The following is a 224881-nucleotide window of genomic DNA, read 5'->3' on the forward strand; positions in this document are numbered from 1 at the left end:
CAAGAAGTGTGTTTGGGTTTCTGATTAATGAACCAGTTTATTTTTAAACAGATTCATGTTACAAAAAATTAACTAAATGCTTCTATTTAAATTCTATATAATGAAAAATAATGACCTCCTCCTACCTCGTGGTGGTAAACCCTGAACTCGCTGGTGGACACCAGCAGTGAGGGTTGCTGTCAAGCTTAAGGAGTCCTATCAGGCTTTTTTGGCCTGTGCACAGCAGATGGGTATCAGCAGGCTAAGCGAGACACGTCTTTGGTAGTCACCAAAGCGGGAGCGGGAGCTGGACAGGCGGATCAGTGTGGCATATGCAGTGTCCTTTTTTTTAAGTTGTGGCTCCATTAAAACTCTGGCTCCCTAAAACTAAAGCCGAGCTATGGCTGGATGAAGCAGCTCGCACTGTTGGACATCAGTGCAGAAAAGCTGAACGGAATTGGAAGAATACAGATACACTTCCTTGGATGTGTTCAAATGACACTGGAATAGCTGGGGAAAATCCCAAACTGGACCATCAGACTGAGCTCTCCTACTGGAACAGTGTTGGTGCCAGACCAAAGTTATCAACCCCGGCCAGAACCTGGTCTGATGTTATTCGTCGCAGAGGTAAATTTCAGCAGGAAATTTAAAGCCCCAACACTCACTCCACCACCTGAAGTCTCACTGCATAATAAATATGATGTGTTGACTCATATTAAAATGAATCATAATGATGGTAATGCAAGAATCTATAAAAACTCAAGAAATATCCCTAAAACTCAGCCCTGGGCTAACCAGACCAGGAGGATCAATTTGGAGCACACCATGTTTACATTTCAGGACCCATTCCTACAGCGGGTAAAGGAATTAAACTTAGACTTCTTGGCCTGAACACATGGTTATCAAATGGATGCATCACACATTGGATAAAGTTCATTGATAACTTCAATGTCTTTTGGAACTGTAAGTAGCGACTCAGACCTGATGGTGTGCATCCAAATCTAACTGGATGCAGATAACTTTGTGCACACTTGCGTCATGCTGTTGGGACGGAAACCCAAACATGAGTGTACAGATAAGAGCGAAGGACACAGCAGAGGCGATCAACTCCAAGTTCTCCCCCCTCACCAGACCCTCTTCTCCACATCACCCAAGGTATTCAAAGGATGTCTCTATCCCGGTCTGAACCCCAGCGACCACCATCTACCAAGAAATACAGGGCTTCCCCTCCTCATCCTCCTCTTAGATCATCTGTCCTGGCAGAGGGTTACCAAAACCAGACCAAAACAAGACAGGCCTCTCGACAAAGTTCAGGGGGAACCACCTGGAGGCTGAACAGACGGCAGGATCAGGTCAGGAGGCCGGCTGTGGGGACGGAGCGTCTCGGCCTGAGACCCCCTCGGGAACAGGAACTCGAGCAGGGTGAGGAGCGTCTCGACCTGAGACCCCCTCGGGAACAGGAGCTCGAGCAGGGTGAGAAGTGTCTCGACCTGAGGCCCCCTCGGGAACAGGAGCTCAAGCAGGGTGAGGAGTGTCTCGACCTGAGACCCCCTCAAGAACAGGAGCTCGAGCAGGGTGAGGAGCGTCTCGACCTGAGGCCCCCTCGGAAACAGGAACTCGAGCAGGGTGAGGAGCGTCTCGACCTGAGGCCCTCTCGGAAACAGGGATTCGAGCTTTGGACAACAATGGTACCGACACAGGAGAAGAAGACCTGGACACCGTCATGGGATGCCGAAGAGCTGGGCAGGACCTTGTAACTGGAGTGGGATGCTGCGGCGCAGGGCAGGACCTCGGAGCAGGCGTGGGACGCTGCGGCGCAGGGCAGGACCTTGGAGCTAGTGTGGGACGCTGCGGCGCAGGGCAGGACCTCGGAGCTGGCGTGGGGTGCTGAGGCACTGGAGCTGGAGGCGACACTGGAGACGTCGGCCTGGGAGCTGGTGGCGACACCCATGACAGTGAAGCCGATGGCGTCACCCGAGACGTGGACAGTGGAGCTCGTGTCGACCTCCGAGACGCGGCCCGCCCCAGTGGTTTTGGGCTAATTGCCAATCTGGTTCCCCAGAACAGCGACCGCTCTGGATAATCCAGCAGCTCAGGCTCCGGGTCCAGTCCAAGGAGCATTCCCACCAGCTCACTTGAAGTCATGATCTCGAGGGGCCGCCGCCCCTGGAGCCTGGACGTCCTCCTCCTCCTGGACCTTGTGGGTGGAGGATCAGAAAACCACAGGTCTGGCTCCCCCACCGTAGGGAACCAGTCAGCAACCTCAGAACCGTAATAATGAAACCAAGCCATTAAACCTGCTGGGTCCAGTTGTGGTCAGATCCTACTGTCACGGTTTGCGGTGGAGGTGGAGGTGAGGACCCAAGTGCAGGCAGTCAGTGCAGGAGGCAGAATCGGTGCAGATGAAGGTTTATTTTTCAAGACTCGAGACAGGGAACCACACAAGACAGGGAAAATCCAAACAACATAAATCACATATGACAACATAAGAGGATCTGACAATGAGTGACTGAAAACCAGGAGTACTTATACACAGAGGGAGTAACAAGACACAGGTGAAGTGCATGACTAATCAGACCAGATGAACTAACAAGGCAGGAACAGAAAACCACAGCACACAAGGGAAAACTAATTAAACATGATCAGAAACCCAAAAACATGAACATAACACACACCAACACCCAGAAACCATGACAGGGGACAATGGTAGTGGTCTTAAAGGAGGATGGAACTGTTTTCTGGTTGAGGGAGAGGTTGAACATGGAGGTGAGAATGTCTGTCAGCTCGTTGGCACATGCTCTGAGGGCTTGTCCAGGGATGTTGTCTGGAGGTTGATCCTCCTCCGAGCTTTGTTTACCTGGGCTGATGAGATGACTGGCGAGGGTGAGGGGGGGTGTTGCTGTCCAGGTGTCTTAGAGCCTGCTCTCTGTGAGGGGGGTGGAAGTCTCAAACTGGGTGTAAAATGTGTTGAGATCATCAGGCAGACACTGATGGTACTGGAGCTGCTCCTGTAATCTGTGATGTGCTGCAGACCCTGCTACATGCACCAGGGCTCAGCAGTGGAGTAGAAGACATCCAGCTTCTCTCTGTACTGTCTCTTGGCTGCTCTGATGGCCTACCTCAGTCTTTCCTTAGCAGCTTCATACTCAGTCTCATTGCCAGATTTAAATGCAGTGGAGCGACCACGCAACATGTGATGTACCTGACTGTTTATCCAGGGCTTCTGGTTGGGGAACTTCCTGACTTGTATGTTATCCACACAAGTGCTGATGTACCCAGTCACATGGTCAGTATAATCCGGTACACTGACAGAAGAGTCCTTCAGGGTGGCTGCAGCTTTAAACACCGCCGAGTCTGTAGTAGCAAAACAGTCCTGCAGTGTGCCCTCTGTCTCAGGTGTCCAGAGCTAAACCTGTTTGGTGACTGGATTTGATTGTTTGAGTCTTCGTCTGTACTCCAGGTACAGGAACAAAGAGATGTGGTCCAAATGTCTGAAGTGAACTGAATGTGGATTGAAGGGTCGTTTCCTTCTGTCTGTGGTCTTTTTGTCTCCCAATTCTTTCCCTTTTGCATCTTTTTGCTATTTTCCTTCATTTTCTGTCCCCTCCTGTCAGGTCCAGCAAGATTACATAGATTCTGTGATTCAAAGTAAATAAACAAATAAATGAATCAGATTATCAAGAGGAGCCTTACCCATAGGCCTCCCCTTGGCAGAGCAAATTTGTTCAGCACAATACAGCAACCAGATTATCATTTTGCTTGCTATGATGCTGTACAGGACAAGTTAAAAAAAATAAAAATAAAAAAAAAAAATGTCTGAAGTGGGGGCAGGGTGCAGCCCTGTATGCACCCTTTATATTGGTGTATACATGATCCAAAGTGTTCTTATCACTTGTTGATGGTATTTGGGAAGTAGAGTCTGTAAGTTATACTAATTAAAGTCACCTGCAGCAATAAAAACAGTGTTAGGATGATCGGACTCTAGAGCGCTGATGATGTCATGGAGCTCACCTAGTGCTGCTGCAGAGTTGGCTCATGGAGAAATGTAAACCACAGCCAGAAACACACATGTAAACTCCTTTGGTAGATAAAAGGGTAAGCAGTAAAAACTTCACATCAGGCGAACGGTGCTGATGAACAGTCCATGCCTCTTCACACTACGCATTGTTAATAAACACGCACACACCTCCCCATTTTGCCTTTCCTGAGCTTGCTGTTCGGTCTCCTCAGTAGATGTCTGTAGTTGAACAGCGGAATCTGGGATGTTATCTGAGAGCCAGGTTTTGGTGAAAACTAGAGTGCAGCATTCTCTTGTTTCCTGCTGTGTTGTAATCCTGGAACGTAGCTCATCTGGTTTGTTTTACAGAGGCCGCACATTAGCCAGCAAGAATCTGGGAAATAGTGGTCGGCTAGCACGGGCTTTAAGCCTATTGCAGAGCCCTGCTCCAGTGTCTTCCTGGTGGTAGTGGTGGTCACAGGAGTGCATGATGAGTTGCAGATCTGTTGGTATAAATCCACTAAACTCAGTGCTGTGAGAGTTGCAAATGTCCAGCAATGTCTGTCTGTTGTATGTGAACACCGCAGGACAGCGTAGTTTACATAAAAAAAAACATACAAAAAGAAAAAAAAGTAAGCATTCGAGAGCGGCACGAGCAAACAAGTTGGCCATGGCAGGTTGCTTATGTGTCCTTTAGAAATAAACATTAACTTGCAGCTATTGTGCTGTTTAATGATTCCCTGCTTGATCATATCATCCAGTAAAGCAGAATTTCCTCAACTGAGTCAAAATACATTTCCTAAAAACTGCATATATACAGAACAGAGTACATGACAGCTTTTACATGAGAAATGAAAATTTTCGAAAAGTAAGGGGGATGGTAGGTCAGTCTTACAGTGGACATTTATGAATGTTCATGTTTCATGTTTTAATAGGGCGGAGAGGTCCGGTTGTAAATGTTTGAAAATTTTATTTGCATGCAGTAGTATATCTGAGTGTTGTGATCATTAAAAAGATTTACGAAGGACAAAACATAGCAAGACAATAGAAAAAAAACAAACAGGCAGGAAAAAAATACACCCGAGTAAAGGCATTTGCCTGAACTACATCTCAAAATGTTAAACCACCCTTTCCATCATATTAAGTTAATAAATATTGAATAAATGTATAATTGCAGGACATGTTGATGGAGCAACAGCTGAACTCCACTGATACATGCATTAGGTCAAGCTAGAGCATCCTCTGCTGGATAACAAGAAGAACTACTTCTAATAGTGTGAAGCTCATAGAAACTGTCCCCTTATCTCTAATTATTTGCTTTTCCTCAATTCCTCCTTTTGTGTCTTTAAGATGTCAGCAGAGTCAAAGACAGACACAAGGAAACGAGTCTGTTGATTTTACTGTATTTGTTAGAATATGTGTGTAATAGTTTAGACACAAGTAAACATGGAAATATAGATATTTTATGATTTGTTTGGCTGATAGTGATCATGGACATATCTGAATAATGTATGTGTGAAGTAGATTTGACCATGTGGGTTTATGTGTATGAGTATATATAGTGGGTGGTTTGTGTGAACCTGGCATGTGCCAACATCTGGTTGTATTTATATTTGTATTTAAGCTTGAAAACAAGACCTTAAAAATCAGGTGACTACTCATAAAAACAAGAGCAAAACTGATTCGTACCATAAGGACTGCAAATCCGACTTATGGTCAGAAAATGCAGAACTTCTTCTTAGACCCTATGGACACCAAACGTATGTGGCAGGGTATTCATGTCATCACTGACTACAAAGCTGTTCCTCCATCCTGTGAAAACAGAACAATCTTTCTTAATGAACAAATTCTTTGGAAAGTTTGTGATACTGAACAACACCTGTGTGAGGAAAAACCATTCTTTATCTTGGTGAGCCGACGCTTCGTCTGGACAGTCAGACTAGCCCTGAGGAACGTGAATGTGTGGAAGGTAGCTGCTCTGACAGCATGCCAAATGTCTTTCATAAGGCTGTGGTTCACTTTAACTTGCTCTTGTGGAAGAAATTAGTATTACAAAAACAGTGATAATTTGTTATACCACCAGCTTATGCAGATCATCAGATAACTAAATAAATTCTATGAATTGAAAAAAAAATTCTTCTGAGGACACCCCCTCCACTTCAAAATCTATGTATTTATCTGCCTCTCAGAGATCAACTCAATTGTGAATAAAATTAAATATACTTGATTAATCCAAAAGGGAAATTATAGATCACATTTACAATCATACAAATAATGTTTGTGTCCCAACTCCATGTTTTGGTTGTCACTCCTTTTGGATTTTGATAGCAGTAATTTACACAAAATACAGCAGAAATGACATGAGACCCAAAGCTGGCTGTTGTTTTGCTCTTTTTTGTGAGACTTTGCTCCTTCAGCATCAGCAGCTTCACGCTGCAGCTGTTTTATAAGTTTGTTGTAGAGGATATAGTCACAGTAATGTGTAGTTATGTCAAGCTGATTGAGTAATTGTACAAAACCAAGTACAGTCAACTGCATCATGGTTGATCAAATATTTAGTTTTGCATTCACATTAAGGCTTTATGAACTGTGAACTTTATTGAAAACAGTAATCAAGATTTTAGATGCATTGAAAGTAAAGTGAGAATAAGATAACTTCAGAATTTGGATTACAGTTTATTTGAGTTAATTAGTGTTTTTTTTAACTGTTACAGCTATCTCACACTGTAGTGCATAAATTGAAAATAATAAATTAAAGACAAAACCTTAAAATATGTTTAAAAAAAAATATTAACTTAACATTAGCTATATTGTTAGATTTTTTTTCTTTTTATACACATCATTGGCATAAAGCTGAGAGCGGACACACTTTTTTATCATGTGATTGCTTAATTATTTCCATAAACTATGATTAAACAATGAGGTTCAGGGAAATCATTAACAGGAAGCACATAGATTAACACGTGTTATGACCTGGCTTGGCTTGGGAAGGAGGAAGTAACTGAACAAAAATATAAACACAAGACTTTTTTTTTGCTCCCATTTTTCATGGGCTGAACTCAGAAGATCCAAGACTTATTGCACAGGTGTGCCCACAAAACGTGACAGCAATAAACACTTATCATAACACACTTGGTCCTGTATTCTTTCATCTGTATCTTATCTTATCAGTACATTTAATGGGTTAAATTGAAGAACGATGAGGAAATACTGTGGTAATGATTTATTAGTTTGCTTTAAAATATTATTTAAATAAGAAAAACTTTATTAAAAGACATAAAAACAATAAAACAAGATGAAACAGAGACACAAGCTAAGATGCTACCTGCTTCATCAAAGTTATGATCCAATCATTCAGTATATCCTTAACCAAAGATGAGGTCTTTTTGATGACATTTATTTCTTTCACACAGTGGGTTGTCTGGTTTTTAAGATGCCAGCTACTATTCTATTCTACGGTTATTTGACAGATGCTTTTCTCCAAAGTGACTTACATCTGAGAGTAAGAACAACACAAGCAAGAATTCAAACAGGATGGGACATCATCATAATTAAGTGGTAGTCTTTTGAATGGCTCTTTGAAAGGAACGGCTCCTCAAGATCCGGCTCCCTTCAAAGAGCCATAAATCCCATCTCTATCAGGTAGGGTCGGATCCTCCTGATGTTTAGAGGCAACATGGTCCTTAAAGGTCAGCTGGTTGTCTACCATGACACCAAGATTCCTGGTAGAAGATGCAGGCACGAGCGTGAAAGAGTCAAGCTGCACGCTTATCTGTGGCAGTAAGGAAAGATTGGCTGGACAGACAATAAGCTCGGTCTTGGACAGATTTAGCTGAAAGTGGCTGTTACGACCCCTCTTTAAAACTAGGGGGAAACGGGGTCGATAACAATAACAAGCCGGACCAAACTTAAATAACAAAAAGTGTCCTATGGTTGGTTATATCTGTCCGGTAAAAGTAAAAGAAAACAATTTAACAAAAGGTGTCCTTAATTTAAGGTTACGATTCACGTTAACGATTAAAAATTACCAATTAAACAAAACTATTCAAATTCAACCTAAAGCAGATATCTTTAACTTTTTAAACCAAAATGTCTCTTATCCAAGCAAACCAAAATTTCCCCTAATGAGATTAACCAAAACTCTACAACTCTATACAAAATTCTATACAAACTCAAACTCTATACAAATTCAAACTCAAAAGCACAACCATGTACACAATCTAACCAAACGGAAATCTAAAGCTCAGACCACAAGGTTTTCACACACAGACCAGCATCTCTAACAATCCCAGTTGGCGAACTGTGGGCCTAATGGATCACAATTGCCAAGAATGATGGCTCTTCCTCCTTTTTAAAGGCCCAGAATTCTTCTGGTTGGTCCCAGGGCAGGAAGTGCAGGAGTGGCAGCGTCCAATCATTGACTGAAGTCTGAAGAGCAGGCGACCAATCACAGTGGAGGTGGACGAGGGAGGGTGGGATCATCCAGATCGGCAGCCAATTGCCGATATGCAACCACACAGCAGTCTTTGCATAAACCACAACCTCAGGCCATAGGCTAGACCTGGGGATGTGATAGTGGCGATCCTTCATCCATGCAGAAATATCAGCAAGGCATGCTGATATTCACATTGAAATGGTTGTGTTGTCGGGTGGGAAGGAAAGTAAAAGCTGAGTGTCATCTGCATAGCAGTGGTAGAAGAAGCCATGAGAACTAATGATGGCACAGAGTGACGAGGTGTATAGTGAAAAGAGAAGAGGGCCAAGCACCGAGACCTGAGGCAACCCTGTTATAATAATAATAATAATACATTTTATTTGTTGGCGCCTTTCTAGACACTCAAGGTCACCTTCCAGGATAAAACACAAGAATAAAACAAATCAATAAATACATTAATAAATTAAAAAGGATTCATAAAACAATAATAAAAGCAGTGTGAAATATTACAGTGAGTATGCCAGTTTGAACAGATGTGTTTTGAGTTTGGATTTGAACAGTTGTATAAAATCAGAGTTACGGAGGTCTGGGGGGAGGGAGTTCCAGAGATGAGGAGCAGAGCAGCTGAAAGCTCTGCTCCCCATGGTAACAAGGTGGGCTGGGGGGACGATGAGGTGGATGGAGGAGGAGGATCTGAGGGAACGGACTGGTATGGAGACATGGAGGAGATCGGAAAGGTAGGGAGGAGCGAGGTGATGGATGGCCTTGTAAGTGAACAGCAGGATTTTGTAGTGGATGCGGTAGGTGACGGGGAGCCAGTGGAGCTGCTGCAGAACAGGAGTAATGTGATGGGTGGAGGCGGTTCTTGTGATGACCCGGGCTGCTGCATTCTGAACCAGTTGAAGTTTATGAAGAGTTTTTTGGGGAAGACCGAACAGAAGGGAGTTACAGTAGTCGAGACGGGAGGTGACAAGACTGTGAACGAGTATGGCGGCGGTGTGAGGGGTGAGGGAGGGGCGGAGGCGGTTGATATTGCGAAGGTGAAAATATGCTGACCGGGTTATGTTATTGATATGTGATGTGAAAGACAGAGTGCTGTCAAGGATGACACCCAGACTCTTTACCTGAGGGGAGGGGGAAATGGAAGAATCATCAATGGGAATGCAGAAACTATCAGATTTGGAGAGAGTGGATTTGGTGCCTACTAGTAAAATTTCTGTTGTCAGCCCATGTGATCTGGACACTCCTCCACACCAAGATACTCACAGAAGGATCTTCCTGTGAGGTAGGACATAAACCACGAGAGAACAGATCCTGAGATGCCAAGCTCCGAGAGTGAGGAGAACAGGATATGATGGTTGACAGTGTCAAAGTGGTCTGGTCTAGTCTGGTGGTCATAGGCTGTCACAACACCCTGGTTGTTCTTCATGAGGGCCAGAGACACACGATGTTCTCCTCCAGCATGATAAAAGAAAGTGAAGTAGTAGATGCCAGGGACAGGTGCAACAAAGATACCTGTAATAACAACATTTTATTTATTTATTATCTGATCCCCATTGTAAATCTTCCTGAACAGGTTAATTAGTTTGAAGTAATCAGTAAAATGTTGGTTCAGAACTAAAGCAGGCTTAGTTTTTATATTTAATTACATAAAATTTAGTCACGCAAATAAGCTTTTAAAAAACTTTTCACCCCCATGATGAAGTGATTTGATAATATTCTGAGGAGACTTCCCTGAGGAGACTTCCAAGATCATGTCCAATTTAACTTCAACTTTTAGTTGTGCAGCACTTTTTAAACCTGTGGTAAATGGTCTGTATATGTCTGGAATGATATCCAAAGCGCCTTACATTATACATCACATTCACCCATTCATGCACACATTCATACACTGATGGCGGAAGCTGCCATGCAAGGTGCTCAACCAAGACCCATCGAAAGCAATTTGGGGTTTGGTGTCTTGCTCAGGGACACCTCAACATGAACTCGACAGGCCAAGGATCCAACCGGCAACCGGGCTACAAGATGATCAGTCTACCCACTGAGCCACACCGCTCACTTATGTGGTCCCATTATATATTGCCAGCAGTTGTAATCAGCACAACACTACCACAGACAGAGAAAGGCACATTTTAATGCATCTGCAGTAAAAATAGAGCAAAAAAAAAAAAAAAAAAAAAAAAAAACTGCTGACGATAGCGATCAACTAAACCAGAGGTCAAAACAGCCTTAAAACGATCAGTGGTGACATTTAGCTTTTGTTTAAATTCTATATCAGACCTCCACCAAGTATGGCCACTAAGAAAAGAAAAGTTTTATTTGAGAGAAAAATAGTAAAATGAGTCATTTTTACTATTCATCATGACATGTTGCCATTTTCCAATCATGGGCCAATGCTTGAAACACCTGTCATGAAACTAGAAGCACTCAGAGAGCTCAGACCTCCACCAAGTAGGGCCACTAAGAAAAGAAAAGTTTTATTTGAGAGAAAAATAGTAAAATGAGTCAGTTTTACTATTCATCATGACACGTTGCCATTTTCATTGCTTAATTGTAAAACCACTACAAAAACACTCTAATAATAGTGAAATAAAGCAATAAAAACAATGCATTCTCATTACTTATTTGTAGGAAATCCTAAAAAACTTTGGGCACAAATTTTCGTAGTATTTGCTACGAATTTCCAGCAACACGAGGGATGAGTTCGTGTCACGGTTTCTGGGTTTTGGTGGGTGTTTTGATTGTTTAGGATTTTGGTTTTTGTTATGATTAGTTTGGTCATGTTCTTGGTTTGTAGTTCTTATGTTCATGCTTTAGTTTTCAGTTTTGTCATGCTTGGTTTTCCCTCTTGTGTTCCTGTGGTTTTCTGTTCCTGCCTCGTTTGTTCACCTGGTCTGATTAGTCATCCACTTCACCTGTGTCTTGTTACTCCCTCTGTGTATAAGTACTCCCGGTTTTCAGTCATTCATTGTCAGATCCTCATTTGGTCATGTGTAGTTTTTGTTCACTGGAGTTTATCCCTGTTGTGTGTGGTTCCTGGTCTCAAGTCTGGAAAATAAACCTATCACCTGCACCAATTCTGCCTCCTGCCTGACTGCCTGCATTTGGGTCCTCACCTCTGCCCGCTACACGTGACAGAAGGATCTGACCACAACCAGACCCAGCAGGTCTGATGGCTTGGCATCAGTATTACGATCCGGGGGTTGCCGACTGGTTCCCTACGGTGGAGGAGCCAGACCTGTGGTTTCCTGATCCTCCTCCCACAAGGTCCAGGAGGAGGAGGATGTCCATGCACCAGGGGCGGCGGCCCCTCGAGATCATGACATCAAGTGAACTGGTGGGAATGCTCCTGGGACTGGAGACGGAGTGGGAGCCGCAGGATTATCCAGAGCGGTCACCATTCTGGGGAACCAGACTGGCGATTAGCCCCAAACCACTGGGGCGGTCTGCATCTCGGAGGTCAACACCAGCTCCACGGTCCACATCTCGGGTGACGCCATCTGCTGTACTGTCACGGTTGCCGCCACCAGCTCCCAGGCCTACGTCTCCAGCTTCGCCTCCTGCTCCAGTGCCCCAGCTCTCCACGCCGGCTCCCAGATCTGCTCCAGTGCCTCAGCACCCCACGTCTGCGCCAAGGTTCTGCCCTGCTCCGCAGCGTCCGACGCCGGCTCCGAGGTCCTGCCCTGCGCCGCAGCGTCCGACGCCGGCTCCGAGGTCCTGCCCTGCGCCGCAGCGTCCGACGCCGGCTCCGAGGTCCTGCCCTGCTCTGCAGCGTCCCACGCCAGCTCCGAGGTCCTGCCCTGCTCTGCAGCGTCCCACGCCGGTGCCCAGGTCCTGCCCGTCTCTTCTGGTCCCAGTTCCTGAGGGGGTCTCCAGTGGTGACGCCTTTCTTCTGGTCCCTGTCCCTGAGGGGGTCTCCAGTGGTGACGCCTCTCTTCTGGTCCCTGTCCCTGAGGGGGTCTCCAGTGGTGACGTCTCTCTTCTGGTCCCTGTCCCTGAGGGGGTCTCCAGTGGTGACGCCTCTCTCCTGGTCCCTGTCCCTGAGGGGGTCTCCAGTGGTGACGCCTCTCTTCTGGTCCCTGTCCCTGAGGGGGTCTCCAGTGGTGACGCCTCTCTTCTGGTCCCTGTCCCTGAGGGGGTCTCCAGTGGTGACGCCTCTCTTCTGGTCCCTGTCCCTGAGGGGGTCTCCAGTGGTGACGCCTCTCTTCTGATTCCTGTTCCTGAGGGGGTCTTCAGTGGTGATGCTTCTCTTCTGATTCCTGTTTCCGAGGGGGTCTCGGGTCGAGACGCCCCTTACCCACTACTGGTGCCCAACCCAGAGCTCCAGTCTGCCCGTCCGCCGCCAGAGATCCAGTCCAAGCCTGCCCGTCCTCCAGAGATCCAGTCCAAGCCTGCCCGTCCTCCAGAGATCCAGTCCAAGCCTGCCCGTCCTCCAGAGATCCAGTCCAAGCCTGCCCGTCCTCCAGAGCGCCAGTCCAAGCCTGCCCGTCTGCCTGGAAACCTGTCTGCACAGCCTCCGGGTCGTCCTCCGGAGGTTCTGCCCCGGTCCGTCCGGCCCCCTGGCCGGCCGCCTGAACTGATCCTGCTGTCTGCACGGCCTCCGGGTCATCCTCCGGAGGTTCTGCCCCGGTCCGTCCGGCCCCCTGGCCGGCCGCCTGAACTGATCCGGCTGTCTGCACGGCCTCCGGGCCGTCCACCGGAGGTTCTGCCCCGGTCCGTCCGGCCCCCCGGCCGGCCTCCTGACCTAATCCTGCCGTCTGTTCTGCCTCCAGGTGGCTCCCCCTGAACTTTGTCCTGGGGCCTGTCTTGTTTTGGTCGGTCCCTCCTCCGGGCCCCCTCCGCCCACCCTGGGTGGCCGGCTTGGGGTTTTTCTCTTTTGTGGACTTTGTTGGGCCGTCTGGTATCCGGCCCTTGAGGGGGGGGTTCTGTCACGGTTTCTGGGTTTTGGTGGGTGTTTTGATTGTTTAGGATTTTGGTTTTTGTTATGATTAGTTTGGTCATGTTCTTGGTTTGTAGTTCTTATGTTCATGCTTTAGTTTTCAGTTTTGTCATGCTTGGTTTTCCCTCTTGTGTTCCTGTGGTTTTCTGTTCCTGCCTCGTTTGTTCACCTGGTCTGATTAGTCATCCACTTCACCTGTGTCTTGTTACTCCCTCTGTGTATAAGTACTCCCGGTTTTCAGTCATTCATTGTCAGATCCTCATTTGGTCATGTGTAGTTTTTGTTCACTGGAGTTTATCCCTGTTGTGTGTGGTTCCTGGTCTCAAGTCTGGAAAATAAACCTATCACCTGCACCAATTCTGCCTCCTGCCTGACTGCCTGCATTTGGGTCCTCACCTCTGCCCGCTACACGTGACAAGTTCGCCTGTGCTGCTATCACATTTATTTATCCTGTCTATTTAATCAGAACAGCAAACCATGGACAATATGCGTTCACTTGAATTTTATGAGAAAAAAGTTACAATTTTTAATATTTTTATGTAAGTGTTGCTCTCTAATAACAACATTTTGTGTGTACATGTGTCAGTTCACCACTAATAGGACATCTGAATCAGGATTCCATTCAGTGTGAGGGCCTCATTGGTTGTTCAGTGTCCAAGTTTACAACCAATGTTTTTGTAGAAAGTGAAGTGAACCACTTGTGAGAATATAATCTTAGGCCCTTGAAAAAATTTGTTATGGCCCTGCACCATACACTGTGCCTCCTGCTCTTCCAACCAAAACTGGTGAAGGAAGACAGTCATCCTTCCTAAATCTGGTTCTGTTGGAGGTTTTCTGTAAAAGGGGAGTTTTTCCTTTCCAGTGTTGCTGCCATCCCACGCATGAAGCTCAAGAAGGAGGATTAAATCAAAAGATAAGATTTGATGCATGTCTGTTGATTTTCTTGGCTAAACTATTATTCATTATTACCAGTTGGCTCAAATGAACAGAGTTATAATGAACTGTGCTACTGTGGAACATGCAGATTGGATGGATTTAATAGGATTATAATATGGACTACAATGAACTGGATTAGACTTAATCTTTAAAAGAGTCTTGAGATTTCGTTATGAAATTGCACAATTAAACTTTAGCCTATCTGAAACTAATAACTAACTAATTAATGTTTTTATGATTACCTGTTTATTTTTAACCCTCCATTTGATCTTATCTAATTGTATCTATATTTATAAATGCCTGTTATTTCACTGATTCATAAGTCCTGTGGAGGAATAAGGAAAATAAATCTAAGAACAACTATTAACATATGAACATGTTTTACCCTCATACAGCTCTTTCAGGAGATCATGCTTCAAAATTTGACATTGCTACTTTTGTGTCAGACTCAAACTGCAGGACAGTAAAATAAACCTTAAAAGCAGTTTGTCAAAGTCTTCAGAGTTCTGGTTAATATTAACCTGCCTGCTGCTATTATTGACCATCTGCCATATCATATCTGTTGTTGTATTTGCTACTTCCTGGTTTGCAACTGTTTTATAAGTTTAGTGGAAATCTATGAGGAAACTACCTTATCAGGTGATCCAGGAATCACCAGGAGTCACCAGAGAGTGCAAAATTCTACCACAGAGTATAAAATACGCATCAGGGGATTAGTAACCAGATTTAAAAAACTTTGAAATGCATGAGGGTTAAAGATGACACATCTAACAATGTCCTAAAAATGTAATTTTTGGAAAGCTGTAAAGGGAGACAAAAAAAATGACATTCATCATTTCAATTGCTCTTCAATGCTCACACTCCAAGAAAACACACGCACAGACATCTTGGTTCAACAGATTTATGAATAATCTTTCCAGCCCAAGATGGAGTCAGGGTTGCACGTTTTTAGCAGTTTGAGAACATTAATGATTTTCTGATGGCTGCTGGCAGGAATAACTTTTCTGCTACATTGAGTTCTTTACTGATGAGGTATCAGTCTGAAGCTCCCTTAGATAAAATATACACACAGAAACTATTTATTTTAGACAGAAATATTTAAGCACTTTTATCAGGTGTAGACTTATTTACTGACCTTCTTCCTCTTTTCACAGAAAGTTTATAGATTTTTTTTTCTCTCATGGCCTAACTTTTCTCTTTGATATTGGCTTTTTTAGGAAGAGGTAAAAATGTTCCACAGGAGTCTGGAGTAGAGGGTGACACGGGAGTGGATTTTCTCTCCTGTCCCATCCCACTCCCACAGAAAAAAATCTTGTCACGTCCTAATCCCGATAAAATTACTCCTGATCCCATCCCGCTCCCGTTTAGAATGGCTCGAGCTTAGAATGGCTCCCGCTCCCACTTTTTAAAATTTATTTAGTCTTTAGGCAATACATTGAATTTAATTACTGTTCTCACCATTCCTTTTTAGACCAGCTAGTAAGTGTTTCTAGCTTTTCTTTTTTTTATGGTTTACACCATGTCTACCCAAAGAGAACATATAAAGTTGTATTTCACTCATTTCTAAATGTCATTAACTAAACATGTTTTACAAGCGGCACACAGTGTGGTAAAAACCGTTGCACTCGACTCCTGTGAAATTTATTAATATGTCCGCCTTTTCTAACCAGTTCTACCGACTTAATAGACACGTCATTATGTCTAATTTTACCATATTGGTTTCTCCGCGGGTGTTTGCTAACTCCACTCCTTTTTCTTATTTCAATTCCGGTGGGGAAGCAGCAGTCGGTGTTGTGCCATAAATTGAATGTCTGCCAGAAGTTGATTAGACTGCCGCCGTGCAGCAGTTTTCTCTCTGGTCTGCGGCTGTTCCTTTCGGTATAAAACCGACATAACACGGATCAACTGCAGCTGCAGAGGTGCTGTAGTCAGAAACTATTACAGTTTCATTTCCACTGATCATGGCTTTTTTTTTTATTGATTGCAGTACATTTCTTGTCAATAAAATGCAGAATCTATGAAAGAGGTCTGCTTTCTTCAGGAGTTATACCGTACAGATTACTGACCAACTAGTATCGTAGTAGTACCTTATAATCAGTTTCTGGCACTTGATGGGACAATGCTGTGCCTTAATTAATCTGTTAAAGCACTTGCAAAAGCAAACTTTCTTTGTTAGTATGGACACACTGTCACTTGCATTTGCGTGTTATGTCGGTTTTAAAACTAGAGGAACTGCCGCAGACCAGAGAGAGAAACTGAGTGACATAGCGTTAACAAGCTGGGTGGCCGTCTGATCAGTTTCTAACAGACATTCAATTTATGGCACAACACCGGAAAGCAGCGTTGGCTTCTGGGTAGTGTAGTTCTTTTTTTACTTGGTTACAGTGCAGGTTTATTGAGCAAAAGCTACAAAATGGCGGTGCCTGTCATTTTTTTTCTTTTCTTTTCGTTTGGTTCCCTCTCCCGTCTGCTCCCGTTAATTTTTTATCCTGTATCGTCCCAATCACATAATTAACAGTAAAACTGACTCCCATCCCGCAGGAATCCCGTGACCCATGGGATTCCTGAAAAAATGTCAGCCTCTAGTCTGGAGGATGGACATAGATACAGGGGAAATGAGAGGTAAGGCATCTATAACCAAATAATAGTCTGTCATCTGCGTACAGGATCGATTTATATATTTTCTGTTTAGAGGGTAAAGCAGCATCACCTTTAGTGGGTATTTATTAATCAGATCATAGACCGTTTTCTTATGATGCTTTAGTTCTTTATCTCCTAATCCTTTTTTCTACTTTCCTTCATTACTCTCCATGTTTTTCTGTCTCCTCCCATCAGGTCCAGCAAGTTTACTTAAATCCGATAATTAAAAATAAATAAGATAAAATAATATATCTAAATAAATAAAGAAATAAAAAAATGAGATTATCAAGAGGAACCTTCTACCCATAAAGCTCCCTTAGGAAAAGCAAATTTGTTCAGTACAACACAGCAGCCAGACCATCATTCTGTTTGCTACGATGCTGAACAGGACAAGTTAAAAAGATAAATAAATCAAATAAATCAAAAAGGACCCACAGGCTCAGGATGCAGGTGTATCCTTTTGGGGGGGATTGAAGAGTTATTTTGTGTTTATCTTACTTTATAATATATCTTTAATAAAGTGTGCTAATTGTGAAAAAGACATGCATGACAAAGAATGCTAAGCTAGTGTTACGCCCCTGAGAGGGGAATAATGTAAAACAAACACGAGACACGGTGTTACTGCTGCCATGTCCATGCTGTAATGGACGAGCAGAAGCAACACGTTTCCGTTACGTTCACTCAGGCTTAATCAAACGAAACACGATAAACAGGTCAAACCCTACTAACACAAGATCTTGAGACAAATATTTAATTAAAAGTCACGTATAATCAAGATGAACTGAATAACATGCAATCAATGGCATTTTTTATTTTTATCAACCTGATGTATCTTTTCATAGCATTACGGCTTAAAGAAGTAGTCGATCATAGATCACTCGATCTGTCATTCACAGTAAACTTGTTCTGCATCTTCCATTTACCACAGAATAAACCGTCTTCTTTTCTCCCTTTTATTGGCACTATGATGGTTATAAGCAAATAACATTTTTACCACATAGCAAATTATATTCTTTCGCTTTACATCTTAACAATCATTTCATAACCATTACACTAGAGCATGTGTGGGTGCTAGATAAGTACGGGGTGGTCTGGTTCTCAGTCATGTGGACTGATCCAGCATACTGCTGGTGTTAGAGCTATGCACTTTAAACCCAGAAACTCTGTAACTGTTTTGCTTTCAATTTGTTAATCAGTTGTTAACTTGATCCTCGACATCATCCTCATTCCTGATTCAACGGATAGCACTGAATAGGTAAAGTTTTATTGTAATCATATATTATGTTAATGTTTAACCTATTCTAAATTCAATACACAGAACAATTTTGTAAAATGATGAAGAAACACCAGACTAGAAGAAGCTGCCTGATGCAATGCAGTATCAGTAATATATCTAATCATTTCCATCTATGTTGACATACAGCGGTTTGATTAAAATCTTCTGACAGGATTGGTTGTTTTATTGATAAGCGCAGCTTTAAAAAGGAACCAACATTTACAGCCTCAAACTTCACCTCCAGCTGATATTGACTTCCTTCAGACAAACAGCCACATCGACAGTCCAGAGCAGGTGAGAAAACCTCTTTATAGATACATTTAACTATTCACAGTTTCAACAAATTTATCATTTTACTGATCAAAAAAGGGGTTGTATGTTTTATTGCTTCTTAGTCAATATTAAATATTAAGTAAATGCTAAATATTTACAGGCCAAACATCAAGCCTTACTTTCAAACTTATTTTTGGTTCTCAAACTGCTTTTTAATAACTCATCCTCCAAAAAACATTCATGTCATTTTGATTTATTGATCCATTAGCAGTATTTAACATTTTGAAAGTTTCCTTCTCAGCATAAATAAAATGCATCCTTTTTTATTTATTTATTTTTTTAACCTGCCTTGTCCAGCAACATGACACCAGAATGATGGTCTGGCTGCCGTGTTGTGCCAAACACATTTGATTTTCCATGAGGAGCCTTTTGGATATGAGGCTCCGCTTCTATCTTAAATGTTATTCTTAATTATTAATTTACTTTATTATCTATTTAAGTTGTTTTGTTTTGTTTTTTTTTTTACCAAATTTACACATAACCCCTTGGTTCAGAACAGAGGAACAGAGAGAAGGAAAGAGTAAACAAATAGAAACTAGGAAAAAAAAAAAATAATAGTCATTTAAAATAATAGCATAATATTCATTTTTTCATTTTGATTAATTTACTTCAACAACTTGACTGCAAGGTGGTGTGGTGGTTAGCCTGCCTCCCAGTAAGAAGGTCTCTGGTTTGAACCTGAGCTGGGGAGAGGTTCTTCCCCGGTACACCTGGTTAACAGCCAAGAGAACAAAATATTTTGTTTGACTTGCTAACTATTGCTTTTAAAATACTGCTTATATTGTTTGTTACTTTATGAAGTACAGATCACATGTTTAGTATTTCATCTTTTCTCTCTCTAGACAAGATGAAGATCGCTGTCATGTTCACTCTCGCCCTGGTTCTGATCCTGGGTAGAGTAGAAGCTAACAACCGTCAACCGTGTCTGAGAAACCCTGACAACAATGCATACAACAAATTTGTTAGCAAACACATTCTTCAGGAGTCCTTTGACACTGGATCAGTAACAGCATGGCAACGGTAGGTTACACTGAGGCTTCTTTCAGTGAGAAATAAATTTAAAAGTAATTTTATTTTTTCAATTTTCTTAGGTTTTATTGTTTTGTTTTTTTTTTCACCTAATGTTTTTATCTAACATTTCTGGACATTGGTCTCATTCTTCAGGTACTTGACAAAATATCGACTCTGCAACAGACAACAGCAGTCCTTCTTCAGGAGATTTGATCAGTGGCGTGTTGAACAGACCTGTAACGGTTATGGGAAGCGTTTGTCTACTAACTTATGTACCAGTACCTCAAAGATATTGGTGTATAATCTCATTGTTGACACTAGGGATTGCAAAATTATAAATCTACATCAAGGAAGCAGATATGTGGTTTTGGCCTGTGACAAAGTTGCCAACAACTGTCGTCCTGTTCATTATGAAAAAAGTGTCATCCAACAACCAAGCGGCCTTCTTATATGTCGACCTCGGTGAAGCTTAGTGAAGTAATTACTTTCTGCTTGCAAAAGAAAACCCCATAAAACATGTATAATGAAATGCTGTTTTGTAGTTTGGCAACATGAAATTTTTTGTTTCACATCTTTCAAACTGGTCCAGTAACATTCAGTCAAGTGACCATAACGAATCATCATGTACCATTCATGACCGATAAAATCCTTCTAATTATGTTAAGGATGGATAAATGGTGGAGGGGTTATTCAGTGTGGTTTTGTTTAACAGTTTTGTTTGTTACAGCTTCTTTGCGACCATGTGTTTAAAAAAAAAAAAAAAACAAACTGCAATTTTTGTATTTGGAAACTATTCTTCTTCATTTTGCATTGCATCTAAATAATTCATTTCTCGATTAAAGGAATAAACCCCCACATTGATCATATGACTTGCTGGCATTTATTTATAAACATTGTTTTTTTTGTTTCTTTGTTTGTTTACATTTTTTTTAAAAGGGCCATCTTTGCAACCATGTAAAGAAATATATATATATTGTATTTATCTAGCTAGCCACCTGGGGATTTAGTATTTGGAAACTATTCCTCTTAATTTTGCATTGCATCTAATTAACTCGCTGCTCAATAAGTGGAATAAATCCACACTGATCATATGATTTGCTGGCAAATATATAATTATAAATATTCTGTCCAAATATAGACTTTAGATTAAAAGAAATAGACTTATCTCTCCATTTTTTTCTCAGGTTGAGCTTCAACAGTTTATTAAGATCAATAACCAAAATATGGTCAGGTTTTTTGGGAAAGAAATTGCATGTTTCATCTGTGATTAAAAAACAAAAAAGCTGTTGTGTTTGTACAAGCTAATGTGCTCTGTTAGTCCGCAACGTTAACATGACAGGCTACTAACAACATGTCCAACTTGTTCAGTTTAATTTTGTTTTGGGTTTGAGACATTCAGACACATTTAGATACTCTTGTCTCTACATTCTGTTGATGGTATTGCTATTAGTTTATAAACTCTGCATAAGCATTTGAGGTTATTCTATCTACAGATAGATAGATAGATAGATAGATAGATAGATAGATAGATAGATAGATAGATAGATAGATAGATAGATAGATAGATAGATAGATAGATAGATGCTTTATTAATCTCCAAGAAAGATTCACAGTTCCTCTAGCTTGAAAGGTGGCAATATAAAGGCCTACAAGTTACAGTAACAATGCAAAAGAAAAAAATAATAAAAAAGTAGGAAAAATACAATATAAAATAACAATATATATATTTAATTTTAAAATCATAAATGAATCTGGCAGCTCTGGTACAGGTACAGTTGTGCAAAATGACAGTGTGTGACATACAGTTATACACAGTCGGTTTGTACACACTTGAGTCCACATTTTAGTGTGTGTGCGTGCGTGTGATAAAGTGCGTGTGTCCAAGGTGCATGTTGTGAGTGTGTAGTGAGTCCAGAGCTCTGTTTTGTGAGGAACGATCTCCTCAGTCTGTCCGTGGAGCCGGACAGTGATGTGCAGTGGATGATCAGGATTGTCTATGATGGACAGGAGCCTGTTTAGCGTCCATCATTCTGCCACAGATGTCAGGCTGTCCAGCTCTGTGCCAACAACAGAGCCTGCCTTCCTCACCAGTTTGTCCAGGCACCCTGCATACCACCTCTACACAGGCCCCTTTGATGATGTCCGGCTCTGGGTGCGGCATGGGTCTCCTAAAGTCCACCACCATCTCCCTGGTCTTGGTGGTGTTGAGGAGCAGGTGGATGGAGTCCCACCATTTGACAATGTCCTGGATCAGTCCTCTATACTCATCCTCCTGTCTACTCCTGACACAACCCACAATAGCTGTGTCGTCCATGAACTTTTGTACATGGCAGAGCTCTGATTTGAACTGATAGTTGGACGTACAGGCTGAATAGGACCAGAGAGAGCACGGTTCCCTGTGGTGCTCCTGTGCTGCTGGCCACAGTGACCTGCATTCCCCAAGCCTAACATACTGAGGTCTGCCAGTCAGGTAGTCTGTGATCCATGCCCCCAGGTGTGATTCTACTCCCATCTCTGTCAGTTTGTCCCTGAGGAGCAGACGGTGGATGGGGTTAAAGGCGCTGGAGAATTCTAAAAATGTAATCCTCACAGCACCACTGTCTCTGTCCAGGTGAGAGAGAGATCAGTGGAGCAAGAAGATGATGGCATCCTCCACTCCCGTCTTCTCCCTGTAAGCAAATTGCAGAGGGTCAAGAGCGTGGTCGGTCTGTGGCCTCAAGTGATGGAGCAGGGGGGGAGTGAACAGAGGAGAGAAGGAAAGAGTAAAGAAAGAAACAAGGAAAGAGAGAAAACAAAAAATCAAATCCAAAGAGAAAAACCAGACAACCAGTTGTTACACCTGTAAAGAAACAGTAAACATCTTAAGACAGATGAATCTTTAATGTAACACAATTGGGAGGGAATCAATTCAAAGTTAATGAGTAATTCGAGTTTGAATATATGGAGCCGATTAGGAAGAGCTCATAGTCGGTGATGCAGATTGAATTGCAAAGAAAACATACAACATTTTTCATCTAGCACCAGTAAAAGTGATGCTTCTGTTAGAAATCACAGCACATCCACCCATAATAATAACCTGAAGCAACACATGTGGGAGATGACAACTCTGAGCCTTTTCCTAACCGAGGTCTGGGAAGCAGAAGTGGAACATTTAGGAGAGTTTCTGGACATGGTTGATGCAGTAGGGGTGCAAAACGTATCACTTAAAGATCTGTTGGAGCAGCATAGATCGAAATAGACCTTTAACATCCATGATGACAGCTGGGTGTATTAGAAAAATATGGAAGTGCATTGCAGATGGATCAGACATTTTGATGACTGGGTATTTTGGAAACCAACATTTAAAAAAATACTAAACCCACTGATTCCATGTTTACTTGTTTTATTTATTTATTATATATATATATATATATATATATATATATATATATATATATACAGTTCCCCAGACTGGGGTAGTGGTTCCCCTCTTCAAAAAGGGGGACCGGAGGGTGTGCTACTACAGGGGGATCACACTCCTCAGCCTCCCCGGTAAGGTCTATTCAGGGGTGCTTGACCCGCTCGTACGAGCTGTCCGGTCCCTGTACGACCGGTGTCAGAGCTTGGTCCACATTGCCGGCAGTAAATCAGAATCATTCCGGGCACGTCCCACAGAAAAGAGGCCCTGGGGAAGACCCAGGACACGCTACATCTCTCGGCTGGCCTGGGAACGCCTCGGGATCCCTCTGGATGAGCTGGTCAATGTAGCCGGGGAGAGGGAAGTCTGGGTTTCCCTGCGTAGGCAGCTGCCCCACAACCCGACTCCAGATAAGGAGGCAAAGGCAAATGAAAATGGATGGATGGATGTATGTATATATATATATATATATATATATATATATATATATATATATATTAGTGCTCGGCACGTTAACGCGTTAATCGCGCGTTAACGCAACACTTAATTAACGCCGTTAATTTTTTTAATCGCGCGTTAATTTTATTTTTTTTTTTTTTTTTTTGCTGGCCGCTGGCATCCATGTCTCTCTTCCCTGCTGCAGCGGTGCATCTGAAGTGATCGGGAGAGAGCGGGTTTATTAACATGAACAGACGTTTTCTGTCTGGAACAGGAAGAAGAAAAAAAGAACCAACGTTTCTCTTTGTCAAATACATGCAGATGGACAGAACGTCGTAATTTGTGGACGGGAAACTTTTTTATCATTATTTTTTTAATAAATGCGGTTTTAATTTATGCAAGACAGCAAAGGTAAGACATGCTTTCTGATTTTTACATACGTAAAGCATAAATCGGGCCTTCTTCTGCCTCTGGTTCGGTGAATCTTGGTCATAGCGAGATGAAACTTCCAGCTGTGGAATCTGTGAGATGTGAGCTTTCAGTAGAGGAGTGATTTGTTCGTGTTCATGCCGTGGGGTGGACACGGGGAGACATCATTTGTGTTTACATATTTTTCGGACTTTGTGTAGCTGCTCTTTAAATAATTTGTTGTCTTAACTGTGTTTGTTGGTGATAGAAATGGTTTTACTGAGCTGGTAGCTGAGATTCTGGACTTTCTGTGGATACCACACATGTTTATAGTTACATCTACAGACCTGACGTTACACCCGGAACGAGATGTTAACCCCTTAACTGCCGGTAGCGGATTCTGAAAATTAAAGTTTAGAGAAATTATAGGCCAGAAACCTGGATAATTAAGCAGTGAAGGTGCATGGATGGAAGTTATTGTGCATATTGTGAATATTTCTCTCTCCTCACCATCTAGAAGCTGTGAGATTCTCATCCTGCTTTCTGTCTGTTCACCTGATGCTGATATTCATCACATATTGTTCCTTCTGTGTTTAGAAGGAAGCAGCTTCACAGCTTTAAATTCATCCTGCTGACATTTTACCTTTTAGTTAGTAAATCCTGAACATTTCATCCTTCTTTGTCATAAATATTTGATTTTATAAATATATATGAAGAAATATTTTATCTGAAAATTGCTGCTAAACCTGTTTATGTGTTTAGTGCAGGGGTCTGCAGCATTTCCAATCCAAAGAGCCATTTTTCCCTCAGCCAGCTAAATAAAACTACTTTAGAGACGCAAATGTTACGAGACTTTTCAAAAAGGCAAGTTAATATATATTTTTAATGAAGAGCCACCATAGGATGTTTGTTATTTTTGAAGAACCACATTTTTATTTCTGTTTTTAATGTTTTAAAATAAAGAAAAACATAAAACCTTTATAAAAAAAAAAAGAGGATAAACAGACTTTCTGCTAAGGAATGTAGATATTTGTGGAAAATGCTGTAAAAGAAAAAAAAAAGTCCCTGGTTTCCAACCTAATGACAAGAAAGATAGATTTAAAAAATTATTTTAGCCACATATTTAGAGGCATTGTGGAAGGTCCAGAGAGCCACTGCAGGTTGCAGGTTGGAGACCCCTGATGTAATGTTTGTAAACCAAAGCTTACTGCATTTTCTTTTTATAGCTGTAGGCCTTTTTTTTTAAAGGAAAGAGACATTTTGCACATAACGATGCGATTAATCGCGATTAATCGCAGCATGTCATGCGATTAATCGTGATTGAAAATTTTAATCGTTGCCCAGCACTAATATATATATATATATATATATATATATATATATATATATATAAATTTTTTTAAACACTTTGTTCTTTACATAGTTGAATGTGCTGACAATAAAATCACACAAAAAATGATCAATTGAAATCAAATTTATTAACCCATGGAGGTCTGGATTTGGAGTCACACTCAAAAGTGGAAAAACACACTACAGGCTGATCCAACTTTTATGTAATGTCCTTAAAACAAGTCAAAATAAGGCTCAGTAGTGTGCGTGGCCTCCACATGCCTGTATGACCTCCCTACAACGCCTGGGCATGCTTCTGATGAGGTGGCGGATGGTCTCCTGAGGTATCTCCTCCCAGACCTGGACTAAAGCATCCGCCAACTCCTGGACAGTCTGTGGTGCAATGTGGCGTTGGTGGATGGAGCGAGACATGATGTCCCAGATGTGCTCAATTAGATTCAGGTCTGGGGAACAGGCGGGCCAGTCCATAGCATCAGTGCCTTCATCTTGCAGGAACTGCTGACCCACTCCAGCCACATGAGGTCTAGCATTGTCTTGTATTAGGAGGAACCCAGGGCCAACCGCACCAGCACATGGTCTCACAAGGGGTCTGAGGATCTCATCTCAGTACCTAATGGCAGTCAGGCAACCTCTGGTGAGCACATGGAGGGCTGTGCGGCCGCTCAAAGAAATGCCACCCCACACCATTACTGACGCACTGGTCACGCTAAACTGGTCATGCTGGAGGATGTTGTAGGCAACAGAACATTCTCCATGGCGTCTCCAGACTCTGTCATGTCTGTCACATGTGCTCAGTGTGAACCTGCTTTCATCTGTGAAGAGCGCAGGGCGCCAGTGGCAAAGTTACCAATCTTGATGTTCTCTGGCAAATGCCAAACGTCCTGCAAGGTGTTGGGCTGTAAGCACAACCCCCATCTGTGGACGTCGGGACCTCATACCACCCTCATGGAGTCTGTTTCTGACCGTTTGATGCATGCACATTTGTGGCCTGCTGGAGGTCATTTTGCAGGGCTCTGGCAGTGCTCCTCCTGTTCCTCCTTGCACAAAGGCAGAGGTAGCGGTCCTGCTGCTGGGTTGTTGCCCTCTTATGGCCTCCTCCAAGTCTCCTGATTTACTGGCCTGTCTCCTGGTAGTGCCTCCATTCTCTGGACACTAACGCCGACATTCACAGCAAACCTTGTTGCCGCAGCTCGTACTGATGTGCCATCCTGGATGAGCTGCACTACCTGAGCCACTTATGTGGGTTGTAGACTCTGTCTCATGCTACCACTAGAGAGAAAGCACCGCCAGCATTCAAACGTGACCAAAACATCAGCCGGAAAGCATTAAAAACTGAGAAGTGGTCTGTGGTCACCATCTACAGAACCACTCCTTTATTGGGGGTGTTTTGTTAATTACCTATAGTTTCTACCTGCTGTCTATTCCATTTGCACAACAGCAGTGAAATTGATTGTAAATCAGTGTTGCTTCCTAAGTGGACATTTTGATTTCACAGAAGTGTGACTGACTTGGAGTTACATTGTTCACTTTATCTTTTTGAGCAGTATATATATATATATATATATATATATATATATATATATATATATATATATATTATTTATAATTTTTTCTTTTACATTTTTTTTTTTCGTACTAGCTAGCCACCTTAAAAAGATAAGTTTTTTTAATAGAGTGGAGGCAAGACAAGTTTATTGTATGGCACATTTCATGTACAAAACAAAGTGCTTCACATAAAACAAAAGCATTACAGATGGTGCAAGTAAAGGATTAAAAAGTGCTGAATGGCAAAAATAGTAAAATCACAATAAAATCACAAGTTAAAATGATTAAAAGCAAGATCAGATTAATCCTAGTTTACATTAATGCACTGATATCTAATTAATTAAGACCTCAAAACTTTGTTTGACACCATTAGCTCTATCGTGTGCCCAACTATGCCCAAAATCCCTGTTTTCTCATTCAGACATCAACATGTTTGTGATTTTTTATTTTTTTTTATTTTTATTTTTTAATAAAGTCAGAAATTTCAGGAAAAGCATCCCACCATCAACTTTTCAAAACTTTTTCAGCGTTTTTCTCCTTTTCACACGTGGCGCTCCTTTGAACCTGTGATTTCTCTGTCCTCTGGATAAAATTAAACCTCCTTCGGGCTTACTGATATTCTCCCAGCTGTGTTATTTAAGAGTTTTGAGTCTGTTGGTCCATGTATTTTTAGTGTATGTATTACTTCTCTTTTAACTGGGGTAGTTTTTTTAACATGCTGTTGTTAAACCAATTCTTAAAACGCCCAGTTTGGACCCATCACAACCAAAGAACTATAGGCCCATTTCTAAACTCCCACTGATGTAAAAAATGTAAGAAAACGTGGTTGCAGAACAACCAGTGTTGACAGTGTTTGCTGTACTCTTGAGTGTTGTGTGGCTGATGTTTGCGATAAGACGTATTCAGTGTTTTTTGCTTGTTTTCTTTTCTTTTCTTGCTTTTTCATCTTCAAGACTGAATTTGAAATTGCACGGCTTTTAACCTGTCTCAAAAAAAGACCTGGTTTTAGCATCTGTCCTCTGGTTACCCTTCCATTTTAGAATTCATTTTAAAATTTTGGTCCTTACTTATAGAGCTCTTCCTGCTTATGCCCTCCCCCCCTACATCTCTGATCTCATTCTTCTACATGTACCATGCTGTGCTTTGAAATCTTCAGATCAGAAATTACTAGTAGTTCCATGTACACGCTTCCATTCTTAGATTCTGTTGATTCTTTTAAAAGGCAGTTGAAACATTTTATTTAAGAAACTTTTAAGTTAAACAAAGGTTTTTATGACTGTGGGTACGTGTTCTTAAGTGTTTTGTCTTTTTATGTATTTTTATTTATAATATTCCTGTTGTGAAGCATTTTGTGGTTTGTATCTGTGAAAGGTGCTATAAAAATAAAATTTCCTTCCTTCCTTCCAAACACTTGCCCTTATCCTGCAGAGACTCCGGTCCTTTTAAGTTGCAGCTGTTTAATAAGTTTGTCATTTAGAATAGTCACAGCAATGTGTAGTTATATAGAATAAAATGTTGAATTATGGAAAACCATGTATGTTCAGTCAATTGTATCACGGCTGATCAAATATTTACAGTTCATGTTCACATTATGTGAACATTGCTCAAAGCTGTAATAAAGTTTTTAGATGTACTGTAAAGTAGACAATAACAATCAGAATGGATTCCAGTTTAATGGTTTATTGATTTATAATAATTAGAGCTTCCCTCATACTGCAGCCTCACACTAATGCATGAAGTCAAGTTCTAAAAGGTAAACATAAATAAAAGAAAAAATGTTTATCGATATCGTTGACATGAAAGTTATGGAAGCTGAGTGACAACATGCCAGGATTTCTTTTTATTTCATGATGAGGATTATTTAAACATTTTTCAGATCTATGACAAAAGAATGAAGTCTTTCTTAGTTAGAGTTCAGGAAAACCATTTCCAGGAAGCAAGCTGAATAACATGCATTTCTTAACTTACTGTTATGTTAATACATGCACTATTTGTATTTACATGGAATCAGCATGAAGTGATTAATTTTGGATTTAACAAATATTATATTAACAATTATGGATTTCATATCTTACCAGAGGGAATAACATGGCATTTATATTGTATTTACATTCGAGAAACCAAAAAGCCACTGAAACTGGTTTGGGGCCCTGCCCAAACATGTGTATTTACACGTAAGCGCATGTAGACATGGTCTCCTGGCTGCAGCTGCAGAAGAACTGCATTTCCTCCATTATCAGCTGTGTCAAACTGTGACTGGTGGTCATTGGTAATAGTAATCATGTGGCCATTCTTGAATAGTGTTACTGCTGATTGTTTTTTTCCAAAATGAGAAAAGAAGATAAAGTAATAAACTCCTGCGACAGGTGCTGTGAAGATACCTGCAAAGCACAGAGATGTTAAACTAGAAACTGGAACTTTAAATACAGGATTACTTTATTTCATCACACCTAAACATCTAAATACAGCTGAGACTGATGGACACAATGCAACATATCTGTCTTATTGGCAGAGGTTTTCACAATTGTTCTTATCAGATAATAAAATGCTAATTTGTGAGGAGATTGTGAATCGTACCTGTTGATGGATTGTACGCATTTCCAATGTTTGTGATCACACTTCTGTAGGTTAGTGTGGTTTCTGTGTTAAAAGGTCCAACGTTGTTGTTTCCCTGTAATGCAGCACTGAACATTACCTTAATTCTTCCTGAAAAACAAAACATTTCCGGCATTAAGTAAAATTTTACAGTTTGTACAAATGCAGTCTTTACTTTAAAAGTCTTTACTGACTAAACTGCTAATGCAAATATGTGAGCTATTTCATTTTCAAATTTTTTAATTAAATCAAAATTTAATATTCTTTTACCTTCTTGTTGCAGTTCCAGAACGTGGTTCTGACTCTCCTTCAGCCTGGTTTCACTGTTGGTCAGTCTGATTTCCACAGATGAGAGTTTTTCTCTCAAAGCTTCCAGCTCCCTCAGGAAATAATTGAGTTCAGGGCTTGCCTGTACTTCAGTAGCATTAAAATCATCCTGGGCCAGACTCAAACCACAGAACAATAAAATTAACTTGAAAATAACTAAATCCATCTTTCTCTGAAAATATAGCATCACTCAGTCTTTGAAGCTCTGGTTAACGTGATCCTGCTTGATGTTTTTATATAGTTTAAAGATCACCTGTTAATTTTTAACTACTCATTTGATCCTCTAAGTACCCTTTAACCCTTTATCTTGCCGATTTGCAAGTCCAGTGGGAGAACAATAATATATATATATATATATATATATATATATATATATATATATATATATATTATTGTGTGTGTGTGTGTGGAAATATTTTACCCTGTTAGCCTGACTTTTACAGCCTATGAATCTCTCAGTAAAATTTCATTTTCAAGGTTAACTTTTCTACAGTTGTATTAAGATAATTTTGGGTGAAGTTCAAGCTATGAAATAGTGAAATGAAAATTAACTTGCAAGCAAATATTTTGCTGTTTAATGATCCCCTGCTTGATCATATCATACAGTAAACCAGAATTTCCTCAATTGAGTCAAAATACATTTCCCTAAAAACTGCATATATACAGAACAGAGTACACGGCAGCTCTTACATGAGAAATAAAAAATATAGCACAGTACGCTAGATGGTAGGACAATCTTACAGTGGACAGGGGTCATATTTATGAATGTTCATCAACTACACAGCAGTCCTTTTAATAGGGTGGAGAGGTCCGGTGTGACGTAGTCCAAAAAAGGGCGCCACACTCTGTCGAAGTTTTAACTTCATAAGATTAATCTTACAATATGAGATCCTGCCAGCTGTTTTTATGTTTTTAATGGTCTACTGTTAAATTTTAACACTTCATATTACTTGACCATGTTTTATATCTTTTTTTTTTTTTTTTTTGATAAGCTGATAGTAAAGACTAACAAAGAAATAATAAAACACTTGCAAGTAAAACAAGTTAATCAGTTGTTGGTGTTTAACTCAAAGGCTGTAAATATTTAAAAAAAATTCTTTGCACACAATAGTATGGGTGTCGTGATAATTAAAATGATTCAGGACGAAACATAGCAAGACAATAGAAAACAAACATGCAGGAAAAAAATACACCCGAGTAAAGGCATTTACCTGAACTACATCTCAAAATGTTAAACCACCCTTTGTATCATATTAAGTTTATAAATATTGAAGAAATATATAATTGCAAGACATGTTCATGGAGCAACTGCTGAACTCCACAAATATAGCTACTTTTTTTTATGTGAGCGTTCATCACTTTTCTTTGCTACATAAGACAGAAATACGGTGAAGTCATCAGCGCTGGAGAGGTGTTTAAAGTGGTTTGTTTAAATACAGCAGATCATTTCTGCTGCAGGTGTCCTTAGATCACCCTGATCAATATTAGCTTCTTTTGGAAGTGTGGAAGGCAGCTGCTCTGACAGCATATATATTATCATCAGATAACTAAATAAATTCTATGAATTAAAGAAAAAAATTCCCACTAAGTTCACCCCCTCCCCTTCAAAATGTATGTATTTATCTGCCTCTCAGAGATCAAATTAATTGTGAATAAAATTAAATATACTTGATTAATCCAAAAGGGGAATTATAGATCACATTTACAATCATACATATTACATTTGTGTCCCAGCTCCATGTTTTGGTTGTCAATCCTTTTGGATTTTGATAGCAGTAATTTACACAAAACACAGCAGAAATGACATGAGACCCAACGCTGGCTGTTGTTTTGCTCTTTTTTGTGAGACTTTGCTCCTTCAGCATCAGCAGCTTCATGCTGCAGCTGTTTTATAAGTTTGTTGTAGAGGATATAGTCACAGTAATGTGTAGTTATGTCAAGCTGATTGAGTAATTGTACAAAACCAAGTACAGTCAACTGCATCATGGTTGATCAAATGTTTAGTTTTGCATTCACATTAAGGCTTTATGAACTGTGAAGATTATTGAAAACAGTAATCAAGATTTTAGATGCATTGAAAGTAAAGTGAGAAAAAGATAACATCAGAATTTGGATTCCAGTTTGATGAGTTAGCAAGTGTTTTTTTTTTACTGTTATAGTTATCTCACACTGTAGCGCATTCATTGAAAATGTAAAAGACAATACCTTCACATATGTTAGAGATATTAAATTAAACTTTTTTTTTCTTTTAAACACATAATTGGCATAAAGCTGAGAGTGGACACACTTCATAATCATGTGATTGCTTAATTACTTCTATAAACTATGATAAAACAATGAGGTTCAGGGAAATCATTACCAGGAAGCAAATAGATTAACACGTGTTATGACCTGGCTTGGCTTGGGATGGAGGAAGTAACTGAACAAAAATATAAACACAAGACTTGTTTTGCTCCCATTTTTCATGGGCTGAACTCAGAAGATCCAAGACTTATTGCACAGGTGTGCCTTAGGCTGCCCACAAAACGTGACTGCAATAAACATTTATAACACACTTGATCCTGTATTCTTTCATCTGTATCTTATCTTATCAGTACATTTAATGGGTTAAATTGAAGAACAATGAGGAAATACTGTGGTAATAATTAATTAGTTTGCTTTAAAATATTATTTAAATAAGAAAAACTTTATAAAAAGACATAAAAACAATAAAACAAGATTGAACAGAGACACAAGGTAAGATGCTACCTGCTTCATCAAAGTTATGATCCAATCATTCAGTATATCCTTAACCAAAGATGAGGTCTTTTTGATGACATTTATTTCTTTCACACAGTGGGTTGTCTGGTTTTTAAGATGTCAGCTACTATTCTATTCTACGGTTATTTGGCAGACGCTTTTCTCCAAAGTGACTTACATCTGAGAGTAAGAACAACACAAGCAAGAATTCAAACAGGATGGGACATCATCATAATTAAGTGGTAGTCAGACTGCTGTGAGTCCAGTTGGACCCAGGTGCTGTCATGTAGTGCTAGAGGCAGTGTTTTTTTTCTCTGTATTAGTCCTTTGTTTAAATACAAGATCACGATTTCATCAACATCATCTTGGGTGTAAGTGCACACAGCTTATCCAGTGCTTTCTAAATCATTCCAACGAGTAGAAGAGTTAAGCTAAGTGCTGAAATGCTCTTTAAACAGGTGAGTCTTTAGTTTGCTTTTAAAAGTGGATAAGGACTCTACGGATCGGACGGAGTTTGGTAGGTCGTTCCACTACCGGGGGACAACAGAGGAAAAGAGTCTAGCTACTGAGTTTGCGCCACGTTGTGGTGGGAACAATAGGCGTTTTTCGCTGGCAGAGCGTAACTGTGGAGAGGGAGTGTAGCTCTGGATTAAGGAGTAAAGGTAGACAGGAGCCGTTTGGGTTATTGTTTTGTAAGTCAGAAGCAGAGCTTTGAATATGAAACACTGCAACTGGGAGCCAGTGAAGAGTGATTAGCAGCGGAGTGACATGAGCTCTTTGGGGCTGGTTGAAGACCAGACGTGCTGCTGCATTCTGGATCATCTGCAGAGGTTTAACTGAGCATGCAGACAGGCCAGCCAGTAAGGAGTGGCAGTAGTCAATGCGTGAAATGACCAGAGCCTGGACCAGGAGCTGGGTTGTGTGTTCAGTCAGGTAGGGTCTGATCCTCCTGATGTTTTATAGAGAGCAAATCGGAAAGACCAGGTAACCGAGGCAACATGGTCCTTAAAGGTCAGCTGGTTGTCTACCATGACACCAAGATTCCTGGTAGAAGATGTAGGCACGTGATAGAGTCGAGCTGCACGCTTATCTGTGGCAGTAAGGAAGGACTGGCTTCATCCATGCGGAGATATCACCAAGGCATGCTGATATTCACATGGTTGTGTTGTCAGGTGGGAAGGAAAGTAAAAGCTGAGTGTCATCTGCATAGCAGTGGTAGAAGAAGCCATGAGAACTAATGACGGCACTGAGTGAGGAGGTGTATAGTGAAAAGAGAAGAGGGCCAAGCAACGAGCCGAGGCACCCTTGTTGTCAGCCCATGTGATCTGGACACTCCTCCATACCAAGATACTCACAGAAGGATCTTCTTTTGAGGTAGGACAAAAACCTCGAGAGGACAGATCCTGAGATGCCAAGCTCCGAGAGTGAGGAGAACAGGATATGATGGCTGACCGTGTCAAAGTGGTCTGGTCTAGTCTGGTGGTCATAGGCTGTCACAACACCCTGGTTGTTGTTCATGAGGGCCAGAGACACACGATGTTCACCTCCAGCATGATAAAAGAAAGTGAAGTAGTAGATGCCAGGGACAGGTGCAACAAAGATACCTGTAATAACAACATTTTATTTATTTATTATCTGATTCCCATTGTAAATCTTCCTGAACAGGTTAATTAGTTTGAAGTAATCAGTAAAATGTTGGGTCAGAACTAAAGCAGGCTTAGTTAGAATCCAACCGGCAACTCTTGGGCTACAAGACGATCACTCTACCCACTGAGCCACACCGCCCACTTATGTGGTCCCATTATATATTGCCAGCAGTTGTAATCAGCACAACACTACCACAGGCAGAGAAAGGCACATTTTAATGTATCTGCAGTAAAAATAGAGCAAAAAAAAAAAAAAAAAAAAACCTGCTGACGATAGCGATCAACTAAACCAGAGGTCAAAACAGCCTTAAAACGAACAGTGGTGACATTTAGCTTTTGTTTAAATTCTATATCAGACCTCCACCAAGTAGGGCCATTAGAAAAGAAAAGTTTTATTGGAAAGAAAAATAGTAAAATGAGTCATTTTTACTATTCATCATGACATGTTGCCATTTTCCAATCATGGGCCAGTGCTTGAAACACCTGTCATTCCTTAATGGTAAAACCATTATAAAAACACGCTAATAATAGTAAAACAAAGCAATAAAAACAATGCATTCTCATCACCATACCAAACTTTGGGCACAACTTTTTGTAGTATTTGCTACAAATTTCCAGCAACACAAGAGATCAGTTCACCTGTGCTTTTTCCCTTTTATTCATCCTGTCTATTTAGTCAGAACAGCAAACCATGGAATATGCATTCACCTTAAGTTCATGAGAAAAAATTTACAATTTTTAATATTTTCTTTAGTGCTGGGCACATTAACGCATAAATCGCGCATTAACGCAGTGCTTCATTATCGCCGTTAATATTTTTAATCGCGTGTTAATGTTTTGTTTTTTTTTTTTCTGGCCAGCCGCTAGCTTTGATGACAGAAATATGGCGTTCATGTCTCCCTTTCCTGCTGCAGCGGTGTGTCTGATGTAATCAGGAGAGAGCGGGTTAATTAAAATGAAGAGGCGTTTTCTGTCTGGAACTTAAGAAAGAAAAAGAAGAACCGACTTTGTCTTTGTCTAAACCCATGCAGATGGATACAACATTGTGTAAATCAAGTAAATACGGCTTTAATTTATGCAAGACAGCAAAGGTAAGGCATGCTTTCTGACTTTTACAAACGTGCAGCATAAAGCGGGCCTTCTTCTGCCTCTGGTTCGGTGAATCTTGGTCATAGCGAGATGAAACTTCCAGCTGTGTAATCTGTGAGATGTGAGCTTTCAGTAGTGTGTTTACATGTGTGTTTGGACTTTATGTAGCTGGTCTTTGAATTATTTGTTGTCTTAACTGTGTTTGGTGGACACAGAAATGGTTTTGCTGAGCTGGTAGCTGAGATTCTGGACTTTCTGTGGATACCACACATGTTTATACATCTGACGCTACACCCGGAAATGAGACGTTAACTCCTTAAATCCCGGTAGCGGAGGCTGCAGGTGAATCAAATACAGTCAAGCTAAGAATGCAGATTTAGAGAATTTATAGGCTAGAAACCTGGATAATGAAACACTGAAGGTGTATGGATGGAAGTTATTGTGCATATTGTGAATATTTCTCTCTCCTCACCATCTAGAAGCTGCGAGATTCTAATCCTGCTTTCTGTCTGTTCACCTGATGCTGATATTCATCACATATTGTTCCTTCTGTGTTTAGAAGGAAGCAGCTTCACAGCTTTAAATCCATCCTGCTGACTTTTTACCTTTTAGTTAGTAAATCCTGAACATTTCATCCTTCTTTCTCATAAATATTTGATTTTATAAATATATATGAAGAAATATTTTAACTGTTGGTGTTTAAAGAGAAAACTGCTGCTAAATCTGTTTATGTGTTTAGTGAAGGGGTCTGCAGCCTTTCCAATCCAAAGAGCCATTTTTCCCTCAACAGACTACATAAAAATCCTTTAGAGACGCAAATGTTACGAGACTTTTAAAAAAGGCAACTTAACAGATATATATTTAATGAAGAGCCACCATAGGATATTTGTTATTTTTGAAGAACCATGTTTTTATTTCCACCTTTAGGTTTTAAAATAAAGAAAAACATAAAACCTTTATAAACAGAGGATAGACAGACTTTCTTCTAAGGGATGTAGATATAGTAAATATCCCTGGCTTAGAGTTCTGCTGCTTGTTGACCTCTCTGCCATGTCTTCCATCCAAACTGGTGAAGGAAGACAGTTGTCCTTCCTGAGTCTGGTTCTGTTGGAGGCTTTCTGTAGAAGGTTTTTTTTTTCTTTTCAGTGTTGCTGCCATCCCACACAGCAAATCAAAAGATAAGATTTGATGCAATCCGTTGATTTTCCTGGCTAAACTATTATTCATTATTATCAGTTGGCTCATATGAACACAGTTATAATGAACTGTGCTACTGTGGAACATGCAGATTGGATGGAATTAATAGGATTATAATATGGACTACAATGAACTGGATTAGACTTAATCTTTAACAGAGTCTTGAGATTACGTTATGAAATTGCACGATTAAACTTAAGCCTATCTGAAACTAATTAAAACGAACTTCAAACTGGCAACATTGATCTCTGGTTAATGGGATCCCGCTTTATGTTTTTATGATTACCTGTTTATTTCTAACCCTCCATTTGATCTTATCTAAATGTATCTATATCTAAATGCCTGTTATTTCACTTATTCATAAGTCCTGTGGAGGAATAAGGAAAATAAATCTAAGAACAACTATTAACATATGAACATGTTTTACCCTCATACAGCTCTTTCAGGAGATCATGCTTCAAAATTTGACATTGCTACTTTTGTGTCAGACTCAAACTGCAGGACAGAAAAATAAACCTTAAACGCAGCTTGTCAAAGTCTTCAGAGTTCTGGTTAATATTAACCTGCCTGCTGCTATTATTGACCATCTGCCACATCATATCTGTTTTTGTATTTGCTACTTCCTGGTTTGCAACTGTTTTATAAGTTTAGTGGAAATCTATGAGGAAACTACCTTATCAGGTGATCCAGGAATCACCAGGAGTCACCAGAGAGTGCAAAATTCTACCACAGAGTACACTCAAAAAAATTATTCTTGGCCTTCATAAACATGAAACAATATTTTCAAGTAAAATGTAACTGAAATGTGTTAAATTACAATTTTATTTGTCCCATATAAATAAACATTATGTAAATATACTTATTGCAAAGGTAATGTAAATACATCGAGTAAAGATTATTTTATTTGATCACCTAACAGTCTGGCTCTACTAACGCAGTGGGCGTGTGCAAGTCTGTCACATTCATGTGACGTTGTCATCAACCGTTACCTATGAGTTTGAGTCACTTTCTGCACCGACAGAGTTGGAGTTGAGGATTTTGCATTGCTTCTTGCTGACTAAGGGGGACAAATGTCACGTTAAAGTTTCAAGGTAAGCCTAATTATTAACATTATACTACGTCTTGGGTAGTAAAATGCTTTTTTGAAGATATATTGAAGTTTAAGTATATCAACGTTCACGAAGATAGTTTTGACATATATAATTTTGAGAGGCTGGTGACGTTTGCTTATAGCGCCAGCTAGCAGCACCGTTCCGAGCCTATCCCATATGGAAAAGAAATATAAAAAACTCATAAAAAATTTATGTCACATGTAGTTGGCTTCATGTATTGTGGATCATATAAGTCTTATATGATTTACTCCTGAAAGTGGCCACTTTTGCATTTCTTTCATACATGATAATAAAAAGGATCACATAAGGATCATGTGCAAACTATGTATGTGGTATATAAGGAACATATATGTCAAAGTATAAATTTCATAGTTGTTCCATATAATTTCTGCAATTTTTTAATATATGTCTGTCATAAAGACATATGCTTTACATATATCAACAAATGTTTTTAAATATAGTTTTTTTGTATAAATTGTAAATGTAGTTTGCAGGGCCATTATCCCTTTTTATATGCTTTCTATAAGTATATTATATGTCATCTAATAAAAATGTATAGGAATATATACCATTACATATGCTTTTTATCTGCAGGTGAAGGCAAAACAATATAATGGTAAACTATGTTTTTTATATTTGTCCTGTAAGAATTCCTAAATCTCAAATTATAAAAAACATGCATTTAATTAATAATTTTTATACAGACCCAAGTTAATATCTTAAACAAATTAATGAACATGACAAAACTTCCATTTGTCCCTGTACTACTAAAACTGGATCAAAGTGAGTTATAAACTAACAATGCACAGACTGTCTGGTCAGCTAACAGAACAATTACTGTCTAACATGACATTTACAGGGCTGCAGTTTATAAATGCTGTCTTTCCAAATCTGTAATACTGATAAAACGACATGAATACTGGGCAAATTTTAAATTCAATTAATTTTTATTTAGAATGAACTAATATTAACATGAAACACTGATATTAGATCAAAATATTTAACCTTACCCCAGCTCTTTTAGTAAAAGAGAAATCTAAACATGGATAGTTTTTTCTGCTTAGGTTTGAACTTAGGCAAAAACAGGGTGGGATAAAACCTACCCACTTACAACAGTTCCTCTAGAGTAGAATAAACCTGGCATGACATATCATAACAATAATACAATATGTGCCAAACAAGACATTAAAGCTCAGTTTAAGGGGACTCTGTAACAGAAACATTTTTACTTTTGGCTAGGAGCTCTGTGATCTTGGCATTGATTGTGGTACCAATGCTGGAGGGTTGGGTCCCAGGCCACCTCTCAAGAGTTGCACCTATATATGTACAAAAATAAGGTGGGGGATCAGAGTATAAGTATTCTAAATATAACAATAATAGTGCAACCGTTGATGAAGAAATGACTGTATCCAATGCAAAAATATACTTCATACTACAATATACATATTACCCTAAATTTGTTCATTTGCTGCTGAACAAACAAAATACATCCCAGAGGTACTGAAACAACAAAGAAATCTGTAGCCAATGATAGCATATTATGAGAAGACCAATAATATACCAGGGCATAATACAGTATATAATAAAAAGATTAGACAGTACTCCAATTTTATTGCTTTTCTTTAGCTTCTGATAATTGTTAAGCCCAACTTTGGTTGTTTTTTAAATGTACTATAAAATTAAATTTTATTTGATCTCTAAATTAGGTTCCTGCATTTGGCAGAGGCATTTTTTCACTAACAATATTACAATGTAGAAACATCAAGTAGATATGTTCGCCATACATTTTTCAGAGAATTCAACACAAGTTAACACTAAAGTCTGGCACCATGAGATACTGGTATAATATATGAGTAATTTTTTATTTGTCTTTTGTCTGTAATCAGTAAATACAAAAAAGTATGGACTATTGCCTAAACACATGCCATATTAGGTTAAAAACTTACTGTAGATGGCATCCAGTTTATTCTTATCCAGAGGTAAACGTGCATCTCCTCTGCCTCGTTTTCCCCCCCGAAGATTGCTCACAAGCAGTATCTTCGTAGGGAAGACTGCTGTGAGCAGATGCCTCACAAATACTGTAGCTGAACTTGCATTACAAGCATAGGCCCATGCCAATTTCTCTATCATGACTCCAGTCCCAGGATGGATCTCCACCTGTTCAAAGACATGGTAAACATTTAGGACACTGATATGTACAATTTGATCAGCATCAGAGACATAAAGCAACACTAAAAAACTTTCCAAACCTAAAACTCAGTTTCTGACTAATTTTTGACAGCACAGTGACATTTATGTATATTCCTGAAGCCAATGTTGCCCTGAAGCAACATCCTGGTGCATTGCTTGTGACCTGTGCTAAAATGTGACATCACTATGTCGCACTGCACAAGCTGATATCAACACAGTTTTGAACACACACCATGGATAATTCAGCTAAGACACCCAAGAGGACATTGTCAGAAAAAGAAGGGGAAAAAGATAATACAAGTCAACATCAAACTGACATATCCTGGCTGGATTGATCTCAGAAAAGAGACAGGATGAAGATGATGCTGGATAAGCAAACCTTTGGGGGGTTCTAATAACATCTGTCAAAGTTCAGTAGTTGGGCTTCAGCGCATAGAAACAAATTAGATCTGCCACATTAATAAATACAGAACCAGTCAAAAGTTTAGACACATTTTCTCATTAAATCAAATGGGAAAATGTGTCCAAACCTTTGACTGGTACTGTATTAGAATTTGTCCTGATAAACAGTAAATCCAATGTATGCAGTTTATTTATTTATTCTTTAAAAATTATTTACCTTGGATGACTGGGACTCCTTTGATGATGCAATGACAGACTCTGATGTGGAGAAGGATGGAGTAGCTTTGGGAAAGGGCAGCAGTGAATCATCAGATGATGAACCTGGCCTGGACTGCGGAGAACTTTGGAGGAGCTGCAAACTGGATCTCTTAGGTTCAGCCAAATGAATCACATTTTTCATCGTCTTCATGAGTTCTGGCACATCTATACAGGGTAAATCAGAAATGAAAAATTGTTACCCTAATTGTTTAAACACAGGCAAAGGTGACTTTTTAAAGTATATTGGCTGTTTAATTGTTAAGAGTGGTAGCAAGTGCTACCTTGGACAAGCAGATCCCTCAGTTTAGCATTCTCTTCTTTCAGGTCTTGGATCTCTCGCTTTAGATCAACCACTGTCTTTCTTGGACTTTTATCACACTGAGGGACTGAAGGTGGTGAATGACTGTACATGGCAAGAAATTCCTCTGCAGGGTCTTTCCCTGTGTGAGCCTTTGATTTCTGGACATATGGAAAGAGAGGGAGAAATAAGAAAAACTGATATGAAAAACAAAGACAAAGCTGTAAGTGGAGTTTAGAATCTAAAGTGTAAAGCTTTGCCCTCAAAGTGTAGTCTAGTTTGAAGAGCTGATTTGTCAGCCACATACAATAAAGAGGTGCAACTAAGCCTGTTCCTGATGTTAGACTTCCTTGAATGCAGTTAAAAAAAATAAAAAAAATAAATAAAAATCAGTTTATTTTTTTGCAAACTTTGTTGGCTGGATCCTTTGAGGGCTTCAGCCAATGCTTTGGGACACAGCTAGTATAAACAATCTTCATGTATTTTCTTCAATTCTAAAAAGTAAAAGCTATAATACAATAGTGTCAACCACTTAAACATGATAACAACAGAAAAACATGGTAAACCAATGTCACCTTGACTCGCAACGGTTGCGACAGAATCTGAGTCTCATTTGGATCCGAGTCATCCGACTCATCCTGATTGTTTTTAGAGTAGACTGATTCCCTCTTGGTCAGATCTGATAGTTCATTTTCCTTCAGCAGTGCATTAAGTTTACAAGCTGCCTCAAAACGAGTAGCTAGAGAAAAAAGAGGAATACAAACAAAGAGACATAATTACAATCTTACAATTACATAAAAATTACATCATAACAATAACAATGTTTTTAAAAAGAGGCTTAAGGTCTACCTTTTTAGCTTAGCTTTTAACTAAATTTTATTTGATCTTAATTTATTTTACATAATTTTATTTCACGTTACTTTATTCTTATTTTACTCAACTGTACTACTTATTATTTATTTATTCATTTACTTATTCACTCATTAATTCTTAGCTGTTATTGTTTCTTAAGGCTGTTTAATTTTAATTTTAACTCCAGTATTTTCCTCTTGAGGATCCTCCACGCTGGGGGTTTTGCCTGCTCAGTCTGGGGGCTGCTGTCGTGGTTATTGCACCTATCGGGGTGGCTTGGGCCTTGCACTGTGGCCTTTTGGCTGTGGTGTGGGCCCCGGTCTGTCCAGATGGGGGTGGTCGCCGCTGTTAGACACAGGTGGACTGGCCCCTGGTGTGGATGGATCCCCATGACACTGATATTGTTTCCTCAAAGCAACATCAGGCCAGATGCTCATCACTTTTAGTATTTTATAATAACATTCAGTTCGAGACAGCTGTGTGAAATATTTTGGTGAGTGTTTCTATTATTATGTATTTTCACTTTGTTTTGTTTTTAATATGCATACATGTTTTTAATCATGTAAAACACTTTGTGTTGCCTGTGGCAGGAAAGTTGCTTTATAAATAAAGTGTGATTTGATTTTTCTATAGCAGTCGCTTATTTGTGATAAAAAATGGTGGGAAAACTGTTTCAACATTTCAAATTAAGCAATAATCATGTAATAAAGTCTTCAACCACCTGGCAAGGCAAGTAAGCACATGAGTTTAAACAGGCTAAATTGAACTTATTCTTAAAGAACTATTTTCAAGTAAAGAGAGCACAATTGTCAATTAAAACCATAGTAACAACTTACCGCAGACAAAAACAACAGTGCCCCTGTAATGAGGCCACCCTCCTCTTTGTCTCTTCCCATGGCGCCATTCGATAACGGCTGAATAGGTGGAAATGGGATTCCCATGCTGGTCCATCTTGAAGTCATCATAACCCCTTATATTATCAGTTTTAACTTCACTTAACTTTCCAGAATCCTCGCCTTCACTCCACCGCACCACTGCAAATTTCCTCTCCTTGTGTTCTGAAGAGATTGAGAAATTTTTTTTGAAATAAAAAGAAAACTTTACTGATATATGACACCTGTCGTGCTATTTATGCTAATCATTGCTTTTCTCACACAAATCTATTCTATTTTACATGCAGGACATTAGAAAAAAATTCCAGCTAGTGCAACTTTATTTGCGTAATTCTGTCAAGTGAGAATTTTCTGATTTTATTTATTTATTTATTTTTTACTCCTTTAAGCATTCAGCTAACCAGTTTTAGCAAACCATCTATGCCGAACCTGTAACTAAATCCTCAAAATTAGTAAACTTAAATGTACTTACCTCGAACGTTAGGTCCTTTCGTCTGCATAGTTTCCATCCTTGGGAGTCGCAGATCCATGGTAAAGACGAGATTAACCGACCAACTTGCCGCTCTTAGTTAAATCTCGCAATTCATCCGTTACCCTCGCGTTGATAGCTGCTAGGTAGCCTGCCCACTTTATCTTTGATTGGCGTATCCCGATATTTGACCCAGCGCTTAACCAATCATCGCCCTTAGAGCTTAAATCAAACGTTTAGCTTCATAGGCTACGCCAGTACTGTTTCTGTTTTTAGCGCTAGCATAACTTTTCCAGAGATTATTGAGTAAACCGACGGTTGAACTGACGAATGTAACTTTAGAGACAGAAATGCCGAAAAGAAAACTCGTTACATCTGACACAACTGAAAGAGACTGGCTGCGGAAAAAACGTTCCCACACGTACTTTGACCAGATGGAAAAAAAGGTATGCCCGCTCATGCTGTGCAACTCATAAGTTATGTCATTGTTTTTAAAGTTACTAGCAGTTCCTCTCCATTGCTTTATTAGAAAAATCAACAGAGCTTTGACTGACATCGGGAAGCACACCACGCAACACGTAAGTGTAATTTATTTAATATTAAGTGTATGGAATTGCACAATGATGTTAAAAATGGAACATGAAATCACTAATTTGGTACACATAACCTTGACTTTGGCTTCAGTTATTGTGTAATATGTGTACCAAATGTGGGCTAAAATGTTAAGTGAATGAAATTCCATACACGTTTATCATTGTGTATTTTGAATTGTGAATTGGCGCATATTACCATATTAACATGGTATTGCATGCAACATATTGTATTATGTTTGCCACTTGAATGGTGCATTCTGTGTACGTTAGTTATGGAGGAAATCTCAACTATTTGAGATCCAAGACTGGACTTCATAATGTTTCTGCAGTGAAAGTGATCTGAAACATTACTTATGTAACTGTAAAATGACGAATAGAAGGAGAAAATGTAATTTTTTTTAAACGTATAAGCTAAGCTCTACCTTTTTGTTTAGTTGAGAAAAAAACAACTTTTAAAAGGAAAACTGCATTTTAATTGTTTTCGGGGGAGCTGTGTGAAATCTGTCTAATAACAAGTTCATTTTAATCTTTTTAAGGGAAGTGATGTAGATGATGGCAAGAGAGAAGAATTGAGAGCAGAAACTCTTAGAGTTCCACAGGTAAGCCAAAACTACATTATTTTAAAAGCCACACCCATTTCTGTCTCTCATTCTCTTTCTCTTTCTGTGTCCTACTACTGGCTTTAAAAAACACACAACCAGGCCATAATTTTGCGTCTTACTTTTATTCTCATGTTATTCTGTGCATACCAAGTCTCTTCTACACAACTCCATCACATGTAGAAATGAGAAGCACAGTTGACCATTCAGAAATGTGAATTATGTTAGCGTCTGACCCAATACCTATATAGGATCATATCAGTCCCATCTTTAATTCTTTTATCTATTCAGATATTGACTTGTTTCTCTCAGGAAAGTGAAGATACCACCCAGAGAGATGAGCAGAGAGCAGATTCTCGCACAGTGCCATGGGTAAGACAAAAGTACAGACAAAACTCTACTTCTGTTCGTCACTCTTACAGGGAAATTAGATTAACTATCTGTTGTTCTTTTATGTCATTCTTAGGAAAGCGTGGAAGATAATAGTCAGATAGAACAGAGAGCACAACCTTTCAGAGTTCCACAGGTAAGACCAAACTGCAGCGTCACATAATCTGCTCCCCCTCCGTTTTTCTACTTCTTTTTAATAAGTGGATCGTTTGTTTCCTCAGGATTACATTGAAGTTGCCACCCAAAGACAGGAGCAAAGAACTGAACCTTTCACAGTGGTACAGGTGAGACTTAAAGTTGATTACAATGTTAACATTGATTCATTCATCAATAGACAAACCTAACAAGCTTAGCTATGACTTCTGTTTATGCTCGATGTCAGGCGCAGTCTGAGAAAAAGGTTACAATTGAAAACAAGTGAAACCTGCTCAATTATAACCGAGTACTATTTCAACCATTTAGGAGAATTTCCCTCAAGAAGGAGGTGATGTCCACTCCTCCAATGGACTAACAGAGGAGGAAAGCATCATCTCAATTCTCTCATTTGCATTGAGACACAACACTACAGGTGTATTATTGGAGGACCTGCTGAAACTGCTCAAGTTACATTCTGGTGGGACTACTGCAGTTCCGACAAGCAAGTATTTTCTGGAAAAACCATTAGCTGATATTACAGAGCAGTTTGGACGACATCACTACTGTAGAGTTTGTACTAAGTACATTGGTTCCTCACAATCTTTAGAAGAAACACTTACATGTGTCTCATGTTCCTTATTCACAACTGTGAAAGCCAGTTTGGAGGAAGGTAGTTTTTTTATTAGTATACCATTAAAAGATCAGCTGAAAGATATTCTTGAAAACCACGGTATGCATGATCTATGTTTTTGTGCTGATGCCAGTTGGAGGCATGTAATAAATGACATGTGTGATGGCAGCTTGTACCAGACCATAAAGGCTAACAGTGAAGAGGATTTTCTATCACTCACATTCAACTGTGATGGTGTACCAGTTTTTCAGTCCTCCAGATTTAGTATTTGGCCAATATTGTGTTGTGTTAACGAGATACCACCTGAGAGTAGAGATAAACATATACTTTTATGTTCTTTATGGTTTGGATCCAAAAAGCCAGACATGTCCTGCTTCTTTAAACCATTTGTTGAGGAGTGTGCAAATCTTTCTCAAGCTGGTTTTGAGTGGCAAGATCCTAGTGATCTGTCATTGAGACATGTAAAAGTGCACGCATTGTGCTGTGTGTGTGATGCAGTAGCAAGGCCATTGCTGCAGAATTTTAAGCAGTTTAATGGTGAGTATGGCTGCGGAATTTGCCTTCACCCGGGAATGCAAACAAGAAAAGGAAAAGGAAACACAAGGGTTTACACGTGTCCTGATGAAAAGCCAAGTGACAGAAATCATAAAACCACAGTAGAAATAGGACAAATAGCTGCAAGAGAAGGGAAGGCTATATTAGGCATAAAGGGCACATCTCCTCTTGCAGATTTACCAGTGTTTGATCTTATCAATGGGATGGTCCCTGACTACATGCACTGTGTACTGCTTGGTGTGTGCAGATACATGGCAGCTTTATGGATAGACTCTAAAAACACTTCTGAGCCATGGTATATTGGTTCACAAATGGCAAGCATAGACAAACACCTCTTGTCTATTAAACCTCCAGGTATTATTGCTCGTGTTCCAAGATCTTTAACAGAACGTAAATTCTGGAAAGCTCACACGAGTGGCAGCATTGGCTTTTGTACTATAGCTTGCCAGTTCTGAAAGGCATACTTCCACAGAAGTATCACTCTCATTGGGCATTACTGGCAGAGGGCATATGCATTCTCTTGGGTTCTGAATTAACTACTGAACTGATAGACCATGCACATGAGGCATTAGTGTACTTTGTTGGAGGTGTACAGTCACTGTATGGGAAAGAGCACATGACATTCAATGTTCATTCACTGGTACATTTGAGTAAAAGTGTTGTGCAGTGGGGTCCTTTATGGGCTCACTCAGCCTTTATGTTTGAAAATTTCAATGGGTACCTTTTGAAACAAATAAAAAGTACTCAAGCTGTACCACAACAAATATGTAAACGAGTGGCGTTATCCCGTGCTTTCCCCAGTTTAGCAAAGCAGTTCTTAATGAATGCGCCTGCAGAAGTTAAAGATTTCTGCAGTGAAATGAGACATGGAAACGAGCATGTCAAGAAGTATAAAAAGTTTACTGAGGTGACTGCCCTTGGTCCACCAAAAGTAAGAATAATATCTCTGAGTGACCAAGCTGCTTTCCACACAGTCAGAGAGGTTCCCATAAACTCTGTAGTGAGTTACTACAAGAGAATAGCTGTGAATGGAGACGTTGTTCATGGTCATACCTACAGCAAAACAAAACAAAGAAACAACTCTGTTGTGCTTTTAAAGGATGGAAGTATTTTTGCTGTCTCACACTTTGTTGACATTGGTGATCAGTGTTTATATGCCATAGGAAAATATGGTAATTGCACAATGCAGAAGTTAGCCAGAGGTTCTCTTATCAGAACTCAACTGAGCTACATGTCAACTGTTCACTTTCCCACAGGCTTTCACAAAGCCATAAATGCTTCTCAGATAGTTAGACCATGTATGTATATACAATGTCCACAGTCCAGCTGGATTGTATGTCAGCTACTGAATACATATTATTGTAAATGATTAAATCTGAATATGAAGGTGGAGTAAATGATTTTGGGTTTCTGAGCTAATAAAAGAAAATATTTCAGTCTAAACTCTTACCAATGCAACAAATTAACCATTTTGCAATGCATGTTATTAGGAAGTATGTATTTTTATGCTAATTCAAAAGAACAAGAAATTGGTGGTAAAACAGTTTTAAAGCACTGGCATAATGAATTTTATTTATCTAAATTTTTTTTCGACATCTCTAGTTATGTGGAATTTGTGTAATTGCAGATTTTGTGCAGAAATAAAAATAGTTAACAAGAATGAAATCAATGGTCTTTTCTATCTTTTCAATCAATATTGAATACATTAGAAAGATATTTTGAATATTTGCTATATTTATTTAATTATTTGTCAAACTTATTGGATAAGTACCAGTCAAAATTTTGGACACGTCTCATCAAATCTAAGGGGAAAGTGTGTCCAAACTTTTGACTGGTACTGTATTTGTTCTTTAAATGTCAGCCAGTATTACCAATGCAATAACAGGAAAAGCCTTATTTAATAGTTAGGAATATGATGCCTGGCTTAACGAAAAAAATAAAAAAGCTAAATTTAGCCAAATTTTATTATTACATTTTAAAACCCTACTTTTACTGAATTCACACTTTTCCCTTCAATTTTATCGTCGTAATGTGTTTTAGTTGTATGTCTCATTTGTGGCAAAACAAGCAAATCCTGTGTTTTCAAGGATACTGATGATTCATATGAGTTTGATATTACATTTTTTTCTAAGGGTATTGTATGTGGAATTATTGTCATATATTGTTTTTAGAAGAACACAAATCATACAAGTTTCATTTTATACATTTTTTCTATGAATAGTATATATGGTTTCTTTCTCGTATGCATTACATACAAGTTTCACACAAGACAGATACAAACTTTACATTATTTTTATATATCTTTTCCATATGGGATTATTCAAGCATTTCACCGAAATGTAAGAGACTGACTGGACTACTCCCGCTCAGGCTGCGTTATTTGCTAAAATACTGCGGGTGTTGTCGCTACAGAGACCAGGCCGGGGATTGCCATTCACACTAAGTGAGACTCGATGCACTATATCTAATAGCTAGCGCTAGGCTAACGTTACTGCTACGTGGGGGGTCGGGATGGCGGTGGGTCTCTTGTCAGTGAGTGTTGAATTTTAACTACACAGGGTTAATCCTGTGGTGCCATTGTGCTGTCCAGCTAATTAAAAAAAAAAAAAAAAAAAAAAAAAAAGTAAAGTGATATTTTTTCAATTACTTAGGACGCATCATCATAGAGTCAAATCAACAGTCGACAGCACTCGCGTTTTGCATGGGCAGCCTCTCAAATTAGGTGAGTGCATATGGTATTGTTAAGGCCTTATTAGTTAAGCCACAGTTCTCTGCAGAAATGTTATATATGTTAATACTGTTTTTCTTTTTTTTTCTTTTCTAGGTCAAATATGTGAATGGGTGAATGGGAATGTAAGGCGTGTGGAAAGTCAGTAGTAAGTAGATATGAGTTGCTTAAACATTGCAAGCTAAAACATGGCCATCATGGAAATAGGTTCAGGCATCCCTTCCCATATTCTGATTGTCCATGTACATTTAGACTATGGAACAGTCTTTTGAGTCATATATACCGTGCCCACAAAACCCACACATCTTCAAAGCTGTCTGAGTTATCTGTATTTTCATGTCAGTTGTGTACATGTCATGAACTTGCAAATGAACGAGATTACTTCAGTCATGTAAATGAACATTTACGGAGACATGAAACCGTAACGTGCATGTTCAAAGGTTGTGCTTTTAAAAGTAACATCTACAGTACATTTCATAGCCATAAGAACAGGAAACATAATCCCCATACTTTAAACGATTTTAAAGCTGAGGTTGTCACTGTTGTTGCTAGGTCACAGGAATCAGACAATTCTGTAACTGATAATGTTTTTTGTGCTGCAGACACAGATGTAGAATCTGAAGCTGATATAGGTGCACATACTTCCAGTATTGAAGATCTTTCCAAAGCTATTGAACAGAATATTGCCTCAGTTATATTAAAGTTAGAACATATTTTGTTTGTACCAGCTACAGCATTTTAGAAAGTGTAATCCATACACACAAGACACAGGAAAATATATTGGGTGCAGTACAGTATAAATCAATAAGGGATGGAATTTACTTCAAAGAAAATTGTTTTTTGTCTGGGAAGGATTTGAAGTTATCAATATCACTATATGTGGATGACTTTGAGGTTTGCAACCCCTTAGGTACATCCAGAAAAACTCACAAACTTTGTGGTGTATACTGGATTTTGAATAATTTACCACCTGGATCTCATTCATCTCTTTCTTCCATCTACTTAGCAGTATTATGCAAGAGTGCTAATGTAAAGGTATATGGGTATGAAAAAGTTTTAGAGCCCCTTTTACAAGATTTGGTCATTTTAGAGAAACATGGTGTTTTTATTGCAGGCCTTGGAGAGTTCGTGAAAAGCACAGTCCACTCAGTCATTGCAGATAATTTAGGAGCCCACGGGATAGCAGGATTCACTGAAAGCTTCTCTGGTGCGTACTTCTGCAGGTTTTGTACAGGTGAGAGATCAGATATTCAAGATAAGTCTGTTCAGTCAGGACATTTTAACATTCGAACAAAAGACCTACATGAGGCACACATTAAGTTTGCAAGAGAGAACTCAACAATCTGTTGTGGAGTAAAGAGAGAGTGTTTTTTTACTACAAATCTTTCTCATTTTCATGTCACTCGGGGCTACCCTCCTGACATTGTTCATGACTTATTTGAGGGTGTTGTTCCAGTTGAGATTGCCCTCTGCATTCGTGAATGAATTTCCAAAAAATATCTATCTCTTGACACACTGAACAAGTTAATCCTGAACTTTCCATACAAGTGGGGAGATAGAACAAATAAACCTCATATGATACCACGCACATACACCTCTACAAAGTCCATAAGAGGTAATGCTCACGAAAATTGGAATTTGTTGAGGTTGCTCCCATTTATAATAGGTGACTTGGTACCAGAGGCAGAGCCTGCTTGGCTTATGTTGCTTGACTTAAAAGAAATAGTGGAACTCGCTGTTGCCCCTCTTCATAATAAAGAGACCATTGCCTACCTGGACTCTAAAATCATAGAACACAGAGATAGATTCTTGGATCTTTTTCCTGCACAGCTCTTACCAAAGCATCACTTTCTTGAACATTACCCTCAAATGATTGAATGTTTCGGACCTTTAGTAGGGCAGTGGACTATGAGGTTTGAGGCAAAACATAGCTTCTTTAAGCAGGTTGCTCGTCATACAAATTGTTTCAAGAATATACCACTCACCTTAGCAACCAAACATCAGCAAATGATTGCATATCATATTAGCGCATTACATCTTAAATCTGCTTTGGAAGTTGGAAATGTTTGCACACTTCCTGTGGATGTACTGAACAAGGAAGTAGTGGCAAGCTTCAGGCAGAAATACCCCAAGCTGAATGATGTACTTCTAACCAAAAGTGCAACCATCAAAGGAATGTCCTACAGAATTGGCATGCTAATTCCATATGGTTCAACTGGTGGCCTGCCCGGGTTTGCAGAAATCCTTCAAATCTGCATTGTTGAAAACAGTTTGAGCTTTGTTGTAAGAACACTGTGTGCATGGTATCATGAGCATTTCAGAGCGTATGAGCTCACCACATCTCCTAATAGAGAGGTTGCCCTTGTTGATCTTGAAAACCTGACCGATGCTTACCCACTCTGTGACTACACTGTAGGTGTGAGACGGATGGTTACGTTGAAAAGGCACATTATAGTTTAAGGTAGGTCCATAATGACACTTTCCTTTCTCATTAATCTTGTGAAGTAGGGGTGTAACAAATAATTGCATGATCATTTGTCAATCATCTGAAAAATTGTTGAATTAATCTGTTTTTTGTTTTGTTTTTTTTTTATTTTATGTCAAGATGTCAAGTCCCATCCATCTGAGAGTTGTCTTTGGCACAGATGACGCCAGGAAGCTTACCCTAATATCAGGGATACCAGCATCTGTGGATCAGCTTGTTCTTGAGATAAAGACTGTTTTTGGACTTGAAAAGCAGTTCAGGCTTCAGTATAAAGATGCAGACTTTGGCAATGAATATGTCAATCTCAATTCAACTCTGAAAGTGGTATTTTTTGCATGTGAAGAAACTAGCTCCAGCATTCCAGGGACTCCACCTTGCACCCCAGTGGCTTCTTCCACTACATCCCACAGCTCTGTGAACCCCCACAGCTCTCCATCCTCGGACAGGGACGGATTTTCTTCTGACCACTCGTTTGGCAGCGCAGACACCGTCATTTTGGATCCAGCTCCAGAATCAAGAACCTCTTCTTGGCCTCCACTCTTCATTGTTCCCTGTTTTTCCTATTTTGCTGAAATACAACTCCAAAGAGCAAATGCAGAATTCAGAGCAAATGGCACTCTTCTTACTCCTCCCCCAAAACTAAGAATGGATATCCTGGAAGGTATGGCGGAACAGATCTTTAAATACACAGCATACCTGAGTGTTTCCCAAACTGAAGAGGCTGCTGAGGTCTTAGTGCATACACATCCTTGTTTGAGGGAAAGAGGAACTCGTGCTGGCCATGAAGGTTGGAAACAGTATTTAAAGACAAAAGTTGCCAATTTTCGCACAAAACTGAGCAAAATTGGACACCCTGAAGTCAGTGTAAACTCCCTCAAGAACAAGCGCAAAGGTCAAGAAAAGGCGGCCGCAAATATCAAAAAACCAAGAAAGCAGAGGTTAATTTTCTCCCATCATTCCCTAGTGGTGAAACAGGAGAGAGTCTTGAGAATGAAAGAGTAGCTCTCTTGTCAGAGGTGAAAAAGAAAAACAATGAGGCTGTGGTCAAGGAGAAAATGCAGAAGACCTTCTCCTACAGACGTCAGGAGGTTGTCCAGAACTCATCTTTAATCTCTGACTTTGTGAACAGATGGCCTGCCTTGTTCACAGTGAGTGAGGTGAGTATTACTGTTGATATTTTGCACACTGCTCTGCAACACATAATTCCAAAATTATGTGCTGATAAAAATTTCCTGGGGGGGAAAGATTATTCTATTCTGTATCCACAATTTTCCTGCGGCTTCTTCCGGGTTGTGGGCGTGGCCAAAATTTGTGGGCGAAACTTCCGGTTTGAAGCCGCTGTCGCTTGGCAACCGGCGTATTTACTTTACAGTATTATATTTTTAATGGTTCATGATCTTCACTTAAGACATGATGGCGAGATGGGAGCACAGTAAAACAGTGATCAGAAGAGGCGATATATCGTTGCCCATTCCCTCCTCAATTACGGACTGGGAGGATGAGGTAAAGAAGTGGCCGAGAATAACTTATGCTAACATCTTTAGCTACGTAATCAACGCAACGGATTGCGATGGTGAAGCTATGCAAAACATGAAGAGTGCCGAAGCATACCAGTACCTCCACAGCAATAAAGTAGGGCCCGTGTTGATTAGTTGTGTTGGAGAAGACCTGGTGTACCTTAAAGCCAGCGTTGAGCCCAGTCAAGCCCTGACTGTGTCGCACCACCAGGCTTGGGTTTTGGCGGAGCTGTCAGGTGAAATTCAGACAGCGGGTTGTACCTGCATTGCAGGTGCTGGGCGCTCCTGCAGCCACGCTGCTGCCATCATGTGGAAGGTTAGTCCAGTGTACAGTACAGGTCATCACAGGGTTCCTACGCATGTTGTAAACTTTGCAAAAAATAAAAATAGAATATCCTCAACAGTGATCCCGTCCCATTGTGATTTGCTGATGAGAACCAATGCCAACTACGTCTCATGCGCACAATAGAAAAAAATCGATCACAGACTTCATCATCAAAGCTTTGTTGTTGTTTTTGATGATATTGATTTTCTACATTTTTAGGTGTGGAAAATGGAAACATTTGTATGGAAATATTTATCTTAATACTTATCTAGGTTTTTCCTCATCTGAAGTTACTTGGTTGATTATTTTGTATATAGTTACAATCTCCTAGAATTATTTCGGGACCCAACAGCAGTATATTCATATTATTGAAACCAAATGATTACATAAGTTATTTACCTGGTACACATCTATTAACCCATGACATAAAGTATTTTAATTGTTTTACCAACAAGTATGGAAATTATGATCTGGAAAAAGTATGGAATTTTTAAATTTCCATTGTGTTGGAACCTTATGTCTAATTTTCCTGTTTTGTGATAATTTTGCATGTTGTCACCCCTTACACTACCACAGATTTAGAATATTTTGAATATAAATATAATAAATATAAATAAATAAATAAGTATTATTATTGAAATGTGTTCCCTTAAATAACTAAATCAAAATTATGCTTGATGGCCTACATGTCTGTGTGGTCAATTTATGAGGTGGTACATGTTCAGCACAGTCATAGGTAGCTAAAGCTTGATGCATTTTTTTAAAGTACACTATTTGTACAGCCTCTCCCCCCTTTGTGCAGGTTGAAAATGCAGTGAGACAGGGACAGACAGGCTTGGCATGCACTGATTCACAGCGACGTTGGAATGCAGGGAGAAAAAAGAATGCTGGGCTGAAGAAAGCTAAAAACATCCATTTCAAACATTACAAACCACACCATACTGTCCCAGACCCAGTGCCATTGTCCTCTTCATCATCATCATCAGAGCCAACTCTATCTCCCCATATTTTTAAGAACCATGCAGACTTCAGATCTCATGTTGATGCAAGTGTAATGGCCCCACTTTTTCAGCTTCCTACGAGTGGTCTCCTACAGCTGTGTTACAGAGCCACGACAGGTCCAAACCAGGCTGTTGAGAGTGTCCAACCTTTTTCCCACATAGACCACACTACACATGGCACTGAGCTGAGCTGTAAAAAATGTCAGATGTTTTATGAAACTTACATAGACCTTAACCCCACACAAACTCAGTTACTAACCTGCGAGACCCAAACTCAGAGTCACTCACAAATGTGGCATGATGCCAGAATGCTGCGTCTTACAGCAAGTACTGCGAAAAAAGTCCCCAAGCGCCTCAAAACTGACCCAGAAAAGTTCATCAGAGAACATTTATATCCAACATTCATGGGTAACACAGCAACCAGGGCTGGTCAAGCCTATGAGGAAAAGGCCATCCAGATGCTGGAGGAGAGAGGTAACTTGGTGGAGAGGAAAGGCCTGATCCTACATCCAGAGCATCCCTGGTTTGGAGCCAGCCCTGACGGAGTCCTGAACCAGAAACAACTTGTAGAAGTGAAATCTCCACAGGGATCACTGACAGAATTTCTGCAACGGCCTCGTGGAGATGTCCGACCTCTGCATGATGGACCCATGGATGGTGGGCAGTTCCATCTGGCCTTAAATGGACAGGGTGGATACTACCAACAGGTAATCAAGAGTATACACACAGCCAAAACCTATTACTTCTACTTGTCATGTGACTAAAATTTAGGAGCCTTGTGATACTTAGCAATGTATTGTTACATTCCCTTTTCCAGATTCAGCTGACCATGCTGTGTACGGGACTAGAGAGCTGCAAGCTGTTAATTTGGACACCGAGCGAGAGCCTGGAATTGGATGTGCCTTTTGATAAGGACTATGCAGAGAAAGAAATGCATAGACTGCAGGGTTTTTACTTCATGCACATGCTACCCAGGCTGGTTGATGATTTCCTTGCCAGGAAGATAAAGCTTTGCCTGAGGTACCTCGAGCTGGTAAAAAGTTAGGAGAGGAAGAAGAGGAAAGGGTTAATGAATCTCCAGGTCTTTTGTGAGAGTACACAAATTAACATGGGAGGCTAAAATTCAAATACATGTTCGGTTAAATGTTAAAAGTTAAAGAGAGTAAAGAGTAAAAAAAAATGTTAATTAGAAAAGAGTAAGTGAAGTGTAAGTGTTTGAAGATAAAAGGACCACAGGAGGTGTTATTCCACTCTAAATTACATTGCACTATTCCATATTGCAGTTTGTTAATAGTTCTGATATTTGTTAAAAGATAGACTTCATAATGTGCACATGTTCAACCACAATACCATACAATGAATTAAAAGTTGACACACAAATGCCTGACAGCAAGTTTGTTTATTCTAAGACAAGATGTTTCATTACATTGACTGAGCCAGTAAGATTAGAATGGAGATCATGAAAAATAGAACAAGTAAGAATATTGCCTTTAAATGAGTACAGAACACCCTCTACCACCCCCCCCCCCCCCCCCACACACACACCACACACACACACACACACACACACACCTCATCAGTTCCTTTCCTTCTCTACAGCTCTGTGCTGCATTTATGTGTTAGACAGTCTGTCTTTGCTAGAAATAAGCTCTCCCCTAAGATTAACAAGAGCTGCACAAATTCTAAGTATTTTGTCAAATTTAGGCACCAGAAGAATAGGCACAGTTTGAGAGAGGATCTTAAACACCTTCAAACGTCTAATGCCCCGTTCAACATGAATGCGTACATTAGAGATGCGTCTCGTGCGTGTGACCTGTTCATTTGTCAGCTACGCTCGCTTGCGTGTGAAAGCTGGTAAGACAAGGTGCACCTTTCTTTCATCCAGTAGATCTTTAATTGTGAAGCCACGGTCTGCCATGACCTGATCTCCAGGACGCAAAAACTGAAGAAAACCTGAGTTCTGTGTAATAAACCTATCGCTACACTTCCCACCGTAAGCTTCAGAGATGAACATAATCAATCCTGATGGCGCAACCGCCACAAGATATTTTACAGTATTACTGGCATAATAATGACTATATGATTCGGTCCTTGCATCCTTATTTTTAGCTTTCTGCAAAATACTCTCTGACCAGTCAATAATGCAAGTAGTGTTAGGGAAATGCTTCTTAAAAGCCTGTGGCATAGTAGCTTTTATAATATCACGGGGCAGCCATGGAATGAGAATGTCAGTGTTTTCAGCAATGACATCAACCCAGAATTTCAAAGTTTTGCTGACCTGACTGACAGATACTTTAAAGCGTCTCGCTAAATCACAGTTAACTAAGTTCAGTTTAAGTTTCATTAGTGTCAACAGAATTTGGTCAGCCACAGGCATTTTTGATGATGTGGGGGCAAAACTTTGTAAACAAGACACAAGAGTAATAAATTCAAGTAGTCCAATTCCTGTGTACAGCAAACTATCTGCATCATTTTTTAGTGTAACATCTGTTACTGAGAGTGACCCCCCTGGGGTTGGAACAGCTGTCTCGCCACTGACAATGGGTCCTCTGGAGTAGAGATGGTCATCCATAGCAGGGTCTGCCCACTGCGTCTGGGCATCATGAACAGTCTTTGGAGGAGGACCTGACTCTTCAACATCCTCCACACCCATCTCATCTGATATTGAGTAGGAGAGATTGGAGAAGATTAATTACAGACCCTACTCAGATTCCCAATAACAAAAAATAAAAGAAATATGATTTAAACTCAACACACCTGATCTTGTGACAATTTTGTCAACCCCCACACTGAGGCGACGTCTCCGTCCGACTGGCGGCATCAGACCTGGCTCTTCAGCCTCGACCACATCAGATTCATCTGCAGGTGATGACCAGCATTATAGAACATGACTGCCACTGACACAGATTGATCACAAATTATTACCAAACTGTTTAACATACCTGTGGCAGTTTGTTGAACGTTCCTGATTAAGCGGCGTCTTCTCTTTGCCGGTGGTCTGTCATAGCCGAGAAAAAGCGTCGGATAAGGGTAGTCATCCGATGGCTTTTTGTTGACAAAATGAAAAGAACAGACATACAAGGTCTTTGGAGGCTTTTTTAGGTTGAGATTTTTGAGCCAATTAATTTTCGCTTCCTCGTCTTTTGGGAGTGGATAGAAACTGTAGATCTGCGGACACGGGCAGTCAGCTTTTCTCTTCCGCTCATGATCTGGTTCAAGGCACTCTGAATTAAGCCACTCGTTTAGTTTCCGCTGGTTGTATGTACAACCACGCACAGCACACGATGTTCCTGAACTCCGGGACATTTCGTTATTTCTCACTTTCTAACAATCGACCGCTAACTTTAGCCCGTAGCTCCCGCCGACCAACTCGAATCTCCCCAGCTAAACAACCGCTACTTCCGGTTGCGACGGAAGTTTCGCCCATAACTGTTGATAATGGCACCCCCTATGAACCGCTTCAGGAAAATTGTGGATTAACTAGCTGTTTCCCTTATAGATAAATGCAGAATTCATGCAGATAACAACGATGCCACTTCAAGCTAAGTTCTTGGCAGAACTTGAGAAATACACAGCTAATTTGATGAAGGTCGTCAGCAGTAGAGGAGGAGCTGCTGGAAGGAAGATCAAATTCCTCATTGCTCCAACAGCTAAAGCAAGTGCATTAACTGTGGATTATTTAGCCAAATGTTTTTTTCCTATGTAAAATCTCCTTTTCCCATCTACCTTCTACTGTTTCATTGTTTCCTCATTTGTCTTGTTTTCCTCCATCCACCCTCTGTCTGATTCCTTAAGTTTTTCTTCCTTTGCTTCCATTTTTTCTTTCTTTCATAGATGAGTGATGTAGGACCCCTTTCCCTTTTTGTTGTCTTCAACTTCTATACTTAATCTGTCTTCATCTGACCTTAACCATAACCTTCTTCTGTCTTTCATCTTTCTACTTCTTCTTTCTACTTCTTCTTTACACCTTTCCTCTTTAAAGGTGTAAAAGGCGTCTTGAAAAATATTTTTTTTTATTATACATTCTTTTGCAGAGTGAAGACATTGTAGTCAAGAGGGACTGTGTACTTCAAAGTCTGTTTGTCTATCTCAGTGAGGACAGAAATGCTCTCATCAAGGAGTACTTGGCCAGTAATTGGATTTTACTGTGACGTACAGTTTTTAACACTCAATGTTTTATCAGTTTAATTCAAAATTGTCAAATTGTTTTTCACTTTTAGGATGTCAACAGTGAGCAAGCTGAGAGAGAGATTGCACAGACCACCATGGGGGTTTATGTTATCCGAAAAGATGGTGCTGATGATGAGGAAAAGCCAGAGGATGTTGGAGTGGTGATTGAGGGTGTGGAACTGCTATGCAACCTGGGAAGTGTTGCCTTTGGATGTGTCATGCTTTTTGGACTGATCTACACACTCAACTTGAGCTATCCCCAGGAACACAAGTTCACATTTGAGTTCTTCCAGAAAGTGTTGATGAACTTGGATGGTCACAAACTGTCCCCAAAGGTCCAAACACTCAAAATAAAGATGCTTCAATGAGCTCATAAGTTAATGTAATGGACATTTGAGCCTGCCACAGTTTGGCTTGTTCGACATTACCATTTGTATCTTTGCCTCTTTGACTTTATTTGAACCTGCAGGTCGTTCTTATGATGTACTGTTTAAGGAACCTGCATCATTTCCAATGTAATCCATATGATTGCATCATACATCCTCATTATGTCATTACTGCTGTTATTTCACATGTTAAACACTAAACAGGACTAGCAGGACTTGCTTGGGGCTCTCTCCAGAAGAGGCTAATTTTTTTTCACCTTGAATAATTTCTAAGAAAATTTTTAAGTCTGTTTCTGTTTTCTTATTTGATTTTACCTTTTCAAATTAGTTGACGATAACTGCAGTGAACTTTCAAATGGTGGTGTTTGTGATTGGATGTATTTTTTTGCTTGAAAACTTTGTTATGCAAAATACACTCAGTGGCCATTTTATGATGTGAGTTATTGATGGTTTCTGATTTGCTCTTGACATTTACACTCATGAGTGAGGCAGAATATTAGATATGGTTCAAATCTTGTACTTTCATTCTCATCTGTTGTAATAACACCTTGTAGAGCATTTCATCTTTTATGTAATATTGTTTTGGGTACAATACATAACTAAGCGCTGTTCCTGCATTCCATATTGGTATAATCCACCTGACAACCTTTTCACTTTGCTACAAAATGTCAAATGCAATTAATGATCCTGAATGTTCAGGTGTTGTATTTTGTGCTATATTGTGCCTTTGCACTGCTTCTTACATAGTGGAAAGGTGTTGGCTTACAGGCCAAAAGTCATGGTTGTTTTCAAAGTTGAAAAATGTTTGCTAGCATGGACAGTGATATCACACTATCTGCATCTAGTGTGTGTGCCAGGTGTGATGCCTTTTTAGACTGTTTAAATTCCAACACATTGGACAGGGGGTACAGTGGCATCACTACAATGCAGACACATTTAAACGTTGCTGTAATTTTGTTGTTACTTGTTACTGGCAATAAAGTTTTCACAACTATGCTGTGTTTTGCTTTGTGATTTATGACAAAAGACAGAATAGCCAGTTTGAAATGCATTACTATTGTATATATGATACTTTAATAAATACATAGAGTTTATGTGAAAGTTCGCATAAACTGTATTTAGATAACTGAATAAACACATAAAGTTTATGCATAAGTTTGCATTAAGTTTAATCAGATCTGGATAAGTTATTTGATTTATTCACATTGGCATGGTATGATAGAAACACACTAAAGTAAATGGGACCTTCACATTGAATCTATGTAATAAAATTGCATGGAAAAACTACATGTAATTAAAATACTTAAAGTCTACGTTTTTGGCATGATTATTTTTTTGAGTGTATAAAATACACATCAGGGGAATAGTAACCAGATTCAAAAACTTTGTCTAAAAAGAATTATAGCAAAACTTCATCACACTGGCTGCCACACAGCCCAAATTATCACCAAGTAAAATAAGAGAGTAAATAAAATAAAACGAACTTCAAACTGACAACATTGATCTCTGGTTAATGGGATCCCGCTTTATGTTTTTATGATTACCTGTTTATTTCTAACCCTCCATTTGATCTTATCTAAATGTATCTATATCTAAATGCCTGTTATTTCACTGATTCATAAGTCCTGTGGAGGAATAAGGAAAATAAATCTAAGAACAACTATTAACATATGAACATGGTTTACCCTCATACAGCTCTTTCGGAAGATCATGCTTCAAAATTTGACATTGCTACTTTTGTGTCAGACTCAAACTGCAGGACAGTAAAATAAACCTTAAAAGCAGTTTGTCAAAGTCTTCAGAGTTCTGGTTAATATTAACCTGCCTGCTGCTATTATTGACCGTCTGCCATATCATATCTGTTTTTGTATTTGCTACTTCCTGGTTTGCAACTGTTTTATAAGTTTAGTGGAAATCTATGAGGAAACTACCTTATCAGGTGATCCAGGAATCACCAGGAGTCACCAGAGAGTGCAAAATTCTACCACAGAGTATAAAATACACATCAGGGTAATATTAACCAGATTTAAAAACTTTGTCTAAATAGAATTATTGAATAACTTCACAAAAAAATGAAACACATGCACAGACATCTTGGTTCAACAGATTTATGAATAATCTTTCCAGCCCAAGATGGGGTCAAGGTTACACGTTTGAACAACTGAATTTAGCAGTTTGAGATTATTAATGATTTTCTGATGGCTGCTGGCAGGAATAACTTTTCTGCTACATTCAGTTCTTTACTGACGAGGTATCAGTCTGAAACTTATTTTAGACAGAAATATTTAACCACTTTAATCTTCTTCTTTTTACAGAAAGTTTATAGATTTTTTTCTCTCATGGTCTAACTTTTCTCTGTGATATTGGCTTTTTTAGGAAGAGATAAAAATGTTCCACAGGAGTCTGGAGGATGGACATAGATACAGGGGAAATGAGAGGTAAGGCATCTATAACCAAATAATAGTCTATCATCTGCGTACAAGAGCGATTTATATATTTTCTGTGTAGAGGGTACAGCAGCATCACCTTCAGTGGTTATTTATTAATCAGATCATAGACCATTTTCTTATGATGCTTTAGTTCTTTATCTCCTAATCCTTTTTCCTACTTTCCTTCATTACTCTCCATGTTTTTCTGTCTCCTACTATCAGGTCCAGCAAGTTTACTTAAATCCGATAATTCAAAATAAATAAGATAAAATAATATATCTAAATAAAGAAAGAAATAAAAAAAATTGATTATCAAGAGGAACCTTCTACCCATAAAGCTCCGTTAGGAAAAGCAAATTTGTTCAGCACAACACAGCAGCCAGACCATCATTCTGTTTGCTACGATGCTGAACAGGACAAGTTAAAAAAATAAATCAATCAAATAAATCAAAAATGACCCACAGGCTCACCAGATTAGAAGAAGATGCCTGATATAATGCAGTATCAATAAAATATCTAATTATTTATTTATTTATTTACTTCCATCTATGATGACATACAGTGGTTTGATTAAAATCTTCTGACATGATTGGTTGTTTTATTGATAAGCGCAGGTTTAAAAAGGAACAGATAGTTACAGCCTCTGTCACAAACTTCACCTCCAGCTGATATTGACTTCCTTCAGACAGCCACATCGACAGTCCACAGCAGGTTAGAAAACCTCTTTATAGATACATTTAACTATTCACAGTTTCAACGAATTTATCATTTTACTGATCAAAAAGGAGGTTGTATGTTTTATTGCTTCTTAGTCAATATTAAATATAAAGTAAATACAAAATATTTATAGACCAAACATCGAGCCTCACTTTAAAACTTATTTTTGGTTCTCAAACTGCTTTTTAAGAACTCATCCTCCAGAAAAATTGTCATTTAAAAATCCATGTCATTTTGTTTTTTTGATACAACAGCAGTATTTGCACTTTGAAAGTTTCCTTCTCAGCATAAATAAAATGCATCTTTTAAAAAAATTTTTAACCTGTCTTGTCCTGCAACATGACACCAGAATGATGGTCTGGCTGCCGTGTTATGCCAAAAACATTTGCTTTTCCATGAGGAGCCTTTTGGACCTGAGGCTCCGCTTCTATCTTAAATGTTATTCTTCATTATTATTTTAATTTAATTTGTTTTACCAATTTTACATGTAACCCCCTGGCTCATAACAGAGGAACAGAGGAGAGGAAGAAAGAGTAAACAAAAAGAAAAAATGGAAAAGTAGTCATTTAACATACATGTCATTTTGATTTATTTATCCAATAGCAGTATTTGCACTTTAAAAGTTTCTTTCTCAACATAATATTTATATTTATCATTTTGTTTAATTTACTTCAACAACTTGACTGCAAGGTGGTGTGGTGGTTAGCCTGCCTCCCAGTAAGAAGGTCTCTGGTTTGAATCTGAGATGGAGAGAGGTTACTTTATAAAGTACAGATCACATGCTTTCACTTTTCTCTCTCTAGACAAGATGAAGATCGCTGACATGTTTACTCTCGCCCTGGTTCTGATCCTGGGTAGAATAGAAGCTTACAATCCTCAACCGTGTCAGAGAAACCCTGACAACAATGCTTATAACAAATTTTTCACATTCTTCAGGAGTCTTTTAACGCTGGATCAAAGACTACATGGGAAAGGTACGTCACACTCAGATTTTTCTCACTGAGAAATAAATTTTTAAGTAATTTTTTTTTTTTTTTAGATTTTTTCTGGACTTTGGTCTCATTCTTCAGGTACTTGAGAAATAATCGAATCTGCGACAGACGACGTCAGTCCTTCATCAGGGAAGAGGATCAGATGCCTGTTGTCCAGACCTGTAACGGTCATGGCAAGCGTTTGAAGGATAACTTATGCACCAGTACCTCAAACATGTTGGTGTATGATCTCAGAATTAACACCGCCACTTGCAAAGTTAGAAGTCTACAGCAAGGAAGCAGATATGGTTTTGGCCTGTGACAAAGTTGCTAACCGCTGTCGTCCTGTTCATTATCAAACAAGTGTCAACCGACCACTAAGCAGCGGTGATATGTGCCGACCACAGCTCAGTGAAGCTTAACTAAGTCATTACTTTCTGCTTGCAAAAGAAAAATCCATAAAACATAAATCATATGGTGTTTTGAAGTTTTGCCACATGAATATTTTTGTTTCACATCTTTCAAACTGGTAACATTCAGTCAGGTGAACATAACGAATAATCATGTGCCATTCATGACCGAAAAAATCCTAATTATGTTAAGGATGAATAAATGGTGGCGGGATTGTTCACTCAGTGTGGTTTTGTTTTACAGCTAAAGCTTCTTTGCAAACATGTGTTAAAAAAAAATTGTTGTAATTCTTGTATTTGGAAACTATTCAGTTTGTATTGCATCAAAATAATTAATTTCTCAATAAAAGGAATAAACCCCCACATTGATCATATGACTTGCTGGCATTTATTTATCAACATTTTTTATATATATATATTATTAAAAAGGGCCAAATAAAGACTTCAGATTAAAAGAAATAGACTTATCTCTCCATCTTTTTCTTGGGTTGGGCTCTAACAGTTTAATAAGATAATTTAACAACACAACATGGTTAGGTTTTTCAGAAGAAAATACATGTTTTATCTGTGATTAAAAAACAAAAAAACTTGTGTTTTTACAAGCTAATGTGCTCTGTTGGTCTTCAACATTAACACGACAGGCTACTAAACGAGATGCTCCAACATGTCCAACTTGTTCAGTTTAATTCAGTTTTACAGGTGCTCGACATAATATTAGAATATCATGAAAACTTTTATTTACTTCAGCTCCATTCAAAAAGTGAAACTTGTATAATGTAGACATTCATTCCTTACAGACTGAAATATTTCAAGTTTTGTTTCTGTTAGAAATCACAGCGCATCCATCTATAATAATAACCTGAAGCAACACATGTGGAAGATGACACCGCTGCCTTTTCCTAACCAAGGTCTGGGAGGCAGAACTCAAATATTTAGCAGTCCAAATAGAGCTTTATATATATATATATATATATATATATATATATATATATATATATATATCGTTTAAAATACCTTTTTGGCGATTGTCATGTTTCACTGTTCATAACTGCTCATTAAAGGATACGTCTTCTACCATGAGTGAATTTTTATTTTCTGTTGTTCATATAAATGATAAAGAGGGGTTATTAGGTAAGATTAGTTAAGGTAACAGAATTGTGGTGTAACTTGAGTATACCAATCTGTAATGACAGTAGTAGTCTGCTCACAGTGGGAAGGCATGACGGAAGGGGTGCTTGTGCAACGTGGATAGTGATTGTGTTAGTGATTTTATACAGTTGTAAATAAAATTGTAATTAACCAACTTTAAAATCATTAAAATTCTCTGCTGATGGTCAGAAACCAGCTCGGCTGTCTAAGGTCCTGCAGGTTGTGGTTTTCCTCTGCAGCTGCAGACCGAGACGTTTCCTCTGATGCTTCTGGATGAAGTTTATGATTAACTTTAAAGCGTTTTGCAAGGCTATTAAAAAACACCTATATAAAGAAAGAAAGGGACATAAAGCCTACCTGTGATGTTAAAGGCACCGTCCGCTCCATTCTTCTCTCATACTCAGAGCTCCTTCAGCACCCTGGCAACAGCACCTCATGCAGATGTTTCTTTCCCAAAATCTCTAAAAGCTAAATGTGATCCAATAAAAGTTAATGCTGATGTGATGCTCCCCTTAATTTTGTTGTCAAAATGTAATGTCGCACAATCGCTACAGAATCTCCTCTCAAAAACCCTCAATCTCCTCAGCGTTTGGAATCTCTCATTAGGAGATTGACAAGCCCGTTCCCTTCGAAGATCCGTGGTGCTCGATACACGCTGATGACATAACAAGGCCTCAGTTGGTCTATCACGTGACTTTTGGCATGCTGAATCAATGCTCAGAAACAATACTTGCAACACTTCCGTGTCACATGCTCGACATGTGATCGAGCAGATCGGCTGGAGCATTACATCCCTACCTCTGAGCCCTTCCCGACCCTGATAAGTAATCTGACCTCTGCCTCTTTATGAATGACCCTTGCCTGTCTGAGTACTTTGCCTTTGGATTGTGGATCCCCACTGTTTATGTGTCACGTATGGCGGTGGAGGTGAGGACCCAATTGCAGGCAGTCAAGGCAGGAGGCAGAATCGGTGCAGGTTTTTTTTTCCCAAAACTCAAGACAGGGAACCACACACAACTGGGATAAACCATACAACATAAGGATCTGACAAGGAGTAACTGAAAACCAAGGGCATATATACACGGAGGGAGTAATGAGGAACAGGTGAAGTGGATGAGTAATTAGACCAGGTGATCTAATGAGCCAGAAACAGAAACAGAGCACATAAGGGAAAAAACAACTTAACATGACAAAACCAAAAACCCATACCATGATCTTAAAGCAGAAACTAAACGTGACAAAAACCAGAACTATAACCAGAACTAAAAGACGACATACATGATCCATACACAGCCCATGATCATGACATTATGTCTGGAGTTGTTCCAGGAGTTCATGTTCCACTGCAGCTCAGGAACCTGCCACCAGTCTCTGCCGGACTTCATCTGCATTATTCCCTGCTTTCCCCCGGCTTCATTAAACCATCCCTTGTTTCAATCTCCATCACTGTGTGTGTGGCTGAATTTCTGGGTCCTCTGTGATAACTCATTAGAATTTCAGGTTCTTGGTTTTTGTCATGTTTAGTTCAGTATTCCTGTTTGTCCTCGTGTACTGTGTTTGCTGTCATAGTTTATTATCTTGGTTCTTGTGTTTTATTTTGTCAAATTTTTGGTTTTTGTCACATTTTGATCCTGGTCTTAGTTCATTTATGGTCTATATATGCCCCTTGTCAGGTCCTTATGTTTATCCATGCCGTGTCTTGTTTCTTGTTTGAGTCCCAGATTAAATCTTGGCCAACAGCATTGTTCTGCCTCCTGTCTTTACTGTCTACATTTGGGTCCTCAGGCGACGGTGAAAATGGTTCCTGTTCTGCTGCTTCATATGCATGGTCCTGAAGTTTTGTGAATAACAATTTAACAGATTTTCCAACTTGCCGGGGCACTATACCGCTCTCAATCACTGTGCGCTGACTTACAGGAAAAACTTGTAGTTGGTACTATTTGTCCCTTACCATCAGCTGTAGTTTCCAGATGACAGAAAAATGCATTTCCTTCCAAAAGGAAAATTTAAAAAAAAGCTGACAAACAGATCACATACAATGTTTTTCTTTCCTTTTGATTCTTAACTCATGCTTTTATATAGTATCAAACCCGGGTCCAGCAGACCAAGACCCATTGTAGCGAAGTTCGTCAGCTTCAAACAAAAGGAGCAGGTGAAGAACCAGGGCCGCGAACTGAAGGGAACTTTGGAGTGAAAGACAAATATTCGAGAGAGATTCTGGACCGATGAAGAGTCCTGTTTCCCATCAGGAGGAAATTTATCGCTGAAGGCGCTCGCGCTGTCATCGCGGTGGATAAATTATTTATTAATGGACAGCTGTACCACGACCCGGACATCACTCCGTGGCTCTACTGACTTGGTATGTGCTTTAATTTTCCTGTTTTCTCATTAGATCATTTTATATCCATAAAACTGCCATAAAAGATAATTTAGTTAACAGTAAATCCACTGCCTGTCTCCACTACACTGTACTCAGCACAGATGCGTTTTTTAAATTACTTTTTTCATTTGGCACTGTCGCTCTTTTCACTCTTTACACTTCTTCTCTCCGACCCTTTAACGGTTAACGGTAACACTTGTCATTATATTATATACACATCAGCACTTTTCCTGATTCACAGGAACGCACACAGAACAGCACAAGCGCACATACATCCCTGTCACAACCAGCTGGCAGATACACATGCACGCGGAGAAGCAGTGGGATGCACGCACACAGGCTTCAGTAATATGCATATAGCCCTCATCTCTGTGGTTCTTGGAATGTGCGTGGAGCTGGCACAAGGGAAAAGAGGTTAAAAAATTTTAATCGTTAGCAAGAAATGAAAGCAGATATAATATTACTCCAAGAGACTCATTTATCAAACTCAACAATAGATCTTCTCTCAACAACCCAGTTTCCACATGTGTATTCAGCTTGTTATAATTCTAGGCAGAGAGGAGTAGCAACTCTCATTAATAGAAGGTTAAGTTTTGACATAGATAATACAATCATAGATCCAGAAGGCAGATTTATAATAGTTACATTATCTATTAAAAATGTTAAGTTATGTATTGCAAATATATATGGTCCAAATGTAGATGATCCCTCCTTCTTTCACTCCCTCTTCGCCTCACTCTATGGTCACTCAAATAACACACTAATTATAGGAGGTGATTTTAACATTATACTAGACAAACAAAGTACCACAGGAGCTCATCGAGTCTGGAAATCCTCAGAAACTGTAAAACAGTACATGAAGGATTTTGGTCTCTGTGATGTTTGGCGCTCTCACCATCTCACATTAAGAGAATACACCTTCTTCTCTTCAGTTCACCATTCCTATTCTAGATTAGATTATTTCTTAACTAGCAGCTCGCTGATGAATGACATGTCAGAAATCAGAATTCATCCTATTAGCATTAGTAATCACGCACCAGTATCATTCACTCTGAGAAGTAAGAGCAATAAACAAGCAACTAGAAACTGGAGATTTAATACGTCATTACTTAAAGATCCTGAGTTTATCAGCTACTTCAAAAGAGAATGGTCCTTATATCTAGAAAATAACGACTTGCAAGAAACTTCAGCGTGTGTTCTTTGGGAAGCAGGAAAAGCAGTAATGGGAGGGAAAATAATTTCCTTTTTTTCTCATAAGAAAAAGAAGGAAACTTTGAGAATTTCAGAGTTAGAACTCAGAATTAAATCCTTAGAGGATGCTTACCATGTCTCCCCAGAAGAATACACACTAAATGCTATAAGGAAAGCTAAACTTGAACTTAATGAAATAATAGATAAAAAGACTCAATTCTTGGTGCAAAGACTTCGCTTGGAGAATTTTGAGCATGGCAACAAATCTGGAAGGTTCCTGGCTAATCAGTTAAAAACAAACAAGGAGAAATCAACCATCTCCTCTGTCAGAGATCCAGAAGGAAACATCAGCCACGACCCTGCAAGATAAATAACACTTTCAAAGAATTCTATAAAACATTATATACATCACAACTAGCTACAACAGATGACAATATTGATAAATTTCTTAGTAACATCAATCTTCCAAAATTAAAACATGAAAATAAAATGGTCTTGGATTCCCCCCTTTCAGTCGGCGAACTCCAAGAAGCTGTCCAGCATATGCCCAACAATAAAGCTCCAGGTCCAGATGGTTACCCAGCAGAATTCTACAAAGAAGTCTGGACAATGCTGGCACCCACTTTCTACAATATGATATTAGAATTAAGGGAAAAACAAAAAATACCTTCAAATCTGAACTTAGCCAATATTACTCTACTATTAAAACCAGGTAAAGACCCGACACTTCCATCCAGTTACCGTCCAATTTCATTAATAAATGTAGATCTCAAAATAATTAGCAAAGCTTTGGCCAGAAGAATAGAAAAAATAACCCCTCTAATGATACATCCTGACCAAACAGGCTTTATTAAAGGTAGACATTCCTCTACTAACATGCGTAGATTAATTAACATCATAGATTATTCTACTCTACATAACCTGGAATCCACAGTCATTTCTTTAGACGCAGAAAAAGCATTTGACCGAGTAAACTGGAAATTTTTATTTGCAACGTTAAACAAATTTGGGTTTGGGTCATCTTTCATAGATTGGATAAAAATATTATATAACAACCCAAATGCATGTGTGAAGACCAATGATCAAACCTCTCCAAGCTTCTGTTTGCAGGGAGGAACCAGACAGGGCTGCCCGCTTTCTCCATTACTCTTTGCTATTTTTATTGAACCACTAGCTGCTGCCATAAGACAAAATAAAGAGATTAAAGGAATCCATGCCAAAAATATAGAACACAAGATAAGTCTTTATGTTGATGACGTATTACTTTTCCTTCAGAACTCACCGACATCTCTCCCCCAGACAATCACACTTATTAACACATTCTCATCAATATCTGACTACTCTATTAACTGGTCTAAGACCATTATTATGCCCATTAACTGTGACCTACAAAACATAACCAATACTACAATACAGTCTGGAAACATTAGATATCTAGGCATAAACATTTCCCCCAGGTTATCAGAACTAACAAAGCTAAATAATGTCCAGCTACTTAAAGCAATAGAGGATGATCTCTCACGGTGGAGGCACTTACCCATATCACTCATGGGGAGGGTTGCCACAGTTAAAATGATGGTTCTATCTAAAGTAAACTACCTGTTTTCAATGATACCCACTAAACCATCCTCCAGTTGGTTTAAGTCACTGGACTCACATATATCAAATTTTTTATGGAAAAATAAGCCATCACGTATCAGTCTAAAAACTTTACAACAGAATAGCTAACAAGCTGCAGTATATCTCCAAATGGCTTAAACCTAGCAGTCTGGATGAATCATGGTTAGATGTAGAGCAAGCATTGTGTGAGGATCTGTTTATCTCTGACCTGCCATTCATCAGCTCAACCATCAAAACACAGAAGTGTTTTAAAAGCATCAGTATCAGTTCCTCTATAGTGGCTTGGTGGGATTTTCTAAAAATAACCAAATCCTCACTTTTTCCATGTAAGTTTAAACCCCTCTGGAACAACCCTGACATCCTGCAAAATAAAAAGCTGATTAATTTCACTCAATGGAAAAATAAAGGAATAAAACAGTTAGAACATAATAAAAAATGGAAACGTCTTGTCATTTATTATTCTCACTTCACAATATGGAATCAGTAGCAAAAAATTTTTAGAATATCACCAGCTTAAATCTATTATATGTAAAAAAAAATATACCATTAATCAATTAAACTTACAGCTACCTATTAGGGTGGCGGAATTCATAAATCTCAATGCCCCAAAGCTATTATCAAAAATATATAGACTATTATTATTCAAACTAGAAGACTCAATCTGTCTTCCAACTTCAAAATGGGAGGGGGACTTATCCAGTAACTTTAATAAAGATAAATGGTCACAAATATGTTTAAACACCTTTAAAATGACTAAGAATTCAAATATGCAACTAATACAATTCAAAATTCTGCATATAACTCATTATACAGGACAAAGGATGTTCAGGATGGGTCTGTCACAATCAAACATCTGCACACACTGCAGACTGTGAGACTAGGTCCACCTCTCCTCCACCCGCACGCTGAGCATCGGCTCCCCACAGGGCTGTGTGCTGAGCCCCCTCCTGTACTGCCTCTATACCCACGACTGCAGGCCGGCCCACAATGACAACCTCATCGTCAAGTTTGCAGACGACACTACAGTGGTCGGACTCATCTCCGGGGGTGATAAGGCTGCCTACAGGGAGGAGATCCTGAAGATGGCTGCTTGGTGTTCTGAGAACAACCTCGCTCTCAACACCAAGAAAACCAAGGAGATTATCATCGACTTCAGGAGGTTCAGCACAGACCCAGCCCCCCTCTACATAAACGGCGAGTGTCCAAACCATCAGGTTTCTTGGCGTCATCATCTCGGCCGACATCTCCTGGTCAGAGAATATCACGTCAATCACTAAGAAGGCTCAGCAGCGGCTACACTTCCTGAGAGTCCTCAGGAAGCACAAACTAAACTCCAATCTGCTGCTGACCTTCTACCGCTCATCCATCGAGAGCCTGCTGACATACTGCATCACAGTATGGTACGGCAGCTGCACTGTAGCAGACAGGGAGAGGCTACAGAGAGTTGTAAAGACAGCACAGAAGATCATTGGCTGCCCTCTCCCCTCCCTGATGGACATTTACACCTCCCGCTGCCTCAGCAGAGCCAGAAACATCATAAATGACAGCTCCCACCCTGGCTCTGATCTGTTTGCCCTGCTGCCCTCTGGGAGGCACTACAGGTGCATCAGGACTAAAACAAACAGACTCAAAAACAGTTTCTTTCCAAAAGCAATAACTGCAAATGTGAAATACTCTGGACACTAACGACATATGTGCAATACATTCTGTCATATGACATGTACAACATATCATGATCCGTGCAATAATACTTTGAATGTGCAATATATTTTCTGACCTGAATATGTTTCAGTGTAATTTATATATTTTCAGCTCAAACACCATACACATGTATAGTATACAGGTATATACATCATACTTATATCTGCAAATAACTCGAGTTTGCACATCTGTCTATTTATTTCTGTAAATATTTTATACCTTAGATCTTTTATTTATTTATTTATCTTCTATACTGCTCTCTTTGCACTGACATTGGGGATGGCTTAATCTCATTGTATATGTGTATATTGACAATAAAAGGCATTCATTCATTCATTCATAAAAGGCATTAATTCATTCATTCATTCATTCATTCAAAACACACCTGACAACTATCTCCATGCCTTGTGGTCCTGCACACCTGTCCGCAGGTTCTGGCTTCAGGTATGTGTGAACATGTCAACATGGTTTAAATGTAATATTCCTACAATCCCCGCACTATGTCTACTAGGTCACTTGGGTGACATTAATATGGCAATTAACTCTGCACACATGATACGCACAGCATTATGCATTGCAAAGAAAACTATCCTTGTGAACAGGAAAAACAAAAATAATCTGTGTATTCAGCAGTTTAGGAATCTCTTAGTTGACCACATCAGTAGTGAGACAATGTCTGCCTCCTTAAAGAACTATTTAGCTGAATCTCATTCCCTCTGGTCCCCTGTGCTTAGTTCCATCACTTAGTGTAGGTGGAGAACTGTGACCTCGTTGCTCTGGGGGTTTGGGAAATGGCCGGGAGTGACTGGTGGTTGCGGGTTCTTTGTGGTTGCCCGTGGTGCGGGACCGGGCTGCTCTGCGGTGGGGGTAGCTCTTGGTCTGGCCTCGTCGGGGGCTGTGGGGGCCAGCGGTTGGAGTCGCCTCGTGGCGGGGGGTGAGGCCACTGGTGGCGCCTGGGTTGGTGGGCGTCGGCCCTGAGCCAGGCGGCCGGGCTATTCTGGGGCGGGCTGGGCGGGGGTTCTGGGCTCTGGTGCCCGGGGGTGGTCCTCCTCCCTCCGGGGTGGTGGGCCGTGGGTCTGCCACTGTCCCCATCCTCTCATTCCCTGTTAGGGGTGTGGGAAGAAAGGTTGTGAGTTAAATGGGAAAAAACTACAAAAAATAAATAACCTGGATGAAATGAATAGAGAAAAAAATTTCTGAAATGAAAATTTAACAAAATATTTAAAATGATAAAATCAGAAAACAAAAAAATAAAATCAGGAATTAAATACTAGCAGAAATGACAAACAGATTGTTTGTGATGTGTTTGAATGTTTAAAATTTGGAGAAAATCTTACAACATAAAAGCAATGAACTCCTCTGTGTCTCAATTAAATGATTATAACCTGCTTGTTTTCTCTCAAGGAATGTACATACATTTTTTTCACCACTCCAGCTTCTAAACCTTAATGTTGTTCTCAGTTTATGGAAAGCAAACAAAAGCAGTTTTACAATGACCAACATTTTCTTATTGCAACATTAAAGGTAAACAGGTCAAAGTACTGTGTTTGGATGTTAAAGATTTACAGAAAATCTTGAAACAATATAAAAGCAGGGAAGAACATCAGAGGTTAGAAGACAGAGCAACACTGAGCGAAGATGAATTCCACTATTTTATTGACTGTGTTGTTTTTCTGTGGCTTAACTTTGGCCCAGAACAATGCTGCTGAGACAGAAGTCATCACTGAAACACAGTCATGTTTTCCTGACATGTGTAAGCTCCTACAAGAGTTCGGTGCCATGAAAGAAAATCAGAAAGCCATGGAAACCAGACTGAAGGAGAGCGAAAACCAGATTCTTGAACTGAAGAGCAAAGGTAGAAGTAAACTTTATTTTATGAAATATTTCTAGATTGTGGGGAAATTACATGTTAATGTGGTGAAATATTGGTTATATGTTTAGGAGCAACCAAGATAGTATTTAGTGTTGGAACAAGCGGGAACGGAGCCATTGGACCCTTCAACACAGATACAACAGTGATCTTCAAAAACGTGATAACAAATGTGGGTAATGCTTACAGTCAGTTCACAGGTAAGTAGATCGATATTCAGTTATAGTTTTAAGAAATTTAGTTTGACTTAAATATCAACTGAAAGAAGATAATCAAAGTCAGGTGAACTGAAATTGTCATAATCATATTATAAAACTAAATAAAAAATATGCAAACAGCTAATTTATAAAATGATATGGACTTAAATGGAGCTAAATAAAATATGATCTGTGTGTCAAATTTTACTATATTGCTTTCAAGTTTATTTCTTTACATTTGTTTGTCATGCGAGAGTAGGGCCATATAACTGGAAATGAGGAAATTTTTAAAAATTGATCTCCAAGTTTTATGAATTGATACTGCATTTATTTTTTTAATCGATTAAAATCGATAAATCAATTTTTTAACTCAGCCCAGCTGTTTATTTATTTATTCATTGTCTATTTATTTATGCATTTAGTTACTGATTTTCCAAATTATGTTTATATTTTATTTTCAGCATACCATAAGTTTATGCTGAATATATATATATATATATATATATATATATATATATATATATATATATATATATACAGACATGGAAAAAATTGTTGGTACCCTTTGGTTAATGAAAGACAAATCGTTTTTGTCCAGGCCTGTTTCATGAGTTTCTTTTTTTAAATAATTCTGTTGAAGTGTGGTTGAAAACCAATGTCTGACTTCCATTGATTGCATTTCATAGAATTTTTATTTATTATTACTTTTGTCAGATTTAAGTTATTTCTGTGACCATCGTGAGTTTTTCTTTCATTAAACAAAGGGTACAAACAATTTTGTCCACGTCTGTATATAATCAAATCAAATCAAATTTTATTTATATAACACCTTTCCGGTCAAAGAGGTTACTCTTTTCCCTTGAAAACTCAACATACGATTGGGATTGGGTTTTGTGGTATTGTCTGAATCTCTGTCGGTAGGCTTCTGGTACCAGTTCATATGCTTTCAGCACCGCCGCCTTTACCACGTCATAACGCTGGCTGTCCAAAAGAGGGAGCGCTGCTACCACCTCTTGAGCCTTCCCTTTAAGTCTGCACTGCACAAGAAGGGAACACCAGTCCTTCCAGTCTCAACCAGATCCCGAGCTGCAGGCTGTGCTGTTGTTCCATCTGCAGCCTGGCCAATTTCATCCTCAACCATGCATCTAGCCGGGAGGAACCTGAGCCATTACCGGAGAGACAGGGGTCGAATCGGGGGAGAGTAACAGGCGGACCCTCCTGTCATCCCCCACTGAAGCCCCTGACTCCTCCGCATCAGATCCTGACAGGCTCTCAAGCTCAGCCTTTGCTGGTCCCGCCTTCTCAGGCAGCCCAGCCAATCCAGGCAGTGCTACTGGAACAGTCTCAGCACTGTGCAACACCTGTCGTTCAACCAAACCAGCCACCACAATCGCCCTCAGATCCTTCTTCAATATACTTTTTGGAACGGGGATGTCACAACTGTCGGCAATTAACACCAGATCATCCTTACCGCATAGTTCCACTTGTTCCAGTGTAGGGTTCTCACGGCCACTTCACTTCCTCAATGCAGAGAAACTAAGAATAATAAGATTTGAAAAAAGATTCTCTCCGGTTCTCCTAATAAACAAAAATAATCCCGGACGAGCCCCCACTTTTGTTATGACCCCCTTTTTCATCCAGGGGACACGGGGTCAATAACAAAAACACACCGGACCCAAACAGAAAAAGATACAACAATATCTATTTAACTTATCACAATTGCCAGGTACAAACAAACAAAAAGCTAATATAAACAACAAAAAATGTACCAGTCCGGTTTCCAAAAGAAAACAATTACTTTAATAATTAACAAAAGGTGTCCTTAATTTAAGGTTAACGCTTGTCACTTAAATAACAAACAAAACAAGAGCTTTCCAAAACAAACAAAAGTTACTATTACTACAATAAACAAAAAGTCTTATCTCCAAACGAACAAAAAAATAGTCTCCTACTGAGATTCCAAGTTATAACAAATGTGAACTTAAATGGCTACTCAAAAAGTGAGAGCGTCTCTTCTCAAATCTTAACACAAAAGCACAACCATGCATTCAACTACTTACAAAGGGAAATCTAAAGGCTCCAACCCCAAAATTCGTACTCGCAGACCAGCGTCTCAACAAACAATCCCAGTGGCAAACTGTGGGCCTAATGGTTCACAGCTGCCTCGAACAACGCGTCTCCCATCCTTTTAAAGGTCCAGACTTCCTTCCATTGGTCCCCAGGCAGGAAGCAGCGGGTTGGCAGCATTCAATAATCCTCACGGAGGTAGGCCTGAGGTCAGGTGACGATGCAGACAATCCTGAGGATGGACAGGTGTGGGCGGGGTCGGCAGCCAATGTCCAATATTCAGACGCACAGTGGTCTGTGCTTAATCCACATTAATGCACATGGCAACACAAAGTGTTGTACACAATACAAACAAATCATGCATATTCAGTACAAGATTTAAAAGCCTACATATCAAAATTATAACAAAAAATTAAAAAGGTACACCTCATAATTGTACACACATACAGTCACACACAAAATCACACACATACAAACAAAGCTTCATGTACACTCGCCCTGCTCACCCATACCCTATTTTTTTTTACAAAGATGAACTCCCATCGCTAATAACTGTCTCTGAACTTAAAATAAGTATAAAAGTAGTAATAAAATGCAAATATCTGACTCAACACTGCAGTGAGGAAACAATATCTTGGGGCTCCAGTCACACCGGAAGCCGGCCCACCCATGACCACAGAGAGCGCCAACACAGGAACCACCCAGGTCAGGGCAGGCTGGGGTCCACATCACAGCCACAGAGCTGCAGTGCAGGACACCCAGCCACCCAGACAAGGGCAGTCACCATGGCAACAACCCTGCAGGCATAGCCACCAGTGTGAAGGATCCCCAGGAAGAAAACACTGCAGTTAAACAGTAAAAACAAGAATAAATACACTTAAAAACAATAAGAACCGATAAGAGTGACAAGATAAAAATGCAGATAAAGGAGTTCAGGAAAAATATAAAATAAAATAAGATGGGAAAAATATAAAATAAAATTAGATAAAATAAAGTAAAGCAAAAGCAATTATAAAAAAAGTACTTAGATAAATTAAAGGTAAAGGTTAATTAATTAATTAGGAAATAATTCATTAATTAATAAACCAATAACAGTAAAACAATACAACAGAAAGCCATGTAAACAGGTTGTAAAAATATAGGAATATATTATTAAATAAGCAATATTCTAAACAATCGCAAATAAAATTCAGGTATAAGCTAGACTAAAAGGAAAGGTCTTGAGCCTGTTTTTAAAAACAGTCTCTGCAGCCCTGAGGCTCTTTGGCAGGCTGTTCCACAGTCGAGGCCCATAGTGGTGGAACGAGGCCTTACGATAAATCTTGGTTATGACCAGAAAAGTACCAGAGGACCTCAGGGTCCGCAAGGGTTCATAATTTAAAAGCAGATCTGATAAATAAGAAGGCCCAAGACCATTAAGACATTTATAAATAACTGTCAAAAAAACTTTAAAATCAATCCTGAAATATACGGGGAGCCAATGCAGTTATTTTAAAACTGGTGCAATGTGTTCCCGCCTTATGGTCCTTGTCAGAACACGTGCTGCTGAGTTCTGAAGTAGCTGTAGGTTTGAGATGGATTTTTTGGGAAGACCAGAGAGCAGGGCATTATAGTAATCTAATCTACTAGAAATAAAAGCATGCATCAGCACCTCCGTGCTGGCAAGAGAGAGAAAAGGGCGGACTCTGGTGATGTTTTTAAGATGATAAAATTCTGTCTTTGTGACATTTCTAATGTGTGGAATAAAATCAAGCTCAGAGTCAAAAACGACGCCCAGACTTCTTACACACTGAGAATGTGTAAAGTTTTGTAATTTTGATAAAGTGATCTTTCTTTTGTCTTCAGGACTGATAATTAAGACTTCAGTTTTGTCCTTATTGACCTGTAAGAAATTCTCTGCCATCCATGACTTTATGTCTAAAATACAGTTTAAAAGGACATTAATTGGCTCCAGGTCATCAGGAGACACGGTGATGTAAAGCTTCATGTCATCAGCAAATGGGCATAGTATTGATCCTTGGGGAACCCCACACTGGATTTTATGGATCTGTGAGAAGCATGTATCCATAGTTACATAAAACTGCCGATCTGTGAAATAGGAATAAAACTATTTAAGAGCAGTACCTGAGAGGCCCACCAGACTTCTGAGTCTGTTTAATAAAATCTGATGATCTACTGTATCAAAGGCAGTGCTTAGATCCAGTAGAACCAACACAGAAAGTTTCTGTGCGTCAGAATTACACCTGAGGTCATTAACAATCTTTAAAAGGGAGTCTCGGTACTGTGGTTCCTCCTAAAATCAGACTGATATTTTTCCAAAATATTGTTTTCATCCATTAAGTTGTGACAGCCTGATTGTCTGCCATGTCATTTGTGTTTTCTTTCTCTCTTTAATTGAACTCACCTGCTTCATTGCTCTACCCTGCCTTAATCAGCCAGTAGAATTTTCCCTTAACCTAGAGAGGCTGGACCAAAGAAAAAGATATGACAGCCTTTTCCTGATGGCTGCGGTTGGTCGCACAGTCGGAGAAAGACAGCGAGAGAGAGAGAGAGAGAGAGAGAGCGAGAGAGCTGAAACAAGTGTCATCGAGGGAAGCAGATTTTGCCACTAGGAAGCAATTAGCAGGTTTACTTTTGTACCGTGCCACTGCCAACAGACCTACGGACTTGGTGAATGGATCTCCTCCTGGATACTGGAGTGAAAGATTGGTGTTGTGAGTCCCAGCCGGGTTGCTTGTTTTTCCTTCCTGCTTACTTTTGTGTTGATGAGGAACGATTCACTTTGGATCACTCGTACATTTTTCCCTTTGCTATTTGGGTGTTTGTATGAACTGTTGCTTATATCCTTTGTGGAGTGGTTTATCAGATTTCAGGGAAGATATGTTTGTCAGGAGAAAGACCTGGCTGGTACCCCGGAAAACCAAATAAAATAATTAGTTAATGAAACTTCACCTGCTATGAATTAATACACCAGAGATAAACCATATTTAACTGAATCAAAACTACTTTTTCAATAATTTTACTTAAAAATGGTAGGTTGGATACAGGTCGGTAATTGTTAAGAACAGTGGGGTCTAAATTACTCTTCCCCAGAAGGAGCCTCACCACCGCCCTTTTGAAGGCAGATGGTAAAACACCGGTCTCAAAATAGTAATTCACTATATTTAAAAGTTCATACTTAAAGAAAGATGAAGATAAAATGTTTTTAAAAGTGATGTGGGAATTGGATCTAAAAGGCAGGTGTTTGGGTTAAGTTGGGAGAAAACTCGACCAGGCGTCTTTGCATCTACCAGGACAAAACTCTCCAGTTTTTCCTTAGATAAAAGCAGAGGTTCAGATCTGTTAAAATCAACATTTTTTACTTTTCTCACATGCAGCATCTGATACAGGCATGGAGGACTTGTTAAAATCAGCATTTATTAAAAGATCAATGGTTTTAAAAAGGAATTTGGGATTGTTTTTGTTATCTGTGATGAGGTTTGATAAATGGAATGTTCTGGCCTGTTTAACTGCATTATTGTAGATTTTGAGTTCACGTAAACTTTCATAATGGATTGTTAATTTAGTTGTTCTCCATTTTCTCTCTGCGCTCCTGCAATTTCTTTTCAGCTTCACAATTTCCTCATTTCTCCATGGTGTTTTGGATGTTCTTTTTAACACTTAAAAAGATTTTAGTCTACTGTTAAAATTTTCTACAATAAAATCACATGATGCAGGTAAAATCTGAGCAGGAGTTTGATGTAAAATATCAATGAAATGTGCAGCCACTTCAGAAGTAATGTATAGTTTCCTCACAGTTCTCACTGGGGCCCCCTGTTGGAGGACACACCAGGGGACAGACCATAGGTTATGACCAGGTCCAGGGTGTGTCCTCTGTTGTGTGTAGGCTGTGTGACATGTTGCTTAAAATCTATATTGTTTAAAAGGTTTAAAAGGCCACAGGCATAGGGATCGTTCCAGGGATCGATATGTAAGTTAAAACCACCAGTTATTAAAATCTTACTGTATTTAATGTGTATGGATGATAAGAATTCAGAAAACTCTTTAATAAAACAAGAAGGCGGGTTGGTGGTCTATAAACTATGTTGCATAAAATAGGCGGGTTGTTAAAAACAAATGAACTTATGTGTGTGTATATATATATATGTATGTCTCCCTCTTCTTTTGTCTCCTTAGAATGCTACCAAATCACTTCATCATGGGGGTGAAAAGTTAGTCATTTGGAAGAAGACATTTCTTAAGGGCGTTACTTTTTTTCCTGACTAAATTTAATGTAATCAAATCAATCATTTTAAATTTAGACATTTCCCGTTTTAAATCTGTCAACAAACTCATTAGGAGAGTCTTTAAATAGATCTTTTCATAAAACTTCCATTAAACTTACAGTAGACTGAATTACACTCTTTCAATTTAAAAAGCAAGATTTCCTGTTTGACTATTTATATCTTTTATGTCAAATCAGAGAATTGTTTGGACTCAAATTGTGTTTTTTCATTTGTTTCTAATGTCGGGGACATTCCTGATCAAATTTAGTCAGCTTAATGCAAAGTTAAATGTCACACATATCACACATGAAATCCGGTCTTTGACAGAAATGTGTCAGTTTCTGGACTAAAATGTTGTTTCTACAGGTATCTTTGCTGCACCTGTCCCTGGCGTCTACTACTTCACCTTCTTTTATCATGCTGGAGGATCAAAGCCTGTGTCTCTGGTCCTCATGAAGAACAACCAGGATGTTGTGACAGCCTTTGACCACCAGACTAACCATGATGGGGCTGATAATGGAGGCAACGCAGCGTTCCTGCAGCTTCAGCAAGGGGACCAAGTGTATGTGCGCTTGGTTGCAAACACACATGTATGGGGGAACAATAAAATGACCACCTTCAGTGGTGTTCTTTTGTATACAATCTAAGAAAGACTGAATAACCTTTGACATACTTCAAAATATTATTTCTAACCTAATATATATAAAAAAAGGTTTCAGTGTTGGTGTTGTTTGTTCAGTGATATTCATACTGAAATGTTTTTAACACAAGGCTGACATATTAAAATCCAGGCGACACACTTTGTGAAAGAGAAATAATAACAATAATAATAATACATTTTATTTGTTGGCACCTTTCTAGACACTCAAGGTCACCTTACAGGATAAAACACAAGAGTAAAACAAATCAATAAATACATTCATAAATTAACGGATACATAAAAAATAATAAAAGCAGTGTGAAATATTACAGTGAGTATGCCAGTTTGAACAGATTTGTTTTGAGTTTGGATTTGAACAGTTGTATTGAATCAGAGTTACGGAGGTCTGGGGGGAGGGAGTTCCAGAGATGAGGAGCAGAGCAGCTGAAAGCTCTGCTCCCCATGGTAACAAGGCGGGCTGAGGGGACGATGAGGTGGATGGAGGAGGAGGATCTGAGGGAACGGACTGGTATGGAGACATGGAGGAGATCAGAAAGGTAGGGAGGAGCGAGGTTATGGATGGCCTTGTAAGTGAACAGCAGGATTTTGTAGTGGATGCGGTAGGTGACGGGGAGCCAGTGGAGCTGCTGCAGAACAGGGGTAATGTGATGGGTGGAGGCGGTTCTTGTGATGACCCGGGCTGCTGCATTCTGAACCAGTTGAAGTCTTTGAAGAGTTTTTTGGGTAAGACTGAACAGAAGGGAGTTACAGTAGTCGAGACGGGAGGTGACGAGACTGTGAACGAGTATGGCGGCGGTGTGAGGGGTGAGGGAGGGGCGGAGGCGGTTGATATTGCGAAGGTGAAAATATGCTGACCGGGTTATGTTATTGATATGTGATGTAAAAGACAGAGTGCTGTCAAGGATGACACCCAGACTCTTTACCTGAGGGGAGGGGGAAATGGAAGAATCATCAGTGGGAATGGAGAAACTGTCAAAAACCTTCATGACAATTCAGACACTCAGATCAGTGAGAAGGTACAGCTGATTTTACTTGCAAGGAGCTCAAACGCAGTCAGCAGACAATGTTCAACTGACATTTAGCTTAGAACAACTCCTTCTATACACCCCATTCCCTTGACTTCAGAGTAGAAAATCCCCAGCTGGGAAAGCTATTATTAGTATTTATGCCAATAAACTGTCAGAGCCATCAAAACGAAAGTCCTGTCACCACTGGATACGAACAAGCTACTCAAATGGCTTAGTCACATTTTATTATGAATGTCTAATCTGTGTTTTTGAATACAAAAAAGTCAGATCTCAGACACACTACCTGAAAATGCCCAAGACAGCACTACACACTAGATGTACAGCCATTTGAAAACAAGAATAAAGTTACACGTTATTGTTGCTAGCAGGGTAACTGAACACATGACATACAATCCATTTATTTTACATTTTCACCTCATAAGCTCTTTGCTATCGTACAATAATTTGTTCACAGCATTATAAAAAAAACTACGCTCCAGTCACTTATATACAACTAAATTAATGAAAGTATCAACTCTTGGGTAGAGTTGTGCACAACTGTAAACAATATACTACTGTAACAGTACCTACATATTACTGTACTGTATGCAGTGTTTGGGTAGTTACTCTAATAAAGTAATTAGTTACTAGTTGCACATTACTTCTGTAAATTGTATTGAAGTTACTTTACTCGTTACTGCATTTGAAAAGGAACGTCACTACTTATTACTTTACTTTACCATTTCTTAATTCACCGTGTAGACATGGACAAACATCATAGCCGAATCATCCCTGCCTGTCTGCATAGTGTTTACTGTATATTGTAAACAAAATGGTTTTAAAGCCACAAGAACAACATCCCTGTCTGTGGGAAGAAATGGCCACACTTGTCTCATAATCATTTTAACTAGTATTTTTCTAAACCTGGGCGATTCAGTAGTCGACAAGGGGAGCATGTCTCCTACAATGAACCCTGCAACTAGCTTGTTCATTTCTGTCTTACCGGCTCCAGGAAATGTTGAAAAAAGCTTAGCTTGTTTAGGTGGGTCGGCTGCTGAAGGAATCCTTCCACTGACCGGTGAGCAGCATCTTTCACCACAAGTTTGAACTGAAACTTGACTGAACTGAAAATGATGCAAATATCGCCACTAACCAAAAGCCCGTGTCGCAGACTTTCCAGTTTCATTTTTCTTTTTCCTTAGTTGGAGCACAACCAGCTACATCACACAAACCGATCTCTATGGCAACGTGCCCAGGCAAGCACACACACAGGCAGCAGCATGCACATACCACTTAAAACAGATTAGAACTTTACACAAAGGCAAACACGGCTCGAGTAACGCAGAAAAACGTGTTACTGTAGTCCAGTAAAGTAATTTCGTTACAAATATTTTAAGTATAACGCACTACTTTACTTCGTTACCCAGAAAAGTTGATGTAACACGTTACTGTAATGCGTTACTCCCAACACTGTCAGTCACTTACATACAACTAACTTAAATGAAGTATCAACCCTCAGGTAGAGCTGTGCACAATTGTAAACAATATACTACTGTAACAGTACCTACATGTTACTGTAATTGAACATACTAAATCACTTAAAATGTTCTTGTCTGTCTGGCCACATATTTTCATCGCCATCACATTGGATATCATCCCTTGCGACACGGCGAGGAAAGGATCTCCTCAAGCAGCGAATCCATCCTCTACAGGACTCGGCTGTGATCTCATTGCTTTCTGCATCCATGGCTACTAGCAGAGCCATGTGGACGCTGGTCGAACACCTTCCACTTTCAAACAGAGAAAAACTCCTCAGTTAAGAGCAGTTGCTCAGTTTAGGAAATATAACAAGAAAATGTTATAAAAAATGTTAAAATCTCCTTGACAGTTTAACTCTTGTACGTAATGACTCAGGCAATGCAATGAGGACTATTAGTTTTATATGGACTGACTATTTTGCAGTTGTAGGTATAATTGATTTTGACTGATTTGGCCAAAGTAAATGGTAATGTCATGAAATAGCAGAGAATTGTATGAAAGCAAATGCCATAGTCCAAAAACAATGCAATGAGAAAATCTCAATAGTGAAAATTAGATCTTGGAACTGTGAAACAAAGGGGAAATGAAAGTGGAATCTTTTTTTCTTTTTTTAAGCAGTTTGATTTGTGGTTTGAGCTCTCAGATTATCAACAGAGGTGATGAGAAAGGAGAAAACTGCTGCTTCAGGCTCTCTCTGTATAGGGAATGGGAACATGACATAATATGAAAGTCCAGCGATGGCTAATGGGACAAATCACTATTTTTGGAGGCCACTTGTGAGGGACCATAATATACACGCCATGATATACGTGCACACGATCGTCTCCCTGAACTACTACCTACATATGTTCTGCTCGGAGATAAATGTATGGCTCACACAGATGTTGAATACACGTAGCAGGCATGAGATTTATTGTTTTCTCTCTCACTCTTGCTTTATTTTCCTCTTCTAGTTGTCCTTTAGCTTATGCTCATGGTGGACAGGTTATTAGTAGTTTAGGACAGTTATACTCCCTGGTAAAGAGTTTCTGTTCTTAGTAACATGATGCTAACTCCTGATACTGACAATTTTGCTTAAGCTGAATGAGGTTTTTGTTCATAAACATAATTGCTATATTTATTATTTCCACATGCACTGTGCAATTGAACAAATGCTTGCTGCTGTTAAATGCATTGAAGACCAGTTTACACATAACAATCAAGTAGTTAGAACACTCCAACCCATGAACTTATTCAAAGACACACTGTGTGGCTTCTAGTGATGAAGATCTTCCATAAGTGGATTATCTTTAGTTAGGCCTGGGCTGATCATTACTCGTAAAGCTGGAAATGTGTTAAGCTTGGGTGGCCTTCGGAGTGCCTGTCTGCTGTAGGTCTGCACTGCTGCTCACACTGCTGCTCCTACCCTGGTCTAGGCCGAGGGGAAAGAGTGTTTCAATTTACTTTTATTATTTACTTTCTACTTTTAAGAATTTAAGAATTTTAAGTGGCTCACCTTCTAGAGGGAAGTGAACTTCCCTCTGGACTTACATCCCCGGACCCCTCTCCTTCCCCACTCTTTCTTACACACACATGTAGGGTGTTGAGTGGTGTGCACGTCATGCTGGGTGGAGTGGAGGGGGTCATCTAAGTGAAAGATAGGAGAGTAGTCAAGGGTGCCCTCTGTGGGCATGGTGTGGGCTCTCTGACTTGAGAAGTGCGCCTCTGGGCTCTTGGGGCCCTTCACTCTCTCTGGCCACCCTGGATAGTCGGTCTGGTGGGAGATATTTAAGATCCTCAAACAGCAACGATGCACAGTTTGATGTGTGTGTGAAGCCAACAAACTTCATTAAACATCAGAGAAGCCACTATAACACAGAAGCAGAGGTGATGAGGTTATGATGAGGCGAACTATAGAGAAGGGGAAGGAGGACAGGTGCTGCCTGGGAGGAGACAGATGTTACTCTGAGTCCGTTGGCGCTGCAGCAGGTAATATCAAGGTACTGTGGAGCTGGTGGATCCTGTATGTGTAGCAATGTCACTGCTTTTTAGGGAAGTGATATACGTCTGCCTGCTGATAGGTTTAAGTTTTGTGTTGATGTTTAAACAAGAGAAGTTCCCTGCAATCTTAAAACTAAGGCTTCCTGTTTAGTTCACATGTTTAGTGATAAATATCAGCCACTCTGGCATTGCTGACAGCTGAGTTTATTTAGGATCTTTCACAGAGTGTGAGGAAAGGGGCGTTGCTAGACATAGGGCTCTACAGGGGTCCAGGCCCCCCATTATACAGATTACATTTTTTTATTATAAGGACCTGCTATGTTTATGAAATGAACAGTGTTATGTTCCATCTGCTTCGCTTGTTAACCCGACTAATAATAATAATAATAATAATAATAATAATACAGTTGTAATGAAATAAATCCATGTTCTACATTTTATAGATACTGTCCAGTTACAGTTTCCTACAAGATACTATGGCAAGCACGTATTTCTTTTGAGTATTACTCCTGAAACACAATCAGTTAGATGATAGTCAAATATTTTACAAAGCCAGAGGTAGTTGATTACTTCATCCTTCTGTAGTTTACATAAATGCTCTTCATTTCTCGTCTTTTAAGACGGTCATACAGAAAAAACCTTACTATCACCCACTGCAGTGACAGATTCTGATGGGTCCATAGACAGTAAATAAAAGATGGACGGAGCCTCTGTGACGTCACCTATAGTTTTCTAAAGAGCTGTGTACTGTCCTCGCTATATGTGCTGAATACAACTTGACAGTCAGCTAAACTCCTTCTTAACACCAAGACTCTGAAGACAGTTGTCCCATTGTCCACAGGTTTATTGATGTAGTAAGAAAAGGTGAAACTGTAACATACAAAAGACAAAATCAATGCTATGTCTGCTTTTAACATGTATAAATACAATACAGTGTATACATCTGTCTACCAAGTCTCCACAATGAAGTGACCAAATTATAATAACATGTCACAGGTTTTAGCTATGTAATATATTTTAACATGAATTAAATTGTATTTTTAAATATTTATAACTGCTTTCACATAAACTTACATGCCCCAGAAAGGTGTACTTGTCAGCAATCGCAGTACCATAACACTGAAATATAGCGTAGTTTTTTAAGTCCACAAATCAACGATAATGATGTGCAAATAAAGATAACCAAAGTAACAACTCATACATACCCACGATGCTACCAAAGGCATAAGATGTATGCAGATGCCGCTTGATTAACTCGGGTGATAAACAACAGCTTTCAGAGACATGTTTCCTTATACTTCCTGATTCTTAGCCCACTGACCTACTGACACTTACATTCACAATGCTTAAAGGGCCACAACACAATATGCATGAACAGAGAACTCATGTGAGAAACAGCGCCCCCAACATAGATATAAACAGAACAGAACAAGCTGAATTAAAGCTCATTGGGTCAGTTACCACCGTTGCCATCTTGATGCGTGTCGTTATTCCCGGAAAATCCAAAAATGGGCAAAGAGGTGTAGCTGAGGGGGAGAATGTGAAGGTGGGGGTGGATGATTGACACCCATCAAACTCCAAGCTGCCTGTAGCTAAGAGCTAACCGAGCTAACCCGGAGCTAACATTAGCTAACCAGCTAACAGAGGTAGGCGGGTTAAAGCTAAGCCATGCTGTTAGCCGTCTAAAAACCGCAGTTGTGCTACACTCTGCCTTCTTGCCGCGGATATTGGATACCTGTCAATCAAAAGGACATGCCCCTAATTATGCCGAATTTCAAGATTAAATAACAGATTAGTTAGAAAAAAAAATCACTCCCCTCACAGTTGTCATGAAGGTAAACTTGACCTATTAATCTTAAAATTGATTTTTGTACCAGGCTTTAAACATGTTTATTTCTGCTGTGAAGTTGGTCTTTTTAACATGGGAGTCTATGGGGATTTGTTCTGTTTTGCAGCCAGCCCCTAGTGGAGGAGGTGTGAACTGCAATTTTTTACACTTCTGCATAGGCTTCACCTACGGAGGTTGCTGTTTGGATGGGTCACAGATTTTGGTGTAACACCGGCGCAAGAGTAATGCAGCCCCTGGGAATCCTCCCCAACCTCCCGATTAGCCAGCATTGCTCTTGATGTGTATTTTAGCGCAAGAAATCGGAGGTTTAGCGTGAGAGTGTATGAAGCCACTCAAATGTGTGAGTCTCACAGCCAATGCATAAAAGTTGGCAGCCCTGCTTGTGGTCTCACAATCATACAATCAGCTGGTTGCCTTTTAATCTGCTTTTCATCATTGATACCAGGTCTTTGCAATACTGTCAATTCTACAGAGTCTTTGTTTTGTTAAGTCTTTTTTTTGTTATTGTTATTATTCTATTAATTATGTTGGATTTATATTAGCATAAAACTGCATGCTATGCAGTAATTTTATAAGCTTATGGAAAAACAAGGAAACTACCAGAAAACTTAAATATGGTTAACGTCTCTAAATTTTATTTGCATAGCAATGATCATTCAATAAAAAAGGTTTTACTAAAGACATGAAAAATAGTGTAGAGATTACAGAATAAAGTCAAATAACATGAAAAATAAATTTTATTAAAACTTTAAACTATAGCAAGTAGATCTATTGAAGCAGTAAGTAATATCGTTTTAGGATCCAACATTAGTTATTCAGTGTTTCTTAGAGAGTATTCAGAAGAACACCACTAAAGGTGGTGATTTCATTGTTCCCCCATACATGTGTGTTTGCAACTAAGCGCACATACACTTGGTCCCCTTGCTGAAGCTGCAGGAATGCTGCATTGCCTCCATTATCAGCCCCATCATGGTTAGTCTGGTGGTCATAGGCTGTCACAACACCCTGGTTGTTCTTCATGAGGGCCAGATACACACGATTTGATCCTCCAGCATGATAAAAGAAGGTGAAGTAGTAGATGCCAGGGACAGGTGCAACAAAGATACCTGTAGAAACAACATTTTAGTCCAGAAACTGACACATTTCTGTCAAAGACCAGATTTCATGTGTGATATGTGTGACATTTAACTTTGCATTAAGCTGACTAAATTTGATCAGGAATGTCCCCGACATTAGAAACAAAAGGAAAAAACAATATTTGAGTCCAAACAATTCTCTGATTTGACATAAAAAATAGTCAAACAGGAAATCTTGCTTTTTAAATTGAAAGAGTGTAATTTAGTCTACTGTAAGTTTAATGGAACGTAGTCAATAGTAATGCTTTCACTGAAACAGTGGTGAATGCCATACAAGGGGTCTTGTCTTATAATTAATACTGTCACTATAATTTCATTATAGAGATGATTAAGATTTTACCAGGACAATACTTGTGGAATCCAAATATTTAGAGGTGGCTTCACTATAAGACTTTTTCCTTTATCATTTAAATGAAAAAAATGTCTCAATTTAAGATGATCAGTGAAATTTTGTGATGATTTTCTGCAGAAATAATTTGGCATTAACAAAAAAGAGGTTGAAATTTTAGGATGATTTCTTTGCTATAAAATTTCAAGCTAGTTTTGGTGCTCTTTACTGGAATATATAAGGATTACTTTTCATCCACTACAGAATGCAGGGAGTCATGGTGGACGATGAGAACAAGAAACGTCCAGTAGATTCAATATTAAAACTGTGGAATCGAGATTTTCTGATCCCCATTTTAAACATTCCTGAACAAGTTAGTTTGAAGAAATTAGTAAAATGTTGGGTCAGAAATAAAGCAGGCTTTGTTTTCATGTTTAATTACAACCGGAAGTTATGCCCTTCTATTTGATACACAAGCTCAAAATAATCCCACACTCAATTACTTATCAATTTATTAAAGCTTTGTCTACTTTTGAATAAAAATAATTACAATTTAAAAAATAAAAAAGATTCAAAGAGGAAAAAAATCGGCCTCTGTAAACGCCACTTTTATCATTTTATGCTGCTTTGGCACGGTGTCAAAATGACCTGTTCTGGTGGTTCTATGAGGTACTGTAATGTTGGCGGTTCTAGTGTTAAAAAAGTTCCTGGATCCAGGTGGTGGTCCGGATCACCCCCAAAATCTAATCAATTGTTGCTTCATCCACTTTGGAGATTTCTGTCCATCAATTGTTGAGTGATGTTGCTAACAGAGAGACAGACAGATGTACGCCATCGAAAACATAACCTTCAACTTGCTGGAGGTAACAACTATGTTTTAAGTAGACCTAATAAAAACCTCTTAGTCTTTTATAAATTAAAACAATTCTATTTCACTAGATAAATACATAAAAGCTGATACAGTTGAGCTGAAATGAAAAGAAGTTTTGACATGAAATTGGAGACTGGAATATAAAAAATGAATTCAAATAAAAAAAAGGTTTTGAGTTAAATGGGAAAAAAAATACAAAAAAATAAATAACCTGGTTGAAATGAATAGAGAAAAAATTTCTGAAATGAAAGCTTAACAAAATATTTAAAATGATAAAATCAGAAAACACAAATAAAATAAGGAATTAAATACTAAATAGATAAACTGGGGCAGTAACACAAATTTAATAAAATAATAATAAAAAATAATGATAAAAATTTAAAGCAATATCAATAAATACATAGTATACTGTATATTAGTTAAACATGTATTTTTTTATTTTAGTCCCATTTATTGTCAGATTATTTTATAAATGAGCTTTTTTCATGCTTTTGATTTATAAATTGATTATGGATATTTCAGTTCCTCATCTGATTTTGTTTTTCAGCTTTTAATTGATTACTGGATCCGTCTTTAAATATCCTCATCTTAGTCGAACCACATTTCTTAAAACAAATGATTAAATATTAATTCTACTTACCTGTGACCTGATTGTAAGCATTGCCCACATTTGTTATCACGTTTCTGTAGATCACTGTTGTCTCTCCGCTGAAGGGTCCAATGGCTCCGTTCCCACCTGTTGCAGCACTAAATGCTATCTTAGTTGCTCCTAAACATATAACCAATATTTCACCACATTAACATGTAATTTTCCCATTTAATCCCATGTAATCTGGAAACATTTAACTAAAATATTTAAACAGTCATAAAAGAAAGCTTACCTCTACCATTGCTCTTCAGTTCAAGAATCTGGTTTTCGCTCTCCTTCAGTCTGGTTTCCATGGCTTTCTGATTTTCTTTAATGGCACCCAACTCTTGTAGGAGCTTACACATGTCAGGAAAACATGACTGTGTTTCCCTGATGACTTCTGTCTCAGCAGCATTGTTCTGGGCCAAAGTTAAGCCACAGAAAAACAACACAGACAATAAAATAGTGGAATTCATCTTCACTCAGTGTTGCTCTGTCTTCTAAACTCTGATGCTCTTCACTGCTTTTATATTGTTTAAAAATTTTCTATTAATCTTTAACATCCAAACACAGTACAAATGCTGTTTTACCTTTAATGTTGCAGTAAGAAAATGTTGGTCATTGTGTAATTTCTGACAGTCAACTTTTGTTGCTTTCCATAAACTAAGAACAACATTAAGATTTAGAAGCTGGTGAAAAAAATGTATATACATTCCTTGAGAGAAAACAAGCAGGTTATAACACTATGAAAATCATTTAATTGAGCCACAGAGGAGTTCATTACTTTAATGTTGTAAGATTTTCTCCAAATTTTTTACATTCAGACACATCGCAAACGATGTGTTTGTCATTTCTGCTGCAATAAGAAAATGTTGATTATTGTGCAACTTCTGGTAATAAGCAAATTTCTGTTTGCTTTCCTTTAACTAAGCTGTTATAATTTACAATTTAGAAATTGGACTTGGAAAAATGTAAAAACAAGCAGGTCATCAGCTTTAATGCCATGAAAATAAATTAAATTAACTACAATTTCACTGCCACCTTCACCTGCTTGAACTAAACTACTTTTTTATGAAAGTTTTTGTAGTTGTTTCTTTTATAATAATCATAAAATGACTTATACAGCACTTTTCTAAACACGTTAGAAAATGTTTCACACAGTAGTAATTAAATTAAGTAGAACAACTTAAAAACAATGCATTCTCATTTCCTATTTAAAGGAAATCCTAGGAAAGGTTAAGCCCAATTTTTCATAGGATTTACTATAAGTTTCCAGCAACAGAGAGTTGGCTTCACCTGCGCTGCCAGCACATTTATCCATCCTGTCTTTTTATTTGGAAAAACTACAACAGCACACCATGAACAATATGCATTCCCTTGATGAAATTATTGGTAAATGTTGCTCTCTAATGACGTCATTTTGTGTGTGCATTAGCGTCAATTTACCACTAATAAAAATACCACAACGAAAAAAAATCTAAACAAAAGTAGCCCTGCACTAAACACATAAACAGTTATGTTAGTTAGCAGCAGTTTTCTCTTTAAACACAAACAGTTAAAATATTTCTTCATATATATTTATAAATTCAAATATTTATGAGAAAGAAGGATGAAATGTTCAGGATTTACTAACTAAAAGGTAAAAATGTATACACACTAGGGGTGTAACGGTTCACAAATAATTCGGTTCGGTATAAATTTCGGTTTTAAAGTCTTGGTTCGGTTCGGTTCAGAAAGGGCACACAAATGCAAAATGTAAACTTGCTTTTTGTTTACTTAGAACTTATTACAACAAAACACTTATACATTGTTCTAAAAAGGATGGGGAATTAAATAAACAGAATAATTAGGCTTTCTGACATCCAGAATCAATGTTAAACTATGTACTGTACAAACTATGTAAAAGCAAATGACAATTTTCTGGAATTTTTGTAAATCAATCATTCACACATTTAAATAAAATTTTTCTTACAATAGACAGAGGAAAAAATGAATAACACTGTCATAATGATAAATGTCATAAGACAAGTCTTGTTAAAAGAAATGCTTGTTTTTAGTGTTGCTTCTAGGCCCAAAGTCCAACAACAAAGACACAATTACTGTGGGAACCACTTCTCTTGAAAATAAAAATATATTAAAACAGTGTCCCCAACTGTAAACACTATAAGGAACTTATATTGCAAAGTATTGGAAATAGAAAAGGCAGTGTGGGCTGCATGGTTAAACTATGTACAGTAGCCTAGTCTGAAATAAATAAAACACAAATAAGGTTTTTGGCAAATGAGATATACTCAAATAAAGTTTTATATAACTGTTAATAGGCTAAAATAAAATCCTTTTGCATTTTGGCAAAGTAAACAACATGTCTCTACATGTAAAGTGCAGCACAATCAGTTCCAGCATTGAGAAATGTTTATTTTTTTTCAAGCTTCATATTTTTTGCCAGAAAGATTAACTTGTCCACATTGTCACTGGTAAGAGAAGATCTGCTGGCAGTGACGATGTCTCCTGCAGTTGAAAATACCCTCTCACTAGGGACGGAGGTAGCAGGTATGGCGAGGTAGTGCTTTGCCAGCTTGGCAGTCAGGGGGTACATGTACTCACTGGTCTTCCACCACAAAAGTGGATCAGAGTCCGCTGGTATACAAGGCAGTGCCTTGTATTTGGTAACCTCCTCATTCACCAGCTGCAAGGTATCCTTGTTTCCCACCTGTGTCTTGAAGAGATCACCAAACAGTTCAGCCATTGCGGATTTTTTGACTGGAGGTGAGGATTCATTTGCCGCTGCGGGTCCTGTCTCTGAGGATGAAGCAGCTGCCCCTGTGGATTCTTCGCTCTATAAATGAAAAAAATTTAAAAAGCAAATATTTGTAATTGAGTCTAAAAGACTAAAGCCTTTAGTTGTTCAAAAGTATGAGCAAAAAGTAGTTTAGACACATTATTCTTTTTATTGTGAATATTATCATTATTGTTGCTCTCAGTAATTATTATTAAAAGAAGAAATAAAGAAAAAATGCATTACCTCTTCTTGAATGGCCACAATCTCGTTGATGAGGCTGTTGTAGATCCTTTCCCGACAGGCATCATCCACATGAGCAAGTGTCTTAAACCTTGGGTCCAGCACTGTGCATCTGTGTAAAAAGTCCTGAGAAGTGGCGTACCTCTGCTGCAGGTTTTCTCTGATGGCAGCCTTGACCTGGGTCACTGTTGCACTATCTCCCTCATTTGGCTCCATGGATTGGAGTAGTGTGGCTTTAAGGGGCAGTATCATTGATGCTGAAGGTGAAGCTTCAGTGCATACAAGAGCAGTGATCGTTTTTAGTGGCTTTAGCACCTCAATTATCTCCTCTGCCGTCCTCACCTCCACGTCAGACAGTACGCTGATGTCTTTCTTCTTCAGAGCCTTCTCGGTCAGCGCTGAGTACACCGCTGCCTGCTGCTCAAGGTATCTGACAAGCATGTCATAACTCGAGTTCCATCTCGTGGTGACGTCCTGAATAAGTTTGTGTTTTGCGATGTTGAGCATCTCCTGTTTGTTCTCCAAAATGTGCGCAGCTGTGGGGCTTCGGTGAAAGAAAGTCACGATGCGTCTCACTTTGCCAAGCAGTCTCGAAATCTGGTTGAGTTCTGTAGCTTTTTGTGAAGCAAGATTAATTGTGTGCGCAAAACACCCGATCTGCGGACCCAGACCAGATTCGCTGACTGCACTGACAATATTCCGGGCATTATCTGTTGTAACTGTAATTTTCGTTCCTGGCCTCTCCAATTTCCACTCCTGCACAGTTTCTTTTAGCATCTCTGCCAGGTTTGCGCTTGTATGTTGCTCATAAATGGGACGAGTTTGCAGAACGTAGCTAACCATGCTCCACTCGGAGTTAATGTGATGCGCCGTCACAGTTAAGTAGCTCTCGTTTGCTCTCGATGTCCACCCATCAGTTGTTAGCGCTACCGCACATGCCTTTGATAATTCTTGGACGATGGCAGATTTAGTTTTTTCATAAAGACTGGGTATAATTTTCTGGCTGAAGTGTGGCCGGGTTGGAACTTCACAGCGGGGTTCAATGACCTTCAGCATGTGTCGGAATCCAGCATTTTCCACAACTGAATATGGCCTTAAATCCATTGCAATGAAAACGCCAATTGAATTTGTGATGGCTTTTGCACGGTCTGAGTGGCTGGGCAGAGGTGCTTTTAGTGCCGCGGGCAATTGTGTCTGAACAAAGGTAGTTTTTCTCTTTGCAGCAGTTAAGTCAACTGTCGGATGGTGCCGTTTTAAGTGAGCTAACATGTTCGATGTGTTGCATAAAACGTACCTAATCGTCGTGTGACAAAAGCGGCAAACTACCTTCGTCTTATCAACTTTTCTTTCTCCATTACAATATTCCACTGGGAAACCAAAATGTTCCCAAACAGGAGATCTTAAGGACGCAGGCGGATCTTCAAGCTCAGGTGGCTGAGAGGTGGCCATGCTGTGTGCTGCGCGTGTGACTGCTGTAAATTGAATAAACAAACACGACTTCCGGAAAATTATTCGTGCATAGCCCTGAACCGGACCGAGACCAACGTACCGAAACGGTTCGGTTCTAGTTACTATTTTTTTACACCCCTAATACACACACACATATGTGTATACAAATATATATTATCCCAATTTAGAAGAAGACTTCTGTCAAATAGGTGTCCACTGTAGCGGACACTCCATGAAGGGGTTAAAGTCATTCTTAGTTTTGAAAAGCAAACAAAAGTTGTCTTCCAGCAGTTGCACAATAATCAACATTTTCTTATTGCAGCAGAAATGACAAACAAATCATTTGTGATGTGTTTGAATGTAAAAAATTTGGAGAAAATCTTACAACATAAAAGCAATGAACTCCTCTGTGGCTCAATTAAATGATTTTCATAGAGTTATGACGTGCTTGTTTTCTCTCAAGGAATGCATATACATTTTTTTCACCACTCCAGTTTCTAAATCTTAATGTTGTTCTTAGTTTATGGAAAGCAACAAAAGTTAACTGACACCAGTTTCACAATGACCAACATTTTCTTATTGCAACATTAAAGTTAAACAGGTCAAAGTACTGTGTTTGGATGTTAAAGATTTACAGAAAATCTTGAAATAATATAAAAGCAGTGAAGAGCATCAGAGTTTAGAAGACAGAGCAACACTGAGTGAAGATGAATTCCATCATTTTATTGTCTGTGTTGTTTTTCTGTGGCTTAACTTTGGCCCAGAACAATGCTGCTGAGACAGAAGTTGTCAGTGAAACACAGTCATGTTTTCCTGACATGTGTAAGCTCCTACAAGAGTTGGGTGCCATTAAAGAAAATCTGAAAGCTGTGGAAACCAGACTGAAGGAGAGCGAAAACCAGATTCTTGAACTGAAGAGCAAAGGTAGAAGTAAACTTTATTTTATGAAATATTTCTAGATTGTGGGGATATTACATGTTAATGTGGTGAAATATTGGTTTTATGTTTAGGAGCAACCAAGATAGCATTTAGTGCTGGAACAGGTGGGAACGTAGCCATTGGACCCTTCAACACAGATACAACAGTGATCTTCAAAAACGTGATAACAAATGTAGGCAACGCTTACAATCAGGACACAGGTAAGTAGATTGATATTCAGTTATAGTTTTAAGAAATTTAGTTTATCTTCTTTCTGTTGATATTTAAGTCAAAGTCCAATGAACTTAAATTGTCATAATCACATTATAAAACAAAATAAAAAAATATGCAAATAGCTCATTTATAAAATATTATGGAATTAAATGGAATAAATAAAATATGATCTGTGTGTCGAATTTTGTTATATTGCTTTCAAGTTTATTTCTTCACATTTGTTTGTCATGCGAGAGGAGGGAGACATATATATATATATATATATATGTCTCCCTCTTCTTTTGTCTCCTCAGAATGCTACCAAATCACTTCGTGGGGGTGAAAAGTTAGTCATTTGGAAGAAGAAATTCGTTAATGGTGTTACTTCTTTTCCTGACTAAATTTAATGTAATCAAATCAATCATTTTAAATTTAGACATTTCCAGTTTTAAATCTGTCAACAACCTCATTAGGAGAGTCTTTAAATAGATCTTTTCATGCTTTCCATTAAACTTACAGTAGACTGAATTACACTCTTTCAGTTTAAAAAGCAAGATTTCCTGTTTGACTATTTATATTTTTTATGTCAAATGAAAGAATTGTTTGGACTCAAATTGTGTTTTTTCTTTTGTTTCTAATGTCGGGGACATTCCTGATCAAATTTAGTCAGCTTAATGCAAAGTTAAATGTCACACATATCACACATGAAATCCGGTCTTTGACAGAAATGTGTCAGTTTCTGGACTAAAATGTTGTTTCTACAGGTATCTTTGCTGCACCTGTCCCTGGCATCTACTACTTCACCTTCTTTTATCATGCTGGAGGATCAAATCGTGTGTCTCTGATCCTCATGAAGAACAACCAGCGTGTTGTAGCAGCCTATGACCACCAGACTAACCATGATGGGGCTGATAATGGAGGCAACGCAGTGTTCCTGCAGCTTCAGCAAGGGGACCAAGTGTATGTGCGCTTAGGTGCAAACACACATGTATGGGGGCACAATGAAGTCACCACCTTCAGTGGTGTTCTTATGAATACACTCTAAGAAAGACTGAATAACTAATGTTGGCTCCTAAAATGATATTACTTACTTCTTTAAAAGATCTACTTTAATAGAAAGACTGATTGACCTTTGACATACTTCAAAATATTTTCTCTAACTTAATATATATAAAAAAAGGTTTCAGTGTTGGTGTTGTTTGTTCAGTGATATTCATACTGAAATGTTTTTAACACAAGACTGACATAATAAAATCCAGGCGACACACTTTGTGAAAGAGAAACAAATGTCATCAAAAGACCTCACCTTTGGTTAAGGATATACTGTATGATTGGATCGTAGCTGATTACTTTTCATCTTACTTGTGTCTCTGTTCCATCTTGTTTCATTACTTTTGTCTTTAATGAAGTTTTTTAATTAATAAAGATGAATTCTATACTAATACAATGTTTAAATAGGTTTTGTTAAAGTCAGCTAAAAGTTATGCTAATAAATTATTACTGCATATCTTCTCATTGTTCTTCGATTTAAGCCATTAAATGTACTGATAAGAACGTAGATACAGATAAAAGAATATAAGATTAAGTGTGTTATGGGTGTTATGATAAGTGGTGACTACTGTCATGTTTACAGTCAGACATTTAAGGTCCTAAGCTTTGAGGGAGGATGAAGGAGAAATAAAACGTTGAGCATGCGCTGCATCTTCCAAGTTCTCTGTTGTAGAAAAATTACCAAGAGTCTGGAATGAGTAAAAGTATATAAGGTTTATTTACAGGAGAAGTATTGAATAAAGAATTACTTGCAAGTAAAGAGAGTTGTCGTCCTGACTCGCGTGAAGTCGGGAGAGACTCTGCAGATTCATCAGAGAGAAACTGTTTTATTCAGCTGGTCCCCAGCTGATGGTCAAACAGTAAAATAATAAATGAGGAACAGAAGACTGAGTGGCGCCACTTTCTTCCAGTTTTCAGACAAAGCCCACATACCACAACAAGCTGATATCCCAAACAACTATTGCTATCTAGCAGGTGCGAAAACCAGTCTCAACTCTGCCATATCAGAGCTCTGGGAAGAAGGTGGTCAGTCTGACCTCACACACACATTCACAATGAAAACTGTAACGTCAGTATTCTGTAGAATGAGAACACACAATATGAAAACATAATAGTGAATGGATTAACAATAATAAATGAATAAAGAAAACTGAATATACATGTGATTATTATATGAGTATATATGAGCGATTACCATATGCAGCAAAATTTCTTTCACATTCTCTAAAATGGACTTTATCATAAAATGAGTTAGTGTAAGAAACACTGAATAACCTTTGACTTCCAAATATTATTTCTAGCCTAATATATATATATATATATATATATATATATATATATATAAAAAAGGTTTCAGTGTTGGTGTTGTTTGTTCAGTGATATTTATACTGAAATGTTTTTAACACAAGGCTGACATTAAAATTCAGACAACACACTTTGTGAAAGAGAAATAAATGTCATCAAAAGAATTCACCTTTGGTTAAGGATATACTGTATGATTGGATCAAGTTTTGTAATTTATAAAGATGAATTATATACTAATACAATGTTTAAATAGGTTTTGTTAAAGTCAGCTAAAGTTATGCTAATAAAACATTGAGCATGTGCTGCATCTTCCAAGTTCTCTAAAATGGACTTTATCATAAAATGAGTTAAAAGAGAACAGGTGGTTTTGGTCTGGGATGATCTCAGTGTAATTGTAGCTGAATTTAACATGTTAGACATGTTCTCCAGGACTTCGTGAACAAACAAACTTGACTAAAAACTTTGCAAAAAAGGTTGCTTAGGTATTATTTTAAAATGTGCTTTTATTTCTCGGCTCTCAGCGCAGAGTGAGATCATGACAATAGTTGTTAGTTCTCTTATATTTCTTTTTATCTGTTTCTGTTGCTTTTTATTGGATAATCCTTGTTTTCCAGATTGTTGCTTGTGATTTTACAGCTGTCTGTTTTACAGTCTTGGTTTTAGCTTTAGGCTATAAATAAAGATGGCATGGCATCATATGGTACTTCAAATCCAACATTAATCGCTTCTTGTATAAGATTTATCAAAAAAGGAAGATTTTAAGCCTGATCTTAAAGGTTGAGACGGCGTCTGCCTCCTGAATCCAAACTGGGAGCTGGTTACATTAGACAGGGACCTGATAGCCAAAGGCTCTGCCTCCCAGTCTACAGAACCACTAGTAAACCTGCAGTGTGAAAGCAAAGTGCTCTTTCAAGAATTTATGCAACTGTTGGGACAAAAACTCTTAATGTAACAACAGACACTCAGATCAGTGAGAAGGTACAGCTGATTTTACTTGCAAGGAGCTCAAACGCAGTCAGCAGACAATGTTCAACTGACATTTAGCTTAGAACAACTCCTTCTATTCACCCCATTCCCTTGACTTCAGAATAGAAAATCCCCAGCTGGGAAAGCTATTATTAGTATTTATGTTAATTAAACTGTCAGAGCCATCAAAAAGAAAGTCCTGTCACCACTGAATACAAACAAGCTACTCAAATGGCTTAGTCACATTTTATTATGAATGTCTAATCTGTGTTTTTGAATACAAAAAAGTCAGATCTCAGACAAACTACCTGAAAATGCCCAAGACAGCACTACACACTAGATGTACAGCCATTTGAAAACTACAGTAAAGTTACACGTTATTGTTGCTAGCAGGGTAACTGAACACATGACACACAATCCATTTATTTTACATTTTCACCTCATAAGCTCTTTGCTATCGTACAATAATTTGTTCACAGCATTATAAAAAAAAAAAAAACTACACTCCAGTCACTTATATACAACTAAATTAATGAAAGTATCAACTCTTGGGTAGAGTTGTGCACAACTGTAAACAATATACTACTGTAATAGTACCTACATATTACTGTACTGTATGCAGTGTTTGGGTAGTTACTCTAATAAAGTAATTAGTTACTAGTTACTCATTACTTCTGTAAATTGTATTAAAATTACTTTACTCATTACTGCATTTGAAAAGGAACGTCACTACTTATTACTTTACTTTACCATTTCTTAATTCACCGTGTAGACATGGACAAACATCATACCTGAATCATCCCTGCCTGTCTGCATAGTGTTTACTGTATATTGTAAACAAAATGGTTTTAAAGCCACAAGAACAACATCCCTGTCTGTGGGAAGAAATGGCCACACTTGTCTCATAATCATGCTATCTAGTATTTTTCTAAACCTGGGCAATTCAATAGTAAATTCAGTAAAGTAATTTCGTTACAAATATTTTAAGTATAACTCACTACTTTACTTCGTTACCCAAAAAGTAAAGTTGTTGATGTAACACGTTGCTGTAATGCGTTACTCCCAACACTGTCACTTACATACAACTAACTTAAATGAAGTATCAACCCTCAGGTAGAGCTGTGCACAATTGTAAACAATATACTACTGTAACAGTACCTACATGTTACTGTAATTGAACATACTAAATCACTTAAAATGTTCTTGTCTGTCTGGCCACATATTTTCATCGCCATCACATTGGATATCATCCCTTGCGACACGGCGAGGAAAGGATCTCCTCAAGCAGCGAATCCATCCTCTACAGGACTCGGCTGTGATCTCATTGCTTTCTGCATCCATGGCTACTAGCAGAGCCATGTGGACGCTGGTCGAACACCTTCCACTTTCAAACAGAGAAAAACTCCTCAGTTAAGAGCAGTTGCTCAGTTTAGGAAATAAATCCCCTTGACAGATTTTGATAACTAGTTTAACTCTTGTACGTAATGACTCAGGCAACGCAATGAGGACTATTAGTTTTATATGGACTGACTATTTTGCAGTTGTAGGTATAATTGATTTTGACTGATATGACCAAAGCAGATGGTGATGTCATGAAATGGCAGAGAATTGTATGAAGGCAAATGCTAATGTCCAAAATCAATGCAATGAGAAAATCTCAATAGTGAAAACTAGATCTTGGAACTGTGAAACAAAGGGGAAATGAAAGTGGAATCTTTTTTTCTTTTTTTAAGCAGTTTGATTTGTGGTTTGAGCTCTCAGATTATCAAAAGAGGCACCATAATATACACGCCATGATATACGTGCACACGATCGTCTCCCTGAACTACTACCTACATATGTTCTGCTCTGAGATAAATGTATGGCTCACACAGATGTTGAATACACACAGGCATGAGATTTATTGTTTTCTCTCTCACTCTTGCTTTATTTACCTCTTCTAGTTGTCCTTTAGCTTATGCTCATGGTGGACAGGTTATTAGTAGTTTAGGACATTTATACTCCCTGGGAAAGAGTTTCTGTTCTTAGTAACATGATGCTAACTCCTGATACTGACAATTTTGCTTAAGCTGAATGAGGATTTTGTTCATAAACATGATTGCTATATTTATTATTTCCACATGCACTGTGCAATTGAACAAATGCTTGCAGCTGTTAAATGCATTGAAGACCAGTTTACACATAATAGCTCATAAATAGGATGTGTAGTGGGACAAGCTACACCTGTGTATAATCAAGTAGTTAGAACACTCCAACCCATGAACTTATTCAAAGACACACTGTGTGGCTTCTAGTGATGAAGATCTTCCATAAGTGGATTATCTTTAGTTAGGCCTGGGCTGATCATTACTCGTAAAGCTGGAAATGTGTTAAGCTTGGGTGGCCTTCGGAGTGCCTGTCTGCTGTAGGTCTGCACTGCTGCTCACACTGCTGCTCCTACCCTGGTCTAGGCCGAGGGGAAAGAGTGTTTCAATTTACTTTTATTATTTACTTTCTACTTTTAAGAATTTAAGAATTTTAAGTGGCTCACCTTCTAGAGGGAAGTGAATTTCCCTCTGGACTTACATCCCCGGACCCCTCTCCTTCCCCACTCTTTCTTACACACACATGTAGGGTGTTGAGAGGTGTGCACGTCATGCTGGGTGGAGTGGAGGGGGTCATCTAAGTGAAAGATAGGAGAGTAGTCGAGGGTGCCCTCTGTGGGCATGGTGTGGGTCCTCTGACTTGAGAAGTGCGCCTCTGGGCTCTTGGGGCCCTTCACTCTCTCTGGCCACCCTGGATAGTCGGTCTGGTGGGAGATATTTAAGATCCTCAAACAGCAACGATGCGCAGTTTGATGTGTGTGTGAAGCCAACAAACTTCATTAAACATCAGAGAAGCCACTATAACACAGAAGCAGAGGTGATGAGGTTATGATGAGGCGAACTATAGAGAAGGGGAAGGAGGACAGGTGCTGCCTGGGAGGAGACAGACGTTACTCTGAGTCTGTTGGCGCTGCAGCAGGTAATATCAAGGTACTGTGGAGCTGGTGGATCCTGTATGTGTAGCAATGTCACTGCTTTTTGGGGAAGTGATATACGTCTGCCTGCTGATAGGTTTAAGTTTTGTGTTGATGTTTAAACAAGAGAAGTTCCCTGCAATCTTAAAACTAAGGCTTCCTGTTTGGTTCAGATGTTCAGTGATAAATATCAGCCACTTGTATAAATACAATACAGTGTATACATATGACTACCAAGTCTCCACAATGAAGTGACCAAATTATAATAACATGTCACAGGTTTTAGCTATGTAATATATTTTAACATGAATTAAATTGTATTTTTAAATATTTATAACTGCTTTCACATAAACTTACATGCCCCAGAAAGGTGTACTTGTCAGCAATCGCAGTACCATAACACTGAAATATAGCGTAGTTTTTTAAGTCCACAAATCAACGATAATGATGTGCAAATAAAGATAACCAAAGTAACAACTCATACATACCCACAATGATACCAAAGGCATAAGATGTATGCAGATGCTGCTTGATTAACTCGGGTGATAAACAACAGCTTTCAGAGACATGTTTCCTTATACTTCCTGATTCTTAGCCCACTGACCTACTGACACTTACATTCACAATCCTTAAAGGGCCACAACACAATATGCATGAACAGAGAACTCATGTGAGAAACAGCGCCCCCAACATAGATATAAACAGAACAGAACAAGCTGAATTAAAGCTCATTGGGTCAGTTACCACCGTTGCCATCTTGATGCGTGTCGTTATTCCCGGAAAATCCAAAAATGGGCAAAGAGGTGTAGCTGAGGGGGAGAATGTGAAGGTGGGGGTGGATAATTGACACCCATCAAACTCCAAGCTGCCTGTAGCTAAGAGCTAACCGAGCTAACCCGGAGCTAACGTTAGTTAATCAGCTAACAGAGGTAGGCGGGTTAAAGCTAAGCCATGCTGTTAGCCGTCCAAAAACCGCAGTTGTGCTACACTCTGCCTTCTTGCCGCGGATATTGGATACCTGTCAATCAAAAGGACATGCCCCTAATTATGCCGAATTTCAAGATTAAATAACAGATTAGTTAGAAAAAAAAATCACTCCCCTCACAGTTGTCATGAAGGTAAACTTGACCTATTAATCTTAAAATTGATTTTTGTACCAGGCTTTAAACATGTTTATTTCTGCTGTGAAGTTGGTCTTTTTAACATGGGAGTCTATGGGGATTTGTTCTGTTTTGCAGCCAGCCCCTAGTGGAGGAGGTGTGAACTGCAATTTTCTACACTTCTGCATAGGCTTCACCTACGGAGGTTGCTGTTTGGATGGGTCACAGATTTCAGTGTAACACCGGCGCAAGAGTAATGCAGCCCCTGGGAATCCTCCCCTACCTCCCGATTAGCCAGCATTGCTCTTGATGTGTATTTTAGCGCAAGAAATCGGAGGTTTAGCGTGAGAGTGTATGAAGCCACTCAAATGTGTGAGTCTCACGGCCAGTGCATAAAAGTTGGCAGCCCTGCTTGTGGTCTCACAATCATACAATCAGCTGGTTGCCTTTTAATCTGCTTTTCATCATTGATACCAGGTCTTTGCAATACTGTCAATTCTACAGAGTCTTTGTTTTGTTAAGTCTTTTTTTTGTTATTGTTATTATTCTATTAATTATGTTCGATTTATATTAGCATAAAACTGCATGCTATGCAGTAATTTTATAAGCTTATGGAAAAACAAGGAAACTACCAGAAAACGTAAATATGGTTAACGTCTCTAAATTTTATTTGCATAGCAATCATCATTCAATAAAAAAGGTTTTACTAAAGACATCAAAACTAGTGAAGAGATTACAGAATAAAGTCAAATAACAACATGAAAATCATTTTTATTAAAACTTTTAACTACACACAAAAAGAATAGCAAGTAGATCTATTAAAGAAGTAAGTAATATCGTTTTAGGAGCCAACATTAGTTATTCAGTCTTTCTTAGAGAGTATTCAGAAGAACACCACTAAAGGTGGTGATTTCATTGTTCCCCCATACATGTGTGTTTGCACCTAAGCGCACATACACTTGGTCCCCTTGCTGAAGCTGCAGGAATGTTGCATTGCCTCCATTATCAGCCCCATCATGGTTAGTCTGGTGGTCATAGGCTGTCACAACATCCTGGTTGTTCTTCATGAGGGCCAGATACACACGATTTGATCCTCCAGCATGATAAAAGAAGGTGAAGTAGTAGATGCCAGGGACAGGTGCAACAAAGATACCTGTAGAAACAACATTTTAGTCCAGAAACTGACACATTTCTGTCAAAGACCAGATTTCATGTGTGATATGTGTGACATTTAACTTTGCATTAAGCTGACTAAATGTGATCAGGAATGTCCCCGACATTAGAAACAAAAGGAAAAAACAATATTTGAGTCCAAACAATTCTCTGATTTGACATAAAAAAATAGTCAAACAGGAAATCTTGCTTTTTAAATTGAAAGAGTGTAATTTCGTCTACTGTAAGTTTAATGGAACGTAGTCAATAGTAATGCTTTCACTGAAACAGTGGTGAATGCCATACAAGGGGTCTTGTCTTATAATTAATACTGTCACTATAATTTCATTATAGAGATGATGAAGATTTTACCAGGACAATACTTGTGGAATCCAAATATTTAGAGATGGCTTCACTATAAGACTTTTCCCTTTATCATGTAAATGAAAAAATGTCTCAATTTAAGATGATCAGTGAAATTTTGTGAGGATTTTCTGCAGAAATAATCTGGCATTTACAAAAAAGAAGTTGACATTTTTTTTTTTTTTTTTTTTCCCCAAGTATGTTTATTGGTTTTTAAGTTTCAACATAAAAAACAGAACAAACACCAAACAACACCCCAGCTCACAAATAAGATGAGTGGCAGACTCAGAGACTTAAATTACAAAAAAAAAAAAAAAACAAAAAAAAAAAAAAAAAAAAAAGGATCCACAGTACATGTATAATACCAAGGCGGAGCGGTTGCATCATACAAACCCTCGTGAGAAAATAGCAGAGATATCCAACCCGACATAGCACATAAAAGGGTCCCATATTCTATGGAACACATCATCTCTATTGTTTAGCTTATTTGTTAGGTAGTCCAACGACACATAGTCAAGTACACTCCGCTGCCATTGTGCCTTAGATGGGGCTTTGTCTGTGATCCAGTTCAATAGCACACATTTCCTCGCACAGAATGTAAGTAACCTGTATAGATGTCTTTCATATGTCCCCTTGATGTTATCATTTGTCATTCCAAGTAGCATACACAAAGGGTTAAATTCAGTTATAGTAGAAAAGATCTTATCTATGTCACCTTTTATATCAACCCAAAATTGTTGTATTTTTCTACAGAACCACAGACAGTGAGTAAGGTTACCCACCTCTATTTTACATTTGGGGCAGAGCGGAGAAAGGTCTGAGTTAAATCGATGGCGTTGAGAGGGAGATATATGAGCTCGATGTAAAATTTTAAGTTGCATAGCTTTAATTCTATTGCAAACGCTCAAAGATTTTGCATTCTCCCAAGCCTGATCCCAGGCCTCGTCACTGATCCTCATATCTAATTCTTTTTCCCACGTCCCTTTTAACGAGGCTGTGTTTGCAATCCCATAGTCTTTTAGTACACCATAGCAAATTCTCATAGAGGTTCTGAGTTTCGGCTTGAATAGCTGGTTCTCACAATCAGAGACGGTTTGATTATTTTGTATTGTTGTGTTCCTTTGGATATAGTCTCTCACTTGTAAGTACCGAAAAAAATCATGTCTATGAATGTCATATTTATTAAGTAACTGTTCAAAAGACATCAGATTAGGTCCGTCCATTAAGTCCGAAAGGGTGGAGATCCCTTTTGCTGCCCAAACTCGAAAACCGGAGTCAGTAGTCCCAGGCAGAAAAAGGGGGTTATCACACAGTGGAGTGAAAAGAGATGTTAATTGAGACCTGCCTTCAAGCTTTTGTACTATTTGCCAAGCTCTTACAGTAGATAATGTTAATGGGTTACTACAGGACATCCTTAAGGTTTTGAGTTTTTTCACAAAAAGCAGGTTTTTTAAGGGGAAATTGGACATGGCGCTCTCTATATCAAGCCAGAGAGAAACAGGTTCTTGCACCCAGTCGGCAGCTACACGCATGTGGGCACTAAGCTGATATTTCCTTATGTCTGGGAGGTCAAGGCCCCCCTTTGATGATGGAAGACATAACGTAGCTATTTTAAGACGAGGTTTCCTCCCTGCCCAAATAAACGAACTAAACCAGCCATTCAGAGTTTTAATAGTTTTGTGCGGGGAAAAGAGTCGGAACCATCTGTATTGGATATAGTAGCCTGGGTAGGACGTTCATTTTCAGAAGAGCAATACGGCCAATCCACGACAGGGGTAAGGTTTTCCATCTCTCTAAGTCCAATTTTACACGCTCAAATAAAGGAGTGAAGTTACTTTTATACATCTGATCAAAAGCGGGCGTAACCTTGATCCCCAAATACACAAATCCCTCTGGTGACCAATTAAAGGGAAATGGAGAAGGAGTCTGAGGTTTTTGCGTAAAGGCACCCAGTGGCATCACTTCTGATTTATTGAAATTGATTTTATAACCTGAAATGTCGCCGAATTTATTAATAATTTCAATTAGAGAAGGGATTGATGTTTCAGGCTGGGTCAACACAACCAGAACATCATCCGCATACAAGGTAATCTTATGTTGTCTTTGTCCTATGGTTAGACCGTGTATGTCCTCCCGAGATCGAACCGCCTCTGCCAGTGGCTCCACAGCCAAAGCAAAAAGCAGAGGGGAGAGTGGACAGCCCTGTCTGGTCCCCCTCAGAACCGGAAAGTTAGGTGATCGCAACCCATTTGTAAGAACTGAAGAGCAAGGATCAGTATACAAAATCTTAATCCAATTTATAAAATTTTCACTTAAACCAAATTGACATAATGTATAAAACAAGTAAGGCCATTCGACGCGGTCAAATGCCTTTTCGGCATCAAGAGAGACCACTACGCCAGGCACTGAGTTTTGTTTGAAGAACTGGATTGTATTCAACAACCTGCGCACATTGTTATATGAGTTGCGACCCCTAATGAAACCCGTCTGGTCTTCATTAATTAACAGGGGGAGTAAGCGCTCTAGGCGTTTAGCAAGTATTTTGGAAAGGAGTTTCAAATCCACGTTCAATAGAGAAATCGGCCTATAAGAGGCACAGTCTTCAGGTAATTTACCTTTTTTTAATATAAGAGAAATATTTGCCTCCCTTAAAGAATTGGGTAAAAGACCTTTTCTAAAGGAGTCATTATACATTTGTAGCAACGGGCCGACCAGTATTTCTCGAAATTCTTTATAAAACTCAGCACAAAGTCCGTCAGGCCCAGCTACTTTGCCTGACTGTAACTCTTTAATGGCATCTAACACCTCTTTCTTTGATATGGGGGAATCAAGATTCAATTTTTGGGCTTCGGTCAGCCTGGGAAGATTGAGAGAAGAGAAGAAAGAATCCATTAAGCCTGGAGCATTTTTATGTGTTTGTGATTTATACAGGTTTTCATAGAATTTTGTAAATATCTCATTAATAGTGGCAGTATCAAAAAATTGTTTTCCATTTGTGTCTTTAATTGAAGAAATATTTTGGGAGTCCGACTTCTTCTTCGTCAAATACGCCAAATATTTCCCAGGTTTGTCGCCATGTTCGTATAACCTTTGCCTTGCAAATCTAATTTTAGTCTCTGCCTCTTTTGTCAGAAGACAATCTAATGATGAACGGAGAGCAAAAATTTCCTCAAGTTTACCAGTAGACGATTTTCTCAGATAATCTTCTTCAGCACGCTTTAATTTGGATTCTAAAATCTTTCTCTGTTCAGCTTGTCTACGCCTTTTACTTTTTGTATAGGAAGTGATGAGGCCTCTTGAATAAGCTTTCGATGTCTCCCATAGTAATGAAGGGTTATCTGTAGAGGGTGTGTTAATTAACAGAAACTGTCTAAATTCCTCTGTAAAATAGTCTATAAATTTTTGATCATAAAGAATGGAGGAGTCAAAATACCAACGTCTAGTTTGTGGGGCCGGGTTTCCAACTCTGCAATGAAGGAAGACCGCAGCATGGTCAGACACTACTATGTTACCAATTGAGCTGGACATAATTGATGGTAGTATATGGTTTGGGACAAAAAAATAATCTATTCTCGTATAACATGTATGCACTTTGGAAAAGAACGTAAATTCTTTATCTGCCAAATGTTGTGCCCTCCACACGTCCACATAGTCCAACTCTTCACATAAGGTGGTAAGAGTTTTGGCCTGAGGTAGGAGAAACAAATTACCTTGAGGAGATTTATCCATAATTGGGTTTAAGTGACAATTGAAATCCCCCCCAACAAAGGAATTCCTGACATTTAGATCTACAAATTTTGTAAAGGCGGTGACTAGAAAATCTACTGGATGGCCAGGAGGGTAATACATATTCATAATTGCAATTTCCTCCCCATATAGAACACCTCTCACAATCACATAACGGCCACCCGTATCCTTTATACAGTCAAGAAATTTGAATGGTAGATTTTTACTGATTAGGATAGCTGTACCTCTACTCGTTGATGTAAACGAGGAGAAAAAGACATGTCCAAACCCCCCCTGCGCTAGTTTAGAATGTTCTATAGAGTCCAAATGAGTCTCCTGTAGTAGTGCTATGTGAACCTGTTCTCTCTTGAGATAATTCAAGACCTTTCTCCGCTTAACTGGTGTATGGATGCCATTTACATTCCAAGTGCATATATTCAATTTAGACATATTTTTATTATATTATGTAGGTAAAGCATGGTGTCTTCTGAGCCCCTTTCCACAGTTGGATAAAAATAGCAAGAATAGTAAACATAAAAAAGAGCTGGGGCAGCACAACAGGTGAACATACAAACAATAACAAAACAAACAATGCCTAACATCGGCAAAAGAGAAAACACTGTCCTTCTCCTAATATAAAGGAGCTCGAGTGTAAAGGTTTCTAGCCGCAGAAGATAACTTCTTACTCAAAAAAAAGAAGTAAAAAAAAAGGGTAGCAGCAACGCCCATAGTGTATCACAAACAATCAACATAACATTTCTTGACAAAAACAAAAAGATAGTGGCAGTAAATGCAATTTTAGCAGGACAGTACTCAATAAAATGAAATAAAATAAAAAAAAAAAAAAAAAAAGTAGACTGCAAGCAGCAAACACTTACTCACGGTACAGAAGAAATCTCAACTAAAACCAGAAGAGCGAACACAGTCCGCCGATCACTCGCTATCAACAGCAGGGGTTGAGACCAAAGACTCAATAAAGTCTTTCACCTCGGTGGAGTCCTTGAAAATCTTAGTAGATCCGCAGTGGGTCACTTTCAGCAAAGCGGGGTAGATCTGTCTGTAGTCAGCTCCAATGGACCTAAGGCGTTTCTTAACTTCGTCGAAACGTTTCCGTTTACGCACAACAGCAGCCGAGTAATCCTGAAAGATCATCACCGTGGCGTTCTCATACTTCAAGGGCTGGTTATTCCTGCTCATTTCCCAAGCTGCGTTCATAACCCGCTGTTTGTCTTGGTAGTTGTGTAGCCTCACCAATGCAGGACGTGATCTCTGGCCAGGGGACGGGGTCTGTGTCGCCGTGCGGTGCGCCCTTTCCACCTTAAGTCTGCCCGCTTTTGTCTTTATGTTTAAAAGTTCAGGCAGCCAACTCTCGAAAAAGTGTGTGGGATCGTTACCTTCAGCGCCCTCCGGGAGACCAATAATGCGAATATTTTTACGTCGTCCTCTGTTTTCTAAGTCGTCAGCGCGCTCCGCCAGCTCTTGCACCCGCTTCTCCAGTGATTTTAGTTTCTCTTCGGTCGGCGCCGTGGCATCCTCCACAGCCGAGAGCCGGGCTTCAACCTCTTGTATACGCCCCTCATGGTCCTCTAGTTGTGTCCCCTGAGCTTGTGGTAGCAGGGAGACTGGGCCGAGCTTCTCTTCAATGACTTTAGTGAGGTTCGCGGTCACTTCACGTATCACCTCGCGGACTGCTGGGTCCATTACATCCTCCGACTCGGCGCTGCTAGCTCCCATGCTAGCTCCTTCGTTAGCCTCGCTGCTTTGCAGACTGGGATCCTCCGCGGATACTGTGACTTTCCTGCGCGGCATGTTGTCAGACTGTCTCAAAAAGTAGCTGCTAATACTCATCGCAGACTTACAGAAAGAAAAGCGCCCGTTCTGTAGATTTATTTGTGGGTTATAAGTGTAAAATCAGTGAAATGGCGTGCTGGTACTCCCAGATGCGACCTCACTTCAAGCCGCCATCTTGAAACCCAGCAAGAAGTTGACATTTTAAGATGTTTTCTTTTCTATAAAATTTTTCAAACTTATTTTGGCGCTCTTTACAGGAATGTAGAAGGATTGCTCTTCATCCACTACAGAATGCAGGGAGTCATGGTGAACGATGAGCCCAAGAAACGTCCTGTAGATTCAATGTTAAAACTGTGGAATCGAGATGTTCTGATCCCCATTTTTAACCTTCCTGAACAAGTTAGTCTGAAGAAATCAGTAAAATGTTGGGTCATTTCCTGCAAATTTGATTTAAATTCAGTACATCAAACACAGCCAAAATCACAATAAAGTAAATTAACAGAAGCAGGAGGATGAATACAGAATGAGCTTTGGCTATGCTCCAACAAATGAATGAGGAAGACTCAGACTGGTCAGCAGCTCCTCTTACTACAATAGAACCATCCTTGATAGGATGCTGAGGTAGTATTGATCTCTAGCTCCAACTTGAAGATGGCCCATTGTGGTGTATTATAACATTTTGACATTGTTGCACTAAATGCATGGTTCATTTACCAGAGCTGCATCGATGCCAGAACGAGCCGCCCTGTGTTTATTATTGAGTTGTCAACATGCGACACAATAAATCAATATCAGCTGACATCCAGCACTCTGTTTCGTTACTTTAAGAGGATTTTGTTCTTTATTGTTCCCCCTTCAAGTAACTGATGAAAAATATTTAAAAATGTCCTTTAATTTAGTTATATATTAGCTGATAAGTGAATGTTGTAAGCTAGTAAATGTTTGGCATTTTCTATTTGATACACAAGCTCAAAGTAACCCCACACTCAATTACTTAATAATTTATTAAAGCTTTGTCTACTTTTGAATAAAAATAATTATGATTTAAAAAATAAAAAATATTCAAAGGGGGAAAAAATCAGCCTCTGTAAACGCCACTTTTATCATTTTATGCTGCTTTGGCACAGTGTCAAAATGACCCGTTCTGGTGGTTCTAGGGGTAATGTAATGTTGGCGGTTCTAGTGTTAAAAAAGTTCCTGGATCCAGGTGGTGGTCCGGATCACCCCCAAAATCTAATCAATTGTTGCTTCATCCACTTTGGAGATTTCTGTCCATCAATTGTTGAGTGATGTTGCTAACAGAGAGACAGACAGATGTACGCCATCGAAAACATAACCTTCAACTTGCTGGAGGTAACAACTATGTTTTAAGTAGACCTAATAAAAACCTCTTAGTCTTTTATAAATTAAAAACAATTCTATTTCACTACATAAATACATAAAAGCTGATACAGTTGAGCTGAAATGAAAAGAAGTTTTGACCTAAAAATGGAGACTGGAATATAAAAAATATATTCAAATAAAATAAAGTTTTGAGTTAAATGGGAAAAAAATACAAAAAATAAATAACCTGGTTGAAATGAATAGAGAAAAAAAATTCTGAAATGAAAGCTTAACAAAATATTTAAAATGATAAAATCAGAAAACACAAATAAAATAAGGAATTAAATACTAAATAAATAAACTGGGGCAGTAACACAAATTTAATAAAATAATAATAAAAATAATAATAAAAATTTAAGCAATATCAATAAATACAAATGGACACAGTTCACATTTTATAGTATATATTGATTTAAACATGTATTTTTCTATTTTAGTTCCATTTATTGTCAGATTATTTTATAAATTAGCTTTTTTCATGCTTTTGATTTATAAATTGATTATGGATATTTCAGTTCCTCATCTGATTTTGTTTTTCAGCTTTTAATTGATTACTGGATCTGTCTTTAAATATCCTCATCTTAGTCGAACCACATTTCTTAAAACAAATGATTAAATATTAATTCTACTTACCTGTGACCTGATTGTAAGCATTGCCCACATTTGTTATCACGTTTCTGTAGATCACTGTTGTCTCTCCGCTGAAGGGTCCAATGGCTCCGTTCCCACCTGTTGCAGCACTAAATGCTATCTTGGTTGCTCCTAAACATAAAACCAATATTTCACCACATTAACATGTAATTTTCCCATTTAATCCCATGTAATCTGGAAACATTTAACTAAAATATTTAAACAGTCATAAAAGAAAGCTTACCTCTACCATTGCTCTTCAGTTCAAGAATCTGGTTTTCGCTCTCCTTCAGTCTGGTTTCCATGGCTTTCTGATTTTCTTTAATGGCACCCAACTCTTGTAGGAGCTTACACATGTCAGGAAAACATGACTGTGTTTCCCTGATGACTTCTGTCTCAGCAGCATTGTTCTGGGCCAAAGTTAAGCCACAGAAAAACAACACAGACAATAAAATAGTGGAATTCATCTTCACTCAGTGTTGCTCTGTCTTCTAAACTCTGATGCTCTTCACTGCTTTTATATTGTTTAAAAATTTTCTATTAATCTTTAACATCCAAACACAGTACAAATGCCGTTTTACCTTTAATGTTGCAATAAGAAAATGTCGGTCATTGTGTAATTTCTGACAGTTAACTTTTGTTGCTTTCCATAAATTAAGAACAACATTAAGTTTTAGAAGCTGGAGTGGTGAAAAAAATGTATATACATTCCTTGAGAGAAAACAAGCACGCCATAACTCTATGAAAATCATTTAATTGAGCCACAGAGGAGTTCATTGCTTTTATGTTGTAAGACTTTCTCCAAATTTTTAACATTCAAACACATCACAAACGATCTGTTTGTCATTTCTGCTGCAATAAGAAAATTTTGATTATTGCGCAACTGCTGGCAATAAGCAAATTTCCATTTGCTTTCCTTTAACTAAGCTGTTATAATTTAAAAATTGGACTTAGAAAATTGTAAAAACAATCAGGTCATCAGCTTTAATGCCATGAAAATAAATTAAATTTACTACAATTTCACTGCCACCTTCACCTGCTTGAGCTAAACTACTTTTTTATGAAAGTTTTTGTAGTTGTTTCTTTTATCATAATCATAAAATGACTTATACAGCACTTTTTGAAACACGTTAGAAAATGTTTCACACAGTAGTAATTAAATTAAGTAGAACAACTTAAAAACAATACATTCTCATTTCCTATTTAAAGGAAATCCTAGGAAAGGTTAAGCCCAATTTTTCATAGGATTTGGTACAAGTTTCCAGCAACAGAGAGACGAGTTCGCCTGCGCTGCCAGCACATTTATCCATCCTGTCTTTTTATTTGGAAAAACTACAACAGCAAACCATTAAAACAATATGCATTCACTTGATGAAATTATTGGTAAATGTTGCTCTCTAATAACATAATTTTGTGTGTGCGTTAGTGTCAATTTACCACTAATAAAGTCTACATCGAAACCCTTTCAATGCGACAGCCTCAGTGGTTAAGTGTTCAACTTTACTTATTGTTAGCCCATTATCAAAATAAATCTTTTAAGGAATAACTATCAAAACATGAACATGTTTTACCCTCTGTCAGCCTGGATTTTATACCTCTCTATCAGGAGATCATGCTTCATAACTTGACATTGCTACAGTTACATAAGGATAATATTGTGTCAAACTCAAACTGCAGGACAGTAAATAAACAGCTAGTCTTTAAAGTTCTGGTTAATATTAACCTGCCTACTGCTGTTATTAACCATCTGCCATATCATATCTGTTATTGTAGTTGTTTCTAACTTGTATGCAGGTGTTTTATAAGCTCAGTGGAAAACCACAAGGAAACTACCTTATCAGGTGATTCAGGAATTTTATATGCATTGCATGTATCGGTCAGTTCAAAAAGATCTTACAAAAAACATCAAAAGTAGGAAAGACAATACAGAAAAAAGTCACAAAGATCTGAAAATGGCTTCTAAAGTGTTTATGAAACACTTGAAAAGATAAATGTAACCTCAGCAAAGATTGTCCTTTGTCCTCTTTCCTCCTCCTCCTCCTCCTCCTCCTCTGTAGCCACAGCCAATAGCAGGCTTTCTCTGCCTCCTCTGCCAGCTCCTCAGTGGCCTTGTGCAGGTTTGGCCCGATCAATCCAGCTGCCTGGAGAAGCTTGATTGCTGACCTGCTGACTTCACCCTACTTCTTTTTTCTTTTTTTAACCTGTCCTGTTCAGCATCGTAGCAAGCAGAATGATGGTATGGATGTGCCAGACAAATTTGCTTTGCCAAGGTGAGTTTTGTGGCTATAAGGCTCATCTTGATAATCTGACTGATTCATTATTTATTTACTCTTATTTATTTTATTTTGAATCATGGAATCTATGTAATCTTGCTGGACCTGACTGGGGGGACAGAAAAAGGACAGCGAAAAGAACCAAAAAGGAAAGAAGAAAAAAAAAGAGAGGACAAAAAACAACCCTTCAATTCAAACTATCACCAGAAAACAAACTGTTACACCTATAAAAACAGAAAGTTTCCTATGTCTCTTACAAAAAAATAAGCTGACAATCTGACAAAAATCTAAACAAAAGTAGCTCTTACTGTATAAACCCTCTGGACAACTGTGACTGTGTCAGCATACAGAGTATGATGAATGGGTGATCAGAGATGAGTGTGATCATGCAAAAGCGACCTCGTCTCTACAAAGCCTGAAGAGCCCCTGAAGTACTGAAAAGCTGGAGCTGTTAAAGTACTTAAAATGTACTTAAAATATATTTCAATTTTGGGGGCAAACATTGTTATGCAATTACAACACACACACACACACACATTATATATATATATATATACATGTATATATATGTTTTGGGGATTTTTCCACTCCAGTTTTTAAATCTTAATGTTGTTCTTAGTTTATGTAACACAAACAAAAGTTGACTGACAGGAGTTTCACAATGGCCAACATTTACTTATTGCAACATTAAAGGTAAACAGGCCAAAGTACTGTGTTTGGATGTTAAAGATTTACAGAAAATATTGAAACAATATAATAGCAGTGAAGAGCATCAGAGTTTAGAGAACAGAGCACTGAGCCAAGATGAATTTTACTATTTTATTGTCTGTGTTGTTTTTCTGTGGCTTAACCAACTGTTAATGGAATCATGTAGTACTGTGGTAGTTTACATTGTTTTTTTTTTTTTTTGTTTGTTTTTCGTGTGTGTGTGTGTGTGTGTGTGTGTGTGTGTGTGTGTGTGTGTGTGTGTGTGTGTGTTTTAGGCAGCCTAGACAACTGTTATTTATACATTTTAATCCTGTCTCTCCCCCCCTTTTTTTTCTTACTCTTCTTCTATCTCCCTGTCAGGTTTGGTACTGACATATAAAAACTAAAGAAAATAAGATTACAATAAAAATAATAAAAATATCAAGGACAGCCATGTATATATCATGTCTTCCTTGGTAGAGCAAATCTGTCAAGCAAAATATGGCACACAGACCACCATTACATGTTAGGATGCTGGACAGGACAGGGTAGAAGAAGAAGAAGAAGGAAGAAAAAGGAATTTAGGATTGTTTTTGTTATCTGTGATGAGGTTTGGGAAATGGAATATTCTGGCCTGTTTAAATGTATTATTGTAGATTTTGATTTGTCCATATAAACTTTCATAATGGATTGTTAATTTAGTTTTTCTCCATTTCCTCTACTTTCCTGCAATTTCCTTTCAGCTTCACAATTTCCTCATTTCTCCGTGGTGTTTTGGATGTTCTTTTTAAGGTTTTAGTTTTGAGTGGAGCTGCTAAGTCAATAGCTGATTTTAGTCTATTGTTAAAATTATCTACAATAAAATCACATGATGCAGGTAAAATCTGAGCAGGAGTTTGATGTAAAATATCAATAAAATTTTCAGCCACTTCAGAAGTAATATATAGTTTCCTCACAGTTCTCACCGGGGCCCCCTGTTGGCTAAAACTGGTGCCGTTAAAAAACACACAGTAGTCATCTGACACAGCCAGATCAACAACAGAGGACACACCAGTGGACAGACCATAGGTTATGACCAGGTCCAGGGTGTGTCCTCTGTTGTGTGTAGGCTGTGTGACATGTTGCTTAAAATCTATACTGTTTAAAAGGTTTAAAACGTCACAAGCATAGGGATCGTTACAGTTATCAATATGTAAGTTAAAATCACCAGTTATTAAAATCTTACTTTGTTTAATATGTATGGCTGATAAGAATTCAGAAAATTCTTTAATAAAACAAGAAGGCGGGTTGGTGGTCTATAAACTATGATGCATATAACAGGCGGGTTGTTAAAAACAAATGAATGATGCTCAAATGTTGAATAATTAGTAGATGAGATCATTTGGGCTAATATTGTTTGTTGAGCAATTGAAGCTGCTCCACCGCCGTTTCTTCTCCCTCGATGGAAAATAAAAAATTAAAATTTGGGAGTGAAGCTTCTTTGAGAATTAGTGGTGCATCAGTGCCGAGCCAGGTTTCAGTTAAAAAGAGACAGTCAATGTTATTATCTAAAATCATATCATTAATAGTAAAAGATTTGTTTAACAGTGATCTAATGTTTAAAGGAGCCATGTTGAATGATGCAGGAAAGTTCGGTTCTGAGATCGTTGATGTGGGTTTTGTACCTCAATTTGTATTAATGGGAAGGAGACATCTAACAGTAGAAATGTATTGATAGAGGGATGGTTATATTGGCTACTGGTGCTGTGCACTGGTATGTGATGTATAAGTGGGGAGGATCTGACTGGGGGAGCTGTGTTCTAGCTGGACCATCAATCAGAGAGAGCTTTGCATAAATGTTTTTAAAAATTATGGAGTTTTTTAAAAAAATAAAGCTAACAATCATCAAGAGCTTCTAAATAATAACCAAAAAAAAAAGTGTATCACAAAAACAACGTACCAGATACACACTCACAAAGAAAAAAAACCTAAACAAAAGTAGCTCTTACTGTATAAACCCTCTGGACAACTGTGACTGTGTCAGCATGCAGAGTATGATGAATGGATGATCAGAGATGAGTGTGATCATGCAAAAGCGACCACGTCTCTACAAAGCCTGAAGAGCCCCTGAAGTACTGAACAGCTGGAGCTGTAAAAGTACTTAAAATGTACTTAAAATATATTTCAATTTTGGGGGCAAACATTGTTATGCAATTACAACACACACACGCACACACACACACACACACACACATATATATATATATATATACATATATATATATGTTTTGGGTTTTTTTTCCACTCCAGTTTTTAAACCTTAATGTTGTTCTTAGTTTATGTAACGCAAACAAAAGTTGACTGACAGGAGTTTTACAATGACCAACATTTTCTTATTGCAACATTAAAGGTAAACAGGCCAAAGTACTGTGTTTGGATGTTAAAGATTTACAGAAAATCTTGAAACAATATAAAAGCAATGAAGAGCATCAGAGGTTAGAAGACAGAGCACTGAGCCAAGATGAATTCCACTATTTTATTGTCTGTGTTGTTTTTCTGTGGCTTAACTTTGGCCCAGAACAATGCTGCTGAGACAGAAGTCGTCACGCTTTAAGGTTTTGTTTTTTTTTTTGTTTTTTTGTTTGTTTTGTTTTGTTTCGTTTTTTGTTTTTTGGGGTTTTTTTGTTTTTTGCTGGCCACTAGCTTTGATGACAGAAACATGGCGTCCATGTCTCTCTTTCCTGCTGCAGTTGTGCATCTGATGTAATCAGGAGAGAGCGGGTTAATTAAAATGAAGAGACGTTTTCTGTCTGGTACTTAAGAATGAAGAAGAAGAACCGACTTTTTCTTTGTCTAAACCCATGCAGATGAATAGAACATCGTGATTTTTGGACGGGAAACTTTTCATTTATGATTTTTTTTTTTAATAAATGCGGTTTTAATTTATGCAAGACAGCAAAGGTAAGACATTTTATGAATATGATTTTACAAACGTAAAGCACAAGTCGGGTCTTCTTCTGCCTCTGGTTCGGTGAATCTTGGTCATAGCGAGATGAAACTTCCAGCTGTGGAATCTGTGAGATGTGAGCTTTCAGTAAAGGAGACGTTTGTTCGTGTTCATGGGAAGACATCATCTGTGTTTACATGTGTGTTCGGACTTTGTGTACCTGGTCTTTAAATTGTTTGTTGTCTTAACTGTGTGTGTTGGTCATAGAAAAGGTTTTGCTGAGCTGGTAGCTGAGATTCTGGACTTTCTATGGATACCACACATGTTTATAGTTACCTTTAGAGACCTGACGCTACACCCGGAAACGAGATGTTAACCCCTTAACTCCCGGTAGCCGAGGCTGCAGGTGCAGTCAAGCCTAAAATGAAAGTTTAGAGAAATTATAGGCCAGAAATCTGGATAATGAAGCAGTGAAGGTGCATGGATGGATGTTATTGTGCATATTGTGAATATTTCTCTCTCCTCACCATCTAGAAGCTGTGAGATTATAATCCTGCTTTCTGTCTGTTCACCTGATGCTGATATTCATCACATATTGTTCCTTCTGTGTTTAGAAGGAAGCTATGAAAAGCCGTTTTATTCAAAATTAAATAAATAGAAAAATAACTAAATTATTGAATATATATATATATATATATATATATATATATATATATATAAATAAGTAAATATATATATAAATAAATAAATATATATATAGATAAATATATATATATATATATATATATATATATATATATATATATATATATATAAATATATATATATATATATATATATATAAATAAATATATATATATATATATATATATATATAAATAAATAAATATATATATATATATATATATATATATATATATATATGCATTAATTTATTTAATTGGGATCATGAGGACACTTTTATTTTGGAGTAATTTTTGGGAGCAACATATAGTGCAGCACCACATTGTGCTGCGCCTATTTCGTGCTTCTGTTTTATTTCGGATCCTTATATTCAAATTAAGGGGCGGGGCTTCTAGACGTGGGCTGAATGTAGTAGGGGCAGAGCAGAGTGCCTCTAGAGAGAGAGTGGCGCCACCGGAAGCTCAAAACGCTTGCCGATCACGTGGTCCATGTAGCCTCCAAAAGTTCCAGGAAGTGCTTGGCTGCCAATACAAAATAATAAGAAAACTACGATAATCGGTAAATAATGATCAATGAAGGCTTTGCTTTGCAATATTTTTATAGTTGTGTTCATTGATATGAATCATGTTAACTAAACCTGTATGACATCAACAGCAATGTAAATCGTAATATTTTCTGTTTTTTTAACTTTATCTTTCAGACTGAGGCATACCAACAGGTGATGACAATGATTTACCAAGTGACTACACAATAAATCTAGGCTCACAGCATAATGATAACTGTTCTTACAGGAAATCTATATCCAATAAATAAAATTTAGATCCCAATTCATTTCAAATAAATGGGTTATCTATTCTTACTTATTACTATCTACTTGTGTGAATTGCTTTTAAGTCTTAAGACTTATTTTGACTGAGGCAGACTGATAACTACACAAGTCTGGACTCACAATATAATGTGTTATTACAGAAAATCCATGACAAATAAATAAAATTTTGATTTCAATTCATGGAAAATACATGGCTTTCTATCACTATTTGTTAACTATCCCAAGACTTACTCCCTACATATACACAATAAATCAGACAAACACCCTTTGTTTTCCAAATGCATTTAATACCTAAAAGAATTCCTTTACAATAAAACTCGACTAGATCAGCATATCTAGCCATTTCTTTTCTCTGCTATCCTTGAATACAGTCTTCACCATGGTATGCTGTGCTGCATGGGGATGCTCCAATCGCTCAGAGAAAGGCGTGCATATGTATGGCTTCCCCAAAGACAGGGACAGAAGGAAAATATGGATGGCCAAAGTCAGCAGGATACATTTGACCACCATCAGGGACTGTGAAAACAAAAAAATATGTGCGGTAATCATATTAAAACAATGCATTTACACATTTTCAAAGACCATATCATTGGGAAGTTAAATATTTTTAAATTAAACACAGAGAACACATCACAGGGAGATTTATATGGTTGAGGTTGCAGAATGTAGAAAAAAAAAAGACAGGAAACAACACTTAAAAGTGGCCAAACCAGGAAGGTGAAGAAGAACAGTATCCCAGTTAATGTCAGGCAACCCCAGAACTGCTGAAAGTTCTTCAGGACAATGCTGCACGAGGGAAGAGTGATATACTTCCCTTAAGCATCTCTCTGCTTCTCTTCTCTCATCCTGCACACTGGGAGAGTGCTGAGTGCTGTCTAGTGCAGCAAATGCATTCAAGTACAATCAGCCACTTATTTTGTATATGTATATTTTGTTAAGTTCTTAAGGTTAACATGTTTGTTACATTTAACAGGTTAGGTTTTATAGTTGCAAAGATTGTAAACATATATACTAAGAGTATTGTGCTATCTAATACTGTGTATTCATTTTCATATCTTTGTCCATTATTCCACAGCCTTATAAATACATTAAAATTAAATAAAAATGTAACTACAATCGCTCTCCCTACACATTAACCTCGCTATCAACGGCGTTGGATCAATTTATATTGACGAACAGAATTTACATTCATCAGCCTGTGGCATCTGTTGCTATCAGTGTGCTAGCATAAACTTTTATCGGTTTATAATCTCTAAATATATTAATCTAGACGGGGACAATCCGTCGACATATTTAATTACTCCTGTCAAGTTGATTTCGATGCACAACTGATATGGAAATATGACTATTAAAACATCTTACCTTGAAGAAGTGTAGCTCCGACAATCTGCTCCATTGAAATACATTGACCGTCGCTTAGCTTTTGCTAACTTCCGGGAACTTTTGAGGGGCTCCATACGCCGCCATTGCTGTGAAAAAACTGAACCATTGCAGTGAACGGAGATGGCGCCACTCTCTCTCTAGAGGCACTCTGCTCTGCCCCTACTACATTCAGTCCACGTCTAGAAGCCCCGCCCCTTAATTTGAATATAAGGATCCGAAATAAAACAGAAGCACGAAATAGGCGCAGCACAATGTGGTGCTGCACTATATGTTGCTCCCAAAAATTACTCCAAAATAAAAGTGTCCTCATGATCCCAATTAAATAAATTAATCCATATATATATATATATATATATATATATATATATATATATATATATATTTATATATGTATATATATATATATTTATTTATTTATATATTTATATATATTTATATATATATATATATATATATATATATATATTCAATAATTTAGTTATTTTTCTATTTATTTAATTTTGAATAAAACGGCTTTCCATAGGAAGCAGCTTCACAACTTTAAATTCATCCTACTGATTTTCTACCTTTTAGTTAGTAAATCCTGAACATTTTATCCTTCTTTCTCATAAATATGTGATTTTTTGAATATATATAAAGAAAAATTTTAACTGTTGGGTGTTTAAAGAGAAAACTTCAGCTAAATCTGTTTATGTGTTTAGTGCAGGGGTCTGCAGCCTTTCCACTCCAAAGAGCCATTTTCCCCTCAGCCAGCACTAATATATATATATATATATATATATATATATATATGCACACACACACATGTGTGTGTGTGTACAAATATATATTATCCCAATATAGAAGAAAACTTTTGTCAAATAGGTGTTCAATGTAGTGGACACACCATGAAAGGGTTAAAGTCATTCTTAGTTTTGAAAAACAAACAAAAGTTGCCTTCCAGCAGTTGCAGAAAATCTTACAACATAAAAACAATGAACTCCTCTGTGGCTCAATTAAATGATTTCCATAGTGTTATAACCTGCTTGTTTTCTCTCAAGGAATGTATATAAATTTTTTTCACCACTCCAGCTTCTAAATCTTAATGTTGTTCTTAGTTTATGGAAAGCAACAAAAGTTGGCTGTCAGAAATTACACAATGACCAACATTTTCTTATTGCAACATTAAAGGTAAACAGGCCAAAGTACTGTGTTTGGATGTTAAAGATTTACAGAAAATATTAAACAATATAAAAGCAGTGAAGAGCATCAGAGTTTAGAAGACAGAGCAACACTGAGTGAAGATGAATTCCACTATTTTATTGACTGTGTTGTTTTTCTGTGGCTTAACTTTGGCCCAGAACAATGCTGCTGAGACAGAAGTCATCAGGGAAACACAGTCATGTTTTCCTGACATGTGTAAGCTCCTACAAGAGTTGGGTGCCATTAAAGAAAATCAGAAAGCCATGGAAACCAGACTGAAGGAGAGCGAAAACCAGATTCTTGAACTGAAGAGCAAATGCAGAGGTAAACTTTATTTCATGAAATATTTCTAGATTGTGGGGAAATTACATGTCAATGTGGTGAAATATTGGTTTTATGTTTAGACGCAACCAAGATAGCATTTAGTGCTGGAACAGGTGGGAATGGAGTCATTGGACCCTTCAACACAGATACAACGTGAAAACAAATGTGGGTAATGCTTACAATCAGTTCACAGGTAAGTAGATTGATATTCCGTCATTTTTTAAAGAAATTTAGTTTGACTTAAATATCAACTGAAAGAAGATAAACAAAGTCAGATGAACTAAAATTGTCATAATCACATTATAAAACAAAATAAAAATATGCAAATAGCTAATTTATAAAATAATATGGAATTAAATGGAATGAATAAAATATGATCTGTGTGTCAAATTTTGTTATATTGCTTTCAAGTTTATTTCTTTACATTTGTTTGTCATGTGAGAGTAGGGTCACATAACTGGAAACGAGGAAATTTTTAAAAATTGATCTCCAAGTTTTATGAATTGATACTGCATTTATTTTTTTAATCAATTAAAATCGATAAATCAATTTTTTAACCCAGCCCAGCTGTTTATTTATTTATTCATTGTCTATTTATTTATGCATTTAGTTACTGATTTTCCACATTATGTTTATATTTTATTTTCAGCATACCATAAGTTTATGTGATATATATATATATATATATATATATATATATATATATATATATATATATATACATATACATATATATATATATACATATTCAGACATGGACAAAATTGTTGGTACCCTTTGGTTAATGAAAGAAAAATAATTTTTGTCCAGGCCTGTTTCATGAGTTTCTTTTTTTAAATAATTCTCTTTACTGTCAAACTGTTTCCTGACAGGAATGAATGTTTTGTTTTCTTCTTCTTCTTCTTCTGAAGGCCCAAACTGAACTGAGGAAAACTATCTCAGGAAAGATATGTTTGCCAGGAGAAAGACCTGGCTGGCACCCCGGAAAACCAAATAAAATAGTTAGTTAATAAAACTTAACCTGCTATGAAATAATACATCTGAGCTAAACCACATGTAACTTAATCAAAACTACCTTTTCAATAATTTTACTTAAAAATGGTATGTTGGATACAGGTCGGTAATTGTTAAGAACAGTGGGATCTAAATTACTCTTCCTCAGAAGGAGCCTCACCACCGCCCTTTTGAAGCCAGATGGGAAAACATCTGTCTGAAAATAGTAATTCACTATATTTAAAAGTTTATACTCAAAGAAACCATAAAATGTTTTTAAAATTGATGTGGGAATTGGATCTAAAAGGCAGGTGGTTGGGTTAGGTTGGGAGAAAACTGGACCAAGCGTCTTTGCATCAACCAGGACAAAACTCTCCAGTTTTTCCTTAGATAAAAGCAGAGTTCAGATCTGTTAAAATCAACATGTTGAGATTAAAGACTGGATCTGATAGTATCAATTTTACTTTTCTCACATGCAGCATCTGATACAGGCATGGAGGACTTGTTAAAATCAGCATTTATTAAAAGATCAATGGTTTTAAAAAGGAATTTGGGATTGTTTTTGTTATCTGTGATGAGGTTTGAGAAGTGGAATGTTCTGGCCTGTTTAACTGTATTATTGTAGATTTTAAGTTGTTCACGTAAACTTTCATAATGAATTGTTAATTTAGTTTTTGTCCATTTCCTCTCTGCGCTCCTTTCTTTCTTTTCAGCTTCACAAAGTCTCCCTCTTCTTTGTCTCCTCAGAATGCTACCAAATCACTTCATCATGGGGGTGAAAAGTTAGTCATTTGGAAGAAGACATTTCTTAATGACGTTACTTCTTTTCCTGACTAAATTTAATGTAATCAAATCAATCATTTTAAATTTAGACATTTCCAGTTTTAAATCTGTTAACAACCTCATTAGGAGAGTCTTTAAATAGATCTTTTCATGCTTTCCATTAAACTTACAGTAGACTGAATTACACTCTTTCAATTTAAAAAGCAAGATTTCCTGTTTGACTATTTATATCTTTTATGTCAAATCAGAGAATTGTTTGGACTCAAATTGTGTTTTTTATTTTGTTTCTAATGTCGGGAACATTCTTGATCACATTTAGTCAGCTTAATGCAAAGTTAAATGTCACACATATCACACATGAAATTCGGTCTTTGACAGAAATGTGTCAGTTTCTGGACTAAAATGTTGTTTCTACAGGTATCTTTGTTGCACCTGTCCCTGGCATCTACTACTTCACCTTCTTTTATCATGCTGGAGGATCAAAGCCTGTGTCTCTGATCCTCATGAAGAACAACCAGCGTGTTGTGACAGCCCATGACCACCAGACTAACCATGATGGGGCTGATAATGGAGGCAATGCAGCGTTCCTGCAGCTTCAGCAAGGGGACCAGGTGTATGTGCGCTTAGTTGCAAACACACATGTATTTGGAAACGGTGAAATCACCACTTTCAGTGGTGTTCTTCTGAATACAATCTAAGAAACACTGAATAACCTTTGACTTCCAAATATTATTTCTAGCCTAATATATATATAAAAAGGTTTCAGTGTTGGTGTTGTTTGTTCAGTGATATTTATACTGAAATGTTTTTAACACAAGGCTGACACATTAAAATTAAGACAACACACTTTGTGAAAAAGAAATAAACGTCATCAAAATACCTCACCTGAAGTTAAGGATATACTGTATGATTGGATCAAGTTTTGTAATTTATAAAGATGAATTATATACTAATACAATGTTTAAATAGGTTTTGTTAAAGTCAGCTAAAAGTTATGCTAATAAAACATTGAGCATGTGCTGCATCTTCCAAGTTCTCTAAAATGGACTTTATCATAAAATGAGTTAAAAGAGAACAGGTGGTTTTGGTCTGGGATGATCTCAGTGTAATTGTAGCTGAATTTAACACGTTAGACATGTTCTCCAGGACTTCGTGAACAAACAAAATCATCTAAAAACTTTGCAAAAAAGGTTGATTATGTAGCGGATTCCATCGTCGTCAAAATAAAGATTGGAACTTTTGTTTAATCGTGACTGAATTAAACATCTTTTGAGGATTTTCTCTCCTTACAGATTAACAGTCTCACTCCCAAAGTGGGGGTCTGACTCAAATTTATGACTTGGTTTCCAGCTCCACAGGTCAACAAAGGTCGACTCTCCCCAACATGGACTGGAAAGGACTTCATTAGGTTATTTACGAGACCTGGGAAATTTCTGAACTTTAATCCTCTGCAACATAAATTTGCTTTTTAGTTAACAACCAAAGGATCCCAGATGCAACTCTTCATCCCAATGTCCACTTTGAAACTGTTTCTTACTAAACTTGTGTTTTCCTTCAACTGATAAGCGGAAACCCCCTTTAACAGGACACCTGGACACACCAAGAAACGTTTATCTTAACATTCCAGAGGGTAATAAAGTGTCTTAATGTTTTTCTGTGCCCCAGCACAAGAGGAGCCAAAGACTTTGTGTGAAGAGTAAAAGATCATACTTTTACTAGTCAACAATGTTCATTTAAATAGATATATATATATATATATGTGTGTTTTATCTTGATACCATGCGCATGCATATAATCATTATCATTTTGTACAAGGTTTGATCAACAAGCTTGATTAATTGGTGACCTGAAACTTTATTACTGTGTTTGTGTGAGATATAACCTTTTTACTATTTTTCTTGTCTTTTCGATGATTCACTGATGGATTTTAATGATGTCTCATTTAAGGCTTTAATAACTTGGATATATAGATATATTCACAAAATGTTTAATTTGATAAGTCTTTACAAAATGACCAGACCAGCCCCTCTGTATCTGCTATCTGACCCAAAACCAGCCCACAAGACTGTTATTGGTCAAGATAATGGTCCCATCCTTTCCATGGGGTGGGTCTCCAAACTAACACTTTTAAACTCAGAACAAAGAGTTTAGTTCTCTCTTCTCTTCTTTTTGGCCCTTCCTTCTTGGCCTTCCTCCGTTGCTCTCTGCCTTAAGCAGACTTCAAGTCCTCTTCAACCCATCCTCTCCAGACATGGCCTTCTTCCAGAGTTAGGACACTTGGTCTGAACGCCAGAGAGAAAGAGAGAGATGCTGCCAGAGGATTAAGTTTGCAGTGATGTGAAGAACATCACTACAGACACTAAAGTTCGTGCCTGCATACCAGATGCATGATTGACAATTTTTGGGTCTTTTTGGACTCTGAAGTTCATTCCCTTTTTTCCAGCTAATACTTCGCTTTTCTTGAGTTATGTTTTTATCTCTTGGACTTTTAATATTGATCCTAAATTTTGATCTTTACCTTGTGTGGCAAGACAGGTTGTCACCTCTCTTACTCACTGGAGTGTTCACCTTCCCTCCCCATTTGGCATGCAACAGGTGTGGCCTGTTGTGGTGATTGCTGGGTTGAGCAGGCAGCCCTTTTTATATGAGAGCAGGTGCCTGCTCTTCAGCATGCCTTCACTCATTCGGCTGTGTGTCAGCGGTTGGTCTGGCTGGTTTTGCCTTGGACTCTACTCTGGATCGTAAGTGCTATCTCTTGCCTGAGTGATTGGGGTTTGTCGGTCTCTGGGTGTTACACCTGCTCAATCTCCCTGCAGTGTTGTGGTCTGCTGGCTGTGGCCGGGCTGGCCTGCGTCTCATGTTCAGCTTAAGTGAGCTGATTTTGTCTGCTCCCTGGATGGTATCATCTGGCTGTGTCTCCTTCCTCCCTGCATGAGGGGGAGCTTGTCACCTGGTAAGACTCCTAACTGTAACTTCCTGATCTACTTTGAACAACAAACTAACATACCTGTTCTTCTTTAGGCATAGAGGTTGACTGTGCGCTGCAGCGTGTCGTCCCTTCCCGCAGTGCTCCTGGCTACACTGCTGTCTTGTCTAGATTCGGGGTTTGGCTCACCCTGGGTTTTATTAATCTTAATTGCTGCTTTTAAGAACTGCCAGTCCTGTGTCTTCTCACCCTGGAATCCAGCAATACGCCTGGCTCACCAGTTGTGGTTCCAGGGGGCGAACGTTAGTCACCAGAGTAGGTGAGGTCCTAAGGGCAAGATTGAGCTCGTTGGTCCCACGGTACAGCCTGCTTCCTGGACTTTTGTGTGGCTTTATTTTTGTTTGTTTGCTGTGGTTTGGTTTGAATTGTGTTGTATTAATTTTTGTCCATTTTTCAGGTTGTTCGTTGTTTACCTCCCAGTTCTCCACCCCTTGGTACCAAGTGGTTGAATTCTTTTAATTGTTTTAGTAGCTACTGTTAATAAACTAATTTTTAAGGTCAATCACATTCTGTTGTCCTGGTGCATCGGACCTGCGTGTCTTATTATTGGGGTGGAATTCCCCAGTTGGCGTTGTCGGTTTAGAATAGTTTTGATTTCCTCTCACCCCCCTTTTCCCCGCTCGCCACATTTGGCGTTGTCGGCAGGACTGCACCTTTTGACAGATGTGATTTATTCATTTTATTTTTTTTTTTTTTTTTTTTTTTTTTCTTTGGATAACTATTGTATCTTGTAATTGTGGGTTGAGTTATTAAGACAAGACAGCAGTAGTGGCCTGTTATAATTTCCCCCCCCCCCTTTGGTTTTTGGGTCTTATTGAGGTTGGTGTAACTCATTCATCCCCCCCCCCCCTTTTTTGCAGTTATGGAGGAGATGCAACAGCTGAGAGATTTGGTAGCCCAGTTAAGGGCTGAAAATAAAAGACTGCTTGAGGGTGCTCCCCAGGCAGGTCCTAGTGAGACTGTCCAGGTTCCCCCGGCCGCAGCTGGTGGTGCCGCGGCTGCGGGAGCTGCTCTCACTGAGCGTTTGGTGATTGTGCCTAGAGATCGTCGCTGCCCCATGTTTGATGGCAAGACTGGTATTGGTATCAGCGACTGGGTGGAGGAAGTCCAGGCATGCATGCGTGCCCACCATCTGTCAACGGCTGATCAAGCTTTGTTTCTTTTTGATCACCTTGAAGGGGAGGCAAGGGAGGAAATAAAGTATCGCACCAGGGCGGAGAGGAGTGACCCAACCAGGGTTGTAGCCATCCTTAAAGAGCTGTACAGTTGCTCTAAGTCTTATGTAACCTTGCAGCAAGCCTTCTTCTCTAGGAAGCAGGAAGAAGGGGAAACGCTAATGGCATTTTCCCTGGTTTTAATGGCTCTTATGGAACGGGTTAAGCTGACTGCACCAGATGGCTTGCTTAACGCAGATATTCTTCTGCGTGATCAATTTGTGGAACATGTGTTAGATAACACCCTCCGCCGGCATCTTAAGCAGTTTGTTCGTTCTAATTCTACTGCTACCCTTCTAGAGGTGCGTGGGGAGGCCATCCGGTGGGAGAGGGAAGGATTTTCGGGTGGTGCTAGGGAACGTAGCTATTCCTTGCCCTCTGTGCATGGTTTGCAATTTGGGGTGCACGGTAGTCCTCGGTTAGCCCCATCTGCCTCCTCAGGCTCTGATCTTGATGAGCTGAAAGAGCTTTTGAAGCAGCAGCAAGAACAGCTTAATCAGCTCACTAGGACCGTCACCACTTTGCAGATTTCTTTTCCACGGGCACACTCATCTGGCTCTGTGATTTGTCATCCTTGCTGAAAACCTGGTCATATTTCCAAGGATTGTGAGGGGGAGCGTGTTCGCCCCCGTGGTCCCCGGGTTGCTGGTCAGTCTTCTACTGTGGCCAGGCCTGCTAACATTGTTCAGTCGGAAAACTAGCACCCACTGAGCTGCGGAGCCAAAGCTCAGATGGGGGAAAGGTGGGCTCTCATGTGGCAGATGCTGCTCGACTTATGGCATCGTGTCCGACCATAGATGTTACTGTGGGTGGTGTTCCTGTTACTTGCTTAGTGGACACCGGGTCTATGGTGTCCACTGTCACGGAAAGTTTCTTCCAGGAACACTTTGCTCCTTGGGGACACGATCCCCTGCAGTCATGTCATTGGTTACAGCTTCGGGCTGCCAATGGTCTTTTCATTCCATATATTGGATACATGGAGTTGGACATCAGTCTTTGTGATGAGGTAATTCCGCGTTGTGGGATTCTGGTGGTAAAGGATCCAATAGGCCCTGAATCTTCTGTTCCTGGAATCCTTGGGATGAACGTCATTCGTCGTTGCTACCAGCTGTTGTTTGGGGCTCATGGCTGCTCTCTTTTTAACTTACCTGCTGTGGCACAGTCTCCTGGTCCAGTCATTAGGGCCTTGCAGCAATGCCACCAGGTTGTTTCCAGGCAGCATGGCCCATCAGCTGGTACTGTTTGGGTTCGAGGCTCTCGAGGGGTGCAAATCCCTGGTGGCGTTATGAAACTTGTGGCTGCTACCTGCCCCGAACTATTTTCTGGTCAGGCTCCACTTTTTGAGCCCCCGGAGACTGGTCTCCCAGCTGGGCTGCTGGCTTCACCCTGTCTGGTCGTGGTTGAAGGAGGTACCACCTACATTCCTGTCATTAATGTAGGTACCACAGATGTTGTCCTCTACCCACGAACCTGTCTTGGTGCATTGAGTTTAGCGGACGTGGTCAGCCTTCCCCCTGAGGTCACAGAGGTCAGATCCTCTGTCACAGTTTTTTCTCAGACAGCCTCTGATTCAGAGCCCAATGTGACTGAGGCAGTTGACTTGTCTGCTCTGACAGAGCCTGAGCAGACACAGGTTGAGTCACTGTTGCAGAGGTTTAGCTCAGTTTTCTCAGTTCAAGAGGGTGATTTGGGGTGTACTAACCTGGTCTCCCATGACATTCCACTATTGGATGATGTTCCAGTCCGGCAGAGGTACAGACGTATTCCACCGTCAGAGTATGAGGCCGTTAAGGCGCACATTAACCAGCTTTTGGAGACTCAAATAATACGGGAAAGTAGCAGTCCTTATGCTTCCCCGATAGTGCTTGTTAGGAAGAAGGATGGCAGCCTTCGTATGTGTGTCGATTACCGTCTTCTCAATAGCAAGACGAGGAAGGATGCCTTCCCTCTGCCTCGCATTGAGGAAAGCCTTGATGCTTTGGCAGGAGCTCGGTGGTTTTCCACTTTGGACTTGGCTAGTGGTTACAACCAGGTGCCTGTCTCAGAACATGACAAGCCAAAAACGGCATTCTGTACACCATTTGGTCTTTTTGAGTGGAACTGCATGCCATTTGGCCTGTGTAATGCGCCAAGTACTTTCCAGCGTCTGATGCAGAGAATGTTTGGGGCTCAACAGGGCCAGTCTCTCCTTTTGTATCTGGATGACATCATTGTCTTTTCCTCTTCCGTCTCCCAGCATGTTCAGCGGCTGGAGGTGGTTCTAGACCGGCTCCAGAAAGAGGGTTTGAAAGTGAAGCTCGAGAAATGCTCTTTCTTTCAGCGGGAGGTCAGCTAGCTGGGCCACATTATCTCTGATAAAGGGGTGGCCACAGACCCTGCTAAGATCGATGCAGTGGCCAAATGGCCCCGTCCCTCCCATGTCTCGGAACTTCGTTCCTTTCTTGGCTTTGCCAGTTACTACAGGCGCTTCGTGGAGGCCTTTGCCAAGTTGGCTAGCCCTCTCCATAAGCTGGTGGCACAGTTGGTGGGTACAAAGTCTAAAAGGGGGTTTGGCCAGGCACTTCAAGAGGCATGGACACCGGCCTGTGAAGAGAGCTTTGAGGCTCTGAAGTCAAAGTTGACCTCAGGTCCAGTACTGGCTTATGCAGATTTTTCACGCCCCTTCATTCTCGAGACTGATGCTAGTCATTCGGGACTTGGTGCTGTGCTTTCGCAGGAAACGGAAGAGGGAGTTAGGCCTGTTGCTTATGCCAGCCGAGGCCTTAGACCAACTGAGCGTAATATGGCCAACTACAGCTCCATGAAGCTGGAGTTTTTGGCATTAAAGTGGGCCATGACTGAGAAATTTAGAGAATATCTTCTGGGGCAGCAGTGTGTCGTCTATACAGATAATAACCCATTAAGCTATCTTAACACAGCCAAGCTAGGAGCAACTGAGCATCGTTGGGCAGCTCAACTTGCTGCATTTAACTTTACCATCAAGTACCGATCTGGTCCTAGCAATACAAATGCTGATGCGCTGTCCCGTCAGCATTCATCAAGCGCCAGCTTGGCAGAGCAGGTGTTGCCTGGCACCCCTGTACCTGATGCCCTTCAGTCAGCCCCCTGTCCAGTATCTGCAAGCCAGTCAGTGGTGACTGTTCTGCCATCCCATTCTTCCTTGGATCTGTGCACCTTGCAAAAAGATGACCCCATCCTGCAGGATGTGTTGGGTTATTGGAGGAGGCAGGCTCGCCCCACTCCAGAGGAAAGGCGGCAGCTCTCAAAACCTTCTTTGGTTTTATTAAAGCAATTGAGTCATCTTGTGGACAAAAATGGGGTTGCGTATCGGCGAGTCCATCGTTCAGATGGGGGGGAAGAGATTCTGCAGCTCCTTTTGCCATCTGTCCTTAAGCAGGAAGTATTGACACAGCTGCATCAGGAACATGGACACCAAGGTGTTGAGCGCACCACGGAGTTGGTGCGCCAGCGCTGTTATTGGCCTGGGATGTCCACTGACATTAAGGACTGGATTCAAACATGCCAGCGCTGCCAGGTGGCTAAAGACACAGGGCCTGTGTCTACCAGCTTCATGGGTCACTTGTTGGCTTCGAGGCCAAATGAAATCATTGCCATGGATTTCACATTATTGGAGCCTTCAAAAAATGGCTGGGAGAATGTTCTGGTAATAACTGATGTATTTAGTAAATACACAGTTGCTGCCCCTACCCGGGACCAGAGGGCATCTACGGTTGCCCAACTCCTGCTGACAGAGTGGTTTTTTAGGTTCGGAGTTCCAAGCAGAATTCATTCAGACCAAGGCCGGAGTTTTGAAAGCACCCTGATTCAGCAGCTTTGTCAGTTATATGGTGTGATAAAATCGCGCACCACCCCATACCACCCAGCAGGGAATGGGCAATGCGAGAGATTCAATCGCACTCTCCATAACCTCCTGCGCACTTTGCCAGTGTCACGAAAGCATGACTGGGCTTCCTGTCTCCCACAACTGCTGTTTAGCTATAATACCACCCCTCACCAAGGTACGGGTGAATCACCATTCTTGCTCATGTTTGGCAGGGAACCTCAACTTCCTGTGGATTTTTTGTTGGGTCGTGTCTCTGACCCTCTACCAGGAAAGGTTGAGGACTGGTTGGCTGAACATCAGGCCAGACTTAATGTGGCTTTTCGGCATGCTAGAGAGCGCTTGCTGGTGGCGGCAGAGCGCCGAAAGGAGCACCACGATCGGGGTGTTCGAGAAGCTCCTCTGCACGTGGGTCAGTTGGTGTACCTTCGTGACCATAGTGCAAGGGGGCGCCATAAAATCCAGGACCTTTGGAGCCCAGTGGTCTACCAGGTTCTGAGGGCCCCTTTAGGTGGAGGTGCAGTTTATACCATTGCCCCAAAGGATAATTTGCAAAACACCAGGAATGTGCATCATGACATGCTGAAGGCTCAGGTGGGATCAGAGGTTGTGTCTTTACCTCTTCCACCTCCAATATTACCACCCTCAGAAGGTGATGAATCTCTGGAGGAGGATGTATGGTTGTTGGTTCCTGACACTCCTGCACCATCCACCTCTGGTGCCAGAAGGCCCCCGGCTTTGGCCACGGTGGACACTCAGCCAGTTTCCGAAACATCGGTGGTCATTCCTTCAGGGACGGATCCATCAACTGTTGGGGGATTGGTCTTGCGCCGTACCACCCGCTCAAGAGCAGGTCAACACTCAAATCTGCATCATCTCCCCCAACCAGTGGGCTAGTGTTTTTTTTTTTTTTTTTAAGATCCTTGCAACCAGTTTGCCCTCTTTTGACTCTGGCATTAGTATGGAATGTTCATTAGTCATCGTCGGGGCGCCGATGTAAAATCGGGGGGGTAGAATGTGGCAAGACAGGTTGTCACCTCTCTTACTCACTGGAGTGTTCACCTTCCCTCCCCATTTGGCATGCAACAGGTGTGGCCTGTTGTGGTGATTGCTGGGTTGAGCAGGCAGCCCTTTTTATATGAGAGCAGGTGCCTGCTCTTCAGCATGCCTTCACTCATTCGGCTGTGTGTCAGCGGTTGGTCTGGCTGGTTTTGCCTTGGACTCTACTCTGGATCGTAAGTGCCATCTCTTGCCTGAGTGATTGGGGTTTGTCGGTCTCTGGGTGTTACACCTGCTCAATCTCCCTGCAGTGTTGTGGTCTGCTGGCTGTGGCCGGGCTGGCCTGCGTCTCATGTTCAGCTTAAGTGAGCTGATTTTGTCTGCTCCCTGGATGGTATCATCTGGCTGTGTCTCCTTCCTCCCTGCATGAGGGGGAGCTTGTCACCTGGTAAGACTCCTAACTGTAACTTCCTGATCTACTTTGAACAACAAACTAACATACCTGTTCTTCTTTAGGCATAGAGGTTGACTGTGCGCTGCAGCGTGTCGTCCCTTCCCGCAGTGCTCCTGGCTACACTGCTGTCTTGTCTAGATTCGGGGTTTGGCTCACCCTGGGTTTTATTAATCTTAATTGCTGCTTTTAAGAACTGCCAGTCCTGTGTCTTCTCACCCTGGAATCCAGCAATACGCCTGGCTCACCAGTTGTGGTTCCAGGGGGCGAACGTTAGGACCTCACCTACTCTGGTGACTAAGGGCAAGATTGAGCTCGTTGGTCCCACGGTACAGCCTGCTTCCTGGACTTTTGTGTGGCTTTATTTTTGTTTGTTTGCTGTGGTTTGAATTGTGTTGTATTAATTTTTGTCCATTTTTCAGGTTGTTCGTTGTTTACCTCCCAGTTCTCCACCCCTTGGTACCAAGTGGTTGAATTCTTTTAATTGTTTTAGTAGCTACTGTTAATAAACTAATTTTTAAGGTCAATCACATTCTGTTGTCCTGGTGCATCGGACCTGCGTGTCTTATTATTGGGGTGGAATTCCCCAGTTGGCGTTGTCGGTTTAGAATAGTTTTGATTTCCTCTCATCCCCCTTTTCCCCGCTCGCCACACTTGGATAACTGGTTAACGCAGGCTGATCAAAGCTCCAGAACCAGTGCTACAGAATCTTTTTGGACTGACCTAAAGCTGGACAGTTTTCATCTTTTGCCATATCACCGCAAGTCATTCACTGTCCATCATCGATACCACCAGCCGAGCCGCGGGAAAGTCCTCATCTGCAGAGCTGCCTGATCCAAACCTTCGGACCACCACGTGACACATCTTCTGGCCTTCTGGAAGTCACTCGGGATCCAAACCACCTGCGCCAACTTCCTCACTTGCCATCAGAGTCACCACAACAGTCGTAAGTCGGCTCGATCCAAACAGAACCGGACAAGTCCTGCTCAGATCAATTCTCTGCTTATCTGCTCAAGAATGGTTGGTTGTCTGACAGTGACCTAGTAGTTCTACATCTTAGTTAAACCTCCAGTTTAACGGATGAGATTCAGTTTTCCCTTTTTCCTTTTAGGATTTAGAGATCTTTTTCAGTCCTGAACCTTAGTTTAACACTGCAGGTTAATTAACTTTTGTTCATTTCTTGCATACATTTCATTCATTCTGACACACTGAAATAAGATTTTGGTTTGAACTCCATATTCTGCATTTTACAATGTTTGATTCATTTCTCCATGCGAAGTCCTTTGTATATATTTCCTTTTCATTTATGCATGATTAGTTTAGTAATAAATATTTCATATTTATCCTAAACTGGTCTGGTTATTGTGAACTTCTCCTTTGAACCATGTTATGGGTCCCTTCGACGTAAGAATTCACGTTATTAGCGTCCTGAGACTGATAACTGATTGATTTCTAGCTTGAATTAATTTTATTAAATTAATTAATTTAGTTCTCTAATGGTGTCCACACAGCCATTAGATTAGGATAAAGCTATCTGTGTGGTGGTGCCTCGAGGTATAGTAAGAATATTTTGTCTGATAATTTCATGAAATTATTAGGATTAATAATTTTATTAAACATCTTCAATGTTTAATGATGCTTAACGCTACAATTATATTTAAAAATGTGCTTTTGTTTCTCGGCCCTCAGCGCAGAGTGAGATCATGACAATAGTTGTTAGTTCTCTTGTATTTCTTTTTATCTGTTTCTGTTGCTTTTTATTGGATAATCCTTGTTTTCCAGATTGTTGCTCGTAATTTTACAGCTGTCTGTTTTACAGTCTTGGTTTCAGCTTTAGGCTATAAATAAAGATGGTATGGCATCATATGGTACTTCAAATCCAACATTAATCACTTCTTGTGTAAGATTTATCAAAAAAGGAAGATTTTAAGCCTAATCTTAAAGGTTAAGACGGCGTCTGCCTCCTGAATCCAAACTGGGAGCTGGTTACATTAGACAGGGACCTGATAGCCAAAGGCTCTGCCTTCCAGTCTACAGAACCACTAGTAAACCTGCAGTGTGAAAGCAAAGTGCTCTTTTAAGAATATATGCAACTGTTAGGACAAAAACTCTCAATGAAACAACAGACACTCAGATCAGCGAGAAGGTACAGCTGATTTTACTTGCAAGGAGCTCAAACGCAGTCAGCAGACAATGTTCAACTGACATTTAGCTTAGAACAACTCCTTCTATACACCCCATTCCCTTGACTTCAGAATAGAAAATCCCCAGCTGGGAAAGATATTATTAGTATTTACAGTGCATCCGGAAAGTATTCACAGCGCTTCACTTTTTCCACATTTTATTATGTTACAGCTTCATTCCAAATTATATTAAATTAAGCTCTTACCTCAAAATTCTACACACAATACCTCATTATGACAAGGTGAAAAAAGTCTTTTTTGAGATTTTTTGAATTTATTAAAAATGGAAAACGAAGAAATCACATTTACATAAGTATTCACAACCTTTGCCATGGAGCTCAAAATTGAGCTCAGGTGCATCCTGTTCCCACTGACAAGCCCTGAGATGTTTCTACAGCTTAATTGGAGTCCACCTGTGGTAAATTCAGTTGATTGGACATGATTTGGAAAGGCACACACCTGTCTATATAAGGTCCCACAGTTGACCATGCATGTCAGAGCACAAACACCAACCATGAAGTTGAAGGAATTGTCTGCAGACCTCCGAGACAGGATTGTCTTGAGGCACAAATCTGGGGAAGGATACAGAAAAATTTCTGCTGCTTTGAAGGTCCCAATGAGCACAGTGGCCTCCATCATTCGTAAATGGAAGACGTTTGGAACCACCAGGACTCTTCCTAGAGCTGGCCGGCCGTCTACACTGAGCAATTGGGGGAGAAGGGCCTTAGTCAGGGAGGTGACCTAGAACCCGATGGTCACTCTGGCAGAGCTCCAGCGTTCCTCTGTGGAGAGAGGAGAACGTTCCAGAAGGACCACCATCTCTGCAGCAATCCACCAATCAGGACTGTATGGTAGAGTGGCAAGACGAAAGCCACTCCTTAGTAAAAGGCACATGGCAGCCCGTCTTGAGTTTGCCAAAAGGCACCTGAATGACTCTCAGACCATAAGAAACTAAATTCTCTGGTCTGATGAGACAAAGCTTGAACTCTTTGGTGTGAATGTCAGGCGTCATGTTTGGAGGAAACCAGGCACCACTCATCACCAGGCCAATACCATCCCTACAGTGAAGCATGGTGGTGGCAGCATCATGCTATGGGGATGTTTTTCAGCAGCAGGAACTGGCAGACTAGTCAGGATAGAAGTAAAGATGACTGCAGAAATATACAGAGACATCCTGGATGAAAACCTGTTCCAGAGTGCTCGAGATCTCAGACTGGGGCGACGGTTTATTTTTCAGCAGTACAATGACCCAAAGAACACAGCCAAGATCTCAAAGGAGTGGTTTCAGAACCACTCTGTGAATGTCCTGGAGTGGCCCAGCCAGAGTCCAGACTTGAATCCGATCGAACATCTCTGGAGAGATCTGAAAATGGCTGTGCATAGACGTCTCCCATCCAACCTGAAGGAGCTTGAGAAGTATTGCAAAGAAGAATGGGCGAAACTGCCTAAAGATAGGTGTGGTAAGCTTGTAGCATCATATCCAAAAAGACTTGAGGCTGTAATTACTGCCAAAGGTGGATCAACAAAGTATTAAGCAAAGGCTGTGAATACTTATGTAAATGTGATTTCTTCGTTTTCCATTTTTTATAAATTCAAAAACTTAAAAAAAAAACTTTTTTCACCTTGTCATAATGGGGTATTGTGTGTAGAATTTTGAGGTAAGATCTTAATTTAATATAATTTGGAATGAAGCTGTAACATAATAAAATGTGGAAAAAGGGAAGCACTGTGAATACTTTCCGGATGCACTGTTTGCCAATAAACTGTCAGAGCCATCAAAACAAAAGTCCTGTCACCACTGAATATGAACAAGCTACTCAAATGGCTTAGTCACATTTTATTATGACTGTCTAATCTGTATTTTTGAATACAAAAAAAGTCAGATTTCAGACACACTACCTGAAAATGCCCAAGACAGCACTACACACTAGATGTACAGCCATTTGAAAACAAGAATAAAGTTACACGTTATTGTTGCTGTAAACAATATACTACTGTAATAGTACCTACATATTACTGTACTGTATGCAGTGTTGGGGTAGTTACTCTAATAAAGTAATTAGTTACTAGTTGCACATTACTTCTGTAAATTGTATTGAAGTTACTTTACTCGTTACTGCATTTGAAAAGGAACGTCACTACTTATTACTTTATTTTACCATTTCTTAATTCACCGTGTAGACATGGACAAACATCATAGCCGAATCATCCCTGCCTGTCTGCATAGTGTTTACTGTATATTGTATACAAAATGGTTTTAAAGCCACAAGAACAACATCCCTGTCTGTGGGAAGAAATGGCCACACTTGTCTCATAATCATTTTAACTAGTATTTTTCTAAACCTGGGCGATTCAGTAGTCGACAAGGGGAGCATGTCTCCTACAATGAACCCTGCAACTAGCTTGTTCATTTCTGTCTTACCAGCTCCAGGAAATGTTGAAAAAAGCTTAGCTTGTTTAGGCGGGTCGGCTGCTGAAGGAATCCTTCCACTGACCGGTGAGCAGCATCTTTCACCACAAGTTTGAACTGAAACTTGACTGAACTGAAAATGACTGTGAACGAGTATGGCGGCGGTGTGAGGGGTGAGGGAGGGGCGGAGGCGGTTGATATTGCGAAGGTGAAAATATGCTGACCGGGTTATGTTATTGATATGTGATGTAAAAGACAGAGTGCTGTCAAGGATGACACCCAGACTCTTTACCTGAGGGGAGGTGGAAATGGAAGAATCATCAGTGGGAATGGAGAAACTGTCAAAAACCTTCATGACAATTCAGACACTCAGATCAGTGAGAAGGTACAGCTGATTTTACTTGCAAGGAGCTCAAACGCAGTCAGCAGACAATGTTCAACTGACATTTAGCTTAGAACAACTCCTTCTATACACCCCATTCCCTTGACTTCAGAGTAGAAAATCCCCAGCTGGGAAAGATATTATTAGTATTTATGCCAATAAACTGTCAGAGCCATCAAAACGAAAGTCCTGTCACCACTGAATACAAACAAGCTACTCAAATGGCTTAGTCACATTTTATTATGAATGTCTAATCTGTGTTTTTGAATACAAAAAAGTCAGATCTCAGACACACTACCTGAAAATGCCCAAGACAGCACTACACACTAGATGTACAGCCATTTGAAAACAAGAATAAAGTTACACGTTATTGTTGCTAGCAGGGTAACTGAACACATGACACACAATCCATTTATTTTACATTTTCACTTCATAAGCTCTTTGCTATCGTACAATAATTTGTTCACACCATTATAAAAAAAAACTACACTCCAGTCACTTATATACAACTGAATTAATGAGTATCAGCCCTTGGGTAGAGTTGTGCACAACTGTAAACAATATACTACTGTAACAGTACCTACATATTACTGTACTGTATGCAGTGTTGGGGTAGTTACTCTAATAAAGTATTAATTACTAGTTACTCATTACTTCTGTAAATTGTATTGAAATTATTTTACTCGTTACTGCATTTGAAAAGGAACGTCACTACTTTTTACTTTACTTTACCATTTCTTAATTCACTGTGTAGACATGGACAAACATCATAGCTGAATCATCCCTGCCTGTCTGCATAGTGTTTACTGTATATTGTATACAAAATGGTTTTAAAACCACAAGAACAACATCCCTGTCTGTGGGAAGAAATGGCCACACTTGTCTCATAATCATTTTATCTAGTATTTTTCTAAACCTGGGCGATTCAATAGTCGACAGGGGGAGCATGTCTCCTACAATGAACCCTGCAACTAGCTTGTTCATTTCTGTCTTACCGGCTCCAGGAAATGTTGAAAAAAGCTTAGCTTGTTTAGGTGGGTCGGCTGCTGAAGGAATCCTTCCACTGACCGGCGAGCAGCATCTTTCACCACAAGTTTGAACTGAAACTGAACTGAACTGAAAATATTGCAAACATCGCCACTAACCAAAAGCCTGTGTCTCAGACACTACAGCTTAATTTTTCTTTTTCCTTAGTTGCTACACACTACTTTGTAATGCATTACTCCCAACACTGACTGTATGTAACTGAACATACTAAATCAATCCATTGCATCAAGACATTCTTGTCTGTCTGGCCACATATTTTCATCGACATCACATCAGATATCATGTCTAGCGACGCAGCGAGGAAAGGATCTTCTCAAGCAGCGAATCCACCTTCTGCCAGACTCTGCTGTGATCTCCACAATAATAATAATTAAAGTCGGAAGCGACATACATCGGGTCCGAGCCTTTTGACCCCGCTACCCATCTCATACACCTTTTCCTAGCATGTTAGGTAACCTGCTAACATTGTATGTAACATGGTGAAACATCCAGCTGAGAATCTGAAATGTTGATATACCTAGTTAGCATTTTTTGCTAACATGCTAGCTAACATGCTATGTTGCCATGGCAACAGGTGTTGTAATTTGTTAAGGACGAGTATGAAGTATGAAAACTGTCAACTTTGGTGCTGATCCCATGTATTTCTATGGAGATATGAGCTAACCGTGTTTCATAGCGAGAAGGCTTTTTTCCATCGGTTGCCACGGTAACACGCTTTCTCCTATTAGAAAGATTTGAATATTGTTTGGTCCCCAACTTGTCAGGAAGCTTCCCACCAAGTTTGGAGTCACTTGCATGAATGCCCTCAGACTAGTTCGTTCAAATAGGATGTGTGTAAAGTGAAAAAAATGGGCAAAAAATGGCGTGTACGTCCATTTGCCATGGCAACAGGTGTTCAATTGACTTTTTTGCTCAACTCGGGGTGGTACAGGTGTGTGCCAAGTTTCGTCTTCCTACATCAAAGTAGACATTCGGGACCCCATTCATTTGGGCATTTTTTTTGTGTCTAGGTGGCACTGTTGAGCCAATTTTGCATTGAAGTGTATGCGGACCTTAGAATATCGAATTTTTCGTTTGATGTGTGTGCCAAATTTCACAACTTTTCATGGGTGTTTAGGGGGTGATATTTAGGCTCAAAATGCTTAGAAGGAGAATAAACATTTGAACAACAATAGGGTCCTTCCATACTTCGTATGGCTCGGACCCTAATAAATTTCATTTAAAAGTGTAGTTCAAAACACCCAAGGACACTGTACAAAAGAATACTAGAATGGTTAAAAACAATAAGTACAAAACAAAACAGAACAGAGGACAACATAAAGATGGTGAGTGTGTGATTAGATGATGTAGGACTGTCTGAACAAGTGTGTTTTGAGTTGTGATTTGAAGAGTTGAAAAGAGTCTATGGTATGGATATCAGGGGGAAGAGAGTTCCAGAGGTGGGGTGCAGAGCGGCTGAATGCTCTGCTCCCCATATTGCAGAGGTGGGCAGGGGGGACAAGAAGTTGGAGAGAGAAGGAGAAGCGAAGTGAACAAACAGGAGTAGCGATGTGCAGGAGATCAAATATTCATGATGGGAACAGATAGTGAAGTGCTTGTGAATTTTTTCTTTTATGGGGAGCCAGTGAAGTTGTTGCAAGATGGGGGTGATGTGATGAGTGGTAGAGGTTCGTGTAATGATACGAGCTGCAGAGTTTTGGAGGTGCTGCAGTTTGTGGAGGGATTTGGTGTTGTTGCAAATATTTTATAAGCATTCTCATTCATTTACTCATTTATTATTCATTTACTTATTTAAGCATTCTTATTCATTTATTCATTTACATTTTATCCTTAGATTTTAGTAACATGCATTAGGCTCTGCCTTTAACTAATAGAACTACAGCTTAATTGTTATCATTGCTTTGCAGGTTACAGATAGTGCATTCACATAAACAGGAGACAGGGTTACTGGGTTCAGTGCTGGGAGGGTGGCAAGGGACCTTGAAAATTGTTCTGGTGCCCAGCAAGAGAAAGCTACTGAGAAGATAACAAATAAGCAGAAATAGGGAGAATAAAACTTGTTTTGCAGATCTCACCCAACTGACTGTGGGAAAGAAGAAAACAGCCTGGGAAGAAAAGTGACGGAAGAAGGAGGGACCACCTTGCAAAATACACATTCACATGAATGCGCACCACATGCACGCACATAGCCACAATGCTTTGTATCACTATAAATGAGGAGGATAATTTAGGTAGGCGGGTCTTTTGGCTGAACCGAAGGTTCCCGACACTTCTGTGTATTAGTGGACCAGATGCTAAGGCTAACAGGCCTCCTTCTCGAGAAGATATGTATTGTTTTCTTATTACTGGCTTAACAAAGAATTGTCAATTCTACTCAAACTCTGGTGTTTTTGCCTTCTTTTAAAAATGTGGATTTTTGAACACTCTTCTGATGATTGATTTACAGGTGGTGAACAAATCTTTTAAATCCAACAAATAATATTTTAAAACTTCAGTGTGGAGACCAAAGAGAAGTGGGTTGCAGTAGTCAATACAGGAATTAACAAGGCTGTGGACAAGGATGGCAGTGGTGTGGGGGGTGAGAGAAGGGCGGAGGCAAGAAATGTTTCTTAAATGAAAGTATGCAGACAGGGCAATATTGTTCATGTGGGAGGACAACACCCAGACTCTTTACCTGAGGGGAGGGATCACCATTTGAGTCATTTATGGAAATGGAAAAACTGTTCGATTTTGAGGGAATGTGGAATGTAACCTGTAGGAATGAAGGTTGGTAGAAGTGAAGATGATGGTTTGGTAGGGAGGTAGAGCTGGGTGTCTTCTGGTAAGCAAAGAAAATTAATATTGTGTCTGTGAAAAATGTAACTGAGTGGAAGAATGTAGGCAATGAAGAGGAGGGGCCCCAGGACAGACCCCTGGGTACACCAGCAGAGACAGGGAAAGAGTTTGATACAAAGGTTTCCAGTCGAATGAATTGTGTGCAGCCAGAAAGGTAAGAAGTGAACCAAGCGAGGGGGCTGTGAGTGACTCCGATAGATGATAGTCTGTCAAGGACAGTGCTGTGAGAGATGGCGTCAAATGCTGCTGTGAGGTCAAGAAGGATGAGAATAGATAGTAAACCATAATCTGAAGCTATCAGAAGGTCATTGGAGATTTTGAAGAGTGTTGTTTCAGTACTGTGAAGGGAATGGAAACCGGATTGAAATTGCTCATAAATATTGTTAATGATGAGATGGTTATCAAGTTGAGAAGCAAAAGATTTTTCAAGGATTTTGAAAATGAAGGGTAAATTGGAAATTGAACTTTGGTTGTAGAAATTAGTGGGGTCCAAGACAGGTTTTTTCAAGATAGGTGTAACTGTAGTGGTCTTGAGTGCAAGAGGGACAGTTCCAGAGATTAGAGAGGAGTGAATGATGTTGGTGATGAGGGGAGCAAGCAGGGTTCAAATTACGGGGGAGCTAAGGGGAGCTCGGCTCCCCTGAAAAGGCAGAGGAGCTCCCTTAAAGACATTCAGCTGAGCCCTAAAAATAGTCGACTCTAAGGTTACATTAAATTTTTAATAAGGTTCCTGGTGTTTCTTGAAAAGAATAGCATTAATTTGTGTGCTTTATGTGTTTATTCATTCATTTAACTAATTAAATCTTCCAAATGATGCAGGTGATCCGTTCTGTTTCCTTCAGCACCATGAACAGCAGCTTTGTTTGCTTGTTGTGTGTCGTGATCCTCCATACAACAACCAGTTGATGTGCTTTCTTTTGTGATTGTTAAAAGACCCTCTGTCCCTGTTTCTGTTTAAACAAGCTGCATACAGTTATAGCAGAGCGTTTTTCTTTTTTGTTTTTTTTTTTGTTTTGCTAGTTGCTATATTTTTGACCTTGCTACATGCACTAATATATGCGCATGCATGTGACTTGTGAAGTCGTGACACATGCATGAAAATAGGGCTCCCCCAAAAGCCCCGGTGTATTTCGAGCCCTGGGAGCAAGTGAAGAGAGGCAGGTTTTAACCAGAGTTGTAGGGACTGGATCAAGCAGACAAGTAGAGGGTTTGGATTTGAGGATAAATTCAGAGATGGCTTGGACAGAGGGGAGGATAAAGCTGGAGAATGTGGTTATGAGGGATGAGTAGGGGGCAGTTAAGTCCCCTCCAGAGACTGCAGCTCCCCACGAGGCCAGGTGTTGGTGAATGTCAGAGATTTTTTAAACAAAGAAAGGAAGTGAGTTACAGAAGTGAATGGATTGCATGTGGTGGGGAAGAGAGTTTTGTAATATTGGTGAAGAGAGAGAAGAGAGTTTTGGAGTTGTGTTGACTAGACTGAATTAAACCAGAGTAGTAAGCGGATTTTACTAAAGAAAGACTGTCCTTGTATAGTATTACATGATTATTGTACATTTCTTTGTGTATAGTGAGTCCAGTTTTGTTGAGAGTGGTTCCAGATGATGTCTTTGGGATTTGAGGTGACGGAGGGCAGGAGTGAACCAGGGCGCAGAGCGGGTGAATGAGACCGATCTGGTTTTCAGTGGAGCATCACTATTCAAAGGAGTATGGAGATTGTTTTAGTGAGAAACCAGGTCATCAGGTGAGCAGTTGGCATTTGGACTGGGAAAATTGTTGATGTCAGACGAAAAAGTGTCAGTGTTGATGTCCTTAACATTGCAAAATGAGATGGTACGGGGGAGCATGATTTTGGACAGAAGCAGGTTGACATTGAAAGTAATGAGCCTATGGTCAGTGTAAGGGAGCACATGAGATTTACAATCAATGATACCAGAGCAGCAGGCTAAATCCAAGATACGACCTTTACATTAAGTCTTTAGTGAGAGCACTACTACTACTTCTCAGGAAGAATAGCGGCAATGTGCAGTGCTGCATTAGAAGAAGTGCCAGGTGGACCATTTAACACAGACACAATGCTAATCTATAAAACTGTGATCATAAACATTGGTAATGTGTACAATCTGTCCACAGGTAAGATTCACAAAAGGTAAGATTCACTCCCTTTTTATGTTGGGTTTAGAAAGAAAAGCAAAGGAAAACTTTGCTTTTGGTTTTCTGATTTAAAAAAAAAACAAAAAAAACAACAACAAACAGTAAACTTGATCAAATAGGTTGCAGTAACATACATGGTTTTCACACTCAATTAATGTCACATAACTTCATTTTTTTTTAAAACTACTGTTATTTATGTCATCTGATAGTCGACTTGTTAATGTTCCAGACTGGGAAGACTTTTGGATCCAGTCTACTCTCATCTGTGCAGAGCTCTGATAGAGCAGCTCAGATAAAACCAGTCACTTCTTTATTGTCCTGAATGCCTAATGAGTCAACCTGCAACATCTTTTCTGCTTCTAAAGCCTGAACTGATAAATATAACACTGGTTATATGAGATTATGGTGACAGGTAACAAATGAAAGGATAAGTGCAACTTTGGTATTTTGCAGTTAAAATATAAACTTTAGATAAACTCACAAAAGTGAAGTTTCATCCTTGTGGTCTCTTTCATACACACAGTATTAATGTCATGATTTCATTAATTCACGTTTATGGCTGATGATAAAGTATTTTAACGTTTCACAGTTTAAAGTATTTAAATAAACTCTAACCTATTTATTACTCGTAGGTCAACATCACATTACGTCATAGGAACAATTTATTTTCTGCATCCCTTTCTTTACCAAAGTATTTTGAACCACATTGCCAAAAAACAGTACCCTACTGGAATTAAAAAAAAAAAAAAATGAAGTTCGACAAAAGGCATCAAAGTTTGTAATTGAAGGTGAGATATTAATTTGCTTTAAGCCAAAAAACCTGAAGCATGCATTCATGTATAGGCTACTTTTTAAATTTATTGCACATCAGTGTAGCAATTGAAGAAAATCATACAACTGCTTAAACAAAAGTTTCATTGTCTTGCTTTTGACGAGACATTGATGGGTTTTTCATTAAGTTTGAACTCATTTGACCAACTAAATTAAAAAAAACAGAAGGTGATATCTCTATAGCATAGTGGAATGCAACATAGAGTACAAAACATGTTACCCCAATAAAGGAAACTAAGTTTATACTGAAAGTATGTTTATGAGCTCACAAATTGTTGGTTTTATACAAAATGTAATCAATACAATATGTCTCTATTTACTTTATCCTTGGACACATAAAGCTATTTGGTATGAAGCGTGTTAGTGTAATGGTGTCTCCCTGAGGACCCGGAAATTCAGCCACACACACAGTGATAGATTCCAAGAAAGTAATTTATTCAGTCCGGGTAATGGAGGAGATGAGCAGGGTTTGGTCCAGTAGGAAGCGGTGGCGCCTTCCTCAGGTAAAGCAGGGAATAATATCCTGAAAGGACTCCAGAAACAGTCAGGATGATCCACAATCCAAACGAGCAGAGATTTAAGAAGCCAAGAGTCATAAACAGGGGTAGGAGGCAGACTACTTAGCTGGGGCAGGCGAATATCGGTGGTCGTTCCAAAACAGGTCAAAATCCAGGAGAGCACAAGGCAGGAGCAGTCCGACAGGGGATGAGGCAAGAGAAGTCCAAGGGCCATAACTGGGTCAAACACAGGAATCAGGAAACAACAGTAAACGCTGGACATTAACAAGGGAAAACAATGCTGACCATCTGGCAGGGAAGCAAGGACTGGAGTGAGCTTAAGTAGGGAGGAGAGCAGGTGAACAGAGTGAGTAATCAGGGCTGCACCAGGTGGAGCAGATGAGCGTGATGAGGAGCTGTACGCCTAGCAGAGCAGCAACCATGACAGTTAGACTATGTGTGCTGGTCATCTGTCATTACCGGGTAAACACGTAAAAGCAGTGACAGATGCTTTGGCAGTGGTTATTTGACAGCCACGTATAAGGCCTCACAGTATGTTTTTGAAGTGTAGGAGAAAACTGGGAAACAACTTGAGCAAACACAGGGAGCACATATGAACTTATAAGGTTAATTAGTCAATATTCTAGTGACTTTCTTTTATTATAAACAAAGAAGTTTTCTTAGTTTGACAGGTTTGTCCCCCAAACCTCAATGCAGTATGTCATGTATATGAATTAATTATATAATATAAAATAATATAAACAAACAGTGCAGAGTAGGATAATTCCCAAGAAGATCTTTTGATATTTTTTGCTCAAGAAAATCTACTAAATTTAATTTCACTTGAACAGTTTCTTCAAATGAAGCTTGAAACAAAACGAACCACAGAGTCAAAAACTGTCAACTTTATTCTTGTAAAAGTAATCACTAAATACAATTCAGATGAGCTTGAACAAGAAGAAGAGCAAACACACTTTCTATACACTATCTTCAAAAGTAAAACATTTAGGCTGTAATTTTTTTGTTTTCTTTTTTTTGTAAAAAGTGCTTTTTTTTGTCGGTAGCCTATATTTAAATAAAAAAATAGGTTTCTGAGTTAGAAAAAACAAGATTGAGCCAGTGTGAATTTGAAAAACATCACATTTTCTAGTTTCTAGTGATTATCAGCATGTTGGGAAAACCATGATGATGATGTACGTCTTTCTTTTGAAACATGGAGATAAATCATTCCAGATTTATTGGGACAACTATGAGATGACATGGCAGGACTTTACAAAAATAATTAGCAATATGTTTTTATTTTCATTCTTGCTGTTTTTTTTTTAAATGATCTGTTTTTAAATGTATTTGTATATCTTTTCAAAGAAAGTGGTTTTAAAAAAATCTTACAAGTGTACAGATTTTTAAAAACCTTTTTTTTAATTATTACCTTATTGATCCTTTTGTCCATGATCCACTCACCAACTTTAATAAAACTTTCCAAAAGATGTTTGAGTTCCCACCACACAGCAGAATATCCCAAACCCCCCCACGTGAAAAGGAACTTCCTCGAGGGAAGTTTCTCCCATCGAATACAAACGGAGGCTGAACACATTATCAGCATTTTAAATTATTTTTGAAACTCCCTCACATCCAGGCATACATGCTGGCTTCTTATATCCAGGAGTGATGATCCTGGCTCTCATTCCACAGCTGATTGGTTAAGATGTTTCCTCCGCCATGTGATGTTTAGCAGAATATTCGTCTCTAACTGCCTTTGTTTTTATTTGCCTGATTAATTATTCTCATTTTCTCGGTAACATTTAATTATCAGAACATTCAACATAAAACTTCTTTCTGAATAAAATCTGAGAACAAGCTGAAATGAGACGGAGCCGCATTGATTTGCCTAGCTGAGTGTTAACTAAAAGCAAATCTACCCAAGGTGATGTGTTGGTCCTTGACCTTTAAGGTAAGGTACAGGTAAACCTAAACATCAGATCAGAACATAATTATTTCCAGATGGAGAAGATATAATGAAAGTCCAGGTTCTGAATATTCACGCTGTTATGTTTTGCTCGGGGACGGCGACGTGTCCAGCTGCTAACCTTTAGAAGAGGGCTACTTATGAAAATCAGAAATAATCTATCCTGTTTCTTCCTGCAACACATCTACCAAGCTCATCGGTCTGATACTTGATTGTAACAGGTTGCATCATTTCTTTATTCTAGTCTTCCTCTTTGGCCGTTAGAGGTTGCTTAGACTGAAGCGCTGTATCAGATCCAACAGATTCACCATCATTGCCATCATCATCATCATCCTCATCGTCGACGTCAGTCTCGTTGGTGACATACGAGCCTTTTTGTCTGGAAAGGCACCACAGCAGGACTGCAATAGTACAGATGAACAACAGCAGCACAGTGCAGACTATTCCTATGAAGATAGAAGAAAACATCAAAATGAGATACAGCAATTTCAAAACTCAGCACACATTTTAACTGAAATGTTACATTTTCACCTGGAGTCTGTAATGTGTTGATGTCAGGTTTTAATAACATTGATCCAAAAATAATAAAAAATGGAAATGTATGGCATGCCAAGGGTTGAGCTGGATGGCAGGGTGGTCATGACGTGTTGATTACCAGTGCCAACCAGAGATATCTTGGCAAAAATACATGCATCAGTGGTCTCTGGAAAAATATTCCCAGTGCAGGGTTGTACTAGGTGGATGTGAGGATACACAAAAGCCTCCTGTTAAACACAGATTCTGGCTTCTGAGTGGAGGGGTTGCATTATGTGCCTGCAAAGTGCAAGAAGGCAGTCTAACTTTTGCTGATGCACTGAGCAACCGTTTGCACTACCTGCTGGAGTATCTGGCATGTGTCCTAAAGAGGGCACCACCTGGGAACGCCGTTATTCTCCCGGGTGACTTCATTGTCTTGTTGACAATCCACATAGAGGGTTGTAACTATAAGAAACGACCTTCCTGATATGACCCTGAGCTGTATTTTGATACTGGACTTGTCTACGAGTTATAGATTGTCCATAACGAAAACCTTGTTCAAATATAAAATGAATCATAATTATATTTAGTAGCAAGTCATTTTGGGCCAAAGGCTGATGAGCATCAGACTTATCTTGGACACTTTGGTTGTATTTGCCAGTGGGAAGGCTGCCAGACAAACCCAGTAAACTGAAAAAAGGAGTGTAAGTGAATTGGAAACATGGTGAGAACCCCTGTCATGTAAAATCTGTTAACCTGTTTCATAAGACAGGAAGGGAAATTAGGGCTTTTCCCAGTGGACATGATTTCTCCTGAAGGCTGTGGTTGTTGTGGGGCTTTCTTTGCTGATATGCCTCTTCTATTTCACATGGAGGCCTGGGAAAAGAACAGCCTGCTGGTCCCTAGTTTTTCAAAACATGACCAGAAAGTGTGCTCCAACCATTGGGGATCACAAAGTAAAGTTTACTCCAGGGTGTCGGATGAAGACTCCGACTGAACATTAAATCAAATTCACAAATTCAATATGAATAGGAATTTTACTATCCAGTCCACATGTGTTTCATGGTCTTGGAAAAGGCTTACCCTGGTGTCCCTCATGGAAACCTTGGATAACCAAAGGAAGAGGTGTGTCCACATCTCAGCATAAAGTCATATCCATTCATGGGTTTGTCTCTATCAGGCCTCTCCTTGTCATGGTCATAATTCTTGTTTGTTTAGTTTGTGAAAGATGTGTAAGAACTTCAGGATAACTTTGCTATGGTTTGCAGATGACATAGTTCTTCAAGACATGACCTCCTGAACCAGAATAGTTCTTGTAAAAGTGTGATGTGGCCTGAATGTGAGTCAGCCCCTCCAAAGTCATATCCATACATCTCAAACAGAGGAGAGTGGAACACTCCCTCTGAGTCAAACAACGACTTCTTCAACAGAAAGTTGAATGAACCAGAGTTGATGGCAGTAAAAATAACCATCTAGTGTTGTGTTGTGGCATCACAGGCTGACAGCCATACTAGATTCCAGAACTTTCACTATAAACTACACAAGGAGCATCTGCAGCTCAGGAGGAAGAGCAGTTGTCTGCCAGTCGGAATCGGTGCATGCAGTGTAGAGTGCTTTGAGTGGGCGAGATGACTGGAAAAGGGCTGTATAAGTGCAGTCCATTTACCATATGAACTATATACCTATAAAATCACTGGGTTTAGTATTTATCAAATCTTAGTTTCTAAAGTACCCAGTAGCCTCACCCAAATGTCTGATCCACCTGTGATGCTCTTCCTCATCTGTCAAATCCATCCATCATCATCATCATCATCATGGATGTTTATAGCTCTACCTGGAACTCCCACAGATGTTTCAGAGCTACGTTTTCCAACTCTGCTGCCTCGGCTGCCATTTGTCCCAGCCATGGAAACTCTCCTAAATATTGGAATTCTGCCTTCCCGACCTCAGTTATTACTATGGACGGATGCAGGATGCACGTGATTTCTAACAGAAGAATCACTTTCACCTTCGTTAGACGACCATTATCCTCAGGTGGAAAATATTCCCTCCAGATTCAGAGAGTTCTTCAGCTACTGTGAAAACATATTTGCTGCTTTCTCTGTAATCCACTCTGCATCACCAAATATGGGCTTCCTCAACAGCTGCTGTCTTATTGGGGGGGTTAGGGTAACTTGGAGTTGGACTAGAGCAACATATCCACTTCATTATGGAATACTCAAAATACACCAATAAGTCATGACAAAAGGATGGGCTAATCACATTCATGATCCATGTTCTGCTGGTAAAAAATGTGACCCTAGTCATCAGTTGCCAGACATGTTCGGGCATCTCCGGTCAGGCCCTGTGCAGCAGCAGGCAGACCTTCACAGTGGTGCCCAGTTGCTTTCAAAGTTGTGGCTGTTAAACGTGTGTTGCTTTAATTTTAATGATGATACAATTTTAAAACAAGAATATGGCCACATTTCTAGATGTTATTTTATGGTTTTATAGTCGAATACAGGAAGAAAAAAGCTTAAGTCTCACCTCCAATTAAGGCTGCAAAATCTCCAGTGTCATTGTAATGAGCTGTAAAGACATAAAAACATGTTGAATTCACTAAATGTTTACTTCTTCATAAAGTACACTACCAGTGAAAGGTTTGGACACGTTTTCCCATTAAATCCAATGGGAAAGTGTATCCAGACTTTTGACTGTTAAACAAAACAATGCAGTGCTTCCTTTGAACAGGAATTGATTAAAACATGTTTTCTTTGGATCTATCTTCAAAGTTCATATTCCGCAGATTTCAGACTGGAACACTGCATGTATGTAATTAGCAGGACACTGCAGCTGATTTACCTCTCATACAGTCAAACACTTCTTTCTTTTTATGTATTCAGTTTATGTTAAAATATGTATGACAGAGTATTAGGGCCACACTGAGAATCCCCCCCCAACTCAGAGAATAAACTCAAAATGTCGAGAAAAAACATCAAAATATAGGTGACCCTAATACTCCTCGTAAAATGGGTGAAATTAAGTAGCTATAGAAAAGTCTGACTTAAAAAAGAAAATTTGAATATAATAATTAAATTAATGCATTTTTAATCATTTCTACAGCACGGTCCTCTTCATTTTTCAATCTGAACTTTATTTACTCCTCCTATTTTGTTATTTAGTCTGATTCTCTCTAAGATTTTTGTGGCGTTTATATGATGATGTATGAAACATATTAACATGGAAGTGCATGTCTGACTACAGACAAACATGTTAAAAGCATTTCCATCTCATTTTACTGGAGACTAAACGCAGTTTAATCTGGCAGATTGGCTGCATGTGCATAGTATGAATGACATCTTGGTGGGGGGTTGTTTATAGACTGCATTGGCCCCTTCGGCCCTGCGGTAGAAACGAGGACCAGTGTGTATGAGTGTGTCACTTCTTATCTCCGTGGCAACACCCCCAGAGGCATCACGCGCAGTTCCTCTTGTACTGGTCTCTGACATCAGGCTGATAAGACACACCCTGCCGCACAGACCAGGACAGCCTCCTTTATTAATAACTGAGCTAATCACACACTTTACTTATCAAGCTGAAACGTAAATATTAGATAAATATTCATAATTAACACATTAAATGTCCTCTACTGGCTGAATCAGTGGAAACACTGAAGTTAGGTTACAAGTGTGTTTGAAGCTTGAAGCTATACCAGGGGTGTAAACTCTGGTCCTCCGGGGCTGCCATCCCACAGGTTGCTGTTTTTTCCCTGTTCGAGTCGAATGATTGACCAACTTCTTCAGTCAGGTGTGTGGGAGCAGGGAAACAACAAAAACCTGCAGGACCGCGGCGCACGAGGACTGGACTTTGAGACCGGTGGTCTACTAATAAAAACATGAAAAACAAACTAATTTACAGAAGCCATCAAGTTGTTTTATAAAATTTAAAGTTGAATGAAAAACTATGGGGAGTTATTATACTTGATAATATAATGGCTTGATTCCCTCGGTAATCATATTTTGCATTTGGTTGTACTTTTCTCCCTGACCCGTGTGGTGAGGTTGACCTCATCTCTGATCACAACCAAAGGCTGGGATTGGAATGGTTCTGATATATATTCATGCCTTGGTCAGTTTTGTAAACGTATGCTGGTCCTTCTAAGGAACCTCGTGAGCTGGTGGATGTACCATTCTGCCCGATCTTTGTCACAAGCTCCGAATCAGGAGGAACCGTTCGGGCTGAAGTCTGGATCCATGGGCCAGGAGTCGAGTGAGTGTTCATGGTGAAATTAATCTGGAGAGTAAATTCAAGTTGGACACAAGGAGGACAGATCATAAAAAGTCAGACTCTTGGAACTATGAACATGTGCTGGATGCTTCATCCCAGTTTATCTGGTATGTGACAAATAGGATTTCATGCAAAAGGTAGCAACATTTAGGTGACAGTGTTTGCTCTACCTCCGCGTTTCACTTTTCTCATGATTCCACAATAAGTTACAACAAATGAAAAATGTTGATAAATTAAAGTGTTTTTAAAAATAGCATGATGAAGATGTGACCTAAATATCCACTAAAGTTGCCCAAAATAAATTAGACCCAAACTTAATTATTTTTAACAGGAATCTAATTTCTACCCAGTTTTACTTGAGAAAACTATGTTTCAGGGAATTTGGGGCCTCTAGCTTTTTCACACATGAACTGAAGGAAAAATCTGGGTTTAATCTGACTCCGGTTACCACATTATTATATTTCCATGTTCTTCCATATTCCCAATTGTAAAACAAGTCAAACAGGTCAAATAAGAACGGTGAGAAAACAAAGAAAAGTTACATTTCCTCAGCATGTATTTTTTATTATAAACACAATGGAGAAGCTTGTTACCAGAAATGTGAAAAGCAGATCATGTGATTTGAAATGATGCGATCTAAATGTTAAAAGATGAAACATTAAACTCACCAGTTGTCACCCAGCAGCTCTTTAATCTCCAGGACGAAGAAACAGAACAGAGTGTTTGCTGTCAGATGGGTGTGGTGTACATCCCCAGGGAGGAGGTCTCATCTCTCTCCAACCAACCATGGAGCTGGCCCCGCCCCCTTGATGCTAAACAGCCTGCAGATGTCTGGAAGTGTGCAGCTGCTAACACACCTAAAATATGGTTATGTGTGTGTTGGTTCATTAATCTTGCATCATTAATGTGAATGCTGTTTATTTGCAGTGACAGTTTGAGTTTATGGACGTCCACGTACATCCTGCCGTTTAATTCCAATTCCTACTGCCAGCTTGGACCTGAGAAGAACAAGTTTGGTGTTCAATGAAAAATCATGAGCGTTTATTTCTCACTTCCTGCAATATTATGAGATGCTTTGTCCCAGTTCAACATGTAGGTTTTTTAGTACTCTGCCTTACTCTCCTCAACAGTGTTGTAGACAATATGTAGATGAATTAAAACTGTTGAGTTAACTATGTAGTTAAGTCTATCCTGATGACTCACCATGCATCATCAGCTGACCAGGCAGGTGAGCCAAAGGAAATGGACTGGCTGATGTAGAATGTCCACACTTCTGTCCCCAAAACATCCACATTATTTATTCAGCATTTCTTTGAAGGGTCGCTGATGCAAAATCTCATTCCCATCAGGTTTTTCAAAATTGACATGAATTTCTGTGACCTCCGGAGAATTCAGTCCAATCTTGACATGCAAGTGATACTCCCCTCCGTCATGAGGATGAAGGAGTCCTGCATGTATATAGTTGTATGTCCAAATAAATAAATAATCTACATCTGAGCATCATGCTGTTGTTTTTAGCAACCCGCCTGTTTTATGCATTACAATTTATAGACCACCCAAGCCTCCCTCCTGTTTTTTTATCTATGTACATTTTAAATACAACAGGATTTTAATAAATGATTTTAACTTTTTTTTTTTAACTTGTCCTGTCCAGCATCATAGCAAGCAAAATGATAATCTGGTTGCTGTATCGTGCTGAACAAATTTGCTCTGCCAAGGGGAGGCCTATTGGTAAGGCTCCTCTTGATAATCTGATTCATTTATTTATTTATTTACTTTGTTATCTTGCTGGACCTGACCGGAGGGGACAGAAAAAGATGGAAAATAGCAAAAAGATGCAAAAGGGAAAGAAGAAAGGAGACAAAAAGATCATAGATAGAAGGAAACGACCCTTCAATCCACACCATCACCAGACAACAAACTGGTACACCTGTACATGAACACACCAGAAAATTTCCTACAACTTTTACAAAAACAAAAACAGAAACACGCACACACACACAAAAAACCAGAGCTGCTAGTCATTAAGAGTTTTTAAATAATAACCAAATCAAAAAGACATATCATGAAAGTAGCATAACAGCTAGCAGATACTAACTCACAGGAAAAATAAAAAAAGAATTATCTCTTAGTATATAAACCCACTGGACAACTCAGTGACTGTGTCAGCATGCAGAGCATGAGGAATAAGGAATGATTAGTGATGAAGAGTGGTGAGTGAGATCGTGCAAATGCGACCACGCCTCTACAGAGGTGAGAGGCAGACCAGGGCAGCCCAGAGACCCAGGCCCTCAGCAGCAGCCCCGGAGCACTAACCCAAGCTACTCCACCACGAAAATGACTCCAGCCCCACCCGAAGGGCGGCAGAGGAGTGCCCCAGCAAGAGCCCCCCACAGTCTTGGGACACAGGTCCCAGTGGGCCAAGATCGGCAGCCGCCGGCCCCACCAGGGACCGGCCACCCAGGGCAGCCCAGGCAAAGCGCCCAGGGCCCCAGGAGACTGCCCCACCCCCCAAAGGCAGAGGGCTCGCAACATGCCTAGGACGACCAGGCCCCCCCAGACAGCACACACCCCGATGTTCCAGCCGCACACCCCGGGAACCAGGGCGCCATCGACCCCCTCCCCCAACCCCCCACCTACTCCAATCTGCACCCCATATAACCCCACACTCACACCCTCCCCTGTGCCATACCCACAAGCACTCACCATCACACAGTCACGTCACACATAACCCGCCCACCATGCTCTTGTGGGGGACACCTCAGGCAGACCAGAGGACAGCGAGCCCCTAGCACCCCCCCCCCCTCCCCTCGACCCAGCACCCACAGAGCCAGCAGCCCACCAGCGCAGCCACCCCGGGACCCGGCCCCGGGGCAACCACCTCCCTCCGCTCGCCCCCAGCCACACCCTGGGGAAACAGGGGTGCGAGAGGTCCCCAATACCCTCTCCTTCCCCACTCCTGACTGTTTATGTAGTGTGTGTTGTGTGCAATTAAAATTGAGGGGCAGTGACCGCAATGAGCCGGGAGCCGGGCCACACCCGACATGCACCGCATGACATGCCCACCAGGTGTTGTTTGTGTGTTGTGTTTCTTGTGTTTTGGTGTCTCGCTGCGATTAAAATTGAGAGGCGAGTCGCCATGGGGTGCATCCAAAGAGACCACGGAATGGCCCCCTCCGCTCCACCCCGCATGGCTCCACGCCTCCCAACTCCCTACGTGTATGTGTGAGACAGAGAGAGCGGAAAATAAGAGGGGTCCGGGGATGTAAGTCCAGAGGGAACAAACTTCCCTCTAGATGTTGAGCCTCTAGTGGCATTAGGCACCCCTGCTCCCCAGGAGGTCCCTCAGGGCAAGACAGGCCAGGAGAGACTGCCCCCCACGACCGGGCCATTCAGGGACCACAGCCAGTGAGCCGTCACCGACCCGAGAAGGTACCCACCCCTCCACATGCCTAACGGGGAATGAGAGGATAGGGACAGCGGCAGACCCACGGCACACCACCCCCAGGCCTGCCCAGGGCCCCCCCACAAGTGCACTTAACCCCACCCCAAACACACACAGAAACACATGCACACACCTATTTCCTTGCACACTCTCGCTCATCCTAACACATGCATGCCTCCTCAGCCCCACCCACACAATATAAACACTCACACAGCATACAACCCTACCACTCTCACTCCCCAGACACACTCCCACTCATCCTAGCACATGCATACGCAAGCAGACAAACATACCCCCACACCCACACAAACATCATCCAAAGCATAGACACACACACAACTTACAAGCATCCCTGTCTCACACCCCAGCACCTCCCCCTATAATCCCCCGAATCCCACTCAGCCCTCCTTCAAACCCCTACAGCCCTCCTGCCCCCGGGCCATAGCCTGGGTCCCAGGGCGGCAACCAGGCACCAGGGCATGCAGCAACCCACACCATGGCAGCACATCCGGGCAGGCCCAGACCCCCGGCACATACGGAGCCCACCACCCCGGAGGGAGGAGGACCACCCCCAGGCACCAGAGCCCAGAACCCCCGCCCAGCCCGCCCCGGAATAGCCCGGCCGCCCGGCCCAGGACCGGCCCAGGACCTAGGCGTCACCAGTGGCCTCACCCCCCGCCACCAGGCGACTCCAACCGCTGGCACCCACAGTCCCCGACAGGGCCAGACCCAGAGCCACCCCCACCGCAGAGCAGCCCGGCCCCGCACCATGGGAAACCACAAAGAACCCGCAACCACCAGTCACTTCCGGCCATTTTCCAACCCCAAAAGCAACGAGGTCACAGTCCTCCACCTACACTAAGTGATCTAAGCACAGGGGACCAGAGGGAATGAGATTCAGCTAAATAGTTCTTTGAGGAGGCAGACATTGTCTCACTACTGATGTGGTCAACTAAGAAATTCCTAAACTGCTGAATACACAGATTATTTTTGGTTTTTCAGTTCACAAGGATAGTTTTCTTTGCGATGCATAATGCTGTGCGTATCATGTGTGCAGAGTTAATTGCCATATTAATGTCACCCAAGTCACCTAGTAGACACAGTGTGGGGTTTGCAAGAATACTACATTTAAACCATGTTGACATGTCCACACATACCTGAAGCCAGAACCTGCGGACAGGTGTGCAGGACCACAAGGCATGGAGATAGTTGTCAGATGTGTTTTCATTGCAGTGTGGGCAGATGTTTGATTGTGACAGACCCATCCTGAACATCTTTTGTCCTGTATAATGAGTTCTATGCAGAATTTTGAATTCTATTAGTTGCATATTTGAATTCTTAGTCATTTTAAAGGTGTTTAAACATATTTGTGACCATTTATCTTTATTAAAGTTACTGGATAAGTCACCCTCCCATTTTGAAGTTGGAAGACAGATTGAGTCTTCTAGTTTAGATAATAGTCTATATGTTTTTGATAATAGCTTTGGGGCATTGAGATTCATGAATTCTGCCACCCTAATAGGTAGCTGTAAGTTTAATTGATTAATGGTATATTTTTTTTTACATATAATAGATTTAAGCTGGTCATATTCTAAAAATTTTTTGCTACTGATTCCATATTGTGAAGTGAGAATATTAAATGACAAGAAGTTTCCATTTTCTATTATATGTTCTGTTTTATTTCTTTATTTTTCCATTGAGTGAAATTGATAAGCTTTTTGTTTTGCAGGATGTCAGGGTTGTTCCAGAGGGGTGTAAACTTACATGGAAAAAGTGAGGATTTGGTTATTTTTAGAAATTCCCACCAAGCCACTAAAGAGGAACTGATATTAATGCTTTTGAAACTCTTATGTGTTTTGATGGTTGAGCTGATGAATGGCAGGTCAGAGATAAACACATCCTCACATAATGCTTGCTCTACATCTAACCATGGTTCATCCAGACCGCTAGGTTTAAGCCATTTGGAGATATACTGCAGCATGTTAGCTAAGAAAAAGTGATTAAAGCTGGGTAGCTTCAATCCACCTCTATCTTTAGTCTGTTGTAAAGATTTTAGACTGACACGTGATGGCTTGTTTTTCCATAAAAATTTAGATATATGTCAGTCCAGTGACTTAAACCAGCTGGAGGATGGTTTAGTGGGTATCATTGAAAACAGGTAGTTTACTTTAGATAGAACCATCATTTTAACTGTGGCAACCCTCCCCATGAGTGATATGGGTAAGCGATATGGGTGTGTTTTGTAGGTCACGTAGAATTGACGTTGGACATGCAGGTGATTCGCCGGCAGTTAGTCTGGTCTGGAGCAGGCTAGCTGCAGCGGATAAATCACCACAGTAACTTGGCCGGGTTTAGTTTGAGCTGCTTTCATGCAACCGACTTAGGGCTAAATTCAGCCAGGATAACCAACATATCCCGGCTTAATCCCTTATCTTGGTTTCATGCAATACCCTTCAGCTCAGATTTTACCTGAATCTTGTGGTTTTATTGTAGATAATTTTAACAGGAAATTGAAGTGCTGCAGCTCCACTTGAAACCAAAACTATAATATCCAAACTCGCACCTGGAACCAGTCCTGGAGAGGGGCTGGACACTCTTCCGTTCTGGTGTTGTACATATGTTGTAAATTCAATATTTACAACTTTAAATTCGATGTAAAATGCTCCAATTATGTAAGAACTATAACTCCAAGGCAACTTTATTTGTACGGTTTCATGTGCAAAACAATTCAAAATACTTTACATAAAACATTAAAAGCATTAAAGACAGTGCAAAGAAAGCATTAAAAATTTTATTTGTGGTATAAGACTGCACACAAAAACTGCTGTTTACAGAGCAGTCGTCCTGAGTGCCCTCGTTTACGGTTGTGAAACCTGGACAACCTACCGCCATCACATCCAGCAGCTCGAGCAGTTCCATCAGAGGTGTCTGCAGACAATATGCAACATCAAGTAGCAGGACAAGATGTCAAACCTGAAGATCCTCCAGGGGTGTGGCTTACCCCATCACTGAAAGCTTGATCATCAAGGCCCAGGTCCACTGGGCAGGGCATGTTGTCTGGATGCCTGATAGCCACATTCCAGAAATGCTGCTCTATGGGCAACTAAAGGAGGGAAGGTGTACCCTGGCAAGACCCATAGTTTGCTTCAAAGACACATTGAAAATGAATCTCAGGAGCTGTAACATTGAAGAAAAACCTGGCTGCTGACCAGGAAAGATCAGCCACGACATTGAGTCCTTCAATAGGGAAAGAGCCCCATCCATCCAGGACAAGAGAGGCCGCAGAATACGTAGACCTCTTACCTCAGAAGGACAAATACCCTGGAGTGTTTGTGGAAGACTGGGTGACCCAGGAAAAGGGCTGCGCTCCCACATGAGGAATCACACCCAAAGAAAATAACTGCCTGTCAGTGTCTATATGACTGACCGACAAGACTTGTGATGAGGATGATGTATGTATGTGTGTATATATATATATATATATACACACAGTGGTGTGAAAACATGTTTGCCATGTAATGTTTATGCAGTTTTTAAATGAAGATTTTCATTATTAAGGGAGAAAAAATATCCAACCTTACATGGCCCTGTGTTTTGTTTTAAAACAAAACTGTTATTTATCACACCTGAGTTTCTCTAGCCATACCCAGGCCTGATCACTGTCACACCTGTTCTCAATCAAGAAATCACTTAAATAGGACCTGCCTGACAAAGTCAGGCCAAAGCTCAGGCCAAAACAAAACTGTCCCAGTGACAAGGCTCAGGAGGGAGACCTTGCCACCAGGTGACTCATCAGAGAGTGAACCGGAAGCCGGCCTGAAGGCAGCCCAGCCAGGTATTAGGTTTGGGGGCAATCACTTTTCCACACAGTGCCATGTAGGTTTGGATATTTTCTTCCTTAATTATAAAAACCAACATTTAAAATCTGCATTCTTTTTTTTTTTTTTTGGTTTACTTGTGTTGTTTTTCACAAAAATTTAAATTTGTCTGATGATCAGAAACATTTAAGTGTGACAGACATGCAAAAATATAACAAATCAGGAAGGGGGCAAAGACTTTCACACCATTACAAAACACCAAAACAAAACAAAGTCTCAGGAGGGAGACCTTGCCATTTATGTATGTATGTGTATATATATATATATATATATATATATATATATATATATATATATATATATATATATATATATATATATATATATATATACATACATACATACATACATACATACATACATACATACATACATACATACATACATACATAAATATCTATACTTTTTAGTGATATTTGACATGTTTGTTGAACTGTAGTTGTCTCCATTACCAGTTTTTTACTGCAGTATTTAGGTTTTGAATCTCCTACAGCTTTCATCTGATATTTCCTTCTGGATTTCCTTCATTTGTCGAGGCTTCGTGTGCACATGATGCTACCTGCTGGCCAAAGTAAATAAAACGGGCAGCTTTGATCTCAGTTACAATAAAGGTGAGTGTGACTATACTGTTCATATACGTGTGTAATGAGTTGTAACTGTTTTTTTAATGCATCCTATAAATACGAACCAATCATTTGTTGTGTTGTGTCATGTGTTATGTTATGTATGTTCTGTGTCACGTCTGGGAAATTGAGTTTAAACAGAGGACAGTGAGTGTGGTTGTGTGACATGTACAGTAGAGGGAAGATCTTGTGTCAGGTTTTAAATGAACTAAATAGTTAATAATGTTTAACTTTGTTAGACAATAAAGTTGCATTTAGACTTTAGTGGCTTTGTAAGAATTGACACCCTTAAAAGTCTTAGGAGTCACTGTTACACCCAAATAAAACTTCATATACTGTGATACATACTCAGCCTTCTATTTCCTCTGCTCATCTAATGATTCTTTTTGTTTGTGACACCCTTAATCTAACCAATCTGTACTAGTGTTTGATTGTTTCCTACATTATCCAAGAAATTAATTTTTTTTAAAAGAAATCTAATTTTCCTGAAGGTGAAAGACCTCTTCGCCAAATAAGTGTCCACCCAGGTTTCCAAGCCCAATTTTCAACATAATCAGTAACAATCGTTTTTCCATAAATCCTGCATTTAACTGTTTGTGCACACTTGCTGCTGACTGAATGATAAAGTCAAATAAAAACACATTTTCATGGCTGTTGGTCAGAAAGTTTATTCACTTATAAACAAGCGAGTGTGTCGCCGAGGTGGAGACCGTCTGAGATACAGAACAAAGACAACTTATAAGGTGCAGAAAGACACAAGCCTCCCAAACTTCCCACAATGCCCAGCAGGTTGGCATTTACCGACAGCCTGCTCCGCTCCAGCTAAACACTTCCAGATAGACATTGTTGTCCTCTGGCCTGCAGCTCACAGGCTTGTGGGGAGTCAGTCTGACAGCAGGAGGAAAACAGAAAATATTTACATGACTGCCGAGCAGAAAATACTGCATCTATCTAATAATCTACAAGGCGAAGGCAGTAAAGTCGTAGAAAAAGCACCATGAAGACCTCACATTAATCAGCCTTTTTTGTGTGTAGCAGTCTGAAAAATGATGTCACAGTCTTTAACTTAGCAGAACACAGCAAAGTTTACAGCAACATGCTTGTAGTTTAGTCAGTGTAGGACTGACTGGGGGGAATGTGCCCTGGACACGTTAACACACAAATGCACTAAAACGCACACACACAGATACAGCAGGCCAGTGGTTGGATGGCAGGAGATGGACCGAGGGCTGTAACACAGCGGACAAACGACCGCTAGCAACATTTGTTTTTATCGGAACTGGGTAGATTTTGTAGAGGGAACTTATTTCACCCTAATCCTTCTTACTGTTTGGAAGCTGATGGCCTCTGTGAGCTGCAGACTTTACTTTGATCTTTACTGTTAGGAAGCTGATGGCCTCTGTGAGCTGCAGACTTTACTTTGATCTTTACTGTTAGGAAGCTGATGGCCTCTGTGAGCGGCAGACTTTACTTTCCTCCTTATTGTTAGGAAGTTGATGGCCTCTGTGTGCTGCACATTTAAATGAACTTGATTAGTCTCTAACTTTCTCAAAGGTTTGCAGATCTGTCTCATCCGTGGACTGTGATCTTTAACCAATTTATCGTCTCATCAGTGGTGAGTAAAAGCTGTTTTCTACTGTGTAGGCTGGTTATCTGTTTCTATGCAGCTTCTGGAAGCTGAGTCCAGCTCTTTATCACACACACTGCAGCTGTCATCCTTAAGGATGGCTTTGTGGCCCTTTCTGCTCTCTGAAGGTGTTTTATTCTGCTGATCTGAGCAGGGAACAACTCTAGACCACTTGGGCCAGTGTCCCGCAGATTTTAAATGTTTCCTAGAATAAATGTATTCTACTTCTTTTAACATCCAGTAGGGGGCGCTGGTGTGTTAGGATTACCCTAAAGATGCAGCTCGGTGAATGATGGCCTACGGATCAGATTGAGTGGTGAGCCACAAAATCTAGAAAAGTACTTTAAATACATCAACATAAATAAAGAAGGGGAAGTCAGTATTTCCTTTAAACATTTACAAATAAATACTTGCTTTTGACTTTTTTTTTTTAAACTCAAACTGCTAGAAAAGATTTTGAGGAGGAATTTTTTTTAAAAAAAAAGGTGGCTGCTTGAGATGAACTGAGGGCGGACAACACAAGTGGCAAAACTTTGCACATTGAGCATGCTCGGTATCACAGAGGTTTACCGAGGCTGCTGTAGGGGTACCCGCTCGGGTCAATGCTGTGCTCGTGTCCTCATCAGCGCGCTCTGAACACTTTTCAATAAATATATACACAAAGTCTTCAGCAGAAAAGGAGGCGTGATGTGAGGGCTGGAGGGTTTATGTGCCCGTCTTCTGCTCCCATTCCTGCAAGACAGAGACAGAAGCAGTTTATGTGAGAAGCAGAATCAGGTTTTTCAACAGAAAAAATAAATATTTCAGAGGAACTGAAGTGATTCAATAAGAAGTGTTTTTTTTTTTGTGTGTGTGTGTGTGTGCCATATTTTGCCATGATCACGCCGCACCCCGAAGCATCAGCAGGGGACGGGGGGAGCCCAAGGCCCCAAAGGCCCAGCAGGTCCACAGAGCACCAAGCCCAAGACAGTCAAAGCAGACAGAGCAGTGGCTCACTAAGACCAGAGCAGAGGGGCCCCCAGACTGGAGCCCCCCAACGTGACGGGGCAGGGGCACGGCGCAGCACATGGCGATGGTGAACAGGCCCAGAGGGCGCCGGCTGCACAGAGAGCAGGCACCCCACAGGCCCAAGGGTCACCCATTACCCCCAGCAGAGCCCCGCCCAGGAACCCGACGGGGCGGGCCAACCCCTGTCCCTGGGGACAACCCCCCCCACCCAAAAAATAATCCCAACCCTTACCCATCCCCATGATTAGTCACCTTTATAATGAGGTATTATTTGTGAGGAATGAGCAACACAGCTAAATGTGTGCTAAATGTAAGGCCCCAGAAATATGTGGCAAATTCCCCAGTAATTTCTGCCGAGTTTAGCAAGCTTTATCCCTGCAGACGTTCCTAATATAACCAATAATGAGTCAGCGACTGTCCCTGAGCGAACAGTGGAGGCAAAAAAGTGAAAAGCAACATGGTAGAAATCAACGCAGAGTGTATATCAGCGAGATTGGAGGGTTAGTGGAGTGTTTATCAGAGGGATTGGAGGGTTAGTGGATTGTAAATCAGCAGGATTGGAGGGTTAGTGGAGTGTTTATCAGCAGGATTGGAGGGTTAGTGGAGTGTTTATCAGCAGGATTGGAGGGTTAGTGGATTGTATCTCAGCGAGATTGGAGGGTTAGTGGAGTTTATATCAGCGAGATTGAAGGGTTAGTGGAGTGTTTATCAGCAGGATTGGAGGGTTAGTGGAGTTTATATCAGCAGGATTGGAGGGTTAGTGGAGTGTTTATCAGCAGAATTGGAGGGTTAGTGGAGTGTTTATCAGCAGGATTGGAGAGTTAGTGGAGTGTATATCAGCGGGATTGGAGGATTAGTGGAGTGTTTATCAGCAGGATTGGAAGGTTAGTGGAGTGTATATCAGCGGGATTGGAGGATTAGTAGAGTGTATATCAGCGGGATTGGAGGGTTAGTAGAGTGTATATCAGCGGGATTGGAGGATTAGTAGAGTGTATATCAGCGGGATTGGAGGGTTAGTGGAGTGTTTATCAGCAGGATTGGAGGGTTAGTGGAGTGTTTATCAGCGTGATTACAGGCTTAGTGGTGTGTTTATCAGTCAGATTGGAGGGTTAGTGGTGTGTATAGTAGCATGTCGGTGCTAAAAATAAAAAATTATATTTAAATTTTTTTTACACTTTCAGTGCATTAACTCTTGATCTCGTCACTTCTTTTTTATTTCCATGTATTTTTTCAACCATTTTAACCCTTTAATGCCCCACAAATTTTACCTAATGAAAACACAAAATATATGTTTTATATAATGAGTGCAAACTGGATATTTTGAGGGGGATTATTATACCCTTGGAAATGTCAATTTTCTATTTTTAATGGGTTTATATGGGTATTATATTGTCTCACAGCTTCCTGTGAGTTAAATATGTGTGTGCAGCCACGACCTGACAAGCATGGATGTAGAGTTCTGAGACTGCTTTTGCTCCGTAACAGCTCCTCATAGATCCACAAATACATGCTGCGTTTAAGAAACCTGGGTCATCTGGATTTCATCAGAAACCTTCAGTGTAAGAGTGGCTGACCTTTGCCTTCTGGAGGACGTGTCCCCGAACAGGTGAGGGCTTCTGGCCGCTCTGCTGGCGGCGGAGCAGCGATGCGCTGTTGACCGGCCGCGAGCATGACTCTGTGTCACTGGTGTCGCAACTGGAGAATGGAGATGACTCCTGTGTTCGCCGCAACATGGAGGGCGACTACAAACATAGAAAAAAAAATAATAACAATAAATCAGCATGCTAAAGGGGGGCTACTAGCTAGCAAGATTAAAACCAAGCAGAATTTGTCACCTGGAGGCCGGAGGAGCCGGATTTCGGTTCAATGGTGAGGCCCAGTGTTACGCCTCCGCTCAGGGCTTTCTTCAGGCTCTCCTTCACCTCGGTCAGCTCCAGCTCCAGGTTGACCCGCTCCTCCTCTTTCTGCCTGCATGCATCCTCCACCTTCTTCAGGCGCTCCGACAAAGAGGCCTGGGACCGCTTCCCTGTTGGGTGAAGACATGTTAGAGGAGAAGACATTTCTTTCCGCTCCTTTGGACACTTTGTCTTATCTTACCGGCTGCCGCCTCCACGGCGGCACGCAGGTCTCTCCGCTCATTCTTCAGCTGGGTTAGATGGTTCCTGATCTCCTGCTTCTTTTTCATCAGCTCTTCCTCTTTGGCCTGCAGCCGCTTGGCATCCGCCTCCACACGGTTCTTACCGTACTTGCACTGTTCAGCATCTGTACGACAAAGTTTGGATGTGAAAGACAGTCCGAGTGGAGATGGACGCCCAGAAGTGGAAAATCAGGGAACAGAGACACAAACTGCCCAGAAACCCGCTGAACTCTCTGCCGCAGCCTGGAGCAGTCATTAATTACCAGGACAATCCCTTCCACCGCTGGAAATTGGCAGCCATCAGCTCTGTATTTAACTGTTTCCTTAATCAAACCTCCGGTATCATGTAAAAATTGGGTAGACATACTTGATCGTTAAAATAATCTGACAAGTCAAATCCAAGTTGGCACATGTGGTATTTCCATTCTGACACTTGGAGGATTAACAAGCTACATTGGCTCTTACAAGTTGGTCTGTTGACATATTAAGCAGAGAAAAACCATTCTGGACATGGAAAATGACCCAGACCACATGTCCCCGCCCTCCAGCAGCTTGGGCCCCGCCCATGCTTTCCTGACACCTCCTCCCATCTCAGCAGCAGACTCAGTTATGGGCCGAGCGCAATCAGGGATAAGATAGGTTTAAAATTTGACTGCTTTATCCCCCCCTACCCAACACACACACACACACATACTTTAACCAACTGTAATTTATACATCATGCATTTTCCAAATTGCTGTGGTGCAGCCTTTGCTAGAAAGCAATCAGCAGTGGTGAGGCTAAGACTGGGAAGCCAGACACGTCGTCTGCTGCTCACTTACAGCATAAGACCTGAGTGGAAATGCTGGACCCAAGTCAGGCAGTTCTGCATTTATACTCTAAAAAGTTTTCTTTTTACCGTGGAAGATCAGCTCCTTTACCACCAACACTTACTGGAGTTGTTGCGTTTCATAGACGTTGTCCCATTTGTCCCACTGACTCCATTCTTCTTGGGCTGATTCTTCGACACCACTTTCTGTTTTGATGCCACCCCATTGGCTGTTGTTCCCTTCTTTCCCTTTAGCTTGTTCAAGCAAAACAATAAAAAATACAAATAAAGACTTAGACTTTTTATATAATAGAAGATTTACTAGCATGTACGTATAAAATGACTACATTAAAGAGATTATGGTATAGGGGTTAGGGTTAAGTAGCACTATACTAAAAAAGTCACAATCCAGCCCTCATTTGGGGTGGGATTATGACGCTGGGCTAATCCAGCATCATCTTCATCCCGTCCCATCTCTCAGATCTTTACTAGTGACAGCTAATCCAGTATATATACATACATACACACACACATACACATTATATATATATGTATATATATATATGTATATACTGGATTAGCTGTCACTAGTAAAGATCTGAGAGATGGGATATATATATATATATATATATATATATATATATATATACACACATATCACATATCATATCTCTAAAATATCTTAATCTGCTTTATAAAGTTAGTATTGTATAAATCAAATGTTGCAGCATGATATTCTGAATATTGCATCAGTAAATATAGAAGGAACAGAACTTTTTCTGAACTAAAATGTGACCATAATGACTTTAAGTCATGCAGTCTGCTGTTCACCTTGAAGGATAAAAGCGTACTTCCTAGAGCTGCTCTTTGTGGTCTTAGAGGCAATGTTAACTCCCTTGGCCGTACCACACACAGCACACACATAAAAGCGGTGGTGGGGAGGAGGCGGAGCTCCATACAACACCATGTGGTGGCTAACATGGTCGTGGTGGCATTTAAGAGCATGGTGGTAAAAATATAAATTACACACAGCCTGCGTTTGTTGTAAAGAGGTAGGAGGAAGGAGAAACAATGTGTGGGGAAAACCACACAACCCCAGCAACACGCAGTCCAGTAACACACACAATGAATATATTCTACAACAGAACTGAAGTTTTTTAATTATCAGTATCAGCTGTAATGATCCGGACTGACAGGATTTCCAAATCTCGGACATGGGGGTGATTTCAGACCCAGGCATGGTAATAATTGAATTAACAAAGTGCTACAGCACCAGGGGATAACGTTTTACAGGCTGGTAAGGAGTGAGGTGGGCTGCAGGGTGGCCAACATCAACACCTTCTCCACTGAGTCAAAGCCTGTTTATTATTCCAGCAGGGTTTCCTGCCCTTCCTTGGAACATTCGGTCCACCACCAAAAAACCCAGGTTTCTGCAGGAAGCTGCAGCTGTGTTCACCTGAAACACCTTCACATGAGAATCACTGGGGCAGCCAAGGTGGATGTAAACCAGCAATCTGTTGACTCCGCATTTAGTTATTTTTAGTAAACCAGCTGGAAACTGTTAGATCATGTCAATATGGGGAAATGATGGAGAATAAATTGAGGGTTAAGGAGCAGAGGGTTAGTCACCTGAGCAGTGTCTTTAGTTTTGGAGTCAGCAGAGAGGAACTTAGAGGAAACTTTAGAAGGAGTTTTGTAGTGACCAGCAGAAGAGGAGGAAGAGGAAGCAGAAGCAGAGGAAGGCTTGGGAGGGTAGCAACTAGCCAGTTTGGGTGAGGGCATGTTTTCATACAGCTCAGTGTTTTCATAGTGCAACTCATCTTTCAACTGGCGCACCCTTGTGCTGGGACTGAAGTAATGTGCTTCCGGCTCCTTGGGTTAGACCAGGCAAGCATGCAGACAAGTCAAAGGAAAAGAAAAAGAAAGGAAAAGAAATAAGAGGAAATGATACAAGGAGGAGATAAGGCAGCATAGAGTTAGTAGCAGCAATAAATTACATTAAAACTCATCCTTGACTTGACAGAGGCATGTCTCCACAAGCTGATCTATCAAATATGGTGGCTTCCTTACCATGCCGTTTATGGGCACATCGTCATAATGCAGGGCCATACTGGACGGGCAGGCGTAGCCGTTGATGGGGTTGTCCAGGTATGGGTTGGGAGAGATGGCGCGCTTACTGGTGAAACTGAAGAGAAAACAGCAAAGGAAGGATAGGTGTTAGTTGCATCCAACGGTAGGATGGGATATTGGCCTATTTTAAGAAAGGATAAGATAGTGTCCCATCCTAGGGAAGAATAAGATAGTGTCCCATCCTAGAGAAGGATGGGTATTATTTTTATCATAGGGGAGGATGGCAAGAAAGTTTTGTAGTTTAAATGTTGAATATATATTAAAACAAATTTGAAATGAAAATCTAAGTGGTGACATAGTTGAAGTTCAAATAAAAATTTTATGAGAAAAAACTTCAAGGACCTTTTTTATTGTTAGGAAATTAGTGCGGTGAGGCCTTTTCTTGATTTACAAGGGCTGATATCTGCATATGTTATTGACAAACACTCACAGTTTTTCTACTTTAGAATAAGATCAGTTGGTAAAGCCTTAGGGGTTTCCTGGGCGGCAGGATTAAAACACCATCCCATTTTAAGCAGGATATAGAATACGGAGCAATATAATTGCAGCATTAAAAAACCCAAGTCATCAATAAATAGACCTAAACTTCTGTTACAGAGCTTATGACTTAACCCTAAAAACCCCAAAATCACTACCTAACCCATCTAACAAATGATGATCCTCAGCTTTCCCTTATGGGAAGAACAAATCAATGGGAAAAGCAGCAAATAAAATTGTAGCTCAACCCTGAAGACCTCCTTATCCTTCCCTGGATGTAACTAATACCCATCATAGGGAAGGATGGTTAAAGTGTTGAACATATTTTTTTTTAAAAAAAGTTTAAATGAAAATGTAATATGTGACATAGCTGAAGTTCAAACAAAAAGTTAAAACATTTTTTTTAACATACAGCACCTCCGGGTCTAATTTTTCTTAAACTCCCACATGGCAGCTGTTTCAGGAAAAATGTAAAAATGAAAGAGAAAATGTGATCCCTCACCAAAATGACTGCTTGGCCAGCTGGATGACATTGGCGGTGGTTTCCACATCGATGTAGTCATAGTGGAGGGTAGCGGGGTCAGTGGTGGAGCCTGTCTCAGCCAGTAAAACCCCCAACCAGCGACCCATCTCCTCTGAGGAAGAAGCCTGGAGAAAGGACATGCAGTATTAGGCTGAGAATATACTTGCTTTTAGCTTTGCATTTGCATATTCAACCGGCTTCGTCATGAGTGTAATTGCTCAGTCCTTACTTGTGTACTACGCTTGTTACAGGATTAATCCACTAGGGGGAACATTGGAGAACTAAGCGCAGTAAATTTGTAGGATGTAAACAAGACAAAAAAGAGGGAGTTAAGATTTGGGTCATTTTGAGATAACAGCAGAAAAAATGTTAGCAGTAGTATTTGTAGATGGTTTTCTCTTTGAACTTTTACCTAATTTATACCACTGTTGACCCTGTGACCTTACGTCTGGTCAAACTGATCCCTACACAGGCCCCTGCTGGTTAGCTGTCGACCCTGTGACCTTGCGTCCGGCCAAGATGGTCCCTACACTGGCCCTTTTGTTTAAACGCATGTTACAGCTTATAAATGCATACAAGTACATAAGACAGTCATGATAATCAAGCATATATGTATGTATGTATAATCAAGTGTAGTGAACAGCAAGTTTATTTGCCGCCTTAAGGGCCAATTAATGGTTGATGCAGAAGACGGACACGCAGACAGATGGTTTCGTCTGTTTTCTGTGTCGGTTACGCGCTTAATTTGGTCCGTTTTCATGGGGCTTATCTATCCGTTGCTTGACAAAGAAGACGGAGCAATACCACTGGAAACCACAGAGACAGTGCTGAGCAGAATAGCTGACATGTGACCAGGGCGAGAAACAAACCAGAGGAGAAAAGGATAAGGAAGGAAACCAAAAAAGCAGCAGGAGAATGAAGACGAGGACAACAACTGTAGAAATTGCACAAGCTTTTGTAAAAAGACTATACGCGAGTGTTTAGAGTGTGTTGGGAAGTTGGAAACAACTTCATAGCGACGCATTACCACTGTTAAACGGTGTCTGAAACTGACGTTGACTTGCAGGAGTGAACTCTGAACTCAGCACTGCCCCCTAGTGGAGGAACTGCCTTAACTACCACGACGCAAAACATGCATGGAAATATGAGGACGGCAAAGCATGACAGCGTTTGAAACGGACGTCGCTATTTAGGTACGCAAGGGAGCAGAAATGGGCCTTTACAGTGTTTCTGCAGCAACACACAATTGTTGATATTATGGAAACATTGATAGAAAATCGTGTGCTTGGTATCATCCAACTCACCTTTGTATTTTTTCTATTTGTTTGACTTTTTCTTTAGGGAATTAAATTGCACTCAAATCATGTGTGTATTATAAACACAGCGATATTTTATTCTGTAAGTAACATGATTTTATTTATACCTGTATATATTGTACAATAAATAAAAAGCATGTGTTTATTACATTAACCCTTTAAATCCAGCTATGCTGCAGGCAACAGAGTGCTGATTTCACTCCACTCATTTTCTCCCCAGGCAGGCAATCCTGCACTGTATATGAATATAAAGCCTTGTTTCTTCATCTTTCAGAATCTATTGGGATTACATCAGTAGTGTGAAAGGTTGAGGAATTATAATCATTTTAGTTATGTATGTCACTTTCTGTCACCATAATTCCTGAACCATTCATGCAAACGACATTATTCCAACAGATTTTAAAAGCAGAGAAGCGTAGCTTTCTATGGATATTCTGTATGGTTCATTACAGGATACTACTGGGTTGCCTGTGTGAGGGAGGAAGGGAATGAGCTGATCAGCATGGTCAGAATTAAAGGGTTAATAATAATGCAGAAGCATTATAAATGCTAACCACAAATCTGGCTCTGCTTTTTGTATGTTGAGGTTCTGCCTGCTCCAGTATGACCCTGCAAGCTGATACCAGCTGCTCACCTCCAGCACAGCCACTTCTTGGCCGTTGCGAAGCAGACGGAAGGCAAACGGGTGTTTGTGGTCAAGGCCGGGGTTGACCTCGCAGCCTCGGAGGGGCAGGGAGGCGATGTGGCTCTTAAGGTCATCCCGGTCCTTGTGGAGGAGCAGCTGGTTGTCTTTGAGACGGCACCAGCGCTCCCGCCAGCGGTTGTTGGACAGCACATTAAGATAGCCTGAAGAAATACAAACAGAAAACTATCTGAGAGATGAAGTTCAAAGATTAAATGACCGGAGGATGTCTTGTGGTCGTGGTCTTACCACAGGTGGGTACATCTTCCTCTGCAGATGAAGTCTGCTCATCCATAGATTTCTTCTTGCCCAACCCAATGATCTTTGTGATCTTCTTCCCAGCTCCTTTCCCAACAGTCCCAGTTTTCTGCTCTGACTTTGAGCTTTTCTTCGCTTTTCCTGAGAGAGACATATATCATGCGTGTAATTCGAGATTTACAGTGAAGGGAAAGTGGTAAAACACTGTAATGTCTCTGCTGATGGACTTCTGCCCTATTGACTTTATCTAAACATGCTTCATTTATGTGAAGTCAATTATGTTTGGGTTCTTTCACAATCCTCTAAGAAAGAGTAACTTTAGACGCTACTATAAACAAAGACCATGAGTTCACATCAAGACCATGAGTTCATCTGTTGTTTAATCAGAGCCTTGTCGGTTAATTGGGCTCATTCTAAAATCCCAGCATTTCCCCCAGTCTGATTAGTCCAAAATTGTTTTGGCCTAGTTTCTGTCGAAAAAAGAAAAAGAGGCAGAGGAATGACGGAGGTCTGACGTGGAGTAACCGCAGTCCTAACTCTGCCTGTCAGCTTGTGTCTTGTGTAGAAAGTCTCAGGCGGATTTAAGAGAGAATACAAGTAAAGAAAGATATACCTGAGTCTCTGAGGCTATGTCACGAAGAAGAAAACACATTTAGCTTTTAAGCTTTCCAAACTACCAGATATGGAGGCAAGACAGTTGAGAAGAAGCAGTGGGGGGATATAAAGCATTCCCCTTGGCTTATGTCATACCGAGCATCTGGACTGATTCTGGAAACACGTGTGCACAAACTTACAGTCTACGTAATCACCAGGCCCAGTTCAAACACATTTTGTCTGCAGACTTCAGCATCCAGCTGTGGAAAGCTAAACAATAGAAGACCAAACCGATACAGCAGCAACGGAAAGTCTTTGGATTTGATCCTTCGTGCTGCTACTGTTCTCACAGCTACCAGGCTGGAATGCCTTCGGCTGTTTGCACCAAATCTAAGTTGAAGTTAAAGAGCAGACACAGATGCAAGCCATTTTAATCTTCATAAAAAGGATCAGTTATTTTCCCCTTTAGTAGAGAAGCAGGAAAGCTTTGATCAGATAAATTTGAGTAAATCAGCTCCTTTTGTTAGCAAGCTGTGGAAAGAATGTGGCTGATGCAGCTAAAAACAGGGCGTTGGGAGAAAGTAGAAGGAAAACCGGTCAGGATCAACAACAGAGTGGACTTTAAATTCCTCGTCAAAAAATATAGCAGATATTTCTAAATGAACTTGTCTGAAACTTGTCATAAGTCTGACTGAATATCTTGTAGTATGTGAACCTCCACCAGAGATCAGCCATGTAGTATGTAGATGCTATGACTTTAAATCTCCCAAACAGAGAAACAATACAACTCTGCTACGTACTCTTTCTCCTGTTCAAGAAATTCCACAAACACATGAAGACTTGAGAAAATCCATGAGAGTTCATATTTTCTTTTGAGCCAAAGTCAGTTTGATTCTACCCTCACAATCACCATTAAGGACATCAGAGTGAACCAAACTGCCATCAGCGCCAAAGTCGATAGTCAAACTTTTCTACAAAATATGGATTTATTAGTGTGGTGATCATCTCAAAACAAAGCTCACAGAATCTATAAAAATCTGAATTTTATGGATGAATCTTGAGATTGTTTAAATTTTGCCACTTCACTAGACTTAAAGTTGACTCTACCACAGAGATTAGCAAGGTCAACATTTTGTTAGTCCCATAGCATAATTTTAAGTCATATTTTGGCCAAGTGTGATATGTGCCTAACTCTACTCTTAACATGGCTGATTCACTGTAAATCATTATCTATTAAAACATAAAATGTGAGTTAGGCAAGCATGCTATTAGGCTGACAATTTGTAAGGCGACAAACCAACTGGCTTTGGAGGTTTTAAAAGTTAGACATCTAAACTTAATTTCCAGTTAGAATATTTCTTACAACACAGAAAACCCATCCCCAAGTTTTTTAGAGTTAGCCATTCGCTGTCATGTAAGCATGTAAAATGTATAATGAAATTTTATAGACAATTAGCATCCCGTGTCCCTTTCATTTTAGATCCAGTTTGTGATCTTTTGATTACCTTAACTAAGTGGGTACATGTGGTATACTAAATATAGAGTACACAGGCTGTACACTTTATTGGTAAAGAAAGAGGATCATGGATTGCTGCCATGTACTGAAGTTGCATGCTAATGTTAGCTGGTGCTAATGTTAACAGTGTGTTTCAGTGATTGTCTTGTCCACTGAGAATACCTGGTGAGCAAATAACTGTCCTCAAGGGACCATATTTAAAACTTAACAATGTACACTAAAAAGAAGTTATTTTGAAATATTTCTATGCTAGCACCTTTATCACTAGCTATTCTTCTTTTATTTGTTGCTAGCTATGTCTTTATACCTTGCTAGCTACTTTTTATTTAGTTTAAGGACACCAGAGACAACAGAACATTGGTTAAAAGAGCTCTTTATCAACAGTTATTTGTTGTATGTCAGTGTTGAGGACAGGGGTGTTGATTACAACATGTTAATATAAAGCAACAAACCTTTGCTGCCTGTTACCTGAGATTTAGTTTGTAACTATGCTACCTAGCCAATATAAAAATCATAAGTATTAAAGTAACATTTGAAATGGTTCAGCTCTCTCCTTATATGTCCCAGTCAGCCCTCTATACAATGAACACTATATAATGGAGTGAAAATGCGTGGATAATCCAAACATAGCTTGGGTCATTTCAGAGGAAAAGTGTCAACAGGCTTGCTAATGTTAGCAACAGCTAGCTACTGCTAATGTAGCAGTAATTTGCATTGATAAATAATATGATTCAGATTTTATCTATTCTAATTATTAAGAATATGAATGACAATAATAGTTTAACTATTCTTTAAATATAGTTATTTAGAGTTTTTTAAAGAGTTAAGAAAAATGTGAGCCATTCTTTAAATCTGTTTCTAGATATTTTTTAATTTGTTGCCTTGTGTATGCTGTACATAAGTACCATCTCACATGAATTATATCTCCTCCACTCCTGCCTTCCCTGTAGCTTCACAGATGAACCGTAAACATTTTACACAATCCCGTCAGTGAATCACAGCTCTGAGTTGATTACATAACAATCCAACCAGACCAGAGTTTAAATACCAGTGGGAAATGTGATTCACACCAACCACTGTATGACTGAAACTATTAGAAATGAGAAAAAAAGTAGTGCCAAACAAGTGAAATAAAATGAGTCTCCCAGAGGAGTTTTTCCTGCTGTATAATCCCAAAATATTTTATAAGAATTACTTTGTTTTGACACAAATGTGAAATAAATCCGAATGCTCATTTTTCCAAGAATTATTTTTCAAGGCTGACCTCTCCAGAGTTTAAAAGATTCTACCAAGAATTACATGAGAAAAAGCTGTCAATGTTTTTAATATTGAGCTGTTTGCTTTTAGAAACACCCGTGCTGATAATATCTGACTGTAAGTGCAGCTGTGAAGGCAGAATACTGCAGCAATCTACAGACTCTCACCTTGGTCCTTGCTGTCCATGTGTCCATTCTCGTGGGTTGCTTCACCGTCTGAACTCGGCCTGTCACATGATCCTTTCTATCAGCAGAAAAACATAGGAGGGAAGCAGCAGGTACACAAAGGATAAAAAGCCAAATACATACAAGTCAAGAAAGGCATTAGTGTGCAAACACAGCTGTCTAGTTACATTATGAACAACTGCAACAGGCCTGAGCTGGGTTGGGCCAAATTTGTCAGATTATTATCAACCAGCAAACATTGTACTACCATTTCACCTGCTTTGTATGTGTTATCAATGTTTAATGTACATTACAGTAACCAATCACTACTAGCGTGGTTGGCCTCGCGGCTAATTTGCATGCAAAGCTGATGAAGTGAGAAGCTTGTGGAAGCTAATGTAGAACCCTTGGTGAGTTTAGCGCTTGTTGTGAAGATGGCAGGACTGCCATGTTCTGGGTATAGATGTGGATGTAAAGGCATGAATCAGATTCAGAAAGCCTTCATGTCTGACCCAAACATGTCCAACTAAGAGATAGTGGATTTGGTTTATTTGGTAACATTGTAGAGTCTCATCGGGATAGCAGAGAGGATACAGAACTGTAGACTGTTTTAGGCAGCTGATTTTAAGCTAATCAAAGTCGGGCTGTTCAAAACTTTTATCTAAGTGCACACCCTTTCTTCAGCTCTTTAGTTTGTTGTTTTTCCTTCTGCCTCATCAAGCATTCCTGTAATCAACCAGTGAATCTCAACAGGAAGAGTTGGAGAAAACTGTGCACAGTGTTATCAGTGGGTGAAAATGTGGGCGGAGTCAAATTAGCATACTTATGGCCCATCCCAGTTTCTTCTGAGCTTATTTTCTGAAGACGTTTTCTGGAAATGAGTGACCTACTTTTTCCATTCAGAAACATGTGTAGTTCATTGCTGTCTTTTTTATATTTCTTTCTAACATGTTTTGTTTCCAGTAAGTTTCTAGTGTACACAGCACTGAGCTGTTATAGATAATTAGCTGATAAGGCAGGGCTGTGGCCATGAAACTTTGCATCTATGTGTGGTTTATCATTCACTATTACCAAAACTGGCTGCTGTTCTCATGGTGCACATCTTCAACCGATTTGTGATCTATTGTAGTTTTCTACGCCATAATTGTAGATGCTCACAAACTGAATATTTTGTAGGCATCCATTTTTCCTTGGTGTTGGTACAACAGTTGTCCAGTAATGATGTCACCTACCCTTGGAATAAAGCACCTTTAGCTGAATGGGGAAACTGCTGTAAAATCTTAGCGGTCTCACGGCACAATCACAGCGGCATTTTTTATTTGAATCCTGGTCTGTTTGCTGGGGAAAGTTGCTTCGTTTCTCATCAAAGAAGCAGACTCGGTCCGACTACAAATGTAGGTCTGTTTCAAACAGACCGAATACAGGAAGCATATGTACGAAGCGATCATGGCATGGTTGTTGGTCCGAGTATTTACAGGGATTTTGACATACAACCATCTCTAGGGTTTAGATGAAATGGTCTGAATAGCATCTTTTAAGCTATCTTAGGCCATTGTTTCAGTTTTGGGTTAGGTTTAGAAAAAGAGATTTCTTAAAGAAAACAAGCGTAACTAACTTTCTGCAAGAAAAGTGACAAGAGGGAGTTACGGTTAAGAACCTTTATGTTTTACTAGTAGCAAGTCTTATGGTGATTACAATGACAAGTATATACGGTAGGCTAAGAAAATGACTTTCATGAAGGGAAATTTATATTTGAGCAGAATTTTTTATGGCTACATTTTGTTACGACAAAGAAAATCAGATTGCTTCCTTTGGATCTTACGTTGGCTTTTTCTGAAACCTGCTCCACAGCATCACTTAATGAGAAAATAAAGAAGAAAAATACATGCATGTTCTTTATTTTTTACCTTTTCCAGTTCAGGTTTGTGCACTGGAGATGCAGACCCAGCTCCATCCAAGTCAGTGTTCCCATTAGCACACACCTCTCTCATCACCTGGAAAACATCCAGAACCAACAGTTAGTGAGGCTGCTGGATGAAAGTGTCATGATCTCCTCAGAGGGTTTCCATGTTGGACTGGGCTGCTGGAATGTCGAGTCCTAACCCAGATCATAACATCTGGGCGGATCCCTTATTAAAAACCCCCAAAATATTTCCTCACTCATTTGCCACATAATTAAGCCACTCGTTTCTTGGGTCTGGAAAGCATGCCTGGGCTAATGTGGGCCACATGTTCAGCCGCCACCCACCCCTATCTCATATCTCATCGTGCTAATGAATGGCAGCCCAGGGATCATAAGGCAACACAGGCCATGCAGGAGATGGAGAGGATGCATGTATGTGGCGTGTAAGCTGAGGAGTGTGGATGGGTATGGTGTCAGATTTAAGCCATAAGTCTAGGGGGCGCAGAAACACACCCACGATAAAATGACACTCTCTCACACGCGTAGATATTAACTTTGCGCGCACAATCTAACTGTCTCACACACGTAGATATGAAGTCTGCGCACAATCTAACTGTTCAGACGCTACACTACAGGCTGCGAGCGAGGGTGTCAGCTCTGCGCAAGCAGGACTCCACCTGCGCGCGCTCTCTCTCTCGCCGTTTATGCTCGCGAGGTGAAGCTCTGCGCGCGCGGAGAAAACACTTTTGACACTTGGGGGGCGGATCAGGAGACGTGGGGGGGTTGAGCCTTGTCCTTCTTATGATTGGTCACTTTCAGCCCCGATCCCGCCCTCACGGACATAATTTTTTTTCTGTGTCCCAATTCAGGGTCTGCACACTTCGAAGTGTGCAGACTACGTAGGCTACAGAGTGTCCTCCGTAGTCTACACACTTCGAAGTCTGCTTAACGTTCGTGAAATGGGACAGCCTACCTAGTCTACAAGAATTTCTCATAGCAACAACACAGGACGTTTAATCACTTAAACCTCAGAAATTACTCGTAGGAAACGTCAGTAGACGCTGAACACGGAGCGGCAACACCGACAGTTTAAAAAAAAAAAAAAAAAACGGTTTGAGGCTCTGTTGTTTTCCAGCCGGTACACACTTCATTAACCCCTTAAAAGTAACTGAATGTCAAATATTACCGAATTTTAATGTCACCATTTAACAAACATGCTTTAAATGTACTTGGTTTTGTAACGTTTATACTAAAGTGTAGTTAAAAAAAACGAACTTTTTTTTTTAATAAAACTTTATTTAAACTTAATACGACTCTTCTGAGGCTGCTGATGCGCCACCGTCCTGTGCGCAACGAATTGTGGGAGAAAAGAGGCCGCGAAGGATGCATCACCAGCATCCTTCGTTTGAGGCCAAACGAAGTGCGGATTCGAAGGGTGGATTCGGAGGGTCCTTCTAATTCTGTGAATTGGCCGACGAATGACCGGAAATTGTCTTGCAGGAAAAAAAATGATGTCCGTGAGGGCGGGATCGGGGTTGAAAGTGACCAATCATAAGAAGGACAAGGCTCAACCCCCCCACGTCTCCTGATCCGCCCCCCAAGTGTCAAAAGTGTTTTCTCCGCGCGCGCAGAGCTTCACCTCGCGAGCATAAACGGCGAGAGAGAGAGCGCGCGCAGGTGGAGTCCTGCTTGCGCAGAGCTGACACCCTCGCTCGCAGCCTGTAGTGTAGCGTCTGAACAGTTAGATTGTGCGCAGACTTCATATCTACGTGTGTGAGACAGTTAGATTGTGCGCGCAAAGTTAATATCTACGCGTGTGAGAGAGTGTCATTTTATCGTGGGTGTGTTTCTGCGCCCCCTAGACTTATGGCTTAAATCTGACACCATAGGATGGGTGTGTCTACACCATTGTTAGGCCTAGCTGAGTTCTGCAGGCTCTGGATGAGGTTCCAGTGTGTTTTATGGTGGCCTAGACAGATGATGCACACCAGTGTTAGACCTGGCACTCCTAAGCATGTGGCGGTGATGGAGATGTGTGTGGATGGGCAGAGGGTACTGGGAAATGAGATTTCATACAACCAGCTGTGTGCACAAGTCAGTCATGCATTTTTTGACACACACAAACTCCCCCTCGTCCTCTCCAAAAGCATCCTGAGTCATCTCTGCCTGCTTTTGGCCTACAAGAAGCATAATTGGGTTTTGCAGGGGGAATATGCTGTGGCTCATTGGTAATCAACCAACGAGGCCTTAATTTTCCAGACAGCAGAACGCAAAATTCTGATAATTTTCAGAAAAGATACAGCTTATTTTCCTATATTATTTATTAATATATCAACAATAATCAATAATATATTAATTATTAATATCTTTATGGTTTTTTTCTGATTGTTTCTTTAGTTCATGCTGCAGAAGATTACAAAATACTGTATTTAGGAAAAAGGTGTAGAGCATAAATTTACAGCTTTAGGTTCACATGCTGCTGCATTCGTTGTGCCTCACATGGGAAGTCTAAATTTTTTTCCTGTTGCTTTGCTATTAACAGGTCATTTTCATCAGGATTTATATTGTTCACTTGAAATGAGCTACTAATGCTTCATTGTTACCTTAAGTAATAATTTATATCCTGACAAGAAAAACTGACCTCTTACTGGTGTACAAAGTTTTGCTTCTGTTTTTGAAAGCACTGAAATGCATGTCTGTTCCTACAGTGATAGTCTTTTATAAAATGTTTTTATTGTTTTTATTATTGTTAATATGGATATATCTGAAATAAAAGAATTAATATTTTTACTTTATTAATCCCACGGACCCACAGGGTCCCCTCAGACAAAGCTAGCCAGTTAGCAGCTAGCTAGCTAGTTTACATTCGTTAAATGTTAGAAGCTGAATGCAAGGTGTCCATTTAAAGCAGTAATTGGCCTCAGAAATGACGACAATGACGAGGAGACTGATCGTTCAGCTGTTCGTGTTATTGAATAAGATCAGCCGTTATTATATCAGGTTCTGTCTGGTTTACCGGTGGTTGATGCCACTATGTCTAACATTGCTCTCCTTCTGCAGGTGGGAGTGAAGCTCACCTGTGTGCAGGTGGCAGGTAGAGACCAATGCTACATAATTACATGACAACATGAGATAAGATAAAAATGATCAGGCTGTTTAGCTTTTATAATAAAAGAACAAAATATAAACCTGTTCTGGAGGAAGTTACTTCTGTTGTGATCTGGTGGAAAATAGAACAAAAAAAAAAAGATATATGAATATAAAATTAAATGAAAAAAAAAAAGATATTTATTGAGTAATTATAAAAAATAAACTTGATCTTCTAGGGGTGGCGGGAGTTGATGGTAGGGGTCGGGGCAACCTCTAATATAATGGTATGGGGAAACATTGCTTAAGTTTAGTGTGAGGTCCTTGGTTCAAAACAAAGGTTTTTTGGCTTTGGGCCGAGGCTGATCGGCACATCAGTTTGGTTTGTTAGTCTGAGCTTGATAACTCAGTGTTGTAAAATATCTTAAATAAAGGAAATCCTGCATTAAAGGACAGGGGAGGAGAATCAAGTTACTCACATTATGCCTTAAAGTAGTTGCTATGAAAATAGCTGTAAATTCATGGTTGAAAGGGGAGCTATCGTACTGAACATCTGTGGTATTTTGACCAATAAAGGCCACATGCTTGTGGTAAGACCACAGGAAATCATGTCAGCTTGTACAGAAAGCTCATAATATGTTTGTTCTAAGGGCTCACCTGGATATGAGCACAGCAACATGTGCCTGGATATACCAGCAGTGATAATAGAACAAATATGGTGACATGCACAGGACAGGCATCCACTGATGCAAATTGACTTTTCACAAACCTTGCGCAGAAAAAGAGCAGAAAGGTTTGGAGAGAAGACGTGAAAAAAAACCCCGATTACATTCCAGCAGAATGCAGATGAGGTAAAAAAAGAAATCCATAAACGTTGTTAAAGATGGACTGTCGAGGTTTAGGGGGATGAAATCAGGACACAAAATGGCCTTGTGTTACTTCAACACATGGTCAGCAGACTGTCTGGGAGAGTCATTACTCTAACTAGTGGCTTTTGGAAAGGTTCGAGTACTCTCCAGGCTTTCACTTCACCCCCTTCTGTCTTCTTCCTTTCAGTCCTTTCCTCTACTTTGTCCATCATCCTTCCTCTTTTCACTCCTTCCTCTCATTCTTTTCTTCTTTTCTTCCAGTCTTCTGAATGGTTTATTTCCATTAACTAAATCAGTCATATGGAATTCAATAATGTCTGTTAATGAAGATTTACGCCTCTGGGCAGGAGGTGAACTCCAGAAAGGTGGACTAAGCATTCTTAAAAAAAAGTCAAGAGATTAAAAACAAATGAGAAGAATAAAGGGATACATATCCAAACATAGATGGCAATCTTACACACCCTAAGAGCGAAAAAATCCTCCATCACTACGCTGCTAATGGCATGAATGTGACAAAGTTAAAATCAAGGCTATTTTATAAACAAAAGGGTGTGAGTTCAGAACCAAAGTTGGATGTGATGACTGCAGCAGTGTGATGAACTACATGTACAGTGATTAAGCAAATAAAAAACACAAGAGTGAGGAAGTGCCTGCCACAGCATTATCAGTTCAGCATGTTTCCTACATCCAGGCAGCTGAATAAATATACATCCACACCCGCTTTCCCCAAGCAACTATTACTGCCATCGTTTGGGTTGCTCAGAAATCTGTTTTTCATGGGTCGGCAGACATCTCAGCTCTGACCAGATTACCTGCTCCAACACATTAATAAACAATTCCTAATTACCGCAGGAAAAAATGGCTGAATCAGGAGAAAAACAAAAAGCTGCTTTCAGCTTTGTTTCCTGGCTGTAAACACGACAAAGTTAAAACAGAGAAAGAGACAGAAAGCAAACAAGCAGCTGAAAGAAGCCAGAGCAGAAAATAACTTCAGTGTGAAGGGAAATCTTAAAATAGAGCACAATAGGTGGTTAAGAACAAAGAAGAGATTCCAGGATTCTCAGGAGAGCTGAGGTGAAGAGGGGCTGACGGATTCCTTAAAAACCAAAGACCAACTGAGGTTCATAGTTTCCTCTTGTGACTGAAACAGACGAAGCATCCGAGGAGCTCACTAACAACAAATGGATGAAGGAAGAAGCAGAAAGGACTAAGCTGTGCAGACAGGAGGACAAAGATCACAGAGCAAAGAAGACAACAAAGGAGATAAAGGCATAGATAAAAGATCTATGGGAATCAAAGGAGGACTGAGCCAAACATGTCTACGTCAAGAAAGCAGCAGAAGCTCCTGTTCATAAAAAACAAATTGTACGCATATGAGGAAAAAGCCCACCCTGAAAAACAAAGGGCAGGTTGTTATTTGACAAGGAGCTCTGCTCTTTCTTCTCTAGTTGGAGGAGTGGTGACATTTCTCCTCCCTGAGAACAAGAAAAAGAACCTAAACCTAAACCTAACCTAGGGACAAGAAGAGGCTTAACAGACTAATAAAAAGAGCCAGCTCAGTCTGTGGCAGCCCCCTAGACCCCATGGAGGTGATGGGGGTTAGGAGGGCTCTGGCCAAACTGTCCACCATCATGGATAACACCTCCCACCCTCTGCATCAGACTGTGGGGTAAGCAGCTCCTTCAGTAACAGACTCAGACATTCAAGGTGTAGGACGGACGCTTCCGCAGGTCCTTCATACCAAACACCATCAGACTGTTTAATGCTGCGCTATAATTCTGTTACTGCAACAAACTTCTTCATATCTCAGTGGGACTGATGTTTACTGATGTCCTAGCTATGCACTTTAAGCTCTTTTTTTCCATTCCACTCATTTTCTTATACGGTTAATTAATATCTTCTATATATCTATATTCATCTGTGTAATAACACCTCACCACTGCACATTAGACTGGATGAGGCTGTTTATAGAAATACTTTTTCTTTATTTTTCTCTTATTATTATTTACTATTTATTGTACTTACTGTTTTTTGTGTTTTTATTTTTTTATTTTGTTTAATGTCTTTTACTTTGTATTTGAGCTGCTGTAACTGAAATTTTGCCACCGTGGGATCAATAAAGGATCTTATCTTATCTAAAAGGTTGATCCCAACAATGTTACCCAGATTTGTATGAGGTTATTACGATCTGTGGGGAGAACCAAGATATCCTGTCTTATCTCAAGAGATGATGACAATACGATTCAGCGTCATACATCTTTAAAAATAATAATGTGGTTTTCTTTGATCCAGTCTGATAAAGATTCCAACTTAAGATATACACTCAGTGTCCACTTTATTTAAATTACCACTAATATCCAACCAGCCAATCACACGGCATCATGTTGTCATGTAGACATGGTGAAAACAACTTGCCGAAGTTCAAACTGAGCATCAGAATGAGGAAGAAAAAGGATTAAAGAGACTTTGAACGTGGCATGGTTGTTGGTCTGAGCATTTACTGGGATTTCCATCCACAACCATCTCTAGGGTTTCCAGAGAATGGTCTGAAGAAGAGAAAATATCCAGCAAGCAGCAGTTGTCTGGACCAAGATACAGCAGAAGAACACACCGGGTGTCTCCTGTCAGCTAAGAACAGGAAACTGAGGCTACAATTCACACAGACTCACCAACACTGGACAATAGAAGATTTAGAAACGTGCTTGTCTGATGAAACTCCATTTCAGCTTCACATTCAGATGATAGGCTCAGAATCTGCTGGAAACACCATGAAAACATGGATCTATCTATCTTCTTGGTACACTTTGGGCCTCTTAGTACCAACCAATTGTCAACCTCCGTCTGTAAAATGTGAAGCCTATACGGAAGTGCAAAAACATTGCATTTCACCCCTCATCCGCTAGTGGCTGGCTTCAAAACAGAGTCAATCCCCATAGACTCCCGTGTTAAAAAGACCCAACTTCACAGCAGAATTAAACATGTTTAAAGCCTGGTACAAAAATCTATTTTAGGATTAAAAGGTCAAGTTTACCTTCATGACAACTGTGAGGGGGGTGAATTTTTTTCTAACTCACTCGTTTGGATGTTATTTAATCTTGAAATTCGGCATAATTAGGGGTGTGTCCTTTTGATTGACAGGTATCCAATATCCGCGGAAAGAAGGGAGAGTGCAGCACAACCACAGTTTTTAGCAGCGCGCCTTAGCTTTAGCCCACCTACCTCTGTTAGCTGGTTAGCTACCGCTGCTCAGGGTTAGCTCGGCTAGCTCCTAGCTACAGGCAGCTCAGAGTTTGATGGTTGTCAATCATCCACCCCCACCTTCACAGTCCACCTCTCAAGCTCCACCTCTTTGCCCATTTTTGGATTTTCCAGGGCTAATGATACGTGTGATGGAAATGTGCTGTACAAATAAACTTGCCTTGCCAATTACCCATTTAGGTGAAAGACCTGTTTTACTACCTCCCACCTTGCAAATTAACATAAATAAATGCAATTTCTTCTCTTAAAGAACTTATAATAATTATGATTGAGTTGAATAATTTTTAATGCTTCTTGTAGCTCTAAAACTGTCTCAGAAGGTAACTCTAAAAAGTAGAACAGATCAGCATACAGGTGTATATTTAATATGGCAGCCCAGAAAGTGTGTGTTTAAACGCCTCCCGCTGCACACACTTTGCATAAACCCCAATGACTGACTCCACCAACCACCACGACACTCAACTCCCTCACCGGCACAAGGGGTCGGGGGGGATATTTAATACACAAACTGGTATTTATCTACAAGCTAATTCTACAGAACAATCACGTGACTGACCGGAAACATGTGACGGAGGTTTTAGTGTGGACTGACTTACCTTGAGCCACTCCTCAGCTTGTTCTTTGCTCTGCACAGCCAACACCAGGGCATCCGCCCCCTGGTGGACGATCTTCAGCTCATGCTTCTTCTTCTTGCCATCTTTGGGAACATGAGTGATGCTGCATCCTGACAGGGTAAGCTCCATCTGGGGGGTGTGGTCTTTGGAGGATTTGTAACACTTAAGGGAGATAAGGCATTACACCATATGGTTTATTTCACCATTTGGAGATGTGCTGCAACAAGTACACAAATCTCATTGAGTTTCTCTCACCAGCAGTTTGTTGTCTTTAATGACACAAAGGAGTTTGGTCCACTGGCCAAAACGTTTCTTCCGGAGCAGAAAGGCACAAATTCGAGCGTCTTTCACCAGATCCATGGAAGCCTCTTCAGACGGCCACTGATGACGCGTCTTCTGTCCCTTCCCGTCCTCCTCTTCCTCATCATATGACTCGTAAGAGCTGCTCATGGCATCTGAATCATAGTCTAAGAAAGCATAAACAGACTATCTTCATCATTTACTTAAGATTAAACATAAAACTAGTTTGTTCAACATTTTAGTGATAAGTATCACCAATAAGACAGTTACTTACTGGAGGTGATGTATTCAGGAGCCTTTCCAGGGCTTAAAGGTACTGCTTCCTCATAGTAACCTTCAGGCAGAGAGGAGCTGGGCAATGGAGGAGGTCCGCTACTCGGAGCCTACAGAGAGAACACATTGTCACTGATAACACTGCTATTTTATTGCAACTTAAAATAACACTTTAATTGGACTCGGCAGTCAAATTTTCAACCAAACTTCCAGTTGTAGATAAGTAAAGTTGTTTTGTATAGCACCTTTCACAAGACAGTTGTTACAGAGCGCTTCACAAAGAAAGTAAGTCAACTTTGGTTATATGAACGCTTGTATTTGAGGGAGTCAGAAGTCTTGCTGCAGAGTTCTGAACTGAGTCCTTCCTAATAAGGCAGATGAAGTCTAATCGTGATTGGATGAAAGCTATCGCCCTGCAGCAGCTTTTTTCTTCATACAGCAGTTTATCTGTAAATGTCTCCATAAATCTGCTTCTGGAAACTCTGCACAGCAAGCAAAAACAGAAAAGGAATGTGAGGATGAATTATAAAAGTAATTGTCTGGGAAGTCCTGGAAGATGATGATGTTGATCAAAGAGGGATTTATCTCCTCATCCGTCTGTAATCAGTGTCAGGACTGGGAGACAGGAAGTAATTAGTTCCTGTCTCGTCTTTCAGTGGAGGAAAGGACTTACGATCGGATCAGTACAGTGTTTGGGATCAGGCTTCGGTGTGTCCAAGCAAAGTGGACGGTCGGTACAGAAGCACGGGGCATGAATGCTTTCAGCATTAAGGAACTCATAGTAGTAACTAGAGCTAAAGAAATGAATGTGATGTAACACAATCTCCAGAAAACTGTTGTTGTTATAGCTAGATTACTAATTAGGCCTTGAATGGCTTCAAGTTATTTCATGGTATTAAAACTACTCAGCTGTATATGGCTGCAAGCACGAGGGTGTGAGCTACTCTGTTTGAACATGTTCTCCTGGCACCACAAAGCCCTACAAAATCCATTTTCCAGAGTAAGGGATCAGCCCCACAATCTGGCCGTATCCAATTAAACTAAACTTTAAATTCACCATAACCTAGTTACCTAAACCAGTGTTACCTAGCAGCCCCCTTTTATCATTTATATGAACGACAGAAGCAGATATTTACACCTGGTAGAAAACATTTCTGTTATTGAACACGTAGTCAGAGATGAGACAGATGTGCAGAGAAGAAACCTCAACGCTTCCCTTTGATGCATCAGACACCCACAGCCAGCAGATGGCGCTCTCTGACCGAGTCAAATGTTCCGACACAATTTTAGGCAGTTGTGTCAAAGCTGACTCGATGTTTCATGAGTCCTCGGTTTCGCCATTCCTAGTTTAAAGTGATTACCAACAGGTATTTTCTGACATTTTCTGGAGTGTTGCCCTTAAAAATGAAGTTGATCGTGGCGGTGGGGGGGTGGCTGCCGGGGTGCCTGGGTCGGTGTCCGTCGGCCCCTGGCCGGGTGGCCGGTCGGGCCCGGGGTGGGCCGGGTGGGGGCCCCGGGCTCTGGGGTGTCGGGTCTCCCCCCTCTCCTGGGGGTGGGGGGTCTGCCGCTGCTGGGGGGGGCTGGGCCCGTCCGGATGTGCCGTGCCGGGGGTTGGTCCGTGCCCTGGTGCTTGGTCGCAGCCCCGGAACCTGGGTGGGGGTGTGTTTATATATAGGTGGGTGTGTGTGTGTGTGTGTCCGTAGGTATGCTGGTGTGTGGGTGGGTGTAGAGGGATGTGTGTGCTGTATGTGTGTGTGGGTGTGTATGAAGGTCTAGGTGTGTGCGTGTATGTGTGTGTGAGTGGTGTGCGGGTGTGTGTGTGGAGGTCTATGTGGGATGTGTGTGTGGGGGTGTGTGAAGGTGTGTATATATGAGTGTGTGCACGTGGAGGTCGAGGTGTGTGTGGAGGAGTGAAGGAGTGGGTGGAGGCGTGAGTATGTATGGAGGTGCTTGTGTGTATATGCGGGTATGTATGTGAGTGCGTGTGTAGTGGTGTATGTGTATGGAGGGGTATGAGAGTGTGTGTGTATGTGGGCACCGGTGTGTGTGTTTATAGGTATGTGCGTGAAGTGTGTGTGTGGAGGTATGTGCACGTATTGAGGTGTTGGTGTATAGAGGTGTGTGAGAGGGTGTGTGAGTGGCTGGGGGAAAAAAATAAATAAATAAAATAAAAAAAAAAGAAAAAAAAAAAGAAAAAGAGTGTGTGTGCGTTTGCAGGGGGTTAGGACGTGTCCTCTGGGGGGCGCCCTGGCCGGGTGTTGGGGGCGTGGGCCTGGAGTTCCCTTCCTTTGCCTCGCCCCCCTCCCACTCAGAAAGAGGAAAGTGGCCCCTTGGGCTGGTGGCTGGCCCCTGGGGGGGTTCGTGGCGTGCCTGGGTTGGGGTGCCTGCTCCGGGCCTGTGACGCCCTTCGGGGCCGGCGGGGGACGGGGGCGCCCTAAGCCACTGGCGGGTCGTCTTCCAGGGGGGGGGGGGCTTACTCCCCTCTGGACCTACATCTCCTGACCCCTCCCCTCCCCCACTCTTCACTACATACACAGGTAGGGCTGTGGGAGGTGTGCTTGTTGCGCTGGGCGGGGCAGGGGGGTCATCATAATGGCCCCGTTGCTTCGCTGAGCGGCAGCATGCCTCCCAGCTTTTAATTCCACTTAGTCACTGAGCACAAATAACATTTGCAACATACAAACACGTTTTGGGGGGTGGAACATGCGAGGTCAGGTGGGTGGGACTGCTCAGGTGGCCCCGCCCCCTCCTCAATGCAGTTACTGCCCCCCAATTTTAACCCTCTTTTTTTAATTGCAAACAGCACATAATATATTCCATCACTAGTGGGGGAGGGAGGGGGGATGGGGTCTTCAAGCGCCCCTGTCTCCATGGATGGCCCGGGGGCGGGGCGGGCCGGGTGGCATGTCGCGTTGGCCCGGGGCGTAGGCGGGCTGTCCCGGGGGGTTTTGGCTGCTGGCCCTGGGGGGAAGGTGCTGTTTTGGGGGTGGGGAGTGGGGGGCGGGGTGGGGGGGTGGGGTCCTGGCTCGTGTCTCCTCGCCTCCTGGCTGGGGCTGTCCCCCCGCGGCGTGGGGTGGCGGGAGGATGGTGGTGGGGGGATGGTGTTTGTGTGTGTGTGTGTTGGGGGGGGGTGGTGTGTGGGTGGGAGGGTGGTGTGGGTGTGGGGGGATGGGTGGTGGAGGGATGGTGTGTGGGAGGGTGGGGTGTGAGGAGGTGGATGCGTGGTGTGTGGGAGGGGGGGTGGTGTGGGTGTGGGAGGATGAATGGTGGAGGGATGATGTATGTGTGGGAGGATGGGGTATGTGTGGGAGAATGTATGGTGCAGGGATGGGGGAGTGTGTGGGAGGATGGATGGTGGAAGGATGGTGTGTGTGCGGGAGGATGGATGGTGTATGGGAGGGAGGATTGTGTGTGTGGAGGAGTGGTGTATGTTTGGGAGAGTGGGTGATGGAGGGGTGGTGTGTGTGTGTGGGAGGATGGGGTACGTGAAGGTGGATGTTTGGTGTAGGAGAGGGAGGACGGTGTATGTGTAGGAGAATGATGTATGTGTGGGAGGATGGGTAGTGAAAGGATGGTGTGTGTGTGTGTGTGTGGGAGGTGTGAAGGTGGATGAATGGTGTATGAGAGGGAGGATGGTGTATGTGTGGGAGGATGAGTGGTGGAGGGATGATGTGTGTGTAGGAGGATGGGGTAGGTGTGGGAGAGTGTATGGTGGAAGGATGGTGAGTGTGTGGGAGGAAGGATGGTGTGTGTGTGGAAGGATGGTGTGTGTGTGTGGGAGTACAGAGTATGTGAGGGTTGAATGGTGTATGCGTGGGAGGATGAATGGAGGAGTGGAAGGAGAGTGTGTGTGTTTGTGTGTGTGTGTGTTGGTCTGGTGGGGGGGCAGGACTGGTTCTCGGGGTGGGCGGCTGGGCGCTGGGGTGTGGGGCTGGCCTCTGGTGGTGGCCGTCTGGGCGGGCCGGGTCCCCCCGGGTGGCGTGCTGGCCCTCGGCCTGTGGGGGGGGGGGTGTCCCTGTGCTCCTGGGCCCGGGCCCTCTGCCCCGTCTGTCCCGGGCGGCCGGTGCCCGGGGGGGTCGGGGACTGCTGGCCTCGGCCCGCCGGGGCCGGTGCCCTGTGTCCGCGGGGCGGCTCCTGCTGGGGTCTCCTGCTGCTGCCTTCCTGGGCGGGCGAGTGGTCGTCTCTGTGGACCGGTCGGGATCTGTTGCCTGCGGGGGGGCTGGTGGCCTGGGTCTCGGGACCGCTGGCCTGACTCTGGCCTCTGTTCAAGTGAGGTGGCATCTGCATGATCACTCTGCATGGTCACTCCTTCCTGAACGTCTCCACACAGTCTTTGCGTCGCCGTGTGGCCGAGTTCTCCAACACATCCACACAGGTTTCTCTGCGCGTGTTCTTGAATACAGCAGTTTCACTTATATCTATTATCATATTTTTTTTTTTTTTCTTTTTTTTATTATTTCTGTTCTTATTATTATTATTACTCTTACTCTTATTATTATTATTGTTACTATTATCAACTAGTTGTGTAATGACCTACTGGCTAGGATGATCTTAGCTATATATGTTGTAAGTAGTATGGATTACATGGTCTTCTGTATGATGTTTCAAGTCCCCACCCGCACTCCCCACACCCTTTCTGTCCCTCTCTCTCCCCTCCCTCTTCTTTCTACTTTCTTTTCTCTCTCTCTCTCTCTCTGTCCCCTCCGGTCGAGTCCAGCATTAAGAGTCTGATTTAATAAAGTTTTCATGTCATCAAGAGGGACTTTATACATGTAGTATAAATCCCTGCTTGATAGAGTAAAATTGCCCAGCACCAGACGGCAGCCAGACAATCATTCTGTTTGCAACGATGCTGGACAAGACAGGTTAAAAAAAAAAAAAAAAAAAAAAAAAAATTAAGTTGATCCAGGCAGCGCGTAACTCCTCCGACTCTGGGAGTTAATGTTGCCGGTTCGATCCTCGGCCTGTTGAGCTAATGTTGAGGTGTCACTGAACAAGACATCCCAAACTGTTACTGATGGGTCGTGGTCAGCTTCCGCCATCAGTGTGTGAATGTGTGTGTGAATGGGTGAATGTGACGTATAATGTAAAGCGCTTTGGGTATCATTCCAGGTACAGTAAAGCGCTATTTAAATACAGGTCATTTACCATTTACCGCTGCCACATTTAAGTGTGCAGCTTTCTGCAGGCTGAAGACAGGTGGCCGAGCGAAATCAGATGTACACATGGTCGGGCTGAAGACCAGCAGGGGGAGTTTACTTCCCAGGTTGGACATCATGACTGAGGAGTTTTTATGTCTTTGTTTCTAAAATCTGTATTCCAGTCAGACACTCCCTAACTGCATTTTTTAAATAGAAGTATATATACATATACATATATACACATATATAGATATTTATACATACACACACTGAATGATCACTTTGATATTCTGGACCTTGGCTTCAAAATTTTTTCTTTAACTGGACCTCTTCAAATTTTAGCTGAATACCTGTTCTAGAGGTCCCACCTATTTAAGATGCCTACAGAGGCTAAAGTCAATATTAGACAACTTCAGAGGGCCTGAAATGCTTACAAGCTGTAAAGCCCTTAGAAGACCACACTGAGCTGGCCTGAAGGCCTTTTTCCTCTCACAGAAAACCCCTTTGATGTCTCTTTTTATATTATTTACAAATGGCTGCTGCAATTTTCCAGTTAGAAAGGAGGAAACCCCACGACTGCTACGAAAAGCTCTACAGGCCATTGGTTATGGGTGACCCAATCGGCGTTGGCGCTGCAGTAATGTCAAACCCTTGCTGTAGCAATGTGGAGCACCATGAAAGAAAATGGCCGCTGTCTTCAAAGAGCAGAAAGTATGCGTCACTGAGGTGGACTGTCCAGCATCAGTCACACTGCTTTAATGATCATACTTCTGCTATGAAAGAACTACTGGTTTCTTTTTGAACAAGCCTGCTGGGGAATCTAAATGTTAATATGACCATTTCTTAGAGGGGATTATATCTGAAAGGTTTGTTTTAAACAACTTTAGAAACCTCTGGAAAATGAGTCTTAACTTCACAGAAGATTTTAAAACATGAATATGGGCCTTATAATTGTGGAGTATTTTCTTTGGGACCCTTTTTAGGTGTTTCTTCTCTGGAAATATGGCCAGGACTTTTGGCAGACAAATCAAAAATCTGGAAAAGCTTTTGCATTCACAAGTTGATACAAGTGTTAATAAGTACTTTCTCAGTCCCAATGATGTTTTCAGTATTTGCAGCATCCTGAACTCACTGTGCTGATCAGCAGTCGCAGCCAACCAGAATTTTTTAAGGGGATATAATCCAGATTACAAGTGCCACTGAATGGACTTAACTGTACAGGATTTGGTTTTTTATTGACTTTTTAATGAAAATGCCAAACAGCCTGTGTGAGCACAAACTTCACAAACCGCATCTAAATGGCTTTCAATTTCTCTCTCATCATCATCCTCCCCTACCTCCTATCTGTAACCAGCTTGTTTTTTCCACCATCCAACCATCATTTTAGTTTAAATTCACTCCTCATTGGTCCATACAACTTTAGTTTAACATACTAATTACATGCAAGCTTTTTTAAAATCCAGTCATGTTATCTGAGGGGCCGTCCCCACGGCACTGAATTGCAGTAAAACCGCAAAAGTTCATCCACAAACCAGGATTAGCCTCCATGAAACCAATCATGTCTGAAGCCAGCTACCAAGGTGGATCGATCTAAAACCACTACCGTCTATGTTTCATTAGGACAGCGTAGCCACGCAGCTGGAGGATATGACGACAAAGTGACGAACAATTGTTTTTGGCTTGTAGTCCAGCGCTACTCGAAGAAGAAGCTCGTCTTCTATATCAGTCCAAACAGATGTTTCTCTTTTCCTTGCCGGGAATCTTCAGCCATCTTCTCTTCTTCCAGTGTGAACTTCCTGCAACACGCAGTGAGCCTTTATCTGTGCACGCTCTACGTCTTATTCTTAGCCTAAGTGTGCTAGTCTTGTCATGCTCCATGGTACGGAGCCCGGTTTTCCCAGCTGCCCTGAAGGCATCTTCCCCGCACTCTGGCTTGATTGCTTATGCGCTCCACCTGCGCTGAGCGCTTTATATACCTGCCTGTTTTCACCCTTAGCTGCCAGATCGTCTTGGTTCATCCCTGTAGGTATCCAGCCTTGATTTCTCTGCCTGTCTGTTGTTGACCCTGTTGCCTGGATTTGGATTCTGCCTCAGCCTGCCCCTGTCTGGTACTCTGCTTGTCAATGTTTGGATCTCCTGGCTCTCGGACCTCTGGAATTGATTACTGGACCTAGATAACTGATCACGGACTCTACTCTCCTCACCCCCACGAGGATTCTCTGACCCAGCGCTGTCATCCTGGTCAGCAGTCCGACCTGTGGGTTATTATCCAGCTTCTAACCTCTCTTTTGCTCAGCAGTTTCTCCCACATCACGCAGCAGATTCCTCCCTGGATCCCCTCGACTCTGATCTTGAGACAATCCTCCTTCACCCGGTGGATCTCACTCTGCTGGTACGTCAGCCCACACTATTGCGCACTGTCACCTGCGGCTCCCTGCCTTCTAACTCCTGTCTCCTATATCCACAGAAGCCTGACCATAGAGAAGACCGGGATTGCACATTCTATCAATTGTATTCCAATAAATGTTTGTAACCCATCCCTGGGATTCTGAGCTTTCTTCTGAGTCCAAACCTGTCAGCCTCATGACAAGTCTGGCTTTGATCTCACTCAGTTTTAATTAAGAAAAACACAGTTGTGTGTATTTTAGATGAATGGTTTTAGTTAAACAAACACAATACTGTTTTTTCAAATAAAAGGTGCTGGCTGAAATGACTGATAGTTAGATGAGAACGATAGAATAGCTGGTTCCTCTGATGGACCTCGAAGGGACCCCTCAGTTTTACATAAAGAGCTGGTCAAAGACACTGAACAGAAACATTTTGCTTCACCAACTTAGTTATAGCTCCTTTTATTTATTTTTTTTTTTTACCTGCCAGCGTCTCTAAAAAGCCTCACATGGGCATTTGCTTGAGTTAGTTTGTCAATTCAACTTCTCAACCAGCTCTTTGCCACTCAATGCTATACGATACTATATATTTATTTTATTAGTTTTTGAGATTATGTGCACATTGTAACACTTTGTTCAACTTTGTTTTTTTAAGTGCGTTATAAATAAAGTTGCATTTACAATGATGTGGTGTTGGACTTGTGTTTTTGAGAAGATAAATCTTGGAAGAATCAGATTGCCTTTCCAACAGGATGCATGCTTTACTTTCTTTTCTCATTCAGCTGCCAAAGCATTCCTTTTCTGCAACATCATCTATTGCATCACTGTTTTATAGTACATAAACATATCATCATAGCAAGTTATTTGGAACATGAGCATGGAATTTTCTTTTTTTTACAACACTGCAAGTACCAAAAACCAGCAAGACTCTCATCTAAGGTGTTCATTGTTTACTGTACAAAGCTGAGTTTAATCTTCTTTGCTGATAAACCTAATCCCCTCTGCTAATCTTCCCTTTCCATCCTGCCTGTTTTTCCCTTTATATATCTAAAACTTGAGTGATGGCTCAGGCCCTCTCTCAGAAACCTTATCCCGCCCTCCTTTGGGGAACACGGCTGTTCGGTGAACTCATTTCTTGGCAGGGATACATTGCCCTGCTAAACTCAAGCCCCGCTAGCATTCTCCTCCCTAACCCAGCCCTAAAACAAAAGAAATATTCCCCTGGAAAGGAAGACGAGGGGGAAAGGGAGGCAGAGAAGAAAAATGACAAAAGCACTCAGCCTGACGGTTTAAACAATAAGCCACAATGTCTGGACTTGTTTGCATTGGTGGAAAGGGATTGTTGATATGAAGCCTGCTGCTGCATATCTCACATCACAGTGATTTCCTTTAGAAAACTGTTAGGAAACAGTATAAACTTCATGACAATGCAGAAAGCTAATTGTTGGGTAGAGCTTTCTTCGTAAGTGCAACAGTGTGCATTACATTACCTTGTTACATTAGTGTTAGAGGAAAGGTGGAGGACTAGCTGTGTTTGTGAATGTGAGGTGGTGTAAACCGGGGCCCTGCACTAGTAAAGAGCAGCTGTGCAGCAGAGACATTGAACTGTTGGCGTTAGCATGAGGCCATATTATCTGCCACCGGAGTTCACGTTATTGTAAAGTGTACGTGCCCCCCTTGTGCTAATGCAGACATAGCCTCTGACATCCTGCTCTCGGTCCACCAGCAGGCTGCAAACTCAGCACCACACAGGCCCTCTTCCTCATCTCTGGGGACTGTCAATCAGCCTCTCCATCATCTGTTCTGTGATGGAGGTCTAGAGCGATAGCTGTATCAATCCAAAGATATATTCATATTCACCCTACACAGAGCTGAAAGGGTTAAATCAAACAACTTGGATAAGAAGTGGAAACAATTTCAGTTAGCAGCTTTTTTAAAGTGTATTTTGTTTATTGAACTTCAAAAGCAATGCTGCATGTCTAAAGGAATGTGTTCGTTGTGTGCATTGTTGCTTAATGCATCAAGTTTTTATGTTGGCAGTCAATCCACACCAGGACTCTGCTGCAAGGCTTGATGTTTAAATCAAATCAAACTTTATTTACACACCGCTTTTCACGCTGGAGGTAACACAAAGTGCTTTATTTGATAAAAAAAAAAAAAAAAGCAATTCATGCATATTAAAAAAAATCCCTCAAAATCTTTCACACAGTCCGTACTCACACACACACACACACACACACACACACACAAAAGCAGCCCTCCCCACCCCACTGCTTGCACAAACATGACTCCCTACTTTTTGTCTCAAAAATGAATGCAGGCATAAAAACACTAAAAGTAATAAACATTGTCCATTTGAACAGTCCCTGATCTGTCTTCTTCTGGTTTCAGTCTTCTTGTTCAATGCACAATGAGGTCCAAATGACATTGTCCATAGTGTTTCACAATGATCTGCAGAAATCACACAAGAGATGGTTTAACCCTCTGAGCCCTGTGGAGCAGAACCATAATTAGGAAGGTTCAGAACAGGAGATATCTCCAAAAATCTCCAGTTTGGCACCATCTGTTCTCACCATCCCCCAAATGGGAAACTTTTTAAAAGATCCATCACTGGTGCAATGTGTGAACACCACCTTATGCTAAATAAAAGCCTGATCCCAATTCCCCTCTTGACCCATCACTCAACAATGCCCTTTGCTTTTGAAGAGGTAAGGTGACCCTTTTCTTTAAAGTATCTATGCCTTATAACTAAGGCATTAGGGGCCCATTTGGATGCTAGATGACCACTACTCCTTCATCTCCATTAATAAACTGGCTCTTACTTTAACCTTCAAGGATGAAAGCTAAAGATACAACCAGAATGTGAATAAGACATCGGAAGAATATCTGTAAATAAGTTCGTAGTTTCTATTTATTACATAGTTTTGGTTTCTTTCGTATCAGAAATGTAGTTTTTGGACACATATACACCAGTCAAGAGGTATGTACACATTTTCCTATCAGATTCTGTGTCCAAACCTTTGACTGGTCGTGTACATCAGAGGTCTGATGAAGATGGAAGGGTTACTGTCGAAACATGTCAGGTGTGTGAAAGATCACTTCTTCGATACAAAAGAACACCCAAACCTAAGCGACAACAAAGTTAAACCTACGATGGTAGGCTGCTCAAGCTGGAGAATAAAAACAGTACATCACTAAAAACAATAAGAATTACTTTATTAATCACGATTGGGACCCATCTATAGATGTCTTAGAGGAGCAGTGGGCTGCCATGTTTTGGCACCCAGGGAGCAGTAGGGAGGGGTTAAGGCCTTGCTCAAGGGTCCCACAGTGGTTCACCTCTGTTGGCACGCCAGGGACTTGCACCCAGGTATCCGGACCCAAGCCCATCTCTAACCTAAATGACACAAGACAATACCCAGTATGATTTTTACTCCAACAGTTTTATTTTCTGTTAAAGAGGAAGTAGATGGGAGTTTTCCCTAATAGTTTAACGACCACGCCAGCATTTCAAAAATTCCCACCACTGAATTTTCTATACTCTTGATAACAGAAAAAGTCTGTCCTGCCCCACGTCTCCTGGAAAGACAAAACCTAATTCATACATGAGACAGTCCAGTGCTAAGATCTCTGCAGTAAAACAGCCGATAGCAGTTCATACAAAAAGGACCAGCAGTTTCATGTTCATGAAGGACTTCCAGCACTGGTTCCATCAGCCATTATTTCTGTTAGAGGGAAATATTCTTGTACAAGTTTTAGAATGAAAAAAAATAGCATCAAACACAGAGGTTTGCCAACAGCAACTAAATTACAATCTTATATACAAAATACAAAATACAAAAATTAATGCTGGAAGGAACTCCTGCTTTGAGAAATTATGGTAGGAGTATAAAGGGAGAGGAGATTCTGTGTGCCGTTATGGTCTAAATGGTGTTCGTCCCTGACAAGAATACATTTTAGGCAGAGCAGCTAATGCAGGTCATGTCCATGATGCAGATCAGAAATACCAGAATTCCGCAGTCATAGCATGTAATTAAGTAGCGGTGGAGGAGTCCTGACCTTGGTTTGGATACTTTGAGTGGTACATTGGTCTGCTGCTCTGACATTGGCCTCAAACTCAAATCTAAGCATGTGTGCCAAGTATCCATTTTTTCCCCCGAGTAGGAGGAATGGACCTGAATAAATGCTTCTGCTGCAGCGCCTGTGGGATGCTGGAATGCATAAACTGAGGCAGAGGAGAGCCAATACTTCAGGAAATTATTTGGGAAGAGAAAACTGCATCTCCCGGGATTTCTGGAAAACAGTCCAATGTATGAGCCAATAGTTTCCACCGGTTCAAGAATTATAATCTTACATATAATTTACAATCTGAATTTTCAGCAGTGTCTTAGTTGTGGGAGAGTAATCTGGCTATACACTCTACATGTTTTAATGAGCATGAAATATTCTACACTAGAGGATCAAAGCAAAAGATGTCCAGCAGCACGAAAATGTTTAGAAAGAATGCAAAAGAACAACTTATGTGCTTAAATGTATACTGTGGAGATAAAATAAAACAACGTTTTAGAGGCTTCTGCGTTGGGGAGAAATTGACAAAATGTGGAAATTCCATCTTGGGTATTGTTTTCACAAGGTAACGGACTATGGAGGGAAAGGGTTTGGTAAGATTTCCTTAAAGCTTTATTTATCCAGAGAGAGGTTTAACTGAGGCCTACGCTCTTTTCCAGCACCACCCCGTCTCACAGCTTATACAATCCACATCTGGGACCAGCATATTGCAACTGCAGCCTTCTGTTCATGGCCTCTGGTCACTTGTCTACAACTGGAGGATAAGTGCATTGTCAAGATCATCTGGATGGTAGTTATCAGAGGGTAGGGGTTTCTCTGTCACTTTCCTTGGGCAGATTTTTTGCAGTGCTAGCAGCTGCTCCTAATGGTCAGGCGGTAGCATTGAAATATTTATTCAAGCACGTTTTCAGTCTCACTTCATCAAATGAACCAATGACTGACCAAATGTTTCAGATCAGCTGTTTCCTGATCAGTACACCTTCAAACACTTTACAGGTTTTCCAAGCAACATGTCAGAGTATAACCCTGCTGAACCCTTGTCACTTTGAAACTGCAATTAAAGTCAACCATGCTGAAAGGGCAGAAAGGGATATGAGGGGTAAAACGTGGACAAACCCCTTCCCACATGCACACTTTGAAGCTTAACTGTGAAGTCAAAAGGCAGAGAGCTCTAAACTGATACTAGACAGCAGGAAAAGACGAAAGAACAAAGGGTAGTGGATATGAGGTCTACCCAGCCTCATATCCACCCAGCCTCATATCAACCTCATTCTCAGGTCCACTCAGCCTCATATCAACCTCATTCTCAGGTTCACCCAGCTTCAGGTCCACCCAGCACCTTAGTCATCAGGAGAACCTCAAAATCCATACCCAGTAAAAATGAGGACTGATACTTTCAGTGTTCCAGTGTATAGCCATGGTAGCACCAATAGTTGACGACTGATGTTTTATTATTAACTCAAATAAATCTAACAACAGTACCTATAATTAACAAAAAGTTATGTTTCACCAATATGTTGATTTAATAAGTAAAATGTGTCTGACAAAATTTCTACACTGGAAATTTATTTTATTTTATTGTCTTTTCCGCCCCTTGCTTCTTCTGCTCCTCCTCCACCAGCATCTCCTACGCCCCTCGTCTCCTCTGCTCCTTCTCCACCAGCATCTGCTATGGCCCTCACCTCCTCTGCTCCTCCTCCACTAGCGTCTTCTATGCCCCTCACCTCCTCTGCTCCTCCTCCACCAGCATCTCCTACGCCTCTCCCTCCTCTGCTCCTCCTCCACCAGCATCTCCTATTCCCTCGCCTCCCCCACTCCTCCTCCACTAGCGTCTTCTATGCCCTCACCTCCTCTGCCCCTCCTCCACCAGCATCTCCTCCGCCCCTCGCGTCCTCTGCTCCTCCTCCACCAGCATCTCCTATTCCCCTCGCCTCCCCCACTCCTCCTCCACTAGCGTCTTCTATGCCCCTCACCTCCTCTGCCCCTCCTCCACCAGCATCTCCTCCGCCCCTCGCCTCCTCTGCTCCTCCTCCACCCCTCACCTCCCCGCTCTTTCTCCACCAGCATCTCCTGCGCTTCTCAATTTCACATTCTGTTCCAGCCTGTTTCGGTCTGTTTCACTCTGTTTCAGCCTGTTCCAGCCTCTTTCTGTCTGTTCTAGTCTGTTTCAGCCTGTTTCAGTTTGTACCAGTCTGTTGCAGCCTGTTGCAGCCTGTTCCAGTCTCAGACTTCTAGTATTAAATTATCTGACATGGTTCAAGAAACCTGGATGAAACTTGGTGCCCTGATGCTGCTACCTAACCAGAACGCTCTTCCTTGGTTGCCTTTCACTTTTTCTAAACATATTTTAAACAGGCTGGTCAGAAACTAATTGTTAATAATTACGGTGTGTAGATGATCGCCTACATTGTTTGGGCTAATCCGTATCACCGCCATTAGTCTAAGGTGCTGTTAGGACCAATAATTTAACGTTACGTAGCCCTGCATTTGCTGTTCACCATCAAAATCTTTGTTGGAACGTCTATTTAACTTGTAAAATCTAAAGCAACTTTTCAGCAGCTCTCTATGGACTCAACATGTAATGTGCTTGTCTGATGCTCTCGAAGTTTACCTCGCCTGTGGGCTTAACTAATGAAGTTTAATTAGGCCCCGCCCCTCTCCCCGTTGCCGCACTCTACATGTTGTGTTCATGTGCAGAACACATGTCTGACAGCAGAATGGCCTATCAATGTGCTTCTGGAGGCAGCAATACAGGTTCAGTTAAGACATGTTGACATTTCCATGTGAACCATTTCATTCTTGGCCTGCCAAGGCTGAGTCAGTGTAGGGGAAACACCGACTTTACAGTTTATATTGCATCTGAACTGGGAGACAACAAATTCTAAGGTGTACAAAAACAGTAAAACAAAAAAAATACAGGAAGAAAAGATGCATATACATGCAAACTGAATTTCTTTATATACAGTATAATCCATTCAATGAAGGACTTATCCACCCTTAAGACCTGCCAACCCCTGCGATACACATCTAAACGTTCCAACCCTGTTTATACATGAACCACTCATGCTAGTTTTACCTCTGACAAAAACAAAACCATTTTCACAGTTCGCTTTTCTAATGAAACTCCATTTTCACTTCCCCTCCAAGACTTTCCTCCGTTCCTGCCTCAGGCGGGGCAGGTAAGTGTGCATTTTGAGAGACAGGTACATTCACCAGAGTGTTGCTGACGGATGTGCCAGCTCTGCCAGCTGGGCTGAAAAAATAACTGGAGACTGAGACTAGGGTTGGGTGTTTCCTGTATTTGTCTCACCTCACAATGAGGTGTAAATGTAGGTCAGCAGCAGCTGGTGGGAGTAGGTAGAAGGTGGGGGTAATCCGATTGGAAAAGAAAGGTGGGCTTGCTTTCTGTGTGTAATAAAGTAAGTCCATATCTAGAAATGGAGGCAGGCTATTAGGAATTTAAACACCAGGAGGAAAACTTGCATGAAGAACTCCAAAAAGTCAGGAACTAGATGGTGCTATGTACCGGGTGGATAGTTGATCTTGGAAGAGGATGGCCATATTCAACAGTTTACTCCACTAAAAAGAGTTCTTTGTTAATTTTTACCTTCTCATGATAAAGTGTAAGGGCTTTCACTTTCTTCAAAAGCTCTAACTTGTGTTTGAATGTAAGAAAACCTCAAACATAACAAATCACGTGTTTTAGACAATATGCTGTGTAGACAGATGCATCAGACCATGAGAAGTAGTAGTGACCTAAGAGAAAGTGCTCTAGCATCAGCTTCACTTAATGTATAACACGCTAACCTCTTAGCAAAACAAGCTGATGTTAGCTTTGAAAACCGGAGAGGTCTGAACAAAGCACCATATACGGTATAGAAACCATAGAAAATATGTGCATTTATCAACTTTATACACCTGTACAGCTCTACAAGAACTGTCTGGAATAAGAAGCCAAATGAAGCAGCAGAGTGCCTCCGCATCAGGTGTTAGCGTTGTTCGGTGGACTACTGTTTGGGACAGTCAGTTACAGCGAGTCCCTTGTCAAAGAGAATTCTTACTTTAGTTTGTGCGAAGTGATTGTGACTGTGCAGGCATAGACAGTACCATTTCAGAATTTGGACACAGTTTCCCAGTAAATTTAATACTGTGAAACTGTGTCCAAACTTTTGACTGGTGCTGTAAGAAGTCCTATACATACATACTAGCTTCTGGGTCAGCTGTACCAACACATGGATAAATTATTTGTCTGAAGTACATTACAGAGTTATGGATAATGGAGACCCTCTTGCAAAGTCTCTCCTTGAAACAGGCAACCATACATCTTCTCTTTGTCTTCTTTGAAAGGTATATTGTCTAATCTGAAAGAAGATGAATCCATGCACCTTTAACAAGCTCCGTTGGGGTGGTTATAAGTATTTGGGCTTCACCTAGTTTATACCCTTGTAGACTGGTGAGCATTAAACATTAAAAGCAGACACACAGACAAGTAACTGTCTGCACAAGTAACTGGAAAAATGATGGCCTTACAACATATCATGTAGGCACCCAAAATAGTACATGTCTTTGCTCTACAACCTGCATTACAGTCTATTCAGAAGGTATAACCAGAGAGTAGGAGTCTGGGTCAGTGGGTGAAATTCCTGTAGCAGCCTGAACTTTTATTTATATAGCACATTTCACAACAAAACGTTTCCAAAGTGCTGCACAAAAAATCAATATACCACAATAAATAAAATCACGTCATAAAAAATAACTAAAATAACAAAATAAAATAAAACTTATTTGCTTTGGGCTGCTCATAGGAGTTAGGGTAAATAGACTGTACTCATGCAGCACTTTTCTAGTCATGACATGTTTATGTGACACGACATGTCGCATCCACCCGTTCACACACACACACACAGCCCTTCTATTGTTACATACTAAGTGCTTTCTATCATACACATTCATACCCCGATAGGCAGACTGGGAGCCAACGTGGGGTTCAGTGTCGTGCCCAAGGACGCTTCAGCATGGAGTCAGGGGAAGGTTGGCAGATGACTGCTCTTCCTCCTGAGCTGGAGCCTGCCAGGAGGCCATCTGGAGAGCATAGTGCTCTATATTACTAACAGACCTCCAACGTTTAAGTTAAATTAAATGATCTCATTCAACAATAGCCAAAAAGCCTCATCTTCATCACTAACAACCTAATTTGGAGAGATGTTGACCTTAAAAAACACTCAGGTCTAAAGATTTTAACATGTTATTTATTTGGAGAGAATTTAAAAAAAAAAGCTTTTGTGTTGTCAATCAAAGACCCTAGGATTTCTTCTGGCTTCTTCCAGACTGTAGAAAAACCTTCACTTTTCCCTCAGTGCTTCATTAACTTACTTCGATCAAATCATGCATCAGGGAAAAAACCTGGCATTGTAAAAAAAAAAAAAAAAAAAAAAAAAAAAAAAAAAAAACTTCAGATGCACTAGAGTGAGGAAAAAAGTTGTGAAATATGTTTTCCATCCATGCTCCAGTTTCTCAGCAGGGACTTTTTCCAGAGAGAGTAAGCAGCAGAAACAGTCCGGGCCCTCAGGACTAGCCACGCTGTGGGCATGCGTCAGCTCCTGAAGTACCAACACTGCTGCAGTTAGGACTTAATCTCTGATTCGCCACTTGTTTGGTTACCCCCATGACAAAGTGTGGCGGCTCTGAATATGATCTCTTTAACAACCTCATTTCCGTGACACAATGGAGCTGATGTCACGGAACACTTTACTGTGGTCGACAGTGCCACAAAATAGGGGAAACCCACTGAGAAATTACATCATATATGATGCATGGCTGCATTGGAATACGAGGTTTGGGTTGAGACATACAATCATCTTCGAAGTACTAGAAGGGAGGAGGATGTCTGTTTTATAACGAAATGAGAAGGAAATGAATTCCAAATGAGACCCAGACTTCACGACGTAACGCCACCCACTTAGTGTGTACAGTACGTCCATCAAACGGGTACACGTCTGTAGGCTGCAAGTGCAAAGAATCATGACAAGCATGATGGATTCTGTCCATTTTAGTGTGTGTATCCCCCAGTGTTGTGTGCTAGATGGTTAGCTGGTCGAGAGAGGGGGGTCTTTTTCGGGGAAGGCGAGGAAGAGGAGAAGGAAGGGTGGAGGAGGTGAAGAGCGATGTGTGTGGGGGTGTGGAACTCCTCTCCAACATCAACACAGATGGAAATCATTTATGTTTCTAGAAGCAAACGGATTGGTCCATTTTCTGCTGGGGCCATTGGTCCTCGAACACCTCATAGGATGCAACTTCTGCTGTGACTGGACGACTGCCTCCAGCCAGCCTTACAGCCCAAACAATTACACAGAATTCAAATATATGAGCTTTCAACTCTTAAATGTTATGCAGTGCCTGCTGTCTTTCATTTGAGTTTTTTTTGGAGAGAAAGGTTTTTGGAATTTAGAATCTTGTTTGGGCGAAATCTTGAAAAGTCATCTTAAACTTGCAGAACTTGTAACACACAAGTCCACAGATGAACTAAACATAAATCACATTATTGTGGTATTTTGAAAGACGATTGAACCTCTGGCCTTAAAAGTCACTTCTCTACCTTTGTATTTTACATATGAGCTGTTTTGCACCAAAAACACCCAGGTCAGGTCCATATCAACACTGATTTTTCTCCAGTTTGTGCTTTCCTCCTCATGCAAATGCAGTTTTGGGGAACTGAGACCTTGCAAAGATCTTAACAACCCCTTATTTCTTTACTGAGTTGGTGTCATGTAATTGGCTGATTAGCTGTTTGTGTCAGCAAGAACTGAGCAAGCTTAACCCTAAAATTCAGGGCAATTCCTGTGTTAACCACGTTAGATATTAAAGGTCCCATATTATACACTTTATTCCCAATCTGAGACCATTCATTAATATCTAAATGAAATATTTCCGCCATGGTATGGACAAATCGACCCTCAGTTTGAGTGCAGCGGCTTCTCTTCACCTCCCTCTTTTTAGCAGCTTCAGAAATGTGCCGTTTATGGTGGGCGGAACCCTGGTGGAGCAGCTCAGCTGTTGGCTCCGCCCATCGCATCGCCCGTCATGAGGTGATTGACAGGTTAGGCCTTAGCGGTTACTAGACGCTGATTACAGCGTAGTGAAGGATAAACAAACGCCGGAACACCGGAACCCATTCCTGAAGAAGTTCGAGCAAGAAGACTAACAGTACTGCTCTTACCTCTCCAGCTGTGTCACGGACAGTTGGTATTGAACCTGGCTTCAGCTTCAAACGGTTTGGCGAAGCCTGCTTTCCATGCAACCATGTTGTGGAAACAGTCCTCTTTGAAATGCTGGCCACAGACATGCAAAACCTTGGAAGTTTTCCGGGTACATTTCCTCCAAAAATAAAATTAATCCACTCAGTCCTCGTGGGTTCAGTGGATGGAAGTAAAAAAACGTTTTCGTGTTCATTTATGCAGCCACAAACAGAACAGTGCTTCTGTCGCTTAGCCATGTCCCGCTAACGAGGGTTGCCGAAGAGGGAAAACACTGGGCGCTAGGTGATTTTTAGAGGGCGGGCTTTGAGAGCCGGTAGAACCGGGTCCATCGCTCTGTGGGGAGTGGTTATTGTCCCCTTATGACGTCATAACGTACACGCTTTCAAACAAGCTCATTTCAGCGCTTACTTCCCTAGAGGTGGAGCAGGGGGGGAGAGAGAGCGCCTGAAAGAGTTTCACACTTACGGGTCTCCTACACATGCGGGGGGACCAGTATGACTGTTCCAAAACCATTAAAAAGTGAATTTTGCATAATATGGGACCTTTAAAGCTGTTTGCAAGGATGAATAAAGAGCCACATTCAATATTAATACTCCAAAGACTCAATGCTCACTAAACAAATAAATAAATTATATATATATATATATATATATATATATATACACACACACACACATATAGACATATATATGTGTATATGATTTGGAGGTGTACAAATAAAGCTCAAGTAAATTGGCACCAGAGTCCCCTGAGTCTACAGTTAAAAACCAAGAAATTAAATACTCTAAAAAGATCAGATTCAGTGCTGCATTCAGGGCATCTGAAACGCAGCCAGAAACCAGATCGGTATTTATCAATGGCATGATCCAGCAGAGTCAAAGACCTGCTCAAGTAGTAGAGAAGGAATTCAAGGGGGCAATTTGTGGGGCTTAAATGATGAACCACCTCAGATCAGACAAAGAAATGGGCTAAACTTCTCCAGCTGCGTGCACCAGGCGTGGGCCTCTCTCCCTACCAAAGACGTCCTGTAGTTTGCATTTTTCAGCTAATATTTTAACACATGAACTTCCTCTGACAGATTAAAAAGCTCTGCAGCATGATGAAGAGCAGCGACACATCACTCCTCCTCTCACATCAAGCTTTCCGGGAATCGCACAACCCGTGTGCGAGACGTAGAACGAGGTGTTGTGGCTTTGCAAGCCATCGCAGCCACGTGCACGCCCTAACCCCATCAGAGACATCTGCTCCAACAGTAATGACACACTCTCCCTATTATTCCTCACACTGGTCTGTTTGCACATGTATCCTCATCTCTATTGCTTACACACAACTGCTATGATGGAGATGTTACCGTACTCACAGGAAGCCATGACCAGCCTTCCCACTGCTTTACGAGACTATAAAAACACATCTCACGTGACCTCACGTCCCCCGGGTTGTTAAATGTGGCATTTCTGCCATTAAATAACATTCAGGTGTTGAATGTACGCTGAGGATCAGAAGGTTTCCTGCTAGTACGGAACTGAGGTGTGCACCTGGGCAGCTTTTCCACCAAACTGGTTCCAGTACTGGTTTGGAGCCAGAGCCACTTAAAAGCAGTACTTTCTGTTTTGGCCCACTCAAGTCGGTTCCGATGATGGTTCAGGAGGATGACGAGCAGGCAGATGAGCCTCCCTGAGACGCTTTCTGACAGTTTATGCAAAAATTCTTTGCTTAGTCAAGCCAAGTGTTGCAGCAGCTGGTCTCAGACGATCTGGGAGGTGAAGATGCTGGATGTGGGGGTCCTGGGCGTGTGTGGTCAACGGTTGTGAGGCCGGTTGGTGCCAAATTCTCTGAAACGCCTTTAAATATGGCTTCTGGTCGAGAAATGAACATTCAGTTAACAGGCAAAAGCTCTGATGGACATTCTGCAGTCAGCATGCCAGCTGCACGTTCCCTCAAAACATGTGGCCTCTTATTGTGGGCAGCCTAAGGCACACCTGTGCAACATGCCGTCTGATCCGTATATTCATATGCCGCACATATAAAGTGGAAGTGCTCGCTAACACAGATTCACAAAGATGAATAAATCAATAAAACTAAAAAAAATAATAATAAAATTGTTTTTTTTAATAAGTACATTACAGGTAAGAGCAGGGATTGGTTTAGATTTGGGCTGCGTGTCAGATCTGGTATGTAATCGGTAAAATACCAACCTTTGCTGAGCTCCATTGATGAAACTTCTACTTCCTTTCTTTGTTTAGTTGTCTCATCAGTGGACAACGGAAGTCAGAAAGAAAAGAGGATCAAGAAGATTGTGCAGAGCAGCTACTATCTGAGCATATCTGCTACATTTCATCATTTGTGGTGCTTCATCTTTTTGTTATGAAACTGTTTTGTTGACCCTTCCCCGCTTAAGCTAACCATTAGCGCTTAGCCAATGCATGGTGCAATCTCCACAGGCTGCATGTTAGGAATTTTTTTTACTGCTGAGAGAGATGTAAGGTTAATATAAACTGTTATGGCCGTAATGTATGCTGTAAGAAAACTAACTCTAGGAGGTTTCTGTTTTAAATACCACGTGATGGAAACAAGTATGCAGAGTTATTTTCACAATCCAGACTCAAAGATATGGAAAGCTGACAGGTGAGGAGGTGTGTCCCTGCTTTGAATTACTCTTTAATGTTCCTCAAACTACAAATACCTGCATTACAAGGCAATATTGTAGTGCTGCTAAGACAATGAGTACAATAAGTTCATGTTTTTCAGTTGAGATGAGGCAGAATTTAGGTAGTAAATTGAGCCACATTAGAAAAAAAAGAGGACAAGACCTAGAAATAAACAATGAAACAAACAAGTGGTAAACGATGAAGCTGCCTTTGGGTTGGTAAACATGTCTTACCAGCCAGGGGTGAGGGATCTCTGGGAGGGGCATCTGAGGCGGGGCTGGCAGACCACTGTGGATTTCTGACTTGAAAGAAGGCTCTGAAAAAAAGTAGGATTGACTTTAAGAAGAGCCGATATACAGCAGACACGAACATAATCATCATCTTGCTTCCAAATTCTCTTAGTTCTCTGTTGCTCCTGTTCCTGTACTGACATCATTAAAACAGTTAACAAATGTAAAGATTCCAGTGGTGTGACATCTGTTAGCTTAAAGCTACACAGGATCGAAACCAGTCTTGTTGCTGCAGGTTAAATGCCTAAAATGCCTTGTTGATGTCAGAGGAGAATGGGCAGACTGGTTGGAGACGATAGAAAGGCAACAGGAAGTCCAATACGCTCTGGTTCCTACCAAGGTCTGCAGAATAGCATCTCCGAACACACAACACGTCTAGCCTTGAAGCAGATGGGCTATAGCAGCAGAAGACCACACCGGGTGCCTCCTGTCAGTTAAGAACAGGAAACTAAGGCTACAGTTCATCAACACTGGACAATAGAAGATGGAAAAACGTTGCTGGTCTGATGAGTCTCCATTTCAGCTTCAGGTTGCTGCTGGTATAATGGTGTGGGGAATATTTTCTTGGCCCACCTTGGGCCCCCATAAATAAATTCATAAAGATGTCTCTGCATGCATTCAGCAACACTTTGACTACAACTTTACCAAGTTATATGAGAATAGAACAAAGCTCAGAGATTCTATGAAGGTTTTAGTGTGGGTAGAACCAGGCAAATTATATTTGGCCACTTGGATCCCCAAAGTGTGCCACATAGGTATTTTACTTCTAGGAAGGGAATCTAGCTACAAAATCTGGCCCTGGCATTCAGCCACTATATCATCAGTTTCTACCACTGTGCACCTGTATAATCAGCAAGTTTAAAATTAGTCATAATTAGCATTATCATCACTGCTAGCTTCAAAACTAGTTAAGGTTTTCTGGACATGCTGATCACTTTCAGCTTTGTTGTAAATGAGTAAAATCTCTAAATCTTTGAAAGAAATCATCTCTGTTGTGTCTTCGCTCTGCGATGCATCACCGTGCATCAAAGATCTTATATGGTGGTGACGCTCCTGTGTTTACGCTCAAAGTTATAAACCTGATGGATGAAGTCTCCTTCAAGTATAGGATATTGCTCGAAAGCTCGCGAGATGTAGAATTTCAATTAGCTTTATTTACACTCCCAAGATCCACGAGAAATCAACAAGATGGCCGTGAATGGTAGCATCTGACACGCTGGCTCTTGATGCATTTTCACTACTATGAATAAGTACACTCTGAACTTTGGTGGAAGAACAGTGTGGACAGACTGAAAATGACCAGGAAACAGTAAAGAAATTAAATATATTGCTTTAGGTGAGAATAGTTTCAATCTGATGCTCTGGCTGTGAAATGCAAAGGTTGGCTGTGCTTGTTTTGAGACTGACGGGAGGTGATCAGCTAAAATAAAATTACGCTCAGTATCATCTGAAAGTGCAGCTTTTCTAGTTTCATATGATACCCAATATGTTGGGGTAGAGCGAACAAATCACATGTTCTGTTTTGTTTCGGGTGTTGCTAATGTTGATGTAGCAAACCGATCCACACCAATCTGGACCTGTTGGTGACAGCGGAGGCTCAAGTACAAACCAAGATTATCATCATGGATGCAGCCAACAGATCTGGAGCAAAACCTCTGAGGAAGGTTTTCACCACCTGGTTCCAAGAAGGCGTCTGACCCGGTACTAGAAGGTGGACGTGATGAAGAGGACGACCCGGTACTAGAAGGTATAAGTGATGAAGAGGATGACCCGGTACTAGAAGGTGGACGTGATGAAGAGGACGACCCGGTACTAGAAGGTATAAGTGATGAAGAGGATGACCAGGTACTATAAGGTGGACATGATGAAGAGGACGACCCGGTACTAGAAGGTATAAGTGATGAAGAGGACGACCCGGTACTAGAAGGTATAAGTGATGAAGAGGACGACCCGGTACTAGAAGGTATAAGTGATGAAGAGGACGACCCGGTACTAGAAGGTGGACCTGATGAAGAGGACGACCCGGTACTAGAAGGTGGACTTGATGAATAGGACGACCCGGTACTAGAAGGTGGACCTGATGAAGAGGACGACCCGGTACTAGAAGGTGGACGTGATGAAGAGGACGACCTGGTACTAGAAGGTGGACTTGATGAAGAGGACGACCCGGTACTAGAAGGTGGACTTGATGAAGAGGACGACCTGGTACTAGAAGGTGGACGTGATGAAGAGGACGACCCGGTACTAGAAGGTGGACGTGATGAAGAGGACAACCCGGTACTAGAAAACGGACCTGATGATGAAGACCAGCCAGTATTAGAAGGTGGACTGGGTGAAGAGGACGACCTAGTACTAGAAGGTGGACATGATGAAGAGAACGACCCAGTACTAGAAGGTGGACGTGATGAAGAGGACAACCCGGTACTAGAAGGTGGACGTGATGAAGAGGACGACCTGGTACTAGAAGGTGGACGTGATGAAGAGGACGACCTGGCACTAGAAGGTGGACTTGATGAAGAGGACGACCCGGTACTAGAAGGTGGACTTGATGAAGAGGACGACCAGGTACTAGAAGGTGGACCTGATGAAGAGGACGACCCGGTACTAGAAGGTGGACGTGATGAAGAGGACAACCCGGTACTAGAAAGCGGACCTGATGCTGAAGACCAGCCAGTATTAGAAGGTGGACCGGGTGAAGAGGACGACCCAGTACTAGAAGGTGGACCTGATGAAGAGGACAACCCGGTACTAGAAGTTGGACCTTCTCCTGTCCAGTATCAAGCAGACATTTAGGTGTATTAGTGCGGCTGCATTCCAATTAGAGGACATGCTGCTTTTGTTCATGTTATAAAAACATCCATCATGCACCAGTGCACAAGTGGAATGCAGCACAGCAGAGACTAGCACCACAGAGTGAAGCATATATCAAGTCATAAAGGCATCACAATATCAAACACTGCATAAAACTTTTTGCTGAAGCCATGCAGCCCTGGTTTAAAACTACAATGTGATACATCTAGCGAGCTCACCTCTGTCTGAGAGGACTCTGTGCAGGATGCTGGAGAGATGAGACTTCTTCTCTCGGACCCCGGCGCTCAGATACTCCCTGTCCAGCAAGTCCAGGAACAGACGAAGCTCACACACCAGCTCCTCCATCGCTGCAGGACAAACATCATGTTAGCTTCTTTTAACTGCATTAAACTGCTGGGACTGAATTATAATAAAGCCATTTTTGATCAATGTTACTCAAACACGTGCTTCAGTATTTAAACATTCATACAAGTCAAAGACAAACCAGAAGCAGGCCACCCTCATCAATCAGTCCTAATGCAGCATTTGCTTTAGTCAGAGCGTGTTAAAAAGTGTCTTTTGGCTCAAAAATTTAACGTTAAACACACCATGACAAAACAGAGAAACACTCAGTTATGTAAGGGAGACATGAGCTGCCAAGTAGAGGGATGGAAAACAGACCTTCCAGGACCAAACAGCCAAGGCAGATCTGGCAACCCACTTGATGGACAGTTCCAGTTGTGTATGTGTTTGTTCACATGTTGTTTCTGAGGTCTTGTTGTGGAATGGTACCTACAGGACTCCTCCAGCGAGGGTCTTTTAGTTGCACCTGGAGCCTTTAGTAAACGCGATCGTATCGCAGGTGATGACATAACAGAGCAGCTGCAGGTAGTTATTGATGATAAGAGGATGTGGCTCATCAGGAGAAATCATGTTGACTTCTGAGCTTTTTATTTGTTTTACTGAAATGTCCTGAAAAACTTTCAACATTCATCCAGAGACCATCCTGCATTCACAATAACAGAAACCGTTACCATGACAACACGCAGCAGCAGCCTAGAGGTTAAAATGCTAGTATTATTCATCAGGGGGTTAGCCTTACTGGTTCTGGTTCTAAAGGGAGGTTTTCTTTAACTAGGTCATTATGACCTGGTTTATATGAACACAGTGGACTGGACTAATGTGGCTCATAAATCATGTATTAATTGGATTATAATTAGACTAAAATGAACTGGACTGAATTGGACTGGGTCTGTAAAAGTGCCAGGTTTCTATGTTTCAGGCCTCTGCTTGAAAATTGCATCCACGTGATGAAATGGGCAAATTTTGCAACCACAAGCTCTATCTGGATACTTTTGGAGTCATACTGAAGGGAGTTAGGATGTGTAGATACCAGAATATGTCTTACTGGGGAAGATGGAATGAAGACGACTCACAGTAGAGACTGAAAAAGTTTCAGGGTTGCCAAAGAAAAATAGAAACACTCTCAGGATGAATATGAATTTTCCTCTGGAGCGATGCAGCTGAAACTCCAAACCTCTATCAGATCGTCGTACATCGAGGTCTCTAAATGGCCATTTTGACACAGTTCAGCACCATCTGGTCTCAAAGTCCCACAACTGGGGCAACCTCAGGTTTTAAAGGGGGTTGGATTTAAACAAGACCAACATGTTTTAGAACTGGTTCGAAAAATCAAAACTACTAACGCAGCAGTTTTTATTTCAATGATGAAAAAAAGGTTTAGGACCTGCAATCTGATGATACTTTCACTTCTATTACTTTTATTTTTGTGTTGAATTTCTATCCAGGAACTTGGAGAACTACTGAATATTGTTCAGTCCTTACAGCCTCGTGTTGGTCTTCTTAGGTTTTAATGTTCAGTTAAAGAAGAACTGGTTTAATTTTGGATGATAACAGTTTTTAGAAAGCTGAAAAAAAACACAAGTACAACAACAAAAGAAAGCAAAGGAAAAGGTTCCAGATGTTCAGGCTCTACATACATCTATATCACCTGCTTATAAACATGATTATAAGCTGCACAACAATAATCTAACAGAAATTTATAAAGATACAAACTATTAAATCAAATAAGCTAGTTGATATCCAACCAGTAGTTGATAGTTATCCAAGCAGGTTAACCAGTCTGCAACACTGCAGGTCAATGACTTGATGTACAGCCAACTGAAAATATCATAAACCACAAAGATTTCAGAATCTGGGAAATCCTTAAGAACCTTCTAATCCAACATCAACGATATCTAACAAGCCCTCATGGAAGCACAGAAATCTGAAACTAGCTTCCATGAAGGCCTTAAAGGTTAAAGCAAAGCCAGGTCTGATACATTTATGTTCTTTACATAATCATCTGAAATCTGCTCAGTCCAGCTCTTCAGCCGCTCCACAATCTGAACCAGGTGCAGAAGTCTCTCGGCATTAACAGCATGTCCTTGCTGCTTCATGCCAGATATCTCCTTGAAGACAAGCTCCGATGCCAGATCTAAACAGGTACCTGCCATAAAGCAACAGCAGCAGAGTAGCTAACAGGTGATGGTGGAGGAGATTAAAGCCAACATTTTCCCAAAGAACAGAGTCCTCGCAGTAAATCTGGAGCTTTGAATGGATTCACAGCAAAAACCAAAGTTCATTTTCACAGCTGGAGGAAAAGTTGGACATCAGCCCTGAGGTCAGCTAGACGGCCACTTTCACACATTCCTCACATAATTGGATTATCCTTCATCAGAAAGGTGTGTGTGTGTGCATGGGGTGGTGGTGAAGGGGGGGACAAAGGTAAGGAGGGCGACAGAAGCCCCCTTGTAGTTCAACACTAAAGGCGGATTTATACTTGTGCGGCGTCTGCGTCGCCACTGTAGGCGTTGCGTAGCTCCTCGAAGGCTTGACGCGCACCTCCTCCAGACCTGATGTGCACCTCTGCTACGTTTACGCAGAAGTACTCCCTTATGATTGGTCGGTTTGGGATTATGAGTTTCCGGATTTCTGGATCTTCTCGCTGAATTTGTGTAGTAAGGAGGAGAAATTGCAACACGAAACCAAAACGATGTGCACCCCCTACTAGTGTTGTCCAAAAAAAAAAAAAAAAAAAATTGATTCTCAGGTACTAATCGATTCTAAAATTTAATATCTTGTTAGATATGAATTAGCACGGGTATCAATACTAATGTCACTTTTGCATCTGCTGGTTCACAGGAAAAAATAAAAAATAAAAAAAAGCAACTAGCAACCAATTTGGAGACTTATTCTGGTGTTACTCATGAGAAGTCGCAGATTATACCACAGGCCCCTCCCCTCCCCTGTCCTGAAGCACTGACAAGAGGCTCGTCTTCGAGCTGCAGGAAGAACAGTAGGTAGCTCCATAACCAGCCTGAAAATTAATTGAACAAAGCTGCTACTGGCTGATCAAACCCTGGCTTAAAGTCAGAAAATAATGCCTTTTAATGTAGACTGTTTACAAAAACATTTTAAAAGCTAATTGTTTTATGTTAATTAGTCTAGTTTAAAAAGTAGATCTGCATCTCAAGCACTGTGAAGAAAAGGACACTTATGTAATTAAGTCCACTAACTACTTGTTGAAATGGTTTTTTAGTTTTTAGTTTTTGCACCACAGTGAGCAAACAAGAATGTTTATACTAAAGGCTTGACCAGGTGGAGCTGATAAAGTAACCTGTGAGTGTAGCTACCAACATCAGCTCCATAAAGCTGTGGAAACACCTCTTAACTCCACAGTTTGATAGAAACATCACTGATGTTGTCAACCAACCATCCCTCACGTCTCACAACACAACGTGGCCCACTGTTTTTCCATTAGACAGAAAACAGCCCAACACCCTTTACTGCTCCATTTACTGCCTCAGAGTTTTGTGCAACCTGTGCAATATTTTGTCTCCACCAGGGTGGTCAAACATAGAGCTAAACCTGCGTGTCTTTGTGTCATTAAAACCCTTAAGTGAGCTCTCCAGATCACCACAGAGGGCAATGGAAAACCAAGAAGGACCACCCTCAAACATGGCCTGAGGGCAAGCAGAAGAAAAACAGCCCACACCTTTTCTTCAAAAACATCTTCAGGTCCTGTTTACACTCCCATTTCCTTCATCCCTTCCCTCCGTCTATTCTATTCTAATAATATGCTTGTTTTCTTGTATGTGCAAACATCTTTCACAGGTCATGATAAACCAAGAAATTAATCTTTACATAAGGCTCACAGAAACCTCCTAAAACACCTAGACGAGTCAGCTGCTTTCACTGCCAGGTCTTCACACTTCCCAGGGCTGGGAACAAAGGCTTTCTTCCCTCAGCGGGGAGTGTATGCAAGGCAACGGGGTCGAGTTTGGGTCTTGCAGAGAACTTGAGCCCTTGTGGTTCCACTGTTGTTCCAAAAAAATGCTTAGCCAGGTTAGAGGGAGGAGGGATTTCTTCCCTCTTCCCAGAATACAGCTGTTATGACTGACAGCTAACTCCCACACTCTATCCTGCTGTATGTGTGTGTCTTCCTATGTCTAACAGCATCTTTGGGATGTGTTCAGTCTGGGTGTTTGCCAGGTTTTCAGGTCATGATCTGCCCGATTCCCACCCACTGGTGAGAAGTGTTTAGAGCAGCATTAAATATTTTCTGTCACTGAGCCGAGACAGCGGTTTTCCCTTGAGAAATTAGACTCAAGTCTCCTAATTACAACCCATCATCCCTGTCAAAGCCATGCCTGTAAATCAGGATGGGCTTGTAGTCACTTTGCTTACATAAATGGGTTTTATAAAACAACAAATAGAAAAAAATTGACCGAGGCTACATAGTCACAGGCCAAAACTTTACTTCAGCCATTAAAAAAAAATTGATTTCTTTTTTCATTTTTTTTGTACATTTTGAACCCTTCACTAGCCGGGCAGGCTGAGGCAAAAATGTCCTCGTTTCCCTCATATTCAAACAAAAAACCAGATAAACTACAACTGAAATAGAAAATTACTTTTCATAGAAAAGCAATTAATTGTTAAAACTAAGAGTTTCAGTGCTCATCGGCACCTTCACACTGTTTGGACGAGTCTTAATCTAACAGTGAGCTGTGTGGATTGTTATGGCAGTAGTTATCTCCATCCACCAATTGCTTTTTTTTTTTTCAAAGTATCTCTAGTGACATCTGACTCGAGCGTCCTCCATCTTCAAGCATTTCCAAACAACAGATACGTCATCATGTTCAACGTATGCTGCAGCTTCACTTTCAGAACTTTATACATCCATTTTCACGCTCAACATCTCCAATAACAGCTGCTTTGTTTTATCTATCTATCTATCTATCTATCTATCTATCTATCTATCTATGTATCTATATATATATTAGTGCTGGGCACGTTAACGCATTAATCGCATGTTAACGCAACAATTAACGCTGTTAATTTTTTTAATTGTGCGTTTTTTTTTTTTTTTTTCTGGTCACTGGCTTTGATGACAGAAACATGGTGTCCATGTCTCCCTTCCCTGCTGCAGCGGTGCGTCTGATGCAATCAGGAGAGAGCGGGTTTATTAAAATGAAGAGACCTTTTCTGTCTGGAACTTAAGAAAGAAGAACCGCCGTTTCTCTTTGTCTAAACCCATGCAGATGGCAGAACATCGTGATTTTTGGAGGGGAAACTCCTCCCAAAAGACCATGAGAAACTTTTTATTTATTTATTTTAATAAATTTGGTTTTAATTAATGCAAGTCAGCAAAGGTAAGACATGTTTTCTGACTTTTACAAACGTGAAGCATAAATCGGGTCTTCTTCTGCCTCTGGTTCGGTGAATCTTGGTCATAGCGAAATGAAACTTCCAGCTGTGGAATCTGTGAGATGTGAGTTTTCAGAAGAGGAGACGTTTGTTCGTGTTCATGGGGAGACCTCATCTGTGTTTACATATTTTCGGGCCTTTGTTTACTGGTATTTGAATTGTTTGTTGTCTTAACTGTGTTTGTTGGTGATAGAAATGGTTTTACTGAGCTGGTAGCTGAGATTCTGGACTTTGTGGATACCACACGTTTATAGTTACATCTACAGCCCTGACGTTAAACCCGTAATTCCGATGTTAACCCCTTAAGCCCCGGTGGCGGAGTATGCAGGTGCAAGAAGTGAAGCTAAACAGTCACGCTGAGAATGAAAGTTTAAAAAATTATATCTAGAAATCTGGATAATGAAGCACTGAAGGTGCATGTATGGACGTTATTGTGCATATTGTGAATATTTTTCTCCTTCTTCACCATCAAGAAGCTGTGAGATTATAATCCTGCTTTCTGTCTGTTCACCTGATGCTGATATTCATCACATATTGTTCCTTCTGTGTTTAGAAGGAAGCAGCTTCACAGCTTTAAATTCATCCTGCTGACTTTTTACCTTTTAACATTTCATCCTTCTTTCTCATAAATATGTGATTTTATACACACACACACACACACACACACACACACACACACACACACACACATACATACATATATATATATATATATATATATATATATATATATATATATATATATATATATATATATATATATATATATAAATAATTGCGCGATTAATCACGATTAATCGCCACATTTCAAGTCTGAGCCACCTAATGAGATAAACATTCAGTCACCTTTGCGGTGCCCTTTCGGTGGTTCTGGGAAACTTTACTGCTCCATGGGTTGGCTGTTACAGTAAGAAAGGGGTTGTTTTGTAAATGCTGGTTGGTTTATGGTCTGGCATCATTATGGTTACTGCCGAGTGGGGTGTTGCTGGAAGGGATTCATTTGGACAATTGCTACATGATTACATAAGAGCTACAGGAATGTTGAGGGGTTTTCCTCAGACCAAAAGGGACTTGAGGGATTTTTTTAAAGGAAAAAAGAGCCAAATCATCTAAATTTCTATTACTACAAGCCCATGAACACTGTAGAAAGTTCATTTTCTCATTTAACCATGTCAAGAGAAAAGGACTTCCACGTTTAACTTCAGGTCTGCTCCAAGTTTTCTTAAAAAAAAAAAAAAAAAACATTAGACAAAGTCATAATGGGATAAGGCTCATGTACTGGTCTCTTCAGTCCACTGCTGGTGAAGAGCTGTGAAAGTCATAAATTCTTCATAAAGCCCAGACTTGGACAAACACCAGGCGAGAGTTATGAACAGATCAAAAGATGGGCGATGCTAGATTAGTTTGTGATGAAAGACAAGCTGTCTCGCTCTCGCCCCGTCTCTCTGTAATTATGAGCTTTGTGTTTTCTCATTCCACTCGGCATGCCAAGCGAACATTACAGAGGGGACGGTCGCTATCCAGCAGTACAGGTGGTTTATCGTACGAGCAGATGTTCCCGGACCGCAAACACACATCTGTAAAACTCTGATCTGAGCACGCATGTGTGTGTGTGTGGAGGGGGGGCGTGTCCAAACGCATGCTGAAGACAGATTTGGGGAGGCTGCCGATGCTCCCTTTGGTATCTCTTTTAAAAAGATAATTAGAGGGTGCTGAGCGAAGAACCACAGGCCAAGGAAAGAGAGACGGGGGAAGGGATCAAGGCAGAGTGAAAGGAAATTCAAGCTTTGGGTTATTTTCTGTTGATGGGAAAAGGGGAGTGTGGTTTCCTTGACTGAACTGAACTGAATGGTAGCTTTACAGCTGTGAGAAATGAGTGCCACGCCCTCCAGGTCATCAGGGCATTAGCTAAAATACACAAATCATTGTTCCAAACATTATGCTATTCTATCATTTGCTTCCTCAATACTGTAAAATCTTACAGCAACGGTACTATGGAAGGTATGCAAGGTCCTTACCATAGCACACTGTCCACCCTGGGACCTAACAGCTAGTCAGACTGGTCCCTATGCTGCCCGACCAGTTACCCGCATATTGCATTCATGATTAACACCTGGTTGCGTATTTACCAGCAAGTATGTGCTTGACCCAACATGCTAAGCCCAAAATTATTCCAGCAACACAACTAAGCAGCAAATGTAGACAAAGGGCTGTAGCATTTCCAGATGAGAGCTTTGAGATTCCTCAGAGCCAAAAGAATCCACCAAGCCACGATCTTTAAACTATCATTTATTCAGCTTCATGTGACGTGCCGTCGTGGTTTGCATTGAGTGCAGGAGAAACTGCTGGAGGCAGACAACAGAAGGAGTATTGGCCAGAATTTAAAGGAACTCTGAATATTTGTTGACTGCTCTAGTATTTACAGATCCATACTTGATGCAGAATCTAGTGTTTCCAACCCATCGCTTGAACCATGAGGCAGGGAGACGTAGAGCGTGATAAATTCCACTAACCCTACATCTCTGTTATTCTGCTGTCTTGAATTTGATCTTGAAAAATTATAACTGGAGAACAATAACTACAAGTGAAACTCAAAAATTAGAATATTTAACAAAACCAAATTTATTTCAGTAATTCAGCTTAAAGGGGAAACTAATATATTATATAAACTCATTATATGCAGAGTGAGATATTTCCAGCTTTATTTGTTCGAACTGTGAGGATCGTGTCTTCCGGCTGATGGAAACCCAAAAATCTAAATCTCAGAAAATTTGATTATTACGTGAAATCAATAAAAAGGAAAATGAATCCAGAAACGTGACCATGTGAAGAGTCTAGTCCTGCATATGAACCCAGTTCTTGGTCTGAGCCCTTCTGCATGGATTCCTGCCTCCATGCGATGTGGCATGGATGTTATCAGCCTGTGGTCCTGCTGGGGTGGAATGAAGATCAGAATGCTAGAGCAGCGGTCTTCAGCTCTTCTGCATCGCCCGGCAATGCTCCATTGAGTTTCTACGGGGTTCAGGGCTGGAGAGTCTGCTGGCCAGTCCAGCAGAGTAATCCTCGGTCATTGAACCAGGTTTAGCTTCTTGTGGCAGTGTGGGCAGGTGCCAAGTTCTGCTGGAAGATAAAGTCAGCATCTCCACAAAGTTTTTCTGCTGAAGGAAGCAGGAAGGGCTCTAAAACCTCCTGGTAGATGCTGTGTGGACTCTGGACTTAATAAGCCCAGTGGACCAGCACCTGATGACATGGCCCCCACATCACCACCAACTGTGGAAACTCCACTCTGCACTATAAGGGTCTTGGATTGTTGCCTCTCCAGGATCCGTCTGTGTGAGGTGGCTCTGGAAGCTCTAACGCCAGCCTCAGTCCATCCTTGTGAAGCTCCCCCACATTTCTGAACGGCCTTTTCCTGAGATTTAGATTTCTGGGTTTTCATCAGCTGTAAGTTATAATCATCACAGTTAGAACAAATAAATACTTGAAATATCTCACTTTGCATGTAATGACTCTATATTATATATTTTACCTTTTTAAGTTGAATTACTGAAATAAATCAGTCTATTAAAACCTAATATGTCCAAACACAGAATGCCATTTATGCTACTCAGAATTTCTGTTGTGCCTCTTAATGGCCCCAAATTACGAAAAAGACTGAATGGGACAGAGCAGCGGTGAGAACATGCCTGATGATGTTAATCAGCAGCCTGATTGTTAGTGGCATTAAAGCCCTGTGAAACTGGCCTTTCTGGCACCAGGGTCTTCTGAATAGTATTTACACTTGGCACAAGATTCCCATCCTTCCCCCTGTTTTTCCGGATGGATATTGACAGGAGGAAGGCTGCAAAGGCTACGATTACTTAGACCAAAATGTAAGTCTTTCTCACTGCATGCCAACATACTGACAGCCTGGCTTTGGAGAAACAGAGGCAGAGATTTGAAACTAATTCCTCCACATCTTTCTTCTCCAGTCCCAGGATCCATCCACCCCCAGCAAGAAAAAAAACGAGGTCTTCTGCCGTCTGCCAGATGAGAGCTTTTAAACTCCAATCATCGTGGAGACAAACCAGGCAAAAAAGGAAGGGGACCCCGTCTCTAAAGCAAAACCAAATGGGCCGAGAGGACCAGCACGGTGACACCATGTACCCACTCTGCCCACATCACAACCACTACGATTATTTGCTCATCAACTCGGGGAAAGTGGAAACAGTAACTGCAGTAAACACTTTCACACTTTCAGCTCTTCAGACGTGCTAACAGGTAATGACTTTACCAACGCGCAGCAGCTGGATGTGTTCCCGCCTCCGCTAGCAGTTCTAACGGTGGAAGAAAAGGACCAGAACTACGTTATTCAGGACCAGAACTACTTTATTCAGAACCAGGACTACGTTATTCAGGATCCAAACTATGTTATTTAGGACCACAACTACGTTATTCAGGACCAGAACTACTTTATTCAGGACCAGAACTACTTTATTCAGGGCCAGAACTACGTTATTCAGGACTAGATCTATGTTATTTAGGACTTGAACTACTTTATTCAGGACCAGAACTGCGTTATTCAGGACCAGAACTACTTTATTCAAGACTAGAACTACTTTATTCAGGACTAGAACTACTTTATTCAGGGCCAGAACTACATTATTCAGGGTCTGAACTACTTTATTCAGGACTTGAACTACTTTATTCAGGAACAGAACTACTTTATTCAGGACCAGAACTACTTTATTCAGGACCAGAACTACGTTATTCAGGGTCTGAACTACTTTATTCAGGACCAGAACTACTTTATTCAGGGCCAGAACTACGTTATTCAGGGTCTGAACTACTTTATTCAGGACTTGAACTACTTTATTCAGGACCAGAACTACTATAATCTGGACCAGAACTACTTTATTCAGGACCAGAACTACTTTATTCAGGGCCAGAACTACGTTATTCAGGACCAGAACTACTTTATTCAGGGCCAGAACTACGTTATTCAGGACTAGATCTATGTTTTTCAGGACCAGAACTACGTTATTCAGGGTCAGAACTACTTTATTCAGGACTAGAACTACTTTATTCAGGACCAGAACTACGTTATTCAGGACCAGAACTACTTTATTCAGGACTAGAACTACTTTATTCAGGGCCAGAACTACGTTATTCAGGACTAGATCTATGTTATTCAGGATCAGAACTACTTTATTCAGGGCCAGAACTACTTTATTCAGGACTAGAACTATTTCATTGAGGACCAGAACTACTTTGAGGGCCAGAACTACGTTATTCAGGGTCTGAACTACTTTATTCAGGACTTGAACTACTTTATTCAGGACCCGAACTACGTTATTCAGCAGAACATCAGAAGCTGAAGGTCCAAAGTGAATCTGGATTTGTTCTTTTGCTCTGAACAACGAGTGGCGTAACTATGCAGCTATCTGCAGCGATACATCTACTTAATGATCCGAGAATTAATCCCAAATACTAATCAATTATGTTGTAGAAGGAAGACGTGGAACTGTTTCTTGTCACTTTAACAGCTAAAGGTCTTTATTTGGAGGCTGTGGTGGGCAGGCAACCTGTTCAGGTGTGGCTGCTTCTTACTGGGACGGCTCCACCCCGAGCCTAAACTGGACTAAGCGAGATAGAAAATGAACAAAGGAAAATCTTAATTTGATAAGGAAAATGTTTAAAGGTTTGTAACTATGACGAGGCCAGATTGTTCTAGCTTAGCTGATATAACTAAGTTATACAAACATTTGCTTTAAAACTAAATAAAATGAAGATCTACATCAATCCAGGTCCTCAGGACCCGCCGCTCTGCAGGTCTTCATGTGTTCCTACTCCAACACAGCTGATTCAGATGAATGAACTTTATGATGGTCCCTGCAGCCTGAGAGAGATTAATTTCATTCAGGTGTGTTAAAGCACCTGTAGTGAGAATACTGGTCTACACTAGACCCTGCTGTAACGTCCACAACTAGAAATTTGTGATATCTGCAAAAAAACAGTTGTTATCCACTGAATCAATATGGTATTAAATTGTGATCAAACTTTTGATTTACATCTTTAAAGACCCACCACCCACACTGGCAGAGTTCACACTCTAGCGCCCCTTAACAACAGATCTTTTACACCTGTGCTGCATCCTGTCTCTTCTCGGAGATCTCTACAGCCAGTTCCCCTCTGCCTCAAAACAGCCGGTCTGTTGATATCCAGTTGCTGGCGCGTGAAGCGTTGCTGTAAAACAGAGCTGCTACGTGATGCCTCAACCACAGCTCCTGGAAGGTACAATAAATGTCACTATGCCACTGGAACAAGGCAGAAGGACGTTGTTTTAAAAGTCAGAACATTACATAGTTTGACTTTAAGCACACAGCTGCAGCTGATTAACCAGAAGCAAACCTCTGGGACAGAAATTGTCAGGACCCGTAAAGAAACCGGCATGTTTTAGTCATTTCCATTACACAATTCCGATCATTTAGGTTGATTAGACCTTTAAAATCATCTGGGATTTGGAGGGAAAAGTACAATGGTTAACGTTAAAGGTTTCTGTTCAGACATTGACTGATTGATTGGCCTATAAGATGACGGCTTCATTAGTCCACTGCTTAGCATTGGCCTTAACTCCAAGTCCTCTATTATTACAGTGTCCACTACACCAAATATAAACTACAAATATTTCATTGAAAGGTATTGTTGTGTGCATTTTTTCTAAAGCTGCCAAGCTGTTGTAGATGAAAAATAAAAAAATGCAACCATACAAGGTTTGAAGAAGAGTGCAGTTCAAGAGGTGCCAAAGCAGAAGACATGGAGAAAGCAGTTGCGGTGGATTCTGGTATAGACTCAAAGAGGCAAAGAGATTTCTGGCTAGGCGCAGGCAGAGAGAAAAACAACACTGGGGTACCCGTCAGGCCCCAGGTGGAACGTGCTGGTGAAGAACAAAGTCCTGAAGAGTGATGCCAACGTGGCTTTTCTCCTCGATGGGTAACCTACTGCAATTTGTTGCAACGTGGCCACTACAGATCATTGAAGAGTGGTCAGAGTTGATCCAGCAGAGGTGGAACTGGTCCACTGCAAACCTTCGAGCCAACATCATGGCCTGATAACTGTTTGGATGCCAGATGTGTGGAACAAGCATGCAGTGGGATTTAAAACGTAAAAATCATCAGCAGTGAGTCTAAATATTTATTATTGTGTGTTACTGTGTTATTGTGCAGAACACTGTGAGCTACTTGCGGTTAACTAGGGAGATGGAAGGAATATTTCCATGCCATCAATTTAGCCGACCTAACCAATAACGAATATCTACCCATCAAGGATAGCTGGTGAAAAAATCTGGGTGACAATCTCACAATCTGATTATTTTTATTAGTTTTCTAGCCAACCGAGAACAAGACAGAATGACGACACATCTCATACGACCGTCATAGATGATCAACAAAGCCAAAGACTCGTTTTTCTTGGACGTTTTCTGATTCCTGTAAACATAACATCCAGGAAATCATGACTTGGTCCAATGAGCTTCTTCCACTGCTGCATGCTGGTTTTCTTAAACTCACACTAGTTCGACAGAATCCCAGACTAAAACATGACCTACCACATGCTCATACAACCCTGCTGCACAATGGAAGTCTGTGCAGGACCGAGCAGATGCCGGCTACCAGATACCCCCAGCTGCCAGCTGCTTCTGGTATTCCAGGACTCCGTTCATGGCCACAAGCAGCAGGAATCACACACAGAGCATTTGTACCATCAGACAGGGTGATGTTGGTAAGGAGGAGTTAACCCAGGTGACTACTGAGCAAAGTCCATAAAAAGCCAGGATGTTAGTGGGATGGCTGAGGTGGATGGACCTGGTCAGGGCTGATGCGACCTGGTAGGGATTAATGCAGGCCTATGAAGACAAGGACTATCTGCTCAGGCTTCATGGATATCTGGCCTGGTATTCAACCAGTCCAAACTCAGCCTAAAAAATCGGTTTAATCAGCCACGTGGAGCTTACAGGTCAGACAAGTCACATTTAGGTAGGACTCCATACAGACTAGAAACCAGCTCAGAGAGCAGCTGTCTGGGGGCCGCGTGCCGCCATGCCTTCTCAAACTCATGCGCGTGCGTTGAAGCCCGACGCACGTGCTTTGAAATGATGCGTGATTGGTGTACAACAACCTGAGCTCAGAGTAAAACCGTTCCTGCGCTCGGGGTGATTACAATAAAGACAACAATAATTCAAAAAATGTAAACGGACATTGTAGACGGAGAGATAAACAAACAAACAAACAAATAAACAAACAAAGAAGTTTTGTGCTGCTTAGACTCTAGATAAAAAGGGAAAGAAAAGTTCTCACCCCTGCTACACGCGAACAGAACGGGTTCGCTCCTCATCGCGAACTTTAACTCATCTAATCCACGCGACGACGTACAAGGGAGCAGGCGCGTGCCCAGCGGCTCCTCGGCAGCGGTAGGAAAAGTAATAAAATCCACTTGCACGGAGACTGTCGGTGTTTCTCCTCTTTCTACCTCCGCCTGATCATTTGCTCTCGAGCCGGGAACTTTCCTCCTTTCTAACGTTTTTCCTCCGGATCTTTCAGCTCCCTCCTCCCTCATCTCTCCTCCCTCCTCCCACATCTCACCTCCCTCCTCCCACATCTCACCTCCCTCCTGCCTCCTCCTTCCTCTCTCCTCTCTCCTCCCACATCTCTCCTCCCTCCTTCCTCTTCCCTCATCTCTCCTCCCTCCTGCCTCCTCCTTCCTCTCTCTCTCTCTCTCTCTCACACACACTTTCCCTCTAGTGTTGCGTTTAATCCCATCGGAAATTTCATAAATGTCAAGTTTTGGCATCGTTGAGAAGCCTAGCCCCTACTTAGCATTTTCCTGGTCTTGGACTTCCTCTTGTCACCATTCCAGTGATAAAAATGGGATAAACAGCACATCCTCCATGAGTCAGGCTACATGCAGATAAAACCTGAAAGTGAGATTTACCAAGTGGCTTAAAAGCTACATCTTCCATTCCTTCCATAGTCTCTTACATCTATCTTGACATTTTAATTATAAAAATATAAAACACTTGTTATATATGGAGCTAGGATAGGAACATAAGTTTTTATTTTACTTTTGTCTCTATTTTTTAAATTGTAGGAACAAGTATGTGTACAAATCAAATCTATAAGTACGGGTTAATTCTGCAAATCTCAAAATATAATTTAACTTTACAAGTGCAGAACATGTGTTTAAACACCTACCCAGCAATTAGGTTTCTCTAATCCCATGGTTCATAAACTGGGGGATGCAGCAACATGACAGGGGGGCATGGCAACATTGCAGGGGGGGCACGTGGGATTGGGAAAACGTAGCAGACAAACTAATGTATTGACAACTTGGGCTCTTGGAAACATTCTGGTCCACACTCCAGACCAGTGGGTGGCAGTAATTCACCAATTCATTTTTGGCAAATGCCAAAAAATGTAAAGAAGAAGAAGAAGAAGAAGACTAACTGCAGACCAGAGATCAGAGTTTACTGAAAGCATTGAAGAGAGAAAAGAAAGAGAGAGATGGAGAAACAGGTTAACCAAACCTGATTACCATAAGATGCCTATCCACTTCTATTCCTTGGGGGCATGCAAGAACCAGTCTGAGATCAATGTCCTATGCCACTGTAAGGGAGGAGGAAGGGGGTTGGGTTTCAGGCGCAGACAGAGGCAGCCTAAAGCTGTGTTTGTCTTTCTTTTTCTTCAGGTCTGCACTTTTTCAGGCAGGAACATGAAGCCAAGGGAGGGAAGAGTTTGGAGGGGAAGAATAATGTCCTGGCTCACCTTTCAATTCCACAAGTTCAGGGATCGCCGCAGGCTGGTGGTGGTAGTTAAAGT

The 224881-nt window shown here is 40.5% G+C and overlaps 10 protein-coding genes, 4 long non-coding RNA genes and 2 pseudogenes across 21 annotated transcripts; 8 read left to right on the forward strand and 8 right to left on the reverse strand.

Moving 5' to 3' along the window:
- The first annotated feature begins 18431 nt into the window (after positions 1–18431).
- Positions 18432–20563, forward strand: LOC121640732. Its single transcript, XR_006010559.1, has 3 exons — positions 18432–18496; positions 19378–19555; positions 20554–20563. It is a non-coding gene; the product is annotated as an uncharacterized LOC121640732 (long non-coding RNA).
- An 8227-nt stretch (positions 20564–28790) lies between these two features.
- On the reverse strand, positions 28791–29798 carry LOC121640730 (cerebellin-1-like). Its single transcript, XM_041986582.1, has 3 exons — positions 29550–29798; positions 29262–29390; positions 28791–29065 (listed from the first exon to the last, which is right to left on the reverse strand). The coding sequence occupies exons 1-3, from the start codon at positions 29791–29793 to the stop codon at positions 28791–28793; spliced, it is 648 nt and encodes a 215-aa protein (XP_041842516.1). The 5' UTR covers positions 29794–29798.
- Positions 29799–39990: 10192 nt separating this feature from the next.
- Positions 39991–42791, reverse strand: LOC121639298. The gene is made up of 6 exons (XM_041984460.1): positions 42755–42791; positions 42226–42447; positions 41113–41276; positions 40521–40698; positions 40199–40404; positions 39991–40002 (listed from the first exon to the last, which is right to left on the reverse strand). Exons 1-6 carry the CDS (start codon positions 42789–42791, stop codon positions 39991–39993), a joined length of 819 nt encoding a protein of 272 aa, XP_041840394.1.
- Positions 42792–44291: 1500 nt separating this feature from the next.
- On the forward strand, positions 44292–44845 carry LOC121640733. The gene is made up of 4 exons (XR_006010560.1): positions 44292–44315; positions 44410–44469; positions 44555–44617; positions 44796–44845. It is a non-coding gene; the product is annotated as an uncharacterized LOC121640733 (long non-coding RNA).
- An 8773-nt stretch (positions 44846–53618) lies between these two features.
- Positions 53619–55081, forward strand: LOC121640735. Its single transcript, XM_041986583.1, has 2 exons — positions 53619–54417; positions 54528–55081. The coding sequence occupies exons 1-2, from the start codon at positions 53764–53766 to the stop codon at positions 54753–54755; spliced, it is 882 nt and encodes a 293-aa protein (XP_041842517.1). The 5' UTR covers positions 53619–53763; the 3' UTR covers positions 54756–55081.
- A 15-nt stretch (positions 55082–55096) lies between these two features.
- Positions 55097–57147, reverse strand: LOC121640734 (annotated as a pseudogene).
- Positions 57148–72218: 15071 nt separating this feature from the next.
- LOC121640270 (complement C1q-like protein 4) lies at positions 72219–79888 on the forward strand. Of its 3 annotated transcripts, none has more exons than XR_006010430.1 (2): positions 72219–72695; positions 72776–72847. XR_006010430.1 is itself a non-coding variant. In XM_041985973.1 (2 exons), exons 1-2 carry the CDS (start codon positions 72473–72475, stop codon positions 79878–79880), a joined length of 498 nt encoding a protein of 165 aa, XP_041841907.1. In that variant the 5' UTR covers positions 72451–72472; the 3' UTR covers positions 79881–79888. The 3 variants fall into 3 exon arrangements, 1 of the variants encoding a protein (XP_041841907.1); XR_006010431.1 differs by having other exon boundaries at positions 72219–72689; XM_041985973.1 differs by lacking the exon at positions 72776–72847 and adding an exon at positions 79600–79888 and having other exon boundaries at positions 72451–72689.
- Positions 79889–87027: 7139 nt separating this feature from the next.
- LOC121640272 (complement C1q-like protein 3) lies at positions 87028–89745 on the reverse strand. The gene is made up of 3 exons (XM_041985976.1): positions 89492–89745; positions 89245–89373; positions 87028–87375 (listed from the first exon to the last, which is right to left on the reverse strand). The coding sequence occupies exons 1-3, from the start codon at positions 89706–89708 to the stop codon at positions 87095–87097; spliced, it is 627 nt and encodes a 208-aa protein (XP_041841910.1). The 5' UTR covers positions 89709–89745; the 3' UTR covers positions 87028–87094.
- Positions 89746–91420: 1675 nt separating this feature from the next.
- LOC121639299 (E3 SUMO-protein ligase ZBED1-like) lies at positions 91421–93355 on the reverse strand. The gene is made up of 2 exons (XM_041984461.1): positions 92255–93355; positions 91421–92068 (listed from the first exon to the last, which is right to left on the reverse strand). The coding sequence occupies exons 1-2, from the start codon at positions 93353–93355 to the stop codon at positions 91646–91648; spliced, it is 1524 nt and encodes a 507-aa protein (XP_041840395.1). The 3' UTR covers positions 91421–91645.
- A 1029-nt stretch (positions 93356–94384) lies between these two features.
- Positions 94385–96525, forward strand: LOC121640268 (complement C1q-like protein 3). Of its 2 annotated transcripts, none has more exons than XM_041985970.1 (3): positions 94385–94630; positions 94711–94839; positions 95596–96525. In XM_041985970.1, exons 1-3 carry the CDS (start codon positions 94408–94410, stop codon positions 95874–95876), a joined length of 633 nt encoding a protein of 210 aa, XP_041841904.1. In that variant the 5' UTR covers positions 94385–94407; the 3' UTR covers positions 95877–96525. The 2 variants fall into 2 exon arrangements, with proteins under 2 accessions (XP_041841904.1, XP_041841905.1); XM_041985971.1 differs by having other exon boundaries at positions 94385–94624.
- Positions 96526–102895: 6370 nt separating this feature from the next.
- On the reverse strand, positions 102896–111807 carry LOC121640267 (complement C1q-like protein 3). Of its 2 annotated transcripts, none has more exons than XM_041985969.1 (3): positions 111546–111807; positions 111299–111427; positions 102896–103403 (listed from the first exon to the last, which is right to left on the reverse strand). In XM_041985969.1, the coding sequence occupies exons 1-3, from the start codon at positions 111760–111762 to the stop codon at positions 103123–103125; spliced, it is 627 nt and encodes a 208-aa protein (XP_041841903.1). In that variant the 5' UTR covers positions 111763–111807; the 3' UTR covers positions 102896–103122. The 2 variants fall into 2 exon arrangements, with proteins under 2 accessions (XP_041841903.1, XP_041841902.1); XM_041985968.1 differs by having other exon boundaries at positions 111540–111805.
- A 9528-nt stretch (positions 111808–121335) lies between these two features.
- Positions 121336–124113, forward strand: LOC121640269 (annotated as a pseudogene).
- A 1925-nt stretch (positions 124114–126038) lies between these two features.
- On the forward strand, positions 126039–126572 carry LOC121640274. Its single transcript, XR_006010434.1, has 3 exons — positions 126039–126100; positions 126176–126312; positions 126381–126572. It is a non-coding gene; the product is annotated as an uncharacterized LOC121640274 (long non-coding RNA).
- Positions 126573–132573: 6001 nt separating this feature from the next.
- On the forward strand, positions 132574–133404 carry LOC121640273. 2 transcript variants are annotated; one of them, XR_006010433.1, is made up of 4 exons: positions 132574–132635; positions 132711–132847; positions 132916–133179; positions 133273–133404. It is a non-coding gene; the product is annotated as an uncharacterized LOC121640273 (long non-coding RNA). The 2 variants fall into 2 exon arrangements; XR_006010432.1 differs by having other exon boundaries at positions 132916–133404.
- Positions 133405–146741: 13337 nt separating this feature from the next.
- LOC121640271 (cell adhesion molecule 2-like) lies at positions 146742–152707 on the reverse strand. Of its 2 annotated transcripts, none has more exons than XM_041985974.1 (4): positions 152603–152707; positions 151772–151940; positions 150195–150236; positions 146742–147598 (listed from the first exon to the last, which is right to left on the reverse strand). In XM_041985974.1, exons 2-4 carry the CDS (start codon positions 151926–151928, stop codon positions 147393–147395), a joined length of 405 nt encoding a protein of 134 aa, XP_041841908.1. In that variant the 5' UTR covers positions 151929–151940; positions 152603–152707; the 3' UTR covers positions 146742–147392. The 2 variants fall into 2 exon arrangements, with proteins under 2 accessions (XP_041841908.1, XP_041841909.1); XM_041985975.1 differs by having other exon boundaries at positions 151835–151940; positions 152603–152705.
- A 7825-nt stretch (positions 152708–160532) lies between these two features.
- afap1 (actin filament associated protein 1) lies at positions 160533–223681 on the reverse strand. 2 transcript variants are annotated; one of them, XM_041986379.1, is made up of 19 exons: positions 223670–223681; positions 223364–223627; positions 209501–209629; positions 206415–206497; positions 184683–184791; positions 184364–184575; positions 184091–184270; positions 176285–176371; positions 174381–174456; positions 170838–170987; positions 170541–170752; positions 168570–168715; positions 167531–167645; positions 167090–167332; positions 165586–165715; positions 164613–164777; positions 164351–164541; positions 164090–164257; positions 160533–162239 (listed from the first exon to the last, which is right to left on the reverse strand). In XM_041986379.1, exons 2-19 carry the CDS (start codon positions 223620–223622, stop codon positions 162213–162215), a joined length of 2682 nt encoding a protein of 893 aa, XP_041842313.1. In that variant the 5' UTR covers positions 223623–223627; positions 223670–223681; the 3' UTR covers positions 160533–162212. The 2 variants fall into 2 exon arrangements, with proteins under 2 accessions (XP_041842313.1, XP_041842314.1); XM_041986380.1 differs by lacking the exon at positions 167090–167332.
- Between the last annotated feature and the right edge of the window lie 1200 nt (positions 223682–224881).

This window comes from Melanotaenia boesemani, chromosome 5 (genome assembly GCF_017639745.1).
Source record: "Melanotaenia boesemani isolate fMelBoe1 chromosome 5, fMelBoe1.pri, whole genome shotgun sequence".
Lineage (NCBI taxonomy): Eukaryota > Metazoa > Chordata > Actinopteri > Atheriniformes > Melanotaeniidae > Melanotaenia > Melanotaenia boesemani.

Bases quoted from the DNA above. Each gene is read 5' to 3' on its own strand.
- LOC121640268 (XM_041985970.1), top strand. From the start codon at position 94,408: ATGAATTCCATCATTTTATTGTCTGTGTTGTTTTTCTGTGGCTTAACT. The intron at 94,631-94,710 runs GTAAACTTTATT...TTTTATGTTTAG, and splicing joins ACTGAAGAGCAAAGGTAGAA to GAGCAACCAAGATAGCATTT. The intron at 94,840-95,595 runs GTAAGTAGATTG...TTGTTTCTACAG, and splicing joins CGCTTACAATCAGGACACAG to GTATCTTTGCTGCACCTGTC.
- LOC121640271 (XM_041985974.1), bottom strand. From the start codon at position 151,928: ATGAACACTCACTCGACTCCTGGCCCATGGATCCAGACTTCAGCCCGA. The intron at 150,237-151,771 runs GCATGAATATAT...ATGTCTTTACAG, and splicing joins CGTTTACAAAACTGACCAAG to CTCATTACAATGACACTGGA. The intron at 147,599-150,194 runs GTGAGACTTAAG...CTATCTTCATAG, and splicing joins TTTTGCAGCCTTAATTGGAG to GAATAGTCTGCACTGTGCTG.
- LOC121640272 (XM_041985976.1), bottom strand. From the start codon at position 89,708: ATGAATTCCACTATTTTATTGTCTGTGTTGTTTTTCTGTGGCTTAACT. The intron at 89,374-89,491 runs GTAGAGGTAAGC...TTATATGTTTAG, and splicing joins TCTTGAACTGAAGAGCAATG to GAGCAACTAAGATAGCATTT. The intron at 87,376-89,244 runs GTAAGTAGAATT...TTGTTTCTACAG, and splicing joins TGCTTACAATCAGGTCACAG to GTATCTTTGTTGCACCTGTC.
- LOC121639298 (XM_041984460.1), bottom strand. From the start codon at position 42,791: ATGGAAACTATGCAGACGAAAGGACCTAACGTTCGAG. The intron at 41,277-42,225 runs GTAAGTTGTTAC...TTTTTTCTCTAG, and splicing joins CACTGTTGTTTTTGTCTGCG to CTACTCGTTTTGAGGCAGCT. The intron at 40,405-40,520 runs GTAGCACTTGCT...TACCCTGTATAG, and splicing joins GAGGGATCTGCTTGTCCAAG to ATGTGCCAGAACTCATGAAG.
- LOC121640270 (XM_041985973.1), top strand. From the start codon at position 72,473: ATGAATTCCACTATTTTATTGACTGTGTTGTTTTTCTGTGGCTTAACT. The intron at 72,690-79,599 runs GTAGAAGTAAAC...TTGTTTCTACAG, and splicing joins TCTTGAACTGAAGAGCAAAG to GTATCTTTGCTGCACCTGTC.
- LOC121640267 (XM_041985968.1), bottom strand. From the start codon at position 111,762: ATGAATTCCACTATTTTATTGTCTGTGTTGTTTTTCTGTGGCTTAACT. The intron at 111,428-111,539 runs GTAAGCTTTCTT...TTTTATGTTTAG, and splicing joins ACTGAAGAGCAATGGTAGAG to GAGCAACCAAGATAGCATTT. The intron at 103,404-111,298 runs GTAAGTAGAATT...TTGTTTCTACAG, and splicing joins TGCTTACAATCAGGTCACAG to GTATCTTTGTTGCACCTGTC.
- LOC121640730 (XM_041986582.1), bottom strand. From the start codon at position 29,793: ATGCTATATTTTCAGAGAAAGATGGATTTAGTTATTTTCAAGTTAATT. The intron at 29,391-29,549 runs GTAAAAGAATAT...TTTGTTTTTCAG, and splicing joins TCTGGAACTGCAACAAGAAG to GAAGAATTAAGGTAATGTTC. The intron at 29,066-29,261 runs GTACGATTCACA...TGTGCTTTGCAG, and splicing joins TGCGTACAATCCATCAACAG to GTATCTTCACAGCACCTGTC.
- afap1 (XM_041986379.1), bottom strand. From the start codon at position 223,622: ATGAGGGAGGAGGGAGCTGAAAGATCCGGAGGAAAAACGTTAGAAAGG. The intron at 209,630-223,363 runs GTGAGAACTTTT...TTTGTCCTGCAG, and splicing joins TCTGTTCGCGTGTAGCAGGG to CGATGGAGGAGCTGGTGTGT. The intron at 164,542-164,612 runs GTAAGATAAGAC...TTCACCCAACAG, and splicing joins CGCCGTGGAGGCGGCAGCCG to GGAAGCGGTCCCAGGCCTCT.
- LOC121639299 (XM_041984461.1), bottom strand. From the start codon at position 93,355: ATGGATTTAAGGCCATATTCAGTTGTGGAAAATGCTGGATTCCGACAC. The intron at 92,069-92,254 runs GTAATGCATTTT...TTTCATTTATAG, and splicing joins TTGTGGCCATTCAAGAAGAG to AGCGAAGAATCCACAGGGGC.
- LOC121640735 (XM_041986583.1), top strand. From the start codon at position 53,764: ATGGCCCCACTTTTTCAGCTTCCTACGAGTGGTCTCCTACAGCTGTGT. The intron at 54,418-54,527 runs GTAATCAAGAGT...TCCCTTTTCCAG, and splicing joins AGGGTGGATACTACCAACAG to ATTCAGCTGACCATGCTGTG.